Source organism: Chamaea fasciata, unplaced genomic scaffold, assembly GCF_029207755.1.
Source record: "Chamaea fasciata isolate MVZ Bird 193981 ecotype frontalis unplaced genomic scaffold, bChaFas1.0.hap1 SCAF_28, whole genome shotgun sequence".
NCBI classification, from domain to species: domain Eukaryota; kingdom Metazoa; phylum Chordata; class Aves; order Passeriformes; family Sylviidae; genus Chamaea; species Chamaea fasciata.
In genome coordinates, this window is record NW_027094113.1 from 3160779 (window position 1) to 3427200 (window position 266422).

Consider the following 266422-nt stretch of genomic DNA (forward strand, 5'->3'; position numbering starts at 1 on the left):
GGTGCTGAAAGGGACCACTGTTGTTCCTTGAAAGGCTAATGGGATTTGTAACAGCTGCCTCTGCCTGTGGAAGCTGGGCCGAGGGGGATGCGTTGCTGCCCCTCAGGAGGGAGCAGGAGCATCGCTCCGGGTTTGGTTCCCTGAGCTCTGTGGGGCCCAGCCCAGGCTTTCCGATCCTCGCGGGCATCCCTGTGCCCTTCCCTGGCCCCTCGGACACTGATCGGCTGCTGGCGCGGATGAAAGATCCGCCTGGGGTGGCAGCGCTGGACTGGGTCCCCATGGAAACAGCGGTGGCTTCGGGGGGGTCGCGTCCTGCCCCGGTTCTGCTCTCTCATCCCACCCCTTCCCAGAGCAGACCCCAGCCTGGCCCCGGGACGGGCCGTGCCCCAGATACAGCAGAGCCCGTGTCGGGGGTTGCCTCCGCGTCCTCCCGCACCCCGGGCCGGCTCTGACCGGGCGTCGTGTCCGGCCACAGAGAAAACTGCCCTGAAGCTGCCTTTAACGGGAAAACGCTGAGGCGGGGGACCCGGGGTCTCCGCACTAAAAGACTCTTCCAACCCCTGCCCGGAGCCGGGGGAAGATGCCGCCTGCGGAGTGAGCACCCTAAAGCCTGGCCTTCCCCACGCCCTCAAGCACCGCTGGGTGCGGAAAGGGAATTGGCTGCCAGCGGGAAACCCAAATCGGGGAGCGATTTAGGAACCCCAAATCTCAAAGCGAGCCCCGAGTGGGGCTGAGCCCTTAGTGTGTCACAAAGCCGGGCCCTGCCCCTGGGACTCACCCGGGAGACACGGGGACGTGCCGGGGACTCCTGGCAAAGGGTGTCCCCACCAGAAAAGGCCGGGACACCAGATACGTGTGGTGCCGAGGCAGAGTCCAGGCGGGAGCTGAGGTGGGGGCTGGCAGCCCTGCGCGGGGCCGGGGGGAGGATGAGGATGAGGATGAGGATGAGGATGAGGATGAGGATGAGGATGAGGATGAGGATGCTCCCTCCCGACCCCGCGGGTGCCCAAGCGATGCAGCAGCGGCTGCTGGGGGGCTGCCCGAGGGGGGTCCGGGGCTGCGGGAGCGGGTGCGGGGCTGGGGGGTTGCCCGAGACTGCGAGAGCGATGCGGGGCTGCCAGTTGCCATGGAAACCGCTGGGTCAGAGGCGGCGGGAAGCGGCGTGTGACGCCATCGGCACCGCAATGAGCCGTGAGCGCGGGGGCGACGTGGGGCTGGTGGGCTGGGAGCCCTCACATCGCCCCGACCCCCACCGAGGACCACCGGAGCGCGGCGTCGATCCCGGTGACCTTCGCCAGCGGCTCCGGGTCACCTCCCCGGGTCACCCTCACCACGGCTGGATGGAGCAGCCCCGCGGCCCTCGGGCTGGTTGGGATTGGACCCCCTCGTCTCCCACCCCCCAACACCACGAGCTGCTGCCACAATCCTCCCGCTAATCCCGGGTGGCTTTTCCAGCACCGAGTCAGGGTTATGTGGATAATCCATATGTTTGCAAGGCAAAGGCTTTGGGATATCCACTGTTAATCCAATTGGCAGTGGCAGTTTGGTGCCATCGGCACAGTGTCCTGTTGGGGGGGGGGGGACGCGGCTGCTCCAGCCACTGCTCCCTGGAGCTGGGAACTTCCTCGGAGCCCAGGTCCTACCCCCCCCAAGCCGTGGGACCCACCTGCACCCCACCCTGCTGAAGGAACCCAGCCAGGGAACATCCACGCGTTTATTTGCTTTTCAAACCACAGCAGCTCCAGCTGTTACCCGACATATTCGCAGCCTGGAGATCCCCTCCCTGCTCCCCCTAAACCTTGGCTGCAGCCCAGGGCTGCTCCTCCTGGGGCAGTGCTCAAGCCTGCACTGCACCCCCACCCCAACACCCCCCTCTCCTCCAGTCCCTGCAGTATTTACAGCCTCTGCACACCCAGAGCCACAGCACTGGGCAGACCCCCCTTCCCAGTCTGTCCACCACCAGGCTCACTCATGCAGGCCAGTGGTGCAGGATGGGGGGGTGTTGCAGGACCCTCAGCACCCACAAACCCCCACGTGAGCTAGGGCCTGCTGCCCCACAGCAGCCTCTTGCCCCTGTTAAACCCCTTAATCTAGTCTCCCCCCAAAGCCCTTCAGCACCACTTGTCCCTCCCCGCTCCCCTGCAGACATCCACTTCCAGAGCCGGAATAAAATAACCCCTTGGAAATGTCAGCACCAGTGTTAGAGAGAAAAAGAAAGTCAAAAGTGCTTGGAGCTGCCCAGCCACACAGCCTGTGGGGGGCAGAGCCCCACCAGCTGCCTGAGCAGGAGCAGGGTCCCATGCTGGGGGTCCCACAGATGTCTCAGCTGGCTCAGGACCAGCATGGCCATGCTGCTCGAGAGCAAAGCCAGCCCTGTCCTGCCATACCCTGCAAAGGGGCCTCGGAAACACAGAGCCCCCCCAAATCAGGGCAGGGGCGTGGGGCCCCGGCAAGGCACCGGGGCTCAGTCCTTAAACCTGCGGCCTGCCTGCATCTTCTTGTAGTACAGGTCCACCTCGCTGTCCGCCGTCCCGTCCCGCTCGGCCGGCTTCCTCCGCAGCGTGGAGTCACGGCTGGCTGTGGCCAGTAGCCCCTCAGGGGGAGCCTCCACCCTCTCCCCACCACCCCCCGCTGCCCCTGGGATGGCAGCCAGGCTGCCGTAGCGTGGCTCATCCTGCTCCATGTCGCTGACAGAGGAGCCAGGGGAGACACCGGCGCTCTTGGCTGGGCGGAAGCCATGGAAATCCTTCCCCACCTCACCCAGCTCGTAGGTGTCTGGCCCCTCCGGCCCCTTCGGCCCCGACTTCCACTCCCAGGGCCCATTGCCAGCTGAGAGGTGGACAACAGGGTGGTGAGGGGCGTGAGCGTCGATGGTGATGATGCTGGAGCTGTCCCTCTCCGAGGGCGAGCGGTACTGAGAGGAGTCAGAGCTGGTGGAGGACGAGGACGTCTCCGAGTGCTTGGGGGTGACAGAGACAAGGCCCTGCTGCTTGGACATGGCGATGACCTGCATCAGGCGCGGGGGGTTGGCCACCCGCTGCGCTCCCCCCTTCTCCGCCACCATCACCCACTTGGCCCGCACGGCTGCCCCGCTGCCGGCCGCGGCCCCGGCGCCTGCCTGGCTCTCCTCGGGGATGTGCACCAGCTGCGAGGCGCCCGGCCGGGGCTGGATGAGCACACGGGGCCCCATGGCCGCCCGCTCGGCCGAGCGTGCCTGCACCGTGGGGTACAGGGAGGGGGGCACCTCCTCACCGGGCTCCCCCACTCCCCGGCCCTGTGCCGCCTCCTCTGCCAGGGTCATGCTCCGGCCCTCCAGCGACTTCTGCTTCCACTCCGTGATGAGCTGCTTAGAGCGGGAGGCGTCCACGGGGACGTGGATGGTCATGTGGCGCCGCGCGGGGTCATCCATGGAGGGCGTGTTGACGCGGGGCAGGGTGTTGCTGAAGGTCACCATGTTCTCCTTGCCCATAGGGCTGCGGGGGGCCAGCAGGTCCACGTCCACACTGGCTCGCTTCAGGCTGCCCAGAGAGTTCTTCTCCCGCGGCACCGGCCGTGCCGCCTCCTCCAGCCGCGCCTGCGGGTTCAGCTCGTCGGTGCTCACCGACTTGTTCTGGTGGTAGACAGAATCGTGGCCCCGCTGTGTCAGCGCCCGCAGTGCGTCCTTGGCTGGTGCCTGTGTCGGGACCCGCTCCGTTGGGGCACGGAAGTTGCCAACAGCATGGAAAGCCTGCGGGAAGGGGAACCATAGAATCCTAGAAAGCTTTGTGTTGGAAAGGACTTTTAGAGGACATCTAGTCCAATGCCCCTGCCACAGGCAGGGACAACTTCCACTAGCCCTGGCTGCTCCAAGCCCTGTCCAGCCTGGCCTTAAGCACTTCCAGGGACGGGGTAGTCACAGCTGCTCTGGAGAGTGTGGAGTCAAATGGCCCCACCAGCACCCCCAGCCCCCTCCCTGGGCCAAGGGCAGGACCAGCACCCACCAGGTACGCGGCAATGCCAGAACCGATCAGGAAGCCCACGTAGACATCAGCGGGGTGGCTGCGGTACTGGGTGATCTGGGTCAGGCCACAGATGCCGGCGGCAATGGCGAAGGCAAAGACCAGGATGGGCTTGAGGAGTTTGGTGCTGTCCGAGATGATGGAGTTGAAATACATCTGGGGCAGGAACAGGCTGTTAGTCATGGCCCGGCCATGCACAGAGCTGTCAGGTGCATGTGGGACTGCAGGTGCCTGCACACACACCCATCATGGGCACAGGAATATTGGGCAGAGCTTGTCTGTGCCCACAGGAGAGGGACACAGCTGCCAATGGCATGGAACTCGTGCTGCCCCAAGCCAGCAGGTTCCAGGCAGTGCTGGGAACTTACCGACACGTAGACGGCAGCGAAAGCCGAGAGTGTCGCATGCTGGGATGGGAAGGTCTTCCTGCAGGGAGAAGGGACGTGGTTGGGACAGGGCAGGAGGGCTGGCAGTGCGGCACAGGGCTCCCCTGGCACGTACCTGGCGGAGAGGATGGCATGCTTGTCGGTGCCTGAGCAGATGTCCTGGGTGATGTAGGGGTTGGCGTCGCAAGGGGTGCCCAGAAGTGTGTAGTTGGGCTTGCAGACAGTCAGGAAGAAGGGAGCGTGGTATCCTGTGGCCAGCTGGATGACGTCTGTCACCAGGGCTGTGGCACAGAGCCCGAACACGTGGACACCTGGGGATGGCAGGAATGGGACAGTGGGTAACCCCCATCCCATGTGGGGCAGCCAGGACTTACCCAGCCCTGGGGCACCCACTGGAATGGGTCCAGAGTCTGGGTAGGGTCATGCTCCAGCTATCACAGCCGGGGTGGCCCCATGTCCCCTCCAGCCCCCAGATCCTGTTTAGGCTGTGGCACAACGTACCCACAAACCTGACGGTGCGGCGCAGGAAGGAGTTGAAGTTGCAGCCACCGGCGTTGATGCTGCCCTCGGCACCGGCGCGGCCCTTCAGCCGGGACTGCAGGCAGTACACCATGCCCTCCCCGACCATGATCTGGGGAGGAACCGCTGGCTCAGGCGGGACTGGGGGGAGCTGGGTTGTTGGCAGAGCCGCCTGATGGATGCTGGTCACCGCCAGACACCGGGACCCCAATCCCCGGCTCTGTCCCGACCCCCACAGCGGGACAAGCCCGGACGCACCGAGGCAGCGGGCGCGGCAAAGGCCAGGCTGAGCAGCATCAGCAGCGGGATGAGCTCCTCGTTGGTCTCCACGTAGGGCATGGAGAGCGCCCGGTCATGGCACTGGAAGCCCACCTTGGCCGGCTTGAAGAGGTCCGTCAGCTCCAGGAAATAGAGCGTGACGACGGAGGAGGCCACGATAGGCAGCTGTGGGGGAGAGAGTGGGGACCAACGCACCCCCGGAGTGATGCCACCGCACAGCCCCACCAGAACAGGACACAGAGCCCGACCTGCCGTGCCAGGGCCTGCAACAGAGCCCCCTGCACAGCCCCCACCCCGAGCCCACCCACCCCACACCCACCTCCACGAAGTAAAAGCAGGGCAGAAGTGTCATGCTGTCCTTGGGGACGCGGGCTTTCTCCTTAGGGGGGATCATGGTCCTGGGCAAGCACAGGGGTCCCACTGAGCTGTGCCTCCACCCTGTGGGGGCACAAGTGTCACCACATGGCAGGGGGATGGGTAGCCACGGTCACCCCTGGTCACCCCTCCAGTCCCCAACCCTGGAGGGGGATGAGCACCCCCGGGCCACTACGCAGCCCTGCAGGGGTACGGACACCCCATGTCACTCCGGGTCACCCCCAGGTCACACCACTGCCCCCGGTCACCAGAGAAACACAGCCAGAACTGGGGGTGCCAGTGCCCCGGGGGGGATGACCCTCAGCGCCCCGGAGGGTGCCCAGCCCAGCCAGGGGCTGTGACAACAGGTGGGGCGGAGGCTCGTCTGTCGCGACAGACGGTCACTACCGCGACAGGCGGCGAGGCTGCTGCGGAAGGCGTGCAGAGGGGGTGTGCCGCCCGCAGAGCCCGGCCGGGGATGGGGTTCCCCGAGCCCTCCCGGCCCAGCCCCACGAGATTGCACCGAGCCCGTGCTGCGAAATGAAGCGGGGAGGAAAACGGGGATGGAGACGAGGGGCAAGGGCGAGGGGCAATGAAAGGGGAGGCAATAACGGGGGATTAAGCGGGGGTATAACCGGGAGGGCGGGGGGCGCAGCGGGGAACCTCCCCTTGGAAGGCACCGTGCCGCAGCCGCGGGCGGGGGTCTGGGCCGAGGGATGGGAGGGGGTGTCGGGGGAGGGAGGAGCGGCCCTTTGTGTCGGCCCGTGCCCCCCACTCACCTCAGCGGTGGCCCCGGGGCGCAGCGGGGCGGGGGCCGGCGGTAGCGGCGGCGAAGGGGGGATGTCCCCGGGATCCGGGATGCTCCTGCCTCGGCGGAGCGCGGGGAGCGGCGGCTTCCTCCGCCCCCGCCGCCTCCTCCTCCTCCTCCTTCTCCTCCTCCCTCGCCCGCCGCCCCCCGCTCCGCCCCGCCGCCCCCGTCCCCTCCCGAGGAGCCGAGCCCCCGCCGAGCCCCCATCGAGCCCCCGTCTGTCCAGGGATGGGGGTCTGGGGGTGTCGGGGGAGGTTCGGGAGGTCGGGGGGCGACGAGGCGAGACAAAGGGCCGGGCGAGGCCGAGGACAGCCGTGGGACCGACCTCTCTCCGCATCGCTCCGCACTCCGGACCATGCCCAGACAGCGAGGGGCCCGGGTGGTCCCGGGGCCGCCCCCAAGCCGGGCTGCCTCCACCGCCAGCCCCTCCTTGTCCCCCCGTGCTGCGGGGATCAATCCTTGTCCCCCCGCGCTGCGCGGGGCGTTCCCCCCGCCCCAAGGCCCCTCCTGCCCTGCAGAGCCCCCTCCCTTGCCCTGGGCTTGTGGGGACCTGAGGGATGCCCAAGAGGGGGTCCTGCATCACTGGCGTGCATGACCCCCAAACTCACCGCCCCAGAACTCCCAGCCCCCACCTGGGCTCTGTCGGCGGGGGGTACCTGCCCTGCCCGTGGCACCCGAGGGATTAGGGGGGGCTCAGGGGGAGTCCTGGACCCATGCCCATGAGTAGCCCCAGGGGCAGTGCCGGGGGCCACCCTCAGCAGAACCCTTGTGCCAGGGGCTCCCCAAGCAGGAGCCTTGAGTCTCCCAAATTTGGGCCTGGGGAGGTGGGTACAGCTCCCTTTGCTTTCTGGAGCCTCCCAGCACCACCTGGCTGAGGCAGCAGCACCCCAGCCCCATCTGCCCGTGCCCTCGCACTGCAGAGGATCCCAGCCGAGCCCTTCCCAATATCTCCATTCCCTGCACCCCACACTCACTTGTTCCCCCCAGCCGCCCACTGCCCACCCTCTCATGGTCCTGTCCGGGCTCTGAGCAGCCCGGGCTCCACATGGTGCCCTTGTTCCATTTTCGGCCCTAAGTGGGCAGAAATCTCCCGGCGTATTTAACATCTAAATCCTGAATCCCTGGAAGCTGCAATTAAGCCGCTCTCCCTGCGGAAAATCCCTGGTTTGAGCCGGACTCGGCTGCCTCCCGCAACGCCACCACACCGCGCGCTCCGACCCCTGCCCACCACGTGCCTCCAGCACTTGGGGACAGCAAGAAGGCGAAGCCACCATTGCAGGGGGACGCCTGAGCCTCCGGGGAGCCCCCGTGCCCGGCCCCCTCCTCGCCGATGTGTCCGGCCACCCGCTGACCGTGGGTCCATTGGCCTGGGGTGGTCAGAGGGTCAGAGGTCGGGGCAATGGGGCGTCTGCACGGCCGGACAAAGGGAATGCGGCAGCTCGGAGCTGTAAAAGCTCGTGGAGCAGGAAAAGGACAGGGTGGGCTCCAGCCTCCGGCGGGGTGTCCCCCGGAGCCCTGCGCTGCCGGGAGCGCGGCCGGACCCAGCTGTGGGCAGCCGCGGTGGCCGGTGGCCGTCCCCGCCAGGGGCGAGGGCAGCGAGATCTCGAGGTGCGGTGAGAGGCTCCGGGGACGAGCCCGGGAGGGGGATCCGGGCAGCGGCTCCGGAGCTCGGGGACGCGCCGGGACCGGGCGGGAGCCGAGGCGGTGGCTCCGCTTAGTGGCACCGGGGAGAAAGGCAGAGGGGACCGGGGCTGCCGCCGCCACCGGCATCCCGGACACCGCCCCTGTCGCTGCCATCACCCCTCCCATCACCGCCGCCCCCAGCCCTGCAGGAACCCCCTCGGGGAGGGGTGACGGGACGGGTTTGTATCCCTGGGTACCCACCGAGCTGGCACCCACCAGGGACCGACCCCCAGGCCGGGCGGGGGCCCCCGCTCCTGTGGGGGCGGGGATAGAATTTGCCGGAGCCTCGTTTTGCCAAGAGCCTGAACTTTTTCGGCATCAAAAACCCCGGCGCCGAAGTCCCCGGCGGCGGGTGCCAGGGCCGGCAGCTGGGCCGGGCTGTTTCCTCCTCCCGCGCTGTTTGTGTTGGGAACTCTTGACCCCTTTTATAAGCTGAATATTTCCAAACATTCAGCCCACGCTACGGAAACCCCCCCGCTCTCTCCGCCCTCCCCCCACCCCTTTCCTGGCCCCCCCCCAAGCCCAAATTGGACATAAAAGCGAGTCCCAGTCCCAGCCCCGGGTGAGCAGCGTCCACCCCGCAGTCCCCGCTCACCCCCAGCCCCTGCGCACCCCAAGACCCCCGCACACCCCCCAGCCGGGCAGAGGCATTGCCAGGCTCTGCAGCCATGGGACCGAGTCCTGCTCCCGTCCTTGTCCTGGCTCTGCTGCTGCTGCTCTGGGCCCCGGTGAATGGTGAGTGCACCCCCCGCACCCCAGGGCAATGACATGGCACAGGGGTGCCTTCCCAGCTCGCCAGTTCCTGCTTCCACCCGCAGCCAGGTGCTGGTGCAGCCCACAAGGAGGGGTCCAGGGGTCCCGGGAAGAGACCATGGGAGTGACACTGCCCGTGCCCCGCAGCTGACCCGGCCTCTTTCCTGCAGGGCAGCCCCGGGGAAGGATCCTGAGGGGCTCCGTAGCCAGGCCCCACCTGAAGCCATACATGGCCTCGCTGCAGCTGGACGGGCAGCACATCTGTGGGGGCTTCCTCATCGCCGAGCAGTGGGTGCTGAGCGCTGCCCACTGCACCGAGGAGACGTGAGTGTGTCTGGGGGTCAGTGCATGGCTGGGGGGGCTGCTGGGCTCAGGCCAAATCCCACTCCATAGCCTCAAGCTTGACTCAGAGCAGGGAACTCAGGTCTCATCTGCAGCAAGGACTGGGCAGGGGCTGCAGGACATCTCGGAGCTCCCTGGTGGGCTCTCTGCCCCCCCACAGCACCCCATTTCCATGGCTGGGTGCAGTGACATCCCCAGCTGTTTGTCCCACACTCTGACTCTCTTCCAGGGATGGCAAACTCTTCCAGGTGCTGCTGGGTGCCCACTCTCTGACAGAACCGGAGCCCCACAAACGCCTGTACCAAGTGCGCGCCCAGTTCCCCCACCCTGGCAGCAACATCCACAACAACAAGGATGACCTTCTCCTCCTCCAGGTGGGCTGGTGGCTGATGGGACCCTCCTCCCCACCAGGCACAGCCGTTCCTACAAATCCCCCTGTCCCTTGGGACCCTGCAGGGTCACTGACTGGCCAGAGGAAATCCTCACGGTCAGGCTGGGCCTGGTTCCCCCATCCATCCCTCCCTGTCCCATGGGGCCATCTCTGCTTCCCCCACCAAAGACCTTTGAGCTGTGTCGAAATGCCTCCGTCTTCCTCATAGCTCCAGCTCTGGTCTCTGGCTGCATCCTGGGGCTCCAACCAGGAGGTGAAGCCCTGAGTGCAGCTGAGGCCAGGGTGGTCTCAGTATCAGGGCTGGGCACACTGCTGGGTCCTGGGCACAGCTGCCCTGCTGGGTCCTGGGCACAGCTGCCCCTGTGACCTGAGTCCCCTCTGGCTTCGTGGCAGCTGGAGGAGAAAGCAGAGCTGAACACGGACGTGCGGGTGCTGCCCTTCCAGCGGGAGGACAGGGACGTGGCGGCCGACACGGTGTGCGAGGTGGCGGGGTGGGGCACCACCGACCACAGCGGCACCAGGCCGGACAAGCTGCACCAGGTGGAGCGGCCGGTGATCAGCCGCGACGTCTGCAACCACCGCACACGCCACGACGGCACCATCACCCGCAACATGATGTGCACCGACTCCCGCAGGAAGGACACCTGCAAGGTACCACACACCCACCACGGACCCCCGCAGGGCTGGGAGGGGGCAAAAGGGCACAATGCCCAGAGCCCGGGAGAGGCGAGGGGCTGCAAAGCAGGAGGGAACAACATCCCCGGGGCAAGTGCTCTCTGTGCTGGCCGCTGCAGAGCAGCTCACGGGAGCCTGCAGGCAGGAATGCAGGGTGGGAGATGGGTTGGAGTGTTCTAGCAAACCCTTGGCCATACTGATGAGGTCTGGTCCTGCAGGGAGACTCCGGTGGCCCCCTGGTCTGTGGCGGGGTGGCCGAGGGGGTGGTCACGGCCGGCTCCCGCGTCTGTGGCAACTACAAGAAGCCGGCCATCTACACCCGCATTGCCCCGTACGCGGCCTGGATCGATGGCGTCATGGCCTCGGCGGATGGGGACGGGGACACTCGCTGAGGGCTCTGCAGGGACCTGCTCCATGCCACGGCTTGCTGCTGCCAGCATGGCCAGAGCACCCACAGTGCTGTCCCACTGCCTGCCATGGGCTCCCACTGCTGCCCACCCCACTGCCAGAGCATCCCCACAAGCCAGGAGGAGGGCTGGGCCAGCGGACTGGTGAGGAACCAAGGAAGGGGGTCCCTGGCCTCCCACTCACAAAGCACAGGGCCCAGTTGGGGGAGAACTGGGGGTCACAGCCCTCAACAGGCTTTGCTGAAGGTGCCCAGAATGCTGCCCGCGACCGCTGCAATAAAGTGATGATGATTCCTGCAGAGCTGTTGGGCTGGAGGAGTGGGGTGAAGGAGGGAGCTGGGGGCGTCTGCACAAGGAGCCCCTGCCTGGGGGAAGCTGGACATGGGGTGGGAGAGGCTGAGTTTGAGCCCTTGGGGATGGTGTGGCCTCGGGTGGGAGCAGGGGACACATCCTGCAGTGTGGCCACAATGTGATCGAGATCGGGGACCTTCCGCAGGGTCCTTGTGTGAATATTTGGGAAAGCAGAATCTGCCTGTTGCTGATAGGGCAGTGGCAGCTCTGGCTCCCACGATGAGATCTGCGCTGGAACCCAGCAAGATTCTCACTCGGACCCTCTTGTCCCAGGAGCTGAGGGGCAGGGCAGGGCAGGGCAGAGCCCCCATCTTCCCACCACAACCCTGGTCACCCCCAGGCCCCTGCTCTCCCACTGCCCTATCTTTGGAGGGAGGCATGGCCCAGGGCACTGCCAGACCCTTCCAATCCCATCCCAGGAGCTCCATGGTCAGCAGGGGACTAAGGGGGACACGAATGTGTCGCCATCCCCCTGCTGTGCTGCTGCTCCCTGTTACCAATCAAACATTAAATAAACCCAAACCTGTTCTATAAGGAGCTCACAGAGGGCCCGGTTTGAGTTTTACTTACAGGGGAAAAGAGCCTTAATAAGGTACAGTTTCCTAATTAGCCATTTGATTGTCCCTAATTACCAGCAGAGCAGAGGGGGAGAGGTCTGTACAGCTCTTACAGCTCTGTGCAGCGAAACACTCGCTGGAGTCAAGGGATGAACTCTGTCACCAGCTCCAGTTTTCGAGAATAATGAAATCATGGTTCCAGAGGGAAAGGAATGTACTAAGACTGGCTCACTCCCTCTCTTAAACGGTCTCTGGGGACCTGGAATTGCTGGCTGGGATGCAGCAGCAGAAGGATCCAGGCTTTTCCCCCTAAGAGCTGAAGGAGCCCTGGGAGAGGAGCAGGGCCAGATCACCCCCAGAGGGCTGGGGCTCCACAGGCACAGCCTTGCTCGCTCCAGGAGGTTGGAATGTGCTTTCCTGCCCGGGGCAGCAGCAGCTGAGGGCAAGGGAGGGCAAAAGTCTGAAAGGTTTTTTGGCTGCTCCTCCTCTGGCACGCTCAAGTGTCCAGCCTTGCTGAAGCTGGAGGCTTACACAACCCCAAGGATCTGATGTTTTTTCCTCGAGTGTCCATGAGGCAAACCTTGAAAACATCCATTTCCCATTCCCCTTTTTCCAATGATGGTGGTTCTTTTCCTGACAGATGCTCTGGCAGCCCTCCTGCGGCTCCACTGCTGGGCGGCCACGTCACACCACAGAAAACAAACCACATGGTTCTGTACAAAATTAGGAGAATTTTTATTTACAACAGCAAGAGGCAAAGGGAAGCTTCACTCCAGGCAGCAGCATAATCCTGCTCCCACCCAACACTGATGGGCATGCAGGAGCCAACTCCTGTCTCAGGGACAAGGCTGCTGAGGGATCAGGACCGGCACTTCCCATGCAGCCAGAGGCACAGGATGGAGGTGAGGTACCAGCTGTGCTCCCCTCAGCTGGGACTTTGTTCCTCACCAGCTGCCCCATCACCACTCTGCCCAGGCCAGGCCAGCCGCCAGGACATTGCTGCTCTGCTGGCACAGCCCCAAAACACAGCCAGGCTCTCCCCTCCTGGGCCCCAAATTATGGGGAAACCACTGGCATTCCTTTCCAGCTCTTCCCTGGTAAAAGAGGCAGAGCTCCCTCAGCTCCACAGCTCAACCAAGGACAACCAGCAGCAGCTTTTCCAGCAAGAGGGAGAGGAGCTGCCATTCCCTTGTCCCAAAATCTCCATGAAGGGAGCCCCATGCAGCTCCTGGCCCACACTGCACCCCAGGAAGGGTTCAGGAGTAGCTGAGGGGCATCTTCCTCCACAGCCCCCCACACAGGCAGTTCTTGATCCAGCGCTGCTCCCACTGCTTCACTGCTGTCACCTTGTTGGGCGACTTCAGCATGGTGACACAGCCACACCTGGGGGGACATGGAGGGTGCAGCCAGCCCGGGGGGCAGTGCAGAGCCAGCACTGCTGGGGTGCTGCATGGATCACCCAGGGATCTGGGTATCCGTGGGGGAAATCAGCTCCTGTCATCTGCAGGTGACACTTGTGAGCACCAAAACCAGCTGAATCCAGCGAGCAACAATCCCGCTGAGGGCTCTGCTGGAGCTGGAGCCTGGCAAGGAACAGCCCCAGCTGCTGTTTATACATGAAACAACTGACAGTCATCTCACAAAAATGATCTGCTACAGAGGCTTTCTATTAAAACCAGTAATTAAAGCTAATTCAATCACATGACTTAGATGGATGTTTGTTCCCTGAGCTATTATCCTGAAATCCAGGCTCTCCCATGAGGGTGGATGAGTCGAGCAGAACAAAATGCAAGCCTGGTGGAAAGATGACCCCAAAATGGGAGCAGGGGCATTGGGGTGATTCCTCCCTCCAGCCCTGCTATGGCCACACAGGTGTTCTCATGACCAGACCCACAGAAGTGGGCATCACATAAAGGAGTTGCTGCAGTGTCTCCTCCAGGCCAGATTACTTTAAGAGCTTTATCTGATCTGTTCGGTTTTCAACCCAAGGGCCAGGCTGCAACAATGCCACTCTCTGACAATGATGTGGGCATCCCAGGTTGGGGACACCTTAAGCACAGCCCCAACGGGCCTCAGAGAGCTCCTGAAGGACACAGGACAGTCCAAGTCCTGCCCAAGCTCCACTGCAAGGGTCACTTACCTGGTACAGGACTTGCATTCCTCCGTTGGGTAGGCGCCCAGGTGCAGCCGCCTCAGGTGGTCAATTTTGGGCTGTCCAGGGGCCCTGGGGGAGGGAGAACAGGACATTCCTAGAGTGGACTTTCCATGAGCTGCTCCCAGGACAGGGACCTGCACCTCACTGGCCAACATGGCAAAGGCTCTGTCCACTTGCCCACCCAATGCCACAAGATTCATTGTCACAATGACACAATTAATCACATTAATTAATGGGGTTTTCCCCTCCGTTTGCTAACACTTTTCAGTACTTAAAATTCCCAGCCCATCACAAGCTGAGAAATGGATTTGAGCAGAGAGGACAAACTGCTCTTGGGTCACAGCAGCAAGGAGACAAGCCAAACCTCAGAGCTGCCAAGACTCCTTCTCACCACAGCACTGACTCATTCCAGGGGCTTGTACCTGACAAAAGCATCGAACTGGGAAGAGACAGTGTGGCCAACAAGGCCGGGAGCCTTCCCAAACTGCAGGCGGACCAGCTGCTTGTTCTGCAGCTTGCTGATGATGCCATCGTTGATGGGCAGCCAGTCAATGTTGGGAATGAGCAGCTGGCTGGGCAGGAGGCAGCACTCATCGATCAGGGCATCATCGGGCTCCGTGATGTGATTTTCCTCACGACCTGCATGGGAAATGAAGGAAAGAACCCTGTGACCTTTACATTTCTCCCTCAGAGCTCCAGAGAGCTGTGCGCAGCCTCCTCCTGCACTGCCAACTCAGCCTGGAGAATAACCTTGGCAGCTGCACTTGCCCTTTCTCAACGTGCCAAGACCCCCTCAGAATCATGTCCCACCCCACTGTTACAGGAATCACGGTTCAGGGAACCGGCCACACTCACAGCACAGCCAGAGCTTGGTCAGGAGCCGGAAGAGCAGGGACATGCTGTCCTGGGTGTCCGAGGTTGCTGTGTACACAGGGAGGCAGCTGGGCTTCAGCAGCCCCCAGATGCGGATGACCACCATGAGCTCCCGGAACATGCCGAGGGACGCGCCGTCGCGCAGGAAGCTGTGCCCAGGGCGCACCGGGGAGCCCTGCGGGGGGACAGTGGCGTGGGTAGGGGTCACACCAGCCTGGGTGGGGGTCACACCAGCCCCAGCCACCACAATGCATCCAGACAGCTCCTGCTTCAAGCAGCGCACACCCTATGGAACCCACTGCTGGGGATGGTGCAGGGTCAACTGAAGGTGACAGCTCTGCAGAGCTGCAAGAGGAGTGTCCCCCAAATCCCCCAGGTACTGTGCTGGTCACCAGACCCAGACAGGCATGGGAAGGGCCATTCTCTAATTCTGCTGTTCCTCACTCCTCCTCAGTGCCTGTGCTGACAGGGACACATGGCCCTGTGTGCCCTGGCTAAAGCTCCCCAGCACTGCCCATGGGTGTTTGCGTCCTCTTGGCATGTTCCCAGCACTTGAGATCTCACCTGGTTGGGAAGGCTGGCCAGCAGGTAGAGCACAAAATCCCCCACCCACTGGATAAGCTGCTGCAGGGACTGCAATGTCGTCATCTCCAGGACAAACTCTTCCGTCTTCAGGTTAATCATCACCTTGTCAATGTCTGGAAGAGAAGCAAGACATTGCCTGGCTCAGGAAGATGGATCTAAACCTCACACCCTCCCTGTGGAGGTCACCCGTGTCCTCCTCCTCAAATCCAGGTGTTACTATGAGACTGTGACACCACAGGGAACAGTCCAAAGCCCGGGATGCTGTGAGCAGTCAGTACCTACATCCGTGATCTTGGAGCAGATCTCGGTGAGCCGGTCCCCGGGGCTCTTGTCGGGGGTGTTGAGGAAGTGTGGACGCAGCAGCGACTTCAGGGTGCAGCTGATGGCGATGAGGAAGAGCTTGGCGTGGTAGTCACACACACGGGCAATGGTGCTGGAGGAGAGCTTGCACAGCGACGCCTTCATGGCAACAATGCGTGTGGAGAGCACCTGAGCCACGGGGAAACACAGCAAAAGGCACAAGGAAAGGCTGGAATTAGCATAAGCTCATTAAAGCTGCTGCTGCTGCTTTATTCTCTGCTCTCCCTTTCTGCCGCAGGAGTGACAGGAATAGCAAACGCTGCGCACGTGAGGGCTGTGCTGGGCACGTGCTGCTGTTCCCAGAAGCTGCCAAAAATAGACTTCACCACCTCACCCCAAGTTTCCAACAGGTAGAGACCCCGCTGATATCAGTGAAAGTGAACGCTGTTGACACGGAAGCTCTTCCCAGCTCTATCACTGCCCGAGCCAGGCACTCAGAGAGCACAGCCAGGCAGACACCAATGTCCTGAGCACCGGCACTGGCAGCTCCCCACTGCAAGTCCCTGAGCCCCCCCATGCCCACCCTGGGAGCGAGCCCAGAGCTCCCACCTGCTGCAGGGCGGCGTTCTGACGCATGTACTCCTCGTGCAGCTTCTCCACCAGGTTCTGCACCATGCTGGGCTGGACGTGGAGCAGGATGTCCCACCAGTCGTAGCCGGTCACCATGCAGTATTCCAGCAGGAACAGCAAGTGCCGCAGGGACATGTTCATGTCCAGCACATGGCCCATGGAGGGGGAGATGCGGAGCATGCTCAGCTTGAAGGAAGGAACCGAAGAGAAACTGGCTTCAGGAGTGGGCCTGAAATTGTCCCACAAAGCCACAACACAGGGCCCAATGAAGCTCAGTCCTGAACTAATGAGTTTCTGCACTGATGAGATACATCCTTTCCCAATACAGATCCCACAGCTGGAATTCCCAGTGTTCTCTGAGCAACCCATCACCCCTCAGAGAGCCTGGGTGAGAAATAACCCCACCATAAGACAGCACCAACCTTTCCATGACTGTCCACGCCAGCCAGGGCCAGCGACGTCCAGGAGAGCTGCATGGCCTTGAAGTGCACCAGGGGCCCGGCGGTGCGCGGGCGCTTGAGGGCTGGCTCGTCCACGGGGCGCTGCGAGGAGGAGCCGTAGAACACGGCCATCATCTGCAGGGACAGCCTGTGCACGATGTGGACACTGCCGTCATGGAAAGCCAAGGCCAGGCCTGGGGACAGGAGACAAGCAGAGCTGAGCAAGTGGCTCCTCCCAGTGTGGCAGAGCCCCTCTTCAGTGGTCACCACTGAAGCTCATGGAGAAGCCAAAGGGCTGGGGGCTCACAGCCCCACCATCAGCATTTCACAGCCTCTCTCCACAATGGGAAACACAACGGGATGGCTGGGAAGACATCCCGGTTGAAAGCTTTCCTTCAGCATTCCAAGTGCTTTACTTCAGCTACAGCTCAGGTGGCGAAATTTCAGGCAAAAGCCACGTGTTTAGGACGAAGACAACAGGAACTCCTTACCCAGTCCAGGGAAGAACTTGGTGTCATTTGCCACCTTCAGATCAGTGTTGGTCAGGGAGATTGGCAGCTTTGGCAGCGCCACGGCCGACACCCGGTCCAGGTCATTGGTGGCAGACAGGATCCGCCACTTCAGGATCATGGGCTGCTTGTCTCCCACTTGGGAAAAAGAGCAAATGAGTGAAAATTTTGCCCCAGAGAGATCAGAAAATCCACCCCCCTATTTCTGCCCTCACTCCCCAACCAAGCAGGATCACAGATCAGGCACTGGTATATTTCCCATATATTTCCAGTATGTTTCCCTCATATTTCTCTATTTTTTTTCCTGAATTATACAAACAACATGTTTTGCTAAATCTCACTTGATGGGAAGCTCTGCTGAGGGTGATTAAGATCCTTATACACAATAATCCTTTATGTTTCACCAAACAAACTGCCCTGATTAATTCTGTTCTATCTGAGATCAGGTGGAGCCCAGGCAGCCAGGGCAGGGGATTAATCCAGCTCTGCTGCTTGATCCTGGTCCTTTGGGAGCCTTTGCTCCACTGGCGGCAGGAAGGGCGGCTGTGCAGCAAAACACAGAAAATGTCTTTTATGAAGTGAAAGCAACAACCAAACCCTTTCCTGGAAACAGCAAGTTGCTGCCTATAATGCAAACAGACAGAATGGACTGAGAACACCTGAAAATAAACACGAGATTCTGAATAATCCCATATATAGGATAATGGATGTGAGAAACTGTGCTGTTTTTTTTCTATCAGACCAAGCTCCTGTTCTTGAGAGTCTCCAGTGCAGACACTTACCCACAGGAGAGATTTGCTGGAAGATGTTGTTGACAGGCAGGCCCTCCTTTCTAAGGGACCAGCACTCCACAATGCTGTTGTTTTGGTTGGAAGCACAAAGCAGCACCTGAAGAACAGAGCCCCCCACCACAGGCATCACAACAGGGAGGACACTGCCTTGGTCATTCCCACCCTCCATTTCCAGGGTCCTGCTCCCACTCAGGTCATGCTCCACCAGCAAAAGGCAGAGAATCGAATCTGTGGGAGGTGATGGTGAGGTCCCTAATTCCAGCTGCACCAGCAGCACCTCCCAGAAGGGCAACTAGGAATACCAAAGGCATTGGAGGACATGCTGGTCACCTCCAGAGCCTCTGAGGAAGGCCAGGTGGAGCGAAGAGCAGCGGCCCACCTGCTCTGACATGTCCCGAGCCAGGAATTTCAGGTGGGTGATGGCCGGGTACTTGTCCTTGCGCGCGGGGTCCGTGGTGCAGCGCATGAAGAGGGACGGCAGGATCTCGGTGTCGATCTTGCACTTCTCGTTCACCACGCTGACACACACCTTGTAGAACTGCACGGGGGACGCGCTGCTGCCGTCGGACGTGGCCACCACGATGTTGCCCCCGCCCGTGAAGGCGACGTCGGCCAAGGCCACGCGGCAGCGGAGGCGGCACAGGCTCTCGGTGGCCGTCAGCACCTGCCCGTTGGGCTTGAGGAGGGACACGGTGACCAGCCCGCTGATGGTCACGGCAATCCAGCCCTCCATGGGCTTCCCACCGAACAGCGTCAGCGACGGAGAGAATTTCACCCGGGAAAACTTCTCGCCGAAGTTGGAGGCTCCGGACTGGAACAAAGGTCAGCAAAAGCGAGGTGTTTGCACCCCGAAATTTGTGCCTGTGGAGCTCTCCTCGTGGGAGAGGGGCAGGATTTAGGTGGGACATCCCAGGAGTTAAAAAAACACAAGCAGGGAACTTGTGCTTGGCAGATTTGGCCTTTCAGAGTCTGCAGAATTACACAGGTTTCCAAACAAGGACCTCACCTCTGTGTTCAAATCCCCAGATCAAACCTCAGCACTCCCAAATGCATTTCCTCTGAATTACCACTGGTAAGGAAAGAACTGCTCTATCTCCATGTTCCTGACTAGAACTGAAGGACCAGACTAAGGGAGACACATTCGAAACACCAAGACATACAAGGCTCCAACCCTCCCCTTGGAATTCAACAGGAACCAGGAATCTGACTTCTCTTTGACTGGAAAAACTCCCCAGGGCCACAAGAGAGCCCAGAGCATGGAACACAGGCAGGATCCTGAGTTCTCTGCCAAGACCTGAGGCAGAGTTCCAGCCCAGATCCCTCACGAAGCTGAGACAAACCTTCTCCACGTGCAGTGCCAGCTTGACGCCGTTGTGCAGCCAGGACAGGGCCACCACCGGGTCCCCCTCCACCACGCTGCCCACCGTGTTCTCCCAGCTGTTGGCCAGGTGATCTGTCATGCTCCAGCACTTGATGTGGCCATCAGCATCTGCCGAGAGCAGCCTGGAGCCTGTGGCAATGACACTGCATGAGAACAGGGGGAACAGCCAAAGCCCCACAAGGAATCACATCCCATCTCTTTGGGGCATGCACGGCATGGGTGGGACACGGTGACAATGAGAAGGGATTCCAGCCCACCTGACTGATCCCACTCCAAACACGTGATGACTTCAGTGTGACCTGAGTTCACAGAGTAGACGTCCCAGGGGTGCTCGGTGTCAATGATATGGACCATGTGGGTGAGATCTGCATGAACAGAGAAGTGACTCCCTGTCCCTGGTCACTGTTTCTGAGCCTCAGAGCCTCAGCTGATGCAGGGAAAACATAAAATATTTTATAGAAATGATTTGGGGTAGCATAGAAACTGTGCTGGGAACTCAGTGAGGGGCCAGACACTGACGTGGGGCTGGTCCGGGTTTAGGGAAGTCAGTCCTGGTTTACGGGAAACAAACCCACTCCCCGGGAACAAATGCATGTTAGACACTGCCAGAGGCGGAGGGATGGAAGGAAAAGGAGAAGCAGCAACCAGGAACTGTCAGGGGCAGGGCAGAGCTCCGGCCCAGTGGATCCCGGACTTTCCCCAAGAGCACCGGGAGCTCCCAGGAGAGATTTCCCAAGGGGCACGCGGTACCTTTCTCCTCCTCATTGCGGAGGTCGGTGGTGAAGGCGATGAGGTTGCGGCAGGACCAGGCGCACACGAGGGGGATGGAGGGACAGTGGTTGCTCTTGGGCTTCTTCTCCCACTCGCACACGTAGGCCAGGTCCATCCCGCCGGCCCCGGCCCCGGAGGGGACACGGGACAGCCTCGGTCCTGCCTGGGGGCGACACAAGGCCGCTCACACCGGGAACGGAAGGCACGGCCCACAGGGACACCAGTCCCAGCGGCCATGGGGAGGGCACAGGCCCCGGGCCACGCGTGGGGACAGCCCAGCACCGGGAGAGACCCTGGCGGTCCCGGCCCGGGGAGAGGCGGAGAGAGCGGTCTGCGGGTACCGACCCTACGGGGGGCGGGAGGTTCCCGGGGACGGACTCGGGGTGAACACGGGGAGGTGCCGGAGGTTCCCGGGGCTCGCGGGAAGGTCACAGGAGGAGCCCGGGGCTGCCACCGGAGGTTCCCCGGGGATCCCGGTCCGGCCGCACTCACCGGCGCCCGCCGCCTCCCGCCGCTCCCCAGGACCCCGGCGCCTCCCCGGGCTGCCCGTGCCGCGCCTGCGCCGCGCGCTCAGGCACCGCCGAGGACACCCTCAGAGAGCCATCCGTGGCCCTAATTAGCATAACAAACTACCCAGAACCCACCGGGTAGAGATAACAAACATAATCGGAAAATTTCGGACGTTTTATGGAAACCCAAGGAAAATAAGTGGGTGAAAAACCGGGGAAAACTTGGGGGAGCTCATTACACATTCAATGTCGAGTCACCACGAAGTCGCCATATGAGAGCAGCATTGCTTTTCTCAGCCTTTAAATATCGCTAGGAATGGAGGTAGATTCGTGCTCGCTTCGGCAGCACATATACTAAAATTGGAACGATACAGAGAAGATTAGCATGGCCCCTGCGCAAGGATGACACGCAAATTCGTGAAGCGTTCCATATTTTTCGCACCTTCCCGCACCCACCTTTTGCAGCCCGTGCCCAACCGGCTGCCCCGCGACCCCCCCGCGCCCCCTCCCCTTCCCCCCCAGTCCCAACGGAGAGACAGAGGCAGAGCAGGGGAGCACCGTCTTTATTGTTCCTGAAAGCGCCCGTACCCGAGTCACACCAGCAAAGGAGGCGCGAGGGGCACCCCTGGGTCTGGGGGTCCCCGCGGTTAATGGCAGTCGGTGTCGTCATGGGACAGAGCAACCAGCATAGATCCCCAGGGCACACCCTGCGAGCAACCCTTGGCACATGCCAGGGACACCGGGGGCACACAAAGGAACCCCCAAAATACCCCATCTGCCCCAATGGCAGCTGCGGACAAGCAGAGAGAGCACCAAAGCGGGCTGCACCCCTCCAGCACGCACACACACACACACACACGTAAATAAACACACACGAGATAAAAAACACAAGCTATATTACACTTAAAAACAGCCCCGTCGTGCGGGCAGGGCAGAGCGTGTGAGGCAAAAAGTACCCGGAGCTCTCCACACCCCGGCCTGCCCGAGAGGACCGAGCCCCGCCGGACACTCCGGGGGCACGGGGCTGCGGGTGCCGGAACGCGGCAGCCCCCGGGCTCTTCCGCCGGCTCAGCGATTGCTCAGCAGCCGCCAGGAGCTGTTTCACCGCAGAAAAATCTGGACCGAAATCACCCCACGAGCGTCAGCGCCAGAGGGGGGCTGGCCCCGCCTGATTATTTTTAAAAACACCTGGGTTATAAATAGACACACAAACAGTTCCAGGAGGGCTGCGCGGGGAGCGGGGCGGGCGGGAGGCACCTGCTCCGCACCCGCAGCGATGTCGGGCAGGGCCGCGCTGCCCGCGCCGGTCCCAGCGCACCCAAGGGCGCAGCCCCACAAGCCCTCGGCTCTGCCCCGCCAGTCACCGACTGCTGGAGCAGGGGAAGGGCCGAGGGTCCAAGGGCTGCAGGGCCGGGAGAGGCTGCAACAGACACAGGAGGGGCAGGGCAGCTGTCGGGGGCATCAGCTCATCTGCTCCAGGTAGTCTGAGAGCAGCAGCTCGGGGGGCAGGAACACGCGGTGTTTGTTGCTCACTTTCATCTGACGTTTCCCTTCGATGTCCGAGCCTGCGGGTGGGACGGAGCGGTCAGCACACCCCTGCTCCCCCCCACTCCGGGGTCTCCATCACGGTACTCCCAGCCCAGCCCACCGCCCTCCCCTCCTCCCTGGGGCTCGTGGTGAGAGCAGGCTCCCCCGTGCTCTGTCCCCTCCGTCGCCAGCCGAGTCCCTGCCGGCACCAAGGGCTCGCTCCCCATCATTAGTGCTCCCAGGCTGTTTGCCACAAGCGGCTCCTAATGAAACGCTCGACAGCGCAGGGAGCCTCCTCTGGAGGGATGGAACCTGACGCCTTCCCTGCCTTGGCAACAAAACCTTCTGGGGACGTCCAGGGCAGCACGAGAGCACGGCTGCTCCTTGGGAAGAGGAAGCAGCTGCAGGAGAGGGAACCCTGCGAGCATTTTCTTCCTTTGGACCACCCAAATTTCCCGTCAGAGCTGGGTCCGGCCGACCCCCGGATGTGCGGCTGCAGCCAGCGCTGGTGACCACGGCCGGGGCTGCCGAGGGAGCTCCGGGCAGCGGTGGGGAGGAAGCGGCGGGGGTGGGGACCGCGGGGTTATCTGTGAGCCCCAGGGAGAGGTGGGGCCGGGAGGAGGAAGGGAGGAAAAGGCTGAGCTGGAGAGGAGAGATAGTGATGGAGGGAAGGGGAAAAACAAAAACAAAATCAAAATCAAAACTAAAAACAAGCAAACACACGGCTCTTACTGGCAGAGACGAGATCCATGTACTGGCAGAGTGCGTGGAGCAGGAGCCGCTCAAAGCTGGGAGAAGAGGGGACAGGGTTAGAGCCAACGTGTCTCTGACCAGTGTGTCCCACGGGCTGCTCTGCCCTCCATCCTCCTGGGGACCCACAGAGCAGATGGGGAGCACAAAGTGCCACAAACCCCTGCACAGGGGTCCCCAGGTGCATCCCTCCCCCAGGGGCTCCACAGGGACCAGGCCAGGTGGGTGTACCCAGGTGGATACCCAGGCTGGGCTGAGGGGAGGCCAAGGGGTCTCCTGTGCTCCCCAAGCCCCTCTGCAGCCTGGGGCAGCCGTGGGGCACAGGGAACCCCAGAGTCCAGGACCCCAAGTTGGGGAAATACCTGTTGTCCATCAGTGCTGTGTAGACGGAGTGGGGGGTGACAGAGAAGAAGGCCAGCAGCTCCTCCTCCAGCCCCTCCAGCGTCCCCTGTGAGGAGAGGCAGAGGCTCAGCGAGAAAGGGGCAGTGAGGACACAGCCCTGGCACAACTGACTCCCCAGGATTTACTGCCAGCATCTCCCGGGCAAGTTCTCTGGATGGGAGTCAGCAGGGAGAGGAGACATCTCCCATCTCCAGCCCCTGAGGCGGGGAAGGATCCAGCTCCTGCCAACTCCACACTGTGTGTGCCAAGGGCTGGCACCATCCCTCGTGTTCACAGCAGCCAGGGGAGCCTCGTGCCTCCCGACAGCCAAAGCTCAGTGCTCTGCTGGTCTCCAAAGCACTGTGACCCCAGAGACCAGCAGCACACGCGTCTCATTTGAAGACAAACAAGCCAGTGGGCAGGAGGAGCCCAGGCTGCATTTAGAGGCTCTAATTAGCACCAGGAAAACAAACAGAGCTACACAGAGCAGAGGGAGCAGAGGGCCAGCACCCCCAGGGCTGGTAGAGCAAGCGTCTGGGCAGGCAGTGCAGGGCTGCACTCGCCTCTCTCCCTCCTGCTCAGCAGTTGGGGCACTTTTACCCCCCTTTCAAAATACAATGGAATTTCCCCAAATAGCCTTGTGTGGGCTATTGTGAAGACCCCAAAGGCTCCACTGCTCCACCCCGAAGGTCCCCATGCACAAACATGCCCGGTTTCACCCGTCACCTGCTGCTCATTGCACAGAGACTCAGAAACAACCACTATAAAAAGCCCTGTAACTGCCAGAAAAATCTGAACTGAGCCAGGAAAACCCATCTGCTGGGAGCCACCATCTGTCTGAGTGCAACCAGCCACCACTGCAGGGTCACACACGCACTGGAGCACGTTCCCAGGAGCTCTTCTGAAATTCGGCACTGCCCTGCACCAGGTCAGGGCACAGCTCTGGGGACACGGCTGTGGAGGGACCCCTGCCAGCCCCAGCCCTGCTGTCCCAGGCTCCCAGCTCACCATGGGGATCCGGCCCCGCTTCAGGGTGGCGCGCAGGCGGCGGCTGATGCGCTGGAAGCACTCCTGGGGTGTATAGGCTGGGAGCTCTGGAGAAGGGAGAAGGGATTTGGACACAGTTCACAGTTTCAGAGCCTGCAGTGTCACCTTGCAGGAGGATCCAGTGTCCCCCCAGCTGCCCCACAGGGCCCCCTGGCCACCCCCTTCACAGTCACCCCTAAAACAGCAACGCTCTCCCCAGCACAGGAGGTTTGGGGGTGCAGAGATTTGGGGGTGTGACACTGTGGGATGTGTGCCTGTCACCCCAACCACTTCTGGCTCCCACAACCCCTCCCTGGTCCATGGTGGAGGTCTGCAGGCATAACCCCACCCGCCACACCCTGGGGGTGGGCTCAGGCATCCCCTGGCCCCACCATTCACAGGGAGTGGGTGCAGCCCTCGAGGAAGGTCACCCTTCCCAGAATGTACACAAGGAAGGAAAGGGTGAGGCTGTCCCCACCCTGCATCCCCTCCCAGCACCTTTCCACTTGTCTTCATTCTTGACAGGCAGCTTCCTCCTGTGCTTCTTCCTGGCCTCCTCCTCCAGGTAGAGCAGGACCCGCTCCTGCTCTTCTCCAGACCGGTTCATGAAGTCGTTCCAGATCTGACAACAGAAGCCACCAAGCCCCACTACAGAGATCTGTGGGGAGCACCTGGCAGTGCACGGCCACCCAGGGATCCTCCCCACACCCCACTAGCCCCCTCCTCACCCCCTTGTCCCCAGGGATGGCCCTGAACCTCACACCAGGGAGAAGCCGTGTTTCAAAACACACAGTTACAGGGCCAGCATGAGGCAACAGGGGTTTGGCAAGGGGCTTGTGCCAGAGGAAGTGCTGCAGCTCACCAGGCACCCGTTGCTCTGCAGGTACAACTCTCCAAGAGAGGTTCTGCCTGGAGATTCCACCATCCCATGGACCACGGGCCCCAGGACCCCATCACCCCCCGGGCACCCATGGCAGCAGCAGATCCCAGCCTGGCACCACACCAGGCAGAAGCTGGGGTGCAGCAGCTCAGGCCAGGGAGGCAGAGGGATGGAGGAGTGAAGAGCAAGCATGACACGCCATGCCAGGCCCCCCTCAGTGAGCCCCAAGCCAGTGGCTGTACCCACCTCCACATAGGTCTCATTGTTACAGGCTTCAGTAAAGATGCTGGGGGTGGCCGAGTGGGTGAGCTCTCCCTCGTCGCTCCCGCAGTCATCCTGCTCCAGAAGTGTCATCAGGTAGCGAGCTGGGGGAAGAGCAAAGCCTGAGAGGGGAGGAAGCACCTCCAGAGAGGCCCCTTGCCCCCAGTACATCCCCGATTGCCACGCAGTTCAGGGGAGGTTGTCCTTGCCCTGGGGAAGAGACCCTGCCCCCGTCCTTACTGTTCTCCAGCCTCTGGAGGCTCTTGCGGCCCTTGGCCCTCGGGATGAGGTCGGAGTTGCGGATGGCCTTGTTGATGTAATACTGCTTCCTCTTGGACGGGGAGAACCGCTTGGACGGGGAGTCCTCCAGCAGGGGCAGGCAGTCCTCGATCCTCCTGTGGGGACGCAGAGGGAGGGTGAGCCCACCTGAGGGGCCTGGGGCAGCGACAGCAGCGTGAGGACGGGGGGAGATGGGGCATCAGAGCATCAGCCCTGTTGTTACTGCAACTGGCACCGCATCCTCCCACGGAGCCTGTCCCCCTCGGGTCACTGCCACCTCCAAGGGCTGGCTCTGCTCAAAGCAGCTGTGTGTCAGCACTGGAAGGGCCAGGTAATTAACCTGGGTAATTAACCATGCCACACATGAAGCAAAACGGTGGATCCATTCCTGCTGGGCCCCTGCCGCACCTCACGCTCACCATCATCCTGACCAGACTGGCAGAGGCCCTGCCATTCCTTATTGAGGGCAACAAGAACACTGCCCCAGCTACAGCACTGCCAGCTCCTGGGGGCACCCAAAGGTGCTTGGCCTCTGTTCACAACACAGACAGGGGCGTTGCTTAGTCACAGGCACAACTTAGGAATGACCACAAAACTGAGGCACTTTATGGGAGAATGACGCCACAGGATAAGCGAGCAGCTTGCTGGGTGCTGAACACAACTGCTTGTTGTTTACTAAACACCAAAGACAGGAAGTTTCACTGCCTTCACTTGCGAAGAAGCTTCCCCTTAGTGTTGTGTGGGTTTCCTTTAGTGCAGCAGAAGGTGGGAGAGAAAATCAACACTCCCAAAACAACCCCTAGGACAGTCCACCCAGGACGAGGAGCTGCAGCACGGCTGCCCAGAGTGATCACTGCTTCCACTGCCACAGCAGCCCCACAACCTTGCTAAACCCACAGGGCCATATCCCCACTGTGTCCCCTCCTTTCCAGCATTCTGGGACTCATGGGAGCCCCAGTCCTGCAATCAGGTCCTGACAGAGGTGATCTGGACACAGGGCAGAGCAGGTTGTGCTGTCCGATTGCAGCCCGGGCCAACAGCCAGCTGCTCGCCCTCGCCAAATCCTTGATTTTTTTTCCCTTTGCCTGCCTGGGGGCAGTGATACAGTCTTGGCTGCTGGGGGGGGGGAATTAAAAAAACAACCACCCCCTTCCGAGCTGGAGAGAAAACCGAGGCAAAGGTGGGCTTGGAAAGAATAAAAGAGGCTCAGGTATCAAGGCAATGCCCAGAGGATGGGTGGAGAGCAGTAACCCAACCTGCCACAGGGAGCGACCAGGGCTAGTGGATCAAGTTGTGATACAAAGATGGTTACAAAAACCTGAATAAACAGGAGTCACCTTACGTTGGCCCCAGCTCGGGGGTTTGAGTACACAGCTGCAAGCCCGGCACTCCCTGGAGCCGGCACGGCTCACCGGCACAGCCCCGGAAAGAGATGTCAAAAACCAGTGTCAGCAGGGTGGGAGCACACCCAGGCAGCTGGGACCCCCAGAGCCGGGAAGGGAACAGGCTGAGCCACACTCAACTCAGTTCCTGAAGCCTCCCGGGCTGCTTGTGGCTGCCCTGGCACCCGGCACTGCCACGTCTGCCCTGGCACTGCCACCTCCGCCCAGTGCCAACCTGGAGGATCACAGGGGACAGTGACCTCGGGCCACTGCCCGGTGTTGGACAAGCATGGGTACCCTCTGAGTCAGGATCCTGTCCTAGGCAGCTGGGCAAGGCTGAGAAGGGACCCCAGGAGAGGTCATACCTGGGGGACCACAGCAAACCATAACCCCAGGGCAATGGGCCCGGCAGCTCCGGGGACACCGGAGAACAGACAGATTCGTGGCTTCTCCTCCACGGCCCATTTCCAGGCAGGGAACGCGCCTGGAAGAGGAACTTGCTCTCTGCCGAGGGATTTCTGACCTATTCCTGTCATTTACCCTTTGGCAGCAGAACGCGGCGGGGACACGCAGAGGAAAGTCGCCGCGGGACAGCCGGGGCTGTCAGGGACAGCTCCGTCGCGCAGGGTCCCGAGTCCCCAGTACACCCGTGCGGGCCCGGGGGCTCCGGCCGACCCCCGGCACCACGAGGGACCCCGGCCCGGATCGCCAGCCCCGGTGACCGGGAGCACCGTGACCTCGACGGGATAAACACTAATTACTAGGCTCATTATCCCGGTCCCGGGCTCCGCTCTGACATCGCCGCCGGGGCCGGGGAGCTGGGGACGGACTGTCCCGGGAGGCGCCGCCGTCGCTCCCCGCCCGCACTGACAGCCCGGGGGGCTCCTGCCCGGCCCGACCGCCCCACGGCCCGCCCGGCCCCGGGCCCGCACTCACGGGAACGGCTCCTCGGGGCCCGCGCCGCCCCGCAGCACCACCATGGCCCGCTGGGATTGGGATCGGGACCGGGACCGGGACGGTGACCTGAACCGGCACCGGGAACTCCCTCCGCCTCCTCCACCCCCGGCCCGCACCGGCGGCACCGGGCCCGGTACCGCCCGCGGGAAGTGACGTCACGGGGGCGGGAGCACAGGAGCCCCGCCCCGGGCGCCGTGGGAGGTGGGGCACGGGGGATGCTTCGGGGGGCCCCTGGAACCGGGGCTCGATGGCTGCCGGACCCCATTAACCCCGCGTGAATCCCCGTTGTCCCCCGTTACGTCCCCCGCTAATCTCCGTGAACCTCCAGTTAACCCCCGTTAGAGCCTCGTTAACCTCCGTTAACCTCCTCCCTTAAACCCCCTGATGCCCCCCGTTAACCACCCTCCACTCCGCTGCTCTACCGGGGTCCGCACCCTGCACGGCGCCGTTCTCCCGCCCGTCCGCGAGGCGGCGCTGCGGCCGCACCCCCACCCGGCCCCGCGGCCCTGCCGCGCGTAATATTTGCATGCCGACCAATGGCAGTGGGGGGCGGGGCGGTCCGGGAGCGGCGGGCCAATGACAGCGCAGGGCGGGGAGGGGCGGGGCTCTCCCGGCACGGCGGGCCAATGGTGGCGCGGGGCGGGGCCGCACGGGGCGGGGCCGGGTCCCGCCGCCCGCCCTCCGCCCGCCCGCCCGCGGGGAGAGCAGCGCCGCGGGCCCCGCGCGCACCGGCCCCGCCGAGCCCGACCCCGGGCGGCCGCGGCTGCTATGCGGCTTCGCGGCGCACGGCCTGCACCGGGTAAGGGGGACGCGCCGCCGCACCGGTCCTGCGGATGGGATCGGCACCGAGAACGGGACCCCCGCCGCGGCCGTGGCCGGGACCGGGAGTCGGGGGCTGGGCGGGACCGGGGCCAGGGACCGGAGCCCAGGACCAGCCGCCTCTCCGAGGTGGGCTGGGCCCTCCGCTGCCGGTGCTGGGCAGGAGCGCGGCGCCCCCTCCCCCCGCGGCCGGTTACCGGCCGCCTCCCCCACGCGGGGCTGGGGTTCCTCCCCCGCGGCTGTTCCCGGCCTTGACTCTCCGTTCTCCCCGGGCGCTGCTGTCCGGGCCGAGCAGATCCCCGTGGCCCCGCCCTATGCCTCCCCTAGGCCCGCGGTCTCCCGGGGTCCGGACGGCGGAGGGGCCAGGCCGGGCCGACCCGGGCTCGCCTCTCCATGTCGGGGGCGGCCGTTTCCCCCCGTTCGCGGGACCAGGGCCCATTCGGGCCCCGCCGCCTCCGTGCCCGGTCCTTCTGAGGTCCGCCGGAGCCACGTGCCGCCGGAGCGGAGTCGGGCTCGGTTTCGGGGACAGGACTCCTATCCGCCTGGGGATCCCTCCCGCGGCGTCCCTAGTCCCGTCCGTCCCCGGGGACGGCACCCACCGGGCCCGTTCTCCCTCTTCTTTTCCTCCTCTTCTTCACGCAGCCTCCACGACACCCCCGGAGCCCTGGGGGTGTCCGGCCGCGGCCAGCCCAGCCCCGGTGTCGGTGACACAAAGGCCCGTCCGTCACACCCCCGCTGCCTATTTTTAGCCGCTGTCGCTCCCGAGCACCTGCCCCGGGGACGCGGGTGACGCCGCCCCGAATCCCTCGCGGGACCCCCGTCACCGCCCCACGGCGGGGACGCACCGGGCCCCGTGGCCCCGAGCGGCCGGAGGGACAAAGGGGCACGGCTCAAGGTCACCGTGGCCGCCGGGCCAGGGTGCCACGGGGGCCTGGCTGTGGCCTCACTACTCCGGCTTCCCTGTAGAGAAGTGGCGGCGTGGCCCCAGCGCGGCCACGGCCCGCGGTGCTCGAGGAGGCAGCTCCACACCTGGTGCTGGCACCGAGTCACTGAGAGAGTCGTGTCCAGGCAGAGCCACAGCGGCGGCGAGGAGCACGTGCCCGAGTCGGTCTGGCTCCGGTTCGCTCGTGGATGGCGCAGGGGACGGGGTTCAGGTGCGGTGCGGGGCAGGAGCGCGGCCACGGATGGTGAGCGGCTGCTCTGGGGCGGGGAGTGTCCCTACCGCGACCTCTCCTCCGTCGGGACGAGACAGCGGTGGTCAGAGTAGAGGAGAGGAAACTGAGGCACGGGCAGTGCTGGCCCGTTTTGTGCCGCGCCTCTGCTGGCTCCCGGTGGAGGCGGTGGCTGCTGAGGTGCCGTGGCGGTGGCGACGTGTCCGTCCATAGCGTGAGCAGAGCCCGGCCGGGCCGGGAGCGGATGCTGCCGCGGCGAGGCGTGGGGGAAGCGGCTCCCGCCCGACCGTCCGCGGCCCCGGCCCACACTGGCAGCAGGTTCCTCTTTCCAGAATGCGCGGGATCGTGGCGTAGCTGCCGGCCCCTGTGCGCCGCCGGCTCTCCTGGCCCCGCAGCCCCTGGCTCCGGCCCCATGGTCAGTCCCCGTGAGGGTCCCAGCGTGTGTGCGCTGCACGGGCCCCCGGGCAGCTGAAACGGGGTTTGCCCAAACACGGCACAACCGCGGTGCTGCGGTGAGCTCCCTCCCTGCCCTCGGTGCAGGCGAGGTCACAAGTGGGAGTTGGCCGGCCCTGGGGGCTGCTGGCCACCGCGGGGCTTGGGAGCTCAATGCTAGAAGGGGTCCAGACCAGGCTGCTGGGGCATGGGGGGTTCCGCAGGGCCCAGCTGTAATTTGCTGATCCCTTCCGTGTTTTCCAGTGGGGCAAAGCAGAGACGAGCTGCTTACAGCCTCACATTGCCTCGAAAGACCCCCAGCCCCCAGGGAAGGGAAGCAAGGGGGCTCTGGGGTCGGTTGGCAGAGCCTGTTTGCCAGGGTTTCATGACTCTGCCTGTCCATCCCCTGGGATCTGCCCCGGGGTGCTTTGGGGCCCCTCCACTGTGCAGTGCAGACCCCAGTGCTGCGCACGCCCCAGTGCCATCAAGATGAGCCCAGTGCTCCCCATGCCATATGTCCCTGGTGGGAATGTGCCTTGTCCCCTGTGGGGGACCCAGTGGACATCTCTCCCCAGGGCCTGTTATCTGCGGGTGCGGGTCCACCGGTATCCGCTGCCTGCAGGGCCGGGCAGGGCTATCGGGTCTGGCAGGCCCCTTCCCCCTCCAGCAGCAGGCCCAGCCGCCCTATCTCATTAGCTCGAGATTAATGAGGCTCCTGTGCTGTCTTTAACTCCTTCCTGCTCACCAGCTCCTGCCCACAGCTCCACTGACCCTCTGCCCTACTTCTCCCACAGGTTTGCGCCGACGCCTGCCAGACACTGACCCGGCTGAGGATTAGGGATACTGGCCGTGAGCAGGGGACTCTGAGGCTGCCACCCCAGAAAGTTCCAGGTCTGCAAGGGAAGGGGTGATGCGCCGTGCTGCAGCTGCTGCCTGCTGAGCCTGAGGAGGAGTTTTGGAGCCTGCCTGGGACACTCCACCTACAACAGCAGCACCCCAGTCCCAACGGGCAGCACCAAGCCTGCGACACGTCGTAGCCCTCAAGCCAAGGAGACGTCGGGCTACGCCTGAGAAGGGTCAAGGGGCACATCCTTCTTTCCTGACCCAGTGTCAATTCCTGCCCTGACACCCCGACGGCGCTGCCCTCACCCCTCGGCAGCCCCCTCCAGGGCTGCCCCCCGCCGGTGCTGCCCAGCTTTGGCCCCCAGCCCCGCTGGAGCGCGGCAGCCTGCCGGGCGCTGCCCCCCGGGCACTGCCCCCTGGGTGCATCGCCCCCCGGCCCCCCGGGGACCCCCCGCCCGCCAGCAGAGCCATGAAGCTGCAGGCGGTGATGGAGAACCTGCAGCGGCAGCAGCGCGCACGGCTGCAGCAGGCGCTGGAAGCGCGGCAGCAGGAGCAGCAGCAGCAGCCACTGCGCTCCACATCTCCCCCAGCGCAGCCCTTGCAGCCCCCGGGGCTGCCCCCTGCCAGCACCCCAGCTCGGGGCCGCGGGCAGGATCCAGCACCCTCGGAGGAGGGAACGGAGCCTGAGAGCGCGCACATCCAGCGGGCACAGATGGCTGCCCTGGCTGCCATGAGGGCGGCCGCCGCCGGCCTCAGCCACTCGCCCAGCCCGGGGCTGTCGGATGAGAGCCAGGCCTCCGAGGAGGAGGAAGAGGAGGAGCGCGGCGAGGAGGAGGAAGATGGCGGCGGGTACCAGCAGGAGATGGGCTCCGAGGAGGAGGAGGACCTGTGAGTGTGCTCGGGCAGTTCTCGTGGGTTTGGGGAAGGGGCAGGGAAGTGGCACAACACTGGTGGGTTTGGGCACAGCGTGCTGCTGGGGAGGCTGTGGGGACCCTGTAGCTTGGGGCACACTGTGGATTAGAGCTATTGGGATATGTCAGAGCAGGAGGTGCTGAGAGCAGCAGCTTGGCTCTGTGGCTGTGATTCCTCGTGCTGGGTTGGCACATCCCACCTCTGCTCAGCAGCCACGTGGAGCTGTGACAGAGGACCCCGGGCTGGCGTTAAATTATGCAGGACCCTTGGCTGCCTCCAGCATGCGTCCTGTCAGGGCAGAGCCAGGCCAGGAGCCATCTGGCAGAGCTCTGTAACGGAGGTGCTCCTGGGATACCAGGGGCTGGCCGTGCCCCGCAGAGCTGCCCCCACCAATGGCTGTACCAGGGCTCCACTGTGTGCTGGGTGGGTGGTCCCAGCCCTGCAGCCAGGGAGGGCCTCTGGGGCGGGCAGGAGAGAGGGATGGGCTTTGGGAACCAGCGTGGGACCAAACCTCTCCTCTTCCCTGGTTCCAGCAAGGGTAAATGGGATGAAGATGACTTTGAAGAGGATCTGGGTGAGGAGGAAGAGGAAGAAGAAGAGGAGGAGGAAGAGGAAGACTACGAGGAAGAAGAAGACATGGGAGAGGAAGGGCTCAGCTCAGCAGAGGCGGTGCGGGCGGGTGCGGGATCCCTGCTGCTCCGCAAACCCCCAGCACCCCAGCACTACCGGGGGGAGCCACCACGGCTGCCAGGAGGACAGGATCGGCTGCCCCCCGGCCTGGGCCACGCTCAGCCCCCACCACCAGCACCAGACCATGGCGACTGGACCTATGAGGAGCAGTTCAAGCAGGTATGTGCCCGCCGAGACACGCGTGTCCCTGCTGTGCCATCTCTCTCCCTGCTCCTGCGCACCCGTGTGTCCTTGCGAGCGTGGGGGAGATGCCTCTGGCAGTGCTGCCCCCAGCAGTGTTCTTGGATCCAGCTGCTGTTGTCATTAGGAATATGTGGGATTTCTTGGGGGTTTTAGTGCTGGGCTCAGTCTCGTCCCCTCCCTGGCTGGGTGACTCCAAGTGGATCCTGTGTCCAGGTTGTTCTGGCACAGGCAGACAGTTCGATTGGGTTTGCTGCAGGGATCCGGGATGATTCTTGCTGAAAATTATGGCAACATCACCCCAAACTTGCAAATCAGACGGCTCTCTTGGTTTTCCTCTTCTCCACTCCCCCCAAGCCATTTTCCATGGGAACCTGTCTGTCTCCCATCACCATTACTACAGACGTGATGCCTGGCAGGACAACTCTGGCCCCATGGATGCTTGGTGGGGGGCAGAGCTGCCCCCTTGCCACTGCCAAAATGCCATAAAAGAGTGAAAGCAGGGAGAAAGCACCTGGCTGCCCCCTTCATTGCCTTCCCCAGGCAACAAGGCCAGCATGTTCCCACTCTCCCGGCACCAGAGCTGGCTGCAGTCCGCTCTCAGTGATAGAAGAAAACGTGCTGCAGCCGGGGCTCCTGGGGGGCCACTCGGCACCTTTGATGTGTGTTTAAATACAGCAGAGTTTGGGGCTGGGGGAAGGGGCAGGACCAGGAGCAGCAGATGGGACCCAGATGGAGTGGCCAGGGCGTGGTGGCCTTTCAGGAGGGATGCGACCACCTCTGCCCCTTCACCTTCAAGAGGCTGTCGCATCCCTTCCGAAATGGGGGAAGGGGATGTTGGGATTTGCTGGGACATCTGGATGTGGGCAGGCTCAGAACAGGGCTGGCAGAGGGAGCACCAGCAAGCACGGAGCGTGTGGCCGTCCTCCTGGCACTGCCCAGCTGTGGTTATGGAGGGATGCTCCTGTCCAGCTGTAGGGATGGAGGGATGCTCCTGCCCTGCGCATCCCTCGTGCCGCTGCACCCAAGCCACCTTCTCTTCTTGTGGTTTCTCTCTCTTGTGCTTCCTGCCACTGGGGAGCGAGGGGCCAGGGCCATGAACTCGAAGCTGTGAAAAGGCTTTTCGATACCGCAGCTCTGATCTTCCTGTTTGTCAGCGTGTCAGCACCGTGGTCCAGGCCATAGCTTCTGCCAGGTCCCCTATCACATCCACAGCACTTGGGAACACCAGCCCCGTTCCTAACGCTTCCCCTGCCCCCCAAGCTCTGCCCCCTCTCTCTGAGCACCCCCCCTCCCTCGGATCACTTCCCGGGGTCACTGGGAAGAGCCCGGCTCAGTGGTGAATCGTGGAAGCAGCCGGAGGGGGTTGAAAAGCCTCCGTGGGCGGAGGAGCGGAGGCGACGCGCTGGGCCCGGAGAGGCTTTCCCCGGCACGTCAGCCCGTGCGACCGCGCTTGGATCGCGGCCGCTGGACCGGGGCCAGGGGGTTGCTGGCGCAGCCGGTGCTGGCCGGGAGCTCCTCCTGGCCGGCCTCCAGCGCGTGCCGCCGGGCTCCATCCCAGCCCAGCTGGCGCGGCCTGGGAAGGAGCAGCAGGAATGTAAACAGCAAGGGCAGCACGGGGCAGGGGATGCCGTACCCCATCCCCTCTCCTCGCTGGGGCGGAGGCGCCTTAGGGGGAACCCTGGCAGCTCTGGGATGCAGGGCCACAGCAGGGTCCCTGCATGGGTGAGCCAGCAGGGATGTGGTGCTGTGCATGGCTGTGCCGGTATCCTGCCTGCCTGCTCTGTGAGGGATGGGCTTTTTGGGGTTCCTTTTTATTTTTGCCAAGGAGCTCCTCAGCACCGGCAGAACCCTTGCTCTCCCACTAGCCCTGACGCTTCCCTCGCTGTCCAGCTCTCCCTGCTGGGAGTTCGGATCCAGTTCGGATTCAGCTCTGGTTGTGCTGGTGTTGCCTGTATCCTTGGCCTGTGGGTCTCTGTGCTTGAGAACACCGTCCTCACCAGGCAGTGCCACTATCCAAGCCCCCGTGCCTGTCTGCACACCCAAACCCTGGCAACCGGGGGCTGCCCCCATCCTCCACTGCCAGGTTTTATTGACCCATCTGGGACAGATTCCTGTGAACTGGTGCTCGGCTGAGCCGTGGGGGGCCGGAGGGAGGAGGAGGGGGCCCAGTTCAAGGGAGGAGGAAGGGGAGGGCGTGAGGAAGAGTTATGGAGGTGAGGGAGGTTAGGGAGCCGGCGCGTGGCACCTCCCCGTCCCCAGGGACGGCTACTGCACAGGCAGAGGTCAGCTCAGCCTGACCCGGGCGCTGCCGGCGCGGGCAGCAGAACAAAGGAGCCCCCAGCACAACGGGGAACTCGGGGGCAGCAGTTGCCGAGGGCACCGTGGCTCCTTGGGGTGGGAGGGAAAGGGGGCATTTTCTGGGTGGGAAGAGGCTCCCCATGGGAAAGGGCTAAAAATCCAGCAAGCTCCTGCCAGTTGAGGGTAAAACTGCTCTGAGTTCTGTGCCCCAGCACTGTGGGGGCTCTTCTGCTGCTGCTCCCCAAGATCTCTCCTCTGATCTTTCTGTTTCATTATTACTATTGCTGCTCCCCACTAATACCGGGAGTGGGAGCCCCTGGTGTAGTGGCAGCCCCTGGCGCTGGAGTTTTCCGGCCTCTATCTCTTTTGGAGTTTCCTGTGCTGCTCGTGCTCCCTCAGGCACAGGCACCCTGCACACCAGTACTCTGTCCCACAACTCAGGAGCTCGAGTAATCCCTGTCCCTGTGTTCATCCGGCTGCAGCAGCAGCAGCCACCGCTCTCCCTCTGGGGTTCTCCATTTTGGGTGCTCCCTTTTGGAGCGTCCTGCAGCGGCTGATGTTTAACCTTCCTGTTTTTGCTTCAGGAAGGATTTAAGAAGTGCCAGTGGGAGGCTGTGGCAGCCGGGGGCGTTTCTGGGGCCTGCTGGTGCTTTAGTAGGGCAAGAGGTTTCTTGTGTTGGGGACATCTGAGCCATGCCGGTGGCGCACGGGCGCAAAAACCTCAGCCCTTATCTCAGGCAGTGCAGCGCACCCCGAGATACGGCGTTTCAAAGTGCAGTGGGGGGGGAAAAATAAACCGAAAGCAACTCTGCGACCTCGGCAGGGCTGCGGGGGTGGGTGAAACCGGACCCCCCCTCCGCCCAGACCAGCCCTGCACACATGGCTGGTGGATCTGCGATTTTCCAGGAGGGTCTGGAGGAGCAGAGAAGCCCATACGTCCTCTGAATCCCCAGGAGCTGGTTAAGGTGTGGGGGATCCCCTCTGAACCCCTTTCTCCCGTGGATTATTCTCCTTTTCAAAGCCTGAAGCCAGCTGGGGGCGTGGGGCCTGAGCAGGGGCCCCGTGGCCTCTTAACGAGGGCGGGAGGGTCCATTTACTTTCTTTAAAATATTGATTAGAGCTTTATTGCATTAGCCAGCCGAGCGGATGAGCCGCCCCCGGGGAGGGCGAGGGGGCCCCTGCACGGGGAAGGGGGACCCGAGTGTCATCACACGGCCAGGGGCCACTGCCCCCCACCCAGAGGCAGTTTGGCTCCCAGATAAGGGGGAGTGCCCTGGGGCCCCCGGTTGGGCGCTGCTGTGTCAGGGAGGTGATTGCAGTGCCTGGCCAGGCCAGCAGCAGATAACGCGGGCAAGAGAGGACCTGAGCAGGACAGGACTTTGGGGGCAGTGGGGGAGTCACCAGTGGACCCCTCCCGGGAAAAGGGCTGTGTCCTTCCCCCTCACCCCACACTCAGCCATCGCCCCTCTCACCCTGCACCACTGCCTGGCCTGCCGAGGGGTGCTCCCAGCCGGGGATCCAGCACAGTAATTGGCTCATAGTGCTCAGGGAGCATTCCCGGGGCTGTAATCCCACCAGATCCCTGGCCAGAGGTCAGGGACTTCTCGGCGAGAGCGGCTTAACTGCCGAGTGCCTCCCCCAGCCAGACGCCTGGGTGCTCACAGGTGCTGGTCCCGGCATCTGGGCACCCATGAAGCCATTTTTCCAAACAAGACTCAGGGGACAGGGGACACATCCTTCCTGCTCCGGGTACCCAGCCAGTGCCTTCACTCAGCTGGACCATGCCCCCGACACCCCTTGTCTTGGGACCTGGGTAGGCTCCCCACAGCCAGGCATCATCACCTGCTTGTGTCCCCCCAAAGCCCCATTTCCCCCGTGCCTCGACCCCCCCTCAGAGCCTCATTTCCCCCCACCCCTGGCCCCCCCAGAGCCCTGTTCCCTCCACGCCCCAGCCCCCCAGGCTGACTCAAGGGCTGCGGAGGTGGCGGCCGCCTCCCCTTTCGGCACAGCTGAACTAACAGGGTTTATTTAAAAGGAAAAAAAAAAAAAAAAAAAAAAAGAAAAGAGCGGCGCAGGGAGCGGGGCCTTTGTCAGCAGAGCCCCCTGCCCCCACCGCAGCGTTGGGCAAGGGCAGCGTTGCTCCATCACCCTATTTCTGGCCCAACCACAGGAGAAATGGCAGCTGGTCCCAGGGCCCAGCCGGACGTGCTGCAATCGGGGGCCAGGGCGGGGGGTGGTTTGGGGCCAAGGGGGCCCCCTGCTTTGAACCCCTGGGGCGGCCAAACTGGGGGCTCAGGGTGCAGCTCCTGACCCGCTCCCTGACCCTTCCCATCGGTCACTTAATCTGCCTGTGCCTGGGTTCCCGCTCTGGCTGGAGTTTGGGATAATCCACCCTGCACTGGGGTTGCTGGAGGCTGGGGCTCACCCCTGAGGAGAGTCCCCTGCTCCCCACGTGTCCCACACGGGGAGGGTGTGGCCGTGTCACGTCTGTGGCAGCAGTCCTTTGGGAAAGGGCTTCCCTGTCCCCCACAGCAGCTGGCTCGGGGTCTCACCCTGGTGCAGGTGGCAGTAGGAGCACCCAGGCAGGTGCCAGCCCTAAACCCCTTCAGCAAAGGGCTTCACCTCCTGCCTCCGTTTCCCCATCTGCCCACATCCACTGTGGAACCTCCAACTTGGGCACCAGTGCCTGATTTTGGAGGTTCCAGCACCTGGGACATGCTGTCCCACACTGCCACCTGCTCAGGTGCCACAGTGGGATGGCGTCTGTCACTCTTGGTGCTATCACCGTGCCCATCACCACTCCTTCCTCTCAGTGTAAGGAAACCATGAGGTTTCGGCGGTGCTAGAGCAGCTCAGCGGTGATGGTTCCCGGGGCTGACAGCCCACAGCTGGCTCCTGTCAACCCCATCTGCGGCTGCTGGACCCCTTCCAGCTCCTCCAGCGGCTCCGCGGTGGGGTTCCCACGCGTTCCATGCACCCTGGCCCTGCTCACGGGACCCCTGGGACCCCCACCTCGGTGCCGACGGAGGGCAGAGGTGCAGGACCTCGCATTTCAGGAACAGATTTGCAATTAGCCAAATCCCAGCGGGCGGTGGAAGCCCCGGTGACTCATCTGCCGGGGCTTACCGCGATCCCCTTCTAAGACGATCATTTACATATGGTGGAATTTAAACCCCCGTCTTGGCTTCCAGGCCTCGCTGCTGCCGCTGCTGCCACGGCACCCGGGTCAGGTCCTAAATGAGGGTCTTGGCCCTCCAGCCCTTAGGGGCTTCACCCTGGGAGGCTTGGGAGTCACACAGAAGGGGCAGCCCAAACTGGGAGCTCACTAGGTGCCCAGAGAGTTTGAGCTGGCTGCTCTGGCTGCATTTCCCCAGCTCAGTACTGCATAGCTTGTTCTCAGCTGCCCTCTCTGGGTCTGTCTGATGGCAGGAGCTCGCCTGGTGTCCTTCACTGAACGAGCTTTCTCAACAGCGCCTGACTCCACTGGATTAATATTTGTACAAGGTCCGGTGTGATAGCAAGCATGTGTCAAGGGCATGCACCAGCATGCACACGGCAAGAGCCGGGAAAGCTGCCACTGCCGGGCTGGCTCCCATCCAGCCAGCAGCTTGCCCCAGCCGAGGGAGCAGCCCCAGCACCCCAGTTCCCCCTCCGTGACCCCTCACCAGCCTGTGCCACACCATGTCTGCATTCAGACAAGGAACCACTTTTGATTGCAGCCAGAGCCCGGCACGCTGCCGCCCAGCAGCGAGCTGCCATTGGAAACGCCACGGCAGCAGGAATCGCTTCCTCCTCTGCGGGAAGGGAGCAAACGGCAGCGGCACAGCCGGTGTCCCCGGAGCCGGCGTCAGCCCGGCCCGCGGCAGGGACACGGATCCTGGGAGCTGCCGGCTGGCTGGGCACAGCGGCCCGTGCCGTGGTGGGGAGGGCGGCCGACAGTGAACGGACAATGGGGGGGTCAGGGAGGTTAAACGGTGACTAATTCGCCCATTCAGCGTCCCCTCCGCCGCTCGGGGGACACCCGCCGTGCCGTGACACCCGCCGAGCCGTGACACCGCCCGCGTACCCCCAGGGTCACCCACATGGCTCCTTCCCAAGCCTGGGTGGGGAGGAGCTGGGCACCGGGGGTCCGGGTGGTCTCAGGGTCCCCCAGACTCGCGGGCCGATGGCGGGGGATCGGGACTGGGTTTGTCACCGAGCCACGGGAGCGCTGATGGCTCCTTTACCCACCGGGTCCTCCGGTCCGAGGAGGAGGCGCTGGTGCAAAGAGGCACCTGCGGTCGGGCCGTGTCCCCCGCCGAGGGGACAATGCTGGGAACTGGCGTGAACAATGGTACCGACGGGAAGCTCCCGGGCCCCCTCCCCAGCTGCCCCCGCGGAAGCGGCCCCCCAGCCCAGCCATGCTCCGGCGGCAGGAATCCCGCCGGGCCGGTCAGTGGAGTCACCACCGGCCCTGGCCATGTGGGCGAGGCTCCCGCCAGCACATCCCCCACGAGCAAGGTGTTGGGAGATTTCGGGGAGGGGGCACACACGTCCCTGCCCCCAGCACCCCCTTCCCACGGAGGGCTGTGCCCTGGGGGGCTCGCAGGGGATTAGGGATGGGGACAGCCAGGGGTGACCTGTACCTAAGCCGAGCGCTTTATCTACATAGGAATCTGCTCCGGGGCTGGACGCTCCCTTTGCCCTTCACCGGGAGGGATTGGCCCCAGCAAACCCTGCACCCCACGCCGGGGGGGCCGAGTCCGGAGAGGGGCTGCGGCCTCGGGCACCCCCAGCCCTGAGTCAGCCATCGCCTTACTGGAAATCACGTCCCCAGCGCCTCCGAAACGCCGCGGCCCGGGGCCCTCGCAATCCTTGGCTCTGGTTTTTACAAATTACTTTCTTTTTCTGAATAAGTGCCCTCTCCGACCCCACTGCGAGTCCCGGCGTGCCAGAGGCCGGGGGCTGTGTATGGGCTGGGAGTGGGACGGGAAACGCGCCATAAATGTGTTTATTCTTCGTTAAAGAACTCGTTAGTGTGCGCGGGCTCTTCCCCAGCCCAGCGTGGCCCCTCGGCTGTCCGCGGGACAAAGGGATGCATCCCCGGGGGCTGCCAGAGGAAGGAAGGAAAGAAAAGGAGAGAAGTAGTCCCTCTCAGCGTGTCACCGCTGGTCCTGCTACCTGCCGAGACAGGGTGGGCTCTCCCCGCCGCTGCCTGCGTTGTGTTTTTTCCTTAAATACAGGAATTTGGGGGAGTTTAGCCTCTGGAAGGTGGAGGCTGACAGCAGCCCCCATCCCTGCTGCACTGGCCTTTGGGTCTTGTCCCTAGTCCCGGCTCATGTCACGGTGTGCACGTCCCAAACCGGTTTTGGAGAGAAGGAGGAAAACCGAGAGTGTTGCCACTTCCTGGCGATGGAAAAGAAACTTGAAAATTAATCCCCGAGGCCTGAAAACCCGGAACCGAGTGGGGGGAAGGGGAGGTGTTTTTAACTCGGCCGCGGGATGCAGGGACACGGACTCCTCCATGACGCCTCATGGGGCAGACAAGGGACCAGGGACTCCTGCCGAAGGGGGGATTTGCCTGGCACCAGCATGACCCCCGGCATTCCCGGAGCCTTATGAAATGGCGCTTCTCCTCCTGCTTGTAATTTCGCCCCTTGCCTCAGCTCGGGGGGAGGTCGGACCCCCGGCACACACCGCGCCCGTGCCGAGGGCTCTCCCGCATTCCTGGCATTGCCAAGGGGCCGCCTCCCGCCCGCCCTTTGAAAGCCATAGGGTTGGGATTTTCCTGTAATCTGGTTTGAAACATTAATCCGGTCATCCACACCAAACGCCGGGCCGGCATCCTGCCGGGGCGCTGGGCCGGGGTCAGGGCCACCCGCCCACCTCCTGCCTAATTCCTCCTCCACTTAATTATAGATCTGCTGGCAACGGCCATCTGGCTCCGTGTCCTCAGCCGGCCGGGGGCTGGGGCCGAGGGGGCTGCGCTGCGGCCAGGTGGACCGGACACTGTGGCCAGAGCCGGCCCTTCCACTGGCATCAAGCATTCACCCTGGGGGGGGTCAGCACTGGGAGCACTGGGTGCATGGAGTCAGATCCCCCAGCCCAGGGGACTCTCAGGGAGGTGGTGGGCATCTCCTGCTGCCCCCAGCCAGGCTGGGGTGGCTGTGCCGCCGCATTCCCTGGCACTGCACCCTGCCATGGAGACCCCATGGTAAGAGGATATTCCTGGGGCAGCTGCGTTATGGATTAAGTCGTTTCCACTTCCCTAATTACGAAACATAAATGTATTGACTCAGTGGCACAGGGTGGCCTTGCCTGTGGCTCCTGCCCGCCGGTACCTTTGCACTGAGACGCTGCATGTCCCTGCGAGGAACTGGCTTTGAGCCGAGCAGAAACCAGGGTTGTGAGCAGGAGGCAGGGCACGAACACGGGGCAGGGATCAGCACCAAGCAGGCACAAGACTCAGCACCTGCTGATTTCGGTGCAGCAGTGCCAGCAGCTGCCAGACTGTGCCAAGCTCAGCTGCGCACTGAGTTTCGCACATTGCCGAAACCAGAACGTTTCTGTTCCTCAATTTGCATTTGGAGCCCTGCTGTCCCAGCTGTCCTGCGCTGCCGTTGGGGCTCACGGGGCGCCGGCTGCTTTGCCGTTGGCTGCGGATGGCGTCAATGCAAGGAAATCCTGCGAGGGGCTGCTGGGAGTCACTCGTCTCTGTCCCCTTTAGTGTCCTGCCTGTGCTCAGGGGCGAGGGGGAGCAGGGGTGGTAAGGGAAGACAGGGGCAGCTTGGCAAATGCCACTCTGTCACACACCACAGTGCATGCACACCAGGCATGTCCTGGCCGTGGCTGGGCATGCCCTCGCCCCACGGTGCTGCCGGATGAGCACCTTGGGCAGGTGCCAATCTCTGGCAGTTGGTTCTGCTGGCAGTGGCAAGGCTAAGCCAGGGTTTGGGGGGTCCCAAGGGGACCTGTTTCTCTGCTTGGCACTGCAGTGGTCAAGTAAGCAACTGCCAAGTGCAGCGAAGCTGTCGAAGTCTCACCGGTAACCGTCAGCAGCAGCTTGTGCAACATCCTTTGCCCGGCAGCCGTGGCGGGTGTTGCTGGCAGGGCTGTGAGGTCACCGGGCAAGAACGGGGATCCCTCTGCCCACCATCCCTGGGACCCCCATGGCTTCATCCCAGTTGGGCAGGGGTGAGAGTGGCTGCAGCCAGCTGAGCCTGGCATGGGACCACCGGGGCTGGTGGAAGGCCGACACACGGGGCAGCCGCCCGCCGCGGCCACTAATCCCCCTGTCCTGGCCGGCCACACTCTCCTCAGCTGACGGTTAATTTTCTTTCATCCTCTTAAACGCGTCCATTCCCCTCGGGACTGAGCCCAGGGCGGGGGGGATCATGACCCCGAGGGTCTTGGCAGTGGATGAACCAGCATGTTTGGCACTTCCCCAGGATGGCTCCGCACCCCGCAGGATTGGGTGCCGGGGAAGCCCTTTCTCTGTGTGTGTGGCTTTTGGAGCTGCTCAAGGAAACGGGGGAGGCTGGATTGGCGCCGGCCCAACATCCCTCAGCTGGCACAAGTAGCCCAGTGCAGCTCAGCCCCAAAAATCACGGCGATGCTGCTGTGCCATGGCTCACTCCCCCCACACCACTCCCACACCAGACTCCTTGTCGGGGCCCAGGAGTGGGAGAGGGGCTTTGAGGGTCTCTGCCTGTGGTGCTGGTGGCTCCTGCCCTTGCCCTGGGGGTGTGCAAGGGGCTGGTCAAGCCTGTCGAGTTTCCCAGGGGAACTGGGGGAGTTTATGGCCCCGCTTATCATGCGGCCCCATTGATCCCTTTGATCGGTGCCGGCGGGCGAGTCCGGCCCTGCGAGATCCGGATCCTCCCTGCGGGGCTGCAGGAGGAGGGGGCTCAAGCCCCTCACTTACAGCCAGGACGATGCCCACCCGTCCACCTGCCCACAGTCCTGGTGCCACAAGGCGTAGCCGTGGAGGGAGTGGGCACGTCAGTGACCCAGTGACCGGCAGCGGTGGCCGCGCAGTGCGTGCCTGGCGTGTTATGGGGGGGTATTTATAGGCCCCTCCCGGCCCCAGTGGCAGTTGTTCAGAGCTGTCATTAATAAAAGCGGAGCTGTGGCGGCCACTCCTCTTGGTGTGTCTGGGCAATGCCTGCCCCCACAGCCCCTGTTCCAACACCCTTCCCGGGATGGGGGGGGATTATCCACCAGCCTCCAGGCAGAAACAGCGCTGGGCTTCAGGAGAGGCCGCGTGGCGTGGCGTGGTGTGGTGTGTGCCTCTGGCATGCCGGGCGCTCCAACCAGCCGATCCTGCGCCATAAATCAGGCAGGAATGTGCCGGGCTGGCGGGGTGGGGGGTCCTGGCTGGAGGTGCCCCAAGCAGAGCTGGTGATTGAGGTGAGCATGTCAGAGCCTGGCCCAGCTCTGCCTTCCCCAGTGTAGGACATGTCCCTGCAGGGCCATGGCACACAAGCTCATGTCAAGCCACATGAGGCACTGGCTCCCGCCACTGGCTCCTGGCCGTGGCTCTCTGTGGCACCCAGAGCGTGGAGGGACCATGCTGAAACGTTGCTGTGCTGAGCAGGCAGTGGATGCTAAAAATAACCGGGATCAGCGTTCCCGGGAGGAGCAAGGGCTGAGCACAGTGTTGGCAGCCTGGGAGCCACACCAGCCGTGATCCCAGTACCGGCATCCTGGAGCTGAGCTCCGAGCGGGGCGGGCAGGGAATGGCACAGTGGGACACAGGCAAAGGTCAGCCCAAGCTGCAGGAACCCCCTGGAACCATACAGGGACCCTCAAGCCATTTGGCGTCTTTTAGCCACACAGCTGCTGCAGTGGAAGTCGGGGGTCTCAGGTGGGGGGACACACAGGTTAAGGGGGTTTCTGAGCATCTCTCTCTTCTCCTTATGCAGCTGTACGAGCTGGATGGTGACCCCAGGAGGAAAGAGTTCCTGGACGACCTCTTCAGCTTCATGCAGAAGCGAGGTGAGTCCCCAGCTGTGTGCCCACCCTATGCCCACTCTGTGCCCACCCTGATCCACCACACCCACCTTGCAGCCCCCCCAGGGCCAGGGGCTCATTTCCTTGCCCCTCATTAGTGCCTCGAGGTCACTGCTCTGGCTGAGCTGCTGGTTAATCTTTAACCCCTCAGCACAGCGGGGTCAAACCTGCTGGGCTGGATCCAGTGCCTGTGGCCCCCCCTGGCCCCCCTCCTTTCACCCATCCCACCCAGACCTGTAGCCCCTCCCCACACAACACCCCTCCCTGGCTGTGCACCCCCTCTGCCCATGCCATAGGTTATTGCAGGGGGGAAAGCCCCTTGCTGTGCCCTCTCTCTGCCCAGGGAGAGGCCACGGTGAGGGGCCAGGGGTTGGAAGGGCTGAAAGCCAAGCGTGCTTCTGTTCGAGGGTCTGGTTCCTGCGTGGAAAACAGCTCTGGAAGTGCTGACACAGGGCTGGCTCCAGCCCTTTGTCAGACAGTACTGTGGGAAGGCACGTGTGCCTGTGCAGGGGGGCTCGGGCTGCTGGCTGGGTCCCCCAGGGTTCCCCTGGCTCTGTCCCATCCCCTGGCTGTGTCCCCTGGGGTCTCCCCTGACTGTGTCATCTACAGTCCCCCCACCTGCATCTCCTGGGGTCACCCCACCTGCATCCTTTGGGGTCCCCCAGAGCCCTCTCAACACAGGGCTGGGAGGGGGACCCCGATGAGGGAGCAGGTGCTGCCAACCCCCTCCTCATACTGGAAGGATGAGCCGCCCCCAGCTCATAAGAGACCCTCACAGCCGGATTGTGCCGCCCCCGTTATAAATAACTCGTGTTGCCGGGTGCCGGCTCAGCCCGAGGAACCGGCTCGGCCACGGCGGGGCTGTGGCTGGAAACTGCGAGTTTCTGTTTCCTTTGTTCGGGGCTGATCTCAGCGGGAGGGGCCGGGGGGAAGAAGGGGATGGTGGAAGGGGAGGGAGGAGCAGGAGCCCCCCAGCCCCTTCACTGCGCCGCAGGGGTCTTGGCAGCTGCACCCCCTCATCGGGTAAGAAAGCAGCACCCCAGACCCGCTCTCTCCTCCCGCCGCTCCCCAGGGACCCCCGTGAACCGGATCCCCATCATGGCCAAGCAGGTGCTGGACCTGTACATGCTGTACACGCTGGTGACCGAGAAGGGGGGTCTGGTGGAGGTCATCAACAAGAAGCTGTGGCGGGAGATCACCAAGGGGCTGAGCCTGCCCACCTCCATCACCAGCGCGGCCTTCACCCTGCGCACCCAGTGAGTGGGGGCTCGGAGGGGAGGGGAGAGGGACGAGTCCTCGGGGGTCCCTCTGCCCTGTGCAGGGGACAGGGGCTCAGCACAGCCCTGTGTGGGAGCAGTGGGGAGGGAGCAATGGAGTGGCCCACGGGAAAGGGTGCCCAGCCACTGCTTCACCCTCACACCATCCCCACCTGCGTCCCGTCTGGCCGCAGGTACATGAAGTACCTGTACCCCTATGAGTGTGAGAAGCGTGGGCTGAGCAACCCCAACGAGCTGCAGGCGGCCATCGACAGCAACCGGCGGGAGGGCCGTCGGCAGGGCTTCGGCAGCTCCCTCTTTGCCTACTCGCCCGGCGGCACCCACAGCCTCCTCTCCTCGCCCAAGCTGCCAGTGCCGGCGCTGGGGCTGGCGTCAGCCACCAACGGCGGGGCCATCACGCCGGGCAAGAAGATCAAGAAAGGTAATGATTGTTCTGGGGTGTGCCTGCTCCAGGCTGCTGCAGGGTCCAGCTGCCACGGGGTCTGGTTGCAAGCTGAGCCCCCTCCTGGCTCTGGGAATAACAGGGAGAGCTGGGGAAGTGGGCTGGGGGGGGTGATGCTCCTCTCCCCTCCTTGGGCTCCAGGACTCAGCCCGGGGACCCTGATTCCAATCACCCATCTCTGAACTTTGGAGGGAGGGCAGGGCATCAAACTGTTGTGCCAGGGTCAGGGACACCCTGGGGTGGTGGCGCTCACCTACCCTTGTGCCCCTATCCCTGACACCTGCTCCCCCGGCAGAGGAGGACTCTCCCATCCCCATCTCCATGCCCAGCCGGCTCCCGGTCTCCCTGGCCGGGCACCCGGTGGTGGCGGCGCAGGCGGCCGCGGTGCAGGTGGCAGCGGCCGCCCAGGCCGCGGCGCTGGAGCAGCTGCGGGAGAAGCTGGAGTCGGGGGAGCCCCCGGAGAAGAAGCTGGCGCTAGTGACGGACGAGCAGCAGCGGCTGATGCAGCGGGCGCTGCAGCAGAACCTCCTGGCCATGACGGCCCAGCTGCCCATGAGCATCCGCATCAACAGCCAGGGCACGCGCTCGCCAGGTCAGTGCCGGCCCCGGCCGCCCGCCCCGGCCGAGCTCCCGGCCCCGACGGGCTCCGTAACGCGGCTCTCCCCGGCAGAGAACCGCCCGGACGCCGCTGCCGCCAGCAGCAACGGCACCAACAGCATCAGCATGTCCGTGGAGATCAACGGGATCGTCTACACAGGTGAGGGGCTCCCCCAGGCCCCACTGCCGTGGGTGGGGGCTGCCCTGGGCCACACTCCCGCTGTCCTCCACCCTGTTCCGTGGCACGGCCACAGCACCCTCAGCTTTGCTCTCTCTCCCCAGGTGTGCTGTTCGCCCAGACGCCCGGCCCTTCCTCCTCCTCTTCCTCCTCCTCCTCCTCTGCCTACAGCAAAGGCAACGGCGGCAGCAGCCGGAGCAGCGGCGGCAGCGGGGTGGGGAGCGGCGGTGGCGGTGGTGGGAACGTGCCCCCTGCCCCGGCCGGCCTGGCCGTGCCCCCCAGCTCTACCTCCAACAGCGCTTCGCCTTAACGCCCCGGAGCCTCGGGCCCCTCACGGCACCGGCGGCCGTGGGGGGACAGGGTCGCACCGGGGGTCACCGGGGTCTTCTGGGGTCTCGCCCGAGGTCTTGCCAGGGTCTCTCTGGGGTCTCAACAGGATTTCACCGGGATCTCACCAGGGTTTCACTGAGATCTCGCCTGGGTCTCACCAAGGGTCTCACCCGAGGTCTTGCCAGGGTTTCTCCGGGGTCCCGTCAGGGTCTCGATGGACTCTGCCCTTGTTCTCGTGTTGTTGGATTTTCCTTTTCCAGGCAGAAAAGCTTTAGCCCGGGGGGTTTTGCCGGAGCCGCCGGCTGTCCGGCTGCGCCGCTCCGGGACCGTTTACCTCACTCACATCACACTTTGCACTGTACATTTATTATTATTATTATTATAATTATTATTATTTTTTAACTCGTGTTACCTCCAGACAGACGCACGGACGCCTGCTGACGCGAGCTCTAGCGAAACCCCCCGGAATTCTAAAGGAAAAAGAAAAAAAAAAAAACAAAAATCCTGAAAAAATTTGGAAATAGGGAGATATTTTATTCATTTCCATCCTTTTCCCTCCTTTGTTTTGGGAACTCCACTCTCTGCAGGATTTTAAGAAGTTGTTTTTGATTGTTTTGTTGTAAATAGCTTCTATTTTATTCTCTAAAAAAAAAAAAAAAAGAATCAAACTTTTAACATGCAAATGATATATATTAGTCTTCATCAGGGAAAATGGGAGCTTGGAAAAAAGTTGGAATCTCCTTTCTCCTCTTCTTATCGGTGGCTGGGTCCAGCTCTGCTCCTTCCCCCACCGGCAAATCCTACTTTTTTTTTATTCCTCCCCCTGCATAAAACTACTGTTTAAAGCCAGTTTGGGCTTATTTCCTCCAAAAACAAGCAGGATCCAGAGGATGGGGATGCTCAGAGCTGCAGGACGCTCCGGAGCTCACGGAGAACCCGAAGGACCTGAGGATTTCTTTTAAACCTCACCATCTCTGGGTTTGTTTTTTTTTTTACTTTCCCCCCCCAAAAAAAGAAAAATTCACCCACATCTGCGTGAGACACAATCCAACCTGATACCGAAACCCCCTCACCCCCCTCGGTATCTCCATTCTCAGGTTCCCACCTGGAGCACAGGGTTTTTCCCCTTCCCCAGGTGCCCCCGGGGGGGGTCCAGGTTGGTGGGACCTCCCTCCCCCCCACCTTTGTTTTTAATTTCACTCGGGGAAGTGGCGATCTCAGGGGATTTGGGGTTTTTCCAGCTGGTTTTTTTGTTGTTTTCAGCTGGTATTTTTTCCGTGCTGGAATCCCCTTGGTGGCTCCGTGGGGGGGGGGGGTCTTGGTGGCTTCGTGGACCCTTTTTGGGGGGGCCTGGGAGGGTCCGTCCAGCTCCTGCTGCTGTTGGGGTCCAGCCCAGCTCCCCGTAAGGAGAAATTCCAAGGGGGAATTTTCATGCCCAGGGCGGGCTTAGATTTTCTTAGTGATTTTTTGCATTGTACAGTCACTATTTTGGGTTGTTTTGGGTTTTTTTTTTTTTTAATTATTTTCCCTCCCCTCCTTTCCCTGCCCCCCTTTATTTTTGTTTTTGAGAGCGGGTGACTTTCCACTTTATTTTTCTTTTTTGCATATCGATTTAAAAATAATAAAGAAGAGCCTAAATCAGTTTTTTGGGGGGGGTTTTGGAAAGCAAATTAAACTAAAGGAGCGGCCCCAGCTGCAGCCGCCCCCCTCCCCCCAACATTGCATATCTTAACTCAGGTAAAAAAGGAAAATGAGAAAAGAAAAAAACCACAAAAGACAAAAAAAAAGAAAAAAAAGGAATAAAAAAATAAACCACATTCTACCTCTGAGCGCGGCGGCCTCGGGCGCACCCGGGGCCCCGGTGAAAGATTTCAGTTTTGCAAAACATTCAGGTATTGAGACTTTTTGATTATTATTAAAAAAAAAATTAAAAATTTAAAAAAAAAAAGAGAAAATAAACTTAAAAAACACTGAAAGTTTACATTTTATAATAACATTATTATACAGATTGTATTTAAACGTCAGAATATTTAAGACAATTGTAACCCTGTAAAGTGAAGAAATATTAAAAAAAAAAAAAAAAGTTTTGTTGTTTGGGGTTTCTGGGCCTGGGGGAGCCCAGAGGTACCCACAGGGCTTTGGGGTGTCCATAGGATTTCCTTAGGGATTTGGGGTATCCCTGTGGGACTGTGGGGTATCAGTGGATTTATGGGGTGATGATAGGATTATGGGATGCGCATGGGGTCCCCATAGGGCTGTGGGGCATCCAAGGGCACTCACTCTCACAGCTGTGGGATGCTCATGGGGTTCCCACGAAGCTATGGGGTGCCTGTAGGATTGTGGGGTGTCGATGGCGTCCCTGTGGGGCTGTGGGATGTCCATAGGATTGGGAGGTATCTGGGGCACCCTTAGTTTTGTGGGGTGCTCATGGGGTTCTTACAAAGCCATGGGTTGGCTGTTGGATTGTGGGGTATCCATGGGGTCCCTATGGGTCTGTGGGGGGTCTACAGAGCCATGGGGTATCCACAGGGTGCCCACTGTGGGCTGTGGGGTGTCCAGAGGACTGGGAGGTATCCAGGAGCACCCTTAGGTTTGTGAGGTGCTCATGGAGTTCCCACGAAGCTCTGTGTGTCCACACGAAACTTTGGGATGTCCACAGGGTCCTTACAGGGCTGTGGGGGGTCTGGAGGGTTGTGGGATATCCACATGTGCACACGCGGTCTCCCGGGTCACCCATCCAGCGCCGACCGGGGCGGGCCCTGCTGAGCTTCCTGCCGCGTGCGCAGTTCCCGCCCCGCGCGGCCGCGGCGGTGCCGCCGCTGATTGGTCGGCGCCGGGCGGGGGAGGCGGCGCTCTGGGCCGCGGCCGTGCTCTCTGTGGCCCTGGCGGACCGCGAAGATGGCGGCGCCCATGGAGGTGGCGCTGGTGTCGGACGCGGCGGGGCCGCTCTGCAACTGCTCGGTCTGGGAGCTGCACTCGGGCTCGGCCCTGCCCGGGTACCGCGGCGGCAACAGCGGCCCGCGCGGGCTGGCGCTGTTGGGCGGCGAGCACCTACTGGGGGCCCAGCTGGGCAAGAGCTACATCAACGTCTGGGAGCTCCAGAGGAAGGTACCGGCGCGGCGGGCGGGCCCGGGCGGCCTCGGCTCGGGGGACGCCCCCGGGTCTCGCGGGGGGACTCCGGGCCTCGTGGGGGATGTGACGGGGCCACCTTCCCTGCGGACCACCCGGCTTTGCGATGAGGAGCCTCTCCGTCCACAGAGCCCCCCCAAATCCATGGTCAGACCCCCCCATGGCCCCGTCTCCACAAAGACCCCCCCATGGCCCTTCTCTTCACGGAGACTCCCATCTGTGCTCAGACACCCCTTCACGGCCCAGTTCTCTGCAGAGACCCCCATGGCCCCTCTCTCCACAGACCCCCCCCCGTCCCCGGTTGGACCCTCAGCTCCCCCTCCCTCCATTCCGACCCCCATCACCACAGGCAGGTGCCCCCCATCCCTCTCTTCGCAGAGACCCCCCACAGAAATCCCCCTGAGCCCCCGTGTCGGGGGGCTCTGCTTGCAGCCCCTTCCCCTCTCTGAGCCCTCGCTGTGCTCTCTCTGTGTCCCAGGACCAGCTGCAGCAGAAAATCATCTGTCCCGGGCCTGTGACCTGCCTGACAGCCTCTCCCAACGGGCTCTACATCCTGGCCGGGGTTGCCGAAAGCATCTACCTGTGGGAGGTACGGAGGTGCTGGGGGCACTGGGGGCCACGCAGACTCACACCCTGGGGTGTCAACGAGTGTCCCCATCCTTCAAATGTCTGTAAATCCTGATCCTGGGGTGCTACAGCAGGCAAAGGCTGTGCTGCCTGCAGCTCATGGGGCAGCTCATCAAAGTGGGAGGGGGAGGAATTCTGGGAGAGGCTTCACTCTGCCTCCTCCTCTCTCCAAGCATCTCTGATGCCTCAGGGGTCAGGCATTGCTCCTACAAGGCAGCAGCACACTGATTTTCCTTCGGTGCTTCTCCCACATTTCAGCTGCAGGTTTGTGTGTGCCCAGGGTGCCAGCAGCCCCTGCTGTGCTCTGGTCATTGTCGTGCTGGTTAATTACTGCTGGATTATTGGGATTACGCTGCATTCCCAACACACCACTGAGCAAATAAAAGCAGCAGCTTGTCCTGAGCCCGGGATTAAACCCCAGGATGCCTCACCTGAAGAGGGGTTTGAGCCTCACAGTGTGGGTGGCTCTGCCTGAACCTGTCAGGGTTTGTTTGTACCAGTGTAGCAGTGCTGGAATAAAATCCCTGAGGTTCAGCCTGCAGTGGGAGCTGCTGCCTGTGATGCTCCAAACTGGGCCCTGCTCCAGCTCCTGTCACCCACAGATGTGTTCCAGAGTATGGCACTGTTCCTCTGGCACGTTGGAGAGGCTCCATGGAAACCATCATGGAGCTGGAACCAGCCCCTAGAGCCCTGGTTTTGTGCTGTCTCTGAAACCTATTGAACTGAGGTTTGGGTTGATTTTTTGGTGTAATTAAAACCATGGGAAGAAGTAGACTCTTATTTTATCTGAGACTTTTTTTCTTCTTGGTTCCCTCCCCATCTGCAGTGTTGCCTTTTAATAAGAAATGCTCCAGGTTTGGGGAATTCCTTGTCCACCCTAAAGCTTCTGCTGGCCCGGGACCACGAGCCACCCCTGGGGTGTCCTGCAGCTCTCATAACCCCACTGCCACCTCCTGAGGACCTGTGGGAGGAGGGAAGAAGCCACCAAAATAACATGAATATTAAGAGTGAACAAGAAATCTTTACTGCACACTTGTGACTTGACCAAAGGACCAGCTCTGGCATCACTGGGTTCCAGAGTTAATGTGCCAGGACCTCTTCCACTGCCATGTGCTGAATTTCCCTGTGGTCCTGAGTGCAGGCTGTTGTTCCAGCTGTACCTCAGTGGTGTCAGTCACTGTCCCAAGGTGCCAACAGGCTCATGTGGGCAGCAGAACCCACCCTTCTCCCCTCACTGCACCAAGGGCGGGGCACCACATTATCCCAAGGCATCCTTGACACCCTCCTGTATCGGTAAGATTCAGGACTCTGATTTCTTCAGAGGGCATTACAGCAAAGTTTATTGACAGACAGATTGTTTTTATACAGTGTTTCAGTACGATGAATAGGGTTGGTCCTTTAGGGCACCACCTTTTTGTAAACGTCTCTACCAGTAAACAAGCTGGAAAAACACCAGGTGTCAGGAGGAGGATATCTACAAGGATTGTTTTGGGTTCCTCCTTATGCTTTCCCAGGCCAGACTGAGAGAGTTCTGTACTTGGCTTTCCCACAGGCTTCAAGCCACTGCCTGGAGCCTAAGAATCCATGTTCTGACCACTGTCAGTTCCCACACTCCTGCCCTTCTCCTCACTCCAGGTGTCCAACGGGAACCTCCTCGCCATCCTGAACCGACACTACCAGGACCTCACGTGCCTCTGCTTCACTGACGACAGCAGCCACTTCCTCTCAGGGGCCAAGGACTGCCTGGCCCTGGTGTGGAACCTCTACAAGTAAGGGGGCTGGGGGCATAGGGATTTTGGAGCAGGAGAGCCCTCTAAGCCCACAGCTGCATCTGTGCCCTCCTTGTCAGCAGGGAGTCTTTCCTTGGGGTCTCACCTGGGCTTCTTGGGAACAGGCATATGGCTCTGACTTCTTTCCCTGGGTGACACAGAGGGGATTGTGCCCTTTACTGAGGGTCTTTGTCCCTTTGGGATAGGGATCTCAGCCTTGGTATCTGTGTGTCACGGCTGCCAGCGGCTCCCATGTCCAACCTGGTCCCTGCAGCCAGGAGAGGCATTCCCAGTGGGAGCAGAGCCTGGCCCAGCTCCCCGTGAAGCTCTGTCCTTGTCTGACCCGCCTGTCTCTGCTCTCCCCACAGCGTGTTGCAGGCAGAGCCCTCCCAGATCCCTGACCCCCGGCACGTCTGGTCCCGGCACAGCCTCCCCATCACCGACCTGTGCTGCGGCTTCGGAGGGCCCCTGGCACGGGCTGCCACCGCCTCCCTCGACCAGACAGCCAAGGTGAGGCTCATTTCGGAGGTGCCAGACCCTGCGGGGTCAAAGCCGGGCTCCTGCCGGGTAGCAGGAAGCTGTCCCTGTCCCCAAGCTGTCCCGAAGCTTTGCCGGGTTGCAGTGGCTTAATTTCTTGGCTGTCTCTGCGATGACTCAGAGCTGCCAGGCCTGGGCTCTGCCTCTCCAACAACAGCAGTTTCTCTGCACCTGTCCCCAGGCTGGACTGCTGCAGTCCCTGTTGTCCTGAGAATGTCGGGGTCAGCTCCTCTGTTTCCCATTGCTGATGTCCACAGGGAGCGGAGCAGGCTGGAGCCTGTGGGGCAGGGGATGCCCTGGGGGTAGGGATGGCCAGAAAGAGGGTTCAGAGCTGCTTTGAAGCTGCCTGGGAAACTTCTCTCCTGCTCATAGAGAGTCTGATACTGGGTTCTGCCTTGGACTCAGTTTCCCAGCCACAGTCAGGAGGGGATGCTGGGGTGGAATGCCAGTGTGGGATGCCAGGATGTCAGTGTTTCTCCAATCCTGCCATTAACATTCTCACCCCTGATTCTCCTGTCCTCTCTCGCTCCAGCTCTGGGAAATCTCGTCTGGGGAGCTCCTGCTCTCCGTGCTCTTTGACGTGGGGATCATGGCTGTGACTATGGACCTCTCTGAGTACCACATGTTCTGCGGGGGCATGGACGGCTCCATCTTCCAGGTCGACCTCTGCGCCTGGGTGAGTGTGTGGGGCTGCAGGTGTGCCCTATGTCACCCCGAGCCACTGTCACCTCCCTGCTGGGACTAGTGTGACCTGCCGGGGCACAGGAGGGCCTGGTTCCCCTGTGTCTCCTTATTTTTAATTTTAACCCCTTTGTCGTCCTTCCTTCCTTCCTTCATTTCTGCAGCCGATTCAGAGAGACCGGACCTTCCAGACAGAGCGGGAGAACGGGAAGATCTTTAAAGGGCACAGGTGAGGAACCAGACATACCTGCCAGCCACCATCTGCCCACCTCACCAGCTTCTGGCAGTCTTGGGGTCATCCTGAGTTTAAACATCCTCTTCCCCATTCCAGGAACCAGGTGACGTGTCTGTCAGTCTCCACAGACGGCAGCCTCCTGCTCTCGGGCTCTCACGATGAAACTGTCCGGCTGTGGGACATCCAGAGCAAGCAGTGCCTGAAGACGATGAATCACAAAGGTAGGAATGTCCTTATCTCCAGGATCCTCACTGCCAGAGGCCTCTGCTGTCTCACCTCTGCTGCCCTGGGCACTCCAGGTGTATTTCTGCCCCTTGCTTCACGCCCTGGGAAGGGCAGAGGCGTTGGAGGGAGCCTCAGCTGTCTGGAGCGGTGCCGTGACCTTGTCCCATGTGTTAACAACCCCCTGTGCACTGTCGGGAGTGAGTCATGGATTTCACCCTGTCGCTGAGGCCACACGGGATCCTCCTCCTTGTTTTCCCAAGGGAGCAGTCACCCCACATACACCCTAACTGTGTCTGCAGGGGAGACAGGTCTGTGACCCCGGCAGTGAGCGCCCGTGAGCTCATGGGGCCTGAAGTGAATCCCATATGAGCAGCCGTCTGGGATTTCAGTCTGGTGGCTCCAGTAAATTGCAGGAGCAGCAGCTGGGTGCCTCAGCTACCTCAGAGCAATGGGGATTTTACCCCTCCTGTTGTTAACTGTGTTCCTCCCCCAGCTGTGGTGGTTTCTGTCCCCTGCTGCCGCAGTGTCCAGTGGAGCTGCCTTGGGCACAGCCCAAGCCCCTCCCAGAGGTGATGCTGGGGAAAGCCAGACCCTGTTCCTCTGTGGTGGTTGAGCTGCTGCCTCAGGGCAGTCTCTGGAAGCCAGGCTGCCTGCAGACCCTTTTCCTATTCCCTTTGGCTGCCAAGGACCATTCCTAATTGGGACCCACTGCAGCGCCCATCCAGCCTGGCGCCGCTGGCACTAGAGGGTGAAAACAGACCAAATGGAGCTGTGAGTCATCCGGGGAGGGGGGGGCAGGCTTTGGCTGTGAGCCGGGAATTAGAGTCCTCCTGAGGCTGCAGGGAAGAATGGACAGACCAGGCTCTTCCCAGGAGATGCAGGACCAGGCTGTCCCCAAGCTGTGGGTGCCCTGCTGGCTGTGGGCAGGGATTTGGTTTCCCTGGCAGCCTTGGCACTGGCATGACTGCACTGTGCTCCGTGTGCTCAGGAATGGGCTGGGAGCCCAGCACCTCCGAACTGTGCCCTGGGTCTGGAGTCCCCACGGGGCCCTGCAGCCTCCCAGTGTGGGGGAATCTGCTGCCTCAACCCACCCCCCTCTCCGTGGATCCCTGTCCCCTCTTGGCCTCTCCAAGCAGAGGCGTGAGCCCCCCAGCGAGGTCTGTCCCTGCTGCCCCTCCAGTGTGTCCTGCTCCCTCCCCAAGGCAGAGGTGACAGGGCTCTGACGTGATGATGTGACAGCAGCCTCTGGCCCAGTGTCCTCGGGACAGCGTGGTCCCTCTGCTTGCCAGGCATGGGGTTGGCTGGGGGCACACAGGACCCACTGCCCTCCCCTTAACTGCTGCAGATAAATCCAAGGAGCTGGAGTGTGGCTCAGGGCCAGGCACAGGGGGCTGTGTCACCAAGGGTGGCTTGTCCTTGGTTGGGGGCAGAGCGGGTGGACTTTGAGAAGTCAGGCTGCTGCTCCCAGGTAATGAGCTGTGGCAGGGCTGCTCCCGGTCACTGTGTGGCTGGCACCACTCCGGGGGGAAGCAGGAGACCTGTGGGGTGAGGCTGGGAGCCAGCGCTGCCCCCAAATCCCTCCAGGCCTCAATTCCCATCCTGTCACACGAGCTCCATCCTTGTCTCTGCAAACACAGCGTGGCACAGACCACTGAGGGCTCAGTCCTGCAAGGCCATCCCGGGACGCTGTGGCTGATGTGTGCTGCTGTCAGCTCTGTCTTGGAAGCTGGGTTATTTGTTTCCCCCCAGCTAAGCCCACTCCCTGTGCCCAGGCTGGCCCAGGATCACCCACTGCCTGCTGCCCCAGGGGCAAGGTGATCTGGTACAGGACTTGCCTCTGCACTGGAGCCCCAGAGCAGCTGTGGGGGCTGTATCTGGCTGGTGACCAGGTTTGGGAAACTCTGGATTCTTTCCCAAGATTTTCTCCTCTCCGCCTTTCCTTTTGAACTGCTCCATGGGCTGCCAGTGCAGTGGGAATCTCACTGATGGGCACTGGCTTCAGGAACACAAATGTCTGGTCTTTAAGGAGGGAGTAAAGCCATCAGAGTTGGCCAGGACCAGCTTTGGGGCCAGGCACTCAGCTCTGCTGGTGGGACCCAACCTTGGATCCTGGGTGGATCAAATTTAGGAGCAGGCTCTGGAGAGATGTGGTAGTGACAGAACCCTCATCCATGCTTCTGGGGATTGCTGCTTGTGTCTGGCTACTCTGCAGTGACCAAATTCTCCAGCAGCTCCAAGCTTCCCTAGACCCCACCAAGTCTCCTCCCTCACCCTGCGCCCTTCTCCACGGCACTGGCAGCCCCCTCTCAGGTAGGTGTGGACCATCTTTGGCCCGAGGAAATGCATGGTCGGGCTGTGGCTGAGCTGCTCCGCCCACTGGAGGGGGTCTGGGGGCTGCTGTGTCTGACAGGGCGTGGGGGACAGCGGTGGGAGCTCACAGCGAGCAGGAGCTGGGAGGGGGCGGCAGCAGCCGTGGGTAAATGCGGTAATTAACGCGCTCATCAGCTCTGCCATTGAGAGCGTGTGATGGATCGTGGCAGCACGGAGCTGCTGATGGATGGCGGCTCAGGGTGGGGGGAGGCCGGGCTCTGCTTCCCCGAGGGTGCCAATTGGCCCGGAGAGCTGCAGCCCCGGGCAGGGAGATCTGCTGGGGAGGGTGGAGAATCCTGGCCACTGCCTGTGCCAGGGTCATACTCGCTGGTCTCGGGGCTGCCTCTCAAACCCACCAGGGTCCAGCCTGACCTGTCCCCTCTGTCCCAACACAGGTCCAGTGACAAACGCCTTCATCGTGCTGGCCCCTGCCAACATGTTCAACCCCGACGGGAAGCCCAGCGTGCCCCTGCCCAAGTTCAGCAGACACCTGCACGGCACCGAGAGCAGCGACGAGCCGGGCACTGAGGGGGTGACGCTGCGCCTGGGGCTGCACCAGCAGGTACTGGGGGCGAGTGGGTGGCTGGGGAGGGGGGACAGACATCCAGGAGAGGTCGTGCCAGAGCAAAGCTTCTCCTCCAGCTGGTGAAACCCGTTCCTGCTCCCTCCTGCTTCCTCCCCATCCTGGCTGCTGCAGTCATTTGTCCTCCCAGCCCCGTGCTGCAGCGTGGGCTGGCTCTGCTGTCCCACCATTTCCTTGGTCCTGGCATGGCTGTCGCCAGGCAGGGAGGGTCACACACCATCAGTGTCCCACCCATCCCAGCCTCTCTGCCAGTGGTCCCAGAGCTGCTCTCCTCTGCCAGCGTCTGCCACTGAGCAAGTGACAGTGACAGTCCTGCCAGAGCTGATGGATAAGCTCCCTGTTGGCTTTGTGGCAGCAGGCCAAGGGGCTGTTTGCCTGGCACGGGGGACAGCAGGGTCACCCAGGGTCCCTCCCATGGTGAACCCAGTCCAGGTGCTTGGGGAGAGGGTCTGTATCTCCTCTGCCAACCCCTCCATTCTGCTCCCTGCAGGAGCCTGGGCAGAGCTACCTGGAGAAGGCAGAGAGGATGTACTCACAGATGCACTCAACGAGGGAAAAGGTGAGAGCTGCTCCCCGGCTGGGAATTGGGTACCGACCCCTTGAGGGGGATCCTTGTCAGCTGATCTGACTCAGAGGCCCCAAACAAGTAGAGAACGGGGAAAAAAGCCCTGAAATCTGCTGGTGACATGGGCAGGAGGGGCTGCACTTTGAGGAGGAGGAAGGGGACAGAAGGGTTTGGGGTTTCCTGCTGGGGAAGGAGCAGCAGCCTGTGCCTGTCAGAGCTGAGGCCCTGACACTTGTCTGTTGCGTTTCTGTGTCACAGAACCTGGTGGGAGACCAGGAGCACCTGACGATCCAGGTGAGCGAGCTGGAGGAGGAGGTGAGCAACCTCCGGAAAATCAACAAGGACCTCTTTGACTTCTCCACTCGCATCATCACCAAACCAGCCAAGTGAAGAGGCTCCCCCCGCCCTCGCACCCCTCCCGCCTCTCCCTGTCCGGCTCCTGGGGAAGAACCCGCCCGCCCTCGGGCACCGCCCAGCCGGCTGCGAGCACCCGGCTCACCTTCCCCTGACTCGGCACACGCCGCCGCCTTCCCCTGCTCCGTGACACGGGACTGAGACCGGCGCGGGGACCGCGAGGGGACAGCACAGGGACCGTGTTCACCCCGATTCGGGGCCGGGGGGCACTCGGGCGGCCGCTGCACAAGGAGCGTCGCCGGCTCCTGGGAGGGCTTAGGATGCAGCTCCTGCTCATTCCCCATCTCTTCCCCTGCCCCTTTTTCGTTTCTTTTTGTTACTTGACCCTGCAGTGCAGACAGAAAAGTGTTTTTCTCTCAATACCCGTTTGAGATTGGATTTTGGAGACCCCCTTCTGCCCACCCTGTTCTGGGGATTGCTGCTCAGTGCCACTGGACCCTGTGCTCTGGACAGCAGGGGCTGAGCAGCTCCTGCTCTGGGGGTGCAGTGGGGGGGCTGCTGCAACAGGTGGGGGGTCCCTGGCCACCAGGGCTGAGGACGGGGCTCCTGCTCTGTCTGGCAGGCAGGGCCTGGGGTGTCCCTGGGCTTGGAGCACAGGTGGTGGTTTTGGGGCGCAGGGTCACTCTGGGGAGGGGCAGGGGGGCCAGCAAGGTGCTATTTCCAATCTCATCAGTCAACAATTTATATATATTTGGATCCAACAACTCTGTTTTCACGGTGTTTGGGGACTCGGCCTTTTGTATTGTCACAGCATGGCAGCGGGGGTTGTGGGTTTTGTTTAGGTTTATTTTTTACATAAAAGATTTGTTTTTTATAGTGAAAAATGCCTGCGTTGGTTTCTTTAACAACCCTTGCATGGCCACAGCCCTTGACCACCTATCACTGCATCCCTGGGGCTGCCCACTGGGAGACAGAAAGTGGTTCCTTATCCCCAAACTGCCCAGTTGCCTTTGCCCCTAGGGTCCCTCCCTGTCTCTACAGGGTGTTGAGGTGTCCCCTGGCCATCCCTCTGTGTTGTCCCCACCCCGTTCAATACACCCTGTTCAATACACCAAGTGCAGATGATTTAAAGTGCATTTTAAAACCAGAGCATCCGAGCATCCCCAGCTCCCGCCAGTTCCCGAGAAGATGCTTTTAGCTTAATCACTGGAGTCTGTTCCTTTCCCATCCTCTCCTGCTCCTCCTCTTCCTCCCAATGCTTTGGATCAGCATTCATCGGCTGCAGCAGGGACTGTCGCCCAGAGCCAGGGGCTGCGATGGGGCTAGAGGTGGGAGCACATCCCTACTACAGGGAGCCCTCTGAGACCCCCAGGGATGCAGGCCCCAGCCAAGCCCAGGCCCCAGCACTCCCTCCCACTCATCCCGCACTTTCCCAGTCCCTCCAGTGAGGTTCCTGTTGGGGTGCTGCACTTAGAGCAGAAGGGAGGATGGAGCTTCCCAGAGAGCCCCCCCTGTGCTGTGCCTGCTCTTTGGGGGGGCCTTTTACATTCCAAGATCCTGCTGCCCCTCCTGCGTGGACAGTGGGGGCTGTCCTGTGTTTATCCCTGTGAGGAGCTGCCAGGGGCCCCGTGGTCAGGGTCCTGCTCAGGGGAGACCAGCACCCCATGACCCTCCGTGCTCTGGCACGATTTGTGCTGCCCTCCCTGCGGGTCCAGCTCCGCAGGGGAATTCATTAGCTGTGACTCATTACATTTATTGATATTACATGAATCGATACTTTTTGCCAGATGGATTTTGGCTCCATCCTTCATTTTTCCTTATTAATTTAGCGTGGCTCCGGCCCCGGTTGCTGGTGTTTGTGTGCCGGTGGCGGGGACCCTTGGACTGGGTTGAGCCTCAGTTTCCCTGGTGAAGATGAGGAGGGCGACCCCGCGTCCCCTCCCTCTGCAGAGGAAGGCTGCGCCGTTGCTGCCCTTCACCCCTTGCCCATGCAGCAGGAGAAATTGCTCAGCCCTAGAACCGCCCGGACTCGGGACCCTCGATATTGAAGCTGCGCCTCAGATTGTGGAAGGATAGAGGGATCGGGGTGGGGACCTTTACCGGAATGGAGGCGGCAGTTCACGGCTCGGAGTCCGGCTCGGGGACCGACCCGAGGGGGTTTTCGTCGCGGGCCGGAGGAGGTGAACGAAGAGGAGGAACATCCCAGTGGTCCAGAGGTAACCGGGACCACCCTGGGCTCAGCGGGCATCTCAGTGCCGGGGGGACCCCACGGTCGCAGCCCTCGGACAGCAGCGCAGCGCGGGTGGGGGCCCCCTTTGCTGCGGGGTGCAGGGAGGGGGGGACCCGCGCCGTGCGTGGGCGTGGACGGGGCGGCTGCGGGCGGGTCCGGCGCTGCGTGGGCCGGGTCCGGCGTGACCCACCGCGCACCGGGGGCTGCGGGGCCTCGGCGCTACCCGGGGAGGGGGGACCCCGGCGGGACCCCGGCGGCGGTCCCTGCCCGGAGCCGGAGCCGCTCCCGGCGGAGCGCAGAGCGGCGGGGCCGGTGCCGGGCCGGTGCGGGGTGCATGGCGGGGCTGCGGGCGCTCTGGCTGCTGGCGGCGGCGCTGGGGGCGGCGGGAGGACACCCGCAACCCTGCCGCGTCCCGGCCCCCCCCGGGCCCGGCATCGGTCCCGGCCCCGGAGCCACCGTGCGCCTCGGGGCTCTGCTGCCGCCCGCGCCCGCCCGCGCCCGGCTCCGCGCCGCGCTGGCCCGAGCCGCCGGTACCGGCCCCGGGGGCAGCCCCGGGGAGGTGACGCTGCCCCACAACCTCAGCCTGGAGGTGGTGGGGGGCGGCCCGGCAGCGCGGGACCCCGGTTCGCTGGCGCGGTGGCTGTGCGGAGCGCTGGCGGGGCGCGGCGTGGCCGCCGTCCTGGCGCTGCCCCGCTCTCGCCGGGAGCTGCTCCAGCTCGACTTCCTCGCCGCCGCCCTCCAGGTCCCCTTCGTCAGCATCCTGGACACCCGCTGGCCGCTGCCTTTCCGAGCGCAGGTGAGACCCGCAGCGTCGGCACTGCGCGGGGACGCAGCTCCCGTCCCCGCTCCCGTCCCTGCTCGCCGGCTCCGTCCTTGCTCTCGTCACGGCTCTGTCCGTGCTCCTGTCCTGATCCCCGTCCCGGATCCATACCAGCTCTATCCCGACCCCCGTCACTACTCCGTACCGGTTCTATTCCGCGGGTCCTTCTGCCGGCTCTGACTTGCCTCCGATCCCGATCCTGATCCCGGCTCCGATTCCAACTCCAATTCCGAATTCCAACCACTCATCTTTGCTGCATCCCGACTACCTCCGGGCTCCATCCCGGCTCTGTTCTCCCTGTCTTCTCTCCGACCCCAGCCCCACACCATCCTCATTCCCACTTCTATCCTGCCTCTACCCCAGCCTCATCCTGTGCCCCATCCTGGCTCTGTCTCCCATCACAGCTCTATTCCAGCCCCCTCTGGCCCTCATTCCAGCCCTATCCTGGCTCTACCCCAGCTCCCATCTCAGCTCTCTCCTGGCCCCTCGCCCAGCTCTATCCCAAACCCAATTCCAGCTTTCAGTCCAAGGTAAGTTCCCTGGCTCCTCTGGAAGCCCTGCAGCCCTCAGCCCGAGTCCCCACTCCATTCTGTCTCCAGAAGGGCTCTGGGATGTGTCCTGGCAGTGGATCCCAGACAGGAACTGGGCAGGGAGTGTGGGATGACCTCAGGGCAGGTGGGCCCAAGTCTGGCGCTTCCTCTGGGCTGTTCCTGTGGGAGGGGGCACAGCCATGACCCTTGTGTGTCGACAGAGCCCCTTCCACTTCCACATGGACCGGCAGAGCTCACCGGAGATGCTGGTGGATGTGCTGGTGAGCGTCCTGCAGGCCAACGACTGGCAGGAAACCAGCCTGGTGCTCTGCCACCCCTGGGACGTCGACGGCTTCCTCGACCTCTGGGCCCAACATTCCCAGCTCTTCCTCCGCACTGTCCTGGACCTGGGCTACCTGGATGAGGCCAGGGCCACCCGCTACCTGCAGCAGCACGGGGATCGTGTCAGGGCCCTCTCCAGCCCAGTGCTGATGCTGGGCTGTGACCTGCACCGTGCTCGGCTCGTCTTCCAGACAGCCGAGGAGTTGGGGCTGCCACCGCAGGAATTCCACTGGATGCTGGGCTTCCCACTCAGCGCCAGTGAGCTGCAGACTGAGGGCCTGCCCCCAGGGCTGCTGGCCTTCGGGGAGGTCAGCCGGCCACCGCTGGAGCTCTTTGTGCAGGACATGGTGGGACTGGTATCCCAGGCCATTGCCCAAGCTGCCCGCGGCCGCTCCGACCCCGCAGAGCTGCAGAGCACGGGCAACTGCAATGAGAGGCACCGGGCAGGCGGCGAGTCTCCAGGGCTCCTCCTTGCCCGGTAAGGGGGTGCTGGGGGCTCCTCTTTTCCCACATCCTGGCTCTGTAGTATTGGGGTGCATGGGAGGGTTCTGCACCAGACCCAGGATGGGGTAAGGGCAGAGCCAGGGGACCCCTGGGCTCAGGGCAGTGCTGTCCCCAGTGTGTGCAGCCACCACCATGGGGCTCAGCCCCCCAGGACACAGCTAGCGCTGCACAGGGGGGACATGTCACTTCAGATCTCCTTAACACTGCCCAAGCACGGTCACTCTATAAATATTAATAACACTTGGCCCTAGCAGCACAGCGAGCTGCGGGGCACCGCAGCAGGGCCGGATCCTGCTGCTCCTCCTTGACCTTGTCCCTGCCTGGATCGGGCACATCCCACTCCCAGCTCCCAGCCTCATCCCTTGGTCCCAGCTGATCCAGAAGACTGGAACAGTGAAACCCTTTCCTTGGCAGGTTCCTGGCCAACACGTCCTTCCACGGCCAGACCGGGCTGGTGCGTGTGGAGAACACAGCTTTGGTGAGGCCGGAGCAGCAATTCCGTGTCTGGAGTCTGCGTAGAGACTTGCAGGGCGTCCCCACCTGGATGACAGTGGGCACCTGGAGCCACGGCAAGCTGGAGCTGGAAGAAGGCATGTGGCAGAGCCAGCGGCAGCGCACGAGCCCCAGCGAGGCAGCTGAGGGGGCCCGCACACGGCTGCGGGTGGTGACGTTGGTGGAGCACCCCTTCGTCTTCACCAGGGAGGTGGATGAAGAAGGGAACTGCCCGGCCGGACAGCTCTGCCTGGACCCCGGCACAAACGACTCGGCTGTGCTGGATGCCCTCTTTGAGAAGATTGGCAACGGCAACGGCTCAGTGCCACGGGCGTACAAGAAATGCTGCTATGGGTACTGCATCGACCTGCTGGAGAAGCTGGCCGAGGACATGGCCTTTGATTTTGAGCTCTACATCGTGGGTGATGGGAAATACGGGGCCTGGAAGAATGGGCGCTGGACGGGACTGGTGGGGGACCTGCTCAGTGGCACAGCCCACATGGCCGTCACCTCCTTCAGCATCAACTCGGTGCGGAGTAAAGTCATCGATTTCACCAGCCCCTTCTTCTCCACCAGCCTGGGCATCCTGGTGAGGACCAAGGACACGGCATCACCCATCGGGGCTTTCATGTGGCCCCTGCACTGGACCATGTGGGTGGGCATCTTTGTGGCACTGCACATGACCGCACTCTTCCTCACCCTCTACGAGTGGAAGAGCCCCTATGGAATGACCCCCCACGGCCGCAACCGCATGAAGATCTTCTCCTACTCCTCAGCCCTCAACCTCTGCTATGCCATCCTCTTTGGGCGCACTGTCTCCAGCAAGACGCCCAAGTGCTGCACCGGCCGCTTCCTCATGAACCTCTGGGCCATCTTCTGCCTCCTGGTGCTCTCCAGCTACACGGCCAACCTGGCAGCTGTCATGGTGGGGGACAAGACCTTCGAGGAGCTCTCGGGCATCCATGACCCAAAGGTGGGCAAGTATCCAGCTGCTTCAGATGGGCTGGGAGAGGGCTGAAGGCCAGGGAAGAGGCTGAGGGGGGCCCTGTCTTTCCTTCTGCACCTTCCTCCTTCTCTCCAGCCCCAGTTCTGCATCTTGGCCCCTTCCTAAGAGTGCAGATCTTTGAGACCCGCAGAAAGCTTTGTGTGTGTGTCCCGCTGGTGTTTAATCCCAGCCTCAGCTCCAGGCAGGGGGGAAGTGGGCTGAATTCATGTTGAGGCTGCTCTTGGTGAAGTTCTTTCCCAGACACCCCCAAGAGCTGCTGCACCTCTGGGGCTGCCCAGACACCCTGCCTGGGACTCAGGGCTGGGGTCACATCCCCAGGGAGTGGGGACACATTCCTGGGGCCAGGGGTGCTGATGCTCTGGTGCCTCCTTCCAGCTCCATCACCCCTCACAGGGCTTCCGCTTTGGCACAGTGTGGGAGAGCAGTGCTGAGGAGTACATCAAGAAGAGTTTCCCCGAGATGCACGAGTACATGCGGCGTTACAACGTCCCCACCACCCCTGATGGCGTCACCATGCTCAAGTGAGGGACAGGGAGAGCATGAGGGGGTCCTCCCCACCTTTTACCCCTCCCAGGGCCATGGAGCCTGTGCACCCCCCACTCCATGCACACGAGCCCCCCATCTCTGGGAGGGGTGTCGGGCTGGGGAGATGCTAGGCAAGGGGGGAGCAGCCCTTCCCTGAGCATGCCCCGATGTTGGTACAGGACAGAGCCCGCCAAGCTCAACGCCTTCATCATGGACAAATCGTTGCTGGATTATGAGGTCTCCATCGACTCCGACTGCAAACTGCTCACTGTGGGCAAACCCTTTGCCATCGAAGGTTTGAGGGGGCTGTGGTGGGAAGGGGGTTCCACTGAGTGTGTGCGATCAGGCTGGGGTCATGCTCTGCCACAGGCACACAGGGTGGGGAGGTGCCCTCCTCTGTGGCGGGCAGTGGGGGCTGTTACCCCCTGTCCCAGCACTGCCCCTCTCTCCCCTCCTCACCGGGGCCAGGCTATGGCATCGGCCTCCCCCAGAACTCACCGCTGACCTCCAACGTCTCTGAGTTCATCAGCCGCTACAAGTCCTCGGGGTTCATCGATCTCCTGCACGACAAGTGGTACAAGATGGTGCCCTGCGGCAAACGCGTCTTCGCCGTCACTGAGGTGCGTTGGCCCCTCGGCTCGGGGGGGCTCTGGGGTCTGATATCCCCTGCAGCCCAGCTCACAGCCCCTGCTCTCCTCAGACCCTGCAGATGGGCATCTACCACTTCTCGGGGCTGTTCGTGCTGCTGTGCATCGGGCTGAGCGGCTCCCTCCTCACCTCGCTGGGCGAGCACATCTTCTACCGCCTCGTCCTGCCCCGCATCCGGCGCAAGAAGAAATTCAACTACTGGCTGCACACGAGCCAGGTGGGGCCAGGAGAAGGGGCTCACACAGCGCCCCAAAGACCCCTAACCCCATGTGGCTGCTCCCTCTTAAACTGTACCACCTCTGCCCTTCTCCAGCACTGGACCACCACCCCTCGTTTAACCCCTGAACCATCACCTCCAGACCATCACCCTCCAATTAATCCCCAGCCTGTTAACCTCCAGACCATCACCCTCCAACTCACTCTTGCCGTGTTCCCCACAGAAAATCCATCGAGCTCTGAATATGGGCATGGAGGAGCGGAAGAGCCAGCAGCTGAAGCTGGAGCAGAGGTACAGCTGGGACTGGGAGCCTGCCCTGCCCTCCTCCTCCTCCTCCCTGTGGCCAGCCAGAGTTCTGCGGGGCTGCAGAGGGATCCCACAGCAGGCAGATCCCAATTCAGCCCTCCCCACACAGGTGCGAGCCCCAGCCGAGGTCGGCACCGGCGGCAGCACAGCCCTGGAGCGCCCTGCGGAAGGAGGCGCGGCGGGTGCGCTTCCAGCTGGACAAAGCCCGCCCCGAGGCTGAGGGGTCCCCGCGGCAGCCCGGGAACGGGCGGCCACCGCAGCCCCTGGACAGAGCAGCCGGTGAGAACGAGCTCCGGGAGCTGGAGGAGAAGATCCAGGAGATGCGGGACCAGCTGCGCGCGGCGCTGCTGAGGAAGAGCGAGCTGGTGTCCGTGCTGGGCACCACCAAAGGCGGCCGGCCACTGCCCGCCTCACTGGCCACCGAGGAAGACCGGGAGGAGAGGTGAGGTGGGGGACAGGGACCCCCCAAAACATCCCAGGACAGGCTGCTCTGCCGGGGTGGGGCAGGGCGGGGCACCCGCTCCTCCGGCTCAGAGGGGAAGGAAAAAAGGTCGGCGGGATGTCCTGGGGCTGCCCCACCTCTGGGGCCTTTGTCTCTTCTCCCCGTCCCTTCTGCTGGCAGTGGGGCTTTGAAGGGCCAGGAGGTTCTTCTTGGGGTGAGAGGTCCCCGCGGTGCTTGGACAAAGCTCAGCCCCACGCCCCCGCTCTGTTTTTACGCCACATAAATAAAGACGACAAAGGAAGACGAAGTCTGCTTTTCCTCTTCCCCAAATGCAGCCAGGGCTGGCTGAGAGTAACCCTTCCCCTTTCCCTCCTTCCTCCGCAGGCCCAGCTCAGCCCCACCGCAGGACGGCCGTGATTAGGAGGAGGAGGCAGAGGAAGCTCCCACATGGACGGGGCAGGACAGGCCGAGACCCGAACCTCCCTCTGGAGATGCAGCTCCAGGGCGGCAAACCCGGGCTGATCCCAGAGCCACCGCAAAGCAGAACCGGAGCCTTCCCCGGCCGGAGGGTGAGCGGGACAGGCTGCGGCTCAGGGCTCTGCCCGCCCCTGAGGATAAGGAAGAGCCCCCCATCCCACTACGGGCGGCTGTGGAAGGAGCCGGAGCCCGGCAGCCCCTCCCCTGGCACGGAGGCTGCCCAGCACCACCGAGCACGGCCGGGACAGGGTTGGTGCTCAGCCCTCTGCCCTGCCACGGCCCCTGCACACCGCAAGGGGACAGACGGTGACACCCCAGGACGGCAGGAGGAGACACCCCCACGACTGAGCATTCACCTCACTGCATCCCCTGCCCCCAGGACTCCCACTCGTCAGCCCAGCACAGCCGTGGGCAGGGCACGGGGCAGTGCTGCAGGAGCTGTTAAGAGATAATATTTATTATTATATACAAACACATTTTGTACATTAATTAAATAGAATGAACTCTACTCTTCATTCATCAAATCATTTGGTTTGGTGTCCCCCCCTTCCCTCCCACCCACTCCTCTGAAAAGCCTACGGTCATTCCCGGCACTCCAGAGGGCTGGGAGCCAGCTGGCCACAAGGCCCCTTCTCAGGAGTGCTGGCAGCAGCAAGATTTGACCTGCTGGTCACAGCAGGGTCCTCCCTGCCCGGGAACAGCACCACAGCTGCTCCAGGCAAAAAAGAAAAACAAAAAAGGGGCACCCAGGTGGGAAAGGCAGAGGGGTGAAGAGGGGGCTCTGAGCCCCCCCGTGTTGACAAGGTAACACTGAAACGCACGGAGCCCTCCGAGAGGGATGGACTCCAGACACTGCTCAGCCATAGGGGGACAACACTGAACTCGGGGACATCTGTGCAGGGACCCAGCTGTCCCCAAGAGCTGGGTGCCCACAAGTCCCTGCCCTGCCCCACCATGGCTCTCCCAGAGCTTCATCCCGTCTCACTGTTCTACCTCCCTGCACAAAACCTCCTTCCAGGACATCCTGGCATGGATCTGGCCCATGCAGGGGTCCACAGGCAGCCCCCCAGCTCAGCCTCTTGGCAGAGGGGTCAGGCTCTGCCAGCCTCACCTCCACTGCCAGGAAAACATGGGAAAACCAGCTGAAATGTCTTGGCTTTAGTATTTTGGTTTTATGCTAAACCAGCTCATGCAACACTCCAGGCAATGAGAAGCCACTTTCTCCTCCGGGATGGGGCTGATCCTAAACACAGACGTGTCCCATGGGAGGGACAAGGCACTGGAAAGCAGCTGCCTCACCCAGAGCAGAGCTGTGCAGGACAGAACTGCTGCCCTTGCCTCACATCTCTCCAGACACCCATTGCAGCACTCCAAGCATCACTCTTGGCTCCTGGGATGGCAGCTCCCACCTGGACACAGCACCTTCCACCTTCCAACCCACCCACCAAGGGAAGTTTAAGGACAGAAAAAAGGGGGCTGAACTGCAGCTTTCTGCTTTGGTTGTGCCCTGGCCTGGGCAGACTTTGTGCCTGGGGAAGGTAAAAGCTCCTCCTCCCCTCAAGAGCAGGAAAGGTGACCAGGATTTGCCTCTGTGGCTCTCCCACAGGGGCTGGACACACTCTGCCTGTTCTATGCGCTCCTACTCTAACCACAAAGCTGCCATGCCTGTGGCCTGTCCCAGGTCAGCTCCCACCTGGGATCAGCACCCAGACTGCAAATACAGCTGCACGGGCAAAGCCGGGGATTGGGGACAAGGAAAAGGCAGGGAACGAGTGGGGCAGGGTGGGAACAGGTGGCTGGCTCACCTGTGGCCTCAGAGGAGTCCTGGAGCCGTGTGGGCCAGGGGACCAAACCCCACCATCCTTCCCACAGCCCCCCATGCCTTTCCTAGCGGAGGAAGGTCATTGCAGCCCTGCTCTGTCCCAGCTGCTCCAGCTCTGCTCAGAGGGATCCATGGGTTAAGGATGATGGTGAAGTGAGAAATAGTAACAAACAAAATCCAAATGCCTTCCCAGCAGTCCAGAGTGACAGCAACGGGGCTCAGGACAGGTTCCTGGAGCTTGGCTCTGAGCTGGGCGTTCTCTCTGCTGGTGCTGGGCAGGGGCTGCTCTCGCCCCGGTCCTCCAAACCTCTGTCCTGGTCACTGTCCCCCCCCGAGGCTGGCAGGGGCTCTGCCATGCTGCTGCTGCCCGTGCAGTTTTTGCCACTGGGTTTTGCTCGGCTGTCTGAGCCCTCGAGAGCCTCAGTCTGCTTGGGAAGGGTGGGGCTGGGGACTGCCCCCTCCTGCAGAGGGGCGAGGGGTGCAGCCCCAGCAGCGGGGGGAGCATCTGCTGCAGCCACCACGGACGTTGAGGTGACCTCGATGGTGATGGAGCCCACGGCCGTCTCCGGGTGGTCGCTGCTGACCCTGATGCGGGCGACCAACCCCGAGGCGGTGGCCGCCTCCTGAGGGGTCCCGTTGGCCACGGCTTCGTGCACCACGGTGGGCTCCAGCAGGGTGCTGCTCAGGTCAGACAGGAACGAGGCCTCTGTCACGATGGCAGCCGTCTCGGCCACCCAGTTCAGGTCACTGCCCACGGAGGCGGCGGCGGCGGCGATGACGCTGGAGGCCTCGCCAGGGCTCAGGGCGGCCGGGCCGCTGCCCTCCCCGGGGGGCCCGGTGGCCAGCGGGGCTCGGCGGCCCCCGGCCTCGACTGGGGCAGCCGTGGTGTTGTTGTTGAGGTTGTCCTGCAGCGTGGTCTGGGTGCCCTGCCCGACCTGCTGGTTCTGCAGCAGCATCTCCTGGATCCGGATCTGCTGCAGGATGGCTGGCAGCTCGTAGTGGTGGAAGAAGTAAATCATCGAGTGCTGGTGGAGGAAAGGGAAAGGCATCACCCTGGCTCACAGGCCACCACATCCCGAGAAAACCAAACTGCTCCTGAAGAATCCAGCTGCTCTGACACCCAGAAGGTCAGCAGCAAGTTTGGAAAGATTTATCCCTTCCACTATGACTACTCCAAGCTGCTTTACAGTTTCTCTCTGAAGACAGGCAACTGAGTACAGCTCTTCACTTTCAAAGACTGGGAAAAGAGGGATGACAGCATTCCTCTGGCCCATCCTCTGTTCCCTGCCCCCACCCTGCAGCAGGTCAACAACCAAAGACACCCAACAGGTACGCTTGATCCAGGATATCAGACAACAGCTTGGAGCTGGTCCCACCAGCTCACAGGACAGACTTAAACAGCTCACTGGACAGACTTGAACAGCTACTCTGAAAGGCAGACCCTCCCCAGGATTTATTCCAGAAGGACAGGACAGAAATCCTTTCCAACACCCATGTGGTTATTGTCAGTCCCATGGCTGGACTGGAGGCAGCAATCCAAACATCCCCTCTTCCACAGCCTCATTCTGCTGCTCCATTTCCAAACCAGGCTTAATTCCATCTCTTACAGAAATAAGGATCCCTCCTCCAACCCAGGTTGAGAGGAAGTTTGACAAAGCCACCCAAGATGCAGCAGCGCTCCAGGGACTCACCTGGATGAAGAGCCAGGAGGTGACAAGTGCCAGGCTGCTGTACTGCCCGTTGAAGCGGTAGTGGTAGGCGTAGAAGGCAAAGTGGTACAGGTAGAAGAATCTGGACAAGAAGGCAAGAAAAATCAGGAAAAATGTGAGCTCCCTTCTCCTCCCAACACCAGCCTGAGCTAAGGCATTTCTCATGGGGTGACACAGACTCATTAACAGATAATTAGAGTTGCCTGTCTATGAACAGGACAAAGCAAGAGGCTGAGGTGATTCCAAAGTGATTCCAAGATCCAGGCCCAAACCCAGAGTGGAGAAATTGCACTTTGGACCCTGTGACATGTGGGGCAGCTCCCAAGCAGCCACATAAATAATACCCTTAGGAATGGAGGCTGTTGTGCCTGGGGGTGCTGGGAAGGACTCAGAGCAGCTGGGGGAGGACAGGCACAGGAAATGTGGCCACAGCCAGCCCTTACCTGAGCCAGTGCCTCTTGCTGGTGTTGGTGTGGCAGCAGATCGCGTCGTACTGGTCCGCCAACCACACGATGAGGATGATGTAGAATGCGGTTGTGGTGTCATTGAAGAATTCAGACATTATGGCCTCCATACCTGGTGACAGAGGGGACATCAGAACGTGGCAGGGCATGGGAAGGGGTCCTCTGTCACCTCAGAGCAGGGTTGTGACTGCACCTGCCCAGGGCAGGTAACTGGGCTCTGCTTATGGCAGCAGCTACAGCCAAGAATGTTCTGCCTGCCACGTCCCATAGATCTGCATTCCACAGCACAGACTTCCGGAGGTTTTGCTGCTTTTTAAATTAAAATTGTACAAATGCAACGTGGCCACAGAGTGCCAGTCTGCAACGACACAGTCTCCAGGGACAGACACAGCTTTGGATTCTGGGATTTCCCAACAAACTGCTGCTTTTCTAGGGGACCCAGAAGGACAATGGAGCTCACTGTGCCATCAAATTCCAGAGCCTTCTGCCTTGTGACGAGCAGCCACAGTAACCACCTGCCGCGGCCAGCTTGGAACAGGGAATTAGACTTCCCACAGATCCCAGAGGGATGTGCTGCAGACACAAGCAGTGAGGCAAGTCCTTACCGACCAGAGCCAGGATGACAGTGAGGAGTGGAGCAGCAGGGAACGCAATGGTCATGTTCATCTCCAGCATCTGTAACAGGTCAACTGCAAGAGGGAAAACACACTGAGGCACGGAGAGAATGGAGGGCCACAGAAACCTCCACCCCACAGCTCTGCCTGCTCAGAGCAGCCACATCATCTTTCCCCAGCCAACACATCTCAGGACAGAGAACAGCTCCGGCAAGTGCAGTGACTGGGAGCCAGGAGGATGTACTCCCTGTGCAGCTACAGGTAGGACCCTTCTAAATTGGAACTAATGATCCTCAAGGTCCTCCCAACCCAAACCTGCTGTGACTCTACAACACCCTGTGCTGGAGCAGGCACAGTGCCCAGCACAACCCAAACCCCTCAGCCAGTCCTTACCAATGAAGACAAAGATCTGATGGTGTGAGTACCGCAGCAGCATCGAGACAGAGAGAGTCTGGAACAGGATAGAGAAAGGGAGGCAGATTAGAGCCCCACGGGTGCAGGGAGTCACTTGGAATCGCAGTGCGGCAGAGGCCCGGGCGAGCCTGGGCTTGCACATCCCACATTCATTAGCAGGAGCTGTGCAGAGCCATTTCCCAAAGAGTAATTAGAGCTTCAAAAACAGCAATTAATCTCTGCGCTGCTGCAGAGGAACAGACAGTAAGGGATTTGTTTGTAAAGGGACCAATCCCGAATGTTTGCGCTGGGGCCACACCAACCCACAGAGCTGGGAGCAGGGATTCTCCTGTCCTCCATCCCGCTCCTCCCGCAGATTCCAGCACCTCCCTGCACTCAGTTCCTTGTCAGTGCCCACAGTGTGACTGTGCACAGACCTGCCCCATGGGTGGGACAGCCACACACAAAGAGACAGTCACCCACACCCACCCCAGACAATAAACACGGGGTAGTTATGGCTTGGGATCTTGTCTGATGTGTATCTGAGAACACCTTGTCTCACACATCGGCACTTGGTTTATCTTGATCACTCCTGGTAAATCAGTCTGGGCTGTTCTTAAAAGTCTCAGAGGACAAATGTCTGCATCCTGTACTGACAGCTGGAGTGTTTTACAGACACTTAGAAATTAACAGCAGCTTCCTTTTGACAACAAAAACAACAGGGCATTTTAGGTCATGTCTTCTGTTCATTTCACTGGTGGACTTCAGAAACTATAAAAAAGAAACCCCAAATAAACAAAAACATGCCCCATCCTCCACCAACTACACTTTAAAAGCAGATGAGAGCTCTGCTGTAACACCAACCACTCCCTGCCCAGCACCAGGCTGAATCCAGGCACTGCCCAGCTCACAGTGACTTACAAAGATGACCATGATGACGAAGGCTGCCAGGTAGGACGTCCTGGCCATCCACATGCTGACAAAGCGATAATGCTCCCCAGACACCACGTTGCGAAGGAAACCTGGAGGAAAAGCACAAACACAAGCTCAGTGTGATTAAGCCACAGACTAAGAACCAAGCTCCAGTGCCTGCTAAAGAAACAGGATTTGGAGCAAATCCTCAGGACAGCACTCATTGTCATGCAGGGCACTGAGGCGGAAGGAAATCACGTTTCCAGACACCTCTCCCCTCCTGCCTCTCTCATTTTGTCCTTGACAGTAACACAGAGAGCTGCTCCCTGCATTACAGATTAATCAATAGTCAGAAGATGATAGTCAGGCAAGCACAGAACAAACACCCACTGCTCCAAGCAGCTGCTGCTGAGACTCCCCCAGGCCTTACCTTTGTTCTCCTCGTTTTCAGCTAAAGCTTTGACACTCGACATCAGGATGTCATCGTAGCCCAGGAACTCGTCCAGCAGCAGGCGGCTGAACCTGTCCCCAAAGCACTGATCCCTGGTAGGATCTAGAGAGAACACAAAAACGCTTTCACGCTGCTCACACCTGGAGCCACAAAGGCACAAAGTGAGGGATACTTGTGCCAGCAGAGCTGCATCTGCATGTGGACCTGGGGCAGTGAAACCAAACTTGGGAGAACTGGGAGAGAAAATCTCACCCCCTGATAGATCCAGCCACACTAAAGTGCAAATGGCAGTCGGGCCTTAAGGGTTCTCAGGGATGTCACACTCTGTGCTGGCACAGACACAAAGGGAATTTGCCCTCTAGGCTTTGCCTATCTCCAGGGCTCACCCTGACTGCCTATTACTGCACAGGAAAGATGTTTAACCCCCATCCAGCTCCGCTTCAGCTTGAGTAGGAGGAAGTGACAAGCTCCCCTGATTGCTGCGCTAACAGATACAGAGGCTCACAGGCACGAGAAGATCTGAGGCTGTGTTCCTGACTTGGACAGGTTTTAACAGAGCAAATACCAGGAGAAGAGAACACTGTTCAGGGAAATGACCTGCTGGTGTTCACAGCAGCACAGCAGCACACACAGTGTGACAGATCTGTGAGCACCATCCCCAGCATCTGCATGGTAGCTCTGGCCACTAGTCTCTAACCCTGCTACTCCACACTGAGCCCAGAGCTTCAGCCAGGGAGAGAGCTCTTCTCTGCTCCATGTGGGAAAACTGTGCTGGGCATGACATCAGGGCTCACTGAACCAGGCTCCACCATTTCAGAAAGCTCCTCCTGAAAAGCTGTGACCTACTAAAGGCAGACAAGGCTGCACACAGCAGCTCTCCTGCGTGGGAAGTGAGCACAACAAGCTTCAGGAAGAGTTCCCAGAGATGGTGTGGAGGTCTCTGCACCACAGGTACCCACCCCTGAGGCCCCTGCCCTGCCTGGGCTGCCTCCCACTCACCCAGGGTGACCACCATGACGGGGATGCTGAGGCGCTGCCGCGTGCTCTGGGACAGGCGCAGGAAGCCGTATTCCAGAGAGTATTCCACGATGTACTCTTCCTGTGGCCACACTGGGAGAGAGACACAGGGAGACAGGGAGACTCAACACCCACATCTGCAAACAGCCAGCACGAAGAAACAGTCCCTCTGGGTTCCCTCCCTCCCATCACATTCTTGAAAAGGGAACTGGTTGTAAACAGAGGCTCCAGGCTTCCCTCAACTAATTAAACATAAATCAATACAAACTCTTTGGAATTACAGCCCATTCCCATAACATTAGCCCTTAATGTGGGACTTCTGGGAAAGCTTCAGGGCAGCAGTTCCAAGCTCTGCACAGAGCCTGCCCACATCTTTGCCTGGCAAGCCTAGAGCCACTTGTTCTTGCTCTGTTCAATTTCTGCTTCCCATGTTGTTCGGGAACCAGCAGGAAAATCCACTTTACACCTGCTGAACACCAAGTAAAAGCTCCAGAGGCAAGAGCCCTGCACTTCCCAGGGGACTGAGGTCACTGCTGCAATTACATGTCAGAACTGAAGGCAGCAGCAATTACAGCTTTCCCAAAAACTGGTGGTGCCTGAAGTTTCCCCAGTTTAGTTTTTTCTTTTTTCCAAGAAAGGTTCTGAAGAGATGTTTTTTTGCTACATCATCTCTGAAAGGACAAAACCTCCCGCTAAGCCAGAGCCAAGCAATTTAATCCCTGCTCTTTCAGACTGCCAGGGTGTCTCTCCAGGAGGGGGGAGGCAGCTGTCAGGCAGCTCTCAGCACCACAGTGACAGTTAAAGGGACACAAGAACTGAAGAGAGACACACCTGACCCAGCACTGTCAGAGATCCCCTGATCCCGTTACTGGGCAGCAAACACAGGCTGGGCTGTTGTGTTTGTCTTTTGTTTCCATTATAAACAGTTTTAAGCTCAAAAGGAAATCAAGGGTTTAAATATCAACAATTACTTCCTTTGTATAATAAAATATTTCTTTCATGGTGAAATATTCTGACTAAACAAAATTCCGTGCACTGAGAAGACAGAAAACCTGGAAAAAACCCAATGAAATCAGGTATTCGGGACTGAGTTAAAGATGTGAATTTTGTAACTAATCTGGGAAACAGCCTGTTCTCTTCCTCTCCTTTTCTGGAGTGTTTCCAACCAGGCATTCAGCAAAACAAGGGACTTCCCACCAGTGCCCCAGCCCAGCACAACGTGACTCTTCTCAGAACCAGGGCACCAGCAATAAAAGCCTTGCACCAAAAACATTTACTGCTCTCTGGTCTTAATGACCTTTCATTCAGGACTAATGAGCTCTGGATGAGCATCAAGCAAATCCACTGCAAGACCAAGGAATAGGACAGTGTCCAGTCTCATCCCCCTCCACAGCCATAACCCCAGTGTGTCTGCAGAGCAAAGAATTCCAGCCTTCACACAGGGACAACAGTGTGGCAAATGAGGCCAACTTCTTGCAAATTTTGTGGGAAAAAAACAAAGAATCCAAGTCCAGATCTCCATTTTAAGATAAATATTCCTTAGTAGATTTCCTACCTTAACCCTTGGAAACAGAAGTTTTTCCACACTGGAATTCCATTTTAAGTAATACAAAGCTACTAAATCTCCCTCTGGAGTTTACAAGGCCTGAGCAGCTTAGGTCAGGCAGGAAAAGGGTGGGATAAGGCCAGGGAACATCCGAACGGAACAGCAGTGCTGTATCGCAATCCACCAAAACCCGCTGGGTGGCTTTCAGGATTAATTAATTGTAGCAAATTGGCTGCTCCAAGTGCTGGTGTTGGCTTAGCACCCAGAACACAGCCCAAACCCTGCTCATGCTAGAAGGAATGCTGCTGCCAGGATATCCCTGTGGATTTCAGGGGACAGTGAATGGACCAAAACAGGGGTTTCAGGCTTATCTGAGATACCTGACACTGATCACCACAGGCACCTGCCAGGCTAAGGGCCTTCGTTCACCTGTGGTTGATCTGAGGCCTCTTGGCCTGGCAAAGTTTCTAACCCAGCCTCCCCCAACCCCAGGGCAGAGCTTGCTGGGGGTCTGCTGTTAGTACTGACAGGACTATCCCCAGGTAAACACATCGGGAAGACATTTAAGGTCACTGTGCAGGTGCCCCAAGGAGCCAGGACAGGATGTGTGGGGAGGATGATGACGGGAGGAAGGAGGAGCACAGGTAGCAGTGAAGGTGTGATTACCTGCTCGGGCTAGCATCTCAAACTCGGACACAGTCTCCCGCAGAGGCTGCATACCTTTAGTGGCTGCGTCACTAAACGAGAACTCCTGGCTGTCGTTGTGGGGCAGCTCAGTGCTGCTCACCCGGGATGGCTTGAGGAACACCTTGGGCTCGATATCCAGCTCAAACTGTTGGAAAACCACAGTAGGGAAAGCCACATCAGCAGCCTCTTCACCACTCACCTGCCATGTTCTCTCTATTCACACAAAGGCCTCCCACCCCCAAAACGACATTTTCTCTAGCTTTCTTCTCTGTGTTAAACCATCAGAGGCCAATGTGGGGACTCAGGAGCAGCCAAGGAACAGGCTTTGTTTCCAGGAGACCAATGGATCACACAGAGACTTCACTTCCAACCAAGACTTCTCCCCAGCGTACGCTGGAAGCACGTCCTTACCTTGATGGAGCTGTTTTCAAACATATCCACAGTCATTTCTTCCTCTTCCTCCTCCTCTTCCTCAGCTGTGGACTCAACCACCATTCCCGGGAACTTCTCAACCCCACAGAACTGCAGGAAGATGGGGGCCCGACTGGAGTTGCGCTGGATTTCCACCCGCAGGATCCCGTCGCGGGGCCACTTATCCCGCACGTGCTCCAGGCAGTTGATGGGAGAGCGGGAGAAGGCGATGTGGATGTAGGCCAGGATGAAGAGCACAAAGAGAGCCTAAAGGGCAGGAGACAAGGCAGAGACTGTGAGACCCCCTAGTTATCACCAGCTCTTCTCTGCCAGTGAATAATTTGGGTGAGTGGACTGGCAAGTGGACAAGAGTTTTGATGCTTCTCTGCATCGACAACGCAGCAGCAAAACCTTGGCAGTTCCAGCAGGGAACACACCAAAGGCATCAGGAACCAGCTGTTGCTGCTCACGAGAGGTGACACTGACAGCCTTCTGAAAGCACAGGCCCTGCATTCAACAGCATCCCCAAAACTGACCACACACAGCATCAGTGTGGGATGAGGCCACAAGGCACACTGAAGGAAATGGAAACACGTCCGGGCCCTCCAACCCTTCCCTCCTTAGCACAAGGAGTTTCCTGCTGAAACCTAGAGAAACCTTTGTAAACGCAGAATAAAGCAAACTCTAAGCAAATCCAACCCACCCCTGGGCAGGATGACCCAAACTCACAGCAGAGCCGTTATGCCAAAGAACAGGTCCTGCCTCAGGGAGGCTGAGCTGGCTCTCGAGGCCGAGTGCACGGAACACCACAGCTCCCCGCCCTGCCTCCATCTCAGGAACAGCCATAAACCACAGCAAAGCTGGGTGGACTAAAAGAACTTGTTCCCTGGAGTGAAGAGAGATGTCCAAAGTTCAGAGCTCTGAGCACAGCTGGCACGGCGAGCGGCACTGCTGGGCTCAGGCCTCCCTCCCCAGCTCTGTCCTCACCAGCCCCGCCGTCCTGACCTATTTGTGACAAACAAAACAGCCTGGTAAACATCACTCTGCAGAGGAGCTGCACTGAGAGATGTGAGGGAAGATAAAGCAGAGCCACCTCCCCGGTTGCAGGAGCCAAAGAAGAGCCAGGGGCAATTCCAGGGCTCGAGATGGAAATGTGGGGTCTCACTTCCCTCCTGCCAGCAGCTGCAGGAGAGCTGGGAGTAGGCTGCTGACCCCTGACCCTGCAGGCTGCTCTCCACAGAGCCCTGAGGAAGTTTTTACTTCCCTGGGAGAAGCTCTGATCAGAGGCAGATGCAACACAAACTGCTCCCAGCCACTCTGCCTGACCACTGCACCGTTAGCACTGTCCCTGTCCCAGCCAGTTTGCCAGAATATAGACATACAACTGGGAGAGGGAAACGGGATGTGAAAAGCCCAAACATCTCCTGAGAGAGCAGAAAACATATCTGTGCACCATGAGACAAGCTGTGCTGAATGTTTTCTTGCTGAATTGTAGAAACCTAGAGGAGTGTGCTGCTGTTGCCTGGCAAACAAAGCCCTTCCCCTTTCTCCAATTTCCCATCCAGAAAGCCGTGGAGCAGGATTTTACCTAAAGGCTGTCACCCCTGGACACTGACAGGCCCCTCTGGGAGGGTCCCCATCACCCAGCAGGCAGGTGGGGTCACCCCAGAGCACAGTGACACTTTCCCGGCACTGCTGAAAGAAACGGGGTTAGAACGGAGCTGTGCCTTAACTGCTTCCAGAAAAGACAAGACTCCAGCAAAACTCTAACAACCCAGCAGATCGTGTGGGAAATGTATCCAAAAAGTGAGATTGCTAGGGAACAGAAACTGAAACTTCTGCCTAGAGCCAGCCTGGTTGCCCAGCAAGCAGGCTCAGCGATTTCTTTTTGCTTTACAGACCTGGAAGAGCTCCAGAGTGCAGGAAACACCGGGACCACCATGGAGACTGATGGCTCCCTCACAGGAGGGGCCCACGGGAGCTCCGGGGACAGCGCGGTCCAAACACAGCCTTACCACCGCCGGCAGAGTCACGACTTTTTGTGTTCCTAATGAAATTCCTGCCCTCAGCCCGGCCGCGGGCTGGCAGGAGGAGCTGCCCCTCACCTTGAGAAGAACGAAGAACTCGAAGACGCGGCGGAAGGAGGGAGGGAAGAGGCGCGCGTAGGTCACTGCCATCTTGAAGAACAGCGCATGGAAGAGGCGGTCGCGCACGTTGATCAGGGGGTTCTGGTTGAGGTTGGGGTTGCGGACGCCCCGGTTGTTGCCGCCGGCGGCCCCGGCGTTGTTGGCCGGGTGGTGGTTGTTGGCGTTCGCCTGGTTCTCGGACATCCTGACGGCGGGGCTGGTGAGGGCTGGGCCCGAAAAGGCTGGTGCTCCTCCGCGGGCCGGGCTGGGGCCGGGCCGGCACTGCCTCTGTTCCCCTCCCCGGCCCCTGCCCGGCGCAGACGCCTCGGGGCGGCGACGGGTCAGGCCCAACGGGTCAGGCCTGGGCACTCAGCGGGGCCCGGGAGCTGCGCGGCCGGAGCAGATACAACAGGGACGCGGCTGCCGGGATGTCCCCGTGGCCATGGGGGACCCTCGGCGGGGCGGAACGGTGCGGCGCGGCCCGGGGGCGGCGAACGGCTCAGCTGTCCCGGCGCAGTCCCGTCCCGTCCCGTCCCGTCCCTCAGCGCTCCGCCGCCATTTTCCTCCGCCGGCTACGGCGGCTCACGCGCGTGCGCGCGCACGCGCGCCCGGGGCACGACGGGACAGTGGAGGACACGCTCCGGCCCTGCCCCGCCTCCATGCAAATATGGAGAATCCCGCCATGCACCGCGAGGAGTCGGCAATTCCGGGCGGGCGTTCTGCCGAGAAAAGGCAAAAAAATTCAATAAAGAGGAAGATTTAGAAGAGTAAATCAGCACGCCTCGCCTGGGAGAGTGATCGTGTGGAGAAAAGTGTGGAAATCTAGAAAAATGCACTCGCACTGACGGCGAAATTATCAACTTTTGGGGGTTTAAATACTGCCGCGGGTGGAACCCAATTCGTGCTCGCTTCGGCAGCACATATACTAAAATTGGAACGATACAGAGAAGATTAGCATGGCCCCTGCGCAAGGATGACACGCAAATTCGTGAAGCGTTCCATATTTTTTTTCTCCGCACGGTCTCAAAGCCCCTCCCCGGGACGAGGTTTTTGTCCCGCCGAGACGCGGCACGGGGTGTTGCAGCCCCCCCCGAGGCCGGGGGAGCCCCAGGCGCCTCATCACAGGGTTGATGTTCGCCTTTGCCTGTGTCAGGGTCACTCTGCTGCCCCTGTCCCGCTGTGCCCCCGCCCTGTCCCTCACTGCGGTCGCGTCACGGTGAGGGCAATCGAGCCCCCCAGCAGTACCGTGGGTTTTTATTGAATTGTTCTGTTACAGCAAGCTCGGGTCCGGTGGGGAGCAGCGGGGTCCCAAGGCCAGCCCCAGACCCCCCCAACCAGCTCAGCCCCCCGCAGGGCATCCACCCCACCGCAGGGAGCCGGGGCCAGCCCGGTCCTGGCACTCTGACCCTCCCCAGCACACACTATCCCCTGGGATGGTGACACTGTGCCAGCGGGCAGGATGTGCCCAGGCCTCTTCTGCGCAGCTCTGGGGGTCTGCAGTACCCCCAAGCCCTGTGCCCCTGCCTTGTGCTGCGGTGACAACCAAGGAGGGGTCTGTGCGGGTCCATGGGACACCATGGCCCACTCAGACAGCACTCTCCTGGTAGCTGTCGTCCTCCAGGAACGTGCTCAGCCTCCTCCCGGGGCTGGGGGCTGCATCCTGTCCCGGGGCTGTGACCTCCTCGGCGTCCCCATCACTCTGCTCCTGGGCAAAGTTCACGAAGACCTGCAGGAACGGCATGATGAGAGACAGCACCATGGGACAGGGCCACCTTGCCCTCACACCTGCCTCCCCTGTCACCTGGTCCAGTGTGGTCTGGGACACGGAGTAGTCCTCTATGTGGCAGGGGCCACGGTTGGCGGCCAGAAGGCTGAAGACGGTGGCCAGGGAGGTGACACGGGCAGGCAGGTGGTACTGCAGCAGCCCCCCGTGCTGCTCCCGCAGCACGATGCCGGGGAAGTGCTGCTGCAGCAGAGTCTGCACCGCCGCTGGGCCAGGCCCCCCCGCCCGCACCACCACTGTGTACCCGTCCCCAAATCTGCAGGGAGAGGAGACATTGCTGTGAGGACTGGCCGTGGCCACCACTCTCAGGAAACCCCCTCAGCCCCCCAGCCTGGTACCTGTTCTTGAGGTGCTGGACACTGCCCAGGCAGCGGAACCGGCCGTTGACCATGATGGCCATCCTGGTGCAGAGCGCCTCGCACTCCTCCATGCTGGGGCGGCACATGTGAGCTCCCCCAGGGCAGAGGGACACTCCTGTCCAGGGGATTCCAGAGGTGCTCCCCTTTAAGGGGGCTGCAGGCCCTGGGTGGGGACTCACCTGTGGGACGTGAGCACCACAGACCGGCCGTCCCGGATAACGCCAAGGATGCGCTCCCACAGGAACCTCCGGGCTTGTGGATCCATCCCCGTTGTCGGCTCGTCCTGCAATGGTCCCGGCCCCAGGTCAGCCTGGGCAGGACCCCGGTGCTGCCGAGGGGCCTCCCAATGCCCCCCTCACCAGGAAGACGACAGGGGGGCAGCCGAGGAGGGCGATGGCCGTGGAGAGCTTGCGCTTGTTGCCCCCACTGTACTTGCCCGCCGGCCGGTCTGCGTGAGGGCCCAGCCCCAGAGCAGTGATGCCCCACTGAGCCACCTGTGAGAGACACAGGGGGTGAGGGTGGGGGCTCCCCGTGGGCTGAGGAGGACAGGGTACAGGCCCTACCCTGGGGGTCTCCTCCTCCGGGACCCCGCGCAGGCGGCTGTAGAACTCCAGGTGCTCCCGCCCTGTCAGCAGGTCCGTGATGGCGTCAAATTGGGGACAGTAACCCATGTGCTGGTGGACAGACTGGAGGTCGGTGAGCACACTGCGGGATGGGGACAGGTGAGCATGGGACAGGGAGAGGTGAGCATGCTGCGGGATGGGGACATGTGCCAGGGATACTGTGGTAATAGGGACAAGCAGCTGCAGGGATGAGGATGAGGATGAAGCAGGCTGCAGGGCAAAAGGCCAGGAAGAGCACAGGGTAGGGACAGAGATGATAGCATAGGTGCTGTGGGGGCATGGAGAGGGATCCAAGACATGGAGGCATTCCCCCACCTGTGCCCCTTCAGCCAGGCCTCTCCCAGGGTCACCTCTGTGTCCCCCGTCAGCATCTTGAAGGTGGATGTTTTCCCAGCACCGTTCACGCCCAGGAGGCCAAAGCACTGTGGGGGCAGAGCAGGGTCACTGGCAGCCCTGGCCCTGCCCACCGAGCTGTCTGTCTGTCCATCTGTCCCTCACCTCCCCGGGGGGGATGGCCACGCAGAGCCTGTCCACGGCCGGAGCCTTCCTGCGCCTGTACACCTGCATGGAGGAGAGGTGGCACTGGGTGCTCCCTCCTGTCACTGCCAGTGGGCCCAGGGGTTCTGGGTGGGCTGGAGCTCACAGCAGGGTCCAGCTCCATGCACCCACCTTGGTCAGGTTCTTCAGCAGCAGGAGGTAGCCATGCGGGGGGATGCTGCCCACCCTCGCCCGTTCCCTGGCCACGTCCCGGTCCTCATCCCCCAGTGAGGGCAGCTCCAGTGCTCGTGGCCTGTGGAAACAGTGGCAAGGGCACATCCAGGGCTGTCCATCCCCTTGAGCACCCTCAGGGCACTGTGTCCAGTTCTGGGCCCCTCAGTTTCGGAAGGACGTTGAGATGCTTGAGCGTGTCTAGAGGAGGGTAACAAGGCTGGTGGGGGGCTTGGAACACAAGCCCTGCCAGGAACAACTGAGGGAGCTGGGCTTGTTTAGCCTGGAGAAAAAGAGACTTGGAGGTGACCTTATCACTCTCTACAACTACCTGAAAGGTGGTTGTAGTCAGGTGGGGGTTGGTCTCTTTTTCCAGGCAATAACTGACAGAATGAGAGAACACAATCTCAAGTTGTGCCAAGGGAAATTTAGGTTGGATATTAGGGAAAAGTTTTTTACTGAAAGGGTGATAAAGTACTGGAATCATCTACCCAGGGAGATGGTTGAGTAACCATCCCCGAATGTGTTTTTAAAAAGATTGGATGTGGCACTCAGTGCCATGGTTTAGTTGAGGTGTTAGGGCTGGGTTGAACTCTATGATCTTAAAGGTCTCTTCCAAGCTGGTGATTCTGTGGTTCTGTACCCCCGGCCAGTGCTCACCCCAGGCGCAGGAAGAAGCGGTGGTACTGCAGCAGGAGGGTGAAGAGGAAGAAGACAATGCCCTCGATGGCCATGGCAAACATGTTCTTCCCCGCCAGGTCCCAGGAGAGGGGAGACACAAAACGCTTGTCCCCTGCAAGCAGCGAGAGGGGCTGTAGGAATAGGGGACCCCTGTGCTGGGCTTTGGGGAGGGTGAGCAGCCCTGACACCCCCAGACTCACCGAACCTCTCAAAGGCATCAGCCATTGCCTGGTTCTTCACCATGTCAATGAGGCCTCGGCCCAAGCAGAAGTGGGGGAAGATGAGGAAAACCTTCTTCAGGATGCGGTTGATGTCATTGAGGTTCTGGTGGGGCAGCAAGGAGACAGGTGGGGGAGCTGGCACTGGCCCCGCAGGGAAGGGATGGGGGTTCCAGGGCATCCCAAGGCTCACCTTGTCCACAAACAGCTCCAGCACAAAGGTGGCCACGCTGCCGTTGATGCCGATGAAGAGGTTGATGCAGGTCAGGGCCACGTAGGCGGTGCTGGGGATGCTGAAGAGGAAGGAGGCTGGATACATCAGGGGGGTGATGGACCATCTGCAAGGGGGAGAGGCAAGGGCTGGCCGAGGTGTACCTCCCAATCTGGGGGGCTTGAGACAGCACCCACCCTCCCAAACACCACAACCCCCTCACCCCAGCTGACCCCAGCCCCACAACCCCCTCGCCCCTGCCGGGCTCTGCTGCCCCGTCACCCGTAGAGCAGCAGCAGCAGCACCAGGGAGGGCAGGTTGGCCGAGGACACGTAGGATTCCTGCTGGAAGCAGAGGAAGATGAGGATGACCAGCAGCGCGGGGACCAGGTAGTTGCACTGTGGGGATGGAAAAGCCAGGAAAGGGGTCAGGGGTGGGACCAAACACCTTGAAACTTGTCCTTGTCCCCATCCCCATCCCCACCATGTCCCAGGCAAAGTTGCCCAGCCAGTAGGTGATGGGCTTCATCCCGCCGACGAACTGAAGGTGCTTGGCCTTGCTGACCCGCTCCTCAATGAGGAAGACAACGAAGCTGGCCGGGATGAAGGACATGGCGAAGATCACGCAGATGGAGACCAGCACGTCCACAGAGGTGGCCATCCTGCCGAGGAGGGGAGAGCTCAGCAAGGGCCAGAGGGGGCTGCGGGACCCCAATCCCCAGCACTCACAGAGCGGCCTCGGAGAGCTGCTCCTTGGTGAGGTTGAGGGGGTGGTTGGTGGCTGTGATGCCGAAGCGTGTGGGGTCGGTGCCGGGGGGCAGCCGGGCTCGCAGCAGCCCATTGCTGGCCACGTTGAGGAAGGAGACCATGGCGTGCCAGCCCTTGTTGTTGAACCAGACCTGCAGCATGGGAAGGGCTGGGCAGCTCAGAGCCCCCCACCCAACCTGGCACTGCTCCTGGCTGTGCCTGCAGCACCCGGCCCCACCAGGAGCATCCCCCACTCCCATCCAGGCTCCTGCTCCCCTCCAGCCCCAGCCACTCTCAGTCCTTCTTGGGCTGCTCCACCCTGTGAGGGGACACCACTGTCACATCCCTGCTGCTCCCCAGCTCTTGCCCCAAGGGACCCCCAGCCCTGGGCACACCTTGATATTCCTGCGGGCATCCAAACCCTCGATGAAGCGGCTGAGGTTGGCCAGGAGCCGATCCGAGGGGCTGCCCTGGGGGCAGGAAGACCGGGTGAGGAGGGGTCTCCCAGCACTGGGACACCAGAGCTGAGCTGGGGCTGAGTCCAGCTGTACCGGGGTGATGTTGAGCAGCACCCGGAGCTCCAGCATCGCCTGATCCACCTCCGCTGCCGACGGCAGGGCCTGGGAGCTGCCAGCACCCAGGGAGAAGCCGCCGTACCTGAGGGAGAAATGGAGCTCCCAAACTTGTTGGAGACACTCCCACTGCCAGCCTGCTAGGAACTGGGCTTGAGGATCCACGTGGGTCCCTTCCACCCCAGGAGATTCTACAATCCCACAATTCTATGGAACCTGCCACCAATTCCTCACTGCCACCCTTGTGCAAACCCAACCCTCCACTTGCCCAGATGCCAGAGTAAGAGACACACAGCAGAGGGCTGAAGGCACCTGGGTGATGGCTCTGCCCAGGGACCACTCAGGCTCTCCCCAAACCCACCAGGGATCTCCTGTCTCCCTCCAACCCCAGCTGTGCCAGGCCCCAGCCCCTGCCCAGCTCACCTCTGCTCATTCACCCACTTCTTGTTCCTCAGCCTGAAAGAAATGGGGTGGGGGGAGACAGAGGAGAGAGAAACACACCAAGGGGACATGAGGGCAGCACCTGCCCACCAGACCACATGTCCCCAGCAGTGTCCCCTTCCCCCAGGTGTCCCTGGGGTGTTCCCTTGATGTCCCCACAGCACCCCTGCAGTGTCCCCGGTGTTCCCAGCCCCAGCACTCACTCCTGACGGATGATCTGTGGATAGGTCTTCACCAGGTAGTCAGAGATGTTCCTGCCCGTCAGGTTCTGAAGGATGTCGCCCGTGCCCCTCTGCACCTGCGGGATGAACAGAGGGCTGGATGGACACTCAGTCCTGTGGCATCCCTGGAGTATCACCTGCCCCCACAGCCAGCAGTGACAGAGCCCTGGGGCTGCCCCTGCTAGGCTGGGGGATACCTGGGGTGGTGGGAGCCCCCCAGCCCCCTCAGGACACTCAGGCAGCATCCTCTGTGCCCCTGGCCCACTGCACTGACACGGGGGGGATGGCTTGGCCTGTGTCCAGTTCCCACGCTGCAGCACCTCCAGCAGGGTTGGGGGAGCTGAGGGGGCCGAGAAACCATCGGGATGGGAAGCTGGTGGGCACAGCCCTGTCCTAGGCACCCAGGGAAAGAGAGAGAGACTCCCATTACCAGCCTGGTGTGAGCCAGGGCACCGGGACCCACCATGGGGATGTTGCGGGTCCCACAGCATCACACCAGGTGGCAGAGCTGCTCCGTGGGCAGGTGGGCACTGAGGTGGGGGGCAAGCCCCGGCTGCCCCCTCCAGCCCCCGTCCCACGGACACTCACGCCTTCCCCTCTTCCTTCATGCACTTGGTGCCAAAGCCGGGCTCAGCCAGGAGCGCGTCCAGCAGCCGGGCTGTGTCGGGGTCTCCCGGGGCGTCGTTGCTGCCGGGAGACACAGGAGTGAGCTGGAGGCACTGGGGGACGAGGGACACGGAGGGCAGAGGGCTGGGGACACACCTGAAAAAGGTGAACTGCTGCCCGTACATCCAGGGCTGGAGCTGCAGGGGCGGATACTTCCCGAACGGAGGCACGATGAGGCTGAAGAGCAGCGCGATGCAGACGAAGACGGCGGGGAGGATGATCTGAGGAGGCCGGGGGGTGGGATCAGGGTTGGTTCTGCCCCACCCTGCCCCGCGCCCTGCCCCATCCTTTCCCCGCGGCCCCACCTGCGCGAAGAAGCCGCGGGTGCTGCGCCGAGCGTGGAGCATCCTCTTGGTGAAGAGAGCGCGGAGCTGGCGGCAGGTGAGCGCCCAGCCCCTCACCCTGCCGCAGGCCTGCCCCGCCGCCCCCCGCAGCAGGTCCGTCTCCCGGGGCTCCTCCGCTGCCGGGGCAGAGAGGGGTCTGGCAAGGGGCTCGTAGCAGGTGGGGCGTGGGGGGACAGGGTGCTGGCAGGGGCATTCCCCTCACCCCAGCAGGGACGGGATGCTGCATGCAGGAACCCCCAGCCCCCCCAAACAGCCCTCAGCTCCTACCTCGCCGGGCTCCTTTGGCTCAATGTAAAGGAGAGGAGAGAGGGGTTACAGTCACGCGGGGATCAGCACCCACTCAGGGCAGAGCTGGCGCCCCAAACCATCACAGCCCACCCTGACTCCTGTGGCTGTCCCCATGCCAGTTCTCCCTCCAGCATATGCTGGATATTCCCCCTGGGATTTCATATCCCATCCTGCACAGAGATTGGCTCCCCCAAATCTATCCTCATCCCTCAGATCTTTGCTCTGGGGACGCCCCAAAAATGGGAGGTAGCTGTGCTGCACGAGGGTCCCTGAGTATCCCCCTGCTTGAAGGGACACGTGCCTGAAGGGGTGGCTGCTCAGATGGACAGCTGCCCAGGTGGACAGCCCAGGGGCTGGAGGTGGAGAGCACTCAGCAGCAGCTCAGGGGTCCCACCTCCCCCATCCTTACCCATCTCTCCATCAGCCACATCCCCATCCCCCGTCTCGCCAGGGACTGCTCCTTTCATGGTGCCTGATAAAATGAGGACAAGATGCCAGGGCAGGACCAAGGCCACAGGCTGTGACACCTCTCTGCACCCACAGGTGCTCCCAATGGGGACCCCAGCCTTGGCAGGGACACACAGGGTGCTGGGGACACCCCACCCCTCTGCTCTGGACTGCTGAGCACCTCCCCAGTCCCCCCGTACCCCAGAGCTCAGCTCCAGCCAGGACTGAGGGGTTTTACCTGTGGTATCAGTGTCCAGCGCTGTGTCCTTGGCCACCTTCAGGAAGATCTGGGGGTGTGGGAGAGCTGGTGTTAAACACACACCAGCACCCACAGCCCAGTGAGGGAAACCCCCTGGTCACAGGCACCCCAGGAGCCCCTTGACCACAGCCCCCCTGGTACCTCTTCCAGGGTGGTGTCAGAGATGCCGTAGCTGGAGATCCCCAGTTCCCCCAGGTGTGCGTCCAGCTCACGGAACAGCTCCCCGAAGGCCCCATCCCTGGCCCCACTGTAGGGCAGGACAAAGAGCACCTCGTGCCCGATGTCCTCCACCAGCCGGGAGCCAGGGACCAGCTTCTGGATCAGCGCCGACAGCTGGGCCACATCTGGAGGGATGGGGAGGGCTGGAAACCCAGGGCAGGAGCTGCTGGCTGGCGCAGCCGGCCACAGCTCCATGTGCCCAGCATCTCAGCCTGAGGTCACATGGGGAGATGAAGGGATGGAGATCCCCTTCTGTGCCTCCAGTGAAAGGAGGAGAGGGGCCCGATGCAGGGCTGTGCACCCCCGGCCTCCCTGGCTGATGGGGGATGTATGGGGAACAGCTGGGGGTGACACTGTGAGGGGATGAAACGCTCACCCACGGCGCTGGCGTCACTGCCCCGCTCGCTGCCCAGGCCCGTGTCACTGCTGTGTTCTGAGTCACTGCCGTCCTGCAGGAAAGGGTGGCTGGAGCCTGGCACCCCACAGCAGGGCCTGGCCCCCGGTGCCCCCCAATACCCGGGATGGAGACACTGGCTGCCCTTTGGGGGATGATCTTCAGGGCTGAGGGACCCACCTTTTTGGTGACACCGGGGACAGTGCCAGTGTTGCCAGCTGTCCCGCTCCTCTCCCGCTTCACCAGGGTGAGGTGATAGCCGGTGCCAAGCCTGGCCTTGAGGAAAAGGGGGGACCCGCAGCAGCAGAGCCGGCCCTCTGAGATGATGGCGGTGCGGTCCCCCAGCAGCTCCGCCTCGTCCATGTAGTGGGTGGACAGGATGATGGTGCGGCCTGGGGACCAGGAACGGGCTTGACCCCAGACCCCCCCATTGCAGGTTCTCCCTGCCAGCACATCCCCCTGCTCGCCCCAGGCTGGAGGGCTCAGAGGGTGAAGTGGGGGCCCCCACCCCTGACCTTTGCGGTATTTGAGCAGCAGCTCCCAGATGCTGCGGCGGGAGAAGGGGTCGACGCCGGCCGTGGGCTCGTCCAGGATGACAACCCGGGAGCCGCCCACAAAGGCGATGGCCACGGAGAGCTTCCGCTGCATCCCGCCTGCAGAGGGACAGCGTCGGGGAGGCTCGGAGCCACCCAGCCCCGCACAGACACCCAGCCTGACCCCCGCACGCACCCGAGAGGTTCCTGGTCTGCTCCCGGCGCTTGTGTGGCAGCCCCGTGTCCTGGAGCAGCTGCTCCATCTCCTCCTGCACCTGCCGCTCCGAGAGCCCCTTCAGCCGCCCGTAGAACCAGATGTGCTCCTCCACGGTCAGACTGTGGGGACAGGGGGAAAGGCAGGGTGAGGGGCACAGGGATTGAGGGGGACGGGCTTGTATCACTCCCCACACTTCCCCACCCCTGCCTACATGTCAAAGAGCACGTTGTGCTGGGGACACATCCCCATGGATTTGCGGATGCTGTCGATATCGGAGCGGATGTCCCAGCCCAGGATGTAGGCAGTGCCTGAGGTGGGGGGCAGGAGGCCAGTGAGGATGGACCTGGAAGTGGTGAGGAAAATGGGTCATGGAGCACAGGAGCATCAGGGCTTGGGGCCAGGGTACCCTGTCCTATGTGGGGACCAGGTGGGGACAGGGTAAGCTCAGCTCCTGTCCCCAGCCATGGCCATGCAGCCCCTCTGTGGCTCACATGGTGGTGGTCTTCCCAGCACCGTTGTGGCCCAGGAATGAGGTGATCTGCCCCTCGTAGAAGTCCAGGCTCAGCCCATTGACTGCTGCTTGGCCACTGCTGCCATAGACCTTCACCAGGTTGCGGATGGAGACGCCGGGCTGGAGTTCGGCAGGCGGCTCCTCCACCAGCACTGGAAGCCACCAAGAGGTCACATCCCTGGCCAGAACCCCTTGCTGGGGGCAGGACCCCTCGACATGGGGTTCAGGGCCTCCACTGGGGAGCAAGGTCTCGGCTGGAGGCTACAGCCCTGCTCCACGGCCACTGCCCTCAGTGACACAGCTCCAGGGGGGCAGGGACTCACCTTGGGGTGCAGTGTGGGGTGCAGCATGGTACAGTGAGTGCCCAGATGAAGACGACTCTCCAAACCAGTAGCTCTTCAGGAAGGGGAAATTCCAGGGCTTGGGGATCCCATACTGACCTGCAGCAGAAGGGGCAGAGTGGGGCTGGGGCTGAGTGACAACTGGGGGTCAGGGGAGCTGCACTCACCTGGGAAGACACCCTCGAGGTACCAGGTGACCAGGCCATAGAGGACAGCGTCCAGCAGCAGCAGCCCCATGGCTGCAGCAAAGCTGTACCGGTCTCCTGGCACAGGGCTGGAAGCCAGGTTGTGCCACTGGATGCCCACCCCCTGCTCCTCATAGAGGGAGAAGTAATCGCAGCCAAAGCCGAAGGCCACAGGGGACAGCAGGCTCTGAGAACAGTGAGAATGGCAATGTGGGCAAAGATTGGCCTGGGGGTGCAGCTCAAAGCCCCCTGCCCCAGAGCACCAGGAGCATTGCAGAGAGGCAGCTTCGGGTGCTCACCACAAGGACACGGATTGGGAAGGTGATGTAGTCGCGCCAGGCGACACACAGCACGTAGGGCAGGTACAGCGAGAAGTAAATGATGCCACCGCACGCCGAGGCCAGGTTGGCACGGGGGAAGAAGGTGCTGATGAGGAAGCACTGGCTGATGGTGGCCACCGAGAAGGTGCCGAGGAAGAGGAAGATGACTGCTGGGTCACTGTAGGGCAGGATGTTTCCCAGCTGTGGATGGAGGCAGGTTGGAGCCTGTGGAGCCCCCCATGCTGGCTCCCAGCCCTGATGTTCCCTGTTCACCCATGCTGTCCCCTGAGACCTGCAACCTGCCTTCAGGATGAGAACAAGGAGGGCACAGCTGAGGAGGAAGGGGATGAAGCTGCTGAGGAACCAGCTGAGCCAGAGGATTCCGTTGCTCAGCCCCATGGTCTTCATGGTCTCCTTGAGACGCGTCTCCTTCTCGTGCACCACCCTCTTGATGATCATGGCCACTGAGTAGATCCAGGCCAGCGTCATGAAGAGAGGCAGCGAGCGGTTCAGGACCCTCAAGAACCTGGGGAGATAGCACCAGACATTCCACCCTTGGCTCAACACTCCTGGGCCACTGTTGGGCCAGGGACACCAGGGCATGACCAGCCCTGTGGCACCTCCCCGGTGCAGCGATGCTGCAGGATGCCAGGATGTGTGCCCCAAGGCAGCGGGGGGTCATTCAACAGTGCCACGGTCTGGGGCTGCCCTTGCCCACTTACACATCGTCCACATAGCAGGGGTAGGGCATCTGCTGGATGTAGACCCCAGTCCGTGGGGCAGCCCCAGTCTGCACCCGCACCACCGCCTGCTCCACCAGGTCCTGAATGTAGACGAAGCCCCCCCAGACGTAGCGCAAGTCACTGAAGGGGTCAGCTGCGGGGCCTGGGTCCCAAAACCTGGGGGCAGAGCACGGTGCTGGGACCAGGGAACTCCCATCTACAAGCACAGGCTGCTTGGCTGGCCATGGAGACAGAGAGGGTGGGCACCCCCCAACCTGTCCTTGATCTTGTTGGTCCTTGTGACGTCGTCAATGTCCATGCGGATCTTGTAGTGGACGTGGGGTGGCAGTCCGGGAGCTGTGGCATTGATGGGGGGCTGGAAGACCACTGCTGCCCAAAACTGTTGCTCCTCCAGCAGCTCCAGGGCCCGAGCTACCAGCTGCTCCTCAGTGGCCACTGCCTCGATCTTGTCTAGGCAGACACACTGTGGGAGGGCAGGTAGGGCTCAGCAGGCGCAGGTGGTGGATGGAGACAGCCTGCCCACAGCCGGGTGACACACACCTCCATGAACTGTGACAGCGTCCTCAGGACTGCATCCACATCAGCATACACCTGGTGCCAGGTGAGGCCTGGTCCCCCCTCTGGCCCTGCCAGGAATGTGGCCAGTTCTGGCAGCTTCCAGGAAGTGCCGTTGAGGAACTCATCCAGGAGCTGGGCTGTGCTTGGGGCCAGCAGCAGGTCCTGCAAAGCACCAGGACATGGGAGGCCATGCAGCCCGCCCTGCTCCAGCTGCACCCCACCCTGCTCCTGGCCAGCTGCACCCCATCTTGCACCCCACAGCAACCCCATTCCCAATGGGAAGAGTCTGGGGTCACACACCTGGAGCACCTGCATCTCCAGGCTGCTGTTGAGGAGGGTGTAGATTCGGGGTCCCAGGTCCTGCCAGGCACCCCCCAATTCCCCCAGCACTGCCAGCTCCCGGAAGGTCCGATTCACCTGTGTGAGGGAGGTGAGGCAGGTCCAGGATAGGATCCCCCAAACCCCTCCAGGCCCCCCACAGCCCTCACTCACCTCAGCCATGACACTGTCAGGGCCAGGCCCGGGTGGTGTGTACAGGATCTTCCCCACAAAGAGGGGCTTGATCCCCCGCCAGAAGATCTGTGAGAAGGGGCTGGACTCCAGGCTGCGGAGCATCTCCCGGCAGAATGGACCTGGGAGTGCAGAGCTGAGCCCTCATCACCAGCCCCACACCACCAGCCCCTCACCACCAGCCCCCGCTGCCCCCCACAGCCCCCAGCTGAGCCTCCCCCAGCCCCCCACTCACTGGTGCTGCCTGAGGCCACGGGTCTCTGCTCAGAGCTGTTCCGGTCCAGGAAGGCTTTGACATCATTGTCCTCGTACCAGTTGAGGGAGGGGATCCTGAGCCCCCCGCCCTCAGGGTGTCCACAGGCGATGCGTGACAGGGCTGTGAAGGCACCTGTGCTGGTGTTGGGGGCCCTCAGCCCCACAAGCTCCTGACGCAGCTCGGCCAGGCTGGTCATGGAGGAGACCTGGGGAGAGTGAGGTGGGAGTGGAGAGGGGCAGTGGGGGACAGGGGCACCCAGGGACACTGTAGGGGTGGGTAGGGAGCAGGGGAGTGAGGGGTGTACCTCCTCCATCAGGGATGCTGCATCACGCAGGAAGTTGCCCAAAGCTTCCACGGTGCCAGCGATTCCGCCCAACTCCGAGCTCAGCTGTTCCTACAGGGGCCATGAGAAGGGGGTCACAGCCCTGTCGGGGAGGCCAGGGGTCTCTGCCTCGGTGCCTTCCAGCACCCGACCGCCCTGGGGCTCACTGTCAGGAGTCGTGGGAAGTCCATCTGGGAGAGGAAGGAGCCCTCCATGGCACGGAGCTGGGAGCTGGGCAGTGCGCAGAGTTCTTGCTGCAGGCTCTGGGTGGAGTCGGCGTCGCCGCCCACCAGGAAGCCCCCCAGGACCGAGGCGTTGCAGACCAGGACCTTTAGCGGGAGGCGAATGCTCGCCAGGGAGAACTGCAAGGAGAGGGCAGTCGTGATGCGGTCACCGGGAGCGGGCGCCGGGAGTGGGCACGGCTTCGACACTCACGATGCGGGGGCTGAGCCGAGCCCCCATCAGCTCATCCACCAGCGCCGGGGGCAGAGATGTGTTGGTCCGCAGGAACCGGGAGAAAGTCTCGTCCTCTCTCAAGTATTCCCTCACCGACAGAGCTGGGGGAGCAGGGGTCAGATAAGGGGTCTCGTTCCCCCGGTACCCCCCGCTCCCGGTGCTCACCCCTCCGCTGATTCCCACTGTCCCGGAGCCGGCGCAGGGCGGGCAGGAGCCGGGCGAAGCTGTGCAGGAGCCGCTGCCCGTGGCCGCGGAGCAGGACCTGCCGGGCTTCGGTCAGGAGGCGGGAGAGGCTGCGACATGGGACATGGGGTGGGCAATGAGACCCCGGCCCAGCCCCGCTCTGCCCCGCAGCTCCCCAGCCCCGCCGCTCACATGGAGCCATCGAAGTTGCCCACCACGCCAGGGGCCTCTCCCGCCGTGGGGTGCCGGAAGCAGGGGTTGTTCATGTTGCAGATGATGCCCTGCAGCCAGGGCAGGGTCCCCGCCGAGGGCAGCGCCTTGTTGGGAAAGTGGCCTGATGGAGAGCGAGGCAGGTTCAGGGGGGCAGTGCAGGACCCCCCGGACCCCACACACACCCGAGCAGGGAGATGCCAGCGAGTCCCCACCCTGTGACTCGCTGTTTATCCCCCTGGTGTCACCCCGAAGGGCTCCCGTACAGGGGGCACACAGAGGGGTCTTAGCTGGCTCAGGGGGTCCTGCGGGGGACACTCACACTCATGCTGCTTGAAGGGTGGGTGGGATCGCCGCATTGAGATCAAGATAAGGAAGAGGAAGAGGGGCCACAGGATCTCGATAGCCAGTTGGATCTGGGGGAGACGCAAGCTTGGTGGGGGTCCCAGTTCCCATCCATGTCCAGGGTTCTGCCTGTCCCTTTGCCAGGAACCAGCGGCTCTGGGTAGCCCCATCCCAATCGCCCACTTACCCGCTGCCGCCGGCGGTAGGTGAAATTCTTCCAGAGCAGCAGCCCCAGCTGGGTGCCCACGGCCATCGTGGGGGTCGTGGGCTCCGCTGGGTTCCGGCTGCGGGTGAGAGTAAGGAGGCAGACCCAAGCTGAAGGCGACGGCTGGGCTCTCACTTCCTTCTGCTTCGGGGCTTATCACACCCTGGGCACAGTGCCGGGCACAGGGCTGAGCTCCGCGGCCGGCAGAAGCCGGACGGCATTCCTGCAGCAAAGCTCCTTTCCGGAGCTAAAGGCTCAGATCCCGTTCTTTCCTAAACCAAAAGCACCAGAATTGGGCACGAGCTCTGTCCAGGAGCCAGGAGCATGATCCACGCCCACCCCGGGCACAGGGAGCAGTCTGGCACCCCCGAAGTAGCTCCGAGAGAGCTGGGCAGCCCGGGGGAGGCTGAGACCTGCCCGTGCCTCAGTTTCCCCGAGAGGAGGATGTGGGTGGGGCACTCATCAGCCCAGGAGCGGAGTTGCTCCGGTGCTGTGGGCTCGAGGCGCGAGCTCCGACACCCAGATCCCGCGGGTAGCAGCCGCGCCTCTGCCAATTCCTGGGCATTCACCCACCCGTGGAGCGGGGCCAGCAGCTCCGAGGCCCGGCAGCAAAGCTCTGCCAAGGCGGCTCAGTGACAAGCCCGGCGGCACGACCCAACCCTCAGCGTTCCGTCCGCTGCACCCACCCGTGCCCCGGGAGAACCGAGCTCCGGGGCGGCTCCTCGGTCACCGCGAGCCTGGGACATCACCGCAGACTTGGCCCCCGATTTTCCCCGGGGCCGAGGGAGCCGCGCACTCACCCGCCGCCCCGCGCTCGACGCCACCCGCCCGCGCCCGGGGCTAAGCCGGGTCCCCAGCGCAGCCGGGATAAGCGGGCACGGGACAGCGGGATTATGAAATCCGCCTAATCGGCCTGCGGGGCCGGACACGGGTGGGCCCAGGGGCAGGAATCCTCCGGGGATGCACCGGGGTCAGATGGGGTGACACGGAGAGAAAGAAGCAGCTGCTGGAATGGGGGTGACAGAGGTGTCTGGTGTCCCCATCTGCTGGAACAGGAGGGTGCTGCGGAAATGCCGGTCACGGGGAGCCCCAGCCCCGCGGGGGCGGCGGCTCCTTTCGGGACAAAACAACCACAGAATCTCTGGATCCTCCCGGGGGACTCGCGTGGGAATCTGCTCACTCATCTCACGTGGACAAACACGCCTCATCACTGCAACCGGGAGCCCGGGAGCTCGGTGGACCCCGCGACCCCGGCAACCGCCGGACCAACTGCAGCTGCCGGCCCTGGCGTCCTCCAACTTCGCGTCCCCCAACCCGGTTCGGCCGCCCGGAGCCCCTCTCCGGGTGGGGTGCGGAGTCACCGGGAGGCCGACGGACCGGGAGAGGTGAGGATAGCCCGGGAGAGACACGGACAATCCAAGGGGACTATGGGGCCAGCTCGAAGGGACGATGAAGACAGTCCAGAGGGGACATGGGGACAGTTCAGGGCTACGATGGGGACACGGGGATAGCCCCGGGGGGCGGGGAGGCACTAAGAGCCTCGGGGGGACGCTGGGCGGCCGCATCCTGCCAAGACCAGCAGCCGGGACACAGCCTCCCCTCTCCCCCCTCGCAGCCCCCGGCCCGGGTCCCCGTTACCTGATGCGGCTGCGCGGCCTCTTTAAGAGACCCCGCGGCTCCGCCGGGCGCGCGCAGGCCCCGCCCTCCCCGCGCTACAAAGTAGCCGTGGCAGTGACGTCATGGGAACCGGCTCTTAAAGGGGCAGGTCCGACGGGGGGGCTCGGAGTCCCGCCCCCGCCCCGCCCCGCCCCATCTCATCCCATCCCATCCCGCCCCATCTCATCCCATCCCGCCCCATCTCATCCCATCCCATCCCATCCCATCCCATCCCACCCTTGGGTGACACCGCCTTGCCCATCCCACCCTTGGGAGCCTCACGGCTCTTCGAAACGCAGAATTTCGGCCAAAAAGGTGGATCCCTTCCCGGACAGGCACGTCCCATCCTGTCCCTTTGGCACTGTTCATTACTCATCTATCAACCGCACATCTATTAACCCCGCAGCCCGTTCCCGGCTCCCGCTCCTCCCCCTGGGACACGCAGCATCCCGCCCCACCACGCTGGCACTCCAGGGGTCTCACCCAGGTCTGTAGCAGCTCGCAGCCCCCAGGCAGAGAGAGACCCGCCTGAGCCCTGACAAGGCGCCTGAAGCAGAGATCGGCTCCTGTTTATGTAGAAAGGGTTTGTTTGTTTGTTTGTTTTTAATAAAAGGTTTCAGTCTGAGAGCATCTGCATTAAAAACCGCACGGGAGGGGAGATGTCGATGGGCACCAGCTGCACTCAGACACCGCCCTGGTGCAGGATGCGACTGCTGGAGTCAGCCTTGGCTCCAGCCCCGACGATCAGGTTGCTGCAGTGCTGGGCGTGCCAGGTGTGCCGGCTGTGCCAGGTGTGCCAGCTCCCGGCCCAGCCCTGCAGCCATCACCGTGGCCTTGAAAACTTGGTCCCTACAAGTTCTGCTAAAAGGGCATTTCCAGCATTTAGAGATCACAGCAGAGCGTAAACCTATGAGCACACACACATTCACTCTCAAACGCACACTCACAATCCCGAGACCACGCAGTGGCTCCCAGATGTGGTTCCCCCATGTCCCGCTGACCCCAATCCCTCTCCTCCACAGGGCTGAGGAGGGTCCTGCCAGCACAGGAATGAGCAGCAGAGGCAGGGTGGGCGGCCACTCCCGCTCCTTGCTGAGGGATCCAGGGGCATCGCAGGGGTGTGTGGTGGGTGCTGGGTGCCTTAGAGGTGACACAGTCCACTCCCAGGTGCTGGAACATCTGTCACCTTCCTGCTGCCCCATGGTCTTGGGGCGCCTGGGGGAACCCTCTGGGCTCCTCTCAGAAACAGGGTCTTTATTTCCTTGCTCAGAAAAATAGATTCATTTCCAAAGTTAAAAAAGTTTTAAAGGAGGGAATGATGGAAGTGGAGGCTGGAATGTGGCTGGCAGTGGGGCTGTACATGAGATGGTGCGGGTGGGGCTGAGCCACACCGCTCAGTAGCTCTCCTCCTCCTCACGGTAGTAGTGATACCCGGGGGGGTCCCCGCTCTGGTCACCAGCAGCATTGGCCACCTCGCCCTGGCTGCCCTGTGGGCAGTACTTGGGGTCGTAGATCTGGCGGCCAAGGCCAAAGACCTGCCCGCTCTGGTTGGCGCCCTGGTTGGAGCCCATCTGCAGCGACATGGAGGAGTTGTCACACTTCTCTGTCCCCATCTTGGCATCATAGATATGCCTCCTCGTGCCAGGAGCTGTCATGCCCACCTGGAAGGAAGACAGGATGGAGCAGGGCTCAGCTGTGGTCGCCCCATCCCTCCCCAGCCACGGTGTGGGGGCTCACCTGACTGGCACACTTGTTGGTGCCCATCTGGAGGCTGATGGTGGAGTGGTCCATGGGTGGCAGGATCTGATTTTTGGGGTCATAGAGGTGCCTCCGGGTGCCATAGGCCGTCATGCCGGACTGACTGGCACACTTGTTTGTGCCCATCTGACAAAGGAGTCTGGTGAGTGTGTGCTGCCCCACGTGTGCCTCTTCTCCCCCTGTCCCTGTCCCCCCCACCATGGGGGGCACAGCCAGTGCTCCCAAACCCATCTCATGCTCCCAGCCACTGAGTGCTGGACACAGAACCAAGATGGTCCCAGATCCCAAGGATACTTGAGGCACCTCATGCCTCAGGTCCCTCCAGCAGCTCTTGGAGCTGTTACAGTGCTGAGAATTTGACATAACTGGGCACCCTTTGCCCAGCCCCCCACACATGGGACTCTGTGGAGCAGCCCACCTGCAGCCCGATCACACACTGCCCAGCCTTCATCTTGGCCTCGTCGAAATTCCTCTGCTGCTTTTCTGAGTACTTCACGCCAATGTCCACCCCGCTCTGCAGCCCCTTCGTCTTGGCCTGCCAGGAGTGGCTTGTGAGGAAGGACAGGGGTCCCAAACCCCCCACCCACTCCCTGCACAGGGAGAGCTGTGGGGTCCCACAGGCACCACCCCAAATGGGGGGTGCCCATGGGGCTGCAGCCCCTCCCAAGCTGCTCTTCTCCCCCGTGCTCACCATTCCTGCCAGTGCCAGCAGCGACACCTGCACCTGTGTCAGGTTCCCGCTCTCAAAAAGGTCATTGGCTTCAAAGAGGTCCACGGGGTTCATGCCGTAGCTGGCCATGGCCTTGATGAAGTTGGAGAGGTTCTCAAGCTGTGGAGAGGTAGAAGGGTGAGCCCTGGCAGGTGAGAGCAGAGGAATAGCAGGTGGGTGGCAGCAGAGCTGCACCTACCTGGTGCCAGTTCTGAGCCGAGCGGTTGATCTTCCTCACCGAGTTGGGCTGCAGCTTGTTCATGAGCCTGGAGGGAGGAAGGGAGACAAGACGCTGTGGCAGGATGAAACCTCAAGGGGCTGCAGGGCATAGGTTCCTTTCTGGAAGGTCCAGCCCAGGTCCCCTCCATGTGAGGCAAATTTCCCCCCCCGGTCCCTGTTTGTCCTCAGGGCTCTCCCCCAGGCACAGAAGCCTTGGGGGTGACTCTGGCAGGTTCCACTGGCAAGGATTCAGCCCACCCTTCCCACCACAAGGGCTGGTGAGGGTCCCCGGGAGGTTTGGTGTCCCCCATCTCCACAGAGCTGGGGCAGGGGCCGGGGGCCATGCTCAGGACCGCCCCAGGACTCACTCGCAGAGGATCACCCCGTCCTTCAGCCCCTTCTGGAAGTCGGGTCCGATCTGTTTTCCTGTGACGCTCTCGATCCATGTCCGCAGCTCAGCCTCCTTCTGTGGATCATACTTCTGGGCAAGCTGGGGGGGCAATGGGGGGACAGCTCAGGCAGGGCCTCAGCGTGCATCCCAAAACCCTCATGGGGACAGTTCCCCCCTCCCTGGCATGGGAATGGGGACAGGAGCACGAGGATGATGCTGCCAGCAGAAACAGCATCTTCTGAACCATTCCAAAAGTATGAGAAGGAACTTCTCATGGGGTTTGGAGCAAGTGCCCCCCCAGATCTGTCCCTCTCTGTCCCCTGGAGCCCGTGGGAGCTCAGCTCTGAGCCCCGGGGGTCCTGGCCACAAGATGCTCTCCCTTTCCCTTCCGGCAAGGCCCAACCTCCGCCACAGATTCCTCGGTCACCGCGGCTATGCCAGGAATGTGGACGCCTCCTCCCAAATGGAGACCAGCTGCCAGGGCCGGCAGCATCTCCGGCAGCGTCGTCTCGGCCCTGGCCCACAAAGAAAGGGAAAGTTCTCCTGGCCTGGGGACAGAAGGGCCTGGAAACCCTCAGTGTTGTCCTGCCCCAGCCCAGCACCTCTGATGCTCAGCTGGCACCTGGGGGTGGGCCCCAGGGCAGCCACCAACCTCTCGCCCATCCTGTCCCTTCCTGGTCCCGTTATGTGCTGAGGCCATGAGTCCCCAGGGATCCTTGACACAGAGAGACACTGGGATGGGCACAGTCCAGCCCTGCTTTGTGGCAGAGAGACACTCCAGTCCCAAATGGAAGCTCAACCGATGCAGGACACAGATCACCCTCATGACACCCTGTGTGTCCTGGTTGTGGGATTCTACAGTCCCACCAGCTGATTTTCTGGAGTGTGAGCAGCTGAAGCCAGTTCCTCTTCCCTCCCCATGGCCATCTTGAGGATTTCCCAGGGCATGGGGGGGTGCACAGCGCACCAGTCCCAGAGAGATCCCGCCACAGCTCAGTCTGCAAGGGCTTGCACAGACTGGGAGCACGTCACTGGTTTAACTGGTTCCCAGTCGGTGATGTCACCTCCATCAGACACACCACCTCCATCAGACACACCGGGGTAGTCAGACTGGCTCATGTCTTGCTGAATCAACACGAGGCACCAAGAGCACGTGGCGGTGCGGCCCTGGCTCGTGTCACCCTCTCAACTGGGGCAGCCCAGCCCCAGGCAGGCCAGGGCCCGTCCGTTTCCCGTTACGAAATGCAAATCCCCTGCGAGGCCAGGTAAGGAGCGACCAGCCGCAGCCACCATGTGGCTGGGCGCCACGGCCATGGCAACCACGCGCCTGTCACCACTTGCCCCTTCTCCTGCCTCCACTGGCCCCGTCCAGGTGTCCCTGGGCAGAACACATTCAAAACACTGGCCACCTGCCCCGGGGTGACCATGGCTCAATCTCTGCTCGCCTGGGGCCGGGCACAGCCACCGACCACCCAGGGTTGTTGTGTCTCCTGCGCTCCCGCCGGCCGGGCAGGACCCCCGTGCGCTGTCGAGGGGGCAGGAAGGTGCCGGCAGCTGCCTGCACCCCACGCCACCCGGATCCCTCCTAGGGGTGCAAACAGCTCAGCCGGAGGCTCCTATCCCTCTTTCCCCTTCCGGCCCCGCGGCATTTCGGCGGGAGAGTCACCGGGGCCAAAAGCCGCATCCCCAGAGACGGCCGCGGGGACGCTGCCAGGTCTGAGCATCCCGCAGAGCGATGTGGAGCTGCGGAGAAGCAGAAAGCGGAGAAGCTTCGTGGAGCTGGTCCGGAGCCGTGGGAGACCGAGGCGATCGCCCCCAGCCCTGTCTGTGACGGGAAGGGTGTCCCGCGGTTTGCCAGGGGCAGCCGGAGCCGCAGCGGCCACCGCACGAGAGACACGCAGACCCGGTCCCCCAAGACACCTCCCTGGGACCCTCTACGCAAGCTCAGGGCACCCCGAGAGTGGGAGCCCAGCTTCGGTACCCCCAGCCCGCAGAGACCTCGGTACAATGGGTGCTTCAGTTCCGCATCCTCCCGGGAAGCCCCGGACTTCCATCTTCCCGGAATCCTCCAACTTCTCAACTCTTGGCCGGCTCCGCATTCTTGGGGCATACCGAAAAAACCCCACCTCTCCAGAACTCGGGATGCAACCGGGACGCCTCAGCAGCACCGGGATGCTCGGCTCTCCCGGGCCTCCAGCAGCACAGGCAGCCGCAGCGCCCGGTGGTCCCGGTATCCCCCAGCCCCCTCTACACCCCCGTCCGGTGGTCCCGGTACCGCCCGGCCCCCGCCGCGGCTCACCCGGTTCTTGACTTCGGCGGAGAGGCCGTAGGACGGGCCCTTGTTGAACTGGCAGCTGCTCATGGCGGGGAACAGAGCCGGTACCGGAGCGGGGAGCGGGCAACGGGGCCGGTACCGGAGCGGGCTCGGGCGGGGCGGGGGCGGGCTCCGGCCCGGCCCCCCCGCGTTGATTGGACGGGGCGAAATGTCCAAATAAGGGCAGGAGCGGCCGGATCGAGGGGAGGGTCCCGAACCCCGACATTGGGACCCGGGGAGCAGGGGGAGGCACCGGGAGTGGGGGGAGCCCGGGGCCGGGACTGGAGCCGTCCTGGGCACACGGGCACAGGGCACACACACGCCTATGGGCACGCGCACACAGAGACAGACGGGCACACGCGTGTGCATCCCGGTACACGGGTGTGGGTGCCCCGGCCCGAGGGCATGCATTGTGCACACACACACACAAACGCACACAACACACACACACGCACCCCTCGACCCACGGGCGCTACCTTGCACACGCACACGCACTCACACATTCACTCACTAACGCGTTAACTCATTCACGAGTTCACTCACACGCACCCGCGGTCACGCACCCGCGGTCACACACACGCAGAGCACGCGTACGCCTTCCCTCGTCCCCGCACCTCACGGACCTCCACCCATCCCCGACCCCGTCCCGCTCCCCTTGCCCCTCCCTCTGCCATACCCGTGTCCCCACGGGGCCGGCATAAGTTCCACGCGAGACGGCCCGACCCGCCCCAGCCCCGCGGGGAGGTCCCGGGATGAAGCGGGGGGGACACCATCACCCCCCGACTGCCCGCGGGGCTGGCAGCCGGCCCGAGCCGCCCGTGGGCAGCGGCCGGAGGTCCCCACGCAGCAGCCGGCCCGGCCCGGCCCTCATCAGGGGTTTATCCGATGTCCCCCAGATAATCCCGTTGTGAGGTCTCGATGCCCCGTGGGTGGGAGAGTCACGGGTGGGACTGTGGGGGGGGATGGGGGACAAGGGGCAGGGCTGTCACCCCAGAGGGCTGGTCCCAGTATCTACACCAAGCCCACAGAAGGGCAGAGGTGGGAGCATCCCACGAGTGGGAGCCCAGAGCCCCCCATCCCACTCACCCCCACACCTGGGGCCTCCAGAGGGATGGAGCTTGTCCTCCCTGGATGGATGGACACCCCCAAACAGGGCAAAATCTCGAGGGTGGGAGTGCCACGGGGAACAGCACTGCTCCCACAGAGTGGGGCTCAGCCCCCCACCCCTCTGTAAGCCCTGGGCTGCAGCAGTGACACCCTCTCAAACGTCCCCACAAGTGCCGGGGTCCCGCTGCCCCCTGTGACCCCGCAGGGCAGCCAGGGTGCCCCCGGCCCGGCCTCGCGCCTGGGTGCGCGTTCGGCTTTTCCTGTTTCAGGTCGGGCTACGAAGCCGATGAGGAAACGAGGCGGCGTCACACGCGCCCTCCTGACACTGCGCCCCGCGAATGTGACCGGCGCCGTGAGGAACCGGCGCGGCGGCCGGGCCGAGCGAGGGGCTGAGGGCAGCGGCTCGGCCCCCTGGGAACGATGTTCTCCCGGAAGAAGCGGGAGCTGATAAAAACCCCTTCCATCTCCAAGAAGAGCCGGGCGGGAAGCCCCGTCCCACAGACCCTGCCGGTGAGTGTCCCCCCCCATATCCCTGGTACGGTGGGGGTTGTAGGGGCAACAGCACCCACGGAACTGCTGGGTAGAGCCTCAGGGTGGCAATGGGGCCCTGCATACGTCCAGGAGGTCTGTGAAGAGGAGGGAAGCGAGAAAGAACCCTCCTCACGGGGCTGGGGCGGCGGGGGGAAATTTTGTTCAGATGAAGGGGACGGAGCAGCCGCCGAGGGTGGCGGGAGGGCAGGAAGGGAAGGGAGGAAACGGGGGGGGCTGTGACCGACGGTTTGGGAAGGACAGAGAGACTCACAAACATCCCTGGGGACCGGGATGGGAGCGGGGCCATCGCAGGCTCGGCCAGCCCCGGTGCCTCGGCTCTGCCAGATATTTATTTATTGACGTGTGGACACCCCGGGGCCGGAGGGGCCAGGAGGAAACGCTACCGGCCGGGGCTCCCCGGCACACCCCGGACTGCCCACCTCGCGCCTGCGCCCCAGTCCCGGTGCGTGGGGCGAGACCGGGCTGGCATGATGCGGCCGGCGGCGACCCGGAGCCCACCCGCGGCTCCTTAGCAGGGGACACCCATCCCCATCCCCGTCCCGACTCCCCGGGAGAGGGGCCTATGGGTGGCGGCCAGCGGGATGCTTGGCCGGGCTGCAGGCAAGAAAAGCTACAGCCCCTTGGCGGCGGCGGGCAGAGCCCACCCGCCCCAGCGCTCCCTGGACTCGCTGCCCCGCACGCCCGCCGTGAGGCTGACGGTACGGCCGGGGGGCACCCCGGGCACCCGGAGGGAGGGATGGGGGGCGCCGGGGCCGCTGCAACCCGGGAGGAGCGAGACAAGGCTGGGGTGGCCCCAAGGCGTTTTGGGGTGGAGATCGTTCTGCCTCATTGCAGCCCCGTGGTGGTCTGGCCCCCCGTGGGGATGGGCTCCCCCGTTCGCCCTCGCCCACGGAAGCCTCGTGCTCTCAGCGCTCCGTGTCTGCGCCGCCGCTGCCAAAAAACACTTCCGGGCAGCGCCCGGCCAGGGATGCTCAGACCCCGCGCGTTCGTGTCACAGCGGGTGCTGGGGGTCACTGGTGGGAGCTGCTGGGGGGGCCTGAGGGGCTCCAGTGTCCCCTCCCCAGCCCAAGGACTCTCGCTGGGTATGTGGCTCTCAAGCCATGCACAGCTCTGAGCAGTTCTGGTAGCGGCCCCTCTCTCAGTGCAATTTTAGCTCTAGAAATCTGGGGCTTCCTCCATCTGTAAAACACCTGCAAAGCCCCCCCAAAACAGCCTGGGAGGTGTCCCTGTCTCTGCTTCCTCCCCCAGCATGGGAGCAGCTGAAAAAGAGGAAGAGACATGCGGGCCGGATCCTGCTGCCATTTTGAAGTGTTGGGGTCTCCAGCCCCCTGGGACGGGCAGCCCCATCACGGTGGGTGCTGGGGTGGACAAGCAGTGCCACCCACACCGTCACTGTGTGCCCCTCACGACAAACACGGACCCGTAGGAGATGGCAGGGACTGATGGCGGCAGCCAGGCGAGTGCCCAGACCCTGCCCACTCTCCCAAGACAGTCTCCGAAGGGGATCCCTACCCGGGGAAACTGAGGCACGGCACAGCTGGAGGGTCTGGCACCAGCCCCCCCAAGGCAACAGTTTATTCCCCAAGGATGGTGGCATGGGGGGTCCTGGGGTGCTTCCCTCCCTGCCATGCTGGCTGTGCCCTCACACACCCCCTTGCTCCCCAGGACCTCTCCCGCAAGGATTGCCTGGAGGCCCCGGGCTCCAGCGTGGGGGAGCTGCCCGCCGCCAGTGCCAAGCTCAGCAGCAGCCCCAGCGCCGTGGGCACCCTGAAGCGCCCCACCAGCCTGAGCCGCCATGCCAGCGCCGCCGGCTTCTCCCTGCCCGCCGCCTCCCGCGCCGTGCCCAAGGGCCACAAGACCATGTCCCACAGCCCCATGGAGGGCGGGGACGGGCCCTTCATCGACCCCGAGGACATCTCCCAGCTGCTGGCGGACGTCGCCCGCTTCGCCGATGCCCTGGAGAAGCTGCGGGATATGGTGCTGCGTGACGGTGAGTGCCCACCCCGTGCCAAACATCACAGCACCCTGGGACAGACCCAGCCGTGGGTGGGGGTCTTTGCCTGGTCCAGAGGACACCAGGACCCCCAGGGGACCGTGCAGCCGCAGTCAGAGGTGGTGGGTGAGTGGAACTCGGAGCCAGGATAACGTGGCTTCCTGCCGCGAGCTATTTTAATCTGCCCATTTTCCTGTTTACAGCCCGGCGGTGCCAGCCGCCTGCCAGGGCCCCCCGAACCCCGCGGCGTGCCGGCCACGGCCCCCCAGCCCACCGGGGTGGCCAGCAGGAGGGGCTGGGTGGTCTGCAGGCTCACGAGCAGCTCTCCTTGCCTGAGGGGACACAGGGAATGCATCGATCCTGTGGTCTGGGGGTGTATGACACCACGTTGTCAGTCCTGGTTTTGAAGAAACCCCTTCCCAACCCTGAGCTGGGGGCTGGGGAGGGGGTGTTGCCTGGCTGGGCAGCGGATGTTGATCCCCCATCCCAGTGCTTCCGTGAGGGACGTTCCTCACTTCCTAACCAGGCTGTCAGTCCCCAGCCCTAGCCCTGCACTGTGGGGTCCTGGCCAGACCCCTGGGCTGGCAACTGGAGCCCACGGAAGGGAGGGTCCTGTGGGGAGAACCTGTGGCATGCAGCAAGCCTGGCTGGACCAGGCCCATCCCTCTCGGCTGGGAGCGTCCATCTGGCAGGAGGGAGGGAAGGAAATGGAGGAAATTCCCAAACTGCTTTCAAGGGAAAAAGTTACTACGAAGGAAAAAATGCCTCAAAGGTCAGACTGCCCCCCCCGGCCAGCACCAGGCTGGGCAGGAGATAGCATGGCTGTGGGGAGGTGCTGGACAAGCAGGATTTGACCATGCCGTCCTGGGAAGCCCCGAGGCCAGGGGGGTTTGCTGTGTGGTGTGGGAGATGGCAGGTCCCTGCCTGGGACGTGGCTGGCAGGGGGTGGCTGAGAGGTAAACAGTGGAGGGACACAGGGCAGGGACACAGGGCAGGGATGTGGGACAAGGATAGAGCATCTCAGCCCCCCTCTCTTGCAGACCCCAAGGAATCCCAGCGGCCACTGGCCCACGAGTGCCTGGGTGAAACCCTGCGCATCCTGCGCCAGCTCATCAACAAGTACCCACTGCTCAACACCCTGGAGACCCTGACGGCTGCTGGGACCCTCATCTCCAAAGTCAAGGGTGAGCCAGTGGGGCTGGGAACTCTGTCCCGCTCCCCTCCTGCCCCACAGTGGGATGGGGGGAATTGGGGAGCCCATGGAAAGGCTGCCAGGAGTGGAGCTGCCCCATGGACTGGTGGAGAGGGTGAAAGCACCGTCCACCTCTTGGTGTGGTTCAGCTTTAAGGGTGATGTAGTGTTCGGAAATGACAGATCCTGCCTGGGGGTTTCCAGGCACAGCCGCAGGAAAAACACTGAAATAATCAGATCCTGCTCCTGGCAGCCTCTCGTGTTTATGGAGTGGGGTCCAGGAGGTCAGATCCCAGCTGGGCACCACGTCCCACCGCTGTCACCCACGGGGAGGGTGTGGCTGCACCTACCACAGGCACAGCACAACTTTCTGAAACAGCCATGGCTTCCTGAGCACCCAACAGCAAAGGAAGGGGACAGGATCGCAGGAGGGCTGCCGTGAGGCTGGGCCCACACGGGGGTGGGAGGGAGTGGGCTTGAAGCAGACCCCTCCCCACCCCAAGGAGCTGATCCAGGGTCTGCCCAGGAGCCCTGGCCGCTGGTGTCCCATGGTGTGGGAGCCTGCCAAGCACTGTTGGCCCTGGTTTCTGCTGGTGGTGGTGGTTTCTCATTTGATTGCGGGAAAGAGCCCTCCTGGAGGAGTTCATCCTGTTTGGAGAGGGGTCTGGAGGAGCCGTGAGGCAGGGCAGGCAGTGGAACAGGTCCAGCAGCACTTTTCCAGCAGCCCTGAGTAACGGGAATAAACAGAAACACGAGCCAAAGGATGCTCTCAGGAACGTCAGTCCTGGGAAGAAGGAGGGGGAAACTACTGTGCGGGAAAAATCCATCATCCATAGGGATGATCCTTCCCACTGCTCCCTTGATTCACCCCAGCCCCTTCCCCAGCCCTAAAGCCCCACCTGGTACCAGCATGAAGTGGCACGTTTTTCTGCTGAGACAGGGACAGCTGCTTGTGGCAACAGAGCTCCCACATTTCCTCACTTCCAGGCTTCCACTACGAATCCAACAATGAGACGGACAGGCGGGAGTTCGAGAAGGCCGTGGAGACCATCGCCGTGTCCTTCAGCAGCACGTAAGGGAGTTTGGGCAGCCATCCCCTGGGGACAGCCTGTGTCACTGTTCCTGTGCTGAACCCAGCCATGCTCCTCTCCCCGTAGGGTGTCCGAGTTCCTCATGGGGGAGGTGGACAGCAGCACCATCCTCTCCATCCCACCCAGCGACCAGAACCAGGTGAGCGATGCCTGGATACCTGGACGCTCCCATCACATGGGGCTCAGGATCACAAAGGGCTCTGGCTGCTCCCCTCAGCTCTGGTGTGAGCCCAGAGCAGGGTGTTGCTCCAGTGACAGTTCCATTAACTCCTGGGCACAGCCTGGGCACAGCTGACTCCCAGCAGTGGCCAAAAGGCTCCAGCAGCTCCAGCTTCCAACCATCTGCCAGCCCCTCCAGCTGCTCCCCATCCTCTTGGCTGACCAGTTCCCCTTCTTTTCCAATTCCCAAAGACTATGGAGAGCCTCTACGGGGGGTCTCCTGGGCCTGGAGGAGATGGAGTGCCCTTGAGCATGGACAGCTACGACACAGGTAGGCAGGATGAGTCTGGGTGCAGGGTTTGGGGTCTGTGCAGGAACCGGCACCTTCCCCATCATCGCTGCCATCCTGAGCCACACCTGACTCCTCAGCTGGGGAAAGGCAGCAGAGCTGGTGGCACCGGGGCTGGCACAGAGCTGGGGGGGTTTGCACTGGAAGCTCACAGGGTGTCCATCCCTCCACAGCCTGTCCTCCAGCTGAGGAAGTGGATGTGATGCTGCAGCGCTGTGAGGGAGGCGTGGACGCTGCCCTCCAGTACGCCAAAACCATCTCCAAGTACATGAAGGACCTGATCGGATACCTGGAGAAAAGGACCACACTGGGTGAGTGGGGGGACAGCAGGTGGGTCCCTTCTGGAGCAGGGCTGAGCTACGGGACAGGCTGAGGTCCCTCCTGGAGGAGGCTGATGCTGCCAGGGCAGTGGGAACCTCACTCAAGTTCCTGATTAATTTTTCAAACGGAGATTGGGTTCCACCAGGGAAATCCCGGTGTATCATGTGTCTTTTCACTTTCAACCTTTTCCTTCCAGAGATAGACTTTGCCAAAACACTCCAGAAGATGGCAAACAGCTGCAAGCAAATAATCAGTCAGGAGGTAAGTCCCCAAGTACCTGAAGCCCCCAGTGCCAGGCTGGACTGGGAGCCAGCAGCTCTGGAGAGCCCATTCCATGTGCCCCAGCTTGAGAGGACATGGGGGCACCTCTCCAGAGCTCTACCTGGAGAAATTCAGGATATTCAGCCTTACTTTGCCTCTGGCTCTTCCTCCCTGAAGAATGCATCTCCTTGGGCTCACGCTGGGGGCTGGGGCTCAGGGAGATGTGTTTTCCCTCTCCCCAGACCAACATGCCTTTCCTGTCCATCTATCTGCTGGCTCTGGAGCAGGACACAGAGCATGGGACCACAGTTCTGCAGGCAGCCATCACCCTGCAGCAACAAACCTTACTCCAGGTGAGGGGACAGAAGGTCCTTCCTGGGGCTGGAAGTCCTGGTGTTGCAGAGGTGCCTCTTCTTTAGCTCAGTCCAGAGGGGAAACTGCATCCAGCACAATCCAGGCTGTGGATTTCCATCCTTGGCACGAACCAGTGTCTGTGACCTGTCCTGGGAGTGATAGTGACCACCACAGGGCATTTCTCCATGCAAAGTCTTGGTGAGGGCAGGGCAGGAGTGCTCAGCTCATCATGGGGCTGTTTCTCCCCATGCAGCCACTGATGGTGAGACGCCTGGAACATGAGAAACGCAGGAAGGAGATCAAGGAGCAGTGGCACCGGGCACAGAGGAAACTGGTGAGTGACTGGGTTTGTGTTCCCAACTACAGCCTGGAGCAACTTGTGACAGCTCCTCTGAGGGTGCTGGGCACCCTGCCCTTCTCCTGCAACTGTGTTGGGTGCCTCTCCTGGCTGGGGGGCCCTGGCAGAAGCTGGTGACACCCTTGCTGGGCTCCATCCTCACCCTGGCTCTCCCTCTGGCAGCAAGAGGCGGAGGGGAACCTGCGCAAGGCCAAGCAGACGTACATTCAGCGCAGCGAGGAGCACGACAAGGCCAAGTACATGACAGTGAAGGCAGAGGAGGAGCAGCAAAACACGAGCAGCAGCATCACCACCAAAACCCTGGACAAGAAGAGGCGGCTGGAAGAGGAAGCCAAGAACAAGGTAAGAGGGTGACGGCTCTGGAGGGGCTTCCATGCTCCTACTGTCCCCTGAGCCACATGGGGTGAAGTGATCCTCAGGAATGTCTGGACAAACGGGCTCTAAGGGGCTGTTCTTACTCTCCTCACCTCTGAGCTGTTCCCATCCCTTGCTCTCCCGACTCTCAGGCAGAAGAGGCCATGGCCACGTATCGCACCTGTGTGGCCGATGCAAACACGCAGAAGCAGGAGCTGGAGGACACCAAGGTGAACTCCCTGCGGCAGATCCATGAAGTGATCAAACAGACCGACCAAGTCATCAAGTCGGTGAGTTAGGGCTGGGCTGGGGTGTCCCCCAGGGCAGGAGGTGGCTGTGCCCTGCTCTGGAGAGCTCAGAGTTGCCTTCCAGCAGGGCTGCCCCTATTCCAGAGGGCGTTTAGGTGGATGCAGAGCTCCCCTCTCCCTCTTGCTCAGAAAAGCGCCGCTTTTGCGCTCCTGATTTCCCACCTAACCTGGCGTTCCTCCTGTGCCAGCCCGCCAAGCTCACATTTGTCCCTCTCCACGTCACTTTTAGGCCACCATCTCCTTCTACCAGCTCATGCACATGCAGACAGCACCACAGCCTGTGAACTACCAGACTCTGTGTGAGAGCAGCAAGCTGTACGACCCGGGCCAGCAGTACGCGTCCTACGTCCGGCAGCTGCAGCGCGGCGACGAGCCCGACGTCCAGTATGACTTCGAGCCCTACGTGTCCCACAACGCCTGGTAAGGGAGGAGAGGGTTCACTCCTGGGTAATGCTCCAGTTCAGTCGTGTTCCCTTCGTTATCTCCTGCCACCCACGCTCTCCTGCAGGAGCCAGGATGCTTTCAGCATTCCTGAAGGCGGCTCCTGCTGGGAACGCTGGGGCTGGACCAGCTGGGAATTGCTCGCTTATCCTTCAGAGGATGAGACAGGCTGTTGAGTGTTTAGGAGACTGTGATTCCCGAGACTGGTGGATGGCAGCCATGGATAAAGTCTCCGAGTGTCCTTCCTTCCCATCCATGTTCCCTGTTCCCCTCCAGGTCTCCCTTTACTCGGTCACGGAAGGGCAGCTTCAATGCCAGCGAGTTCTCGAGTGCAGAGGGGGCTGGGGCTGCCTCGGAGGGAGCAGCGGGAGCCAAGGAGTTGCCAAGTGGAGCCGGAGGGGCTGAGAGAAGAGGTGAGTCTGGAGCCCCAGAGTTCTGCATCACCTGCCCCGTGTCCCCCCCAAGGAGGAGCAGAGTGGGACCCCCAGGGTATGAGGGGCTTTGCTGGCAGCAGCGGAATGGGCTGGGAGCCTCACAAACTGGATTTACTGAAGGACACTAAATCAGATCCGTGGCATTTTGCTCCCTAACAAACCACTGCCCATCTTCCCATCTCCCCTTTCCTTGCTGGGTGCCACTGGAGGCACCAAACCCCACCAGCAGCTTCCCAAAGTCATCCCAGTTTCTCCTGGCATCCAGGCTGTTCTCCAGCCATTCCCTCCCAAACACAGACAGCAATCCCAACGGACCGTGTGTTCTCTCTGCAGGTGGGAGGGGACACCAGGTCCATAAATCCTGGCCAACCTCTGTCGCTGATGCTGACAGCAGCCTGGATTCCAATGCAGGTAGATATGGGAGCAGCCCAGGAGCCCCTCCCAGCACAGCCAATCTAAACCCAGAGCTTCCCAGTTAGGCAGGACCATCCCCTGTTCCACCTGCCTTGTGAGAACACTGTTGTAAATGGCCGTGCTGAGCCCAGTCTCCAGTGGGATGGGGTGGGATTTGATGGGATGGGGTGAGCTCTCAGAAGAGAAGCAGCTTGGCAGATGACTGACTGCCCTGTGGGTTTTCCTTGGACAGGTGAATTCAGCCACAAGCTCCAGCGGCTGTCATCCAACGGTGCCACGTGCTCCAGTGAGGAGCTGGAGGAGAAGGACGGGACCACCACTCCCTTTGAGCAGAGTAGGTGACAGCGTGGGAGGGGACAGTGCTGCTGCCACACCCCCCCCACGGCTGAGCTCCCTGCAGGCTGCTTTTCCCAAATTCAGTAGTTCTGCGGGCAAACCCAACAGTTGCTGGAGGTTCCTGATAGTGTCCCCAGCAAGCCCTGCCTTTCCTGAGGGGTGAGCCCTGCTCAGAGCGGTGACAGTGACAGTCCTGGTCAAGCTGTGCCTGACCTCACATTTCCTTTTCTGTAGGCATCAACGGGATCACCCCAGAGCTGGCAGCTCCCACGGGGCCCTTCCGGAATGTTGGCTTGTCCAAGGCTGCCCAGACCCATCGGCTGAGGAAGCTCCGTGCCCCTTCCAAATGTCGGGAGTGCAACAGCTACGTGTACTTCCAGGGAGCCGAGTGCGAGGAGGTGAGCTGGGAGAACGGGGAGTGGAACCCAGCTCTGACCGTGGTCAGGAGGACATTTCACCTGTGGGGAGGGTTCCAGGTGGAAAACAATGCCTTCCCTTGGTGCTGCAGCATCCCCAAGGCATTTTTCTTGTCTCCCACCATGCTCTGAGCAGTGCCTGGTGTCTCTGTGGCTGCCCCCCACCTCCACATGTTCCCCTCTCTCTTCCAGTGCTACCTGGCCTGCCACAAGAAGTGCCTGGAGACCTTGGCCATCCAGTGTGGGCACAAGAAGCTCCAAGGAAAGCTGCAGCTCTTTGGGCAGGACTTCACGAAGGCGTCTCAGGGCAGCCCGGATGGGATCCCCTTCATCGTCAAGAAATGCATTTCAGAGATTGAGAAGCGGGCCCTGAAAACAAAGGTGACTGACGCTTCCCTCTCCTCCTCCTCAGCTGGCTGAGCTGCAGGCCCTTGGAAGGATCCTCTGGAAAAACAACAGCCTCGACTTCAGATTTCCACAGGGCAGGGAGCCAGGGATGAGCTTGGCTCAGATATCCCAAACTCTGCCTTTGGAAAATCACCTCTCCTGTCTCCTGCTTTCCTATGAAGCAGGAATGACTGAGCTGGAAGGAGATATCCCAAAATGACTTCCCAGAGGGATTTCCCGCTCCAAAAGGAGAGGGAGCACACAGGTTACTGTCCCATGCAAACATGAAGAGGAACTTCTCCCTTCATTCCAGCTCCGCTTTTCTCTCTTTCACAGGGCATCTACCGAGTTAACGGTGTCAAGACCCGCGTGGAGAAGCTTTGCCAGGCCTTTGAGAATGGGAAGGAGCTAGTGGAGCTGTCCCAGGCCTCCCCCCATGACATCAGCAACGTCCTGAAGCTCTACCTGAGACAGGTGAGGTGCTGGCGGTGCCTTATGGTGGGGGAAGGAGGGGAGTGGGGCAGAGGAACCAACCTGGCAGGAGGAGTTCTGCACAAATTGGGCTCGGTGACTGGGTGGATGGGGAGGGAGGAGTCCTTCCTGGGGGCGGGGGTGGGGAGTGGGGAGGGTTGGCCTTGGAGATGGGGCCACGGTGACCCCCCCCAGCTCATCCCACACGGCGTCACTGCGGTCACAGCCGCAGAACAGTGACATAACCAAGCACCAAACAAGGAGCGCTCCACCCCTTCCACTTAGGGAACTGGCTACCCAAAAAGGGAAGGGACCAGCACAGGTCACCCTGCAGGGCATGAGTCACATCCCCATGAGGTGGGCTCTACCCCTGGAGGCATCCTGGGGTGGGCTCAGTGGGGTCTCTGCCCCTCGGGTCACTTTGAAGTGGGCTCAGAGGGATCTCTACCCCTGAGGTCACCTTGAGGTGGGCTCAGTAGGGTTCCTGCCCCTGGGGTCGCCCTGGGGTGGGCTCAGAGGGGTCTCTGCCCCTGGGGTCACCCTGGGGTGGGCCCAGTGGGGTCTCTGCCCCTCGGGTCACCTTGGAGTGGGCTCAGAGGGGTCTCTGCCCCTGGGGTCACCCTGGGGTGGGCTCAATAAGGTCTCTGCCTCTCAGGCCACCCCAGGGTGTGCTCAGCCCCAGCGCTCCTCACCCAGCACCCAAACTTGTCGTTGCAAACAGTGTCACCCACATCCTCCAACAGCCACCACCGCAAGGCAGGAGCACAGCGGAAGCTGCTTCTGCAGAAGCTGCTTCTGCCTTGCAGGCAGCTGTGGGTTAACTCTTTGTGCTGCTTTTTTCTGTAACCCCCTGGAAGGGCAGCTCGGTGTTACCTCACAGGGATGTCCTTGGGCTCCTGCACATCAGGAGTCAAGGACTCTGAGTGGCCTCCGTGGTTTCTCCAAAGAGAAGCGGAGTGGAAAGAGAGGGGGGAACCAGTGCTGAGCCCCAACCTGACCCCTTGCTGCAGAGAAAAGGGTTAAACTCCTATAAAGGGGTGGATGGAGGGAACCTGCTCTGCTGTGAGGCGGCCTGTCCCCAAAACATCCGCTGAGGCCCCTCTGAAAACATCCCCAGCCATGTGGAACACCCAGCAGTCAACACCAGCTCTGTCTGCTTCACACAAACTTCAAAGTAGTTTCCCCCGCCGCAGCCCCACCTCTGCTGCAGGCTGTGCCCTGCACATCCTGTGCCCTTACATCCTGCCTCCCCCACCCAGAACAACCCATCCCCGTCGTCTTCCCAGCCAGCCCATGTCTGCTGGGGAACCTCCAGCTGTGCCCACTCCAGCCAGGGATTTTCCAGGAAAAAAAAGGGAATCCCTGCACCTCAACCCAGCAGGGAGCACCCATGGGAGGATCAAACACTGCTTTTGGCTTGAACTTCACCAGTGCTCCTTGGCCAGGGCTAATGAGGCTGGATTGACATGCTCCAGGAGATGGATAAATAAATATCACCTCCGGCGAGAGGTTTGAGGCACTGCAGGTCACAGACTCTGCACCTGGAATGGATGGAATTCTGAAATGGATGTTAAAAATGCTCCAAGCCCTCTCCAAGCTGGCCTCAAGCACTTCCAGGGGTGTTTCCTCACTGTAGAAATGCCCCAGGTGTCGCCAGCTCAGCAGCTCGGCACGGGTCCAGGTCTGATGGAGGTGGGAGCTGCTCCCAGAACCGGGATCATCTTTCTTCCTCTTCCTCATCTCTTCCTCTTCTCTTCTCCCTGCAGTTGCCAGAGCCCCTCATGCCCTTCAGGCTGTACAACGAGCTGATGGGGCTGGCCAAGGAGAGCCTGCAGGGCGGAGAGGCCAAGGGCCGCAGCGGGAAGGGCGGCCCCGAGCTGGTGGACAGAGGAGCTGACACCGACCAGGTGGTGCTGAGCCTGGTGCTGAAGCTGAGGGAGCTGCTGAAGGAGCTCCCCTCTGAGAACATGGCCACGCTCCAGTACCTCCTGCAGCACCTGAGGAGGTGAGAGGGGCATGGCCAGAGCCTGCGTGGCTGCTGGGCACCTTCCCTTTCTCCCCTGGGGTGGGGAGGTGAGTGCAGTCTCCTCACTGGGGTCAGGAGGAAGGTCCGTGGTTGCAGCTGCTTCTCTCCCCATCCTGAGGCTCAGGTGCTCCAGCCCAGCATCTCCCCCAGCCCTGCCCATCCACCCCTCTCCCTCCTTGTTCTCACAAGCTGCTCTTCCCCGTCCCACCCAGGATCATGGAAGTGGAACAGGACAACAAGATGACCTCAGGCAACCTGGGCATCGTCTTTGGGCCAACGCTGATGCGCCCCAGGCCCACGGATGCCACGATTTCCTTGTCCTCGCTGGTGGATTATCCCCACCAAGCTCGGATCATTGAGGCACTCATCGTCTTCTACCCCACCATCTTCGAGCACAAGGACCTGGCACTGGTCGAGCCCAGCAGACGCGGCTCAGGCAGCACAGAGGAGGTGGCCAGTGGTGCTGAGCGGGTAGGAATCCCCAGGGAGGGGGAGCCCTCAGGTTCATGTTCCATGAACCTTCCCTGGAGTCAACTCCCAGGGAGTGAGAACTCTCCTCTGTGCCCTCACCACTGTCCTTGTTCCCTCCCAGGCCCATGAAGGCTCCCAGTCTGTGGCTCCTCTTGGCACCAGCCCCTACCTGGAGCTGCCTTCGGAGAAAGGGAATTTGGCTTTCAGCGCTGACTCACTCGCAGGTCAGTGAGAGGCTCTGGGGTTCCTGGTGGGTGCACGTCCCTTGGGAGGCACGGAGGGCACACAGACCCATCCCCTACCCCAGGGACTCTGTCTTTGCTGGATGAAGCTCCTGCTGATGCCACAGTGCTAGGCTGGAGGGTGGCACAGAACTCCTCTGTCCCACAGAGTCCGGTGACCGCTCCGTGGACTCTGACTCGGAGCTGGAGGATGGTGGGGAGCCACGGAAACACCTGGCCAAGCAGGGGAGTGAGACCAGCACGGAGGAGGTTCCTTTCTACGACGAAGGGAGCGAGGGGCTGCAGAGCTGGAGCTGCAGCGTGGGCCAGTCGGATGCAGAGGGCTCTGCTCCCCGCTGCTGCAGCCCTGGGGACGAGCAAAGCGACGTGGAGGAACAACCTGAGAGCCGCAGCCCAGGCACAAACCAGCCTGGCAGCCCTCGGGGCCAGGGCAGCCACGAGCTGCAGCCCCGGCTCATCTAAGCCACTATGGACACTGGGATGGACAAAGGGGCAAATCCCAGAGGCTGCCCAGATGCTGGAAATTGTCATGTGGAGGGGTGGAAGGGACACGTGGCAGTTCAGGGAGGGTTTGGTGTGTCAGCTGCAGGCAAGTCCTGCCTGATTCCTGGCTGGAGCTTTCACATAATACCCGAGCCCCTTGGTGCCCCACCAGGGAACGGGGTCACAGCCTGCTGGGACCCCTGGCTCAGCCAGAGCCATGAAGGACCTTGCCTGGGAGGAAGCTGAGTCTGGACAGACCCTCCACTTGTTCAGGATTGGGAAGGAACCCAGGGCTGTGCCTGTGTCAGGTGTATAATTTTTGCCGTGCTCCTGAATCCCACACCTGTGCCAGGAGATTGAGGTTGGATGAGTCAAAGGACCTGGTCATCCCTGATGGCTGAGGCTGGAAGGGAGCCAAGGATGCCAGGGGTGACACGAGGACAACAATCGCTCAAGATGGGCAGGAGAATGGCACCACAGGGACAGACAGAACTGGACGCAGCTCTGGGACACAGCCAGAGCGGCCCTGGGGTTGGGGTGAAGCCCCTGCACCATCTCACCCCAAGCCAGGCTCGGCTTTGGGGCTGTGCCATCTGCCAGGATCTCAGGGGATGTCCCGCACTGACGCCTGACTGAATAGAGTTCAGGATGGATTTCCTACCCCAAAACCTCAGCACTGTGTGGTTCTGGCCCAGCTGACGGCATCTGCATTGCTGCTTGGATTGACAGGCATTTATATTGGTGGCCATTTTCCTTCTTGGCAGGAGCCATGCAAGGAGCAGCCACAGGCTGTGGACAGCGTCAGGGCAGATTTGCCTGGCTGCTGTGTCCTGAGCCCTGCTGAGCTCTCAGGGTAGATTGTACAGTCATTTCATCTCCAAAAAACTGCACTGCAAGTCTAGGTCTACCTCCTGCTCTTGGAACTGGGCAAAGGGCATGGAGCTTTCCCCATGGGGAAGTGCTTTTTCCTCCTCTTTAGGGCCACCACAGGCTGGATCCAGCCCCAGCAAATATAATCTTGAGCTTCTTTTTCTGTAAAGATATAAACCAATCATTCAACATGACTCCACTACCTCTGCTGCCAAAAGGACTACAGCCAAAGTGGTTTTGCTATTTTTTAAAGCTAGGAGACTTTCCTGCACTGAGGCACAGAGATAGAAGTGGAGTTTTAGCTTGGAATAAGCTGAGAACGTTTCTCTTTGTTCTCCTGCTTGTGGGAGACAGACCAGGTGGTGTTGGGGGTGTCTCAGACACCTTGGTACTGCAGAACCGAGCAATGGACGGGAGGTTTGAGCCCTCTGAAGTCGATGGAGAACCCATCTCAGCAAAGGTACATAAACCCAGGGTAACTCACAGGTTTGGAACTGAGCCAGGGAAGAGCTGGAGACACCCAGGGATTTGTTGTGCCCTCCAGCTCTTCCACAGGATAGTTGGATTTTTCCAGGGCAGCAGGAGGATGTGGGAATGCTGCTGCCACGGCGGTACCGCGTGCGTGTGAGGATGATGAGGGTGAGTGTGAGTGAGAGAAGGGGCTAAAGCTGCACTTAAGCTTCCCACGGTGGCAGCTCCCTCCTGGTTGTGTTCATTCCGTGTTTGTCCAGATAGCCTGTGCTGCTGGATGATGCTGCTGTGCTCTGTTCACATTGACAAGCTTCCCAATAAAACAATAAACAGTGTGTTCTGACCTGTCTCTGTCCTGGAGATCAGGATCTTCCAGGCTCCTCCAGCAGCAGGAGGCCAAATCCAAGTGTTTCTGGCAGAAAACATGAAGTTTAAAGCTCCCCAGATTCCTGGGATGGATTCAAATGAGTGAAACTGGGGGTGATGGCCTGCTCTCCATCACAGTGTCCAAACACCAGGGTCCCAAAAACGGGACAGGGCAGGGATGAGGTAAATCTGAACTGCAGCTTCCAAACTGCCCAGGGCAGCTGGTAAAGACTGCAGGGCTCAGCCACGATGCAGTGCCAGCAGGAAGAGATTCCAAACATAATGAAAAACATAGGAACTTGGTGTGTATCGAGGCTTTGCCACAGGGAGAGGCTGAGCAGCACCACAGCACTGAGGGTACAAACCTTTATTTCAAACAAGAGTCCATAAAACAGGGAAGCAAAAGCCTTTCCCACTCATTTCCTCCCACTGCTTCAGGTCTCCATGGCCGAGTCCTGGATGGGACTGAGGGGTCACCACAAAGTCCAAGCTGGAAGACAGGGAACGAAGCCCAGTGACGAGGCTGCAGCGAAGGCAACGTGGGAAGAGAATTTCCTTGGCCATCTCTGAAGTGCAGGGATCTTCGAGCACCTGTGAACTGCTGGTGGGAGCCACCCAGCTCTTCACACCTGGAAGAGAAAGAGGCATGAGAACCACTTCTTGCCCCTGACCTAATCCTGCTCCAGGTCCCTCTGAACACCCCAAATCCCAACGAGCACAGCCTGAGCAGAGGCACAGGGGAGCCTCACCCTGCTCTCCCCAACAGCTCCTTCCATGAGCCATTTAAAACTCTGAGACATTTCCCTGGAAGCAGCTGCTTCACACTGACCTTGGAACACCCCCTGACACTGCCCAGAGCCCCCCAGGCAGGGGGTCCCCTCATCCTTACCCACTGTGTCACTGCACCAGTCTGTAGGTGATGTACCTGCCCGCTGTCTCGCTGGGCCTGATGATCTTCACTACCTGCAAGGCAGACACTAAGCTCAGGAGAAGGAGACGCTTTTCCTGCTCCAATTGCTCCAAAAATGCCCTCAAGGATCATCCCCTCCCTGCCCTGCCACAGGGAGCTGCTGCTCTCACCTGGCCACGCTTGATCCCAAAGTACCGGGCCACGGGGTCCCCAGCCTGGATCCTGGGGAGCTGGTTCTCCCTCAGTTTGCTGTGCTGAGAGTCAAGGAGAAGCTCTAGACATGCCACGGGCTGTTGGCAGCTCATGAAACAGAGAAATGAACCAGGGCGGGAGGAAGGGTTTTCAGCCCAGATTTCATCACACCTGAGCAGAAGGGACACGCAAAGGGAACCAAAGGGACACTGAGAGGGACACCCAAAGGATACTATCGGGCCAGCAGCTCCGTTACTTCCTCCTTTGTCATGACCACGTGTTCTGGCACCAGCTGCAAACACGAGAGAGGCTGAGATGAGGCAGCAACTGGAGACAACGTGTGGGAGGGGAAAAGGAACAACTGTGTCCCTCAGCCCGGCCAGAGGCCAGGAAAAGGACTCTGGGAGCAGCAGGAATGCAACCAGCACAAGGGAGGGACCACCCTACCCCTGCTCACCTCATGCTCTGTGATGTTGATGAGAAGCTCCTGCTGCAGGAACTGCTCCAGGATGTATTTGGGAGCCATGTCAACCAGGGACTGGAAGGAAAAGGCCCATCAGAGGTGGCTGGGGCAGCCCTGGCAGTGCTCAGAGCTGCTCCTCGGTAAGCACCTGGGCTCACACAGACACAGGCAGGCTGGGAACGAGCACATGGAACTCCTGGAACAGGGAAACATCTCTTTTTCCCTCCCCAACCTCCTGACTGCTCGTGGGCCCTCAGCTGTGCCACTGCCACCAGGACCAGCTGCTCTGGTTAAACACATTTGGGTGCTAAAAAAGAGCCCGTGCTAAGGTACAACAGGCTCCAGCAAAAGCTTTTATCTGGAGGGGAATTCCGGGCTTTTATTTACCCACAGCAGTGCTAAGAAACAGACAGGGAAAACCTTCGTGGCCCTCCCAGGAGCCCCGGAGTGGGACACGGCCCTGTCCCCACAGACCTGCTTGGCCGAGGGCGTCATTCCCTGCTGCACCACGATCAGTGCCCGGGTGATGTTCTCCTCCTGCATGCGCTGGCAGTACATCTTGATCGTCTTGATCCCCACCTTGGGCTCCTCTGAGGAAAGAACCAGAGCCGGGATCACCGAGAGTCCCCCACGCTGAGAACCCGCCCGGGCCGGCGCTGCTCACCGGGGAAGAACACGAACATCTGGTCGGTGGGATCATCGTTGTGAGCCACCAGCACGGTCAGGTCGGTGCGACGGGGGCGGCCCTCGCTGGGCTTGTCCCCAAACTGCGCCTTGAACTCCTCCAGCGTCTGGTCCAGCTCGTCCTGGGTCACCAGGTACCCGCGGTCGTGGCAGAGCTGCGGGAGAAGCACCGGGCTCAGGAACGCGCCCGCACCGGGAACGGGCGGACAGACCGGCCTCCACGTCCCCCACCTCTACCCTGCGGCCCCGCAGCGCCTCGGGAAATCCCCGCACACTAGGCTCGGCCCTCCCGGTCCCTCCGTTCCCCCGGACCTGCATGATGGTCTTGCGGATCTTCCACAGCCGGTACGTCTCCTCCTCGTCGTCCATCTTTCCCGCTGAGGCCCCCACGCGCTGCCCGCGCTGCCGCCTGCCCCGCGCGCACACACAGGCGGCGCCGCGGCGCACACGGGGGGCCTCAGCCGCGGCGCCTCCTGGGAGATGTGGTCCGCCACCAGCTGTCCCCCGCCGCTGGCTCCGGAGGGAACGGGCGGGTCTCCCCTGCTGCCGGGATGAGTCTCTAGGTTGCGGCGGCTCTGCTCGGAACCCGCAGCCGGTCTGGGGGGAATCACCGCCCCGGGGAGGCGGCCCGCTGCACCTGACTCCACACCCCGCCCTTTGGCCTGTCCCTCCCCCCCGACCTCGTGGTCTATCCCGATAAACACCCCTGCGGCCACCCCGCCCACTCTGCCCTTCTATTGGTCAGTCTTCCATCAATCATCCCGCCGAGGTAGCATTGCTTGGCGCTGATTGGCTTCTCAGGCCGAAGGGGCGGGGTTTACGCGTGATGGGCTGGGCCGGCGCGGTGCGGAGCGCGCTGTGGTCCGGACGGGCGGCAGCGCGGGCAGCGCTACTGGGACCAGGGCTGGGCGCGGTGCGGAGCATGGTGAGTGCGGGGCCGCTCAGGGAGCGCGGCTCGGCCCGCTCCGCTCCGGAACCGGTCCGCGCCATGGGGGCTGGGCCTGGGGCTGGCCCCGGGTCTCTCCCGTGGGGGTCCCGGGTGGGCGGCGGGGGCTCGGGCCTGGCCCGGCGGGGGCGCGGAGGGGCTCCGCTGTGGGAAGGGGAGCGGAGGTGGCGGGGCCCACGCGGGGCTCCCCGATGACGCGCCCGTCCCGCAGTGTGCCCAGGCGGACGACTGGCGCTCGGCCAAGGCCATCTACGACTTTCACGCCCTCGACATCGATGGCAACGACGTGTCCCTAGAGAAGTACCGGTAGGACGGAGGGCCCGGGGGCCCGGGGTGGCGGAATGCGGCGCCGGGCGAGGTTGAGCCATCACGGCTCTTGCGTAACCCCTCACGCCTCGCCCGGGCGGGTGAGAGGCCTCTGCCCGCGGGGAAGGGCAACTCACCCACCCCCTCTGCAGGGGCTACGTCTGTATCATCACCAACGTGGCCTCCAAATGAGGGAAGACCGCGGTAAACTACACTCAGCTTGTCGATTTGCACGCCCGATACGCTGAGAGGGGTTTACGCATCTTGGGCTTTCCCTGCAACCAGTTTGGGAAGCAGGTACGTGGGGTGGGGCTCGGGTTCCTCGGGGGTGTCAGGATGGTGCAGGGACCCTCACGGTCCCGGTGTGGCCCCTCAGGAGCCCGGAGACAACGCTCAGATCAAGGCATTTGCTGAGAACTACGGGGTGAAGTTCGACATGTACAGCAAGATCGACGTCAACGGGGACGATGCTCACCCCCTCTGGAAGTGGTTGAAGGAGCAGCCCAAAGGGAGAGGCACCCTGGGCAAGTGAGTGTGGGAGGGGGAGCCCTGGGGACCCCCAGCCCTGCAGCCAGCAGGGAGGGCTTGGCTGGGGGTGAGGAAGGGCTTTTCTGCCCGAAACTCACTCCTGTTTGTTTTTTTTTTTCTCCTAGCGCAATAAAATGGAACTTCACCAAGGTAGGATACAGTTGCCTCCTCTTGGCTGCAGCTCCCTCTGGGGAGCTGGGGGTGGTTCCTGAGGCAGGAGGGAGCCTCACACTGGGCTCTGCTCTGTGCTGTTGCTCCAAGTGTCTGGGCAGGAACATCCCAAGGGGTTCCTGTGTCTGGAGACCCTTGGGAACCCCTGCCCTGCCCAGAGCACAGCTGAGGGGGAAGCGAGTCTGGGAGCTAGAGCTGCCACACCCCCAGCAGCTCCCTGGGAGCCCTGGACTCGCTCACCAGGGGTTGCTTCACTCCTACAGTTCCTCATTAACCGGGAAGGTCAAGTGGTGAAGAGGTACAGCCCGATGGACGATCCCTATGTAAGTGCCACTAAGGAGGAGGGGAGGCCAGGGATGTTCTCGGGGTACAACACTCCCCTCTTGCCTACAGGTGATCGAGAAGGACCTGCCTGCCTACCTGTAGCTCCGCTCCGCTGTCCCCCTGCCCGTCCTGACCCCGCTGCCCATGGAGCCTCCTCCAGCCCCATGACGGGCTGCCTCCAATCCAGCTGCTGGTGGGGCAGCCCTGACCCATGGCGTGCACCTGCTGGACAGAGGCTCCAGGGGCTGTGGCTGCTGCGGGCAGGAGCAGTCAGAGGCCCCTCACAGTCACTGGAGTCCCCTTGCAATAAAGGCGTTAGGAATGAGCTGCTGTGTTCGGTGTGGGATGGAGCAGGGATGGGGCCGGGGCTGCTGCGCTGCACCTGCTGAGAGCCTGGAGTTTGCTGGGAAGCCAAGACCTTACGCAACTCCTGAGCCAAGCAGGGATAATCCTCAGCGCTGAAGAGGAAGTGCAAATCCAGCATGATCCGTGCTCCTGAGGGGCTCCCTGGGCAAAGGCAGAGCTGGGGAAGGTTTGTCCCCTCTGGGATCCCTCCTGTCCCCTCTGGGGTCCTGTCTCCAGGAATCCTCTGGGCAGGGCAGCAGAGGGGACAGGTCCAGCAGTGGTGCAAGCCCTAGACAGGAGAAACTCCTGCAAAACAGAATCCAGTCATGTTGGGACATGGCAAAATATCCCCTGCAGCCAGGGATGTGTCTGACCACAGCGAGCAGGATCACCCTCCTCGTCCTCGGGGCAGCGTCTTGGCACAGCTGTGCCCAGCCAAGCCCATGGAGGCTGTGTGTCCCATCCTGGGCAGGGACAGCTCAGGTTCTGCCGTGCAGGAATGCTGCTGCACCTCTTCCTAGGGCCTGGGAAGTGCTGGGTCTCCCTGTCACATCCACAGCCCCCATCGGGGAGTCTGTCCCAAGGAAAAATCCCAGGGTCTCCCAAGTCTGACACCCCTGCAGAGGGTCCTGCCCAGCACATCAGGGATGCTGGGAGGATCCTGCTCACATTTAGGGATCACTCACTGGAGGTCACCCCATCCTTCCTCCCAAAGGATAACCGGGCCAGCAGTGCCTGGATGAGATGTCCCAGAGCTGTGGCAGCTCCTGCTGGGGGAACACACTGGAACAGAGGTTCCTTTATCTGTGTTTTTCCTGCCAAGCCAAGAGGGAGCTGCGTCATCCAAGGCCGGCGCCCAGGCTGGATCCAAGCAGGATCCAGTGAGTGCACAAACAGTGGCTTCTCCCAGCGAGAGGGGGAGGCTTGGGACAGCCCTCAGTGCCACCGAGTTGGTGACTCAAGAGATCCAAAGTCCAGCTGCCAGCAGGATGCTGGCCCAGGGATTCCCGATCCAAGTCCCAGCTGGGCTCCTGGGGCAGGTTGGACAGACCAACAGAGACAGAGCTGGGAGTTACAGAAATCTCACGTGTGGCTTGTGTTCCATTTTTACTGAGCAGAATGAAAAATTATCCTTCTGAGGCAAGTAGAAAATTCAGGAATTATTAGTCCAAGGCACATATTCTAAAAAAATCTCTTTACATATATACAACTTAATTATAAATATACATAGAAACAAAAGGCAAACGACAAGCAGATTAAAAAGTGCCAACACAAAAGTGTCAGGGAAGAAAACAGGGACTCATTAAAAATACAATCAGTAGGACAACCGCAGAATAATTTAGTTAAAAGATAACATTACATATTATTAACCCTGACAAAACATGGGATCGAGGCAGGGAAGGGATTCCTTGAAGGTGCTCTCTGTCTTTTCAGAGACCAGGGAGGAAGGATTGCATATATTTTAAAGTTAAGGTCAAAGCCACCAGGTAAGGCTCCGGTGACAGCAGAGGGTGCCCAGCAGGGAATTCCCCCTTGCTATTCCTGAGTTTAAACCTCTTTGAGCTGGGTTTTCCCGGCGTCCTTTCCCTCATTGCTGAGAATTCAGCCCCAAGCGAGCAGTGCTTTAAATAGGGGAGGGTGTGGAGAGAGGGAGCCTGGCTCTATCTGAGCCCGGGGGGGGGGCTGCTGGGGTTGAAAGGAGCAGAGCTGTGGGAGAACAGGACCCCCGGGGCAGCAGCAGGGCTTTGGGGGGGTGGGCACAGAGGGCTCCCCCATCTTTGGTGATCACTTTGAGGTAAGGAGGTGAAATGTGCCCCCAGCCGCAGGGATTGAGCCTGGCCTGGTGCTGAGAGGCCCCCCCAAAAAATTCAGGGACCAGAGTAGCCTCAAACAGCCCATTTGTGTGGCACCAGGGCAGGTCTGTGACCCTGGGGTGTTGGGGGTCAGCTCCTGCCACAGCCAGAGCAGAACGCTCCAGACACGGACTCAGAGCAATTCCCAACACTGAACAGGGCACTGGGCCAGTCCCTGAGCCCTGGGGTGACATGGGGGTGACAGTGTCTGCCCAGAGGAGGTGACACCACCAGGTACTGTGAAGCTCCAGCCCCCTCTAGACTGCCCTGTTAGGGCACACAGGAACCCCTTCCCCAGGGGCTCTCAGAGAAAGGGCCAGGTCAGCCAGGAATGGTCCCAGGTTCTTCCCTGAAATCATCCCAGTCCCAGTTTTAGGAAACACTTCGATGCCTTCGGTCCTGGGGAGGAGGCAGCAGGGAGTGGGGCTTTGCAAAGCAGCCTTTGTTCTTTGGTATCCAAGGAGAAGTTGCAGCAGGAGCAGCCAAACTGCAAATCCTGGGCGGTGACAGTGACACTGCACACCCTGAACAGTGACTGTGCACACCCTGGGCAGTGACAATGACACTGGGCTGCCCTGACCCAGACCCCTGGACCGGGGTCCACGGCCCAGCCAAGGACAGTGGCAGGACCAGCGGGATGCCCAGGTGAAGGGACAACATGTGACAGCAGGAAACTGGCCAAAGCACGTCTGGTCACGGCGACCTAGTGAGGTTAAAGTGCAGGACAGGGGGCATGTGTCCCTTCTGCTCTGGGGAATCCTGCTGGTCCTGGCATGGCTGAGCTCTGACAGACTCAGGCTCTGTCACCGTGGGGGTGCAGCCAGCTCTGGCCACTCCCACGGGGCTCAGGCAGCCCAAGGTCCCTTCCTGGAAAAGGCAGCACAGGCAGTTTCCAAACGCTCACTACACCTGCTCAGCCCTGCCAGAGGACACCTGAGCTCAGCATCTCCCAGCTCCTCTGGGATAACATTTCCCTTCTCCTTCATCCCAGCTGCCAGCACAGCCTCAGGGTCCAGGGCAGTGCTGGGGCAGCCCAAGCTGGGGGCTGGGCCCCCACCCCTCCCTAACTGACCCAGCACGTGGTCAGTGGGTCATTCCACTGACCTGGCCGTGGCCCTGCTGGGCTGGAGGGCTGGGGAAGGCTCGGACACTCAGTAGTCTGCAGGGGGTGGGCAGAGGAGGGCTCTCCCCTCAATCCCACTTGGGCACTGACCTGTGAGCAGGACTCGACCCAGCAGAGCCCCTCAGCCCAGTGGGACCCACTCAGCTCCCCCTGGGCACGTTCCATACAAACCTGTACATGCCTGACTGGATATTATATATAAATAAAATTCGCTTTAAGGAACTCCAGGCTTTTTCCTTCCCTCAAAACCAGAGCAGGGTTAGTCCAAACCAGTAGAAAAGTTAGGACTCCTCAGCTCTCACCTCTGCACCAGAGGACACGGATCCACAGCAGCATTCCCAGCTGGCATTCAGAAGTCTGGGAAAGGCCCACTGAACTGGATCACGCTCTGGCGCTCCTGGGAGGGTCCGTTGAACGTCCTCAGCATCTCCTCCAGGATCTCTCTAAAATTGATATTCCCATCTTGCTGGAGAAAATCCTCCTGCGGCTGCTGCAGGGGGGCTGGGGGGGGCAGGGCGGGGGGCTCGTGCAGCGAGGGGCCGGGGGCTGCGCTGACCTCCAGGCCAGGAGCGCGGCCAAAGCCAAAGGACAATCTGTGCTGCTGCTGGGGCTGCAGGGCGGGCTCCGAGGAGAAGCAGAGCGCTCTGGTCTCCGGGTTCAACACCACGTCGGGAATGCTGTGGTTGGGAGGGCTGTAGGTCAAGTCCAGGATCTCTTCCTGGCTCAGGGAGGGCAGGGGCAGCCCAGGCCCTGGCAGGATGTGCAGTGGTAGGGAGAAGGGTGAGCTCTGCTCCTGGGCCTGGCGCAGCCGGCTGTGCTTCCGCTTCACGTCCTCGTCCATCTGCTTCAGCTCCTCCCGCACCCTGTGGACGCAGCTCTCGGGAATCTTTATCCCTGGGGGAGGAACAGACAGACATCGGTCTCCTGAGGCACGACCTTTCAACCCCTGATACAGGAAAACCTTATCTCCCCATCACGTGTGGCTAAGTCAGACCACAACTGTCATGTGATTAATTATCTCTGCTGAAAACCTCCTTAGCCAGCAATAAGCATTGTCTTGGTGCGAGAAAGGAAAATTAGTGACTGCAGAACACAAGCATTTTTACAGCTATAAAAGACCACTATGATTTTCATGAAATCAGAAATCTTATACACTCTCTGAGTGTGTGAGGAGTTCTCCTCGATGACCAAGACATGGGAATCAAGTTACTTCCCCTGGGGATTGAGAGAAATTAAGAAGATTCTCTCCCTACCGTTATCATTTGTTGGTAAGCAACAATAACTCCTAGTTCATACTATTTCTTTACTGCTGTAACATAGGTACCTTTATCTACTAGTAGTGTTTATTTTGTTGATCCCGTGTAGTAAGTAAATCTACTTATGTTTTCCTTGGCCTATTCAAATAAATAATTCATCGCCTGATTGGTCATTATTAAGAACTTGCAAGTGAGAGTGGGTTTTGGGGTGCTGTGAAACCTGTCAAAGGCAGGACTTGTCTAAGCTCTCTCCTCTCCATTCATAACATGCCCACAGCACTCTGGGAAGGGATGGGGCACTGTGGGAACAGTGGGAAAGGGCAGCAGCACCGAGGGTGTTCAGGAGGATGATGGGCCTGGCTCACCCCCTGTGCCCCAACACATCCAACTCCCCTCCTTCCCACAGGGTCACCTCAGCAGTGGCTGCTTCCACCCCTTGTGCTGGAACACGCCTCTTTTAGGAAGGGAATCTTGGTGCTGGGCAGCTGGACCCCTTCCCCCTGCTCTGCTCCCCTTCCCAGCACTTCACCCACCGACTTGTTTCTTCTTCTCTTTGGTCTTGAGGCGCACGATCTGCAGGTAGCTGCTGCTGGTGATGTCTGCCATGACGCCGGCGATCCTGCTCCACACGCGCAGCAGAGCCCCACACAGCATGTAATAGTGCCTCAGGCGCATGCCCTGAAAGCATTCCTTCCCCTCCTGAATCAGCTTGCAGCTCTTGTTCCTTCGGGGACCATGGGAGAAAACCACTGGAATTAGCACAGGTTCCTGGAGTTGAGTGGGATTCACCTCCCCACAGCCTCCCCCCACTGCCAGTCAGGGACCTCAGGGTGCACGGTCCTGCCTAGGGAGAGGAGGATGTGGCTTAATGGCTTTAAGCTGAAAGTGAGGAGATTTAAACTGGATATTGGGAAGGAATGCCTCCCTGTGAAGGTGGTGAGGGCCTGGCACAGGCTGCCCAGAGAAGGTGTGGCTGCCCCATTCCTGAAGTGTTCAAGGCCAGGTTGGATGAAGCAACCTGGTGGAAGGTGTCCCTGCCCATCCCTGCCATGGAACTGGATGGGTTTCATTCAAGGTCCCTTCCAACCCAAACCATCCTGAGATGCTGCGGCAGGCTGGGGCTGCAGCTGCCTTACCACACAGCATGGTTACAGTTCTTCAAGGAGAAGTGGTAGCTGCTCTCCCAGTGCTCCTTGGCGTCCTCAGGCAGCACCTGCAGCAGAACACTCAGCCTTAGGAATTTTCCACTGTCCAGGACAGAGAGATGTGAAATCCAGGGCTGGGAGTCAGGACACCTAGTGCTACCACCATCCCTGCCCATCCACAACAGAGCCACCAGGCGCTGAGAGGGTTGCAATGAATGCCCTTCCAACCTCCCCCAGCCCCCACACTGGAGGCTGCAGGTCCCACCTACCCGCCGGTATTTCTTCTGCAGACTGTCCAGGCTCTCAGGCTGGCTTTGCTTCCCAATATTGGGCTTGTAGAGGATGAAGTTCTTCCCACGGCTCTGCTCTGCCAGCAGACAGGTGTATTTGCTGCCTCGCACCTGTGGCGTAGAGCTGATGGTCACATGCACAGCCTCCCTCCCCAGATTTCTCTAGACTAACCCCTTCCTGCCAGGATGGAGGTCCTTGGAGGCATTTCCCAGCCCTCAGGAAGAGTGAAATCATAACAACCATGGCAGATTTCCAGCTGGAATCACCCCTGAGCTGAGGCGCCACCCTGGCAGAGCCCAGGGACGTACCTTGTAGGAGAGGTAGAACCCATCATAGGTTCCTGTTAGTTTGAGTGACTTCTCGTAGGCTTCCTCCCACTTTAAGCCTCTGTCAACGCTGATCTGAACAGGGACACACAGAGGGATTTGTAACTCCGATGGCAGGACAAATGCTTCAGTGTCTGCCTCACAAATCTCCCTCAGCACAGCCTAGAACCAGGCAGAGACAGGTGCCCACCTTGTAGAACACAACCTGCCCGTCCTGTGGGTGCCCCGGGGTCAGGAAAACCTCCTTGCTCTCCTCATAGATCTCATCCACTCCTGGGGCTAAATCTGTGGAAGGAGAAAAGGTTGTTGTAAAGAACATCCTACCAAAAGCACCTCCTTGGGTCTGTGCTGGGTGGGGACACTGCACTGGAAGGAACTGGGGTGCAGGAGACAGAGCTGTAGCCACTCCTCCTTCTCCATACCAAGGATGCCCATGTCGTATTTGCCCTCCTTCTTGTCCTTCTCAATCAGGTAGTCAAAGGTGTCGGAAAAATACTGGAAGAGCATGTTCTGCTTGTCCACCTCCAGGCCCAGGATGCGGTTCAGGAATTTGGTGATGGAGCAGTCTGCAAGAGCACAGTGGGTCAGGGAATGTGGTGCAGCTGGAACCCACCAGAACCCTCCCAAAGAGCCCCCCCAGCCAGCCCCACCATGTCCCTTCTGACAGCAGCCCAGTCCAAGGGCTGTTCCTGTGAGGAAGCTGGGGGGCCATGGGATCTGCAGCACAGCCCGCTCCCACAGGACCTTCCCCTCAAGGCAAACATCCTGCCCAGGTGCCCAGCAAACCCCACAAGGTCAGGTGGGCCATGACACCCCCATCTCTTCCATCTGCCGCCTGCCTTGGGCAGGAGCAGCTCCACACGTACCCTTCTCCACGGAGACAGTGCCGTATTTCATCTGGCTGCAGCAGATCCCCACGGAGATGAGCCCTTGCTTCATTTCTAGAATGACAGAAGACATCTTTTGCATTTTGGGTTAAGCCTCCCACCAGCATTCCTGCAGGACAGCTTCTCCTCCAGGAACTCAGCCCCTCCCCATGCCTGACAGGGTGACATCGTAAGCCAGTGGCACTTTCCCCTCTGTTTTCTCCCTCAGACCTCCTGCTCCGTTCTTCCAGCATCCCAAACCTGAGACCAACCCATCCAGCAGAAACCCTGGAGCTGGTCGTGTTCTTACCATGGAAAAAGGTGTCTTCCCCTCTCCCGTAGTTCCTGGGCACAGGAACCCTGTTCTCCGTGTGGCTGAGGATCGTGGACAGGACCCTGTCCAGGGCTTTGGCCCCGTACTGCGGGAGGAGACCAGAGTCACACATGGGAGGAATGGACATGGGCAGCCGAGCTGGGCCTGAGGGTGTCACACACTACTGAGGGGACACTGGTTGGAGTGTCACACACTGCTGAGGATGACACTGCTGGGGGATACACGCTGCTGAGGGTGTCATACACTCCTGAGAGTGACACTGCTGAGAGGACAAACGCTGCTAAGGGTGTCACAGTGGAGGATGTCATGCAAAGAGAACACTCGCCCCAGGAAGGCCACAGACAAGGAAAAGGGGAAGCTGTGTCAGTGACCCCCACGTCCCCAGGGGAATGGAGGACAGGTCCCTCCCAGGAGGCAGAGGACTGGGTGCCCTTCCCAGCTCCCAGTGGAAGCAAAGGCCTCAGTGTGATCATGACTCCGAGCTCACAGAAGCTGGGAGCTAGGCTGGGGCCTGCCTAGCAATGATCCTCCTGGCTCTGGCTCCCTCTCCCAGCTTCTCCAACCCCCTCCCAGCTGCACTGCCCCAGCCCAGCCCTGTCACCTTGTTCTCGAAGTTGTACTTGCTGAGGTCCCGGGTCTCGGTGGCCCGTCGGTCCCCGTGAGTTAAGGCACCCTGGGAAGGCAGATGGAGCAAAAGGTTCTTACTCTGAGCTGTTGCAAAACAACAGGGAAGGATGGCCAAAGGCATGTCCGGGAAGGTGCCATAGGGAGGCAGTGTTCCTCTGGAATACTGAGACTTTACCAAAGGATTTGGGGATTTATCAGAAATTAAAAAAATGAAACAGAGGCAAACTAATTATTCCATTAATTATTTCGTCAGCTTTTTGGGAATAATGTGTGTATGCTCCAGTAACAGTGGGGAAATTGCAGCATCTGGAAGCGGGCTCTTGCTTCCCTGAAATTCCTCCCAACGCCTCGGTTACGTATTCTTCCTCACTACCTTTCCCAAATCCCAAGACGCTAAAAGCTTTCTGCATTCCATGATTGCAATGCCTCAGCCAGGGGTGACACAATCCCCCCAGTTACAGTGGCCACATCGGTGGGAGCTCTGACCCGGAATCTCCTCAGAGGGAATCAGAGCCGTGTTGGGATCACAGCTGATGTGTGCTGTGGGCACTCACCAGGCTCTCCAGGCGTTTTGCCACGATGGATGCAAACCTCCTCTCCCCTGCCAGCTCTGAGATGAGGAACACGTACTCGGGAGCAGAGACCTGGTTGGATCGGTGCGTTCGGCCTACGGGGACACAGGAGCAGAGATGGGAGATTGGGATGGCCTGTCTGGAACGGGAATGTAACCAGAAAGCCACATAATGCCCATCTTTCTCTCCCTGGGGAGTCCATCCTCTGCCCCAGAGTTCAGGGCTATAAACCCAGCTCTGCCAAGTCTCAGCAGCACCACTGACCGTGGCTCTGTTCTCTTCCCCACAGAGACATCTCCTAAATGCACCCTGGGTTGCCACCACACCTGACCCTCCCAGGGCCCATCCCACAGCCTGGCCCAGGCTCATGGGAGGTGACAGTGCCCAGGGACACCCAGCCCTCACCGAACTGCTGGATGGCCCGGTCTGCACTCCAGGGCAGCTCCAGGGTCATGTGCACCCGGCGCTTCCGGTTCTTCACCCGTCTGTCTGCTTGGAGGGAGATCCCTGAGCTGGAGGCCTCTGAGATTATCGCTACGAGCTACAGGAGGGATGAGTGAGAACAGAGTGAGGCTCCTGGACACCTGTTAAACAGCTTCAAGAAACAGCCCCAGGCCCTACAGCAGTCCCAGTCCACAAAGAGACCTGCGAGGCACTGTCACATTCCAGCAGGTGAAACCCACAGAGAGCTGCTGGCCTGAGGCTGGCAGGGCACAAGGAGGCACAGACACCCTCCCTGCCCTCCCCCTCTCAGCACACTCAGTCTGTGCAGGTTTCTGGAGCTCGACCCCAGCTCACCTTTTCCCCCTGCATGAAACGCTCCTTCTCCTTCAGGTTGACGTGGTCTATAGAGAGCCCTTGCTCGGCACGGGACTCGAACACGACGGAGCCGTCGGGCCTGCGAACCACCCGTCCCTTCCGGCCCGTCATCTGCACACAGGAGAGGGGCGGCTACAGCGTGGGGACCCACACGGCCCAGCAAGGCCATCCAGTCAACTCCCAACTGCTTTTTCACACTGCCACGGAGAGGAAACCCTCTGCCAGCAAGAACCTTCTTTTTTTATAAAAGAAGAAAATTTTTTCCTATATGGACACAGGTTGCCCAGAGAAGCTGTGGCTGCCCTGTCCCTGGAAGTGTCCAAGGCCAGGCTGGATGGAGCTTGGAGAAGCTGGGATAGTGGAGGGTGTCCCTTCCCAGGAAAGAGGGGTGGAATGAGATGATCTTTAAGGTCCCTTCCTACCTAAACTATTCCATGATTTTAAGATTCTTCGCTGGCCCCTTTCCCTGTCACCCACTGCCACCAAAACACACTGACAGTGGGAAGTACCTCGGCCACGTTCTCTGGGCCCCCAAAATTATCGATCAGTTCATCCAAGGTGTTGAGAGGTAGCTCTTTGCCCAGTGCTTTCACTTTTGCTAGGAGGTCCTGTTTCATCTTTTCGACCTTCAGCTCTCTCAGGCCATGCAGCTCTCTCTGAGGAGGCAGCATGTGAAAACTACCTGCAATGTGAAACGCAAAAGTTTAGAGTTCCCTGGTAACTGAACATCATGGAGGGGGAAAAAGTTATCCCAGAGGGTTTTGGGGGCACTGTTGCTGGACAAAGGCACTATGACCTGCAATGCTGAGTACAGAGTGAATTCCCCTCAGTCTTCCCCTTTCTACTGGGGGAAGGAGCACACAGAGCAGATCCCTCCTGCTCACTGATCACAGTGGCTAATTATGGATCCACCTCACAAGCCCAAGTGTGACCCCCAGGATAAAATCCAGCCAGGATCACAAGGCTGTCCCAAGCCTGTAGGGGTCCCTGCAATGCCCCCATCCCCACTGTCCCCACGTCGCTGCCACGCTCACCCCTGTCCTCGCCAGTGCAGACGAAGGTGTGATCCACAAAGATGACATCATCTGTCTCTAGCAGGGACTCTGGGGAGGAGGTGAGGTCGCTGTCCAGCCCCATGTCGGACTCGGTGCTGCTGTCATCGCTGATCTTGATGACCCCTTGGTCACACGGGCCCCGCAGAGCCTTGGGGCAGCGGCCCCTCGGCCGCCCTGCACCAGAGAGCAAGTGGTGTCACCGCCCCAGCCCCAGCAGGGCACCAGTGCAGGACAGAGAGGGACAGCTCAGAGAGAGGAGGAGGAATCCCAAAAGAGCTGAGCCTGCCCCAAATGACAGTCTGACCTCAGAAAGACAGAGACTCTGAGGTGGGGTGGGAATTAGGGAGGGAGGGAGTGCAGGAAAGAGAAAGGAAGAGAGAGAAAGGAAGAACAAGGCACTCCTGAGCAGGGCTGAAGTTGGCTGCACACGTCAGGATGGGCACATGGCTGACTCTAAGCAGTGCCAGCTCCTCAGGGAAGGAATCTCCAGAGGGTGTGCAGGACACAGGAAGGCACTGGTGTTTTGGGACACTGTTCACTTGCAGGCACAGCACAACATGCCCCTGCTACACAAGAGGGTTCATTGATCAGCTCACACAGGCTGCTGCACAACCTACCAGTGCTGCTGCCCCCTCTTCCCCCAGTTCCACACCCCACTGGAGGAGAAATCCCAATACTCTTCTTACCTGCAGCCACAACAAATAATTCATCTGGGAAATTGTTTTTTTCCTCAGGACACCTGTTATGCTCTAAGTAAGGGGTTGTGGAGTACCCTCCTTGCTGCAGGAGGGGTTCAGACACCAGCCAGGCCTTGTGACATCTGCCCCCAGCGTGGGTCAAGGGGAAGGGTCAGGGCAAGGGCAGTGAGGCAGAAGGAAGTGGGGATGACTCAGAGCTGCTGTCCTCTGGATGAGGGAGCAATGGGAGATGTGCAGAAGGGCAAACCAAAACCAGGGAGAGCAGCAAAAAGCACAAAGTGGGGAGAAGGGCAAAAGACAGAGAAGCTGAGTGGCTGGTAGGGAGCAGCAGGGCAGGAAGCAGGGGCTGGGCTGGGAGTGAGGGAGCTCTTACGTTTTCTTTTAATGCCAGTTCCTTTTTCTCTCTTTCTTTTGGTTGAAGGAAAGTGCTTCTGAATTAGTGATAGAAAGACGCCTCTGAAAGTAAGATGCAAAATTTATTCCATCTACCAGCAACACGTGCTGGTTATCACATCCCAGTGTGTGTTTGGGATAGCCATGGAAGAGAGGTCAATCCACTCCATCCACGGCCACTGGCTTGGGCTCAGCCAGCCCTTGGTACAAGGTGGTCTTTGCAGCTGCAGGTGCTTTATATAGCAACCAAGAAGGAGTTTCAAATGGGAAACACTACACTGGCAAACTGTTACACCAAAAATCCAGTAAGCCCCAGTGTCCCAGCCCCTCTCTATGCCCTGAGAGCACAGACCACTGTCTGGCCATCCAACAAATGTGCTCCCCCAAAGTCCTCCGACTCCCTGGCCGTGGGCCTGCTTCCCACAAAACCAAGGGACAGAGCATGGATATGGAGTGGTTCCACGTGAATGGAAGAAAAAAAAAGTCAGAAAAAATGAAAATCAAAGGTTTCTGTGGGCTGTTCTGCAAATCAAAGAGCAGGTGTTTAAATGTTGACTGTGTGGATGAACTGTCAGGGCAACGGGGTGGTGCTGATTGAGCTCTGCTTGGGAAAAAAAAAAAATAAAGAACAAACCAACAAAAAACCCCCAAACCAAACGTTGCAAGCAACAGGTGAGAGGATGGACATGACAACTTCCCCGGGTGAGAAAAGGGAGACTTGGGAAATGGGCAGAGAGCTCCAGGACCTTGGCATGAGGGGCTGAAGGGGACAGTGACCACAGTGCTCCCCAGAGGGACAGAGCTCTGTGACTGCAGTTATGTGACACCAGGAGCTCTTGTCCTGTGTGCTGGGGTGATCCAATGGCCACTCACTCTGGAGCCTCCCAGCTGTGAAATTCCCTCATTTCCCACACTCACCCTCCCCATCTCCCTGAAAACAGAGCCCTGGGCAGGAATCCACTCACAGACCCATGTTTATTTTTAACCCCATTTCCCAGCATCTTTAAACTGCTCCTTCCCAGCACACTCCCCTCCAGAAATCCCCCAAAGTGCTGGAACACCAGGACACACATTTGGAGGCTGAGCAGCTGCCAGAAGACACTTGGTGATCTGGCCAGGGCTGTGAAACACAGAGCTCCTGCCCCTGTGGGGACAGGAGTGGGGACAATTCACACAGACAGGGACCCCTGACAGACCCCTCCTCCTGCACCTCTCAGTCAGGGACCACGCTGTCCCCTAGACTGGAGTTCTGTGACATGGAAACCAATCCAAGGGGCCAAATCACCCAACGACCTGCCAGACCTGCCCTGTGCACTGTCACCAAACTGTATTCGGTTTTCAGAAATGGGCTGGAGGCAGAGGAGTGACACAGATCAAACCAAACCCCCCTCAAGGGAGGAAAGCTCAGCCTAACCCGGCCTCACACTGCCTCGGGCATCTCTCACTGCTCCCAACTGCAGCAAAAGTCACTTAGAAGAAAATAGCTTTGCAGAACAGAGGAAACCCAAACCAACCCCAGATTTTTGTCCCCCGTCATGCAGGAACAGCCACATTCAGGGACGGGCTGGGTTTTTGGGAGGGGGAGCAGGAGCCACACTCTCTGCAGAGCAGGTAGCACAAGTCGTGCAGCTGGCTCACTCCTGACAGAGGCAGCTCTTCTGTTAGCTGGGAACAATGGCCACACAACCAGGACGCTGGGCTGTGAACTAAAAGCCAACTCTGATGGATCTAAACTCCTCAGACCACTCCTCCCTCCCCCTGCTCTACTGACACCATCTCACGGCATCATCCCAGCCTCTGCCATCACAGTAAATTCTCTTGCTCATTTCTTCTGTGTCAACAGCCTTGTTTTCCAGAGCCAGGAAACCACCAAACTACGTACCAGATCCATACAAACTACCTATGAGCTACAATTCTGGCTCTCTTTCTGCTAACTCTTTTATGTGTGTAGAGAGTAGGATCAGGCTCTTCCTCTAAGTCCATGGGAGACTTCTAAATCCAGGATGCAGCTCATACAGTCCCACTGAGGATACAGTGCCTCAGGGACCCACCTGAGTGTCCCCTCCACAGTACAGGGGGAGGTGACATCAAACTGCATTTTAAGACCTGACAGTGTTCCATCCCCCAGGGCAAAGCTTTCCCCCCGCCCCTCCAGCCTCCCACACACCCCACAAAGGAAAACAAGGTTTAACTCACTCTGCAGCAGAGACAAAGCAGTTGAGGTGCCCATCGTTCTCGTCCAGGACCTCCCTGGTGCGAGCCTCCCCCGTGGACTGCAGGCCGATGACAATGCACTGTGGGGACACAAGGGACGGGGGCACGAGGGATGGAACAGTGAGGTGCCAGAGCAGCTGCACTGCCATGGGCTTGAGGCATTTCCCAGGCTCAGGTAGCTCCCCATGGCCCCTCTTCCAGGTAAACCCATGCTGGGCCCATAGCAGGGCTCCTGAGGAAGAACCACCTCTCGAATCTATCAGCATCAACACCCCCCTGTGCTGACCCCACAGAGGGGGACTCTGAGCACAGAACCTCACTGACTGTGCTAGGAAGTTTCTGCCTAAAATCTTCAAAGTGCACCCAGACTGAAGGACAGAGCTGTACTTGAGGTGAAGGGTTTGGGACCTCTTCTAGAATTGTAGAATTACAGATTGGTTTGGCTTGGAAGGACCTTAAAGTTCATCTCATTTTAACCCCCTGCTGTTGGCAGGGACAACTACACTAGACCAGGCTGCTCCAAGCCCCATCCAACCTGGCCTTGAACAATTCCAGCTTGAACATGACTCCCCTCCCAGCCCAGCCTGCCCACACAAACAGCAGGCAACCTCTCAGGAGACGAGACCACCTTAACTCCCCAGCATCATTCACTGGGAATACTCTCAGAAACCCAGACACTGCCCTTCACTCTGCAGATAAATTCAACCTTAAAGAGGTTTCGACTGGCTGCCAAGCTGAGCAGTAATTAACTCCCTTTGGTTGCAGACTACACAAAACCCCAGGTGAGGCTAGTGGGCGCTGCTCCTATACCTTGTCCCTGGCCAGCTCCTCCCGGGCCAGCTCCACGAGCCGCCGCACCTTGGCAGCGATGCAGAGGTACTTGAAGAAGCGCTGGTGAGCCGACCAGAACTGACCCCACAGAGACTTCCGAGACTCCAGCCCGATGCAGTCAGCTGCCTGCTGGAACACCATCAGGGCCTCTGCCCACTGCAGATAATACCAAGAAGAGTGAGTTAATACAATCCCCATTGTCATTCCTGCCGTGCGGGGGGTGATCAGAAAAGTCTGAGGGTTGATAATCTGATTTAGACTCAGTGTGCATTGGGCTGAATCAACACTGGTCATCCTTTCCATCAGTAAGATGCAATTCTGCTTTGCAAATGTGGAACTTCCAAATAAAAGCAAAAAAGTCTAAGTTGTTTTGTTACATCAGCTGAGCATTCTGTACCTCTTTTCCTTCCTACGCCTGAGGTCATGGCCACATTTAGGGGCCTCACACCCTCCCACTTTTCGCTGTGCCCAAAGCATGGTCAGACCTCAGCCTCCCACTACAAGGGGCCCAGCTCACCAGCTTGGCTGCCTTGTCGTAGACAGTCTTGTACTGCTCGTCCAGAGGGATCTCCTCAATCCTGAAGGTCACCCCAGTGAAGCTGAGCTGCCGAGCAATGTACATCCCACTGACCTTCATGTCCATGGCCACGATCTCCATCGCACCGACTCCCCTGGGAGAGGACGACAGTTGTGGGACCCACCTCGGAGGCCCAGCTGTGAACCCCAGTCATGAACCCCAGCTGTGGAACCCAAGTTTTGAACCCCAGCTGCGAACCTCAGCTGTGAAACCCCAGTTGTGAAGCTCAGCTCTGAGCCCCAGCTGTGGGACCCTCCCTCTGCTCTGGGGCAGCACAGTGCAGGTCCCACTCCAGAACCAGCCCCAACCCAGATCATGCTGCCCACACCCTCCTCGGGCACTGCACCACTTCCCCACCTGCACAGGGCTGGACAGGACTCACCTCTTCTCAATCGCGTGCAAGAACTCATCGAAGGCTCGGAATGGGGTTCCCTCTCCCCAGATCCCCAGGCGGCTCATGTAAATCATGTTTTTTGGCTCCGAGGCACCTGTTGGGGCAGAAATCACTGTTAGCAAACCCACAGCACTTGGGAATAGTTGTGACTCAAGTGAAGAGAACTCTGAAGAGGTTGTCATTTGCCATTTTGCCTTTGGAGACCTTTCCAAACATCGGCCTCCCTACATTCAGTGGGTAAACATCACCAAGCAGCTGGAACAGCTGGCCAGGAACAAGTTAAACTGGAGAGAAATTAATCTGACCCACCAAAAAGTCGCTTGGGGCGTGGGGCAGATCTAAGCACACTGAGCTCCTCTCTAGCCCTGCAGCACCACTGGCCTCTCCTTACAGGATCTCACACCCATTCACACCTCAGGGTGCCCCTTCAGGTCAGAGGGGACCTCTGCCACTCTCACACCCACACCGTGGGCAGAGCAGCTCACCTGTGGCACTGGCATAGACAACCCTTGCTAGAGGCAGCTTGTTCTGCAGGTCCAGCACTGCTTTGCCCATTTTGGTAGAGCTGGCATTTTTGGCTTTGTGGCATTCATCAAACACGATCTGGAGGGGAGTGTCAGTTAAGCAAAAAGGAGCTATTTTCATCCCAAGGATGGGAGCATACAGACAATACAGCCCAGTCTCCTCCAAGCAACTGAACAACCTGTCCCAGTATCAACAGGACTGACTCATGGCCCACACATGGAATCTGCTGGCTTTGCCCAGCCCTGTGCTCTTCAGACCCAAAGTCATCCACCCCTCCCTCTCCCTTCACCTCCAAGGTGTGTCTTGCAACAGTGAGGGAGAGGAATGCTGAAAAGGTTAATCCCAGCTGCTTCTCCCCCTCCTCCTCTTAGCTGCATCCTGGGAGGAGCAGGAGGAGATCTGAGTGTGGGGGATTCCTGTCTCCCGCAGGCACTGGGCTGCTCCCACAGCTGCTCTCCGTGACTTCACATGGCCCCAAGCTCTTTGTTCCCTGCTGAAGCACAGTCACAAGAAGCAGTTCCTCTCTCTCTCCAGTTTTTGTGCCTTGGTTTTTTTAAGGATACGACTCCCTCAAAGTTTTCCCTGCACCACTCCAAAATCTGTTTTAAGCGCGTCCTGTGCTGTCCCCCGGCCTGGCTTTCACCGATCAGCGCCGAGTAGGTGGCAAAGAGGACTCCTTCTGAGGTAGCTGTGTCACCATATTTAATCTGCAGGAGGAAGAGCAGGAGCACACACATACTGATTGCTTGATTGCTGTCCCCAGCATGTCACACCCACCCCCGCCCACATTCCGTGCCGCAGCCGTGCAGGACACACATTCCCGCGCTGAGAACAAATCCCAGTCCGAGCTCAGAACAGGCAAAAAGCTGTTGGTAGCTGATGTCTTCAGCATTTGTGTTTGGCACTGAAATATGGTGATGACAGGGACTGTAAATGCCTGGAGAAGTGCCCCAGCCAATGTGTCAGCACATCTGGAAGCCTGCAGTGAACTGTGAGGACCACGCAAGGATGTAGATTTTCTGGCAAAAAAAGTGCCTCCTTTTTTTTTTAAGCAACAGTTTAGAGTCTTTCATTGCTTTGACCCTTCCTCTAGAAAATAATTTTCTCTTTGACCAGGTGAGATTGTTGCCTGTCTCGCTATCATGGGTCCCACGTGTAATGAAATACAAGGTAGGGGGAAAAACCCTGGTCCCAAGGTGAAGAAAGTTCCATTTGAAGTTTTTTGGGGCTGAAAACAAAATCCCTTTCACTCTCTTAGTGGAGCACATTCAGAGGTGTCAAACATCTGTGATTTCTATGGACTTTGTAAGAGCTGGTTGTTCAATACCATTAAAACCAGAGGAGAGGATTCAAGTGAACTGGGAGACACTGGAGAGAGGCTCAACCACAGGCCACAACAGACACCAGTTGGGGCATCTCTGTGCTCCCTACAGCTCTGTGAAATGATTCCATGAACCAGCACTGGGAAATGCTGGCCCAGGAGAGCAGAGCACATCTCACAGAGCTGCTCTCTCCACAGGATTCCTTAGGAATGGTGAAGAAGGTTCCAGCTCTGATGTACTTTCACTTGCCTGCAGACACTTCCCACTCTCTGCAGGGAACAGCTCTGTGCTCCCAGTGCAGCTCCACAATAAAAATAGCTGGAGCCCCGAGTGGGAAGAGCTGGCTGGGAGGAGGGAACAGAGGCTCTGCTGCTGCCTGAGCCTCGTCCTGCTCCACGTGCTCAGCCAGAGCCTCCAACTGCTCCAGGGGGCTGATTCCCAGAGCAGCAGTGCAGCTCTTCTCCTACCTTGTTCAGAGCATGCACAGGAATGTGGGAGGCCTCGATGTCCTTCAGGTCTCTCTCAGCATCGTACTTGAGATCATTGGAGACGCTGAACCTGCGAAGGAGATGTGGGGTGGTTTATCTCCTCCTGGGGCTGGTTATCTCCCCCAGCAGTCGGGGCTGGGTATGTCCCCGGGGAGTCAGGGCACACGGTGATTAACAGTTCCGATGATTAACAGCTCTGACTAAAGCAGGAGGAGCCGTGCAGAGCTCTCACATCTCCCACTGCCCACACACCCCAGTGTGAGATCTGACAGCCCGTCTGCCCCTCAGCACAGGCTGTGAACTGCAGCAAAGCCCCATATTCCTGGCTTTGCACCCGGGAAACCCAGGAACAACCCTCCACGACTCCAGGGAGAGAAGAGCCAGGCTTGACATCTCACCCCAAGGAGCACAAAACCTGCTATTTCACAGTGACTCATTCTCCATCTCTGCTGCAGGGGGAATATTCCCATTTCACAGGCAGCAGTCAGTCACTAAGAGGTGGAAACGACTTACCCAAGGCCACAGCATGACTCAACTCTAAAGCCAACATCAGCACTAAAGAATTCCTTGCTTCCAGATCCAAACTAACTTCAAGGTCTTACGGGAAAAGAGGAAAAAAAAAAATCCCAACAACTTACCACAGAGCTTTTTTCCTCCCTTTAAGATAATTTTCGAATATGATGCCTGCAACGGTCCTGCCCTTCCCGACTCCGGCACCGTCCCCGATCAGGAACCCAGCTCGCTGTCCATTGGGCAATAAAACTTCATGTTGCTGCAAAATCAAGAACAAAACTGAAAATTAAACGAGGTTTGCCTTTGCTAAGAGCTTTGATATGAGCACCACTTAACCCTTTCACAAATCTCACAGATGCACGTGCACTGCTCAAACAACAGCAGGAAAGGTCAGGGGTCCTGGTCAAGCTCACAAGTGGCAGGACGTGGGAAACGCCCCCAAAATGTAAAGCCCTCTGCAAGAAAAATTCAGGGTTCTTGCCTCTTAGGGAAACAGACACCACAGAAGTCCCTGGCTTCAAACAATCTCTCAAAAGGCATTTAAAATGCCAGAGGAGTTCCATCACCCAAATTCCAGTCATTTTAAAACACATGTGAACACCTGTCCCTGCAAGAGGCACTTTCTTTCAGGTGTGGGACACCTGAAGTGTAGGAGGTACCTGGCAGGCGTAGATGATGGCTTCCAGCTGTAGTGCAGACAGGGAGCCTTTGTCAGCCACAGAGTGGGGCAGGGAAAGGCTGTAGGTGATGTCAGGTGGGGGGACGCTGGACAGGGTGCTCGTCTCAACCACCAGGTCAGGATGGTGCTTCCCAATCTTGGCTACATGACAACAGAACACAGGTCAGTCGAGGTCTTTACTCCCAGGGGCACCTCCAGAGCTCATCACCCAGCCAGAGCTCAGGGCATTGTAGAGTTCTCCTAGAAAACCACAAGCCCGGGAGGTGCCACAGCAAACACACAATTAAATTAGGTTGGTCCACAATGAAGTGAACAGAACTTCCCAAGGCAACACTCACATTTTGAAGGGATATATTCTGCATAGGTCTCTGTCTGCCCCAACTCTTCCGTTTCCTCCTCCTCACCTTCATCTTCCTCCTCTGCAGGAGCCTGAGACTGAAGAAAACAGCATTGACCCAATATTAATGTTCTTGCTGAGCTACAGATATGTGTGGTGCTGTGCCTGGCCTCAAACTACCACTGAAACCATGCCCCAAAGCCACAACCCCCCTAAACACAATCCATCTCATTTCCAGACTAGGGAAAGCCATCCAGAAGCAGTGGGAGCCCACCCCAGGGGCTCTAAGAGCTGCCAAAAGCCTGGTTCTCACCAAACTGGGGAAAGATGTTTGCACCACTTTTGGCATGGGCTGTGGGGTCATGTGAACCCTGCCCTGCCTGCCTTGAGCAGGCACCTGGCCCAGATTTACACCCAGCACTGTGCCCACAGCAGAGAGCAAAGTCCTGAGCGCCCCAAGTGTTCCTTAACACAGCGAGGTTCCCCTCTGGGAAATGTAAGACATTTCTGGGAAAGGGCTGGGACTTGTGCCTGTCTGAGTTTCTTGCCTCACTCCCTCTGAAGGGAAAAAGGTCAGAACTGCTCCCCCCAGCACTGGGATGTCACCAGGAGCATCCCACTGAGGCCAGCACAGCTCTCACCTGGTAGCTGATGAGGAGTGGGGTGTTGGGGACAGCAGGAACGTGGTCACTGGAGCTGTTCAGGCCAGGGAACGGTGTGCTGGGAGAGAACAGCTGGAACACAGAGGGTGCAGGTGAGGAAGGGCAAACACGGAGAGGCACCAACAAAGATGCTTGGGCACTGTGATCCCTGGACCATGCAGCTTGCTAGGAGAGAGTCCACTAGAGACTCCAGAAGGAGAGAGAGCTCCCAAGATACTCCGGGCTGAGGAGATCCTTTGCTCCCACACAAACAAATTCACCCTGGAATTTCCCGAGAGAGAGCAAGGTCAGGCCAGCAGCTCATGGCATTCAAAGCAATCAGCAACTCCAGGAGCAGCACTACTCCAAGTTTACAGCCTGTGCAGAGCGCCAGGCTCAATGACAGACCCATGCTCCACCAGAGAAAGATGGGAAGTTCTTAGGGATAAACATTCCTATTTTTAAACAAAATTTAAGAAAAAATAAAAAGAAGAAAGAAAAAACCCACCCTCCATTCCTGGAAGCCTGAGTCAGAATTACCAGAAGGAAGCTGGACAGAGGAACTGTTTTCAGTGCCAGCAAATCTGGAGCGCAGGTGAAACATCCCCACCTACAAATCCAAGCTCAGTTTGGTCTCGGACAGGAGAAAGGCCAGGGGCTGCTGCAAGGGCAGGATGTGTTCTCGCAGCTCCAGCAGCAGGAAGCGAATGCACGGCTGAGTTTGCATCACAAAAATCCCCAAAGCACAAACCTTTGCTATCCCAACCCAGCTCTGGCACTCAGCATTCCACCTCGGGAATCACAGAGGAAGCAACAGGAACAACCTTGGCTGTAAAGGAGCATTTCAAAACCACCCACACAGGTGAGAATGTGCTGTGGGGGCCAAAGCAGGTGGGAGCAGGAGCTGCAGTGGGAGATGGATCATCCACCTGTACAATTCCTGACTTTCCCTACTCTCCCTCACCTCCTGGTTCGACTTTCTCCTCCCTCTGTGCTAAGGGCACCCAGAGAAGAGGAAGACAGATCCATGAGAGCACAGGGCTGGAAGCAGGAGAGAGACTGACAATTGCACAATCACAGCCTCGCCCTCACTCCTGCTTTCCTCTCTGCATTATTCTCCATTTTGTCCCACCTTGCCGTGAGTTCCCTGGAAAGGGAATCAATCCCACGTGGCTGCTAAGCCAACCTCCCTCTGTGTAAATCGCTTCCCTGGGTTCTGAGCTGGGAGAAGGCTGCTCACATCTTGAACATACTGTGAATGAGCAACACAAAACTGCATCAGCAGCTCACAGATTCCAGTCACAGACTTCCAAGGCTGGGCTGTGCTTCCCAGCCTTAAAAACACTGGGAATGTGTGAGATGGATGACAGAAAATACAATGTATGACAGGGACTATTTTTAAAAGGTTATTTCACAACTCCATTACAATCAAAGCTGTTTTGTCTGCTGCTCCTGCAAATATTTCACAGGGTGGCAGCTCTTCCCTCTCTGCCCATTCCTGAGTGATAAACAGAGCCAATATATTGGATACAGCTCCTTTCCTCGGGATAACAGCTCTCCCCACAGGCACAAGGAAGCACTTCTGTGTCCAGCCCTTTCCACTTTGATCCCAAATAACCTCCAGCTTCAGTGCTGGGCACCTCAATCCAGGGATTCTCAGCGACCTAGGAATGTTTCTTTTTAAAGAGCACAAAGCACAAGGCTGTTCTTGTACCTGGGATCTACAGGTGGGTCTCCCCCAGGATGCACCCAGCTTGGCTCCTGGGATGTCCCATGCATCAGAACTGTGAGAGAATGATGTTCCTGCTCTGTCTGGGTCCCTGAGACAAAGGTCCTGGAAAAATTACACTCCTGATAACCCAGCAGCGGGCTGTGGGTCAGAGCTGGCTGCACAGCCACAGCTGAGGGATGTCCTGGATCACAGGAATCAGGATGTAATGTGACTGATGTTCCACCACTGTAGCTTAGTGACTGCTCTGGCTGCTCAAAAGACAAAATTCCTGCAATTCTATGGAAAACTACAATGGTGTGGAGATGTGGGGAGAGACAAGATTATGTAAGCTGCTGATACCCCTGTGCAGAGGCCAGTGGTGAGTCAATCTGGCAGTTCTTTCATCCAGTGTCCCGGTACACGGTGCCACTTTCACACAAAAAATGAAACCAAAATCTCCTGTCCAGGATGCACCTCACTGACACCACCTCAGGAAATGTTACTCAGTTAAAAAACAGCCCAAAAAAGGCAGCAACCCCGCCCCAACTGCCTCAGCAAGCACAGATAAGACAACATTTAAAATTAGCTGGCGATTCCTTTCCAAAGGAAGTCGTTTATAAATGGAATTCCAAGGAGTTAATTGGCCTTATCTGAGCCCAAGAGCTCAGCAGGACACAAGGGGCGAGGGCAGGACGTGAGGAACAGCATGGGACACGAGGGACAGGGAACATCACAGGGACAGGGACTCTGCTGGAGATCCTGCTGTGCTCACACAAGTCAGTCTCACACTTACACAACCTTTATTTCTCCCTTGTTTTCTTCACGCTGGATTTAGAACAGCATTTTCCAGTAACTTTTGTTATGCACTCCACAGACACAGAACTCCAGGATTTTCTAGGCATTGAAGGTCTCAACCAGAGTTCACATGTTTGGAAAGAGGCCACCACAGAATGATTTCTGCAGGGATTTGGGCTTCTACATAAAAACCAAACAACAATATGAGAACCGGAGCAATGTGGCTCCTCTGTCCTGGAGGATGTATCTGCTCTCCAGCATTTTTAACCATCTAATTTGCAAGCCTGGGATTAAAGCCTGCAGCCATTTCTTGTGTCCCAATTGCTCAGCTCTCTTCCTGTTGCCTCAAACTGACAAGTTCCAACTGGCCCAAGGCTTGCAGACCGCTCAGGGAAGCACAATCAGAGACACTGAGCACAGCAGAGCCTGTAAAAGTAACAGTGACTACCCCAGTTGCCTCCTGGGGTAGCCACTTTGGCTGTTTTTCCCTTCTTCTTCCTAAGAGAGTGACCTACAATGGAAATGCGAGGCACAGATGGACAGACACGGCAAGAGCTGAGACCCAGATCCAGTGGATGTGGATCATGTGGCTCCAACAACCTCCAGAGCCAGTTGGTGCCTGTGGTGCCCATGCCAGTCCCCCAGCTGAGGCAGAGCAGAGAGCAGAAGGCTGGTGAAAATGCCCCAAAATGCCCACAATCAGGTGATGCTGAAGGACTGCAGGGAGCTCCCGCACCCCAGAAAAGTCTGGGATGTAAAAGCTTGCAGGGACTTGGACTCACAAAGTAAACACAAATGGTGAGTCTTAAGTTGAGACAGTTATTTAGTCATCGTTACTGAACTATTTGCCATGGTGAACAAACAGAAGGTGCTGCTGTGGGGGGATGTTATTGATCCATGCGAGGGTGGTTTTCCTGGAGTCCCTCAGTATTCCTGAGCACCCTGGACCTGCTGAATGTTTGAGGGATAGATCCTCCTCAGGATGTACCCACCTGCCACGGCTGCCAGGAGAAAGAGCTACAGCCTGCACTGCAGTCTCGAGGAGTGCACGAATCCCTCTGAGAGGGGATTCCCTCCTGCTTCCAGGAGACTGAACACCACTTCACCCTTTCCCTCCTCCAGTAAAGCTGGGAACGGCGGAATAACATCACCACACCTCAAACTTCACCCGAAGGAACTGGGTTGGTTTCTTAATTGCTCGATAAAACCCCCATGGGATGAAGCCTGAGGTACCCCCTGTCTGCTGGGAGGATGGGAAAGGAGCAGACCCTACCTCAATCTGGTTCTGCTGCGGCATGTTCACATCCCAAAGTGTTGGCACATGGTTCAGGCTGTCGGTGGGCAGAAAGTCCTTGGGATCCGCGATGTCTGAGAGGGAATCCGGAGGGGACGAGAAGATGGAGTTGTTGTTGGAGAGCTCATCGAGGTATGAAGAATCCTGGAACAGAGGCACGGCCACGGTTGGAGGAGGCAGGATGAGACCAGAGAGCTCCTTCCTCACTCAGCCAGCAAGATCTAAATTCTTGCTGTTCAATGATCGGCTCCACTACTTTGCGCCCCCCACAGACCCCAGAAATTAACCTGATACTGAGGACACACTCTGTGGGGCTGTTTGAAAATCTGTTTCTTGAAAAAGCAGGAAAAGCCCTGGCCAGGAGTGTGGGTACACAGTCTGTGGGCTGTGCACATCCCTGCACCATGGACTGGGAGAGAGAGGAGCATCCAACAAGGCATTGCTCAACTTCACTTTGTGTTTGATTAAAAAAGGCTGCTGAGGGGTGCAAAGGCTTCAGCTTGACCCCAAAGGACTTGCAGATTTCACTCATGTGCAGGGGCCCCCAGCTACACCTGATCACAGTGTGGCTAATTCACTGCAATTTCCAACATAGCACTACCTGGAACCTGTGGGAAACATCCCTCTCCTCCTGGCAAGTTCTGCACACACGAGGCTGCCAGGAGCAGGGGAAGGAGTGCTGATGTCACCTGGATTTGAATCTAGGTAAATCCAGGCAGATCTACCAATCCTCTTCCCAAGGGCCAGCCCCAGCCCGGACAAGAAATGTGCTTCAGCAACAGGGACCAGCTTCTGCCCTTGTTCTTTTTTCTGGTGACTGGGCTGGATGGTTTGCAACTCTTTTATTTGGTGCCAGCCCAGTGATGCTCTTGGTTTGAGTCACACAGACTTTGGCTCAGAAAGAGCCATCAATCCTCTCCCTAACATCAAGCCCTGCTCTGGTTTCCCAGTTTCAGGTGCCAAGAACCAAGAGCCGACAAGCACTTCTTGCTCTGCATTCTCCACTGTGGCACAGACCCTGCCCCTTTCCCAACACCATCCCATCACCTCAGCCCTCCTCCCACACCAAACAGCATTTTCAAATTTTGTTAAAGCAGAAAAAAATTTGCTGTTAATTAAAAGCAACATACTTCCAGCACCAAACTCCAGCACTCAGGTCTGGCTGGAGATGAGCCTCTCTCCCTGAAGGAAGGGCAAATGGACCGACAGGTCTGTTTTGGTGGCCCCACAGATGCTGCCAACACGGGTGGATCTGTGGTTGCTCACAGCCGTGCCAGTGCAGCCCAGCCAGAGCACCAGGGTAACCCACCAGGCTGCTGCCAGCAGAGCCAAGGGCTGGTACAGGAGGAGTCGCTGCTCACTTCCAGTAAAGGGCCAACTTCCCACTACAGGCAGAAAGGCAGCCAAAGACTCTTCAAAGTCACTTAGCCCTGCCTGACATAAACCCAGGAGCAGCTGAGCGTGGCCCTGCTGTTCCCAAGAGCTTCAGGCCAAGAGCTGGGTCAGACTCCCCAGATTGCTATCAAAAGTTATGGGCTTGTAGTGTTTAAACCACTGGGACACGTGCCCTTCCCCTTCTGCCCAGGGATGTCTCGTTTGGCCAGCGTGTGCCCTGAAGCCATCAGTGCAGGTGCTGGAAGCACTCCAGCAGTGGCAGGTGTGATGTGGGGAGTTTGGATTCCTCAATTACCAACTGGTGGACCTAAAGACTTAGGGAGCGCGGGGGGCGCTTCCTGGGCAGCTCCTGCTCCTGATATTTCTGTGGCTATTTTAGGATTACCCAGAGATCAAGGCACCCGGATTTATCACCTTGGAATTACGGGACCTCTGGACTCCCCTTCACACTCGAGAAAGCAGAACACCACTTGGGTGGATCTGGCCATGGCCAGAGTGAGTGGCCAGTGCAGGAGCCAGATGGTGTCAGATCCCACCTGGTCCCATTGCTGAGACACTTCCAAGCAGAGTTTGTTCACCTGCAAAGGGCACTGGCAGAGGCTGGGGAAGGAGGAAACATCTGCACACCCGTGTCATGGCAGGGGAGGCTGTGGGGCAGCACGGAGTGGCCATCAGGGTCCCAACAATAGGCAAGGGCTGGGCTGGAATAGCAACAGGATATGGGAAAGTCTCATGACCCAAGCCGAGACATTCCAGCAAACGTCACCCAGCCCCTAGCCCCCCCAGGGAAGACTCCAGCCCCACCACTGGGCTGAACTGGGGAGAAGAAACCAGCCTCCAAGGCAGAGGGAGGACAATACTCCTCTTGGAAGTGATGCAGCGATCCCATCCTCTGCCAGCATTACCGAGGCATTACTCACAAACTTCCAGGGTCTCTCATTTGTCTTAACTAATTGCATTAACTAAAGAGCACTAAAGTTCATCACCTGCCAGCCTCTCTGCCCCAAGAACTTCCACCACCACCTCTGTGAATTTATCAAACCCAGGGTAACTGTTTAACACAAGACCACGGATAACCACAACCAGTACAAACCATGCCTGGACTAATCACACCACTGGTTTATCTGCTGCAAATGGGAGCAGCTGCCTTGGTGACTGACCTCAGGGAAAAGGAAGGACCATCACCTCAACCAAAAGCACAGGGTCAGCTCATGAAGTGGGGTTTAAAATATGTAATTTTGCCCCTGTTTCAGATGGATTAATCAGAATTTTAAGTTTTTTCTCAACAGAAACATGAGGTTCTACAGTAACAGCACTTCTGTTTCAGTGGAAGTCAAATTTCTGCACCAGATGGAAGTTGTCCTGACAGGCAGAATCTTTATTTCAGATACTTTTCTGCAACCATTTTTTACATAAATTTTATTCCTGGAATTCAGCATCTCTGTGGCATCCTCTGGACTGGCCCCAGCAGGTCCAGGCCTCTTCTGGGCTGAGGACCCAGAGCTGGAGGCAGAGCTGCAGGTGGGTCTCAGAGCAGAGGACGACCTGATGCAGCTGTGGTACATGGTACTTCTGTCATTATCCCAAAACTGAGATTATCAAACAATGATCTCCCTAGAAAAGATCAGGAAAAAGTCAGGGTACCCCAGCCCAGACACTCCAAGCCCCTGGGAACAGCTCAGCTCCCTCAGTCAAAACAAAGTGTTAAAAATAATGAAAGAACAGGTGAAGTCTAAATACAGACAGAACAAGCATCCTAAAAATATTTTTTTTTCCATCAAGCCATCAATAGAAATGGTTTGTTTTCTCACAATCCAGACACTGAGGAAACAGTGTCTGCAGAGCAGCTCTGGATGAGCACCCAAGTGAAGAGGGGGTTTTAATAAAAACCCAAAACCTTCTCTACATACCCAAATACACACCCACAACCACAGCCACACTTCCAGCCAAGAGAGATTTGGCACCTCAAAAGTCACAGATTAAGCAAATTATTATTCAGGAAAGACCGAATCAGCAGCTGCAGATGATCACTATAAAATCTTCTAGCTGCCAAACCCCAAAGTCTGTCTAAATTTGGGGGAAGAAACTGGGAGTGTGAAGAGTTTAGCTCTGGCTGGATGGTGCTCCCCTCACGTCCTGCACCCCGCATCAAATTTGGAAATAAAACCCCTCAAAGCCATCACACCTACACAAACACACAGATCAACCCTCAGACAGCTCCTTCCCTCCAAATTCCACACTCAGCGACCGAGCTCTGACTGACAGAATAGCGTTCAGGAATGCAGGTTCCAGCAAAACAGAGATCACATCTTCGGGACACAAAAAAAGAAACAAACAAAAAAAAATTCTATTCCCGGCACCCAAGGTGGAGAGGTGTCACTCCCAAAACTCTGCAGCCACTGCACAACTCCCGGGGAGCAACTGGGAGCGTCCAAATGCACGAGGAACTCCACGGAGGAGGAGGAAAAAAACCCAGGGAAAAAAAAAAATAATAATGAGGTTTTACCTTGTAGAGAGACGGGAACTTCAGCCAGAATTGCATTTGGGACATTTTAGAGCAGCATTCGGGGGGCTGTCGGAGCGGGAGGCAGCAGCAGGGGGAGGGTGCTGAGCGGAAAGTGGAGAAAGGTCCATTCACGGCCCGGGCTCATCGGGGGGCTTTAAAAGCCAACATGCAGCAGTCAGAGGAGGGAAAATGGAGACTCAGGGCCCGGCAGAGCTGTCCTGCGCCCGGAGATTTGCATAGACTGTTTAGTCACGACGAGAGGGCTCTTACTTCCTCTAAGTCCAGGGCTGACTTTCAGGAAATGATGCCTGCTTGGTAAGTCAGTGAAATTACTGGCAGTGCGAGGAGAATTACTGTACGTGGTGTAATCCAACCACAGAGCACAGTAAACAGCGCCAGGCTCTGCAGAGCCAGAGGGCTCCGGGCTCTCTCCGCTCCCCTTCCCGGCCACCCAAAGCCAGACTTTGTCCCCCGTGGCAGCCCCTGCTCTGGGCTGGGGGTCCTGCCCTCCTGCTCCGATTTCATCAGGGCTCAGGTGAAGTGCTTGAAGAGACAAAGCTCACGCGGAGTATTCCCACGTTGGTGCCCCCCCAAGAGCCATGTGCTCTCTTTGTCTTTGGTGTCTGCCCCACCCCAAATCGTGCCTTTAGAAATCCAAAGGAGTGGCCCATTCTCTTCCCTTTCCTTCCCGGATCGCTGTTATTTCCCAGGGACCGTCGCCTCCTCTTTCCAAGGCTGGCCCTTTTAACAGTTTAGATAACAGAAATAAGCAAAAATTCTGGTGGGGAAGAGAAAAAGAGACATCCGAAAGGGATGTAAACTTAATGAAGGTCTCCTCCGGTGCAAATGGAGATTAAAGGAATCACCCAAAGACACCCCCCCACCCCACCCCACCCTCCGGAAAATCCCTGGGAACTGTCCTGTTTGCTTTGGGTGCAAAGAGGCTCCTGTTTGCTCTTCCCTGGCAGGGCTGGTGGCAGCCCCGGAGCCGGGCTCTGCCCGCGGGGTCAGTCCCAGTTTGCCCAGCAAACCCAGCAGTGCACGGATCCAGCAGCGCACGTGCTGGGAATGGGGAGGGAGAGGAGCCCGGACTGCTCCGAGGCTCCCCATCCCTGCTCCCTGTCCTTCCAAGCACCCACGGCACGGCTTCAAGGGAGCACAGCTCGTCCCTGTTCCGTGTTTGAGCCGGCATTTGGTGCCTGCTGCTGTGGTTGTCACTGCTGAGGCAACTCCTCCAGGGGCCTTGTGCCGGGAACAGCTGGAAAATCCCATCTTTATCAGGCACTTCTCAAAAAAACGGAGCTTTGGAGTGAAAGAAGGCACGAAGTCCCATCAGGCCCACGAGAGAGGTGAGTAGACCAAGCCCTCCAGGAAGAGAGTTGAGTGAGTGAATTCTGTTTTATGCCATCAGATGAGGAAGGAGGATGGGCGCCTCCAAGGAAAACTCGCCAGGTACTGAGGCTGGAAAACCACCCACAGGGCAAAAACCTGCAGCGGGGCTTGTTTCCAAGGGCAGAACACTGCAGCACTGTGGCTCCAGGGGGACTGTGACATCAACAGTGAGGATCCACATTCCACCCTCAACACACCTAGTCCAGGGGGTTTTTTCAATAAGCAAATGGGAAAGAAAAACACTTTTTCCCTGGCACAACTGCAGCTATGGCAGGGTCTGCAGTCACAGATGGGGCTCCCAGGAGGAGCTGGAGCATCTGCTGGGCTCTCCCTGTTCCCAGGGCCCATCTCACCTCCAAAGGAGGCTGCAAGCAGCACTTCCCTGAGAGCCAGCAGAATGTCCTGCAGGGACTACAGTGACAACAGAATTTGGTTTCTGTGGGCAGCAGGCTCGGGCTGGAGAAAGGCTGAGGCTTCTCAAGGCTGCTTTTCTCTGGATTTGCTGTACTTTTAAGAGCAGGCTCTGCTGGCCCGTGGGGCAGGTGCTTTAATGACACGTGTGGAGTGAAGAGGCCAAATTAATTTCTGTAATGTCTTAATTAGCAGCTTGCTGGGTGACCTTCACTGAACCACTATGTCCTGCCTGAGCCAATCAAGGTCTCGCAATTTGTGCAACCTTTGGAAGGGCAGGTGGATTATTTCCTCTTCCTGTCCTGTCAGTGAGGCAAAATGCAGACACGAGAGACCTGCGCTGCCGAAGGAAGTGGGAACATGGCACAGACACCCAGGGCTGCTGCATTGATTTTGCAAGACCACAGCAGTGTAATCACCACGGGGAAGATAAACCACTGCGGAACCACCACCTGGAATGTTCCCAGCCTGTCCAAGGGGAGAGGCAATCCTGCTCCCCACAATTCACCCAAGAACACGTGTGCTGACAGACAGGGACAAGGAAAGCAGGATTATTCCAGCGCTCACATCTGATTTATCCCCTTCCAGCCAAGCCCTGGGAGTCGCTGTGCTGGGGAACCTTCTGCACCCCCTCACTCAGACCAACTCTGCTTTGAATTAAAGCGTCTATTTTCAACCATGTCCCCACGGCCTGCTGGTGGATTCTATTACCAGCACTTTTAAGAGCACTGAGCATTTCAGACCGGCTTTTCCCGCTTTTGTTGGCTTTGGGAAGAGAGGAGGCAGGGAATGGTGCCTGCCAAGAACCTCAGAAGGCAGATCTCCATCCCTCCTGCCCAGTGCGGACATCGCTGCTTGGAGGCAGCAACACAGATGAAAACTATCAAGACTGGAATGGGGGGGGGGGGGGATATCTGAGCCTTCCAAACTCTTTTACCCCTTTCCCCAGGGCCACAGGCATCTGAGGGGGCTCCTGCGATCCACTGACAACAAATGATACCTCAAAAGCCGACTTGTACCTCCCTTGCTCCTGGGAACCAGCCCAGGGTGCCTCAGTTGGAGCACCCCAAGCATTTGTCAATGCACAGTGAGTTGTTAAAACCACAGCCTTCACTTTCCTTACCCCAGGCCTGCAGGATGTGTCAGGTATCTCACCCAGCCGGGTTATAAAGTGTTATTACATCAGCTCAAACTCCAAAACTGCAGTGCAGAAACAAAGACATGAACACGCAAAGCCACTTGTTCTCCCAAGGCCAAGAGCCAGGTAACTGCCTGCAAATGGATTTTAATGTCTGTGTTCCCTGTAGACATAACTCCAGGACAGCAACAGAAGTTCCAGCACGTTTCTTATTCCAGGAAACTCTTTGTTTCAGCCACAACCAAGTGTTCCATATAATTTAATAACTGTTGCATTGATTTCTCCTAAATCACCACAGCTCTGTGCGCTGCAGCACTTCTAAAAATTAATACTTTTTTTAAGAGCAGGTTAATTTCTCCTCCTGCTTTAACAAGGAAGATTAACAGGAGATTGCAAGGGGCTGGTGGTGAGGAGAGGGCTGGTTTATGATTAACACGTGTGGTCAGGAGCCCCCATCCAGCACAGCAGATCAAACAAGGCTGTAACTGCATCTTTACAGTGTTACTGAAGGTGACTCTGCCCGGGAGCAGCCAATTCCTCCTGGCCCACAGGATAAATCCATCTGGGTTGACCTCCTCCCTCCAGACCAAGCACAACCCACGTTTTAAGAAAGGGACCAGAGTTCCTCCCAAAGTGTTTACACCCAGAGCTGCTTCACTAAAGGGGTGAAGGAGGATCTGCAGAGTCCCCTGCACACTCACCATGTCTCCAGCTCCACCTTCCCCTGGAGCTGCTCCCCTTCCCCTGGAGCTGCTCCCCATCCCAGGTTTATTTCCCAGTGGACCTCAGGGCACATGAGGTCAGCAAAGTCCTGTTCTGAAGCCACAAGTCACACAAAATTAGGCAAAGGGAACACTTCCAGCAAAAGCCATCAGAGATAGCAGAGAGCTCAAGGAAATAGGCAGAGTCTGTGTTTCAACTAATTCTAAACTGACCAGCACAGTGAAGTTGAAAAAAAAATCTGTGGTGGCCAAGAGGAGCAGGTATAACAGAGCAGGAATGCTCTCCTAGAGCAGGATGCTTTGACTCTGTAAGGCTCTGGGGACAGACACAGCTCACAGGAACAGCACAGGCCAGAGGATCAGTTAAATCCTCCTGGATTCAATGTTTTATTATGGCACTTAACAGCTCTTACCATCAGTGTCACAAGACAGCACCACCACGGCCACAGCACCTTTGCAGAACTGCTGTCCACCAGTGCCAGCTCCCAGCTCAACAGCAGGAATAACCTGGGACTGCAGGAAGGGAGGGAAGCAACAGAAACCAAACCCTGCTCCTCTCAGGACAGTGATTTGTAAGGACACGTGGGCAGTCCCTGGACTTTTCCATAAGGAGATGGCACCATGTGGTTGCGATGAGACTTTGGCTGAAGACAACAGTTCCCAAGACCAGAAACGCTGTCAGACCCAACGTGGCCTCCCAGAACTATTTTCTGAACCTCTGCTCAAGCCACTTGTTTATATAAAAAATGCCAACAGATCGGCAAGGATGAATCACCCAGGAGCAAGCCAGAACCCAAGAATATTGTGGAGGAAACAACCTCAAGTTCACATCAGGCTGTTCTGGCCATGCAATGGCTGCTCAGCAAGGTGAATGGTTCAGCTACAGAGAAACTCCCAGAGCCATTAGAAAACGTGGCAACTCCCACTCTCAGCACCCCCAGGTCAGCAAAACCTTTGCACTCTGCAGGACCAGGACTCCCAAAACAAAACATGGAAGGATGAGGAGAGGAAATGCCAGTGCCAGAGGAAAAAGCACCAAGACTCCTGCTCTCCAAACCCTACGGCACATGGACAATCACCGCCACCAACAGAAAGGGTTTGCTACACAAATGCCTCAATCAGTTGCTCTTTAGATCTTTCAAATCTTTCTTCCTTATTCCTCAAAATTCTGGATTCTGCCATGGGAGCAAAGCCAAGAGAACAGCCTGTATCCATGTGTGGAGGCAACACAAGTCCTCACACAAGCACCTGATCCATTTTGCCTGCCCAAGGGCCACAGATTGGATCAGGAATCTCTTACCAGCATCTGCAGCAGATTCCTCATGTTGCCCCTTGGGCTCCACTGCTCCGTCTGGCATGGTTGGATCAGCCCTTGCCACTCCTACCACGGCAGCAGGAAAGTTTGGAAAAGACAGGTAATTTCCTGTACAGCCACCTGGAAAGATGGAACCACCCAGCTGCTCCCACCCCTCCTGGATGGCATTCTTCAGCTTTCCAAGCCAAATGTTAATATTTAATATGGGACAATGAGAAATCAGTAAAGTGGAAAACACTGCTGAACAAAGGGCTGGAAAAGCTTCAGGAAACTCCTGGATGGCTCAAGACTAATGTCACTGTCTCCAGTTCAGGGCCTGCTGCTCCACCAGTGCCAGGCTCCAACTCTGGCTCCTGTGAGCAGATCTGCAGCTTTTCTCTGGATGAGCAATACCTGGTGGCTCAGAGACCCCTGGGGTTTATCCATGATTTCCATGCCAGTGCTTAGTGCATCCTAATCAGAGTGAGTACCAGGAGAGAGCATGCAGGGGGCTCAGAAGTCCGAAGCTGAGTGTTCAAGAATGCTGACCTGGCTCCATGCTGCAGAATGAGCTGTTGGAGGATGACTGGAGCCTGAAATTCCTCTTCCAGAGACAGCCCCACAGGTGAAATAACCGAGCAATGTTCCTTGGCTCCAGGATGCTCCAGACACCTCAGCCCTCAGAGTTACCACCTCCAGCAGAGATCTTCAGCTTGGAAAACAGACCTCTAACAAAGCCTGATCCACTGTTCCTCGGCTTCAACACACACAGAGTGACACATCACTGCCCTGTTACCTGTGGGATCTCCAGGGACCAGAGCACAGGTTCACAGACAAACCATGGAACAGGACAGGAGAGCACCATAAAGCTGCTCTGCTCCTGGAGGGAGCACATGGCATTACCTGGTGGTACAATACCCCAGTGAAGGAACTGGTTTGGCTGTGTTAGGTTCAGAGGACGCTTTGCTGTGCTCATACTGGAGGCAGAACACCTCCAGGCACGTTGCAATAGGCGCAGTCTCACTACAGAAAGAGTCCAAACAAAAGCCCATTTGCCTAAAATCACCTCACTCCCATCCATGGCTTCCTCTCCCAGAGGATAAGAGCAGTACATGAGTTATTTCTTGCTCTGGGAATTATTTGAGGTCATTCACTCCTGCTTTGTCTCACAGCTTCCTGCTCTTTTCTCACCCAGCCAACACAAAGCATCTCCTTTCACAAAGAACCTCCAAAACTCTACTCCTCCAAGCTGGCTGAGATCAATTTCTGTGATGCAGCAGGGAAGGAAGCTGACTGACCACTGAGACACTAGAAAATACATAAGTTAAAGGAATAATTAAGCCCTTTTCCCGTTGAACCCATCAGCCAAACCCCACCAGACCTGGAGGTGAGACCTATGGTGGGGACCCCTGTCCCCTTCCCATCGCAGCCCGGTAAATGGTCTCACAAGTTGATGAGATCACCTTTCTGTCTCGTTCCTCCCACAATTAATTCTGCAGGAGGCAGAGATCAATGCTCCTGTGATTCAATTATTTATCTGGTTTAATCCAGCCAGAAAACCCTGACCAGCAGCTGCCCAGGTGCGTCCCTGACATGAGGCATGGGGAGCTGGATGGGGGGACCACACCAGTGGCCACCTCAAAAAAGCACAAATCCCCAGCACCCGCTCATCCAAATCTGTAGAAATCAGAGTCCTAAGAAGGGTCAAAACCTCTCTTCAGCCATGCCAAAAAACCGAAACAGAATGAGGAGGAATTAACACATACACAGGCAGGCACCAATGTCTGTATTAATTCCTAGAAAGGATTTAGCCCGTCCCTTCTTTATTGCAAAGTCAGCTCTGTCACATCAACCACTTGCAGTTTTTACTGACTAATCTTACCATAAGATGTTGCCAAAAGCCAGTGCAGCATTCCTGAACATCCATGGAAAGAGCCCTTCCCACCCAGAGAGATCCCCAAGGTGAGGGAGCTCTGGGTCCCCAGAGACGCCGAGCGACTTGGGGTCACTGTTCATTCCTCCCACACTCCAGTTCTGCAAAAACTGATCTGGCTCCACTCTTGGAATGCTGGGCACTGCGTTGATGTAATCCCTAAATATTCACTACTCAGGAATCCACCACTTGTAACCAGTGAGGAAGAACATGCAGCACAAGAGCATTTTGGGAGGGAAGTAACTGAAGAGTCTGAAGCGTGTTCAGTTCACACTCTGGGACCCTCCTGCAGCCAGGACCACCCCCAGTGTTTATGCCAAAGACCCCTTTAAAAGATAAAAGCAGTTTTACCACAGAGAAGCTCCTATCAAACCACAGACACCTTTCAAAATCCTGGTGTCAGAGGACTGATCCCAACTGCACACAATTCCTCTCCGGGGCTGGACAAATTTATTGCCCATCTCTTCATTTTTCCTCAGTTAGGTAACACTGAGAAATAACCCCCAGCACTCCAAAGGCTCATTTTCCCCAAAAGACATCAGGAACTCTGCACTTACCTGAGGAAAATCCCCATTTTTTGGAAAGAAGTCAGCGGGGTCCACAGTTGCATAGTTTGTGTCTGGGAAAGGTGGTATGCTGATGGAATCCATACAAAAATCCTGAGGGGAGTTAAAATATTGCCTGTAAAGAAATGGGAGAAACAGTTACTCCCTGTCAGTCCTCAGCACTTCTCAGCTCACTTCAGCCTCTGGCAGCAGTGAAGCTGAAACTTCAGGATGTCACATACAGGAGAGGGATATTTTTGGATATTATCCAGAAGAGAGATGACAAAATAATATCTCTACCAGTTCTATCCCACTTCTCAAACTCAGCAGTGTAAGAAGACTGAATTAAGAATATAATTCTTGGCAATTTGTGTAAACCAGGAAGGATTTAATAGATAACAATGGTCTGCAGTACTCTATTTCAGCCCTGATGACAAAGCAGAACGAAGCCCTGGGACATCCAGTGTGACCTGCCAGTCACACCACATAAGGACAAGAGGTGCAGGGAAGCATCACACTTTTTTTGTGGCCAGTTTGAGCCACAAAACCCCCAAAACAGCCCCACAAACCAGCTCTGGTGGGGAAACACCCCTGTTAACCCACCTGGACAGGGGGTTCACTGCTCACAGACCCCAAAGGCAGGTCAGAATGGAAGGGCTGGTGACTGGGAAACACAGACAGAACTGTTACCCAGAGAGAGGAACTAGAGATGTGACTGGTGTGACTTCAAAGGCAAGATCTCTGTCCAGCTAACAAGGGAACAAAGCAAAGATCCTGCCTGCTCCTCCTGGGCAGGGCCATGCCAGCTTCCTCCTGGTCCCTGAGCCCAGCATCTGCTTCCTCCGGGCAGTCAGAGGCAAAAACTGCACAAGGGCAGCCAATTTCCTTCCTCCTGCCCAGGAGCAGCCGCTGGCCTCTGCTCCACGCCACCTCCTGGTTTGCACAAGCCCTTTCCCTCTCCTGCAGGAGCAAGGAATGTGCTTCATAATCCTTCCCGTAAGGGGCCGTGCTCCTGCTGGGCAGTTGCCAAGGACACCCTCGGCGCTGGAGCCACGGGACATCCACCCCGGCTGGATTGGCTTCCTCTTGTTTCTCCCTGATGCCCAAAGAATCCGAGGCTGAAAACCTGAACAGAGCGCTGAGGGAGGGAGAAACAGAGTTTGAACAGAACTCCTGCCCAGGAGCTGGGAATGCCAAGCTGCCAAAGGATTACTAAGCAATTAAGGTGCCATGTGTGGCCAGCAGCTCGTTAACACGCCCGGTGAACATTTACATGTGGATTTATGTGCAAACACAGTTATCTCCTCTGATAAATACATTTTTCCTGCTCGTTTCCCATCACTAAAGATAATATCCTGAAAAACGAACAGCTCCTTCCTCCTTTCCTTTTTTCCTTCTTTTCTTTGCTGCCATGGCTTTACCTGCTGCAGAGACACCTGAGACCCTGTGTGAACACACCTGCACATCCCAGCTCCCACAGTCCAGCCCTGACAGTTTCTCATAATCCATCCAAGGAAAATTAAAATCTGGGCATAAATTCTGGGAATGAATGTATTTCCACACAGGAAAAGGCTGGTTTAAAAGGCTTTCAAGTTGAGGCCGCTGTGGTCTCGCCGTCTCTCACATGAGGACACAGCTTGGCCAGCGTCAAAGAACTAACCAAGGAATAGGAAAACTATTTTTACTGGAAAAATGAACACCCCCTCCTGTTTCCCTGGCACTTTGTGGCCTGGACAAGGGTCAGTCAAGGTAACGAGAAGGAGAGAAGAGAGCTCCAACCTCCCTGGCCTGCTGTGGAATGACCAGCTCTGGTTGGTATTTTGTCACCCTTAATCTTGGTCTTCCAATCTGCCCATGTGAGATGCACTAGGTTCCTGCAGTTTGCAGGGAGAGGCCACAGCAGCTCTGGGCACTGCTCTGAGATTCTCCTTGGAAAGCCCCCAAATCCTTTCAGTACCTTTGGAGCTGAGCTTTGCCTTCTCTTGAGTCAGAATTCAAAACTATTCCCCCTCATTTGCAGGGCTGGCACAGAGCCGTTGACAAGTTCGCTTGAATTAAACTGGCACAAAAACGCATTAAGTGGAAGAATGAGGTCAGTGACCTGTCACAGCCAAGGTGTGAACACAGCCCGCAGCAAAGTGCCCTGTCCCCAGCTGCTCAGCCTCTCCAGGGCTTAGCTCCTGGCAAACTGCTACTGAGGGTCAGCAGCTACCCTCAGAGGCTGAGGGGGTTCACTGGACAACCAAAAACCGTTCCAGAAAAGAAATTTATGCTGGTTTAATCGCACCAGCTGCCCGAAAAGGAATGCTCCGTTGCAATCCCGCTGCATTCCAGCTGCTCATCTGTGACTCAATGCATCCAAAGCCCTAGTGGGCCCACAGTGCCATTTCTCCGAGACCTCCATGTGTGTTTTGGTCAGGCTCCATCCTCTGTCCTCCACTCAGAGACACAAACTTCACATCTTAAGCCAGTGGAAGATCAGGGAGAGCTGAGAGGCCACGGGCTGCCTCAGCACCAGCCCGGCACTTTCCTTCTTCATCAGACACCAATCCATGTTTTTCAGAGCCTCCTTTACTATTTCAGCAAGCAATGCTCCATACAGACGTGGAAAAGGGCATAAAAACAGCAAGAAAAGGGGTCGTGTGTTTTGGAAAATGGGGACAAAGCTTTGCTGCAGCTGTGTGACACCTCATCCAACAGCACAACTGGACTGCCCCAGATCCCCCCCAGCCAGGAATGTGCCGAGCCTCCAGCAGCAAGGGAAGCTGAGCTCTGCAGGGATAATTTCCTCAGAAAAGAGCTGACCTGCTGCTCTTCAGAGCCCTGAACCTCCCTGGTTCTTTCAGGGAGGTTTAATACACTGTTGACATTTGTCAGGTTAAGAAAATCTGAACGCAAGAGGCCACATTTGGGGGTCTTCTAAAGAAATTCCCTAGCATGAAAGTGAACTCCTGAAAGGAAACAGGAAAAACCTGCTTCAGGATAAAGGTGTTGCTATGAGAATAAGCCCTGTCCAAACACAGCCACTTGCAAATGAGATTTCTCTGCAAGGATTCCGAAGAAAAACGTGCACCACCTCTAATGCCAGCTGCGTTTTTCCATGTTACAGCATGGGGTAAAATTACAACTGCCTTTAAAATCCCACTTTTCAATGTTTCCATTCCTTCCAGGATTCCTACCTGTAACCCCCTCACTCTAAATCCACCCAAAACAGTGTCAGTGCCATTTTCAAATACAAAAAGCACAGACTTTTTTTTTTTTTTAATGTGAAATGCAGATACAGAAAATCTCACCTGAAAGGTGATTTTTAGAGCTCCTAGGGTATGAAGAATAGGAAGCTAAAGGTGTAGCCTTGGTTAAATCATTCCCTAGCAAATCATTACTACAATGGGCCTCATTTCCAGAAGTAACTCAAGCTAAGGCAGCGAGTCCAGGTTTGTGTCAGACACAGGCATGTCCTTGCAGGATCGGGCTGTTCCCGGCAGCGCTGATACGAGCGGCACCGAACAGGAAGAGAGTGAGGGGCAAAACCAGAACAAATGGTCAAGAGAGAAAAAAAAAAAAAAAAAAAAAAAAAAGACCCCAACACAATAGATAAACACAATCTAATCTTGTGGTTCAATGCAGCAAAACAGAAATTCTGTTATAGCTCTCCGGAGGATTCACAACGTGTAATTTACAGGAATCCTGCTCAAAAAGCACAGCCCCTTCCAATCAGCCAGGCTGGCCGAGAGCAAAGGGCTTGAATGGATCTGAGAAATCTCCTGTTCTCCTGTGGGGAGGAGCTGGCACAGCCCAGCTCCCTCAGCACCTGTGGGGCAGTTTCTGGTACCCTCTCATGGGGAACTGCCCTGTCCATCCACCCCATGCTGCTGGGCAGCTCCTGCCGTGGCCATGAGTCCCCTCATCCCCCTGACAGAGGGGTTGATCCTCACTGCTCCCACCTGCCTGGAACTCACACCCTCACAGGGAAGGATCCCTCCATGAAGATGCCAAAATCCCTTTAGGAGGGAGGCTACATTAAATCCCCAGTTCAATTCCAGGCACCTTGAAGACAGTTGTTAGCTCAGGATGCCAAATTCTGCTTCTTTCAATTGTCCTTCCTCCCAACTCTGACCTAGATAAAGAACACATCCTGTGTATCCGTGCAACTCCCTGGATTCACAGAGACCAAAGAAGTCATGGATCAGCCTTCAAAACCCCAGCCCCACCAGAGTCCCCACCCAAGTCACTCAGTGATGGCACAAGACACTTTATGTAGTCCAAACATTTGTCATATCCCACCTTGTGGTCCAGGGTGAAGTTTCATTGTAAAGAGGGAAAACAGAAAACAATATTTTTCAGTACAGACATGTAGTATCAGTCACTTGCAGTGACATGGAAAAGGATTTTAACTTCACCCAAAACCTGACACCTGGTACAGGTAACACCTTCCTCCACATCTGTGCAAAGCTGGAGACTGCCCAGTGTGTTTGCTCAGTCAGATCTGTCAAGAATTCCATTAGTGTTACAAATCCAGGCTAAACCAAGGCTGCTCCTCCCTTACTGCAGCACAAAGGTTTACAAGAAAACAAAGGTTTTTTCTTATTTTTAAAAACAAAAAACTGTTTGCTCCTGTTTCCAAGCTGCAGCAGTGTCTGAAATGCCACAAGATCAGCGAGTGATGCAATTATTTCCCCATCAGATCATGAAATAAAGTAAACATGGAAATCAGTAAAGAAACAGTTGAATCATGGGGTGTACAAGAGCAGAGGGGATTAGACAAAGGAGAACAGCACTCACTGGTTTTCACTTGGGAAAGACGAGGTTGGGAAAGAGACTGAGTAGCAGCTACTCCACGAGTCCGCGGCCAGCATGGAATTCTGCAAGCAGAAAGCACAACAGTTAGAGCAGCAGAGGCTTGGAACTGTTACCTGGGGCTGCAGATCTGGGGGCAGGCCCATGGCTTCCCTCCCTCGGTGCTTCCCAGAGGCAGAGGTGGCTCCTCATCTCTCGAGCAGGACTCCAGTTTCAGCTTTGGAACCTATTCCCCTACAACTGTCCCCAGCCCTTCCCCAGCCCTCTCACAGGACACTCTGAAGGGACAAGAGGAAATGGCATCCAGCTGTGCCAAGTGATGTTCAGGTTGGACATCAGGAGGAATTTCTTTGTGGAATGGGTGGTCAGGCATTGGCAGGGGCTGCCCAGGGAGGTGGTGGAGTCCCCATCCCTGGAGGTGTCCAGGGAAGGACTGGACATGGCACTCAATGCTGTGGTGTGGTGACAAGGTGGGGATCAGTCACAGATTGAACTTGATGACCTTGAAGGTCTTTTCCTCAGTGATTCCATGATTCTATGATTCAATCTCTGTGGGATGTCAGCACCAACCCACTAACTTGAAACTGGCTGGCAGAGGTCACATCCAAAATGTCCTTCTGTGCCTTTTGTCTTCCCACTTCCCTGAACAGCCTCCAATTAACGGGAAGCTCTTAGCTCAGCCCATACCAATAAAATCAGGGAGAGAACACAGCATCTCCTTACTCAGCTCCACAAAAGCCTTTAATCTTTTTTTTTTTGCATGCCCAAAGCAATGAAACCTTGTACTTGAAGCAACAGGAACTTGGGCCTCACTTGAACCTCTCTGTCCATGCATGTGACACATTCCAGAGTTTGAAACAGAAAGAGAAATCTCCAGGAACACATCTGCTATTTTGGGGCAGGGTTTGCTTTTTGCCCTGTTGGACAAATGCATCAGGGACCTGATCTGGTTTCAGCAGCTATATCAGGACAAATAAAACTTATTTATCTCTGCTGCTCTGGAAACAAGGACAGCTGGACCCAGGCACAGATTCACACGTCTGGTAGAGATGTGCTGGGGTAGCAATCCTGAGCAGATTCTCTCCATCTCTTCAGTCCTTCCTTAAGGAGCTGGCACCCAGCAGCTTTCAGAGAGGCTTTGTTTTAATCACAGCCCTGCTTTTCCCTCCTCACTTCAACCTCAACCCCACCGACCGATCCTGCACAGCTGCCTGGGAAGTCTGGAAATCGCTGCTGTAAACACAGACCAGGACTCCCAGGATCTACCAGGCCAGACTGCTCTGCCCAGACCCCTCCTGGGCACAGCCTCCCCGTCCCCAGGACCTGCAGGGCCTCACCTCCATGTCCGGCACGGCGAGCTGGGAGCGGAGGCCGGGGACGCTGTGGACGGCATCGCCCGGCTGCTGGTGCTGTGGGAAGCTGTTCCCCCCATCCATGGTGGGGTGAGCTGAGGGCATCAGCCCGTGTCCTGCCTCATGGAGTCCTCAGGAGGGTGGAACAGGCTGTGGAGTGAGTGGTGGGAGCGTCTTTATCTGTGCTCTTCACCCTGCACCATGTCCTGGGCTGGGAAAGAAAGGCACGTTTAGGTTTTGTGAAAGGGGAGGTGGGGGAAAAAAAAAAACAACAAAAAAAAACCACTTGTAAGCTTAAACATAGCTGAGAGATGAGCAAACAGCCACCAGCCTGTGAAATGCTGCTGCCTCTTTAGAAGAGAGAGGGTTTTATGGGAAACAGAGCTCTCCATTACCACCACACCTGGAATTCACCCAGGGTGGAACTGGAACACACCTCTCCTGCCTTTCACACCGCAGGAGCCCCGCAGGTCCCTAAGATCACCTGGGTCGCTGCACACAGCGGGACTCAGCCTGAGGAATTTGTTTATCTAATGTACAAGAAGACTCTGCACTCATGTGTGAACTCATGGTAATCAACTCCCCCAAACTGCCTGTTTTCCCGAAAATAGGCTCTGGAGGTGGGATACCGCTGAGCCAGCAGTGAACCCTTATCTCCTCCCCCCCAGTGGCACACTGGGGTCTCCCCAGTTCCAAGGCAGATGTTTCTGTGCACCAAGACCTTTCCCACACCAGTCAAACCTAACAATACTTTGTCACTCATTTGAAATTAATAGTATTAATGCCACAAATTCCTGAATTTATCAGCTTCTGGCACTTCCCCTTTTGCCAGCAAAAGGGGATCCAATGCAGGAGCATTGTCCTGGCAGGATTAACCCCACAGTAACACCCAGTCTCCAGTGCAGCTTCTCAGTCAAAACCTCCAAACTGATTGATTTTCTTCTAATTCTCCATAATCCCACAGGAAACCAATTTCCAACTGGATTTAATGGATTAAAATAAAAAAGAGATGGTGAAAGCACCCTATACAACCAGAGGAGCAGAGAAAAGCATCCGTGATGTCTTTACTTCCACCAAAGCTTTCTTAGCTCCTTCCTTCCTTCCCTGACCCTCCCCAGAAGCAGAGTAAATCAAAGTGGCCAAAACCTTTGGATGGAGCAACCCAGCCACACACAACACCTCCAGAGCACAGACCAAAGCTGTAATTTAAAAGAGCCACCTCTGATCATTCAGGAGACACTATTTGCTACAAGGAATATTTTTGAAAAGCCATTTCTGACTCCGAGGCCCTTCAAAAATAAAAGTGACCTTGCGGTGGACAAAATGACTGCGGCATTTGCAACGGAAAGCGAAATTAAAGCGACTCTTTCTGCCTTCCTGTGGTGCCACAGCTGTGCCAGCAGTGCTCTCTGGGCAGGGCTCCTGTGGGGACTGCAGAGCCCACAGGGACCAGCCAGGACCCCCCAGCCAGGACCCCCGAGCCTGGACACCGATCCCGTGGTGGAGTCACAGGCAAAGCCCTCAGGTGCCAAGGACCTTCTGCGTGAAAAGCAGAGTTCAACATTCACATCCCACCTATGGAATGCTGTATAGAGCTCCCAAAGGGATTGGTTGGATGATTTTTTTTTTTTTTTTTTTTTTTTTTTTTTTTTTTGTAGGGAGAAGATCTTCCTTCTCTATTTTGCAAAGATTCCCTTCAATTCCTACTCAGCTGCACCCAAGCAGGGATGAGATTTGCTGATCTCAGGGTCAATGTCACGAACTGCTCTGGTGTCAACAAAACCCTATGACTCTTCCTCACACCAGATTTCAGGGGTTTTGCTGCTTTTCTTTTTTTTTTTCTTTCCCCTACTTGCAACACCTTTTGAGAGGAAATCAACAGCAGTGCTTCCCGTAAGAGCCATAGCAAATATACAGCTTTACTTACATATCCAAAGGAACTTAGGAAGGGTAAAATCAATATCAGTATCCCTCCATGCCTGTTCTGCGTTAGCTTGTGTCTCACAGCCCCAGGTCTCACTGGTGGACCCTGCAGAGCAGAGGTTGCCTCTAAAGCAGTGCCAATTCCTTAGGAAAACTGCACAACAGATCACACCCCACCGGCAAAACGAAGGAAAACTGCTTAGCAAGAAAGCTGGAACACTTTGGGCCTTGGTTTGTGGGGGGCTGCAGTGCAAGTGCAAAACACATCCAAGCATTAAGAACGGGGGGGCAGCAAGAGACCACTCTACAGCCACGCCTCAGTCCTGGAGGATGCTGAGGGAACTCCTTACCCCAGGAGAATGGCACCAGCACTTGCTGGACACCCCAAAATCCAACCTGCACCTGCCAAATCTTTGTGCTGCAAAACAAAAGCTCCTGGTGATGATCGTGGAGGCTGGCCCAGCTCTCACCCTGAGCTCACGCTCCAGTGCCAGGGGCTGCTGTCCAGCTTACACTCCCAAATTCCAAGGAAAAACCTAATAAAAAAACTCACTAAATCCAGAGTCAGAGACTTGCGTGAGCCTGAGGACAGCAGGACAACACCCGGCACGAGAACAGGGAAGTGGGAACAGCCCCCAGTTTGTGCCTATCCCGCCATCCTGCAGGCAGCCACATCACAGAAAACCATAAAAATCAGCAAGTTCCAAAGTGCTTCCACTTCCACATCCCATCCTGCTGCTGTGACAGCAAACACTGATAACACAGAGGCCCACACACGCGAGGGAACTGCTACAGCAAACTTTTAAAGTGTTTTTCCACCACTTCTCTTACCAAACCTACTCCGACCAAGCAGCAGCTTCCGCTGTTACGGCAAATCCTCGGAGACGAGGCTCCCGGTCCCAGCACTCGTGTTGGGAGAGGGCTGGGAGAGGAAAGGCCAGCCCACAGCACCAGCAGCAGCACACAGGGACCGTTCCCAACTTCAGTCACTTCAGTCACGTTTTCTTGCAGCAGCGCTATGGAAGAGCAGCGATCCCCCAGGTCCAGAGGGAGGGCACGACGCTAAAAATCCCACCGGACATTTTCCTTCCTGGCCGGGCAGCCCAGGTTTGAAAGTGAAAGCAGTTCCCTGCACAGGATGACGAAGTCCCTGAGTGATTCCATCCTATCACTGAGCTCCAGAACGGTTTCAATATTCCAGTTTGCTTAAAGGTTTGCTCTCAGCACAGGGACTAAGAAGCAGCTCCAGCCTGGAATTCCTCTGGAATTCATCATGTCTAGAGGTTACAGAGCACAACTTTCAGCTTTTAACAGCTTGAGCTTTTTAGGCATTTCTCAGACCAGCACTCCAGCAGGAAAATTCCAATTGAGAACACACAAAGAACTGCTGTGCCGTAACCAGGATGGACAGAGCCGGGAGGGAGGGCTCGGATCACTGCTAACTGAGACCAGGAGAGGTGAAAACAAGCCAGTAAATGCAGCCAGCACTTCCTCCTGTCGTGTTCTAGCCTTCGCTGGTGTATTTTAAATTGCCTTCGTTAAAGGAAGACAGCCAGGAGCCCACAGACATGCCTGGAGCAGCCGGAGCTAAACCTGCCGATCACGAATTACCACGCGCTGGGAACAACAGAAACACCTTGGGAATGTGATCCTGTTCTTCCTCCTGCTCAGGGATCAGTTCCCCTCACCCTGCGCACCCCCAGGGAGCTGAGGTGGGGACACCTTGGGACTCTTGCTCCACCCAGTCATGAGCCCCCAGCACGGGCACCCACCGGAGCTGCAGCTGGAGGGATTTCTGCAGGACACAGTCAGGATGTAACAACCCCAGAGAAATGGGAACTCAGCACTACGGAACTCTGAACACCCAGCTTTACATCTCAAGCACCCGGGCACCTTCAAGTTCCTCTTTCATGCTTCTCCTTGATGTATTTTTGGGAAGTTTAGACCAAACAAGCAGATGGGAATAGGACTCAGTCCCGTCACCAAAACAAAGGAGAACACCAGAGCGGAAAACGCGTATTATGGGTGATGAAACGAAATCACTTCAGGGCATCCTAAATCAGTACTTTGAGCCACCCTGATCTCCTGAATGCTTTGAGCATGGAAAAGGCTCCCGGGACACAAGCACTGCAGCCCCGGAGCTGGGCACGGCACTGCCAGGCTCCAGGGTAAATCCTGGCATCACCTGGACACCACAAGTCAATGCAGAGCTGCAGCATGGAACAATCCATGCCACTGATTAACTGTGGGAATTAGAGTGTAAGGAAAGGGAAGAAAAATCTGGATTGTTCCAGAGATTCTTGCAAGAGCTGTGGCAGTGCAGGCAAAAGAACAAACCTGCCCTCCAAGGACAGCAGTTTCTACAGGGAAAAGGAAAGGCTTGATCCTTCAAGCAGTACTTGTTGCTCCTTATCTGACATTCAGACCATACAGGGGAAAACCAATCAAATACAGCTTTTTGGAGGGAAAAGTTCCCTTTAGGAGAAAATACTAACTGCCCTCCACGGGTAGATTCCACCTGTCCCCTCTTTTCCACCTGGGAGAACACACGGGACTATTTCTGGACAGGGCAAAAACACCTCCCAAGACACCACTCACGCTCTGCCAAGGAACTCAACATGTTCCTCTGCAAATCCACCCAGCATCAGCCTCACACGTCCAGCACCAACCAACATTCCCAAACCACAAACACATCCCTGCAAGGCAGAGCTAGGGCTGAGGCAGTGGCTCAGACACTAGTGCATGGAATATTCCCAAAAACAGGGGTTTGGACACTCCTCGCCATGGGGCAGAGCCTGAGCAGGGCACTGGAAGCATAGGGCCTGCTCCCCTTCCACAAAGAACTTGGCTAAGCAAGGTCAGAAGCCGAGAAAATGCAGGTCCCAAATTCTTTACACTTTCCCCCCAGTTTCTCTCCCAAGAGAGACTTGGCAGAAACCCTCTGGACCTGGGCAGGTCCCAACGTTCTGTTTCACACGCAGCCACTCACTGCGGTAAAACCACTTCAGGACATCAAAGCCAACTTCCCTACAGATCAGGGCAGCCTTAAGGCAGACTCAACGTGCACCTGCTCCCTGAGAGGCGTGTGTTCACCTTGATCACACCCACACTTGTGCAGACCTCGATCGAGTAACCAAAAGAGACTTAAGTGTTTTAAGTTTTAAAAAGAAAAATGTCTCAGGGGAGTACAGCCCTCCCAATTAGGCCTGAAAGGCCTTCCTGAAGGATCCAGACTCTCAAAGTGACAAGTCACAGCGTGGTTTGTTCCTGTGCAGAGACATCCCAGCAACGTTTGAACGAGACAGGTACAGGCTTATTTTAGGAAAATGAGGGTGTAAACATCCAACAAACAGACCCCCATCATGTAAAGAGCTTTTGACAGAGATAACAGAGCTCAGGCTTCCAAAGGCTCCAGCTGGCAGCTCATGGAGCTCTGGAAAACCTGGTAGTGCTGCACGGGACACACACAGCACTCCCAACCCACCAGCAAGAGTATTAGCACATCATTTTCCACTTAAACATTCCCACCACCAGCTGCTCTCGGTTCAGCCATTCCCGCATGCTTCAGGGCAAGCTCAATGGTCCAACGACAGGAGGATGATGTGCAGCAGGAAGAGCCCCAGAGAGGCACAGCTGATCACAGCCAACACCCTCCTGCCCTCCAGACTCACCCCAGGGCCAGTGCACAGACCAGAAAACCCTCTGGGGGTTTGGATCCCGGCTTTGGGATGCCAGTGCTGAACCTGCAGGACCTGCCCTGCCCAGCCCCGTCTCATTTTCGCTGTAAATTGAGCCTGCTAAGGGGGAGCCACAGTCCTTACACTGGAATTTATGGTTACTCTGAGGAGTTTTAGACCTGGCACTAGTGTTTAATAAGGTGAAGCCTCCAGTGGCTCTGAATTGGGCCAGTACCGGCTGCACCACAGCAGGAGCTCGGTGCACGATGGATTCATGGCTCCACACTGACAGAGAGGAAGTTTGGATCAGATATTAGGAAATCCTTCTCTGTAAGGATGGTGAGGCTCTGGCACAGGGTGCCCAGAGAAGCTGTGGCTGCCCCTGGATCCCTGGAAGTGTCCAAGGCCAGGTTGGATGGGGCTTGGAGCAACCTGGGGTAGTGGAAGGTGTCCCTGCCCATGGCAGGGGGTGAAACTGAATGAGCTTTGAGGTCCTTCCAACCCAAACCTTCCACGATTCTGTGATCGCTGTGCAGATTTCACAGAGCCCCGTGGAAAAGCAGCTGAAGAGGGAGTCAGAAACACGAGGGTTCTCTGGCTGTGGCCACCCCGGCTGTGCCGGGGCAATTCCCTGTCCCTGGAGGGGTCTGGGCTTTGCTGGGATCGCGGTTACAGGGGCTCCGCAGTACCTCCGGCTCTGTCCGATGCAGACAGGCGGTGCCGGTGCCGGCACAGCCCCGAGCGGTGCCCGCCGAGCCCCCCCGGCCCCGCTCCACACGCGGGACGGACACGCGTGGGAGACACGGGCGGCTAAAGCGCGGGGGAAGCGGGGCCGGCACTGCCGTCTCCACAGGCTGCTCCCGGCCCGGCCCGAGCCCCGCAGCCCCCGGGCTCCTCACGGCACCGACCGACCGCTCCCGGGACAGTCCCGGCCGGGGGCCGCGTCCCCACCGAACCCCTCAGCCCGGCCCGAGCGGGCCCGCGGCCCCCCGCCCACGGAGGGATCGGTGCGGGAGGGAGGAAGCCGCGGGGCCCGGGGAGAGCGAGCGGACGGCCCTTACCTGTGTCCGGGGGTCGCGGGCGGTGCCGAGGGGTCCCGGGGACTCCGGGGCTCAGGCTCCCGCCCGGCCGCCGCCGCCTGGCCTCGCTTCCGGGTCCGCCATGTTTGGAGGGGCACGGAGCTTCCGGGGAAAGGGGCGGTGGCACCGGGAGAGAACCGGGAGTGGGCACCGGGGGAACTGGCCCGGGGGAGAGTGGGCACCGGGGGAACGAGAGAACCGGCCCGGGGGAGAGTGGGCACCGGGGGAACGGGAGAACCGCGGGCGGGGGCAACGGGAGAACCGGGCCCGGAGTAACCGGGCCAGGCCGCGTAGCGGGAAGCAGGAGAGGCAGGGCTCGGAACCCTGTCTCGCTGGGAGCCGCCAGGGCGGCCCCGGGTGATGAACGGGCGGCGAGACCCGCGACTCCGGAGACCGGCAAAGGCCCGGGGCCGAAGGAACCCCTGAGGAAGAGGGAGCCCCCGGGGTCGCCTCTCCCCCGCCGGCCCCTCGCCCCCGTTCAGGAGCGGGCGCTGCCCCCGGAGCGGCGGGTTCTGGCCCACACCCGGCCCGGGGGCTCCCGGGGGGCTCCTGTGGCTCCCGGCACGGCCCGTTCCTGCAGCCTTTGCACCGGTGTGGATCCAGAGTGACTGCCTTGCGTCCCACATCCATCCATCCATCCATCCATCCATCCATCCATCCATCCATCCATCCATCCATACCGGGATGAGAGGCAAACCAAAGTCCTGGAGCAGCCTTGGCTGTGCACACTGTCAGCACCTGCCCGCAGCCCAAGTGGAGTCTGTCCAGTCCTTTTCCTCTCGAAAGGAAAGGAAATTCCTCACTTTTCCTCCCTGCAGGACCGGGCAGCAGCTCAAGCCACAGAGGACACAGGAGAGCTGGAAACACTCAAACCCTGAGCAGCTTCCAAGGATTCTGCCTACTGCCACACCAAGAGTCCTGCTGTAGGAATTAAATGCATGACAGGGCTGGAGAATATTCTGCTCTGGCCACCCTGGGCTCCTCACTCATTTTCCTCATACTGGCCTTTTAATATTTTTAATTTCCCATTGCTTGCATTGGATTCATGCCACCTTTGCAGTCCCAGGACAGGAATAAAATCCTGAGGGGTCTCACAAAAGCCTCCCAGATGGGTCTGTTTTTACACCAGCACAGCAGCAGCCATAGGGAACCAATTTATCCCCAAGAAGGGAAGTGCTGGCAGATGGGAACCACATTAACACTGGGTTCTTGGGAATACTGGGTTCATGCCAGAGGCAAAAGGGAGACCAGGAAGATCTGTAACACCCATGTGGGGTTCAGTCCCATTCTCCCCCTGCTAATCCTGCCACTCCCAGGCTTCATTCATTTGCACACAGTAATTAATCAAGGCAATCCTGTCATACTTTCCAACATATCCTTCTTACAGGGATTCTTCTTTTAACCCCCTCCCCCCCAGCTCTTTATTTGGTGTTAGACAAATACAAATATGTAAATACAGTGGGAGAACACACAGGGATCCGTCCAGCACCGAACCAGCCTCCTCTCAGAACCACCAAACCCAGATTTCCCTTACCAGGATCTCCTCCTCCTCCCATCCCAGCCTGGATTCCAATTCACACAGGAAACCCCAAGTTGGGGGTGAAGCAAAAGTGGTGCTGGACTGGGAGCGCTGGGGCTGTCCTGTGCCTGCACTGGTGGGAGGTGTGGGGACACAGCTGAGTTGTGTCCTGGTCTCTTTGCCCCTGTACAGGAGCAACGTCCCTGGAAAATAGCCTGGCTTCTCCAGGAACAGCCCTTGCCAGGCAGCTGCTCCCTGTGAGACACCCAGTCTCAGGAAATGGGGACAAAGACGGGAATTTTGGGGCCCTCATCCCATGGGCTCCACAGCAGAGCAGCTCCACATCAGGGTGCGCCTGGCTGCTGTCGCCTGCTGCCAGTTCCTGTTTTTTTTCCCAGAGCCTGGAAATCCCCTGACTTTCCGTGGGGTGAGGGGTGCGGAGCCGCCAGCTGGCCCTGTGCCCCTGGAGCTGCGGGAAGAGGCAGCCAGGGCACAGACCCTGCCCCGTGCAGGGTCCTGGCAGCGCTGGGTTGTGCAGGGGCAGGGATGGGACCTGGCATGGGCGTGCTGAGGTACCAGGGTCCCACAAAACCATCCCGTGTCCAGACAGACCCTTCTGTGCCCCCTCGGCCAGGCTGTGGGGCTGTGGAGAGTGAGGGGACAGCGAGGGCTGTGCTCCTGCAGTGCCCCATGTGTCATGAGCTTGGCAAGTCTCAGTTCCCCCGGCTTGTGACCTCCCCACTGGAGGGGACAACGCTGGTGCAAATATTTGGGAAAGCCCAAAAGCCTCTGGCTTTGCCTGATGCACACACAGCCCCCACGGGAGACGGTGCTGGGGTGCTCGGGCGTTCATGTGGACAGCCTGTGTGAGCCCCTGGCTTGCTCCCCTCCAGTGGCCCATTCCTGGATGGTCGAGTGGGATTTTGCCTTTCAGGGGGGACTGTTCTGCCACCCTGCTGGAAGAGGAAGCAGGAACAGGCAGTGGGATGGGCAGGGAGCAGAGTGCAGAGCTTCTCCAACCGATCCTGCCCTCCCACTGCTGGGAACACCTCGGGAAGGGGATGCACAGCACTTACCAGAATTTGGGGGATGGGTTTCAGCACTTTGGACTCGGTGCCAAGACTGAACTAAATCACCCGGGGCCAGGCGCTGTCGTGACAGAAGGCGTTGAGGGAGGAGGGAAAGGCGGTGCTAGCAGGAGTGGAGAGCTCGGCATGGCAGCCCCCTCCTCTGCACCCCCACATCAGAGCCCTTGGAACCTCCTCGCGACCCTTCAAAGGCTCAAATTCCTTCATCAAACCAGCCCTGGAGTGTCGCTGTGCTCTGACCCTTTGGGTACCCAGGGGGCTCTGACCCTGCTCAGGCCCCCAAAAACAGGCTCAGAGTTCTCCCACCTGTGCTTTGGGATCCGTGTAGTGCCAACGGCTCTCGTGGAAAGGAGGAATTTATGGATTTGTCCTGCCCTGCCTCAAAATAACTGCTCAGCTCCCTGAGCTGGCATGCTACGTTGCAACCCCAGCCGAGTCTGGCTCCATCCCCTTTGCCAAAGGGTTTGACCCTCCGGCCCAGCGGGGCTGGTGACAGCTGCAGGGGCATCGTGGTTCTTCTGAGCTGGCACTGCACAAACCCAACGTGCCGGCACCGGGTCCCGGTGTTCCCGGCGGGAGCGGTTGTACCGCAACCCTCCGGGCTGGGCAGGGGGCCCGGTGGAACCGGGAGGAGACCCTTGTAACGCCGCTGCAGGGAGAGCAGTGCAGCCCAATCCTTCTGAGGCAGCGGAGGATCCCCGCAGGAGAAGCGCCTCTGCCGGGGCCGGGGCCGTGAGGGGGAGGCGGTGCCGAGAGGAGCCCGTTCCCTCCAGCCGTGCCGGGGTCTGGCCGGGGCGCTGGGGCCGGGCGCCGTTATTCTGGGGATGCCCCCGTTATTTTGAGGGTACCCCCGTTATTTTGGCGATGCCCTCGCAGCTGCTTGGCTGGACTTACACAGCCACGCTGGGCAGGATGGGATGAGGCGCAGCCGGAGCCGAAAGGAACGGCGCGGGCTGGGGAACACCGCAGGAGGAGGGGGTTCACCCCAAACCCGAAGCGGCTGCAGCGCGGCCCAAGCACGGCGGGCGGACCGCGAGGGCGGAGGGGCAGGGCCGGCTCCGGGCCGGGCCCCGTCTCCATGACACCCGCGTGCCCTTTGCCCTTCGCTCTCCACCTCCCACCGCCCCGCCTCCGAGCGGTGACGGACACCCCTCGTAGCCTATCGCAGCGCGCCGCCGCGTCAGCCCCGCCCCCAATGGTGACGGACATTTCCCAGGACCTATTATATCTGAATTACACCACAAATCCCTCCAGTAGGAGTGACGGACAGCTCACATAACCTATTCTATAGCCCCGCCGCCGGCTGGAGTAGGTGGGCGGGTTGCTAGTAACGAACCAACCGAAACCCGACGTGGTGCCGTTGCAGCCAATCAGCGTTCGAACGCTCGGGGACGGGGCCGGCAGCGCGGCCAATGGGGGCGCGCGCCGGGGCGGCGCGAGGCGCGGAGCGGGGGGGGGACGGAACGGCGGGGGCGGGCGGGGACAAGATGGCGGCAGCGGCGGCGGCGGCGCGCGCGCGGCGGGGCGGGCGGTAACGGGGCGGCGCGACCGGGACAAGGAACGGGACCGGGGCCGGGAGAGCGCCGGGGGGGCAGCGGCCGAGGGGCGGCCCCTGAACTTGGGGGGACGCGGGAGGCGGCGGCTCGGCGGGGCGGAGCGCGGCGCCGGGGCCCGGCCCGGCTTCCCCGCCCGGCAGCGGGGAGGGGGGGACCCGGCCGCCCGCCCCCCTCCCCCAGTTCACCGTTCGGGCCGGCGGGAGCGGCCGGAGCTGCCTGCGGGGAAGGACTCGGCCCGGGCCGGGAAGGGCCGGGAGGTCACCGAACCCCCCCCGGGGAGTCCGTCCCGTCCCGGCTCCGGCGCTGATTTTGTCGCACTAAAAGTGTCCTGACCCCTGTCACCCCTCCGTGCCCCGCCGCTGTGTCCTCCCTGCCCCGGTGACACCTGTGGGAGGTGCGGGAGGGACCGTCCGGGCCAGGTGGGCATCCCTGACCCCGCTCCGTGAGCGGCCGGGCACCGGGCCGAGGGTCTCCCCGGGAGGACCCGGGTGTTGGGGCACCGGGCAGAGGGTCCCCCTGACCCCCCCGGGGTCGGCGGGGCCGGGGTGGGTTGTGTCGTCCTGCACCGCTGACACCCGGAGCAGAGGTGGTGACACATCATGTGCCAGGCGGAATCCCGGTGGATGAAGGATGCCCCCGGGAGCTCTCGGTAGGCACCGAAGGCCTCAAACTTTTGTAGGCGAAAGCGAAGACGCGAGAATTGTTTCAGAAAACTCCTTCAAGGAAACTTGGTTCCAGCTCCCCAACGGCTGAACCCTCCCCTCCGGCCCGTGCTCCCGGGAGGGCGGCGGGAACACACCTTCCCACCCCGGCTGGGAATCATGAGCTCCTAGGGATGGAAAGTCACGAGAGGGACTGGGAGCTGCTCTGGTTCCACGGGGTGGCCTGACGGCCCGGAGATGACCTAACTCTGCAGGATCAAACTGGGCCCAGTCAAGGCCAGTTGACTGGGAAGAGCCCCCGGCAGCGGGACCGGGTTGGAAGCAAAGCGCGTCCCAAACTGAGTGTGTCCCGTCACAGATTTATGTTCTTTTTCAAAGACATTCTGGAGCCAGGCCGGGATCTTTTGGCATCCAACTGACCTGGAAGCAGCTCTTAGGTTTGGTTTTCTTTTTTTTTTTTTTTTCCCTTCTTTCTTTTTGTTTTTTTTCTTATTATTATTATTCATGTTTGTACAATCTTCTGGATATTTTTTTTCCGAGAAGGAGTAAAAAGGGAGTGTTGGAAACTAACAAACAGGATTAAAGCCCTGAGCGCTTAAGGAAAAAAAAAAAAAAAACAGGTTAAGGAACTTAATCCAGGATGGATCTGCCGGAGCCCCAGCAGCTGGGAATGTTTGCAGAGAGCGAGCTGATGTCGGTGGGAATGGACACGTTCATCCACCGCATCGACTCCACCGAGGTCATTTACCAGCCCCGGCGCAAACGGGCCAAGCTCATCGGCAAGTACCTCATGGGAGACCTGCTGGGAGAGGGCTCCTACGGCAAAGTCAAGGAGATGCTGGACTCAGAGACCCTGTGCAGGAGAGCTGTGAAGATCCTGAAGAAGAAGAAGCTGCGCCGGATCCCCAACGGGGAGGCCAACGTGAAAAAGTGAGTAAAGAGCTGTGGGAGCTGAGGGGGTGAACTTGGTCCTTGTTTAGCTGCTGAGCTCCTGTGTTGTTTTAGCTGACAGCGTGGCTCTGCTGTGGAAGTGCTTCCTAATCCACAGGTATTTAGGAATCTCTTTCCTCTGAACAGCAGCCAGCGTTCTGGGTGAGGCTGGGCACAGGGAAGGGACAGGTTCCCAAGAACTGGGACTGTCTGGCATATACCACTTTGGTGCCATTTAATGGGTAAAATAATGTTTCTTAAAGCAATTCCTCTGTAAGGTCTCACCTTACCCAGGTGCTGCTGGCTGGGAAAGGTGAGGGGACACAAACACACCTGGTGTTCTCACAGTCAGGGTTATTCCTGTACATGCCCAGGTGTGTTCCAAAGGCCCTGGAGCTCTCTGTGGTGGCAATTCCTTCTCCCACCTATGTGGAAGGTGCCTGGAACAGGATCCAATATATGGGGCACCCCATGGGCACAGGAAGTTTTGGGTTTTTTCCGTGGCTTCGTTTCTAAGGTCCTTGGGAGGTAACTCAAGGCTCTCCCCAGGTGATTTCTGTGGCTGTAAAATGGGGCCAAGGGTTGTCAGCTCTCTGTGCCTCTGGCACACCTGGTTACTCAGGGCACAAAGCCCTCATGGAAGTGAACCCCAGGAGACGCCAGATGCAGGGCTGGATCTGTGAACTTTTCTTTCCCTGGACCTCACAGCAGCTGTGTCCCAGCCCTGCCAGGAGCTGCTTATCAGCCGTGCAGGAGCCTCTGCAGCCCAAACAACCCATGAGGGTTTATCTAGGCTGGGGGGGAGAACTCTGAGAGGTCGAGGAGACTCTCGTGGTGTTCTGCTGCTGGTGAGCCCTGAGCTGCAGAGTCCTGTGTCTGTCCCTCAGTTTGATTTCCCAGTTTAGCTGTGAGATATTTCACATCCTGTCCCAGCACTGCTGTCAGGGAGCTCTCTCACTTGGCCTTCCAACCTTTCTTCACAGCCTTGGCTGTGGAATAGTCACATCCCAAGGCTGGGACCTCCCTGTCTCTCCCTTCCTGGCTCTGGTTCAGGATGAAGCAAACTTGGTTAATGTGTAATAAAATGTTTCTTGTTTTTCTGGTGGAGGCTGAGTGCCCCGTCCCCGGGTCCCTCCACGGGCACATCCAAAGCTGCCACGGGGGAATGTGGAGAGAGTTTCCTCCTTAGGGAAGCTTTTAATGTAAATTAGGTAAAAAGAGCTTGCCCACATCAGGAGAGTTCCCTGCTCTCAGAGCCATGGGAATGCTCCTGTGTCCTGGGGTGAACTCCGTGCAAGTTTTATTCATGCCCAGAGTGGGGCCGTGAGTATCAGATGGGTCATTAAGGGAGTTATTGAAAGGGGTTTTCTGCGGACGTTTCCTGGCTCAGCCCCACCTGCTCCAAAACACTGAGGCAGATTTTAGGTCTTGCCTCGTACCCAGGGGTTTACTTCAGTTCAAGTTCCTATTTCTGTTCCCTCATCCTTTTCCCTCTGCCCACCTATCCATGTGCTTTATCTGCTGCTTCAGTGGGGAATTTTAAGGCAAACTGTTGTATTTTGTGGTCCCCTGGTACTCTGAGCTTATCAGAACCCTTCAGCACTTCTGTGAGAGGGAGTGAAAGCTGTGTCTGCTCTGAGTGTGGAGATATGTGACCAAACCCGGGTTGGGTGGTCAGTGTGGGAGGAACAAAGTGCTGTGGGGTCTCCAGGTAGTGCTGGACAGGACCCTCACACAGTGTTTTAATGTCAACACGGCCAGGCTGCACTGGTATCTCACTCTGGGCAGCTGTGTTGGAGCAGATTTGAGGAGTTCATGCCCAAAAACTGCTCCTGTGCACAGAACAGCAGGAAATCAGTTTGTGGGCTGGATCACACTGTCAGGTTCTGCTTTCTCTCTTGGAATCTGATCACTGAAGTGCTTTCCAGTGTTTCCTACTACACAGGGAAAAGCGGCACTTGGGGCTTGGGTTGTTGGGCAGAGGTGATTGAGTTACTGTGGTGGGCTCCTGCCTCTGCCCCCTCACAGCTGTGCTGATAGCTTGTCATCCGAAGAAGTCCCTGGAAAACAGTTCCTAGACTGTGGTCCTTGAGTAATTCCACAAGCAGTAACACACAGGGAGTAATGAGAGTGTAGTAATGAGCTGTGGAGGATCATACAGGTCTAAGCTGGGCCTTGGGCACCTGGAGATGTTGGGCTGGAAATAGGATGTAAATGCCATCCTTGGGTCATCCTTGCTGATATCCCAGCCCTGTCTCCTGGTGTTCTGGAGACCCAGAAATTACAACTAAAATGTGTTTGGGACTTACATCTAATCGAACTATTTTTCTCTACCCCAAAACATTCCATTTCTGCCACCGGAAAATGAGCCCTGAAGGGCTCTCTGAGTCCTGGAGAGGATACTGAGGGCTTAAACTTTTAAGTTTCCTTAAATCTATTGGGAGAATCTTCATTTCTCTTTAGAGCAGGTGGAGGTGGCTCAGTCAGGCAGACATTGCTGGATCTCATCCCTGCCAAAAAAAAAAAAAATGGAGTTTAGTGGGATTGCCAAAAAAGAGGCAGGAAAACCTGGCAGCCTGTGGCTGCAGCAGCAGAGGTTTAATAATGCCGTGTGCTAATAGCCTGACACGTTAATTAAGTGTTTGGGCCTCTGTGGGATCCCAAGTGCCCTGTGCTGTACTTACCACCTCGGCAATTGCTCAGGTTGGAATTTGTGCTCCTTGGAATTCCTCGGAGGGTTAACCTGGGTTATGGGGCTGTGCTGTGACAGTTTGTTCCTGGAGTCTGCAAGTCCCAAGCTGGAACCTCCAAACACGGGCAGCTCTGCTGGGGAAGGACTTGCTGGAAGTCCTGGAGGTGTGAGCTCAAGTGGGAATGGGCTGATCCCATCTCCCCAGACACACGTTCCCCCTGGAGCTGCGTGGCTCAAAGACTTCCTCTGCTGAGCTGCATGTTTACTTGGGTTGAGAGGTGAAATGCTGGGACCTGTGCTCCATGGGATAGCACAGATTGTGATGGATATAGAGCTTGGAATGCCAGACTTCCCTGCAGGAGCAGGATGTGGATGGCCCCTTGGGACTAGGAAAGAGAAAAAGCAACACCGAGATCTTCCTGGCACTTGCAGCCCTTGGGCTCACACAGTCTTGGAGCAGGTGCTGCACTTCCTCAGCTTTCAGGATGTTGTGGGAAGAACCTTGTGAACCAAAGGAAGGGATTTAATCTTTTGGCTGTGTTGCTGGGTTTTATTGAGGCAGAAATGACTGGGAACAAGCTGTAGGGAGAGTACTGGGTCTCACAGTGGAGATGTCCAGGAAGGAGAGTCTGCTTTCCAGGCTGCCTTTGGCATCTTCCAGGACGGTGTGGCACATGGAACAAGGGGACAGGTTTGCTATTTACAGTTCTGAGCGACAACACCCCCTGTTATTTGCAAGGGCAGGTACCTTGCAGGGGATAAGTCTTAATCTACCAGGATGAGCTTAATGGATCTGACAGAGCTCGAGTTAGAAGGTCTTTTCCCTCCTGGTCTCTCCAAGGGGGTTGTACCTGGAAGAAGACCTTGCCCTCTGGCAGTCTGTCTGGTCACACACTTGCAGTGGGCTGTGGTGGGGTTTTGTTGTTCGTTTTGGAAGAAAAAAATTCAAATTAAGGCCCATTCTGAGGAGGTGAGACCTATGTTCTGCTACTCGAGGGGTTTGCAAAGCGAAACGGTTTGGGAGGTAACTGGGCTGGCTGTCCCTGCTCCTCAGGCATTCCAGAGCAAAAGAGGGGCTAAAAATAGAAGTAATCTTTCCTCTGGGAAAAGGGCAGCTTGGCCTCTGCCCCAGGAGTGGGGGCACTGCCCTGGCATTTTGGATTTGTTTGCGAAGTCCTCCTGTGGGGGGAAATCGTTACAGAAATACGAGATATTTATTAGTCCGTCCAAGGTGGGAGGAATTAGTGTTTGTGCTTCCGAGCTGTATTACAGGGAATGAAGTGTTTGGATCAGGATTTTAAATGTGTTCCCAACATTTGGGCCTTAAAGCCAGTTGTGTTTGAGTGTGTTTGCTCCCATCTGGCAGCCCTGGTTGGAGCCCTCAGCCCTCTGTCTTTGTGCTGCAGAATCTCCTCAGCCCCACTCTGACACTGGCTGCAGTTCCTGTGCTAATTTAATCCACTTCAGCCCTTTGGTCATTCCTATAATTAGACTTGTCTGCCATGTCCGCAGAACACTTGGGAGCTTTGCTGTGGTATCCTGGGTCTCTGCTCAGCTCTTGGTGGCTTCTTGTAAATCCAGGGCTGAGAAAGGAATCTCTGGCCTTAACTTTGGTAGTGAAATAATTCATGCTGCTCAGGCATCCTTAAAAGATCAGTAAGGATTCTCCTTGCACTCCTGCATGGGAGAAGCCTTTCCAAGGAGCAGCTCCTGGTTGTTGCTCAGCCTTTGTGCTTGCCCCAGCTCATTACTGAAGCTGCTAATTGTGCCCATGAGGGGCTCTGTGCTGTCTTTGGGCAGGGGCTCTCACTTCCGAAGCTGTGCTCAGAATTCCTTGTAATGCTGCTTCCCAGAGGCTGAGCTGATGAAGTGTGACCACACTGCTTAAAGCACTAGCCACGTTGCTCTGAAAGGAAGCTGGGAAGTAGAATTTGGTAGCTCAGCATAGCCCGGGATGGAGCAGCAGCAGAACAAAGTGAAAAGCAGGACCTGCACTGCCAGGCACCAACAGAACCACCCTGACCTGACTGTCCTGCTCTGCCTGTTTCCCCACAGCTGGCATCCAGTGGGATTTTGCAGGATGAGTTTAATGCAAAAGAGGCTAAACTGTGGTTTGGGGCAGGTACAAAATCCCTGGGGACAAAGATCAGAACAGCCGACAGAAGGTGACACTCAAGGGGCTGTTCCCTGAGCCAAGGGAAGGTGGCTCCTCACTGTTTTACCTCATTTATTCCCCACAAACACAGGATTCAGTTCAGGTCTCTGAGCCATTCAGTCAAGTTAAGTTTGGGTGACATTTTGGAAGAAATGGAGTTGGGAATAAGCTTTTTAAACAACTTTTTCCTTGTCTCTTCCTGCAGGGAAATCCAGCTCCTGCGGCGATTACGGCACAAAAACGTCATCCAGCTGGTAGATGTGTTGTACAACGAGGAGAAGCAGAAAATATATCCTTTTGCAGGGGGCTGTTGATCAGGTTTGAACACCCACTGTTCCCCTGCTGTAGCTCTGCTTTTGGGAAGGCCCTTTTGGATGTTTCTTAAGCTTAAATTTTTGCAGCTAGATTGCTTTCACTGCTATTAACCATCCTCCCCACCTGGCAGACTTTCCACACAAACACAAATACACACGGAGACTGCTCAAGGCAATTTTATCCTTATTTTGCTGGATTTTATGTGGCTCTGCCACACTGACAGCACTTTGCCTGGAACCAGTTTGGAAGTTCCTGGAGCTGATCCCTTGTAGCACGTGTTATAAATGGATGCTTTTATTTTTGACAGTGTTTTCTAACTACTGTCTTCTTATTACAGTACTCCAGAAAAAGAGTAATTTAATTGTGTGTGTTAATTAGATCAAACACTCTGCCACCACATCATTAGGATAAAGCCGTGTGACAACTTCTGCTTGTGCTGTGGCCTCGACAGAGCGAGGGGACTTCGAGTCAATTACTGAGAGAGAGATCCTGTTTAATTAGGTAGAAGGGAGGAGGCAGCGTGAGGAAAAGGAGCCCGAGAGAGACATCGTGTGTTGGTACCAGGTGATGACAACCCAAAACCATCACTGGGAAATGGGATCTCTCCAAGGATGCTCCTTGCTGGACTTTCTCAGCAGTGCTGGTCCAGAGTTGGTTTTCAGTGCTTTTCCCTTGCAAGGACAGATTGACTTCGTTATTCTTATCTTTATCTGCTCCTACACTCTCACAAAGCTTGTTCCTCACTGTGCTGATTCTGGCAGTAACTGGGGGAATTTGTTTTCACTGGAACTGGGAGCAGGAATTCATCCATGATTTTGTTCAAACCCTTCCCCAGTTCCTGGCTGGCACTGCCTGTGCTGCATGTCCTGGGCTCTGACAGAGAAGACCTTGAGCAGCCACATGGGGAACAGGTTTGGGAATGGATCCAGCAGAAAAAGGACTGCTTCCCTGAGGCTGCCCTGGGGGCAGGGCCCTTAGTCATGCACAGAGCTATGTTGGTTCCTTGCAGGAAGCAGAGTTTGGGTTGTTGTTGATTAAAAAGAAAAAAAAAAATCCTGATTTCCAGACCAGGCATTGTGGGATTGGAAATTGGAGCTGTGGAAGGAAGGATTCTGTTCCCACCTGAGTGTTCTGTTGCTGTTGGAAGTGCACTGCAGGCTTGAGCTGTTTGTCATAGAGTCACAGAATGGCTTGGGTTAAAAGGGCATTAAAGCTCTTCCCATTCTACCCCCTGCCATGGGCAGGGATACCTTCCATTATTCTATCTTGCTCCCAACCCTGTCCAGCCTGGCCTTGGACATTTCCAGAGATCCAGGGGCAGCCACAGCTTCTCAGGGTAACCTCTGCCAGGGCCTCTCCACCCTCACAGGGAGGATTTTTTTCCTAATCTCCCATCTAACCCCCCTTTCGGTGTGAAGCAATTTCCCCCTGTCGTGTCAGTGCATGCTCTTGTACAAAAATCCCTCTCCATCTTTTTGTCGGCTCCATTCAGGTTAAGACAGTGTTTGAGCAACTCACCTAATAAAAACCTCCAGTGATTTTCTGTGGGAAAGGGAAAGCTGTGGTAACTGGAATAAAAATATCAACGAGTTTTAGTATTTAGGGGCTATTTGCTGGCCTGCTGTGGCTGGGAGTGCAGGGCTGGTGGTGAATGGAGGAGAGCTCATCCAGGCAGAAAATGAACCCAGTTCCATGAGCAGCATCCCAGGGATCCTGTTACCAGTGTGTACAGCTGAGTGTGGGAGCAGAACCCCTTGAGGAGGAGAACTGAGAGCTTGGGGCACCTGTAATAGATCTGCTTCAGCCTGGAAGTCTGTTCTCTAATCTGGTTGATCAACCTGAAGTGGATCAGTGACCAGGGAGGGGTGAGGAGCAGCCTGGCTGTTAGTGACACCCAGTCAGGCTGTCCTTGAGCCTCTTTGCTCCCCAGGAGCTGGTCTGGATTATCTACCATCACTGTTATTCCCCTGACAGTGGGAGAGTTGATATCTTCCACATCACTCTGATAGAAATAGTTCACAGATTTCTTCCAGAGTAGGAATTTTGGGAGCTCTTTTTACTGAGTTGCTGTGATTGGTTTAGTGTCTTCGTGCCCATCAGAAAATCTTGTTTAGGGTATATTTAGAGTATTTAAGGGTCTCTCTGAAGTGCAGCTCATAGGGAATGGAGCAGGAATTGAATGAGGTTTTCAGTGTTTGGAGCTGCTAAATGGTATGTGCTGGAAAGGGGCAGCAGAGACCTCAGCCCAAATCCTGCACAGGGCAGGAATCTCCCTTCTGCCTCTTCTACCTCAGTGGCTTCTTGGGGCAAAAGTAACTTATTTTGGACTTAGGTTAAGAAGGCACTTACCTGGAGGAATAACTGACCATGCTTGGAATTGCAGGGGAGCCCTGGCAGCCTCTGCTCTCTCAGGACACTCCCCACTGTCCCAGGATCTGTTCTCCCAGGCCCCTCCAGCCCAGACTTTGCCTTCAAAAGCCCAGGGAGAGGAGGAAACAGGCAATTACAGCATCAAGCAGTCAGGTTCCCATATTTTGGCCCTAACATTAAAGCTTACAGAGATAAAAACTGGAGTATGCTGCAAGGGAACAAATGCTGCAAAGTGCCACCAACTCTTGGCATTCTGTTGTAACTGTTTTTATCCATGTGGTTTCAAAAAGCTTCCCAACTTTGCAAGGATCCTTTTTCCTGCTACTGGAATACTCCCGTGGAGCTGGGATTAAGCAGCAGCTGTTCCACAGAGCACACAGCTGGGTTGTTTGGGATAGGGAATGAGGAATAACCAACTTTGGGGAAGGTGGTGGGAGCTCACTGTCATCTCAGGTGCAGAACAAACCGAGGACACTGGAGGAATGGGCTGCAGCTCTTCTGCCAGGGAGTTCCTGACTTTCTGTGCCCACTTCAGGGTGTTTCCCGGTTCTCTGTCATGCCTGTGAGATCTCCAGCTTATTTTCTGTGGAGCTCCCATCCTCTTCCAGGTCTGGTCACGGAGCTGCAGATGCTCCTTTGGCAGAAGGATTTTCCTGTCGGTGCTTTCCTGTCCTGTGGGAGCTGGAGGAACATCCCTCAGTACTTGGGGAGTGCAGCCATTCCCTCTGGGATGGGGCTGCTGCCCATCTGAGGAATGTTTAACTCTGAGGAGGAATGTTAACCCTGGAACTTCCTTAACTCTGCCCTCACGTATATGGTGATGGAGTACTGTGTGTGTGGGATGCAGGAAATGCTGGACAGTGTCCCAGAAAAGAGATTTCCAGTGTTTCAGGCTCACGGGTAAGTTCTATTCCTCTCCCCACTGTGTTCTCTCGAGTGGAGAGCACGTTCTGCTCTGCTCAGGCTGCGTTTGAAAGCAAACCTGGCTTTGTGCAATGATTTCAATATTTTACACCCATGCAAAAAAGTGAAAAGCTCTTGAAGTGGCCAGCAGGGATTGCCCCGAGATTTTGGGGGAAAACTATCTTTCTATTGACTTTTCTGTTATTTTTGTTTTACTTCCTGAGGTGCCCAACAGCCCTCTCTGGTCCCTGTACTCCTGCCTTGCCAAGGGTTATGAGGAGGGAATCTCCTGCCTAAATGGAGGTCAAGCCACAGTTCAGCATCAGAAAAGACTTTAAAGGCCTTGGGATGGATTAGGGATTGGCAATATCCAGCAGGATCTGGTAGCTGTAGCAGCTGGCGGGAATAAGCTGGAGCCCCTTTTACTCCTCAGGGAAGGAAACCTGAGAATTCTGGGAATAGATACAAAAACATTGTCAGTATCAAGTCAGGACAGAGCAGCAAAGCTGTGGCAACTACATAATTTTATGGTCATATTTTCATTTTCTTTTAAGAGATTTCTGAGATTACAGACAGCCTAAGTGAAATTCAGGCACATTAATGTTATTTCTGGGTATTATGAGATGAAACACTTGCCTCTACAACTGCCAGGCTGTGTGTGGGTTACGTTGATGGCCCAGAGTCTCTGACCACAGCAAAAAGCTCCTTTCTACTGGCTAAAAGTGTTTGATTTTTCCCCTCTGCCTCTCTCTGCAGGTACTTTTGTCAGCTTATAGATGGCTTAGAATACTTGCACAGCCAAGGGATTGTCCACAAGGATATAAAACCGGGGAACCTCCTGCTAACAACCAATGGGACACTAAAAATATCCGATTTAGGCGTAGCAGAGGTATGTGAGAAGCACAGCAAAGTCAGAATGGGACATTTTAGATTGAGGTCACCTCTGTGGTGTCGTTGATTTATTGTGCGTTTAGGCTTTTGTTCTGTTGCACTTGCAGAGTGCTCTAAATGGCTCTGAATATTTATTGCAATTGGCAAAGCACTCCTTTTGGTAACAGCATGAAACCTCTGCTCAGGAAGCACAGAGAAGGAAGATGTCAATCTTGGACGAGCCCAAAAGTGGGGGGGAAACGGGGATAAGCCACATAACTTTATCCTTCTTTTTATATGGAGACTGTCTTAGGTAGGAGAGGTGCAAGACTCATCACTGTGGCGTGTGGCTGCTGTGGTGGCATGATCTCATCATCTGTAGATGTTCAGTAGAGGAGTTTTCCCCTTTTGTTTCCCAGGTGGAACTTTTCCAAGAGTCACAGTTTGTTTTCCTTGGAAGCCTGACACTGTTTGGTCTCTCCTGCCACAGGCATTGCATCCGTTTGCGGAGGATGACACGTGCAGGACGAGCCAAGGGTCGCCAGCATTCCAGCCCCCAGAAATTGCCAATGGCCTTGACACCTTTTCAGGCTTTAAAGTCGACATCTGGTCTGCGGGGGTGACGCTGTGAGTGCCCAGGAGCCCCCAGGAACTTTGTAACTAATAACACCCTCAGATAGCTCAGTCCTGATAGCTCAGCTCTGCCATCACCACTCTTGTGTGGTGGGGCAAGCTGAGAGCAGGGTGCTGCTCGCTGCTGTGGGTGGGTTTATGCTCCCCAAAGTACCTGTAATTCTGCACAAGGGGATCTTTGCTCTCCATGAGTGACTCTGCAGCTGTTGCTCAGCCCCCAGAGGCACAGCCAGGGCAGTAACAGAAACCACAAGAATCTCCAGTATTTATTTTTAAGTTTTTGCTGTTCCAGACTGTCAGGGAGATGTCCTGGTGGTTTTGACCCCTGTGAATGAAAAGCTGTGATGAAGGCAGGCTAAGCTTAAAGAGGTTTTGCACATACTGCCAAATATTCCTCTTTTGGTTTCCTCTTGGCTGCTTTTAGCTTACACAGTCAGGTAAGGACTGAGTACGTATGTGCTCCTTCTCATCCTGCTTCTCCTTCTGCCTTCACAGATACAACATCACAACGGGTCTGTACCCTTTTGAAGGGGATAATATCTATAAATTATTTGAAAACATCGGGAAAGGCGACTACACAATTCCAGAGGATTGTGGTCCTCCACTCTCAGACTTATTGAGAGGTGAGTCTTCCCAACTGGTTCCAAAAGGGTAGCATTTAAAGATGCAACAACTCCTCAACTTGCACAGTGCATGGGATCCTGTTAGTCAGGGAGGTTATACTTGCAGCCTTTCAAGACTCTGGCAGATCTTCAGCACTGATGTTTTCCTGAGATCCCCCAACCCCCTGCACAGCTCGCAGCCACTACGGTGTGGAGTTGGTTCTTGCATTGTTTCCTGTGCTCCGAGAGGCTTTTACATGTAAAGACAAAGCCCACAAGAGGTTAAATTTAAAATGGCATTGATGCAGGTTTGGACAGTGAGAACACTCAGATGCTGTGTCCAGGCTGTCCCCGATGTCACGCACTGAGTACCCGGGGTCTGCCATCCCTCCTCATCAACCTCTGCTCTGGACTTACTTGTCTCAGTCCCATTTGTCTCCTTCCCCCCAAATTCAGAGCTGCAGGATACTGGAGCAGTGACAGGTGCCCAGTTTCACAGCAGGGCTGGGGTAGGACCAGGAGTGGCACTTTCTGGGAAGAAAGTTGTGGGGTTTTTTTGTTTTTCTTTAATTCCTGTTGCTTATTGCAGCAGTTTGAGGTTTAGTGCTGAATAGCCTACCTGTGGAAGCTGAGTGGTCAGGCAGGACAGCAGTTGTGCTGTGCACAGCAGGCAGCCTGGTCTTGTTTCACATTGATTTTCCTGGTCCTAGTGCTCTCTGGGGTTGGTGAGGGGCTGGGGGGAACTGTGTGCCTCCCTGCTGGGCAGCGTGTCAGCTCTGCAGGCCCCAGGCTCCTGGTGCAGGGACACGGCTGCAGGCTCGGAGCAGGGGCAGAGCTCCGGGCTCGGAGCAGGGACATGGCTCCGGGCTTGGAGCAGGGACAGAGCTCCGGGCTCGGAGCAGGGACAGAGCTCCGGGCTCGGAGCAGGGACACGGCTCCGGGCTCGAAGCAGGGACACGGCTCCGGGCTCGGAGCAGGGACAGAGCTCCGGGCTCGGAGCAGGGACAGAGCTCCGGGCTCAGAGCAGGGACAGAGCTCCGGGCTCAGAGCAGGGACACGGCTCCGGGCTCGGAGCAGGGACACGGCTCCGGGCTCGGAGCAGGGACACGGCTCCAGGCTCAGAGGAGGGCCCTGGCTCCTGGCTCGGTGCCGGCCGTGCCGGCGGCAGGTGGTGCTGTCAGTCCGAGTTCTTCCGCTGCCGCCGCCGGGGCTCCCCCGGCCCCTCGGCACCAAGGAGCTGCCAGACCCCCGCAACCCCCCTCAGAGGCTATTTTAGCTTCCCTGGCCCCGTGCCAATGATGAAATCAGTTATTTCCATGTGTTTCCAAAAGCATTAGCCAGCTTTAGCAGCTTTCCGAAGGCGTTACATAAGGCAGCGCTTCCAATGGTGCTGGGCACAGCCGGGATCTGACTGCTCCGCTGAGCCCGACACAGCGGCTGCTCCTGGCTTGATGTGCTTCACATTGTACCTGCCAGCCCCAGGCAACAGTGGCCTGAGCTCCGTGTGGCATTTGGCTTGTGACTGCTGACTCCAAATGTGGCCTTTTAATGAGCTGGGAGTTGCTCAAATGGAGCAAATCCTGCAGTCCTGTTGGTCCGGCAGCAGTTTTCCTAAAGCATCCAGCAGAACTCCTTGGAGGTTTGTGATCAGCCTCTCAGCTGCACTCAGTGCTTCCCCCAGGGAAAAGGAGCGTGGCAGTTTTCTCTTTTCCTGTGCTAAGGATATTGACAGCTTAAAATCTTGTGCTTCATTAGCACAATAACTCTCCTCCTAGTTCTCTTCCTACCCCTGCATGAGATCTGGAGCCAGAATTACCTACTCTTCCCTCTGCCTGATTTTACATGGAAGAGCCTTGAATCTGGTGCCCTTTGTCCATCTCTTACAGCCTGAGTCTCCTCTTGCATCCTCGCTGCTGTCAGTTTGTCTGTCTGCATCCCTTCTATGCTTGTGCACCACAGACGTGGGAGTCGAGTGGGTTTGGCAAGGAGAGGAGCTTGTCTGGGAGGAGGTGGCTGCACCCCTTTCTTTCAGGGCAGTGGGAAGCCCTAAGGATCCCTTTTCCTGTCCTCTCTCCCACCTGAGAACAGTCTCCCACCCCTCATCTTGCTGTGTACGAGCTGCTACATCACAAAAGCTGGCAAAACCTTCTGATATACCCCTTGCTTGATGTGAGACACATTTTCCAGTGGTCAGCATGCCAGGTGGCCTCAAGGGGGTTGAATTTTGAGGTGGGATTGCCCCAGCTCTGGCTGCTCTGGAGGTCTGAGCAGCTCCCCAGCATCTGCTGAGGCCCAGGGCTGAGCTGTGCAGCGGTGGCACCACGTAGCTATGGTGACAAACCTGGATGCTTTATTTAGTTCCTGCTTTTCCTCCAGAACATCTGCATTTCCTGGTTGGTGCCCGCTCCTCCTGCAGCAGGCTGGAGCTGAATCCATTGCCTGTGGATCAGATACCGTCAATGGTTGTTTGTGTAAGCAGCACAGACACCCCCAGCTCAGCACTGTCGCTCTGGCGGTTTTGTCTCATCTTTGTGTTGCTTTGAAAGGATCTAAAAGCCCTCTCAGGGCTGAGAGCGCCTGGTCTGGGTTTGAGTGATGCAGAATTCAGTGCAGCAAAGTGCTCATTTCCTCTGTCTGCCAGGGCTGTGCTGACCACAGGCCCCACGGCCGGGCTGTGAAGCAAATACAAACACACTTTGTAAGGTTTTTTTTGTTCTTCTGTTGACTACTTTTGTAGTGCATCTTTACTTTTTCTTCCCCTTGAGCTTGTTCTTATCTTCATTCCCCTTTTCCAGAACAGCAGAATTTAGAGGACTTAAAGCTTCAGTGGTATTTGGCTTGTAAAGAGACTCGCATGACAGTATATCCTCCAGATTAGTTGGGATGCTGCTCCTCGTTTTGTCTCCCTAATCAGGGATGAAGCTTTATTTATACTCTTCAGGGATGGAAAGAAGGGCTGGTGCTGTTTTGTGTGTGCAGTCAGGAGAGATGTGTCAGAGTGGAAGAGTTTATAAATAGCCTTAAGGTTCTTCTGGCAGCATCTGCCCATGGCTTATCAACTCCTGTGCACTTTGCTTCTGGACCAGAAAAATGCACAAGGTCAGCTTTCCTCTTCCTGGTCTAATAGACTTTTACTGGAAGAGGAAGCTCTGAGGCTGCAGCTCTGCATTAATCAGCATCTGGATTGATTTCCAGGCCCTGGGATTTGGTGGTTGGATCCTCAGCAGTTTGTTTTGTCACTTCCGTGACCTTTCCTTGCTGGGACGGTGAGAGTACGTGTCCTGATGACAGTGGGATGCTTTAATTCTGCTGTGGCAGGAGCCCCCAGGGCTGTCTGTGCCCATCCAGAGGCCTGTCCTGGATCACAGGCTTGAGATTTGCCTGCAGAGGGAGTTTGTGGCCAGAGCAGCGGGCTGAGTGCAGCGAGAGGGAGAAGGTCCTGCCTCATTTACAGATTGGCCTCACACTGCTTTTACAGCGGTTGTTAAATGTTGATCCAAGTTGGAGGCTGAAGTGGAATCCAGGTTGAGTTCATTAACCTTGCTGTTGGATTTCTTCCTGCTTCTCCAGTCCCACACGTGAGACTGTCCTGTGTTCTGAACTCCAGGAATTCTGCCCTGGAGCTGTGCCTGTCCAGGATCACTGAGTGTGTGGGCTGGGGGTTGTGAGGAGCTCAGGGCAGATCCATGATCTCCAGTTTCTGAGTTGTCACTTGATGTGATTTGAAAGGGTTTTGAAACTGTTGATGTGCTGCAGAGGACACGATTCCCCTGTCTGGGCACAACTGTGTGGTGTCTGTTCTTATCAACTTAATACCTGATAATTCTCAATGAGAGGACTTCATATTTTAGGAATAATTTCCTCATGGAAAGGGTTGTCAGGCACTGGAAGGAGCTGCCTAGTGAGGTTTGGTGCCCCCATCCCTGGAAGTCTCCAAGGAACACCTGGACATGACACTTGGTGCTCTGCTCCGGGTGACAAGCTGGGGATCAGCCGCAGGTTGGACCCGGTGATTCTGTGACACCCCTGTATGGGGCACAGTGAATTCTCTGGGAATACTGGGGAGCAGAGGTTGGAGTTGGGCCTCCTGAAGCATTCCTTGGCACAGCCTGTCCCATCCCTGCTCACAGATAAACTCCAGGGAAGTCTTTACCCTAAATGGCCGCGAGCAGCGGCTGCTGCGGGCAGACGCTCCGAGATGACTTGCCTGGTGAATAGAACATGATGTTTTGTCTTGCTGAAGCCTCTCTTCAGTGCAGGACTTGAGCCACGGAGCTGCCACGAGTGACTCAGAGCTGAATGTATGAATGTACATTTTCAGCGAGGACACTTTCCGTTTTCTTTCAGAGGTTGCCCCAAATGCGGTCATTTTTCATTGAAGTAAAAATTCCTTTTGTTCGATTATTTTCCTTCTGCCTTTTTAATGGCTTTGAGAGCAACAGCTCCCTGTGCTGTGGTTGTTTGCGACTACTGCTCTTGGGCCTCTTTTAATCATTTACCTTAAACTTCTTCTCCTGCTTGTACCGGTTTCATCTGGTAAATGCCTTAAATTTCAAAAACACCTTAAAGTGTGTTTTTTAAAAAATCAATGGGGGGAGTGGGTGGTGTCCTGACTTCCCTGTTTCTGACCATATTAATGAGAGAACCTGACCAGTACTTGCTCTTGTCCCCTAAACTTCATGTGAGAGCTCTTTGCAGCCCTATTTCTTAAAAAGAAAAAAAAAAAGCCAACTCATTTGGGCAGCTCAGCTGTGAAACTGTCTGATCGTCTTATTAATAGGTTCTTTAATTAGGTGTGGGATTTTTTTTTTTTTCCTCTGAACTTGTTTCTTTTTCTATAAGGTGAGGAGAAATTCCATCTGAACGTGAGAAAACTCCTGTGCTGCCAGGGTTGAGCTCTGGAACAGGTTGCAGTGTTTTAGAGGAGGGGGGAGTTTGTAGAGTTTCCATCCTCAGAGACCTTCAAAACTCAGTCCAAACAATCCAGAACTCTGAGGAATTGGGCTCTGAGGACTCCAGTGCCTCGAGTTCCCTGAGCCAGGAACCTGACCTGTGACCTGGAGAGCTCTTCCTGGATTGCTTTAACCTACTTCGTGTGATGTCATGTGGGGCAATAGTGATCCCATCTGCCTTAAAGCTCTTAATGCTGTCACCAGCATGGATAAACCTTCCCAAATTGCCAGGGCAAAAGGTATTTTGGCTTCTGGGGGCAAAATAATTTGAGTCTTGCCCCACTGTACTGTCCTATCCCCCCCTCTTTGCCCATGTCCTGATGTGATGTGATATGAACAGACTGACAGGGAAGATATTCTGGAGCAGCTTTTGGTATCACATGTGCTGTGGTGATTTATCTCGTCCATGACCTTTGAATTGTAGGATCTCACCTGCAAGGCCCTTGCAGCTTCCTACTTGTACTAGGATGTGTCTTTCCAGCCTTCACTTCCCAAGTGTCCTCCCAGATGTGTCCCCCACCCCTGTTCTCAATGTGCCCTTGCTCTGGCTCTCCCCAGCACTCTGCACTGTTTACTCCTGTCCTGACTTTCTGAATTCCTGTTTGTCAGTGAGTTCTGCTTCCTGGACTTTTCTGGTTAGTGAAGATGGGTTCTTCCTTTTCCAACCCATCTCCAAACCCTCATTCTTCCTGCAACCTGTGCCAGACTTGACAGTGCAGGTGCTTCAGGAGCCACAGGGGATCATCCAGTAAAAGCAAAACTCCTTGTAGTGTTCAGGCATGAAGCTTTGTTAATGTTCATTAGGTGAATATATTCCTGGAACCTTCATTGGAGAATATCTTGGATGCTGCTGGATGAAACTCTTGGGGTTCCATTGACTCATTTCTGAAGAATATGGCAAAATTTGCTCCTTCCCTTCTGTTGAGTTGTGAAGCTTCTGAAAGGCAGTGGAGCAGAGTGGGCACCCCAGGAGGCTGTTTAAGGAATCCACCTCCCTCTCTCCCAGAGAGAATAGGGATGAGCTGCTTTTCCTCTCCCCACTCTGCTCACCACCCACCCCAGCTACCTCAGCTGATGATCCCAGAAATCCAAGAGCTGGCCAGGGCACTGGGATGGGGTTTTTTTGGGTTTTTGTTTTGTTTTGTTTTGTTTTGTTGGGTTTTTTTTTTTTTTGTTGGTTCTCTCTGGCTGCACCTCAGAATAGGATTCCACTAGACCGGAGGATCTGGGACACTGAGCAAGTGGACATATGCTGTGCCTGAGGCTTTGGCGCTTCCATGGAGGAGGGTCAGCGGAATTATCTCTGAAATGCAAAATCTTGATGTTCTTTGCTTGGAGACTTCCTTGGAGCTGTGATCAAGGGCTGGACAAGCCTCAGTCCCTGCACTGGGAGGGGGGGAAGGGCTGTACCTTCTTTGCTGGTGGGAAGCTGAGGAACAGACTGGAACAGGCCAGCAATGGAATTGGGACTTGATGCTGAGTTTCCTGTGGCCAGTGGAGCAAATCCTGCCTGGAGCTGCCAGGACTGGACACAGCATGGCTGTCGGGGAGGGCGGGGGAGGGAAGGGCAGAGCTTTGTGCTTCATGGCTTCGACTCAGCTGAGAGTGTCTGTGATCACACCTGGACTTTTTTCCTTCTTTTCAGGGATGCTTGAATACGACCCAGCCAAGAGGTTCTCAATACAGCAGATAAGGCAGCACAAGTGAGTGTTACCAGTCCTTCTCTTCCTGCTCCTCCTGTACCTGTGCTCCTGCTCTCACCTTCTGTTCCCTTTTGACAGCAGACACATGGAAGTCACTAGATCTCCTTCCTCCAGCTCTGCTGGGGCTCTGGCAACCTCCACTTGGCTTTTTTTCCTCCTATTAGAGCATCCGGTGAAGCACTGGAATTGCTAACCAGTAAATAAGGAATATGTTGGAAGTCTGTTTGTGGCGTGCCTGCTTCTGGATAATTAAGGGTTCTGGATAATTTTTTCCAGAGGCCAGCAAGTACTAATGGAGCGGAACAGGAGGTCCTGAAGGCTGTGTTATTGAAGTAGGACTGTTCAATAACGTGTGTTAGTTCTGGCCAGTCTGGGGACAGAAATATCCCCTGGTATTTGCTCCATATGGAGTCAGTATGTGGAAAAGCATTCCAGGACAATAGGAAATTTTTTTTTTCTTTCTCTTTAATATCACAGTCTTCCCTCCCCCATATCCTCCCCCATTTTCCATGCCATAGTCATGGGGGGGAAATGCCCCGTTATCACTGAAGGTTTTTTTAAAGGATCTGTTTGAACATGCTGGCTCTGAGCAGAGATTTCCTGGGCGGATAAAAGTACAAGAACAAAAAGCATCATGAGGCTGCTTCACTGCGGAGGCTGCATTAGCTTATCTCCTCTTGGAATGGGAAGTGCTTCTGAGGACAGGCAGAGCTGCCTCTGGACTGCAGCTGCTTGGCCTGTGAGCCTGCCCAGATCCTTCTGGGAGCTGTAAAAGCAAGGATGTGGTGCTGAGCCCTCTCCATGCTGCAGGAACGGTGCTGCTTTCCACTTGTGTCTTTGGAAAAGCCATGTGCTGTCAGGTGATGGTCCTTGGGAGGTGCCCAAGCAGGCACAGGCAGAGCCTGAGAGGCCTGAAGTGCACTGGGGCTCTGCAGGGAGCGAATGGGACCAGCTCTGACAGGGCTTGGAGGGACCAGAGTGCAAGCAGGGCTGGGGAGGCAGGGTTTATGGAGCTGCCCAGGCAATTGATTGAGTGTAAGGATGACTCTTTTGTAGTAGCCCAGCCCCCGTGCCTGGGTTGTTTCAGGGGCTCTGGGTGCTGATGGGCACAGGCATCTTCCATTTGAGGCTGCCTTTCCCTGCACTTGCCTCCCACTACCAGTGGCAATGACCAGAGGGGATCAGCTTGCCATGCTTTGTCAGGAAGCACTGCAAAGAAGCAGAATTAAGTCTGTGGAGTCATCAGCAGGTGTTGAGAAAAGCACTAAAAGCACTTCCCTTCCTGTGGCTGCAGTGGCCACCCCTGAGCTCAGGAACTGCCCTGGGCCCTCATGGGTCACTGCTGGGTGATTGAGCTGGTTCCCCAACTCCAGATACTCCATTTTGCCCTCCTCCCACGTGGCAGTGATTTTTTGTGTCAGCATTGCCCAGCTGGAAGCACAGAGGGGTCTCCAGAGACGCTGCCTGTAGTTGGAAAACTGGAGCACACCTCTGGCACAGGGCAGCCACGGAGCTCCTCAGCTGCTGTGCCGAGGCTTTTCATCCCACAGCACTGAAAGGGGCTGAGGAAAGGCTCTACCTGCAAACCCAGGAGCATTTCCAAGGCTTAGGCTCTTATTAGTTTTGTGTGAGCTTAGCCAGTGCTTCTTAATAGGCTTTTCTCCCCTATTAGTAATTGCCTCCTTCCTCCTGCTGTGGCATCTAGTAATTACATCAAGCACAGCAGAGCTTGTGGCCTGGGCCTTGGATGTGTCTGTCCAGCTTCTTTTTGTGCTAAAGAATCCAGAGCTTCGTTCTCCTGCCTTTTCTTTAAATAGAAGCTTAGCCCTGATGCTTAACCTGACCCTGTTTTTTTGTTTTTTTTTTTTTTTGTAAATGGAACACAGCAGGCAGCCATTCGGGTATTGGCAGAGGGGTTTGGGAAAGCACTTTAGTAAGAAGAGGTTTGATTTCTAGAACCCTTAGATTTCTTTTATTGGAGGGAGTAAATCATTAATGATTGTGGCTTTCTATACACTCCTCCCCCCAAAAGCATGTGCTAAGGACAGGAACTAAACCAGAGAAACATCAAGCAACTTCGCCAGGCTGCCCTGCTGGGATGGATCCTGTCTCAAACCAGAATCACCCCGTGCCTTTCCATGCTGCTGGAAGCCTCCTTTTATGTCTTTGAGCTGCTCTTCCCGGGGACTCACTCATATGAACAGTCAGGATCATCAAAGTGCTCTGAAATCAGCAGGAGCAGCCCCTGGGCAGCAGTTTTGCACTCAGGCTGCTGGACCAGGCTTGGTCAGGATGGTGGGAAGGGGCAATGTTCCCCTGCCCTTGGTGATCCCAAGGGAAGTGTCACAGGACGAGTGTCCTGCAGCCACAGAGTTTGGGCTCAGGATCCATCCTTCCCCACTTCACCTTTCATAAAGTGGGAAGGCTCTTGCAGTGGGATCAGGGATAGAATCAGTTGGCTCAGGGGCACTGAGGAAGCACAAAAGGAGCACAGTGCTATCCCATAGGGAGCAGAGCTGCAGGAGGCAGGGAAGGCATTCAGGCAGCCCAGCAATGGTAATCCAGCCATTCCTCCCATTATTCCTGTCAGCTATTCCAAATGCTTTCGCCCTGCAGCGGCAGAGGAATGCTGGAGGAAGAGTCTGCTGAGTTTCATCCCTGCCAGCTGCCTTCCTCACTCCTGCAGCTGAACTGCGTTAAACTCCTGTCTCTGCACTTTTACTGGAGCGGGACAAAGCAAAATGCTGCTCTGTTCCACCCAGTCCGTGCAGAGCAGACCTGGAGCTGGAAATGGAAATGAATTAAACTTCTCCCAGCCTGTCATCTCAGAGCTTAGGAACTGCCAGAAGCCGACCCCTGAATAGCAGTGGAAGAGCCTGAAAACCTGCTTTCCCTGGAAGGATCCGAGTGGGATGATGTTCACTGGAAAACCAGTGCTCAGAGCTCAGCTTCATGAATATTTGGTGCTCCTGGGATGGGGATTGTAGGACAGGGAGGAAAAGCTGCCAAGAGCCAGGGAGTTCCAACCTCCTCCCTACGGATTATCCACCACCTCCCCTCTGCCCCGTGCTTTTGCTGAAGGGCTTCCTGCTTCTACAGTGCGTTTTGTTACTAATTCACTGACCTGCTGCAGCACTTAAAGTGATGAAGTGGATGCAGAATTCTACCTCTGTCCCTTGTTTCCAAGGCAACCATCTTCCCTTCCCTCTCCACAAGTGTCACACTTAATTTGTTCAGGCGCAGATCCGATTGCAGGAGTTCATAGCACGAGAAGGGAGGCACTTCCACCTTTTATTAGTGGAGGTGCAAATTAACCTGCAGGGCTGGGGTCTTCTCCCATCCTGGAGCTGCTGTGCTGCCTTCCCCAGCACCTGTGGGGTTTGGAGTGTGGCTCTGGGATGCTGGGCTGTTCAAACCTGGGTACCAAACCCCTTGGAAGTCTGTGTGGTGCTGCTGAGGGCTCCTTTGCAGGAGCTGACTGTGCTCCTGGGCTGCATTTGAGAGAGGGAGAGGGGCTTTTCTGAGCCTCTGCTGCTGCCTGTGCGTTTGTGGGCTTTCCCCATCCCTTCTCTGTAGTGCCAGGCAGTGATCTCCCCTCGGCAGGACACAAAGAAGCATTCCTCTTCCATCCTGAGACACCTGGCTCAGTTTTCCTTGCCCTCTGGCAGCACATGGAAGGGATCTTTGCTTCCTTTACCCACATTCTGCAAATCAGGTGTGTTCTTTACCCACATTCTGCAAATCAGGTGTGTTAAAGGACTGAATCTCCAGAACTCCTTGTAGGAGTCTCAGCCATCCCTGCCACCTTTGGTCCTACCACCAGCTGGGAGAAACTGCTGTTTTCATACTTTTGTTTTTTCTGAACCCAGCTGAGGAGCTTGGACATCCCTTGATCCCACAAGAGCTGGCGTGGGGATTGCAGGGACACTGCTGGCGTGTGTTGCCTTTCCCTGGGACACTGTGTGCCTTCCTCAGTTGCCTGTGAGGGAGCTGAGCTAAACTGGAACCCTGTTCATTGCTGCTTGTGGTGACAGTGACCTTCCAGGGAGCTCGAGGCCCTTACATGGCATCACAGGAGGTGGAGAATTGCTCGTCCTGACCCTGGCTGGCAGGGCAGGGATCTGCAGCTTGGCATCTGCTCTCAGAGAAAACCATCCCTGTGCAAACCAAGCCAACTGCAATGTTTGTGACCCAAATGGGAAGTGAATAGCTGGGAGTGTTGGAAAGCTGCAGCTGTGCTTACAAGATTCTTATTTTAACCTTGCTTATACCAGGACTTGAAAAGAGCAGAGGGAGGACTTGTGATGGGAGATCTGAGCTTGGGAGCTGCAAACTAAACGGGCTCATTAAGCACTGGGCAACCCAGATTCCTCTTTTCCTTCAGTCCTTGACCCTTGCTGTCTTATCTCCCTATGGCTGACAGCAGCTGTCTGGGCACCACTTCTGCCTGGCAGGATCACAATTAACGCTTGTGCCGCTGCTGGCCGGGGGTTCTGAGCTTTGCAGGCGCCTCAATGAGCTTGTGGAATAGGAAGAAATAATCCCTTACTACTGCTGCCTTCACTCTGAAGCGTTTCTAAGCCACTCCCAGCCCTTTGAAATAGAGACCAGAGAGGAATCTGCCTCTTGCAGAGGGATGTTCTGCACAAGGGGCGCTTCTGAGATAGTCAAAATCGTTTCTTCGCCCTCAGGGTTAAAGCAGCTGCCACAAGCACCAGGTAACTGTGTGTGTGCCAGTGCAGTTGGCTCAGAAAACATCCCTGAAACTGAGAACAACTGGTGGAACAGGGCACTCATCAGCAGGGCTCTGACCCAGCCCGTGTTTTGAGTGGTGGTGACGGCAGGATTGAGGAGGGGCTTTATCTCATGGCCATTGCTGACCAGGAGGTGCTGCTTTCTGACTCAGGCAGTGGCTTCCTGAGGCAGATGAGGGTGTTCCAAGAGCCAGTGGTCCTCAGCTGAAGAGCAAATCTTCAGTGACAACCTCCAGCACCAGCACAGAATGTGGAATGTCTGTCCCTGCTGGAAAATCCTTGCCAGAAAATACTCCACTACTCCATACAGAATTGCTCGAGGCTCCTTCCAAGAGGTCTTTGATTTTTCTTAGAACTTCAATGGATTTCTCTTCTCACTCTCTGTCCTCATTACCATATATGCATATGCAAGTGTTTGAAATCACCTCCCGGAGGATAGAAGCATAATGACTGGAGTACAGTGATTCAGGTTTCTGCTGCTAATAAAAACCTATTTTTACTCTCCTGGTAAGTAGGACAGGAGGGAAGAGTGAGGCAGAGCTGAAATACAGCAAAATAAAAACACCAGTTGCCATAGACTTCCAGGCTTTTTCCCTTTAAAATTCTCCTTTTAACAGCAGTCACTCTGATCTCATTTGTCCTGGATATTCCCTTCTCCCAGGATCTCTGGTGTTGAGTTTGGATCCCTCAAGCCCCAGAGCCCCTGGCAAAACCAGCTGGTGGCTCCTCTGCTCCTGTGCTGCTGATCCTGCCAGGCTGGATCAGCCCAGGCTGGATTTGCTGTCTTGGCAGTTGCTTCCCCGATGAACACAGTCCCTAAGGAAGGGAAATGGATTGATCTGATTAGGAGAGCAGTGTGCCATGCACGTCACCAAGGAAGCCATCCATGGGATCTGTGAAGAGCCCTGGGCCAGAATCGAGTTATGATGGTCCTGCTCCCTTCCTGCCACTCCAGCAGCTGGGATGGGCTTTGCTCAACTCCTGTAGTGCTCCTTTAGAGACCAGAGGTGACAACTGCCAGCTGAGATCTGCAGCAGTTCCCGTCCCTCTCCCCAAACAGCACCTTCCTCCCTGCAGACAAGGGGCTGCCTGGCTCCAAAACTCCATTGCTGCAGAGAAAACAGTTTAAAGATGTTGACGATGAAGCAGTTTCTGGATGAGAGTTCACCCCTCCCTTGAATCCTGCCTGATTTGTCCCAGTAGCTGCATTTCCATTTGTTTATCTCCTCACTCCTCGCTTTTCCTGATAGTTTTGTTAGAATCCCACTTTTTTTTTAGGCCGACTGTCAAAGCAGTGTAAGACTAGAACAAAATGATAATTACAGCTCTGCGCAGGAGGTGCCTTCAGCCTTCCTTCCTGAAAGGAATTTGGAACTGGGGTGATAAAAACCAGATGGCTCAGGTTGGTGAGAGTTCTTGGGCTGGCTCAGGCCCTCCTCCGTGACTGGAGGCCAGGAGTTACTGGATGCCAACTGCAGGATGGAAGCACTTGTGTCCCATCAGGCTTGTGTGGGCTGGAAAGGTGTGTTAGAGGTACCTGGGTTTGGAGGAACCTCTGCTCCCATCCACATTTAGGGGGTCACTGGGAGTGTGGAGGCTCCAGCAGCACTTCCAGGAAACTTTGGGTGCCCACGTGCAGCACTGGGAGATGTCCCAGACAGTCTGGAGTCAGAGCTCTGCTATGGGAGTACGATGAAAACCTTAGAGGTTTATCCCATCTGGCTCTGGGATGCTGCTGGGAAGCAGCCTGCTAGATTCCTGATCTGATTAAGAACAGCTTTCGGAGCCGATATCCTTTCCTGGCCAGATGGCAGCACAGGGTTTGGTGGTGATAGGAGTCCCTCGAGACAGGGGGGGATAAAAAGATAAAGTAGAAGCGTTTCTGCTGTGGCCTTGGTGCAAACTGGCTTTTAGAGGAAACTGCTGCAGTAACTGCCCCTCTCCTCAGGCTGGGATCCTGCAAACTTGTGTCTGTTGTTTGGATCAGCCTCAGCTTCAGGGTAGGGGGAGTTCCTTCTGTCCTGCTGGCTTGGAAAATAAAAACTCAGGAGCTCTGGCAGCTCTGCTGATATATTTTGACTTACAGGTAGTTTGGGCTGGAGTTGGTGATGGAGAGAATGGTCCTGAGCTGCATGTCCAGGCCTGAGCTGCCCTCTGTGCCTGTCCCTCTGTTCCTGTCCTGTTCCCAGCATGTCTTTAAGCACATTCCAGTACTGACACCTGGCCAGACCTTTTGGTTCCTCCTGACCTGCCGTGGGTGGAGCTCCCAGCTCGGAATATTGGGGTGGGCTGGGGCCATCCTCATTGGAGGACTCCTGCATGCCTTGTGCACTGATCCAGCTCTGCCCTTGGGCTCTCTGCAGCTGGTTTAGGAAGAAACACGCTCAGGCAGAGGCGCTGGTGCCCATCCCTCCCAGCCCCGAGACGAAGGACAGGTGGAGGAGCATGACGGCGGTGCCTTACCTGGAGGATCTGCATGGCTACAATGAGGAAGAGGATGATGACTTGTATGACATTGAAGATGATATCATCTACACTCAGGACTTCACAGTACCAGGTAGGGGAGAAGTGGTTGGGGGGGATTTTTCTGTGTTTAAAGCTTTTTTAGGAAAGGCCTCAAGGTCTGAATAATCCTTTCAACAGAGGGGGAGGTTCTTGGTTGCGGAATGGTGTGAGTGAGCCGTGATGCTCCAGATTCCTCAGTCCTTGATTTGATCGACCTGGGTGCCCCTCCCAGTGTTACCCCTGTGCCCGCTTCTTCCTTCTCCCAGGAACAGCTGCTGCTGGACTCTGCTGTTGAGCACAGTTAATTCTTTGAACCAATTTTGCTAGAATTAGTTATTTGTGAGCAGAACCCTGAAATGACTCTGTCTTCAGGGTATGTGGCACACCTGGGGAATCCTCTGCATGCAGGGAGACGGGTCCCAGCCCGGCCCTCACCTTCCTCAGCTCCATGTCCATCCCAACCTGCCCACTGCCAGTGTTCCCCAGCTCCATGTCCATCCCAGCTGAGCATCCCATGCAGGCAGGTGTCTGAGGTTAAGGATCCCTCTGAGAGCAGTGACACCAGGAATTTCACCCTCCTCAAACAAACCGCCGCGTTTAAACCCAAATCAGAGCTGTCATGACAGATGACAGGCAGATTATTGGAAGATCTTCTGTGTTCTCTATGTAGTAATTTGTGCTGTTTCAGAGGGATTAGAGACCTAAAGGATGAAGGGGCTGGTGAGGTGGGATGTGCAGTGTTCGTGGTGGGCAGGATTCCCCTCAACACTGGGAACACAGTCATGGCAGAAGCAGGGTGAGGAGGGTCCCAGCACAGACCTTCGGTGGGTTTGTGAGGCATTGCAGAGGTGGGGGCAGCTGCAGAGGGAATAAATGTGAATTTTTCCACCAAAGTCTTCCTTCAGCATCCCTTTGAACCTGCCCGGTGCTGCATTTCTAGCAGTGATCCCATATTAAAATATAAATTAAAAGCCCCCTTGTACTTGGGGGATGAGTTCAGCTGTGGCTCTGTTGGGCAGCCAGAGCAGGAGTGTGAGTGACTCATGGGTGGGGGTGGGTGTTGGGTTTGAGGGGGAAGAAAGAGGAAACCTCATTAAATCCTGTGTTCTTCAGAGGAAGAAGGGGCTTTGAGGAAGTGCTTTCATTTTTAAAGGGTTATTTAAAGATTCATGCAGCTCTGTGGGGAGATGTAAATGCTCCAAGCCCCTGGTTCAATCGGTGTTAAACATCCCATCCAGGGAAGTGCTAGGAGAGGATGGAGGAGAGGATGGCTGTGGCCTGGAGGCAGAATCCTCTCCCCACTCTTGTGCTGTGAAGGGATGTGATGGTCCTGCTGGGTGCTTTTGTGCTGCCTCAGGTCTAGAGGCTGAGCTCTGCTCTTTCCTGTCCTACATTAACCCCTCCTCTGCTGCAGCCCCATCCTGCAGCACCTGCTCCTGGGTTTTTCAGTCCGTGGCTGGAAAATACAGCCAGGACTGGAGCTTCTGAGCCAAGCCTGGTTGTCAGGAAGGTGCATTCCTGGCTGCTCATGATGCCTGTGTGCTCAGTCTGACAAACAGCGATTCTAAAGCTCTTTGCAGTGTTGTTTTGAAACCTTTTTTGGTGCCTGAATGAGCTGGATGCGGAGCCATTAAGAATGTGAGGGGTGGCAGGGATGAGCAGGGATGAGCAGCCACGTTCCTGGTTCCTCTCTCAGCCCTCCCTCCCTTTATTTATTTTATTTTTAGCCCTGCTCGTGGTAAGGGTGAGGTGGGCAGGAGCTGCTCGGGCAGACACAGCGCTGGGTCAGCGGTTCCGCGGGGGCAGCAGTTGCCAAGACTTCAGCCCGTGCTGAATTTTTATTTTCATTAATTTGAACGTCAGCAACTGTCATTGGTGAAGGAGGTAAAATTAGCTCACGATTCACCTCCCTCCTTGGTATCCATAATAGACTCCCGGGACTGTGCTTTTGAAGCAGGGAAGGAGGGGAGGAGGGAAGAGTCACACAAAAGACAAATGAGCTGTTTGGATAGATTCTTTTTTCCCTCCCCAGTCAGAAATGTTAATTGACTTGGCCCGAGTTCAGCCGAGGGAGGGGAAGGAGAAGTGCTCAGCTTGGCTCTGAATGGGGTTGTTTGAGGCTCTGCAGTCCTGCCGGTGGGATGGAGGGATGGGAGGAAAAACCTGGAGCTCTGGGGTGCTGCAGCCTGACCCACATGAGCCCCCAAAGGAGCCCCATGCCTGGGGGCCCTGGGGCCAGTGTATCCCCCTCTTCTAACTTGGACTCCTGAGCCCTTTCCAACCATCACCGCTCCAGAGGGGTCAGGCGCTGGAGAAATCCATGAGCTTCTGCTCCTGAGCCTCCTGCTGTGGCAGTCACTGCCAGAGGCACTGGCACATGCCCTGAGGGGGGGCCAGAACACCCCCATCACTACAATCCCTTGTGGTAACCTGGGCCAGGAGCTGTGCTGCTCCAAAGTGCCAGGCTGGACACTGCAGGTGCCACCAGCTCCAGCAGTGCCGGGGTTGGGTGCCTAGAGCCAGGAGCTGTCCCTGGCCAGTGGGTTGCTGTCTGTTCTTGTGACAGGAGTGCTCAGGTAAGCAGCCACAAGCCAGTGACTGGGGGCTGTGGCAGCTCTGGGAGCCATGGGGAAGGATACAGGGGGAGGTCCAGGAGGGAATCAATTGCACGTGTAACCCAGGATACACCCACCCCTCCCTCCCCATCTCCAGCAGTGGCCAGGGATGATGTAGCACGGCACAGGGGTCCCAGGTAGGACCCCCACTGTGCTCCCCCAGAGGAGAAGCAGCTCTCCCACCACCCCTGCGTGTCCCCCCAGCTCCCAGCAGTGGGGTGATCATTGGCGCAAGCGGAGCTGACGTCCCGCCCGGCCTTGGCGGAGAAAGGATTGAGCATCCTTTAAAGAAAATTATACATAATCGTCTTACAGCCTTTGCTTCCACTCAAACCTCTGAGTCATAACTGAAGGGCCCTGGAGCGTGACGTTCCTGCTGGAAGGAAATTGCCTCGGCTGGATCCGGTGGGGGGGAGCCAGGGGCCTGATGAAGCCTCTCCTCAGCCCTGCACTGGGCTGGGGTCTGCGCCGTGTTCCCAGTGGGAGCACCCCAGGATGCAGCCACATCCCTCTGTCACTCCCCAAGCCAGGGGATGGGACCCAAGCCCCGGCTGTGGCAGCAGGAGATGCCTCTGGAAATGGCTCTTCACCTGCTCTGCTGAGTCACAGGGAGCTGAGGAGGGAGAGGGGCTGATGACACCCATCGGGATGTTCCCTCGGGGAACAGTGACACACCTGAAACCAAACCCTGCCAGGAGAGGCTGCGCTGCCCTGTTCTGCAAACACACCCAGCCCCTGGCTATCCCACAGTTGGTACCTGGGGCTGGGACCTGCAGAGAAGGCAGGAGGAAGAGGAGCGACCTCGTCCACCGCTGCCCCTCTGCTCCTCAGAGGAGCTGGGCTGTTGCCTGAGGTCTGAGGCAGGATAGACAGATAGTCCAGGGAGGAGAGGACACTGTGTCTGTGTGCTGGGGGAACGGGGGCCAAAGCAGTCCTCGAGGGGAGCGGGGAGGGAGGTGCAGTCTCAGTCTCCCAGCCTTGCACATCCCGGGTTGGGGATCCCTCCCCTGCGCTCCTCGCAAGAACAGCTTCGGATTTCCCGCAGGAGCAGGATCCATCCCGGGCACTGGGAAGGGGATACTCCGTGAGGGTCTGCTGCCACCCCCTCACTGTGGCCGTTCTCTTGCAGGACAGGTGCCTGAGGAGGAGGCCGGGCAGAACGGGCAGAGCCGCGGCAAGGGGCTGCCCAAGGCCGTGTGCATGAACGGGACGGAGCCGGGGCAGCTGAGCGCCAGGGCCAAGGGCGAGCGCCGGGCCAGCGCCTCCTCCAACCCCTCCCGCAAGGCCTGCTCCGCCAGCAGCAAGATCCGCAAGCTCTCCACCTGCAAGCAGCAGTGAGCTCTGCCCAGGTACTGCTGGGGTCTGCCCAAGGGAGCTGAGGGACATCTGAGCCTGCCCCAGCCATGGGCAGGGGGAGGGAGTCGAGGGGTGTTTTGTAGTCTGGGTCCTGAGCATCCCTCTGTAGAGTCCATGGTACCCAAGGCCTGGATCCCTGTGGTGCTGGGGGGTGCAGAGCCCAGGGGAGACCCCCCATGCCCTGCTCTGCCCACCTGGCTCTGCTCTATTCTGTCGTGTGAGAGGTGATCCCTCTCCCTTCCTGGGCTGTGGCCAGGCTGTGCCATGACACCCCCTTTCTCCGGCACCAGGGCCCCTCTACCCTGCTCCCAGCCTCACCACCCACCTGGATTTGGGGAGCACTGAGGGATGCCGAGCTCCAGGGTGTCCCCAGAGAGGCCCCCATGGGACCTGCCCCTGGCCCAGGAGGTTGCCCTGTCACCCATGGCCAGGCCAGTGCCATGCCCAAGCTGCTTCCAGGGGAAGCTGAGCCCACTCCCTGCTTCCCCCCCTCCTTCCTGCTCCTTCCTCCCCAGCTCCAGGCCCTGTCCCCTCCTTCCCACCCCTCATTCATAACGGAGCCAGCAGTGACTCATGTTCAGCCTCATCCGCCCCCGGCCTCATGCTCGTCACAGAGCTGCTGGGGCTGAGCTCTGTTATCTCCTGGATCACGACCAGCTTTGTGGTGTGAAAAAAGCCCGAAATAAAAGCTGGATCCTCCCCCTGCAGCTGTCAGAGGCCCGTGGCAGCTCCATCTTTAATTCATGGGGGCAGTGAGTCACCTGCGGGGAGTCAGTGCAGCCGGAGCCTGGGATGGGGCTCCCCGGACCTGCTGCTCCTCCTGCCCCTTCCTGCTCAGCGGCTGCTGGAAGGGGAAGCTCCCTGAGGGCTGCCCGAGCTTAGCTGGGTCACTCCCGCCCTTAGCCTAGAAACCTTTGGAAGGAAGGGAATTCTCCTCTCCTTGGCACAAATGACATTCCTTGGCGCCGTTTTCTCCTGGGGTTTTACTTTGGGCAGGTCTGGGCTTACCTGACTGAGGGGACCATGTGCTGTGGGAGCCCCCAAAATCTTCCAGGGACACCACAGGGATCCCAGGCCCCTCTCTCCCATGCCAGGGTGCCAGAGGGGAGCCCCGGGGCAGGATGCAGGAGCAGAGCCAACACCCCAAATTCGCACCCCGTGTAACCCCCTTCTCTCTCTGTTCTCCCCACAGCGTCCCCGGGCCAGCCTGCGTCCCCCTCCTCACCCCAGCTCTGCCTCTCTCCTGGGACTGGACTGTGCTTGCGATCCAAAAGGAAACCAGAGGAAACCAACCAAGGAGCCCCCCTTCCCTCCCTCCCCGCACCCCCTGCTCCGGCCAGCGCCAGGACACCAAGCTGCAGTGGCCGGACCTTCCCTGCCGGACATGTGGGGGCTGAACTCTGCGGCTGCCAGGACGCTGCCCCCCCTCCCCCCCGATCACTCTTTGCCAATCAAGACACTGATTCTGTTTTTAATTTTGCGATGGGAAGGGTGGGATGAGGGGTCGGGGGGGGGTGGGACCCTCCCCCCCTGCCGGGCCCCCCCCGGCTGTGTAGAGTCGTGCAAAGCCATTGCCGTGCACTTTATGTTTTAGACTACTGTTATATATTATATATTTTCCTCTTTTTTTTTCTTTTTTTTTTGTTTTGTTTTGTTTTGTTTATATTTGCGGTATATTTAGAGATTCCTACACATCGTGATGTGTTAAAATAAACCAGATGAGGAAAAAAAAAAGAACCAAAACCAGGTATTAAGACAAAGCAGAACTCTATTACACCTGCATGCTGCACGGGGGCTCGGAGGGGCTCGGAAGGGAACAGGGCCCAGGAAGGGCTCAGAGCTTGGGAGGAATCTGGGCTCTGAAGGGATCGGGGCACTGGCAGCCACTTGGCTTTTTTTCTGATTTTTTTTTTTTTCTTTTTTTCCCCCTTTCCCCCCCCCTTTTTTTTTTTCCTTTTTTTTTCTTTTTTTTTTTTCTTTTTTAAAGAAAAATAAAGTGAAAACAGCAGGTGGCTTTCATGTCCTTCCTCCTGCAGCAGGCAGGGCTGGGGGCACGACCAGCCCCAGCCCCTCCTCCTCCTTTTCCTTTTGGAAGGGCACAGCCCCCCAGGCAAACCCTACACTTGTGGGGCAATGCCAGGCCCGGAGCCCCCCTGCCCCGACCCCCCCAACCCACAGCAGGCACCATCCCGGGGGGCAGAAGGTAAGAAAAGAGCTCAGAGACTTCACAGTTGGTTGGTTTTGGTTTTTCTCCTTTGTTTATAGACTTAAAAACGCAGAGGTGATGGAGGGAGGGCTTTGGGCAGAGCCTGCGCAGAGGGAAGGGGCAACCCGGCCTCTACTCGCATGCAATGGGGGTTCGGGGGGGCCCTGCCTGTCCCCCCCCGCTGCCGAGTCCCAGGAGCCACAGCCAGGGCTGGGCTGGGGCAGTTTCTTTTTTTTCTCTTTTTTACCCATCCTTTGAAACACAAATAAAAACCCAATAAAAAGCAAACACCTCCCCCCCACTCCTGGAGCAGCAGCCGCCTCTGTAAAAAATCAATAAATATCCTCGAGCCCCCACTGAGCTCCTGGGGTGGTGGGGGGCACTGAGGGTCACCCCCAGCACACGCTGGGGGTGCCCCGCTCTGCTCTCACCCTGTACCCTGGGCCTGGGGGCAGCACCAGGGGCAGGCACCGAGCAGCCCCCACCCCCCCAGGGGGAATTTTTGGGGTCCCCGGGGCCCACCCAGCCCTTAGGCTGCCACTCTGGGGCCCCCCGGAGGTGCTTGAGCCCCTCAAGAATCCCCCAGGCCCCCTGCTTCCAGTTTAGATCCCAGGCTCCCTGCAGATCTTGGGGGAGGGGGGTTTGGGATTGAGGAGGAGACTTCCCCCCTCCCCAAACTGCGCCTTGGCCAGGGTGGCACCGCAGCATCCCCCGGAGCGGGGACACCCAGCTCCGGCCCCTTCCTGGCAGGGACATTCCCGGCCGGACGAGAGGCTTATTGCTTGTAAAACCACAGAGAGAGGGAAGAGCGGAGGTGCCACGGGGGCTCAGCGGGGTGGGGGCTTCAGCGAAGTCCCTCAGCGCTGACCCCCGGCCGACGCTCGGCTTCTCCTCCGTGCCCCGACCCCCGGGGCTCCCCCAGCCCAGGCCCTCGCTCCCGGGAGCCGGGGGGCTCGGCCACCCCACGCTACCGGACCCCCGTGCTGGGGGTACAGCCAGGGGCCCCCACGTGCTCTCCTGGCCTTCCCGGGCCAGGACACCCTTCCTGCACCGGGCACCCCGTGCCGGCAGCAGAAGGGGATGGAGTCCCGAACCCCGGTGGGGGCCGAGACCCCTGTGCCGGGGTCTCTCCCTCTCGCACTGGGCCTAGACCGTGCTGTGGTCAGGGGGGGCATCACTGGCAGCCACGGCCACCTTGCACTCGGGGGTCTCTCTCTCTGCCGCTTTCCTCAGGTGCCCATAGAGCCGCTCCTCCAGGCCGCCGGCGATCTTGTCCATCAGCTCCGAGCCGGAGCCCAGCCCCAAGCACCTCCCGGGGCCCGGGCAGTCATCGTCCTCAGGGGGCTCGGAGCCAGCCTTGGGCTCGGGGGCTGCCTCTCCGGGCTCCTCCACGATCACCTGGATCTCGGGGTCAGGCAGCGCCGGGGCAGGGGGGACCCCATCGGCCGCCTCGGCCGCCTCCTCGTCGCCGGCGCTGACGATGCGGGGCAGGGGGCTGTGGAACCGGGAGTCCAGGGGGTAGTTGGCGCTGTCGCCGCGGCGCAGGGGCGTCCGGTGCCGCTCCAGCGCCGGGTACCGCACGCCGGGGTCGCTGAACTGCTTCGTGTGCTGCCACTGCTTGCGCAGGTGGGTGCGGGAGCGGTGCTTCCCCCGCAGCGGAGACTCGTCGAACTGGGGGTCGTGGCGCACGAAGGCGTTGAACAGCGCGTCCGTCTTCTCGTCGATGCTGTAGTCCCGCCGGGGCAGCCCCTCCCGCCCCGGGAACATCTGCCCATACGGGGACCAGGCCAGGGGGCTGTGGGGACGGAGGTGTCCCCCACCCGCTGCGCCCAGGGTCGTGCTCCCCACCTCCTCCTCTTCCTCATCTTCCTCCTCCTCCTCTTCCGGCTCCCGGCCCTCGAAGCTCTCGAAGATGGTTCCTTTCCGCCCGGCGCTGGTGAAGCAAATGCGCTTCTCGGAGGCCGTCTGGTCCTTGGGGGGGCCCTCCTCGCCCCCCCGGCTGGGCGCCTCGATGGAGGCGTAGCCGCTGTCCATCTGCAGCAGCTTGCGTGTGCCGGGCTCCGACTCCTCGGGCTTGGGCCGACCCCAGAACTTCTCCTCGGGGCCTTCAGCCTCGTCCAGGGAAGGGGAGGGGCAGGGGGGCACGCCGCTGGCGGAGGAGACGCTGTCCCCGCCGTCGCTGCGCACCGAGTCCTGGTCGTTGCTGCGCTCGGAGGCCGCGTACTGCTCCAACGAGGCGCGCAGGCTCCAGATGTCGTGGTAGGCGCTGGGCTGCTCGGGCACGCCGGACTCGCCGGGGCTGCCCGCGCCCCCCTCGCCCGGCTCTAGCCTGCGGGCACCACGCCGCTGTCACGTCAGGGACCGGACAGACCCCGCAGGCAGCGGGCAGGGATGTGCCAGCCCGGCCCCTGCAGGCTCCACAGCAGTGCCATGGTGCCGCCCCGTCCTCCATGCTGTCCCCACCACCATGCCCATGCCCCAACCCAACCTCCCCATCACCAGCCCCCCCCCCAGACCCCTCGCCCCAGACCCGGTTGCCCCACCAGAGCCGCAGAGGTGGGAGCACCCCACGCCCACGGCAGCGCGGGGTCCCTCGGTGCTTTCCCGGTGCCCGGCTCACCCATCCCCGTCCCCTCTTATCTACTGAAAAATACCTGCCGAGAGAGGGTGGGGGGCTGGCGGGGGAGGGCAGGAAGGGGCCCCCCGCGGGGTGGAAGGCCACGTCATCCGTGTGGGCAATGTACTGGATGATGTCGGTCTGATGGGGGTCCCGGTCCTCCTGGTCCATGCTCTCGCTGGCCGCCCGCTGCCTCTGGAACTGCCGACGCTTGGGGGACCCTGGGGGGCGCAGGGCAGGGCAGGGCTGGGGGGGGGCAAACCCAACCGGCGCCACCAGCCCCACACATATCCACCCACCCTGCACAGCCCCGCGGGGCCCCCGCTGACCCCCACCTCTGGTGTCCAGGCTGGACGCCCGCTGGGTGCTCTCCAGTTTCCACTTCTTGATCCTGAAGTAGGGGCTGGCCCCGTCCAGGCTGGCGTGGCGACGCAGGCGGGTGAAGAACTGCAGGACGGTGCCCTGGGGGGGGGTCGGGGGGGGCTCCCCGGGGCCGGCACTGCCCGCCCCAGCTGCCTTCCCGCTCCTGGGTGTTGCTGTGAACTGGGGGTACGGGGGGACCGTGAGTGCCTGCTTGGACCCAGGCATACCCCCCCGGACCCCCCGCATCCCACTCAGCTCCTTTGTCCGCTCTGCAGAGCTGGGCTGCAGCAGATGCACAAATGTCCCCCGGGGCAGGGACGAGGCGGGGGGGCAGAGCCTGCTTCTAGCTGGATGCCCACATGTCTCCCTGAGCCCTGGCACGGAGCAGGGGGGCAGGGATGGGATCTGGGGGAGCAGGGAGGGAGCAGGATAGGACCCTTGGGGCTGTGCAGGCTGGGGGCCCCTTCCCCTGCCCAGTCCCAGGCCCCCACCCCAGCACTCACCGAGGGCCCCTCCCCGGAGTCGGAGGAGGCGGACGGGCTGGCCTCTGTGAAGCTGGTGTCCACGGTGGAGTTGTAGGTGTCCCCGGGCAGGGCAGAGCTGGGGCCCACGGCATGGCTGGGCAGCACTGGCCGGGGCAGGGCCCCCGCGGGGGGCTGCAATGCAGAGCATGCTCAGGGGGTCTGCACGAGGGTGGGGACCAGGAGGGGCCCCTGCACCCCAGGACATCCTGTCTCTACTTCCAGCAATGCCCTGAGACTCCCACCCTGGGCCCAGCGGTGCCTCCCTGGGGTGCTGCAGGATGCTTGGCCCTCATGTCCCACCTGTCCCTTGGGTGCTGTGGGCTCACCTGGAAGATGGCAAGACCGGGCTTGGGCGGGGGCAGGCGGGGGGTCATGGCCAGGCTGTTCTCACTGGACTCACACTCGTGGATGGTGACGATCTTGAGGGCAGGCGGCGGGAGGTGCAGGTGAGTCAGGCGGGCGTTCTTCAGGTGGTGGAAGTCCCCCTCTGTCAGTGTGTACCTGTGGGACAGCTGGGTCAGGAGGGGCAGCCCCAACCCCCTGTCCCCTCCTCAGCCCAGAGCTTCACCTCCTCCCCTTCTCCTGGGTCTTCTTGCCCTGGTCAAAGAGCGCAGCCTCGTTGAAGGAGACGCGCCGGGCAGTGGAGGAGCTGGAGGACAGGAACCGCTCATTCTCCGCATCCCGGTAGCTGGAGGATGACAGGCACTCGGGGTCCTCAGCTTTGCCAGTGATATCTGCAGAGAAGGGGGTCAGCAACCCCTCACCCCTCACCCTGGTGCACCCCAGCTTCCCCAGCTGAGGCTTGGCAAACTCGCTGCACACATGGCCTCAATGCCAGCCTGGAATTCCTTGCTCCCAGCTGCCAGTCCCACTCCACGGGCAGGGATGGACAATGGAGGGCACAAGGGGTGTGTGGTGGACACTGCTGCGGGGCTGGGGGTGGCACCTTGGGGGGGAGGGCTCAGGAGCTGCTTCACCCTCCTCCCTCCCCGGAACTTGGGATGGAACTGGGGGGGGGGGGTCAGCGCAGCACCCGGGTCACTCACCCTGCGCCTGCTGCGAGTCATCCAGGTAAGTGGTGTTGGTTTTCTCGGGGTCATCGCTGGCTCTGCGGAGGGAGGAGGGTCAGAGGTGCCTGGGCCAGCCCCCTGACCCTCCTCGCGGTGCCACACACCCCGGGGGCAGTGTCGTCACCCTTTGCCCACCTGGAGTGCCGGCGGTCAGCCTCGCAGCAGCGGCGGCAGATGATCAGGATGCCCGAGAGCAGGACCAGGGTGCCCCCGATGAAGATGGAGAGCAGGGCGAGGAGCAGCACGTACCCATCCTGAGGGGACACCTCGCCGGGCACCGCCTGCCCGGGGCCGAGGAGCTGAGCTGCGGGGACGTGCTGGGGGACCCCGGCCCACCTCAAACCTGCCCCCGCCGTGCTGACGCCAGCGCTGCTCCCCAGAGCCGCCGCGCCCCCCCACCCCCACCCCCCGCCGCCCCCGGGCCCTGCCTGCACCAAGGCAACGGCAGCCGGGGGGGCTGAGCCGCCCGCGGCCCCCGCGCCGAGCGGGAGTGGGAACGGGGTTGGGGATGGGGACGGCAACAGGACCCCCAACCCTGCCCCACCGCGGCGATCGGTGCTCGCTCCCCCTGCCCGGGGGAGAGGGGCTGATCCGGCAGCAGCCCCCTGGGCCCCCAGCACCCAGAGCATCCCAGCGGTGCACGGGGCACTGAGAGCTGTCACCCACTCCCAGCACTGGCAGAGCAGGGGGTGACAGCGGGGCCGCTGCCGTCCCCACCCGAGCGAAGACGCCAGCCCCACGGCAGCCACGAGAACCCCACAGCTCCCCACATGCATCCCCCCATCCCGCGGGACCCCGAGGCTGGCGGCGTGGGGAGGGGCGGCAGAGACAGGCAGGACTCACCGTGGCGCTCTCGGTCGCGTTGTCCCAGGGTGTTGGGTCATCGCTCATGGTCTGTCCCGGCCCGAGCGTGTCCTGGGGCGGGGGGAGACAGTGGGAGGCACCAGCCGGGACGGCAGGGCCGGGCCGGGGGCGGCGGCGGCGGCTCCTGCCCGGCCCCTGCCCGGCACCGCGGTGCGGAGCTGCCGGGAGGGACCGGGAGGGAGGGACCGGGATGGAGAGATGGAGGGAGGGACCGGGATGGAGGGATGAAGGGAGGGTGTGCTCAGGGGAAGGATGAAGGGATGGAGGGTGTGGTCAGGAGGGAAGCAGGGATGGACGGATGGAGGGATGGGGAGGAGGGGGCAGAACCGCTGCTCCTCCCCAGGGAGCCCCTCACCCCAGCCGGGCACCGCCAGCTCCCGCGCCCAGCCCCCGGACTCGCGTGGGCACAGCCCCCGGCCTCGCGAAGAGCGGCCACGGTCCCCACGCCCGGCTGGGGCCGGAGCACCCAAACGGTGGCTGGTGCTGGTGGCCGGAGCTGGCCCGGGGGGTGAAGTTCCTGCCCCAGGTCCGGGGTGACACCGCGCTGCCGCCCCCGGGGGCCAAACGCGGCCGCAGCCCCGCCGCCCGGGGACCCCCTGCCCGCGGAAGCTCGGGGGGAGCCGCGCTGGGGGCTCCCGGCAGGGACGGGGGGCAGGTGGCCGCCCCACAGCTCGTGGCGTGGGTGTCGCCGGAGCGCGACGGGTGACGCTCGTGAGTCATCCCGAGAGCGGCTCCGTCACCGGGCTGTCCGCGCGGGGGGGACACCGAGGGGCCGCGGGGGGGCCGGGCCGAGCTCCTGAGCACCGAGAGCCGCCGGGACAGGGGTGCCGCTCCCCTCCGCGACATCGGCCCTGCGGCCTTTGGGGACCCGGCGGGGACCTCGTCACTGTCCCGCGTGTCCGGCCCTTCCCGGGGGCTGCTGAGCTCCAGCTCCCGCTGCGAGGCCGTGTGTCCCCTCCGTGTGTCCCCTCCGTGTGTCCCCTCCGTGCGTCCCCAGGCTGCTGAAGGGGCTGAGCCTGAGCTGGGTGGGCGATGCCGTGTCGGGGACCCTCGGAGCGGGCAGGGGTGGGAGCTTGGAAGCCGCTCAAAATTAGGTCAGTGAAAAATGTGAATGGAGCCCGTGAAGGGGTGGGGACTGTCACTCGTGGGGACAGTGCAGGGGTGGCCGTGTCGCAGCTGGCAGTGAGGGACGGTGATGGCTGAGGGCAGCCCTGTCACAGGTCGGGGTATCAACCCCTTGGAGGGATATCGGGGTGTCGGGGGCCTCCCGAGACAGAGAACCCCCTGCCCACACCGGCCCTCGGGCATCTCCAAGCTGGTGGGATGCAGCACGAGGTGAGGGGACCCATCCCGCGACCCCCGAAAAAGGGTAAGGGGGTGGGAGGGTCCCGCTTCCGACCACATGGGGGGCGTCCGGGCGAGGGGCTGCGGCTCCACGCCGGACGGGCGGCCCACGGGCGGGATCCCTGTGGGGCACCCTCAGGCCCGAGGCGGGGGCAGCGGGGGGCCGGGGGGAGAGGGAAGAATGTCCCTCCTGTTCCCCATCATGGAGGAATCCCGTCTCCATGGCGACCCGGCAGGAACAGGACGGCCATTGTCTGGAGGAGGGGGCCGGTCCCCGGGCTATCCCCCCCGGGGGGGACACGGGGCGGGACCCGGGGTCGCCGCCAGTGCCCGGGGCGGGGGCTCGGGGTCGGGGGACCCCGGTGGTTCCGCGCCTCCGCACGTGGGAAGGGGTGCGGGGGGCGGGCCGGGGCTGCGCCCCACGCGTGTGTGCGACCCACGGGTCCGGTTGGACCGGGGCTGGGCTGGGGACATGGGGGGGACTCGCTCTGCCCCCTGTGACTGCAGCCCCGCGCCCCAGCCCAGTGACGGGGATGCAGTCAGGGATGTGGGGCGGGGACGGAGGCAGGGATGCGGGATGCAGGCAGGGATGCGGGATGCAGGCAGGAATGTGGGGCAGGGATGGAGACAGGAATGTAGGATGCGCGATGAGGGATGCGGGCAGGGATGTGGGACAAGGATGTGGGGCAGCGATGAGGCATGCAGGCAGAGCTGGTGACAGGGCTGTCGACAGGGCTGGTGACAGCGCGGCAGGAGCCCCCGGGACCTCTACGCGCGGTAGGGCGTGATGGTTTCCCCTCGGCCGAGCCGGCTCCCCGTGTCGCGATAGGGGCTGTCGCGAGGCGGCGGAGCCAGACACTCACCTACAACCGAGACCGGGGCTCCATCGCCGCCGCTGCGCTCGGTGCGGCGGGGCGGCCCCGGGATTTATGAATGAACCGGAGCCGCCCCCGCGCGGCGCGGGCGTCACGTGGGGACCGGGGCTGCCCCAGCCCCTGCCTGCACCAGCCCGTACCCCCTGCCCCACAGCCCTGCCTGTAACTCCTGCCTGCACCCCTTCCCGCACCTCTTCCTGTACCCCTGCTTCTATTCCTGCCTCCCCCAGCCCTGAATACACCTGTCTGCCCCAGCTCTGACTACACCGCTGCCTGCTCCAGCCCTGGCTGCACTCCTGTCTGCATCCCTGCCTGCACCAGCCCTGCCTGCACCAGCCCTGCCTGCACCCCTGCCCTCACACCCGTCTGGACCAGCCCTGCCTGCATCACGCCTGCCTGCATCCCTGCATCCCTGCCTGCAGCAGCCCTGCCTGAAACAGCCCTTCTTCCCTACCTGTACCACTCCTGCCTGTACCCCTGCCTGCCCCATAGCCCTGCCTGCCCCATAGCCCTGCCTGCCCCATAACCCTGCCTGCATCCCTGTATCACCTCCCTGTCTCCATCCCTGCCCCGGAGCCCCCCGAGCCGCTGGGGCACGGCCGGACCGGGGGCTGGGGGTGCGGCGGCCCCTCGGTACGGAGGCGGAGCGGGTCCCCCCCGCCCAGCACCACGACACTCAGCGGGCAGGGAGACTACAATTCCCATAAGGCCAGGCGGCGCATCGTGACGTTGTTCCTGCGCCGGGCGGCGCGCGGGGTGTGCCGGGAGCTGTGGTCCGGCGCCGTCCCGGCCTGCCCCGCGCCGCCGCCGCTGCCGCCATGGCCGCGATGTTCTGCGCCCGCCGCCTCCTCCGCCTCGCCCGCCCCGCGCTGCCTCTGCCCCCTGCCCGCGGCTATGCCGATCCCGCCGGTGGCCCCGCTGCCATGGCCTTCACCTTCGCCTCACCCACACAGGTAGGCCCACCCCGGCCCCTGTCCCGGTGCCCCCGCCGCCGCCTCGCCCGGTGTCTCCTGAGGGCGCGGGGCGGGCGGGACGCGGCCGGTGCTGCCGCCCCCGCGGGGCTGTCCGTTCCCGGGGGCTCTGCGACTCCCGGGGCACGGTCACAGGGCTGTCACCGGGCTGACCTTGGCCCTGACCTCGGGCCTTGCCCGCCTGCCCCGGGCGCTCGGTCCCCGCCGCAGCGCTGCCGGGGCCTGCCTGAGGCCGGTCCAGCCCTTCCAGCCCCGCCGCTGGACCCGCTGTGCCTGCCAGGCCCGGGCCCGCCGCAGCGCCGCCGGCCCGGAGCCGCACACGGCCGGTCCGCCCCCGCCGGGCCCGGGGCTGTCCCCGGGGCAGGGCGCGGGCTGGCGCTGGGGACAGGGACAGCCCGGCAGCGTGGGCCGGAGCGGGGACGGCGGCTCAGGGCTCCCCACGCGCTTCCCAGGCTGCTCCCGGCTGTGCTGGCGCCTTTCGCCCACTCCCGACTCGGTGTCTCCATGTGCCGCCTCCCTGCCGTGCCCCTGGGAGCTGGGAACGCTTCCCCACTGCCTCTGCCAGGACCTCTCCTCCGGAGCCCAGCTCCACTCCCACCCCGGGCAGGTGCAGCCTGTCCTGGGCACACCTTGGCATGCTGAACCTGCCGGGAGCTGGGCTGTTCCCTCGGGATGGGCTCTTCCCTGGGCTCTCCAGAGCTGCTGCTCTCCATCCCCCTATCCCTGGTGACTGTGCCCCTTTGCCCTCTTCATCCAGGTGTTCTACGACGGTGCCAACGTGAAGCAGGTGGATGTGCCCACGCTGACGGGCTCCTTTGGCATCCTGGCCTCCCATGTCCCCACGCTCCAGGTGCTCCGGCCGGGCGTTGTCACAGTCCACGCCGAGGACGGGACGGCCACCAAGTACTTTGGTGAGCGAGGCAGGAGCTGGGGAGGAAAGGTGTGCGTGGGGATGGTGCTCTTGGCACTTTCACAAGGGAGGCTCTGCCCATCCAGGTGTGGCCTGGTGCACTTCCAGGGATTTCTGCTTTCCCAGCCTGCCAGGAGCTGCTGGAAACTGCTCTGGGAGCCGTGGGTTGGGGTCAGGTCTTGGTTCTGCACAGGCTCTCTGGGACCATCCCCTGCCCCAGCTTGCCTTGGGATGGGAGCCCCTGGATGCTGGAAATGTGACAGGAGGGGCTGAGGGTTTGTTTTGGGAAAGGATGGTGGGGATGCCAGGGCTGAGCCCCTCTGGCAGCCCTGGCTGACCCACCCCATGTTGTGCCTCACAGTGAGCAGCGGCTCTGTCACTGTCCACGCCGACTCCACGGTGCAGGTGCTGGCAGAGGAGGCAGTGACCATGGACATGCTGGACCTGGCTGTGAGTACCCAGAGATTTACCAGCCCTGGGCTCCCTCCCTGGAGGGGATTTGCCTCCCTTCTCTGCCCTGGGGTCCTGTGCCCAGAACCCAGGGTTGTGTCTGCACCCCCACTACATTTTGGGATCAGAGGCTTGGGGCTCCTCCTTGGTGAACTCTTTGGAGAGAGGGGGCTCTGCAGTCATAAATCTCCATGCCATTTCCCACCCCTTGGACAGACACTGACCTTGTCCTGACCTCCAGAACAGCTTTTCCCTGATAAGGTCTGGGGCCAGCACAGCTGTGTCTGTAGCTCTGTGGGGCTCCCAAGTCAGTGGGTCTTTGGCATCCGTATGAAGGAGCAGTGGCTGCAGGGAGGGAGGGAAGGACAGTCCCCTCTCCTGCAGTGTCTCCCAGTGACACACATTCTTTCTGCCCTCGTGTTCAGACTGCAAAATCCAACCTGGAGAAAGCTGTGTCAGAGATGGCAGCAGCGTCCGACGAAGCTGCTAAAGCAGAAGCTCAGATTAAGGTAGAAGCTAATGAAGCCCTGGTAAAGGCTCTGGAGTAAATCCAGGTGAGGTTCACCTGCAGCCTGCCTGAGCATCCAGATCTGCTCTAGGGCCTGCTGGGCTGGGTGAGGGGATCTGCCTCGCTTTTGGGGAGCAGTGGCCACAGCTGTCCCTTGCCAGGGTCAGGCCTCAGCTCTGAGGGGCTCATGGGGGTCCCCAGCCCAGAGCCAGCCTGGTGCTGCAAAGTGGCAACGGGGCTGGGCTGGGCTGTGGCACTGTGGGGTCCAGCCCAGCTGTGAGTTCAGCCCTGCCAGGAGTGGGTGGATGGTGCTGGGACAGACTGGAGCTGTGATCACTGCTGGGGCCTTGCTGGTGCCCCTGGGCCCCACAGGGAGAGCAGCACATGACCTCTGCTCCACATGCTCCCACTAAAAACAAACAGATTGAGTCTCAGAGAAGGTGAGGCCGGGCTCTTACCTTGTGGCCTCTTTTTGCTCTGCCCTGCACAGACTGTGCCTCATCCCTTCCCTTCCCACGTGCTGGCAGCCGGGAACTGCAGCACCGTGAGTCACTGACAGCCTCCAACGGGCTCAGCCTGGAGCACAGGAGGGCACCAGCTCCTGCTCTCTCCTGATCTCTGGTCCAGGTGCTCTTTGGTCCTGGAGAGCTGGTGGCTGGTGGTTACTCACAGCAGTTGAGCATCTGGAGTGGGGCCAAGCCCTGGAATTGGGATCTGTGGCCCAGTCGAGCCCACCCCACACTAACCTGACCCCATTTTGTGTTTTGCAGGAATCCCACTGTGGATGCAGAGCTCCCAGCCTGTCCCTGTTCTGCTCCCTGGCTGTACAGATGGAATGGGACAAATGGAGACAGAGAAATGGTTCTGATCAATTAAAAGGAAATGTGACCCCCTCTTGTGGCACGTCGCCTTCTTCCAAGGCAGCAATTGCAGCTGGAGCTGGGAGCAGTTCCTAGCTCCTGCCCCAAGGCAGATTCACCCCAGGAAGGCACCAGCACTGCCCTGGGGTTTGGCTGGGCACTCTAAGGGGAGACTCACCCCTGCGAGGTTCATCAGACAGGTTTATAATCCCCTCCCTGTGCTCCAGCCACCTCCATCTCCAGTAACCACTTGGACAGCAGGATTTCAGCAGCACAGGAGGAGCACAGGTCTGTTCCAGAGCTGTCCTGTCCCAGCTCCCTGCCTCAGGCTCTGCCTGAGGAATCCACCTTGGCACAGCATGGTGCTTCCCACAGCTGGACAGCAGCTGCTAGGCTCTGCCCCATCCCCTGCTGCTGCCAGTGGCACTTCCCCTGCTCCTGGAGATGGGCTTGGCCTGGAGAGGGAAGCAGATGCCGCTCATGGTGGGAATCTTTCCTGCTTCCGTTTGTGCTGGGGATGGCTGGAGCCCCTCTGCTGAGCTTGGTGCTTGCTGGGTGCAGCCCTGTCTGAGCAGGCCACCTGGGGTTCCTCAGGGCTCCTCACAGCCCGGGGAAGCAGGAAGGGCTCTCTGGGAAGGGGCGGGTTTGGGCAAGGGCACGGCTCTGCCTGTGCCAGGCATCCGGGATGTGCGTCCTGTGTGTGTGTCCTGCTGCACCAGCTGCTGCGGGCCCCTCGCTCCGTGCCACCCTCCCACGCCTTCCCAGAGGGATTTCGGGTTTCCACTGCTGCGCAGAGCTTCCGTCACTCCCTCTGCGTCGCTCTAATCTCCTTTTCCCCGCGGTGTTCCAGCCCGGGAAGGCGCGTTGGCTGCCTGTGAGGTCAGTGCTCGCTGCTCCGGCCGCCCGCGGGCCCCGCGCGGCTCCCGCCGCTCCGCGCTCGGAGCAGGGCACGGCTATTTTCGGCACTGCCACCCAGGATGTAATCTTGGCTGCCTCCTCTTCTCACCGCCACCTCCTCCCCCTCCTCTCGCTCACTCTGTCTTTCTCTCTCCCCCCCCTTCACAAGTGATCAAAAATAGAGCCTGTGGTGTTAAATTTCTCACTCTGTGGCTTATTAAAAGCCTCCGAGTGCCTGACGCGGAGCCTATTTGAAGCTCAGCCGACTTCCAGCTCCTGAGCTGCTCCAGTGCCTTTTCCCCTTCCCCTCTCATTCCTTTTTTTTTTTTTTTCCTTAAAGGTCAGACATTGCACCGAGCATGAGCAAAGCTTCAGAGTCAGAGCTGTGCTAATTAAAACATCTTGGGAATTACTGGGGCCGGCCGGCTCCCTTCCCTCTCCCGCTGCCCCTCTCTGTCCCCAGCTGCTATTTCGGCTGCGTGAGCCTCCCCCGGCACACGCAGCCGCGCTGACGGAAGGTGGCTGCCTTGGGTTTTTCATCTAATGGAAGAGCGTTGGCGAGACCGGGAAGCTGGGGAAACGGCCAGCTGCTATTTTTAGGATGGGAAAAAAGTGTCTCCGTCAGCGTCCTCTCACCAGCTCTTCCCACTGCCTCCCGCCAGCGCCGGGGGAGCCGGGGGGGCCGAGGGATCCGGTCCTGCCCCCCTTGCAGGGTGCCCTTGGCCGGCTGCTCCGCAGCCTGACGCCTGCTGGGACTTGTAGGCTGCGTTTGGGGGGAGCGGTGAAGGACCCTTCCATGTCCAGAGACCCTTGGGATGGGGCCTCATGGATGCGAGGACAAGGCTTTGTCTTGAGCCAGGACGGGAGCAGTACTGGGCAGGGAATGTGGGTGCCTGGCTGGCGGCGTCATAGCCCTGCTCACCCTGAGCTGCACTTTTGGGGGTGCAGGGCCTACGTGGGTGATTCCCTGTGCTCCTCCACACCCCCAGCCCAGCCTGCTCCCTGCAGCCTCGGCTCTGAGCCCCTCACCTCTGCCTGCAGCCCTTCCCCTCCCTGCTCGTTATCTGGCTCTGCAGAGCCACGTTCTCCTCCTCCCCCGTTCTCTCCTCTGCCCACACCAGAGGCACCATCAGTCACGTCCTGCTGGATGCCACGAAAATGGCCTGACTCGGTGCAGGGGATATTGTGGTTTCGGCTGCTCCAGAGGCAAAGCCTTTTCCTGCTCCCTGCTCACTGTGCAGGTGCTGCAGGGATGAGTCCAGTTTGGGGGGCAGGCAGGGAAGTGGGGGGCAGACCTGGTGTGGATCGTGATGTGATTCAGCAGGTGACTCTCCCTCCTCTCCCCCCCACCCCCCATCAGCCTGGATTGTGTCACAAGTGTGGCACTTCCCTGTCCCTGGAGTGCTGGCACCTGCCTTGGGGCACGGCAGCCTCCATCCGCGGTTTCTGCCTGTTTTTGGGGTGGTGGGTGCGGAGGTGCCCCTGCCTTTGGCTCCCTGCCTCTGCTGGGGCCGTGCAGGACCGGGAGCACCGGCAGCGTGGTGGAGTTACTCCCGGGAGCCCGGGACCTGTTTGTCTCCAGCTTTGGGCTGGGGCGTGGTGGGTGTGAGAGGGGAAGGGCTGCCCGGAACGTGGTGGGAGAGGGGGGAGGGCTGGTGGTGCCCCCCCTCCTCCCTTTCCACCCAGGGCTCTCGCCCATGACTCGCATCCTCTGCTGCCAGATGGAGGGTGGGGAGCGGGGCCGGGAGCGCTCGGAAAGTGAGGCATCACGGATTCTGCCGGCGGCGTCGCTTCTCCGGGGGATGATTTCCGAGACGGGCCGGGTTCTGCCAGGCCAAATCTCCCGGTGCTGGCGGCCTTCCCTACATTTGGCCGCGTGGCATTTCCCCGTCCCACCCAATCCCGAATGCAGGCGAAAGGTTCCAGCTCTCCTCTCTCTGCAGGAAAAACAACCCCAAACCCCACCGCAGCCCCAGGAAGCCCCGCTCCCGCTGGGCTGACTCATCCGGCAGAGCCGCCCCTTTCCCTGCCCAAACCTTGGCGCGTTGGGGATCCTGCCTGTCCCAGCTGCTGCCCCGCACCATCGGTGCCCACCCTGCAGCATCAGGGTGGGGGTACAGGGGCTGCCCCCGCTGCCAGGGAGCTGCAGGATGTGGCAGCAGCTCCCCGGAGTGTGGAGACCCCCGGGGTGCCGGGTAGCTCCCTGCCTGTCCCCAGGGCTCTGCAGCGCCTGTGTGCAGATCTGGCCCCCTCCCACCCCCAGGGCCGTGATTGCTGCCGCTGGCCCCGGCGTGGGAAGGTCAGCGGAGGCTTCACATGCTGCCAGCACAGCCCGGAGTGTCCTTGGGCCACGTCGCCCTTGGGCGGCTCGAAGGCCGAATCCTCACGGTTTCCTTAGGATGGAGGGGGGGGGAGGCTGCTGTAATGATTAACCCGCCCGCCTTAATCGTTCCGGCCGGCAGCCTTTTTCCTCTGGGTTTCCAGCTCTGGAAAATGCTCCTTTTCCGACGTCCTCCCACGCACGTGGCCCGGCAGAGGGAGCGTGGCACAGCTCAGGGAAAACCCTGTGGGGAGGAGCGGGATCTGGCACTGGGATCTGTCCTGGTGGGGCCCCTCGGTGCCTGTTCTGGGGGTGCTTTGCCTGCAGATGGCGGCGGAGCCGTGGGGAGCGTCGCCCCAGCGGCCTCAGCCCCAAAACCCGGGCACAAGAGCAAGCGCCGGCGGGCGTTGAGGAGGGCGGGTGTTGCAGCCAGCACGACGGAGCTTGTCATGCTGCTCCCGGGCCAGCAGCCCCGGAGCGCCGCGCCGGCCACGCGGCAAACCTTGGCCCCGGGCGCGTTGTCTCGTGGGGAAACTGAGGCACGGATGGGGAAAGCCACTGGCAGGCTGGGGAGAGTGGGAACGGGACATGGGAATCCCAAACCGTGGTGCTGTGTTTGGCCATTGCACCGCCGTGGAGGAGCCCCTCGGGGAGCCCCTCGGGAGCTGCTGGAGTCAGGCAGGGGGCGGTGGGGGCGGCGCGTTGCCCTGGGGGTCCCAGGTGCCTTGGCAAGGGCTCGGTGCCCCGTGGCCATGGGCACGGCCCTCGCTCGGGGCGGCCTTGGAGGCCACTCGTGCTTGGCTCTGCTGGAGGTGGCCCAAAGCCCTGGGGGGCCGGAGGGGGTGCGCGGCCTCGTGCTGCGGGTTCCAGCAAAGCCCCCTCCCATCGCCTCCCGGCCGGGGCCATGACCCGCACGGGGCAGGGGGAGCCCGGGGAGGAAGCGGCTGCCAGCTGGGCTCCACGCCGGCTACAAAGGCGGCCCAGAGAGCCCAGCGGAATGAGGTGGCACCCGTCCAGGTTCCCACGGCGGCCCTGGTGCAGAAAATACACCCGGAGCTGGTGGCGGTTGCCACAGAGATGGGCTGAGTGCCACGCCGAGGAGGGGGGCACGACCCCGGACCCAGGTGTGCCGGCACGGGACCCCGGTGCAGGGCGGTGGGAGCTCCGTGGGGTGGTGGAGCCGGGTGCTGGCAGGGACCAAAGGCTCCTGCCTCGGCTCCCGCTGCCTCCGCCCGCCTTTGATGTGCCGGGACTTCGCCCTTGGTAAAGCTGGGAGGTTCCCAAGGAGTTCCCAGCTGGATCCTGGCATCCAGCACTCAGGTGCCCGCTGCAAGCCCCCCACGAGCCCTGGGGCTCCATCCGCCGCTCGGGTCCCTTTGCCCCGCTGCAGCCGGGGGCTTGGAGCCCCCGCGGGCTCCCCAGTTCCTGGCGGGGCCGGGAGGAAGTGGCTGCAGCTGGTCCCGGCGCTGGGGCTCTTCCTGGCGGGGCTGGCGCCGGGCTGGGGCGTGGGGTGGGGAGGGAAAGCCGGGGGGCCCGGGGCTGCTGCCCTCCGGGATGCCCCGGCATGCGGCAGGGAGGGGTCGGCAGCGCTTCCATCCCCATTCCCTCAAAGGCCACCCCTCCGCTGGGTATAAATAGCAGGATTGAGGCCTGGCGTGACACTGGAGTCACTTCTGCCACCACCACCTTGGGTGTCCCCCCCCGGCCCGCGGGTCCTCAATGGGGTCATTGTGCGCTGCGGACCCGCAGGGCATGTCCTGAGCAGCTGCTGGGGCTGACCCCGGCTGCCTCCCCCACGCGTCGGGGGCATCGATGGGGCGCGGGGGTGCCCCCGCAGGGTCGCCCGCAGGGAGGGGCGCACAAACCCCCCGCTCGCTCTCCCCGTAGCCGGCGAGGGCCGGGCGCGGGTGGGCGATGGCTTCGCGCCGTCCCCGTCCCCACCTGGCCGTGCCGGCCCTGCCGTCCCCTCCCTGCCCGGGCAGCGCCGGCAGCTGCTGTGGGGTAATGACGGGGTGTGCCCGCCCGCCCCGGGCTGCGAGCGGCGCGGGAGGCTCCTGCCACCCAGCAAGACGGGGCCAGCCGGGCGCGGAGCTTTGCTGCCGCAGCCGGCGCGGCCACACCTGTGTGGGCTGAGCGGACCCCGCTCCCACCCGACACCTGCCCGGCCCAACCAGCTCCTTCGCGTCTCGGCCGCCCGCGGACAGGCCGCTGCAGGCAGGGCCCCCCGGGCCAGGCAGGTGCAGGAGGAGGGAGCGCCCGGAGAGCTGGGGGCGCGCAGGGGACCTGCAGGAGTCGGAGCTCCGAGTGCCCGGGAGCTCTGGGGCCTGGAGGGGCTGCGAGCCCGCTTGTGCCGACGGGATGTCCCCGTCCCTGCTGTCCCCTTCTCACTTCCCCACATTGTGTCCCCCGTCCGGCCCCACATCCTGTCTTGGCAGATGGGCCGCGGCCCCGACCCCGGCAGGCTGCAGTCCCTGTGTCCCCGGCAGGACACCCCAAAAGTGCAGAGTCCTGCCAGGGGGCTGCAAAATGTCTCCCCCCAGCTCCTGCAGGCTCCGGGGGCGGGGGCGTGGGCGGGGCAGCATCTCCTGTGGGCAGGAACCATCCGACAAGGACAGATGTGAGGTGCTGCAGCCGCCTGCGGATGTGAGTGGGTGGGTTCTGGGCAGGGCTGCCTGCCGCGGGCCAGCACCGGCCCAGGTGGCCACGGGCTCCGATGGAGCTGAAGGCTCTTTAGGGAGCCCAAGTTTTAATGAGGGGCTGTCGGGCTCCCTCTGATCCTTCCGCCCATTATCTAATCGGCGCAGTGCATTTAAAGGCCACAGTGCAGGTGAGTCACTTCCCCAACTAGTGCCTCAGTTTCCCCACAGGTCGTGTGTTGGGATGAGCTGAGCCTCGCTCCTCACAGCGTGGCTCGGCACTGGGGAATGCGGCACAGTGGGTCCGGCCCAGGGCTGGATTCCTCCCTCGGTTCCTTGTGACACACCTGGACCCCGGGCATGGAGCCTCCCTTGAGCCCCCCAGCTGGGCATGGAGCCCTGCTCCAGCCGGAGAGTTTGGCGGTGCTGGGACATCCCAACAGCAGAGTGCCCGGCAGTGCCGGGCAGGGGCACCCACACCCCACACACAGCAGCTTCGTGGCACCCAGCCCATGCCAATGCCACACGGGCCCCAGCTCTTTTTCCCCGTCAGATTTCCTGCTGCTGTTCCCAGAATGGGCCGTGCTCTTGCATCCTTGGGGTGATCCCGCACAGCCGGGAACCCATCAGCCCCGGTGCCAGGCACGGGAGAGGCAACACCACCAGCTGCTGCTGCCCCGGCAGCCCCCGCCCCGGTGCCGGGAGGGCCGGGCAGGCGTCTCCATCACCGTAAACAGGAACTGCGGCCGCGGGGGAGCGCGGGGGGCTGGGAAGGGAGGGGGTGCCTGCGCCCATGGCCGGGCTGTGGGAACGTGGGTGTGGGAGTGTGGGTGGGGGTGCAGCACCCACCGGGGCCGAGCGAGCCCGCGGGAGTGTGTGCACACACGGAGCTCGTGTGCCGGTGTCTGTGTGCAGGGTGAGCTGTGCACACGCGTGCGCCCCTTCGGGGTGAAGGAACAAGGCCAGGAGGAAGTGCCTCCTCCCGTCCCCATCCCGCCCGAGTCGGGGTTTCCTGGGGCACATCCTGCCCGCTTGGATCCTCTTCCTCCTTCCCGGTTTTGGGGGTCAGGGGGTGCCAGCCCCGCAGGGGGCAGGGACGGCACTGGGCCCACCCACAGCAGGGCTGTGTCTGCCCCATCCCGCGCTGGGCTGGGGGGCTGCCAGCCCCTCGCCGGGCCCTCACGGCGAGGGAGGGTGGAGAGGTGCCCGCGGCCCCGCGCTGGTACCGCACTCCCCGCCCGGGTGAGGTTCCCGCATTCCTGAGGCGGCTCCGAGGGGAGCCGGGGGCAGGCGCGGGGCGGGAATGCCGCGGCGCTGAGTGTGCACCCGTGTGTCAGCGCGTAGGGCAGCCCGGCGGGACACCCGCCCCACGGCCCCCTTGTCCCCTCCCCGGGCACCGGGATCCCCCCCTGGCATCGCTCCCGGCTCTGGGCACGGGCTCGGGATGCATCCCACATGGTTCTGCCGCCCTATGTGCCAGCATTCCCAGGATTGGGGATGACGCCTCAAGGGGCGAGCCCACGGTGAGATCAGAGGGCTGGAGTGAGACGAGATGGGTTGGGATAGGGTGGGATGGGATTGGATACGGTGGAACAGGGAGTTACTTTCCCTCGGGTTTACAAGCATGGGTCACCCCAGGAACAAGGTTCAGTGTGTATCCACGGAGGCTCCCAAAATCCTGAGTCCTTCCCCTCCCCAAGGCTGGCAACTCGCTTAAGCATTTATAATAATAATAATAATGATAATAACAACAATAATAACACCACCAACAACAGCTGAGCTGTCGGCTGACTGCTGGAGCCAGGATTTAAAACAAACCAAGAAATGTGGCAGCGTCTGAGAAACAGCTGTTGGTGCTGAGGGAGGGATGTGGGGGGTCAGGGGGCACAGGAGGTGTGGGGGATCAGGGCTCTGGTGCCTCTTGGTCACAGTGGGCACGGGGTCTGTGCCCTGGATGTCCCTTCCCACCCTGACAGGTTCCTGCTCATGTTTCCAGGCCTCCTCAGGCACAGGAGCTGAGTCCTGCCCTATTGGGGGGGAGGGGGTCTTAGCCCCTGGCCAGGGGAGGGTCCCACTGGTGGGCACAAGCTGGCAGCGTGTGCCCGTGGGATTCGTGGAACCACCAGGACCTCTCCTGGGGTGAATTCTGCCGTTGCCAAAATTGCCACACCAGCGCCAGCACACGGCTGGGGGCAGGATGGGGCTTGGGGGACACCAGGGCTGTGGGGGAAGAGGGACGGAGGCAGAGCTGGGGCACGGAGCAGGACAGGAGGTGGCCAGGGATGGGGTCCACGGTTCCCCCTGCTCATCCCTTCACACCTCCAGGCTGAAGCAAAGATCTGCTTGGCCCCAGCTAAGGGGGCCACGGGCAGGGAGGCAGTGAGGCCAGGGGCTGGGAGCCACTGGGACAGGAGCAGGGACTGCAGTTCAGTGTCCCCAAGGGCCCCGTGAGCTCAGGGAGCCCAGAATAGCCCTGGCCTCACCGTGGCAGCAGCACAGCCAAGTATGGCTCCACACCTGGGTGCTGCTAAATCCAGAGGGATTCGCCATCCTTCCCAGGGCCAGGTGGGTGGGGGCCTCTGGTGACTCCCCCCAGCCCCCCAGGAGAGCTTACTCACCCTGGGGTCCGGCCCGTGCTGGGCCTGCTCACCCTGTGCCCAGCCCCCCAAGGGGGGCTGCCCGAGCCACTCCAGGGGTGATTTCATCCCTGGGACTCTCCAGGCCCAAGGCCAGGGTGAGGGGCAGAGCCCCCGCAAGTGTGGGGTGCCCCAGAGCCAGGGCATGGCAAGTGAGGCCAGGCAGGGCCACTGGCTCCGGCTGCATCGGGCTGGCAGCTGCAGTGTCCCCAGGCTGTGATGCCCGGACACTCTGCCAAAGGCCACCAGGACACGTCCCCGAGAGCTGGGAACACACAGAGCCGGTTGTGTGTTTCTAAGGACACGCCTGGGTGTTTACAGCCTCGCCAGCGTCACCGGCACAGGCACCGCCGTCCTGCCCAAGGACATCCGTGCCCGCCGCGAGGCCACCCCGAGCCTGGAGGGATGGGGGGCTCCGGCGGGGGTCCGTGCCCAGCGCTGCGTCGGGAGGGTGGGATCAGCAGCTCCTTACTCACGGCAGCAGCGGTGGCTCACCTGAGCACGCCGGGCTACTGAGTCACCTCTGCCACCGTGACTAAGGCTGAGCCGCTCGGCCCCGCGGGGCTCGGGGGATGGGGAGGGGGCGCCGGGACCAGCACCGCTCCCACCGCGGCGGTGCCGGCGGTGTCCTGGTGGGCTGGGCCGGGCTGGCGGGTGGAGGTGCAGTGGTTCGGCTGCACCCTCCTGCCGGGGTGTGCCCCGCATGATCCCGGCCGCTGGCCCCGCGCCCGTGGGAACGCTCCCACTCGCTGCGGCAGCTCCGTGCGAGGCCCCAGCTGGGCACCGAGGGCCTGGGAGCCCCTTGGAAGTAGCCACGGGATCGCTCCCCCCACCCCAGGCTGAGGGTGGAGGGAGGAAAAGGGTCCCCGTCCCACCTGGGTCCCCTCAGGCTGCAGCCCGGCGTGTTCCGCAGCCACAGGAGCGAGAAACGCCCCCTGTTCCCTCATCTCCCCTCCTCTCCCTGCTCCAGAGCCAGAGTCAGCTCTGCCCTAATCCCATGACCCCGCGCCTGCGAGGGGAATGCAGAGACTTGCGATAAAATCCCCGGTTTGCCAAAGCTGTGGAATCAGCCAAGAATTCAGTCTAGAAGGACGGGGGGGGGGGGGGGGGAGGGGGTGTGTGGAAAGAGAGAGAAAAGAGAAAAGCTGCTGCCCGGGGCTGGTGGGGGATTTCCCCGAAGAAGGAGGGCTGGGAATTCCCTTCCTTCGAGGGAGAGGACTTCCAAGAACCAACCTCCGACAGATTCGGGGCTCCCAGCTGGAGCTGGGGCCGGCAGGACCGGGGGACACAGAGGAGCCAACAGCGTGGTCCTGCCCTGGCTGTGCCGTGACACCGGGACGTGCCCGGCGGCCAGGCCCCGTGGGAAGTGTCCCTGCGGGACCCGGGTAAGTCCCTCTCCTCCACCCGGCGCCCGCGCCGTCCTCCCGGGTGCATGAGCCTCCGCGGGGGCTAATCCCAGGGCCCAGGTTAGCTAAGAGGATTGCGGGAGCTGCGTGTGGCCTGCAGCGGGATTTGTGTAGGTATTTGCTCGTCGGATCGTCTCTCCCCGAGCTGCTCAGCCGTGCGGGGTTTGGAGAACGCTCCCTCTGGAGACGCAGGAGCCTCGGATGCCGCGCAGCAATTATGCCCAAGTCTGCCTGTAATCTTTAACGATTTATTCCCAGGGCAACACAATAAACTAAACACACAAAATCCAGGCTGCTGGGAATCCTGGGATCTCCCAGCTTGTGTCTCTGGAGGCTCCAGATACCTTCAACCGTACTGAAATCTGCACACACTTCCTAAAGCACGGGCTCCTGGAGTCATGGGATTGCCGGAGGAGATGAGCTTCCTCCCAGGAAGGAGATGGAGCCGTGTGAGGAGGGTGGTGACTGGGAAAGGGGCTCTTCAGGGCTGCCAGGATGTGGGGAGATGCCCTGCCCTCGGGGCATGGCTGCTCTGCCAAAGAACCCGAGTGGGCCACACTCTCAGTCACGGCCACAATGTCCCCTTGTCCCTCCCCACAGATCGGGGCTGGGAGCTGGCGGCCAGACCCCGCTCCCTGTGGGAGTGGCTCTGGTGGGACACCTTGTCCCCACCATGGCCCCTCCTGGAGCACAAGCCTGAATTGTGGCAGGGCCAAACCTGCGGCCTTGGCTGCCCCCTCTCCTTGCTGCTCCAGGGCCTCACCCCTCACAGCCGGCTGGGGATGTGGCCCCCCAAGGGGCGGCTTCGCAGGCCCGGGGCTCCGCAGCTCCCGGGGAGAACAATGGCGCATCCCTGCCCCGGCCCCTCTCCCAGGGACAACAATGGCAGGAGCCGGAGTCGGAGCCGCCTGAGCTCATCTCCCCCCGAGAGCTTGGAGGGGGCTGGGGCAGGCGGGGGGCTGTGGGCTGTGCGACAAAGGCTCCCTCCCAGCCCGGCTCTCTGCCTTGCACGAGTGGCTTCGCTCCCACCCGGCCATCTGCGCCCACCCCAGGGGACGCTGGGCGGGAGGGACACAGCGGCAGAATTTTGGAGATTCAGAGAGCCCCCCTTGGCTCCTGCCGGGCCCCGGCGCTGCTTCCTCACGGGTTGGGTCTCCCCAGTGCAGACTGGCTGCCAGATCTCCCCTCCAGCTGCTTTGTGTCTCGGTGTGCCAGGGCATTGTCTGTGAGGGAGAGACCCGGCAAGGCAGCTCGAGGTCATGAGCATCTCCCCAGCACCCGGCCTGTGTGCACGGGGCGGCCACTGGCCCGGGAGAAAGCAGCTTCTGCCCCGTGGCACTCGGGGCATTGTGCCCCGGAACTGGTGCCCACCGGCCCATTTCTCCCTTGCTCTAAAAACCCTGTGGGGCTAAGTCTGTGTCCTTGCTAGGAAGTAGGTTGTTGGGCTGAGGGAATCCCTGGGGGAGGAATGGTCCGACCTTGTTATTAGACATCAGAGAGTCTCGGTATTAGGCATCACTGAGTCCCCACGGGCAGCAGCAGCAGCTTTGACGCTTGGCTCCCAGGGAGAACTCAGCCCATCTGTTCCCTGCCCATGGACTGACTTTGACCCCGGTGATGGGACACGCAGAGGGGGAGAGGTGTCCTGTCTGCCCCCTCCTCACGGTCCGTGGAGGGCAGGTTGCCCCTGCCCTGCCTGGAGCGACGGCAGAGCCGGGACCCCGGCAGGGACTGAGACGCCCCTGGTGGGCTGATACCGAGATTAGAGGACGGCGAGTCGGGATCTGGGGAGCGGGATCCCCAGGGTAGGGGATAGGGGCTGGGACCCCTAGTACAGGACTGAGACCCGGGGGGAAGGACCAGGACCCCCCGGGGGAGCAGGTGCGGGTGCCGCCGGGGCAGGGGCCGTGGCCGTTGCCGGGGCCGTTGCTGGGGCCAGACCAGTCCCTGCCCGGTCCCTGCCCCTGCCAGGCTCCACCCCGGGCGGTGCGGGATAAAACTTGGGGCACCTCCCCGGCAGCTCCGCGTCAGGGCTGCGCTCGGACCAGCTGCAGCGCTCAGGAGGTGACACCGCAAAGACCACCACCTCCCCCCGGGACGTTTCTGGGGTCTCTCTCCCTCTTCCTGCCACCGGAGGCAGCTGAGCTCCCGCCGCGCCGGGATCCGCGGGGCCGTGCTCGGTGAGTAGAGCCGCGCCGGGCTGGTGGGGGCCCGGGTCGGGCTGCGAGGGGGATCCGTGGACCGGGACCGCGCTCTCTCGGTTGCTTTCCCCCGAGAGGGAGGGGTGGCCCCGCTTCCCCGGGGCTCATGGGGGAACGCACGGCAGAGCCCCTCTTCGGTTGTTCGGGAGCTCCGCTCACCCTCAGAGACCCTCCGTGTCTTTAGTCACCTGGAGCTTTGCTTTCCTCCGGAGAACGGGAGCTGGATCGGTTCTCCTCGCTCCAGCTGTCCGGACCCCGGTGCGCCCGCTCGGTTCCCTCCGCGTCCCGGGGAGCGGCTCCTCGCTCCCAAGTCCCGGTGTTCCGGGAGCGGGGGGGCTGCCTGGGCAGGGGCTCTCCATCTCGGTGGGCGAGCAGCGGCTCGGGGGCGCACCGCGGCCGGGCCGCCCGGTCGCTCGGTAAGGGGCACCCGGTGTCTCGGTAAGGGCTCCCCGGCGCGCCGCCGGTGCGGCCCCCGCGGCCCCCCCCGGGCGCAGGAGGCGCAGCGCGGCCGGCAGAGGGCGCCCGCGCTTTGCTGACTCATAGCCCCCCCCGGTGCGGGTGCCGGGACGGGGCCCCGGGGCTGCGGGGTGTCCGTTCCACCCCCCGGGCGGCGGCAGGCGGGGCCGCTGGGGTGGAGGTTCCAGTTACGGGACTGGGGGGGAGGCAAGACCGTGCTGGGGGCTCAACCCCTCATCGGGACAGTTCCCTGTAGCTGTAACGGCGTCACCGGGAGGGTAACCGGGCGGGTGCGTGTGACCGGGCGGGTGTGACCGGCCGCGGGTGACTCTGCGTGTCCCCCCCGCCCTTTCCGCCTGTGTCCCGGCGTCACTCGGCTCCGGGGGCTCCGGCTCCCGCCCGGCCCCGCGGGCAGTCACCTCCCGCCGCGGCCTCCTCCGGTTGCGGGGGCCGCTCACCGCCCCCGCCGCGGCGCTCCGGGCCGGCGCCTTCCCGTGTCCCGCGTTCACCCCTCCGCGGCTCCCGGGCTTCGCACGCCAACCCCATCAGCCCCCCGGCGAGGAGCGGCCCAGCGCCGCCAGAGCCCGGCCGGACCCCCGAGCCCCCCGCGCCCCTTTGTTGTGTGCCGGGATTATGAATGGCTCCAGGCGCGGCGCGAGGGCGCGCGGGGGGCGGGGCCGGGGGCGGGGCCGCGCGACCGCGTGGGCGGGAGGAATCCGGCCGGACCGCCCCGCCCACCGGGCCACGTGGGGAAGCTGCGCCCGCCTCCCATTGGCCGCCGCCGCGGATGTCTGGGCGCTCGGCGCGCTCCCATTGGCCCCGGCCGCCGGAGGAGCCGGAGTGAATGAGGGCGAGGCCCCGCCCCGCGGGACGTTGCTACATTGTAACTTCCCTCCCCCCCCGGTGCTCCCACGGCAGCGCGAGCGGCGGCCGGTTCGGCGGGTCCGGCCCCAGAGAAGGGGGAGCGAGGCGGCCTCCCCGCCCCTCGCCGCGGCCTCGGGCCTCACCCCGCCCCCAGACACCCCGCACCGAGAGCACAGAGCGGCGGCGAGGAGAAAGAAAGGAGGCGGCAGGCAGGGGCAGGCAGCGCCGCTTCCACCGCCCCCCCTTCCCGCGGCAGCCACCGGAGCGGGGCGAGAACGGGAGATTTTATATTTTTTATTTTTATATATATATATATATATAATTTTTTTCTCCGCGCGGACCGCGGAGGGCACGGCCGGTGCAGACCTGCTTGGGGAACCCACTCCTAGCAGCCCCCCGCCTCCTCCCGGCCCCCGCCCGAGGCCTCGCCGCGCAGCCGGAGCTCCTGTGGGTCCCGCCGGGCGTGTGGCGGAGCGGGCCCCGCTCCCTCCTTTGTCCGCTCCCGCCGCCCCCCCTCCCACCCCGCGCCGCGTCCCGCCGTCGCCCCCCGACACCGACCGCCGCTGCCCCCGCAGGTCGGCGGATGGACCCGCAGCCCGGCGCCAGGAGCTGCAGCCGCGGGGCTCCCGCCTGCGAGGTGGGGCCACCCGAACCCCCCATGAACCTCTACATCCACACCACCACCGGCACCCGCTATGAGCTCTCGGTGCCCGCCGAGGAGACGGTGGAGGGGCTGAAGCGGCGGCTGTCCCAGCGCCTCAAGGTGCCCAAGGAGCGTCTGGCGCTGCTGCACAAAGAGAGGTACGGCACGGCTCGGTACGGGGGGGCTCGGCGCGGCTCGGGAGGCCCGGGGTCCGCAGCCCCCGACAGCGGGGCTGGGCGCGGGGGCGGCCCCCTCGCACCGGGCTCGGCACCGCACAAAGGCTCCCGCCCCCTCCCCCTTCCCGGCCCCATTCCTGTGCGGGGCGGGGGGGGGGGGGGGACAGCCCGGGGGGCCGCGGCGGGGGCGAGCGGGGGCCGGGCCGGAGGGAGGGAAGGAGGGAGGGGGGGGTCCGGGGCGGAGGGAGGGAGGGGGTGCCGGGTCGGGAGCGCGGCCGCCGCCCCCTCGCCCGGCCCTGCCGGGGCTCCTTTGTGGGCGGCGGGGCCCGGCCGTGCCCCGGCCCTTTGTTCTGGGCTCAGCCCCGGCGGCGGCGCGGCCCGGCCCCCCCCCTGAGCCCCCAGCGCCGGGGGCGGCGGGGGGGCCTTTGTCTGCCGGGGGCCCGGGCCGAGGGGCTGCGCACCCCCCGCGTGGAGCGGGGCCCGCGTGGGGCCGCGCCGGGAGTAACTTGGAGAGTCTTTCCCGGATCAGGGAGGAAAAGGGGGGGGGAATACACGGGGACACCACATCCATCTGCCGGCACCCGCAGGGTTGAGGGAGCACGTTCCCAGTGCTGCTTCCCCCACCTACACTGGTCCCAACTTCTCTCTAACCGCCCCCCCAGTGGGCAGGTTTCCTGTGCCACGAACCCCCTGCTCCCACCCCCCCGCAGCTAAGCTCTTCTCTGGCTCCCTCAGCACTGCCCCGTGCCCAGGGCAGGGGTGCCCCACGCCGTGAGTTCCCCCGGGGGGCAGCCTAGCAGTGGGGTGCCAGGGTTCCCTCCTACCTATGTGAAGGCTTGGAATTTCTTGGGTTGGGGGTGCTTGGGGAGCTGTTGGTCCCCTGGGAGCAGCCAAACTTGCAGCTGGTGTTCCTCTCTCGCGTGTAACCTCTGGGGGGGCTGCCCGACCTGCACTGACCCTGCTTTTGGCATCTCCCCCCCACAGCCGCCTCAGCTCTGGCAAACTGCAGGACCTGGGGGTCGTGGAAGGCAGCAAGCTGACACTGGTGCCCACCGTGGAGGCCGGCTTGATGGTGAGTGGCCTTTTCCTGCTGCTCCCTCCATCCCTCCCACTCGTCCCTGTCTATTATTAAAGCCCCGGGCAAGGATGAGGATGTGATGTGCTGGCAGCCCTGCGGCTCTGCTGCCCCAGCTCTCGCTGAGGAGGCAGCGCTGGGTTGGGCACGGCAGCAGGTTTAGTATTTCACTCCTTTCTCAGGGCTTGTGTAGAAATAGTGGAAGTGACATGTCATCCCTCCCTCCTGCTGCGGACGCCCCCTCCTTTGCTGCATTTGTAACGTTAATCCCCCCCCTCCTCCTTTTTTTTTTTCCAGTCCCAGGCGTCCAGGCCAGAACAGTCGGTGATGCAAGCTCTGGAAAGCTTAACTGAAACTCAGGTGAGGGGCTGGATGCCGGGGCAGGATGGAGACAAAGGTGGAGGGCGGTGGGTGGGGGGGGAAGGACAGCTGCGGCCTCACTTTGCGTCCCCTCCCAAAAGCTTTGGCGTTGCTGCCTCGCTGAGGTTTCACCTCCCAGCATGGCTGGGAGCGCTGAGGGTGGTGCCCGGCTCGGGGAGGTCCCATGCCGCAGCCTCACAGCCCAAACAAGCCGGGAGCCGGGGAGGTGAAGTGACTCACTCAAGGTCACGCTGCAGGTCGGTGGCAGAGCCGGGGCGGCTCAGGGCCCTGTCTGGGGGTGTAGGGCTGCAGCCCCCCCCTGCAAACTGCCCACCCTGGGGTGCAGGCACAGGGCTGCCCATCTGCCCCACAGCTGTGATGGATGTTAAGGAGGCTGGCAGGGCCACGCTAGGAGCTTGTGGAGCTGCAGAGCCCGGCTTCCTCCCCCAGCACCCAGAGGGTTCTTCCCCCTTTCCTTGGAGCCGTCCTTGGGGGGGTGCAGATTAGCCGTGTCGGGGTGTTCTGACCCTCTCCTTGTCCCCTGCTCGCTGGCCTTGTGCTGGGGCGCCGGGTGCCAAGGAAGGGGCGCAGAAGGGGCCAAGTGGGCGGCGTTGGCGGGGCCGTGGTTGAATCGCTGCCGAGTTGTTGGAGGGGTGGGAAGTGGGCGGGCGGGGGGTCCTCGCTGCTGGGGGGGTCTCAGCTGCGGGGCGGAAGCGTTCCCAGGGTGGGAGAGCCGTGGGTGAGCCGTGGGTGCGCGCGCAGCCGCCGGCTCCTGCCGCGAAGGTGGAATTTACCCCCAGCCGCGCAGGCCCCGCTCCTTTGTTTTCCGTCTCTGTTAGTGCTGCGAAACTCTTTCCTTCCTTTTTCTGGCCGATGCTGCAGCTTCGGTTTTTTAAGGGTTGGGTTTTTGAGGGTTTTTATAACCTGCCTTGCTGAATTCTGGGAAGGGGCTGAGCCCCATGCTGTGCCAGGGCTCACGGAAGGGGCTGGTGGGGCACTGCTGTGCCCTCCGTGGGGATGTGGCAAGGGCCAGGTTGCCCTGCCCGCAGGGACTGACCCGCAGTGCCCTTGGCTGCCCGGGGTGACCTTGACTTTTGGGAGCTGATTTAACCCCATGGGGGCTGGGGGAGTGAGCCTGGACTGGAGCCCCAGTGCCAGAGGCTGCTGGAGGGGTTGCGAGGTGCTGCCCATCCCAGCTGGGGTGCAGAGCTGTGGGAGGGGGCTGGTTCTGGCAGCCTGGCCTGGGGGTCACAGTGCACGCCCTGGCCTCAGGGCTGCAGATATTTCTGATGGGGCTGCGCAGCTCTGCTCCGGCGTGGGCAGTGAGGTGGGGTGGACTGGGGAGCCAGAAGCCCGTGGAGCTCAGGGTACCCCCCCGCACAGGGCTGTGGTCCCCCCCAGACCAAGCACAGCAGGCGGAGGAGGGTGGGTGGGCTACGGTCTGGCACCGGCTGCGGGAAGCGGCTCCGCACCTCCCTGCCCACCGCAGGTTCCTCCGGTTGGTGATTCAGGAAGCCAAGGCTGAGGAGGAACCGCCAGCACCTGGGGGGCGGCGGGGGGGCAGGAAACCACTCCTCCCATTCATGCTTTGCTGGGCTCTGCCTGCGTCACGCAGCCTCCGGAGCACGGGGAGAGCTGAGCCGCTTCCTCTGGGGGCGGCGGGGGGGCCGGGGCGCTGCCGCCCCCTCCCCAGCCTTTGGGGAAGCGGCTGCCGGGCACGGGGGCTTCCTGGAAATGCTCCTGCGCTTCCTTCCTCCCCACATGGCTGCCCCTGCTTTCCAGGGATGGCAGGCGTTGGGTCCCACTGCCTCGGCTCTTCCTTCCCCCAGTCCCGTCTGCCCAGGAGCGCTGAGGGGGAGGAACAGAGGAGGGGGATGACACATCCTGCTCTTCCAGGGCAGGAGGAATGTGGCCGGGGGGCTCTGTTCCTCTGCCCCCCCCTTGGCACAGACAAACCCCTGGGCACCGACACAGGTGGCTGGATGAGGGGCCCAGCTGATGACCCCGCAGGGGCTTGGGGGAGCATTTCCTGCTCCCCCTCCTCATCCTTGCCCTGGCTTTGCCTTTGCCATCTGGATGTCCCGGGATGGTTTCCTTGTGCCTGTTTGGGGGTGCTGCAGCCCTCCCCATCCGGGGCAGGGGCTCGTTGGGGGCAGCTCCCGCTCTTTTGCCAGCCCAGAGCTGGGGGCCCGGGGGTGTCTGGGGCTGGGGGCCGGGGTGACGCGGGGCCAGGCGTTGGAGCGAGGAGGGAATGCGGCGTTCTCTGAGTCATCGGCATTTCTGAGAAGCAGCTGGGAGACACTTGCCCCATCCCTGCGGGCCCCGAGCCCGGTACCGTGCAGCTGAGCCCCCCAGGGCTCGGCAGGGTCCCAGGGGACCCCTAGGTGCGGGGACTTTGGGGGCCCCAGCCCCCTCGGCGAGGCTGTCCCGGCCCCCGCGGCAGAGCCGGCTGGGAGGGACGGGGTCCTCCCGGCGTGGGCGGCCGAGCGGGCGGCTGGGTGGGACGTGTTTGCATTGGAGCGGGCTGGTTTCGCCGGGGGGGGGGAAGGTTGGCAGCGGCGTGGGGGCGGGTGCCGGGAGCCCTGGGGCTGGGGCGCCGCGGGGACCGGGCCGGTTCCGTGCCACGGCCCAGCCCCGGGGGTGCTGCGGGGGGGCCGTGGGACCCCCGTGCGTGGGGATGGAGGGGGGTTCTTGGTGCTGCTGGGAAGCGCCGGCAGCGCGGGCCTGGCTGGGTTGGGGTGCTCTGGTTTCTCCCGGCGCTGGCGAGGGGTCAGGCAGGGCAGGGGTGAGTCAGAGGGAGCGGGAGGCGGCCGCGGGGCCGGCTGACGTCAGGAGGCCCCGGGGAGGTGCGCGGGGCTCCCCCGGGCGCACCTGGGTGCAGAGGAGGGGTGGCAGGGGCTGGGATGAGGCTGTGAAAGACCCTGCTCGGGAGCCCAGCGGGAGCAGGACCCGGCTGGGTCCCCTTCCCACGCTTTGGTGAACGATGCCTGGACCTGGCACTGGAGTCTTTGGGGTCCCTGTGTGAAATGTACCCCCTACAGTGGCTGGGGTGACCCAGCAGCCGTGGGGGGTTCCATGTAGGGGCCGGAGGTGGCCAAACCTGGGGTGGGGCCAAGCAGTGCGGAGGGGGCTGCCAGCCTGGCATGAGGCCATCCAGGCTGCTATGGGAAGGGAAACTGAAGCAGGAACAGGGGCTGGGGTGATGCTTTCCCACTGCCAGGTGTTCTGTGCACACACACACACACACACACACACACACGCGTGTGCACACGTGTGCCCATGTGCACGCCCGCTGTCCTCTCCCGCCCCCTCGCCCCGTAACCTCCGTGTCCAGAGCTGCAGCGTCTCCTTCTCGCCCACCCCTTCCTCTGCAGCCTCCGCCTGACACGCTCGGGGCTTTGCTGCTGGTATTTTTAAAGCTGCTTTTCCCACGGCTTCTCAGAACCGGCCCCCGCGGCAGCGGGGCGTGGGGGAGCGGGGCCGGGGCTGGGGGGGCCCCGCTCCGCAGCGCCGGGGACAGCGGGGTGCTGGGCCCACAGGGGACCCCTCGATGGCTGCACCCCAAAGGTGCTATGGGATGTGGGTGGGTGGTATCTGGAGCTGCATGTGACAGGCTGGGAAAGCCGGGCCCTGCGTGGCCTGGAATAGTGAGGGGGGTGTAGGGTGGAAGAGGGGGGCATCATCCTCAACGACCCGTCTGGGCTGGCAGGGGGGAGAGGCACAGCCCCCCTGCAGCACTCATGATGGAAAGGGGGGGGCTCATGCCAGCTCATGGCTGTCCCAGCCCCCCCTAGAATGTGGGGCAGTGCTTGGGGGGCTGCCCTGCGTCCCTGGCACAGCTGCCAAGTGATTTATGCGACTGAGGGGTGTGAGCTGGGGGTGGCAGGTGTCGGGCATTGGGGGCCCCTCACAGCTGCAGCCTGGGGAGGGTCAGGCCCTGGCTCTTGTCTCCACGCTGCAGCTGCTCCATCACCTGCCGGAGCTGGAGCCTCCGGGCTGGGCAGGGCCTGTCCCCCACCCCCAGCTGCCTTGGGGGGGAGGGAGGAGGGCAGGTGGGCTGCACTTGCCTGAGTCACGGTGGTGGGCATGCAGGGACCTGGCATGTCCTCACCTGCCCCCTCCTGTTCTCCCTGTGCCAGCAGGGGCACCTCCTCGGCCTGGGGGGAGGACACCTCTCCTGCTGGCACTGCTCTGGCCGGAGCAGCAGCGCTGGCCCTTGGCCAGGCTTGCAGCTCTGGGCAGTCCCAGCTGCGGCCGCTGCCCGTCCCTGCCCGCCGGGATCAGCGCCGGGGAGGGCGGCCAGGCAGGCACGGCCACTCAGTGGTGGGGAATAAAGGGCAGGAAGGGCAGAAGGAAGAAAAATACCCCCCGGCACTGTCAGCTGACAGAGCTGGCACCAGGCTGGGGTCGTGCGGGGACGGCAGCTGGGCTTGCCTGCCAGCCTGGCACAGGAAGGGCTGCGGGAAGGAGTCACCCCTTCTCTGCCCCAATGACCCGTCCCTATGGCCAAGGGAAACCTGTAGGGGCAACCACCATCCCCTGCTCAGCACCAGGGGGACAACCACCGCCCCGCTGCTTGTGCCATGACTGATGAGGGTCCCTTCTTCTCTCTCCCTAGGTCAACGACTTCTTGTCGGGCCGGTCCCCGCTGACCCTGGCCCTGCGCGTGGGTGACCACATGATGTTCGTGCAGCTGCAGCTGGCGGCTCAGCAGAGCACTGGACAGCTCCAGCACCGGCACCTCATCGCCAGCCGCGGCGAGGCGGGGGCCAGCGCCAGCCCGCACTGCCGGACGCTGCACGGTGCCAGCGGCTCCGGCTTCACCCGCATCCCCGTGGTGCCCACGTGCCAACAGAGCCCGGCCCCCAGCCCCACGCCCGCCGCGCCGGCCCCCCCCATGTACTGTAACGCCCCTCACGCCGCTCCCGTCACCGCCGGGATGTTCCGGTCGCACGGGGCCAGCACGCAGACGGTGAACAGCAGCGTGGTCTCCTCCTGCTCAGAGGTGAGTCTGGGGGTGTCCTGGGGCCTTTGGGAAGGAGGGGGTGAAGCCGTGACTTTGCCAGCTCAGCCGTGGTCATGCCTGGCCCTCCCTTGGTTTCCTCATGTGTGGAAATGGGTTGTCCGCAGTCTGGTCTCCAGAATGTCCCCAGGTCCCAGGGAGGGGCTCAAGGACAGGGTGTAACCCAAGCTCTTACCCTTGGACAGGGTGAAGCCTGTCCTCACACCCTGCCTGTCCCCATGGGTTGGCAGGAGCTGTTGCTGTTGCTTCCCTTTCCTCCTCACACAGCACAGCAGGGCAGGGGGGCCATCAGGACGCCCAGGGTGGTTCCTTGCATGCCAGGAGAACTGGGACTGCTGCCTGCTGTGCCTGTGCCCGGTCTGGGCTCTCCTGACCTGGATCTCTGCGGGGTGGCAGAAGATCAGGAGCGGGGTTGTGTGCCCCACCAGACCCCTACCCTAAGGCTGATCCCATGTTTCTCCCCTCCCAGGTGGACTGTGGTTCCCGCAGCAGCAGCTCCCCGGGCAGCAGTCCGGCCCCCTCGGCCCGATCCCGCAAGCCCGGGGCGGTCATCGAGAGCTTCGTCAACCACGCGCCTGGGGTCTTCTCAGGGACCTTCTCCGGTACGTGCTGCTCAGTTTTTGGGAGGCTCTGGGGAGATGCTGGGGGCGATGGGGCTGTGGGTCTTGGGGGACTGTTTGTCTCACACCCCCCTCTTCCCTGCCACCCTCCAGGCACTTTGCACCCCAACTGCCAGGACAGCAGCGGACGGCCGCGGCGGGACATCGGCACCATCCTGCAGATCCTCAACGACCTCCTCAGCGCCACGAGACACTACCAGGGCATGCCCCAGTCCCTGACGCAGCTCCGCTGCCAGACACAGTTCTCCTCCTCCTCCTCTTCCTCCTCCTCCTCACCGCCTGCCTCTCCGGACCTCGCCACCAAAACTACCTCAGAGCCGCTGCCGGCGGCCGCCGCCCCCACCCTGCACCCCGTCGTCCAGTGCCAAAGCCAGATCCGGATGTGCAAGCCCAGTGGTGAGTCCGGCTTCGCCCGAGTGGAGAGGGAGGGGTGGGGGTTTGAGGTTGGTGCCTCTTGGGGGTCCCTGGTCCATGGCTGCGATGAGCAGAAAGGGACTGGGAACTGGATGATTGACAGGTGTCAGTCGCAGGGGGATGGACGAATGTTTGGGGACAATCAGCACCCCTGGGGACTCAGGGAGGTCCCCCCACCCACCCTGCATTGTCATCTCTGCCAAACCCTGTGGGGACACAGTGTCCCTGTGTGGGTGGGAGTGCGAGGGAGTGGCAGATGGCTGCAGTGTCCGTGCTCCCCCAGGAGCTCAGGGCCTGTCCCTGCTGTGTGGGCAGAGGTTTTGGGGTCACCCAGACTCTCGCTCCCCCTTTCCAAACCTATCTCTCCAGGCTGGGGGTGAAGGTGGGCCTGGCTGAGGCATGGCAGTGGCTCCCCCAGCATTTTCGGGTGCACACCTGTGAGCTCTGGGGCTGGAAGGTGTCGCAGGCACCCGCACAGGACCCTCTGTGATTTGCTTAGAGGAAAGAAGTGAAACCACCAGTGCTGGCTCAGCCCCCTCAGGGTTTGCTCTTCCTTCTCTCCTAGCCAGGTCCAGGTCTCCACAGGGGGTGATTCTGTGCTGGCTCCAGCCCCTGCTGATGTGGATGGGTCTTCCAGGGCCACCCCCAGCTCTGCTCTGGGCCAGGACCCCTCCCCACCCATCCAGGGGGATAGAAGGGGGTGTTGTGGTGGGGACCCTGCACCCCAAAAACGGGCTGCAGGCCACTGGGGACCAGCCTGGTGCTGCGGTGGGCACCCTGTTTTTGAAATATCCAAGGGACTGTGCCCTGGGGGGGACTCCATGACCCCCCAGGATATGTGTCAGGCCACCCTCCCCTAACCACCTTGCCCCTTTCCTTTCGGAGGGCACCTTCTATGGGGGTCTCCATATGGCTATGACCCCCCCCAGCTGTGGATCAGGGAACCCCACCATGACCCATCCTCCATTCTAGGGGACACCCTGCCTGTTACAGGGATGTCCACACATCCGTGCCACGCGGGGCTGGCGTGTCCCCCCCATGGCATTGCACGGCAGCCCCCCGTGACCCCCTTTCCCCTTTTCCCTTGCAGGGGACCGGCTGCGGCAGACGGAGAACCGGGCGACGCGCTGCAAGGTGGAGCGGCTGCAGCTGCTGCTGCAGCAGAAGCGGCTGCGGCGGAAGGCGCGGCGGGACGCCAGGGCTCCCTACCACTGGGTGCCCAACCGCAAGGCCGGGCGCACCAACAGCAACAGCAGCGTCTCCAGCGAGGGCAGCCTGGACCTGGACTTCGAGGACTCGGTCTGGAAGCCAGAGGTCAAGGCCGAGATGAAATCCGAGTTTGTCGTAGCATAGAGAGCCCGGGGGGGGCCCCCGGGGGACTGTGCCGGGGGGGGGTCCTGCTCGCCGCCCCCGCTGTGGGGAGGCAGCTTTGGTGCCGCGAGCCGGGGCTCCTCGAGATTTGCCGTCTCCTGCGACCAGACGCCTCGGGCCGACCTGCGTGTCAGGGGGAGCCCCCCACCCCCCTGCTCGGTTGGGTTTGGGGGGAGCAGCAGGAGCCACCCACTCCCTGCAGCCTCCCCAGCCGGGGGGGTCCCGGCACCCCGGGGGGGGGGCCCTGGGGCGTGTCGAAGCTGCTGCTTTGCTGTGAAGAGGGGCACAGCCAGGTGGGCTCCAGCCCTACCTTGTGCCACCCCTCCGCCCCCGGTGCAGGCAGGAGGAGATGAAGTCTCTCTCGGAGGTGCTGGAGCCCCCCCGATTTGGGGGCCGTTTGTTTTCCTTCCCTTCTATATGTAGCATTGCTCGGCTGTGGGGCTGGGCCCCCCTGGGCGGCCGGGGGGACACGTGTGCCTGGGCCCCACCGCCGCAGCCTGGGGAGGGGGGACGGGGGTGGGGGGGGCTTTGTTTTTTGGGGGGTGTTCGTTTTGTTTGGGGAGGGAGAAGCCGAGGCGCCTTCCCTCCGCGGCCGAGCCCAACTTCCGAGTCGCTGGACTCCTTCCCACCCGCCGCTTGGGTGGTTGGATTTTTTTCTTTTTTAACTTAAAAAAAAAAAAAAAAAAGGAAAAAAAAAAAAAGAAAAAAAACCCTGAATAAATAACCCCAAACTCGGTCCCGGCCGCGGGGCCGGTATTTATAGACATTAATGACCCGACTGAGCCAATACTGACATAGTCTTCATAGGCCGTAGGATCCTTTTTCTTGTCCGACTTGGATTTTTTTCCGTCAGGATCTGTGCAAATAGAGCCCCCACGTGATGTGTTTTTTGTCTGTAAAAGTCTTTTTCTTTTTTTTTTTTTTTTTGTGTGTGTTTTGGGGAAAGGGGGGGACGGGGGGGAGAGCGAGGCTTTTTTGGTCTTTAATATTTTATTTTTTATTTTTGAAATAAATTTGGGCAGTCTGGATGCAATTGTGTCTGGTGTCAGTGTGGGGAGACGGAGGCTGCTTGGGCCCCCCATCAGCGTCAGGGGGACATGGCACAGCCACAAGTGACCCCAGAGCTGTGCACACACCTGCTCAGCACTCACACTTGCGTGTACCTGCAGGAGGAAGGAGGGGGGTGATGGAGCTGCCCCATCCTCTCTAGAAGGGGAACAGGTCTGGGGTCTCCTTGTGAGACCTTGTGGTGTTTCCAGCCCTCTTTGGGTGCCAGACCCCAGTCCTTGGGTGCTCATCTGCCTGGGTGCTCCCGTCTCATCCCACTGGCCACTGCCCCGAGGAGCTGGGCCGGTTGCACCAGCCGGGCTGGCCGTGAGTGCCAGCTCCCTCCCTCCTGCGTCACGGCGGGGTGGCCGCGGGCTGGGGCGGGGGAGGGGGTTGGTGGCCGTGAATGTGGCCGTGCCTCAGTTTCCCCACCTGTACTTGCCCCGGGGAAGGTGATGGGGTGGCCCTGGGGACGCGTGTCAGCACCGTCCCACCAATGCAACCCTCTTCCTGCAGGCCCAAGCATCCTTGGGAGGAAGCTGGAGGCCGGGGATGGGGGAGGGCTTGGGGTGTCGGTGGCTGTGGGGCGACACTGTGGGCTGGGACACCCCCGGAGCTGTGCTGTGACACCGACGCGGTGACACTGTCACCTCCAGGCACACGTGGGGCGGGGTGAATCCTGACTGGGCGCTGAGCTGTGGAGCTGTTGTTTGGGGAGGGGGCAGCAGTGGGTGCCCATGTCCCCTCTGCCATGTCCCTGCACCCCCGGGATTGGGGACAGAGAACAACCCAGACCTCCATGGGACACTCAGCAACCCACAGACAGGATGGGAAGGGAACAGTTCTTCCCATGGGGAACACCCGGGGGGCCCAGTGTGGGGCTGGGGGCGGGGGGGGGGGAGCCCTGGCCGGACCCTGAACCCCCAGGAGCAGCCGAGCTCCGGAGGAAGCCGGGCGGGAGCGGAAGCAGCTCAGGTTCCTGCAGTGACTTGTGCCGCACCGGGCACCCCGCGCCCCGCTTTGACGTCATTTCGGGTAGAGCAGACCTCGGGCTCCCCCCCTGCAGCCCCCGGGCCCCCCCCGCGCACCCCCGGCCCGTGCCAAATTTGGCAACGGGAAGAGCCGCCGACCGCGGCAGGAGCAACACGGCGGCCTTGTAAGGCAATCGCTGCCGGGAGGGCACGCGGGGGACACGCACACGCGTGTGAACGTGGGGACAAGCGCCAGCAGCCGCCCACGGGGCGGGGGGGGACAGACGGTCACGCAAACAATCCCGCTGTGGGTGTTGCCCTGGGGACCCCCCAGTCCATCCTTGGGGGGTCCCAACAGCTGCTGCCTCCCCAAGGGCTCGGCTCAGAGTCTGGGCGGTCCCAGGGGAGCAGTGGGTGCTGCAGGGTGTGAGCTGGGACAGGCCTGGCCCCGAAGCCGTGGCAGGGCTTCATGGCTCAGGACGGACCAGGCACCCGCAGGAGGCGTCTGTGGCACGGCAGGGGACAAGCCAGGACACGGTGCCACGCCACAGCGTGACATCACCGTGCCCAGAGGCCCCCAGATGCCGCTGATAACGGGGGGGGGGGGGGAGGTGTCGCTGGCAGTGGGTGAGGCTGGGCAGAGCCCCCCTCACTGCCCAGCCCAGGCGTCGGGGTGGTTCACACCCCCTGTACCCCCTCCTGGCAATTATCCCCACTGCCCCCAGCCCTGCCCAGCACCCTGCACTGCTGCCAGGCTGTGCTCGTCCCAGTGCTCCCAGTATGGAGCAACCCACAGCGCCAGCGTTGCGCCCACTGTGGGGGCAGCGTGGGTGTCACCTGGCATGTGCACCCACGGCCGGTGGGTGTGGGCAGCTGGACCGGGTGCCCCCCTTGTCCCTCTGCCCGGCCCTTGCCGCAGAGGGTGCGCCAGGAAACACCCACAGCTGCCGCGGCTCCCAGGGCTCCCGGCACACCCGTGGGGCCCGCGCACGCCCACGGCGCCGGCCACGCCGCGGCCCCGCGGTGCCGGGCACACCCCGGCGCAGGCATGCGTGGGGTTGCACGTCAGTCCTTGCACGCCCAGCCCTTGCACACCCACCCGCTGAACCCTGCACCCCACAAACACACCCGGCCTCCCCGCAGCGCCGGCCCGCACCCCCCAGCCTGCAAACACGCGGGTGGAACCCCGCGTGTGCCCATGAACCCAAAGGCCGAGGGCGGTGGCTGCGCCCTGTGTGCCGACCCCGCGTCCCCACGGCCATGGGACCCCCCGGGGACCCTCCAGCTCCCTCATGGCGTGGGGTGCATCCCGAAGCCGCAGCCCCACAGCCCCCTGGAATCCCTGTGGCTGCACCCGGCGCTGGCTGCGGGCGAGAGACGGGGCTGGCGCGGCGGTGCCAGACGCCGGGTGGGCGACGCGCTGCCGCGTGTCCCTGGCACGATTTGGGAACACGGCGTCTGCAGCAGCGGGGTCCCGGGTGGGGGCGAACCCAAGCCCCCGCGTGGGGCTGCAGACGGTCCCCCCACCACCCGGCTGTGGGGCACCTGCCAAGGCTGAGGCACCCATGGGTGCCCTCTGGGTGTCCCTGAGGGTGCAGAGCCCACCGAAAGGCTGAGCCCCCACACCGGGCCCCGGTGCTGCTGCTGTGGGGCCGGGCTGTGGGGAGGCAGTCCCGGTGTGGGGTGCAGAGGCGGCCGCGGGGGGGGGCCGGGAGCTGCCGGCGCAGGGATGGATCCTGGAATTAAAAACATTCCAGGAACTGACTTTGAACCAGATAAAATAACAAGCGCCGTGAGGAATGTCTCACCCCGCCCGCCGGCCGCGGCCCCACGGCGCTCCCCACAGCTTCCCACTGCCCACGGGCCCTTGCACACGCGTGTGCATGCGGAGCTCACAGCCAATGTGCACGCCTGTGCAGCACAGCCCCGCTGCGGGGGCAGCCCCAGCATGCCTAGGCTGCTGGGGAGTCTGGGGGTCTCCGGGGTGGGAGCTGAACACCCCGGCTGCTGCGAGGGGCTGCAGCACCCCTGGGCTGGGCTGTGGGGGTGCACACACAGCCGGTGTGCAGTGCACGCACACACGCGTGGAACACAGCCGGACACGCGTGGCTGTTGTGTGCTCAGTAGCCCCCCCGCCCCGGCCCCGGCTCCCTCTCAGCCTATCGTGGGGCAGAGGGTCTCCCCTGTGTCCTCGCCAAGCCCGGGGCCTCCCCGGCTCCCCCAGGCTGGCCGGCAGCCGCGGCCAGCGGAGCCCGGCATGCATGGGCGGTGACATCACGGGGCGGCGGGGCCGGGGGCGCGGCGCCAGCCCATCCCCACGGACCCCCACCCGCAAGGGCCGAGGTCGCAGCGGGGACGGAGCAGCAGCAGGAGCTGTGCTGGGAACCAGTACTGCTCGCAGTGGGCGTCCCAGCCTGGCTGCCTGCCCTTAACAGCAACAAAACCCCCAAATGTCCCTTCTCCCCTCCTCTTGGAGAACTCCCCCAAAGCATCTCTCGGCTGAGGTGTTGTGGGAGGGGGCACAGGCTCAGCCCCTCCGTTGACATCCACAGGGGATGGCACTTAAATGGCCCCGGTGACACTGGCACGGTTGAGGGGTAACCCCTGTGTGACCCCGACCCCACAGCCTGTGCCATGGGGGTCTCGTCCCCACACCACAGCCCCGGGCAGTGAGGCCGGGGCAAAACACGGGGCTGGTGGGGACACGGGGCCAGAGGGCAGCGCCGGTGCGTCACCGTGTTTACAAGGACCTCGAGGAGCTCTCGTGACGTCCGAGCTGGCCCTGCCAGCCCAGGCCCTGCCAGGTGGCACAGTGCCACCACCGCCGTGCTACCCCCCCCCCCCCCCGCCTCGGCCACCGCTCAGATTTTCGGGGCTGGCATGAGGCCACCTGGCCCCTGGGCCGCGGTGGCGCGGGGGGCACGGAGCAGGGTGTTCCCCCCGTCACAACGCACGGTGCGAGCGGCAGATGGGGCGTGCGCGGGGCTATTTATAGCGGCGGGACCCACAGGTAGCGACGGTGCGTCAGAGCCGTGACGCAGCCCCGGCGACGCTCGGCCGCACGCCCCCACAACGGGCTCCCGAGGGCCCCCCCTCGAGCCCCCGGCCTCCATCCCCCAGGAACGGGGTGCTGGGGGAGGTCCCCGCGTGTGCTGGTGACAGCTGGAGGATGCTCAGCCCTTGGCTGCGCTTTGCGGGCGGAGGGTGAGAGGGGCACGTGCCTGCACCGCCCCCAAATCCATGTGTGTGTGTGTGTACATGTGTGTGCATTGTCTGTGCGCACACGGCCCCTGAGAGTGGATGCTGTGTCTCTGCGTGCCTCTGTGTGTGTCACTGCATGTTCCCATTCATGTCACCGCGTGTGCCCACTCGCGTGTCCCCGAGGTGCACGGCGGCACGTTCACGTCTGTACCCAGCCACACTCGCGTGTCCCCGTGTGTTCTGCCTCCCGTGCTCACGCTGCGTGTGTGGCCCGTGGCGCGTCTCTGCGTGTGCGCGTGGCCGCGGTGGCCGGGGGTGACTCAGGCCCCAGGCAGCCCAGGAATGCCCCCTCCCCACCCCCTCCCCGCCCCTGGCCTGTGCTGGGAACGGGCTGTCCTGGGGGACGGTGACACCCAGGGCTGACCCGGACCCTGCTGGGAAGATGAGGCGGTGCCCCCCCCCGCCTCCATCCTGCCCCCCCTCCCATCCTGCCTTCTGGGAACCGCTTACAGGGGCGGAGGTGAGGGGGTCAGGGGGAGCTGGGCAGGGCTGGGGCCCTGCTGCTGGCAGGGAGGGGGCCCAGAGGAGCCGAGGATCCCCCAGGGACACCCCCCCTCCTCCTCTCCCGCTCTGGGTACCCCAGAGCCCGGAAGGGCAGCCCGGTGCTGGGGTCCCGTCGGTAGTCCCAGCAGCAGCCCCCATCCATGACTGGGGTCAGTCCTGGGGGTGCCCAGGCCAGGGGTGCACGAAGTGAGATCCAGCACTGCAGCCCCTCGGCCACCGGGACGTCGAGGTCTGGGGCTGTCCTGGGCCGGGGGCACAGTCAGGTTCTGCTCCGTTCCCTTGCGCCGGCGGAATCCGGGCCGGGTGTTCCCCCCGGCCCGCCGGACCCCTGCCCGCCGCGGCGGCAAAGCCCGGCCCAGATCCGCAGGCAGAGACCGGGACGGCACCGGGCACCCCGCCAGTTCCGGCCCCGGTTACCGGCACAGCTCAGGTGGCAGATTGGAGGGGTTCGGAGCGGGCGGGGGCCTCCCGGGGACTGGCGGTCCCGGCCGGGAGGCGGGGCTGGGCCCGAGGCTCCGCTCCGTACTTCTCGATCCGTCCCGGGCTTTCCGCGCTCCCGGCCCCGCTCGTTCATTCATAGATCGCGCGCGCTCCCGGCCCATTCATCCCGGCGCGCGGGGAGCTCGGTTACCGTGGCAACCGCCCCCCCCCCGGCTCCCACCGCACAGCCGGAGCGCTAGGGGGGCCGGGACCTCCCTGGGGTCCCTGTGCCTCTGTGTGTGTGTGTGTGTGTGTGAGGGGATCCTGGTGACAACAGCCCGGGGCTCTGCGCCCGGGGGTCCCCTCGTTCGTACGGCTGCAGGCGGAGGGGGTCCCGTCGGCTCAGCCCTTCCGAGGTTCGAGCAGCGGCTGCCACGTCGGCGGGGGCGGCCCCCCTTCGCTCCCCCGGGCTGGGGCAGGAGCCCGGCCCCGGCGGTTTCCATCGTGGGCCGGGCTTGGAGCAGTATAACCTTGACCATCCCTCCTCACCTCCCCAACTCCCACCCCACCCCCGTCTCTGTGGTCGTGGCACTGAGCTCCGGATCTGCAGAGGGCAATTCCCCCACCCCCCCGAAATGGTGGGGACCCCCCCCCCCCAGAGGGGCGGGGTGCAGCGAGTGCCAGCGGGGAGCTGTGGGTGCGAACTGCCGGGTGGCAAAGTGGGGGTGTCTCGGTGCTGCATGTGAGGGTGGGTGCAGATCACACGTGTGCACCCACGGCTGCACGTGTGGGGGTGGTTGTGCAGGCCCTGCAGCCCTCCTTCCGTGCACCCCAGGTCCAACTGTGTGGGGAGGACATGGGCACCTATTGCACAGGGCTCTGCGTGGGTGGTGGCAGAAAGCCCTGGCATGCAGCAGGAGCTCAGCAGGGATCAGAAGCTGGACAAAGTTTCCCCACATCCTCTTCTTCCTCTCCAGGGCATCGAGAGTGAGGAGCCACAGCCTCAGGTGCAGGAGAAACTGCTGCTGCAGCCACACAGGTGAGCCCCAGTCCCACAGGTGGGCTCCATCCCACAGCCTGATGTACAAATGTGGCAAAGTACTCCAGGTCAGCGTGGAGTTGACTGTGGATCTATGCACGGCTGCACTCGTGTGTGCCTTGCACAGACACGTTCTCCCGAATTTGTGCATGTGGAGGACGTGGGCATTCAAGACCCTGGGTGTGTGCACACATTGGGTGAGCGCTTGTACCCTCGGACACATCTGTGTGTGTGTTCGCACCAATCCCACGGACGGGGCGGGTGTGCAGGGCCCCCCTACACGCGGGGGTTGCCCTCACATGCAGCCGTGTGCGCGTCGCGGGCTCCGCACGCCGGGCCCGGGCGCCTGGCGCTGCCGCGATGACTCACGGGCTCGCAGAGGAAGCCGTGACTCAGTGCTGGATTCCTGCCGCTCCCCACCCCCCCGGCCACTCCGGCCATCGCGGCCACGTGGAGCCCGCGGGACCTGCGGCCGGCCCGGCGGGACACGGGTGGCGGTGCTGGGGGTCCCCGTGGGGCTGCTCGGAGCCGTGCTGGGTGCGAGTGTCGCTTGCCTGGGCTGTGGGGACGGAGGGTCCCTGGGAGCCGGTGCCTTGGGGCGTGCAGGAGGAGGATGCCCCGGGCTCGGGGTGGCACCGTGCACGCCCCGACTCCCGCCCCAGCTGGGCGTGGGGTTCCGGGATTAGGCATGTTTCCCGGGTGTCTCGGGCGGCTCCGGCTGTGCCACCCCCAGGCAGCGGTGCCAGGTGCTGCCCTGAGCTCCAGCCCGGGGGGCTGCTCTCTGCGTGGGGGGCCAGGGCTGCTCTACCTCCCCTGGGTTTACCGCCGATCTGGGCTGTGGCTGCAGCTCCACCTGCCCCTGGCGCTCAGCCACCGCTGGCACTGGACTCCGCAGCTGCTCTGGCTGTCCGCCCAGTGCTGGGCAAGGGTCTGGAGTGCCACAGTGTGATGCAGGCAGCACTGTGGACCTGGGCAGGGACAGGTGGCTGCAGAGGGAGATGATCAGCGGTGCCATGTGATGCCCAGAGTGCTGTGCCAGGAGCCAGCGGTGCCATGCAGTGCCTCAGGCACTGCACTGGGGGTCAGTGGCACTGTGCAATGCCCAAGGTGCTGTGCTGGTGGTGGCACGCAGTACCCAAGGCCCGGTACCATGGCACGGGCAGCCTCTGGAAGTCAGAGCAAGGTGCAGCAGCTGCCCCCTCTCCACTTGCCCGTTCCCAGGCCCTGCACACCAGATTCACTTTCGCAATGACTGGTGCAGCCACCTCGGCTCTGCCGAGCTCACCCTGACCCACTCTGCCCACGCTGCCTGTGGCCTTCTGCCCCCACGTCACTGCCCGTGACCCGGCACAGCGCTGCTGCTACTGCCTCAGCCAAACCCCTTTAGCCCTGGTCCTCGCCAGCTCTCACCCCAGGTGCTGCTGAGCACAGCAGTGTTTGCCTTCCTGAGCGAACCCCATGTGTTCCTGAGGGGCTGCAGCCCCCTCGGTGGCGCTGGGGGCTGGTGGGTGGCAGTGAGGGGGTCATGGCCAGCAGTGAGTCAGCACAGGCAGGTGTGGACGGGGACACAGGGACGGGGACGCCTTGATCAGGGACACCGTGATCGGGGAATGACTCATGTGTTAAACAAACAAACAGGCGAGTCCGTGTGAAGCTGCGCTGGCAGCTTCCTCCGCACCCCAGCACCAGGGAGCTGCCGGTGCACCCCAGTCATTGATCTCCCACAGTGGTCACGGCACTGGGAGCAGTCACGGAGCTGCTGCCACCTGCGGTGTCACACACAGGTGCACAGGGCACCCCTGCCCTGCAATCAGCAGGACAGACCCGAGGGTCCCAAATGTGGGGCAGGGGCTGACGGGCACTGCTGATTCTGGGGATCTCCAAACACCTGCCTTTTGCCCTTGCTGCAGGAGCTGCAGTGGCCAGGGCCAAGCAGGTGCCTGGCTCTGACAGCCGGGGATTTCCAGGGTCCAAGTTCACCTGGGCTGGGGCTGTGTGGCCTCTCCCTGGGCTGGCAGGTGTAAAACCCAACCATAGGCAACTGCCTGGCTCACAGCATGGATGGCCTGTCCAGGCATCCTGCAGCTCGGCTCCATGCCCACTGGGCTGGGAGTGAGCTCTGGGGCGGCAACTGACTGCCCAGCTATGGCTTGTCCTGGTCCTGCAGCCCCTGGCCTGGAGGTGCCATCACTCAGCCAGTTCTGTCTGTTCTCAGACCAAAAGTGCTTCCCTCAGGCCCTGCTGCAGCCAGGGCAGAGCCAGTGTGTGACCATGAGTGATGCTGTGCCCCAGCACAGGGTCCATCATGTCCCCAGTCCTCGGTGGGGCTGTGTCATCACCACCAGCACCGTGTGACCTGGAATCCTGCGCACACACGCACTCAGAACATCAGGAATGTTTTGTGGTGAGGCTGGAAAACGGTCAGTCGCTTGCTGGATTTTTTTTTTTCCACCCTTTCTGCTGTGGGTTTGGCCGGGTGCCTGGGGCGGGCACGGGGGGGGGTGGGTGTGAGCAGGCATGTGATGAGCCGGGTGTGACGGGGCTGGCGAGAACTGTGAAAATGCTGAGCTGGTGTGAACCTGCCATCCCATCCCCATCTCCTCCTCTCCAGCCCTTCCTGGAAGAGCTGCAGGGAAGGTCCCTGCTGTGTGCAGGGTGTGGGCAGCTGTGCCCATCCCCACGGCATCCGGGTGGCTCATTCAGGAGGGAGAGCCTATGAGGCTGAAGGCTGCAGGGCTGGGGGTCAGTGCAGGTGCCCTGGGTGCTCCTGCCTTGCTGTGGGGGGACAGGGCGAGGACCCCACACTGGCTGGGGACATTGCTGCTCTGAGAGTCCCTGAGCTGCTTCCTCTTCCCCCGTGGTGAGTGTGTGGGTCTGGCAAGAGCGTGTCCTGCCTGGAGCCACACGCTGAGTCAGGGACAGGACAGGAATAGAGTCGGGTGCCTGAGTCACGGCCCATGTGTGAAACCAGCAGCACTTCCCCAGGAAGGGGGAACCCCGCAGCCCTGACAACCCCTGGTACGTGTTGGTCACTTCCCTGGGATCAGCGTTCTCCCCTCCTGGATCGTTCTGACCCCTTTGGAGCTGGGAGTTGCTGGCTCTGTCCCTCGCTGCTGTCAGCAGCCACAAGGACAGGAGATCAGGCAGGAATGCAGGCAGGGAATGGCTGCCTCACCACAGGACCCTCTCCCTGCGCCCACACGGGTCACAGAGCCCCCGCCAGCCACCAGGGCTTTGCTCCAGGGCTGGGAAAACCTTGGGGAAAGTGTGCAGGGAAGAGCCAGAGTACTCAGCCACTCATTCGCAGCTCCCCTCACACCCATGTGTGCACAGCGCACCCCCACACGTGTGTGCATCACTCTGCAAGTGCGACAGCCCGTCCTGCACCCCAGCCCCCCCAGCCATCCGTCTGTCCCCCGCCAGCTCCCACAGAACACCCCTCCCTCCCGCCTCCCCCAGAGCGTTTCCGCAGTGTCTCCATTGATAAATCTGGAGCGTTGCCACGGCGACGCTGCAATGGGGCGCAGCGGGTGCGGGGCTGCCGAGGGGCCCAGCCCCACGGCGGGGTGGGGGTGAGGGGGGCCGGCTGTATCCACGCGTGGGACTGTACACGTGTGACTTCCCAGGTGTGTGGTTGCACACGTGTGTGCACGGTGCCGGTGCAGATCGTGCACGCGTGTCTGGGTGTGCACACACGCAAGAACTGATGTGTGCTCTGCATGTGCAGCGCTGTGGGGGCTCGGGGACCCCACTCTGGGGCAGCACTGACAGACGGGGTCCTTTGTACTGTCTGGTTCTTCCTGCAGCAGTGCTGGGAGGGAAACTGAGGCAGTGGCAGCGCGGGATTCACTCTGTCACAGACGGCCACCTGGGGATAGGGGAACCTCACACTGCCACCCCCTCTGACCCTTCCCACACAGTGCTGGGTCCGGCCAGCACCGTCACACCCTGGTTGTGGTCACACACGTGTGGGGCTCTGCGGGCAGGTGACCCCACACACCCCCAGCAGCAGCCCCCGTGCTGGGATGGGGGTGCAGGTACCTGTGTGTGAGTTCCTGCACACTTGTGTTCTGTGCATGTGTGTCCACATGTGTGCACGGTCCCACGTGGGGGGCTGGGGGACCCAGCACTGTTTGGCTGCACCACACAGGCAGTGGGACCCCACTGGGAGGGCTGCAGGAGGTCTGGTGTGTGTGGGGGGGTCTCTGGTGCACGGGGGGAGCGCGGGGTGGGGGCCAGAACCGGGCCACGGGCCAGGGAAGCCCTGGGACCACCCACCACCTCCAGCACAGCTGGGGGGCTGCAGACCCCGGGATGAGCCCTGTGACCAGCTCTGCGTGAGGCTGGGGGGGCTCGGGCAGGCAGCGCCTGTCCCCAGGCAGCTCCTGCTGTGCCCTGCACCCTCTGCCAGGCCACCCACGGCCACTGCACTTGGGGGTCCACGTGGGGAGCCCACGTCTGCCGCGGCCACACGTGTTCAACCCTGTGGACGTGGGCAGAGCCTGATGCTCTGTGGCGGGATTGTGGGGTGCTGAGGGGGTGCTAGGCGCCAGGATCCGCCCCGTTTGCAGCCAGGAGCTGAGGGGATGCGGGCAGGACCCCAGGGCACGGGGTGACACGGGGTTGCCGACGAGCACAGCGCAGCCGTGGCACACGCGTGGGTTGTGCGGGCACACGCGTGCGGTGCCGCGTGGGCAGGATCGGTGCGTGTAGCGTGGCTGCCCTCTGCTGCCACGGCCTCGGCAGCGCTCAGCACCCCGGCACCCGTGGGACGCTGCCGGGGGGCCGCGGCAGGGACCCCCCCGGGTGCTGAACAATGGCAGCGCTCTCTGCCAGGCCCCGGCCCACACCAAAACCCCCCGGGCTGGGGCGAGGGAGTGCCGGTGTGAGGCGGCAGGGGAGGGGGCTCTGAGATGCTGTTAAAAGGTGAAATCCCCCTCCACCCTGCGCCCTCCCCCCAGCTGGGATGGGGTCATGCAGCAGGCAGGAGGGAATGAAGCGTTTTCTGGGCTTTTAGAGCCATGGGGAAGGGGCTCAGTCTGGGGAGGGCTGGTGTCGGTTCTTGGTGGCTCCTGCTGCTCTCGGGGCGTGGGGCTGGCACGGATCCTGCAGCTCCTTCCCATCCTCCATCCCGCTGCGTTTGGAAGCAGGTCACGTCCAGCTCCCGGCACGGCAGCGATGCCGGGGGGAGCTCAGCTTTCTGGGGCAGCTCCGGGCTGCTGGGAGCAGCCAGCTGCCGCTTCCAGCGCTTTTGGGGATTGTGGGAGGAGGATTTCCAGCGGTGCGGGGCTACGTGGCATTGCCATCCCGGGGATGTGGCAGTGGGGAGCTCAGCCCCCGCTCCCCCTAAGCTCATCCCGATGGGCGCTGAGGGTCTTTGCTGCTCTGGCGGAAAAAAAAAAAAAAAAAAAACCAAAAAAAAAAAACCCCAACAAAAAACAACTCCCCCAAAAAGCTTATTGCTCCAAGAGTCGCTCCCCTGTCTCAGGGCAGCTGTGCTGGGTGGCACCAGCCTGTGCAGTGCCAGGATCCGGCCTTTCCCTGTGGAACGCCCGGCTCCCAGGGCAGGTGTGGTGCAGCTGGAGGCAGAGACGCTGCCTCTACCTGCCTCCATTCGGATCAGCGCGAGGGGGGGAGGAGAGTGGGGGAACTTTCCCGATTCGTTCCCCCACCTTAAGGGGAAAAAAAGAGAAGGAGTCGCATGACTTGGAGCTTCCCGAGAGGCAGCGCGGGGAGAGAGTGACCCACGGAGCCAAGAATCTGCTCCGCTGTCGTGTCTCATTCCTGCTCTGCGGCGCGGGGCTGGGAGAGGTTGGGTTACGGGAGGCGCGGAAAGGGGACGGTGCAGGATGAGCTCATGCGAGGGCGCGGGAACCTTCTGGGCAGGAAAAAACGTTGATGCTGCAGTTCAGGGATTTCTGCAATCGTGGCTGTTCCCGCAGATACCGGCTCGCTCCGCCGGGCCGCCCCTCGTGCCGATGGCAATAAAATCACTCGGGGAGGGCTGTGGACTCAAGGTGATTCACGTGCCCTTGCAGGGAAAACAGCAGCACACAGCGACCTGCTGAGGAGCAGAGGGAGTGAGGGGGGACACCGGGGTCTTGGGGGGACACCGGGGTTCTGGGGAGCCCTGGGACCCTTGCGCAGGGAGCTGGATCAAAGGCCACCCTGCAGGGGATTGTAGGGAGTGTGAGACCACCAGCCCCACTGCCAATCGTGGCAGCAAACCGCAGTGTGAGGCAGTGCCTGAGGAGTGTATGGAGGAGCCCAAGGGGTCTGGAAAAGCTCCAGTTTCTCTCAACACCTGGGTTGGCCCCCCTCGATGTGTACTTTACCCCTTGCTGGGGAGGGATACGATGTTCCCGAGTCTTGGCAGCTTTTCCCCTGCAGACTGTGATAAACCCTTCCTGCGTCTCCAGCTCTCTGTCCTGCAAGGTCGACCGGTGTCAGGCGGTCAGAGGCTGTTTGTCCTGTCCTTGGGCAGCATCTCCTGCCCTTAAGAACTCAATGCTGCTAATACTCTTAGATGATGATTAATGAGCGCTTATATAACTGAACTGAGTCCTTAATGCAGCCGGGAGGGTGACAGGAGGGAAGGTGGGAGCAAGAAATCGCACGTCGCTGCTGCTGCGGCTGCTGCTGCTGCTGCTTTTCCCACACCAGAGCAGCTGCGTTCCGTGCAGGGGGACCCTGGCAGATGTGGGAAGAGCCCACTCATTGGGAAAGCAGCTGGGGCAGCCCCGATCTGGGTTTTCCAGGCAGTTTTGGGTCCTGTGGGAGTGAGTGGTCAGTGCTGCTGCCCTGAACCACATTGCCCGTGGCATGGCTGGGCTCTCTGGTGTGGCAGAGCTGGGAAGTGAAGGGTTTATGCTGGAAAAGCACTCACGTGTGACAGTGGCTGGAATGTTGTGCTGGTGAGCTGGGAATGCTGGAGGAAAAGGACAAAAATCCCACAGTAACACCTTAGTGTGGCTTGTGAGGGGTGATGAGGCCGCTGCTGGAGATGCTGGGTGCAGTTGTTTCTAAATTTGGCTGTGTTTGGGCAGGTAGGGACGGTCTGACACACAAGATTTGGTTTTCCATAAGCTGGCTGGGAAGCACCAGCCCTGATAAAGCTGCTGCTCAGCGCCAAGGCAGTTACATGGTTGCCATGGTTACCACATGCTTATTTTCACCATCTTCCTCACCTCAGCCGGGGTGCACCGGCATTCCCAACCCTGAATCCCCCCTGACCTCAATCCGGGTGCACCGGCATTCCCAGTCCTGAATTCCCCCTGACTCCAGCTGGGTGCACTGCTATCTCCGCTTCCGAATCCCCCCTGACCTCAGCTCACTTCCTAATACTCCAGTTTGGGTGTCCCGACTCTGCTGTGGAACCCCCCGTCACCTCAGCGCAACTTGTGCCAGCCCTGATCTCGTGCACCTTTCTGTTATGGATCCGATCCCGTTGCTCCCTGTGGATCCAACCATTCTGCTCTTTGTGGATCCGATCCCCCCGCTCGCTACGGATCTGATCCCTGCGGATCCTGTCCCTCCCCTCTCCCTGTGGCTTTGTCCTACAACTCGGTAAATCCCGGTCACAGGGAAGCGCAGCGGCCGCACTCCTCGCCATGGCAACGGCGGGATTGCGTCAGGGCTTTTCTTTCCAACTGCAAAGCTGGATGAGCAACTCCCTCGGGGACAGTAGTAAGGGAGAAGGGAATATTCTTTTCCCTGGGGCGCTTTGGGACTGCCAGTTCCCTAATCCATCCCTGGTTTGGCGTTTTGCTCCCGGGTCCAAGGCTGCCATGGGCCAGACGGGGTGAGAACAGTGAGGGCTCCCATGCCAGGGACACAGAGGGGTCCTTGTGCTGGGAAGACTCCGTGTGCCTTCCCTGTGGCACCTCCCTGCTCCTGGTAAAAGCTGATCTTGCAGGAAAACCAGGAAGGAGCCAGAGGTTTGGGGATGGATGGGGTGGAGGCCCAGGGACGAGCCCTGCTTCAGTCCAGCCTCACATTCCCTCCTTTCCTGCAATCCCAGCAAAAAACAAAGGCTGAGGGGGCGGCTCTTGCGCCGCGCAGGATGTGCTGGGGCGTGCAGAGCTCCCCCACCGCTGTGCCTGGGAGCAGGGAGGGGGGTCCCAGGGGCTTCACCGAGGCTCAGGGGCAGGAATGCGATGCCAGAGCCCGGAGCGGGCGGGGGGGCTTCCTGGAGGGCTTTGTTCCCTCCCAGCCCTGGGTAAGGCACAGCCCCAGAGGACGAGATGTGGCACCCAGTGCCCCATCCTCCCTCCCCGGGCACTCCTGTCCCCAGCCCTGGCCGGCGGCGGCAGCACCAGAGGAGCTGGTCTGGGATTTGGGAATCTCATCAGAGCAGTGCCCGGGGCGGGGGCTGCCCTTGGCTACCCAACAGGTGCAAGGGCTGCCGAGCAGGTTTGGGCTCGGCTGCCGCACGGCTCTGGGCAATTCCGTGTGCCCCGGGCCGTGAGTACAGGGACTGGGAAAGGTCCCTGCGAACACCACGGCAAGGTAGGACCCCCACAGAAACCCCTGGTGCTGTGGAAGGAGCTGCCCGAATGCGGGGTGTGCTGGAGGCAGGAGGGAGGCTCATGTTGATGTGGGAACGGCACGGGGTGAAGGCAGGAGGGCAGCACAACTCCTCCTATCACTGCTCCCCCACGGCATTTCCATGTGGCACTATCCCCCGCTGTGCTGCTGGACGGGCGGAACTTCCAGGAAATCACATTTGCATGAACAGGATGTTTGGTTTTACAACCTCTGCCCTTGGAAGCTTTAAAAAATGGGTGATAAAAACATCAGTAATGTGGAGAGGGATTGCTTGAATCAGCTCCAGGTGATCCCTGAGGTCCCTCCAGCCTCTGGTGTTTCACGATTCCCCATGGTTGCACCTGTACACACACAGAGCTCTGCTTCAGAGCGGATATTTGCACTCCCTAAGGAAGTGCTGGCACTTTTGCCGTACTGGGTCACTACAGCCACAGCCCTGCCCACAGGCAGATCCAGGTTACCCAAATTAGGGCACAGCCAGGGAAAACACCCATGGGTGCTCAGGTCTGGAACTCACACAGGTGTGAACTGTGTTTCCAACGTGATGTCGCCTGTTTGGGACCCCTGGCCAGGACCCTTCTCCTGCAGGGGGTTTGCTCTAAGGAGGTAAATCCTGGGCTGTTTCAGTTCTTAATTAACTGCCCTAATGACTGGTGCAACCTGCCAGGTGAGCTGCCTGCCTGGCTGCTCCCACAGCTGTTTCCACCCAGAGTCCAGCCTGTGGGACATGCAGAGATGTCCCCGAGCCCCTTGGGCTGGTGATGCGGGGCTGCTGTGGCCCCTGTGTGCAGCCTGATCATGGAATATCCACGAGGATCATCAAATCCAGAGCTGATGCCATGTCTGATGCCCTGGGTCAGGAATGATCTGGAGCACTGAACCCTCCTGGCAGCTGCAGCCCTGGGGCTGGAGCACGCAGTGTCCATTTGGCCACTTGTGTCACTGGTGACTCTCGCTGTCAAAGCGAAGGCATCAACACACCCCAGGGAGACAGAAATCACACTTCTGGGACACATCCAAGCAGGGCTATGCTCGCCATTCCCTGTCACAGGAACTCCTCTGCTCCCAGCAGCCCTTCATCCTGCTGGGACTCAAATTCCCCTACAGCAGCAAAGGCTCTCGGTGTTATTTTCACAACACCTGACCTGCCTGGCTTTGTGTGGAGTCCAATCCCAGTGAATCCCGGTGTTTGACCCTTGAGGTTTGCAGCGAGGTTGGTGTTGTCTGTCCAGCATCCCAGGCTGGAAAATGGCTATGTGCATCAAGGTCACTTTATCCACCCTCATCATGGACCAGAAGTGCTCATGTTAATGGGTCTCTAATTTAATCAAAATGCTGTGCCTGTGATTGCAAGGCTGGGATCTTTTCCTCTCTTGAAGGGCAAAAATCAATTTGCTGTAACAGCAGACACTTCTCCAGGCCTAGGGAGGTAAGTAATTTTTTTCATGGTAGGAAAATAGTAATATTGGCTTGGTCTGTCATCAATATTGGGTTTTTTTATGTGCATTTGAGCACTTCAGTGGCAGCATTCTGTCCCGGTGGCCCTGTGAGCTCAGTGAAACCACAGATGTGGTGTCCTTGGTTTCATAATTACTGTATAACCTATGTACAAACAGCCCTTTTCCTGCAGATCCCAAAGGGATCCCAACAAATCAGGGCAGAAAAGCCTGACTTCCACACTCTGGAAGGCAGGGAATGGGTGATCACTGCTTGACAGAGCAATCATGGGCAGGTTTCTTTGCATCTCCCCGTAGTTTGTTTTTCCTCTGTCTCACTGCCTGGTTTGAAAATTGGTCACCAAAGAGTCGTGATTTCTGTACTCCAGTGGTTTTCTTCTGTGCAGCCTGACTCTGACTGGAAATACTGGGAGAGAAGGACAGAAGGAGGGTGGCTGCAAACTGCTGCTGTGAACTGCAACACAAATTCCAAGGAGTTTCTAGAGGCAGAGCAAAGGTGGCTGGTCCTGCCTGGGACAGGGAACACACACACAGTGACCCCTGACGTGTCCAGTCCTGTCCTCGGACACACACGGCGACACCACAGCCCCGTCCTTGCCGTGTTTCCTTCACGCTACTCACTATTCCCTCCCATGCATCTCCTCCTCTCCAGTCTATTTCTTCACGTGTGTCTCCTCCTCTCCAATGTTTCCAAACACTTTTCTACGTGAGATTGTAATTATTATACGAAACACTGAAAGTTTTTTATTTTTAGGCCTTTCAAAGCTGCGTAGCCTCTTGATTAGACATGTCTTTGGCTTTGCCAGTTTCCTCTTTCAATACGGAAGTTTTTACTGCTGCAGGCATTCTCACTTTTGTCAAACCTCAGGATGGGCTCTTAAAGATTTCAACCTTTGAGAAAACGGGCTGAGCAAAGACCTTTCATTTTTAAAGAAAACTTTGTTGCTTTGGCTACTGCCCACCATCATCTCCCAAGTGGCAACGCTGCAAGGAGGCGGCTAAAGGGATCACTCCCCACGGGCAGGCAGGAGGGCGGCCGCCCCGGGGGCCAGTTGCGAGGCCAGGACGGGCTCCCCGAGCGGGGCGGTGAGCGGACGGGCCGCAGCGGGTGGAGCCGCCGGGACCCGGCCGGGGGCAGCGTGCGGCGCTCAAGATGGCGGCGGCCCCTGAGGCGGCCCTTTGTCTGCGGCCGCCGCCGCAGTGCGAGAAGGGCGCGAAACTGGGCCAGCGTGGACACGCCCCCTCGGCCAGGAGGGCGGGGGCGGCCGCGCCCCCCACCAATCAGCGGCCTCCACTTCCTTCCCTCTCACAGGGGCGCTCCCGCCCGCCCCTACGCGTGCAGCCAATGGGCGCCGTCCTTCGCGCCCCGCCCCCACGTGGGCGGAGGGGGCGGGGCCGCGCTGCGGTTTTGTTTGCACGCCCCACCTTCGCCCCCCGCCGTGGCTCATTAATATTAATGAAGTCCCGCCCAATCGGGTGGTGCAGCGGCGGCAGCTCTTTGGTGACGTGTGTCGCCCCGCCTTCCAGCGGGGTTCGTCTGCATATTCATGAGATAGGCGGGATGAAGCGCGGGAGTTTATAAGGCGCCGCCCCGCCAGGCTCGCCGTACATTTTGCTGAGGCTTTGAAGTGTTCTGCGGACCTCGCACCGCCCGGGCATCGGTGAGCGCAGTCGCGCGGGGAGGCCGCGACCGCACCGGGCCGGGTGGGCCGCGGCGAGCGAAGCCATGTCCCAGGGGCAGAGGGCCGGGTCCCGCGGGAGGCTGGGCCGCGGCTCCCGACCCCGGCGATCGGTGCCCTCTGCGGGCACGGGGGGCGCGGCGGAGCGGACCCGGCTGGGCCGTGACGGGGAAGGGGCCGCGGCGGGGGGAAAGGCGCGCGCGGAAACAAAATGGCGACGGGCCTCGGCCGTGCAAAATGGCGGCGGGCGGGAGGGAGGGGGCGGCGGGCGGCGCTGTGCGGCATGGGCCGGTAGGGGGCGCGGCTGGGCGCGCATGCGCGATGGGCCCACAGGGGCGGGGGCCGGGCCCGGGGGTCCCGCCGGGGAATGGACCCGGCCGCCGGTTCTGCCGGGGCCCGGCCGCGGTGCTGCTCCCGTGGCGTCGGTCCTGAGCCTCTTGGAGCCCCACGTGGAGCCTCGCTCCCGGCCACCCTGAGGGAGACCCCTCGTAAGGCTGGAAGACCACGTAGGGTGTGGGGTCAGAGGCGCATGAGGCGTCCGGGAGTGTGAGATCACATCGGTGTTGTTATTGGTCGTGGTAAAAGGATTGAGTGTCTCAGACCTCGCGGGGATTATGTCGGTTTTTTGAGTCGCTGACTCGGTTCTGTTGGTTTAGCAGGTCAGAATGGCATCAGATGAGGGAAAGCTCTTTGTCGGCGGGCTCAGTTTCGACACCAATGAGCAGTCATTGGAGCAAGTCTTCTCTAAATACGGACAGATTTCTGAAGGTGAGACTGCAGAGCCAGACTGGGATAGTTTCTCTTAGTCTGTTAAGTTTACCTGGTGCTGACGGGTTTTTATTTCCTTGCCTCTCCTTTTCACAGTCGTGGTGGTGAAAGACAGAGAGACTCAGAGATCCAGAGGTTTTGGCTTTGTTACTTTTGAAAATATCGATGATGCAAAAGACGCAATGATGGCCATGAATGGAAAGGTGAGGAGGCTCTGGAGTCGTTTATTTATATCCAATAATGGAGGAAGAGAATCAGGTGTGCTGCTGTTCAGGCTGTGTGGAAAAACAGATAAATGCCAGTGTCTTATGTGAAATGATACGGATGTAAAAAATCTGACTTTATATGTAAAAATACATATATAAGGATTATGGTAAAGTTCTGTTGTGGAATCTGGATGACTGAGATAGTTACTTTTAAGGCTTTCCTGTAAATTCACATATCAGTTTCTTTGCCTTCTTGGCTTAATTATGATGTCAAAAACGCTTTTTATTTCGTGAGGAGCAGGAAGTCCTGGCACTGCTCGGCCAACTGCGAAGGCATGCAACTCATTCTACATGTGCTTTATTATTTAAATATTTCAATTTGGCTAACTGTGGTTGTGTTCTAGTCTGTAGATGGGCGTCAGATCCGAGTTGACCAGGCTGGGAAATCCTCTGAGAACAGATCCCGTGGCTACAGAGGGGGGTCCTCAGGGGGCCGGGGCTTCTTCCGCGGGGGCCGAGGCCGGGGCCGTGGCTTCTCCAGAGGTGAGTGCCTGGGGGTCAGTCATAATGTCCGGATTGAGGGGTGGGGGAGTGTGTCTCTTCAGAATGGTTAAAAAACGTTGTTTCCATGTATTTTCAAGGAGGTGGTGACAGAGGCTACGGTGGCAGCAGATTTGATTCCAGAAGCGGAGGCTATAACGGCTCCAGAGACTACTATAATAGCAGGTAAGGGCTCTGCCAGCACTGGGCGTCGTGGGGAAGCTTTGGTGGAGCTCAAACCGGCAGAGAAAGAGTTGAGCCGCTGTAAAGCACGTGCTGTTTATCCCGCAGGAGTCAAGGTGGCTATGGAGACAGGAACTCGGGAGGCTCCTACAGAGACAGCTACGACAGTTACGGTAAGTCTCGCTTCGAGCGGGAGCGCTGAGTCCGTGTGTTGTAGGAGTTCTGAACCTGCTGAGCCTGAGCCTGGAGCTGGGGCAGGCTCAGGCTGTGGACGTGGTGGTGCCGGGAGATTCTAAGTTAATGCATGTGCAGGAGGTGCTCGGATCTAAGGCAAAGCAAGTGTTTAAAAAAAAAAAAAAAAAAAGGTGTTCCTGAAGCCCAAACTCTGGCTGCCCTAACGCACTGACCCGCGGGTGGGGGATCTCAGTAGCCAAGTAGCCGTAGCCTCGGAATAATGCAAAGGGAGTAAAATGCTGGAACTTGTCTTTGCTTCAGTGCCTTTACAATTGTGCCTGCTTCTTGTCCTCAGCTACACACAACGAGTAAAAATCCTTCCTGACTCAAGATCGTCCTTCCAATGGCTGTATTTATAAAGATTTTTGGAGCTTCGCTGAAATGGTTATTGTGTAGTACATCTACTTGTATTTTCACTTTTGTAGTATTATCAGTTCTGATCTTGTCATACACAGCCTGGCAGCTTCTGAGACAAGACTGTCTGATTAGACTGTCTTGGAGAAAGCTCTGCTTTCAAGTGGTTTTAGTCTTTTTTGAAAGCACTTCAGATTTTATTTTATCCTTCACGAATGAGCCAAGGTGTTCGTTTCTGTTTTGTTGTTTTTTTGGTTTTTTTTTTTTTTTTTAAAGTTGGGGCCCCAATTCAGTTTCTTTAGAGATAGAAAGGACCTTGTACCGATGTTCACTAGAAGCTGAACAAGCTGTGGACTTTTTTTCTTTTTTCTTTTTTTTTTTTTTTTTTCAAGTGCATTACCTTCGTCTTTTGTAACATTCCTTTAGTGTAGCAAGGTAGGAATGCAGCCTGGGTTCCGTTGGAAGGCAAACCACCTTGATATATCTAAAGAGAAACGTGCTTGTATGTTCAACCCGCATAACGGTATTTTTACTGTTGTAATGATGTAAATGACCCAGAACTAGACTTGCAAACTTACCATAAAGAGGTTCTTGAAAATGTTTATTTATATTGTCCTTTTTTACTGGAAGAAATATGCATATTCCATTGCTGTTGTATTTGAAGTGGTAAAGGATTCCTGTATACAGTTTTCTTTGGCTTTACGAAGCCTATTAAAAGACCGTCTGAAATGAACTCTGCTCCTGACATTTACATTTCATTGCACAACACAACCCTTGGAGATGAAGAACAGTCTTGGGAGCGAGAGAGGATGAGATTAGGGATAGTGGCAGAGCCAGCCGGACGATTGCCCGAGCGCTGGAATTAAAATCCTAAAATCGGTCTTGACATCTGAATTGGCCAACAAATTTCACATAAAATAGTCAAAACTTGTCTGTAGAGGCTGGAAGTACAAACCTGAGGGCGTGCCAGGAGCAAAGCACAGTCGGAATGTTAGGAAGGATAATGGATGTTTCCTTCAGAGCTGCTGTAGGCTACACTGGGAAGCTGTAGAGAAGAGCCAAGTGCTGTAGTCCCTGGGCTGTTCCCTGCGTGCCGAGCGCGTGTGCGATGTAGGGGAATGCCGGGCTTAGCTTAGCTGTGTCATTGCTTACAAGTTCTAAGAATTCTTTGCTAGCAAATGGAAACTGCAGTGTCCTTGGAGAAAAGAAGTGTTGTGCCTCCAACAGAAACCTCTGAGACGAGAGCTGCTCTCTTGGCTAGTTCATATGTGGAAATAGTCCTGTAATTCGAGGTAACTCCTTTTGCTCATGTCCGCATCCTTCCTCTTGTTGAGAGCTCATTTGAAAGTCTAATGTACCTGTGAAATACTCCTTTTGACAATTTTGGTCAGCTGCTGGAAAAACGTTTAACCCATGCCGTATGCAACCTTTGGCTTGTGGCACACCTTGAGTTCCACAGATCAGAGTTGGGCATGCAGCCGTGTCTTGCTGTAGGTACGGAAGCAAGATTGGAACGAACTCCCTGACTCGATATGTGTTCATCTATTGAGACTCTTCCTAGACTTCATTAAGTTGCTCACTTTAATTGTAGCTTTCTTTGCCATCCTACTTGTTGCCATTAACTTTTTCCCATGGCCCACACTTCCTAAGCAGCCATGTCCAAGTGTTAACTCTCTGCTTAGGGGATCCAATCCATGGGCTGGCTGAGCACGGGCAGCAGCCGGCCCGGAACAGTTTTCCCAGACTGTGCTTTGTGGTGTGATGGGTTCAGCGATGGCTTGTGAGACCCTCGTGCGCTGTGAGCTGTGTGGGGAGGTTGGGGGCGAGAGCAGCCTCTGCCCAGGGCTCCTGTTAATGCCTCTCTGCTTTAGCAGGCTGAAGGGACCCGGCACACGCCTCGGAGGCCCAGCAGATCCTGAGTGACTGGAGCTGCGTTCCAGGGATGCTGGAGCAAGTTTGCCAACCAGGTAACATCCCTTTCCTGAGCTTTTTTCTTTGGCTGTGTCCCTGTTCTGTAGCCCTGAGCTCTAAGTGGTGCAGTAACCCTGTTCCATTCCTGTGTCTTTATCCACCTTCCAATTCTCTTGTCTCCATTTCGTTTCAGCACTGAGACACGTCAGAGAAGACAGAAGGACAGATACTGGAGTGAGGAGATGAAGAGCTCAGAGCAGTGGTGTTGCTCATTTTTACACGAATCAAGTCAATCAAGCCAGAATAAAACACTGAAATGTGGAAAAAAACAGATCTCTGTGGTACTTTTTGCGAGAAACAAAATATCACTGGCAAAAGTATTTGTCTGGTGCATAGCCCAATTCAGAGCACAGAACAAACCACTGCTGTGGTGCTGGGAAGTGGCTGCACTCTGCACCAAGCAGATTGATGTGTGATCCTCATGGAAAATGAGGTCTTGCTGCTGGTTAAATCCCAGAAATGTGGCAGCTTAAATAATGAGGAGGATTTGTCTTGGGAGAGGCTGACAGGCTGAATGTGTTTCTGGCAGGAGATTGCAGGGTGAGAGCAGTGACAATTTTTGATGATCTCAGCTGCTCCTACCCTTTTTTTGGTGTTAAAGAGGAGTTGATTGCTTCATCCTGCCCTTTTCTCCCTATTTTTTTAAAGTGATAAACTCAGAATTTGTTGATGGGCTCAGTCAGAAGCCCTGAGGACTTGCTGTCCAAGAGCCATCGGTTCCTCATTCTCCACTGATAAGAGTCTCCAGACATTCCTGCCTGCAGGAGGGGATTATTGAGCTCACTTCACAAAACCTACTTTTCCTCCTTTAACCTTTTTCAAATTATCTAAGTGAACAGCATTTAAAAAAAGCAATCAGCCATGACACGCTTCTGGGGGTTATATTGAGCAATTCACCAGTGAGGATTTTTGCATGTTAATGCAAGAGGATTTTAAATAAAACGAAAGCTTTGCTGATAAAAATGCAGTCAGGTGAGGCTTAAATGAATTCAGGCTGAAAATACTTAAAAATAATGCTTTGTAAGACCTCCCTAAATAGGATGCTTAGACGCAGGCAGAAATAATGAACAGGTACAAAAATAGAGCCAGGTTGGAGGTGCTGTTATTTTCGGCGTTGCTAATTATGGCGCTGAGTTAATGATGTCTTGCTGGAATGGGTGAGGGAATCGCTGGATCCAGGGGCTGGATGTGTAACCCAGTGGCGTCATCGGGAAGGTGTTTGGGTGCCGTGGGTCTGACGTGAGCTCGAGCGACCCAGTTTTAGCCAAAATGCCTTTTTAAAAGTAAGCCCTGTGTGTCCAGACAGCTTGAGCCGTTCCCTGAGGAAAAAAACGGGGAAGTGGAGCAGGGCTGAAGGGCAGTGACTGAGCCCTGGTCAGCCCGAAGCGTCTGCAGAGGAAAAAGGTGGAGGATAGAAATTCCTGAAATGCTCCCGTTTCCAGCATTCCAGGGAATGGCCGCCCTGAAGGGAGAAGGATAACCCTGAGGGGGAAATGGCGGCTCCGGGGGAGAAGGTCCTGCTATGAGGGGAAAGTGTCGAGCCTGAGGGGGAAATGGCGGCTCTGAGGGAGGAACGAGAGTCCTCAAAGGGCAATGGCGGCCCTGAGTGAGGAAGATGACCCCGAGTGGAAAATGGCGTCTGTGGCGGACGGGGTGTTGCAGCGAGGGAGACACGGCGGCCCCGTCGAGGTGGCCGCAGCCCGCGAGGGGACAACGACGACCCTGAAGGCAAAATGTCGGAGCCCCGCGGCGGCTCCGTGAGCGGGTCACGGCCGGCCCGGAACGGCGCAGCCCCGGAACCCGCGAGCGGCTCCGCGGGGCCCGGGCGGTGCCTGCGCCGCGCGCACCGTCCCGGCGCCTTCCTGCGGCCGCCGCTCCCGCTCCGCTGCCCCGGCCCGGCCCGGCCATGCCGCGCCTCCTCCTCCTCCTCCTCCTCCTCATCTTCCTCCTCGTCCCGCACCTCGGCCGCGCCGCCGCCCCCAGCCCGGGGAACAGCACGGTGCCGCCGCGGGCGGCCACAGGGAACGAGACGCAGACGGAGTCGGAGCACGAGTCCGGGCCGAGGCTGTCGGTGGGGTCGGGGCTGCCGGTGCTGAGGCGGGCGGTTTACGTGCTGAGCGCTCTGTCGGCGCTGGCCGCGCTCTACTTCGTGCTGCGGGCGTTCCGGTGAGTGCGGGGGGGGGGGGCAGGCGGGGGGCACGGGCTGTATCCGTGTTCTGCTGGTCCCGCTCCTGGTCTTGTCCCCGTCCTGGTGTCCCCTGACCCGGGGCTGCGTCCTTGCTGCTCCCAGTCCCTGTTCCCCTTGTCCCGGCCTGTGTCCCCATCCTGGTGTCTCCTGACCCTGGCCTGTGTCCCAGCTTGTCCCGATTTCAGTGTTCTCTGGCCCGGGGATCTACCCTGCTTGTCCTGGTTCCCCTGGTCGGGGATGTCACCGTGGTTGTCCTGGTCCTGGACACAGTCACCCTTGCCTGCGGCAGTGTCCCTGCTTGTCCCGGTTGTCCCGGTCCCTGTCCCCCCATGG

The 266422-nt window shown here is 59.8% G+C and overlaps 20 protein-coding genes and 2 non-coding genes across 37 annotated transcripts in view; 13 read left to right on the forward strand and 9 right to left on the reverse strand.

Annotated features, from left to right (window-relative positions):
* Nucleotides 1-1885: 1885 nt before the first annotated feature.
* On the reverse strand, nt 1886-6394 carry PLPPR3 (phospholipid phosphatase related 3). The gene is made up of 8 exons (XM_066205895.1): nt 6316-6394; nt 5502-5620; nt 5162-5347; nt 4886-5015; nt 4500-4695; nt 4367-4424; nt 3981-4154; nt 1886-3727 (listed from the first exon to the last, which is right to left on the reverse strand). Exons 2-8 carry the CDS (start codon nt 5574-5576, stop codon nt 2465-2467), a joined length of 2082 nt encoding a protein of 693 aa, XP_066061992.1. The 5' UTR covers nt 5577-5620; nt 6316-6394; the 3' UTR covers nt 1886-2464.
* Nucleotides 6395-8609: 2215 nt separating this feature from the next.
* LOC136302386 (complement factor D-like) lies at nt 8610-10894 on the forward strand. Its single transcript, XM_066205875.1, has 5 exons — nt 8610-8762; nt 8951-9104; nt 9352-9496; nt 9907-10164; nt 10407-10894. Exons 1-5 carry the CDS (start codon nt 8696-8698, stop codon nt 10578-10580), a joined length of 798 nt encoding a protein of 265 aa, XP_066061972.1. The 5' UTR covers nt 8610-8695; the 3' UTR covers nt 10581-10894.
* A 1320-nt stretch (nt 10895-12214) lies between these two features.
* MED16 (mediator complex subunit 16) lies at nt 12215-20919 on the reverse strand. Its single transcript, XM_066205810.1, is given in 16 exon segments — nt 12215-12886; nt 13644-13727; nt 14081-14297; nt 14514-14706; nt 15096-15229; nt 15395-15605; nt 16026-16232; nt 16469-16680; nt 16978-17133; nt 17778-17883; nt 18166-18597; nt 19127-19296; nt 19425-19532; nt 19918-20061; nt 20064-20101; nt 20431-20919. Coding segments are annotated over 16 exon segments (2670 nt in total). The 5' UTR covers nt 20562-20919; the 3' UTR covers nt 12215-12759.
* On the forward strand, nt 20778-20884 carry LOC136302425 (U6 spliceosomal RNA). Its single transcript, XR_010724061.1, has one exon. It is a non-coding gene; the product is annotated as a U6 spliceosomal RNA (small nuclear RNA).
* Nucleotides 20920-20993: 74 nt separating the features above from the next.
* R3HDM4 (R3H domain containing 4) lies at nt 20994-28038 on the reverse strand. The gene is made up of 8 exons (XM_066205876.1): nt 27870-28038; nt 25513-25667; nt 25258-25376; nt 24630-24753; nt 24114-24199; nt 23087-23172; nt 22707-22762; nt 20994-22012 (listed from the first exon to the last, which is right to left on the reverse strand). The coding sequence occupies exons 1-8, from the start codon at nt 27911-27913 to the stop codon at nt 21909-21911; spliced, it is 774 nt and encodes a 257-aa protein (XP_066061973.1). The 5' UTR covers nt 27914-28038; the 3' UTR covers nt 20994-21908.
* A 591-nt stretch (nt 28039-28629) lies between these two features.
* ARID3A (AT-rich interaction domain 3A) lies at nt 28630-49457 on the forward strand. 2 transcript variants are annotated; one of them, XM_066205836.1, is made up of 9 exons: nt 28631-28689; nt 31108-32044; nt 32602-32917; nt 44143-44215; nt 45303-45486; nt 45681-45928; nt 46245-46541; nt 46620-46706; nt 46829-49456. In XM_066205836.1, exons 2-9 carry the CDS (start codon nt 31626-31628, stop codon nt 47032-47034), a joined length of 1830 nt encoding a protein of 609 aa, XP_066061933.1. In that variant the 5' UTR covers nt 28631-28689; nt 31108-31625; the 3' UTR covers nt 47035-49456. The 2 variants fall into 2 exon arrangements, with proteins under 2 accessions (XP_066061932.1, XP_066061933.1); XM_066205835.1 differs by having other exon boundaries at nt 28630-28689; nt 46245-46706; nt 46829-49457.
* Nucleotides 49458-49952: 495 nt separating this feature from the next.
* On the forward strand, nt 49953-59007 carry WDR18 (WD repeat domain 18). The gene is made up of 10 exons (XM_066205859.1): nt 49953-50162; nt 50662-50772; nt 52446-52579; nt 52948-53089; nt 53649-53792; nt 53962-54026; nt 54129-54253; nt 57023-57189; nt 57701-57769; nt 58034-59007. The coding sequence occupies exons 1-10, from the start codon at nt 49953-49955 to the stop codon at nt 58163-58165; spliced, it is 1299 nt and encodes a 432-aa protein (XP_066061956.1). The 3' UTR covers nt 58166-59007.
* Nucleotides 59008-60693: 1686 nt separating this feature from the next.
* Nucleotides 60694-67171, forward strand: GRIN3B (glutamate ionotropic receptor NMDA type subunit 3B). The gene is made up of 10 exons (XM_066205809.1): nt 60694-61155; nt 61931-62529; nt 62970-64020; nt 64429-64574; nt 64758-64873; nt 65047-65198; nt 65279-65443; nt 65667-65734; nt 65859-66191; nt 66576-67171. The coding sequence occupies exons 1-10, from the start codon at nt 60694-60696 to the stop codon at nt 66610-66612; spliced, it is 3129 nt and encodes a 1042-aa protein (XP_066061906.1). The 3' UTR covers nt 66613-67171.
* On the reverse strand, nt 66920-79441 carry TMEM259 (transmembrane protein 259). Of its 2 annotated transcripts, none has more exons than XM_066205830.1 (11): nt 78800-79441; nt 76695-76961; nt 76263-76428; nt 74033-74143; nt 73013-73135; nt 72592-72692; nt 71671-71728; nt 71269-71352; nt 70643-70775; nt 70182-70281; nt 66920-69515 (listed from the first exon to the last, which is right to left on the reverse strand). In XM_066205830.1, the coding sequence occupies exons 1-11, from the start codon at nt 79022-79024 to the stop codon at nt 68709-68711; spliced, it is 2175 nt and encodes a 724-aa protein (XP_066061927.1). In that variant the 5' UTR covers nt 79025-79441; the 3' UTR covers nt 66920-68708. The 2 variants fall into 2 exon arrangements, with proteins under 2 accessions (XP_066061927.1, XP_066061928.1); XM_066205831.1 differs by having other exon boundaries at nt 66921-69515; nt 76317-76428; nt 78800-79440.
* Nucleotides 79442-79721: 280 nt separating this feature from the next.
* On the forward strand, nt 79722-79828 carry LOC136302426 (U6 spliceosomal RNA). The gene has a single exon (XR_010724062.1). It is a non-coding gene; the product is annotated as a U6 spliceosomal RNA (small nuclear RNA).
* An 85-nt stretch (nt 79829-79913) lies between these two features.
* On the reverse strand, nt 79914-95599 carry ABCA7 (ATP binding cassette subfamily A member 7). 2 transcript variants are annotated; one of them, XM_066205799.1, is made up of 51 exons: nt 95534-95599; nt 93878-94167; nt 93668-93761; nt 93328-93469; nt 93118-93245; nt 92932-93053; nt 92664-92858; nt 92479-92568; nt 92154-92379; nt 91901-92040; nt 91709-91825; nt 91391-91570; nt 91105-91313; nt 90830-91006; nt 90411-90633; nt 90087-90308; nt 89770-89974; nt 89585-89701; nt 89242-89413; nt 88962-89093; nt 88730-88869; nt 88516-88653; nt 88181-88392; nt 87983-88055; nt 87529-87731; nt 87367-87415; nt 87091-87153; nt 86661-86678; nt 86355-86509; nt 86146-86270; nt 85972-86070; nt 85581-85776; nt 85366-85460; nt 85145-85177; nt 84701-84806; nt 84545-84619; nt 84132-84301; nt 83887-84064; nt 83686-83801; nt 83386-83530; nt 83175-83298; nt 82954-83086; nt 82255-82375; nt 82084-82146; nt 81901-82007; nt 81526-81667; nt 81322-81456; nt 81142-81245; nt 80942-81034; nt 80622-80859; nt 79916-80546 (listed from the first exon to the last, which is right to left on the reverse strand). In XM_066205799.1, the coding sequence occupies exons 2-51, from the start codon at nt 93941-93943 to the stop codon at nt 80406-80408; spliced, it is 6747 nt and encodes a 2248-aa protein (XP_066061896.1). In that variant the 5' UTR covers nt 93944-94167; nt 95534-95599; the 3' UTR covers nt 79916-80405. The 2 variants fall into 2 exon arrangements, with proteins under 2 accessions (XP_066061895.1, XP_066061896.1); XM_066205798.1 differs by lacking the exons at nt 86661-86678; nt 95534-95599 and having other exon boundaries at nt 79914-80546; nt 81322-81667; nt 93878-94232.
* Nucleotides 95600-96792: 1193 nt separating this feature from the next.
* Nucleotides 96793-103948, reverse strand: CNN2 (calponin 2). Of its 2 annotated transcripts, none has more exons than XM_066205870.1 (7): nt 103801-103948; nt 98606-98750; nt 98218-98284; nt 98001-98138; nt 97728-97844; nt 97289-97435; nt 96793-97212 (listed from the first exon to the last, which is right to left on the reverse strand). In XM_066205870.1, exons 1-7 carry the CDS (start codon nt 103946-103948, stop codon nt 96946-96948), a joined length of 1029 nt encoding a protein of 342 aa, XP_066061967.1. In that variant the 3' UTR covers nt 96793-96945. The 2 variants fall into 2 exon arrangements, with proteins under 2 accessions (XP_066061967.1, XP_066061966.1); XM_066205869.1 differs by lacking the exon at nt 103801-103948 and adding an exon at nt 100928-101067 and having other exon boundaries at nt 98606-98727.
* ARHGAP45 (Rho GTPase activating protein 45) lies at nt 102102-117137 on the forward strand. 2 transcript variants are annotated; one of them, XM_066205807.1, is made up of 23 exons: nt 102102-102559; nt 104267-104591; nt 105635-105778; nt 106773-106857; nt 106943-107015; nt 107288-107366; nt 107558-107695; nt 107902-107966; nt 108209-108319; nt 108574-108654; nt 108841-109020; nt 109185-109322; nt 109570-109760; nt 110058-110194; nt 110549-110626; nt 110862-110963; nt 111200-111363; nt 111574-111762; nt 112105-112242; nt 114006-114244; nt 114478-114736; nt 114858-114960; nt 115127-117137. In XM_066205807.1, the coding sequence occupies exons 1-23, from the start codon at nt 102470-102472 to the stop codon at nt 115438-115440; spliced, it is 3423 nt and encodes a 1140-aa protein (XP_066061904.1). In that variant the 5' UTR covers nt 102102-102469; the 3' UTR covers nt 115441-117137. The 2 variants fall into 2 exon arrangements, with proteins under 2 accessions (XP_066061904.1, XP_066061905.1); XM_066205808.1 differs by lacking the exon at nt 110549-110626.
* A 383-nt stretch (nt 117138-117520) lies between these two features.
* POLR2E (RNA polymerase II, I and III subunit E) lies at nt 117521-120058 on the reverse strand. The gene is made up of 8 exons (XM_066205881.1): nt 119730-120058; nt 119398-119572; nt 119208-119323; nt 118728-118808; nt 118504-118562; nt 118249-118327; nt 118058-118131; nt 117521-117797 (listed from the first exon to the last, which is right to left on the reverse strand). The coding sequence occupies exons 1-7, from the start codon at nt 119784-119786 to the stop codon at nt 118066-118068; spliced, it is 633 nt and encodes a 210-aa protein (XP_066061978.1). The 5' UTR covers nt 119787-120058; the 3' UTR covers nt 117521-117797; nt 118058-118065.
* A 174-nt stretch (nt 120059-120232) lies between these two features.
* On the forward strand, nt 120233-122017 carry GPX4 (glutathione peroxidase 4). The gene is made up of 7 exons (XM_066205882.1): nt 120233-120342; nt 120575-120669; nt 120822-120966; nt 121046-121197; nt 121323-121347; nt 121632-121691; nt 121762-122017. Exons 1-7 carry the CDS (start codon nt 120244-120246, stop codon nt 121792-121794), a joined length of 609 nt encoding a protein of 202 aa, XP_066061979.1. The 5' UTR covers nt 120233-120243; the 3' UTR covers nt 121795-122017.
* Nucleotides 122018-123356: 1339 nt separating this feature from the next.
* Nucleotides 123357-169954, reverse strand: SBNO2 (strawberry notch homolog 2). 4 transcript variants are annotated; one of them, XM_066205803.1, is made up of 33 exons: nt 169863-169954; nt 163187-163412; nt 161835-161914; nt 157065-157188; nt 145696-145860; nt 141917-142009; nt 141277-141373; nt 140919-141079; nt 140385-140518; nt 139726-139816; nt 138500-138643; nt 137897-138014; nt 137400-137505; nt 136958-137111; nt 136420-136596; nt 135592-135689; nt 133376-133458; nt 132284-132478; nt 131759-131931; nt 131229-131360; nt 130836-130971; nt 130413-130525; nt 129833-129904; nt 129208-129316; nt 128898-128972; nt 128454-128597; nt 128222-128316; nt 128014-128106; nt 127684-127815; nt 127406-127482; nt 126803-126993; nt 125570-125907; nt 123357-125456 (listed from the first exon to the last, which is right to left on the reverse strand). In XM_066205803.1, the coding sequence occupies exons 2-33, from the start codon at nt 163304-163306 to the stop codon at nt 125295-125297; spliced, it is 4182 nt and encodes a 1393-aa protein (XP_066061900.1). In that variant the 5' UTR covers nt 163307-163412; nt 169863-169954; the 3' UTR covers nt 123357-125294. The 4 variants fall into 4 exon arrangements, with proteins under 4 accessions (XP_066061900.1, XP_066061897.1, XP_066061898.1 ...); XM_066205800.1 differs by having other exon boundaries at nt 123357-125907; XM_066205801.1 differs by lacking the exon at nt 169863-169954 and adding an exon at nt 165956-166062 and having other exon boundaries at nt 123357-125907.
* A 4257-nt stretch (nt 169955-174211) lies between these two features.
* STK11 (serine/threonine kinase 11) lies at nt 174212-206068 on the forward strand. Its single transcript, XM_066205857.1, has 10 exons — nt 174212-175635; nt 180688-180771; nt 183978-184067; nt 184827-184959; nt 185431-185567; nt 186069-186196; nt 192773-192830; nt 199948-200141; nt 203834-204053; nt 205253-206068. Exons 1-9 carry the CDS (start codon nt 175346-175348, stop codon nt 204040-204042), a joined length of 1323 nt encoding a protein of 440 aa, XP_066061954.1. The 5' UTR covers nt 174212-175345; the 3' UTR covers nt 204043-204053; nt 205253-206068.
* Nucleotides 205561-214040, reverse strand: CBARP (CACN subunit beta associated regulatory protein). Of its 2 annotated transcripts, XM_066205813.1 has the most exons (10): nt 213912-214040; nt 211684-211755; nt 210976-211121; nt 210817-210878; nt 210339-210504; nt 210097-210271; nt 209750-209902; nt 209219-209426; nt 208921-209104; nt 205561-208595 (listed from the first exon to the last, which is right to left on the reverse strand). In XM_066205813.1, exons 2-10 carry the CDS (start codon nt 211729-211731, stop codon nt 207413-207415), a joined length of 2325 nt encoding a protein of 774 aa, XP_066061910.1. In that variant the 5' UTR covers nt 211732-211755; nt 213912-214040; the 3' UTR covers nt 205561-207412. The 2 variants fall into 2 exon arrangements, with proteins under 2 accessions (XP_066061910.1, XP_066061911.1); XM_066205814.1 differs by lacking the exon at nt 213912-214040 and having other exon boundaries at nt 211684-212133.
* A 650-nt stretch (nt 214041-214690) lies between these two features.
* ATP5F1D (ATP synthase F1 subunit delta) lies at nt 214691-217655 on the forward strand. Its single transcript, XM_066205892.1, has 5 exons — nt 214691-214876; nt 215652-215805; nt 216166-216254; nt 216680-216808; nt 217533-217655. The coding sequence occupies exons 1-4, from the start codon at nt 214742-214744 to the stop codon at nt 216800-216802; spliced, it is 501 nt and encodes a 166-aa protein (XP_066061989.1). The 5' UTR covers nt 214691-214741; the 3' UTR covers nt 216803-216808; nt 217533-217655.
* Nucleotides 217656-223659: 6004 nt separating this feature from the next.
* MIDN (midnolin) lies at nt 223660-241753 on the forward strand. 3 transcript variants are annotated; one of them, XM_066205856.1, is made up of 8 exons: nt 223660-223666; nt 231614-231839; nt 232842-232929; nt 233230-233292; nt 237911-238297; nt 238785-238917; nt 239029-239331; nt 240440-241753. In XM_066205856.1, exons 2-8 carry the CDS (start codon nt 231622-231624, stop codon nt 240700-240702), a joined length of 1455 nt encoding a protein of 484 aa, XP_066061953.1. In that variant the 5' UTR covers nt 223660-223666; nt 231614-231621; the 3' UTR covers nt 240703-241753. The 3 variants fall into 3 exon arrangements, with proteins under 3 accessions (XP_066061953.1, XP_066061951.1, XP_066061952.1); XM_066205854.1 differs by lacking the exon at nt 223660-223666 and adding an exon at nt 229554-229697; XM_066205855.1 differs by lacking the exon at nt 223660-223666 and adding an exon at nt 231040-231485.
* Nucleotides 241754-259528: 17775 nt separating this feature from the next.
* Nucleotides 259529-264170, forward strand: CIRBP (cold inducible RNA binding protein). Of its 5 annotated transcripts, none has more exons than XM_066205889.1 (8): nt 259529-259627; nt 260305-260413; nt 260510-260616; nt 261024-261162; nt 261261-261345; nt 261451-263222; nt 263805-263897; nt 264035-264170. In XM_066205889.1, exons 2-6 carry the CDS (start codon nt 260311-260313, stop codon nt 261542-261544), a joined length of 528 nt encoding a protein of 175 aa, XP_066061986.1. In that variant the 5' UTR covers nt 259529-259627; nt 260305-260310; the 3' UTR covers nt 261545-263222; nt 263805-263897; nt 264035-264170. The 5 variants fall into 5 exon arrangements, with proteins under 5 accessions (XP_066061986.1, XP_066061987.1, XP_066061988.1 ...); XM_066205890.1 differs by having other exon boundaries at nt 261451-261515; nt 261872-263897; XM_066205891.1 differs by having other exon boundaries at nt 261451-261515.
* Nucleotides 264171-265634: 1464 nt separating this feature from the next.
* Nucleotides 265635-266422, forward strand: part of FAM174C (family with sequence similarity 174 member C) — a 1257-nt gene continuing 469 nt past the window's right edge. The window contains 2 exon segments of the mRNA XM_066205884.1: nt 265635-265787; nt 265790-266067. Coding sequence (XP_066061981.1) covers nt 265635-265787; nt 265790-266067 — 431 coding nt within the window.

What these genes read in the sequence shown, in the direction of transcription:
- GRIN3B (XM_066205809.1), top strand. Translation starts at nt 60,694, where the DNA reads ATGGCGGGGCTGCGGGCGCTCTGGCTGCTGGCGGCGGCGCTGGGGGCG. An exon ending in CGCTGCCTTTCCGAGCGCAG is followed by an intron (nt 61,156 to 61,930) that starts GTGAGACCCGCA and finishes GTGTGTCGACAG; the next exon opens with AGCCCCTTCCACTTCCACAT. An exon ending in GCGTCTTCGCCGTCACTGAG is followed by an intron (nt 65,199 to 65,278) that starts GTGCGTTGGCCC and finishes TGCTCTCCTCAG; the next exon opens with ACCCTGCAGATGGGCATCTA.
- CIRBP (XM_066205888.1), top strand. Translation starts at nt 260,311, where the DNA reads ATGGCATCAGATGAGGGAAAGCTCTTTGTCGGCGGGCTCAGTTTCGAC. An exon ending in ATACGGACAGATTTCTGAAG is followed by an intron (nt 260,414 to 260,509) that starts GTGAGACTGCAG and finishes TCCTTTTCACAG; the next exon opens with TCGTGGTGGTGAAAGACAGA. An exon ending in TGATGGCCATGAATGGAAAG is followed by an intron (nt 260,617 to 261,023) that starts GTGAGGAGGCTC and finishes GTTGTGTTCTAG; the next exon opens with TCTGTAGATGGGCGTCAGAT.
- ARID3A (XM_066205835.1), top strand. Translation starts at nt 31,626, where the DNA reads ATGAAGCTGCAGGCGGTGATGGAGAACCTGCAGCGGCAGCAGCGCGCA. An exon ending in ATGAGGAGCAGTTCAAGCAG is followed by an intron (nt 32,918 to 44,142) that starts GTATGTGCCCGC and finishes CTCCTTATGCAG; the next exon opens with CTGTACGAGCTGGATGGTGA. An exon ending in CAACGGGATCGTCTACACAG is followed by an intron (nt 46,707 to 46,828) that starts GTGAGGGGCTCC and finishes CTCTCTCCCCAG; the next exon opens with GTGTGCTGTTCGCCCAGACG.
- PLPPR3 (XM_066205895.1), bottom strand. Translation starts at nt 5,576, where the DNA reads ATGATCCCCCCTAAGGAGAAAGCCCGCGTCCCCAAGGACAGCATGACA. An exon ending in TTGCCGCGCCCGCTGCCTCG is followed by an intron (nt 5,016 to 5,161) that starts GTGCGTCCGGGC and finishes GTTCCTCCCCAG; the next exon opens with ATCATGGTCGGGGAGGGCAT. An exon ending in CATGCCATCCTCTCCGCCAG is followed by an intron (nt 4,425 to 4,499) that starts GTACGTGCCAGG and finishes TTCTCCCTGCAG; the next exon opens with GAAGACCTTCCCATCCCAGC.
- CNN2 (XM_066205870.1), bottom strand. Translation starts at nt 103,948, where the DNA reads ATGGGGCTGCCCGTCCCAGGGGGCTGGAGACCCCAACACTTCAAAATG. An exon ending in CGGCTCAGAACTGGCACCAG is followed by an intron (nt 98,139 to 98,217) that starts GTAGGTGCAGCT and finishes ACCTCTCCACAG; the next exon opens with CTTGAGAACCTCTCCAACTT. An exon ending in AGTGTGTGATCGGGCTGCAG is followed by an intron (nt 97,436 to 97,727) that starts GTGGGCTGCTCC and finishes CTCCTTTGTCAG; the next exon opens with ATGGGCACAAACAAGTGTGC.
- TMEM259 (XM_066205830.1), bottom strand. Translation starts at nt 79,024, where the DNA reads ATGTCCGAGAACCAGGCGAACGCCAACAACCACCACCCGGCCAACAAC. An exon ending in CGTCATGGTGGTCACCCTGG is followed by an intron (nt 73,136 to 74,032) that starts GTGAGTGGGAGG and finishes TGTTCTCTCTAG; the next exon opens with ATCCTACCAGGGATCAGTGC. An exon ending in TCAGATCTTTGTCTTCATTG is followed by an intron (nt 71,353 to 71,670) that starts GTAAGGACTGGC and finishes TCCCTCTTGCAG; the next exon opens with TTGACCTGTTACAGATGCTG.
- ATP5F1D (XM_066205892.1), top strand. Translation starts at nt 214,742, where the DNA reads ATGGCCGCGATGTTCTGCGCCCGCCGCCTCCTCCGCCTCGCCCGCCCC. An exon ending in CCTTCGCCTCACCCACACAG is followed by an intron (nt 214,877 to 215,651) that starts GTAGGCCCACCC and finishes CTCTTCATCCAG; the next exon opens with GTGTTCTACGACGGTGCCAA. An exon ending in GACGGCCACCAAGTACTTTG is followed by an intron (nt 215,806 to 216,165) that starts GTGAGCGAGGCA and finishes TGTGCCTCACAG; the next exon opens with TGAGCAGCGGCTCTGTCACT.
- LOC136302386 (XM_066205875.1), top strand. Translation starts at nt 8,696, where the DNA reads ATGGGACCGAGTCCTGCTCCCGTCCTTGTCCTGGCTCTGCTGCTGCTG. An exon ending in GCTCTGGGCCCCGGTGAATG is followed by an intron (nt 8,763 to 8,950) that starts GTGAGTGCACCC and finishes TCTTTCCTGCAG; the next exon opens with GGCAGCCCCGGGGAAGGATC. An exon ending in GCCCACTGCACCGAGGAGAC is followed by an intron (nt 9,105 to 9,351) that starts GTGAGTGTGTCT and finishes ACTCTCTTCCAG; the next exon opens with GGATGGCAAACTCTTCCAGG.
- ARHGAP45 (XM_066205807.1), top strand. Translation starts at nt 102,470, where the DNA reads ATGTTCTCCCGGAAGAAGCGGGAGCTGATAAAAACCCCTTCCATCTCC. An exon ending in GCCGTGTCCTTCAGCAGCAC is followed by an intron (nt 106,858 to 106,942) that starts GTAAGGGAGTTT and finishes CTCTCCCCGTAG; the next exon opens with GGTGTCCGAGTTCCTCATGG. An exon ending in ACCGGGCACAGAGGAAACTG is followed by an intron (nt 108,655 to 108,840) that starts GTGAGTGACTGG and finishes TCCCTCTGGCAG; the next exon opens with CAAGAGGCGGAGGGGAACCT.
- STK11 (XM_066205857.1), top strand. Translation starts at nt 175,346, where the DNA reads ATGGATCTGCCGGAGCCCCAGCAGCTGGGAATGTTTGCAGAGAGCGAG. An exon ending in CCAGTGTTTCAGGCTCACGG is followed by an intron (nt 184,068 to 184,826) that starts GTAAGTTCTATT and finishes CTCTCTCTGCAG; the next exon opens with GTACTTTTGTCAGCTTATAG. An exon ending in CCGATTTAGGCGTAGCAGAG is followed by an intron (nt 184,960 to 185,430) that starts GTATGTGAGAAG and finishes CTCCTGCCACAG; the next exon opens with GCATTGCATCCGTTTGCGGA.
- ABCA7 (XM_066205798.1), bottom strand. Translation starts at nt 93,943, where the DNA reads ATGGCCGTGGGCACCCAGCTGGGGCTGCTGCTCTGGAAGAATTTCACC. An exon ending in TCCCCGGTGTCACCAAAAAG is followed by an intron (nt 88,056 to 88,180) that starts GTGGGTCCCTCA and finishes CCTTTCCTGCAG; the next exon opens with GACGGCAGTGACTCAGAACA. An exon ending in CTGACACCACCCTGGAAGAG is followed by an intron (nt 87,416 to 87,528) that starts GTACCAGGGGGG and finishes CCACACCCCCAG; the next exon opens with ATCTTCCTGAAGGTGGCCAA.
- R3HDM4 (XM_066205876.1), bottom strand. Translation starts at nt 27,913, where the DNA reads ATGGTGGTGCTGCGGGGCGGCGCGGGCCCCGAGGAGCCGTTCCC. An exon ending in GGCCCCGAGGAGCCGTTCCC is followed by an intron (nt 25,668 to 27,869) that starts GTGAGTGCGGGC and finishes GCGTCCCCACAG; the next exon opens with GAGGATCGAGGACTGCCTGC. An exon ending in ACAATGAGACCTATGTGGAG is followed by an intron (nt 24,754 to 25,257) that starts GTGGGTACAGCC and finishes TTCTGTTGTCAG; the next exon opens with ATCTGGAACGACTTCATGAA.
- WDR18 (XM_066205859.1), top strand. Translation starts at nt 49,953, where the DNA reads ATGGCGGCGCCCATGGAGGTGGCGCTGGTGTCGGACGCGGCGGGGCCG. An exon ending in AGGTCGACCTCTGCGCCTGG is followed by an intron (nt 53,793 to 53,961) that starts GTGAGTGTGTGG and finishes TCATTTCTGCAG; the next exon opens with CCGATTCAGAGAGACCGGAC. An exon ending in TGCACTCAACGAGGGAAAAG is followed by an intron (nt 57,770 to 58,033) that starts GTGAGAGCTGCT and finishes TCTGTGTCACAG; the next exon opens with AACCTGGTGGGAGACCAGGA.
- SBNO2 (XM_066205800.1), bottom strand. Translation starts at nt 163,306, where the DNA reads ATGCCCTCAGCTCACCCCACCATGGATGGGGGGAACAGCTTCCCACAG. An exon ending in CGCAGCAGAACCAGATTGAG is followed by an intron (nt 142,010 to 145,695) that starts GTAGGGTCTGCT and finishes TCTGTGTTCCAG; the next exon opens with CTGTTCTCTCCCAGCACACC. An exon ending in TGCTTTGTCTCTGCTGCAGA is followed by an intron (nt 133,459 to 135,591) that starts GTGAGTTAAACC and finishes TCTTACTTTCAG; the next exon opens with AGGCGTCTTTCTATCACTAA.
- CBARP (XM_066205813.1), bottom strand. Translation starts at nt 211,731, where the DNA reads ATGAGCGATGACCCAACACCCTGGGACAACGCGACCGAGAGCGCCACG. An exon ending in GCTGACCGCCGGCACTCCAG is followed by an intron (nt 210,879 to 210,975) that starts GTGGGCAAAGGG and finishes CTCCCTCCGCAG; the next exon opens with AGCCAGCGATGACCCCGAGA. An exon ending in TGACTCGCAGCAGGCGCAGG is followed by an intron (nt 210,505 to 210,816) that starts GTGAGTGACCCG and finishes CCTTCTCTGCAG; the next exon opens with ATATCACTGGCAAAGCTGAG.
- POLR2E (XM_066205881.1), bottom strand. Translation starts at nt 119,786, where the DNA reads ATGGACGACGAGGAGGAGACGTACCGGCTGTGGAAGATCCGCAAGACC. An exon ending in TGACGCCCTCGGCCAAGCAG is followed by an intron (nt 118,809 to 119,207) that starts GTCTGTGGGGAC and finishes TTTTCCTTCCAG; the next exon opens with TCCCTGGTTGACATGGCTCC. An exon ending in TCAACATCACAGAGCATGAG is followed by an intron (nt 118,563 to 118,727) that starts GTGAGCAGGGGT and finishes TCGTGTTTGCAG; the next exon opens with CTGGTGCCAGAACACGTGGT.
- MIDN (XM_066205856.1), top strand. Translation starts at nt 231,622, where the DNA reads ATGGACCCGCAGCCCGGCGCCAGGAGCTGCAGCCGCGGGGCTCCCGCC. An exon ending in CTTCTCAGGGACCTTCTCCG is followed by an intron (nt 238,918 to 239,028) that starts GTACGTGCTGCT and finishes GCCACCCTCCAG; the next exon opens with GCACTTTGCACCCCAACTGC. An exon ending in CCGGATGTGCAAGCCCAGTG is followed by an intron (nt 239,332 to 240,439) that starts GTGAGTCCGGCT and finishes TTTCCCTTGCAG; the next exon opens with GGGACCGGCTGCGGCAGACG.